Source organism: Choloepus didactylus, chromosome 27, assembly GCF_015220235.1.
Source record: "Choloepus didactylus isolate mChoDid1 chromosome 27, mChoDid1.pri, whole genome shotgun sequence".
In the NCBI taxonomy this organism is placed as follows: Eukaryota; Metazoa; Chordata; class Mammalia; order Pilosa; family Megalonychidae; genus Choloepus; species Choloepus didactylus.
The window spans coordinates 10,810,743-11,043,080 of record NC_051333.1 but is presented as its reverse complement, the minus strand read 5'-3'; the positions used below and the strand labels follow the sequence as shown (position 1 = coordinate 11,043,080).

The window sequence follows — 232,338 nt, the reverse complement described above, 5'->3', positions numbered from 1 at the left end:
AAAGCAAGTGCATAAATTATGTTCTACCCATTAACATAAGCCTAGTAAAAATGGAAAGAAGAAACAGGGACCTGTGTTTTAACTGATGTGCTTACATTTTTAAGCCAGGCCCCCAGTACTGTGCACAGTGTCTCCCTGTTTGGTTATTGGCTAGACCCGTCTCTGCAGTCCCCCAATCTATAAAAATATCAGCACATCTTCTGGTCATGCCCTGGTCATACCCCAAAGATGGATAAAAACACCTTGCTGCTATGGACACCTGTAGCCCTGCCTGCCAGAAAAAGGCTCAGTCACTTTGGCTCTTCCATGGACCCTGCTCCAGACTGGCTCTGCTGCCTGGTGCAGGAGGATGCTATGGGACAGGCCAGTGGATTCCTGGAGCCCATCTTCCTGTTCTCAAGAAGACCAATGATGCTACAATATGAAGGTGCACCTGGAAATGACTGCCAGAGTGATGTCGTTAGAACCTGACAGGACACAATTGGCACTAAAGCCTGCTCCTGTGGGGGGACAGCATGTGTCCATTAGCAGCAGATATCCTGGGCCCTAGGGAGAAAATTTTACAGTACTTTGACTTGCAGGAGAAGACCTTGCCATTCGGGTACCCACTAAACATTTTTGTTGAAGCCCCAGGCTTCCTTCCTGCTTCATCTCACTGTCTTCCATTATGGAGCTGCAGCCGTAGCAGCATTCCACAACCACACTGACTGTTGGGTTTGCAACTACGTTCCAATGTCAAGTAGCCCTGTCCTCCCATGGAATATTCTTCCACTGTCTTTAGTTAACTGGAGTACTTCAATAAAAAAAACTTTTAATCACCCATATCCCCCAAGGTGGCAACTACCTAATTCTAATATTCTCTATAATTATTCTTTTTCTGCTCAACCTGCTATTTCTATTATTAGAGAACATCTAAATAAGGCCCACCCAACCATGGCATCTGTTTGGAATGTGTGCCAATTTGGATATATTACGTCCCCCCAAAAACCATTTTCTTTAATGCAGTCCTGTGGGAGCAGAAGTATTACTGTTGATTATGTTGGAATCTTTTGATTCTTTCCATGGAGATGTGACTCAATCAATGGCGGGTGGAATGTTTGATTAAATTACTTCCATGGAGATACAGACCCTGCCCATTCGGGGTCTTGATTTAATCACTGGAGTCCTATAAAAGAGCTCCCAAACAGAATGAGCTCAGAGCAGCTGAGAGGGACATTTTGGAGGGAAGCTAAGAGCTGACACTCACGTTGACACTTGGAGATGCTTGGAGACATTTAGAGACGCAAGCCTAGAATTTGCTCCAGAGAATCTAAGAGAAGACCCCAATGCTTAGATGCACAGGTGCTGAAGAAACTCTGAGAGACCCAGAGACATTTTGAAGAAAGCCCTTTTGAAATGCAACCTGGGAGCAGAGGACCAGCAGACACCAGCCATGTGCCTTCCCAGCTGACAGAGGTGTTCCAGAAGCCATCGGCCTTCCTTCTGTGAAGGTATCATCTTCTTGATTCCTTAGTTTGGGCACTTTCATGGTTTCAGAATTTAAATTTGTAACTTAATAAATCCCCTTTAAAACAGCCAATCCATTTCTGGTATTTTGTGTAACGGCAGCACTAGCAAACCGGAACAGGACAGCTTGACCTGGATGCTTTCTGAATATGGCATCCTAAGCACCAGAACTCTTTTGTGTATTGAAAGACGTGATCCTTCCGACTTAGCTGCACACCGACATCTGGGATGGCTGTCCACATTGGAATGTGATCGAAACATCGTTGTACAGCAGAATGAACGTACAGGAAAACAAAACAGCTCTAAGCAAGCCAGAGCATAACTGCCTCCCCGGGTGCTGGTTGGTTTTGTGGAACACACTCTTGGACACACCTCCCTTATGAATGGACAGGCTGGATGTACCTTAGGGTATTCATTTTTGCCAAGAAGCAGTCATAAAGTTTTGTCCATTGCACCCCAAAATCTTCCCGCCCTTACCAGATCTTTTAGGCCTAAGAATAAAATGCTCTCTAGAATGGTGGGAATGGCCCCTGAGTATTTTTCTTCCTAGGGCTGGAGCTTTAGATGCCCTAACACAAGTAACAGCTGTAGTTTCACTGCTCATGTTCTTAAAGATACCAAACACAGTATAAGTCATTTAAATGGAAAAACTGAACAAATAAGAAAAGTAATCTTACAAAACAATCTTACATTTGTATGGCTGGAAGACAAAGGCGAGAGCGGCGGCGGTGATGGTGACACGGGGCACACGAGGTGGTGGCTGGCAGGTCTGGCCAAGGCCCAGCAGAGGAGGTGGCTCCAGGGGAACCCACTACCGGAGGGAATCTGGAAAAGTTGCAAGCAAACCATCAGTCTTCCAAGAAAAGTTTGGGTACCAGAAGTTCTGGATAAAAGGGCAAAAACAATGGATTCACCATTAGTGGGAGCTTTGTGCCGGTGTGAATGTATTATGTCCCCCAAAATGCCATGTTCTTTGAAGCAATCTTGTAGGGGCAGACATATTAGTGTTGATTGGGTTGGAATCCTTTGACTGAGTGTTTCCCTGGAGATGTGACTCAATCAACTGCGGGTGAAATGTTTGATGGCATTATTTCCATGGAGATATGGACCCTGCCCATTCATGGTGGGTCTTGATTTAATCAATGGAGTCCTAAAAAGGAGCTCACAAACAGAAGGACCTCAGAGCAGCTGTGAGTGACACTGGAGAGCAACTGAGAGAGACATTTTGGAGACAGCCATTGAAAGCAGACTTATGTCAGCCCAGAGTTTGCTCCAGAGAAGCTAAGAGAGGACAAAACGCCCCAAAAGCAACATTTTGACGAACACACAGGAGCTGAGAGTGGAGCTGGAACATAATTCAGGCTCAGCAGGTGCCAGCCACGCGCCTTCCCACCTAACAGGGGTTTTCTGGACGCCATTAGTCTTCCTTCAGTAAAGTTATATTCGTGTTGATGTCTTAATTTGGACATTTCCATGGCCTTTAGACTACAGCTTTGTAACCAAATAAACCCCTGTTATAAAAGCCAAACCATTTCTGGTATTTTGCACAATGGAAGCATTAGCAAACCAGAACAAGCTTCCTGACTCACCTGCTAGAGGAGATCCACAGCCACTCCCCATCTGGTTCACTGTTTTGATTGTCTTCCAGATTGTCCTTAGGAGGAGTCTTTTATAACGAGCAAAGCAAACCTGTGTGCAGCACAGAGCAGCTGGGCTGCGAGAAGGTCTGCTCTGATGCCTTTGTACCCCTCTCGCGTGTGCACCTCTGGATGTTGCAGGTCACCCAGGCGGCACCTCCCTTGGTGATTTATTGCACCTCCTTCAGTGATTCATTGGGGCTATGACTTTCATAAGGTTGCCAGAATGGAGCACGGTGAAGCAGGCAAGAAGGCAGCTCGGAGCAAACCCTAGGGACTGCGTTGGAAACAGCACCAGGCTCTGGGAGAAACAGAAGACAACCATGAAGAAGATCCCATGATGTACCCCAAGGTGGAATTAGAAGGTAAAAAAGAAAATAAAGAGCAGAACCAGCGAATGGCCGTCAGCAGATCTGGGAGGATGGGCTTGTGAAAACCTTGGGCTGCAGTTATCGGCAAGGGCCGTGTTTGAGGTGGGCTTTCTTCTGGGGCAATATTTTCTGTATGGCTTCCAAGTCCACCCATCTTATGGGTGAGCAGATTTCCTTCCCCACATAAGACAGACTGCTCTATTTCAAGACCTCCTGAAAAGACCACGTTCCTTCTGATAATGTATGGTGTTACAGGCCTTTGCCTATTGCTTAACATTCGGGAGATGCTTCATTTTAGGATTTGGGACCATTGGAGACTCAATAACCATAAAAGGAGGGAACCTGAAGATCTGCGTGCTTACTCTTATCCTTTGACTTGGAATACACCGTATGCCCCTCCTGGCTGTAACACTGCTGTCAAACCAGATCAAATCCAGTACACCAAGCCGTCTAAGGCTCAACTCACCTGCAAGAAAAACAAAGCCAACGTTGCTGAGGACAAGCAGTATGAGAGATCCCCTGGCCGATCTGGAGACTCTGCAGCCGGAGATCAGAATGGACCGGGAACGCTTGGATCCAGCAACCGGCCTAACAGTCACCAAAACAACACCCATGGTCCCCAGGATAAAAAAAGCCAAAGTGGGGTTCAAAGCTGGGTCCAACAAAAGCAGTAGAGACCACAGATCAGGCGGTGGGAAGACCTCCATCTGGATTTAATCTTGGTTGAACTTAAAACTTTACTTTGCTGACACGATCAGGAACTCAACTATGTTTTGTTGTTGTTGTTGTTTTTGTTTTTTTGAACTTGCCTTTTTTTTAATTAAATTTTACTGAAATATAGTCATATACCAAACAGTCATCCAAACGGTACAATCAACTGTTTACAGTACCATCATATAGTTGTGCATTCATCACCCCAATCTATTTTTTGAACATTGTCCTTGTACCAGAAAAAGTGAAAATAAGAACAAAAAAATAAAAGTAAAAAACAACACCAAAATCATCACCCCCCCTCCCACCCTATTTTTCATTTAGTTTTTTGTCCCCATTTTCCTACTCATCCATCCATACCCTGGATAAAGGGAGTGTGATCCACAACGTTTTCACAATCACACTGTCACCCCTTGTAAGCTACATTCTTATACAATCATCTTCAAGAGTCAAGGCTACTTGGGTGGCAGTTTGATAGTTTCAGGTATTTACTTCTAGCTATTCCAACACATTAAAACCTTAAAAGCGTTATCTATATAGTACATAAAAATGTCCACGAGAGTGACGTCTCGACTCCATTTGGAATCTCTCAGCCACTGAAACTATTTTGTTTGATTTCACATCCCCCTTTTGGTCAAGAAGATGTTCTCATTCCCACGATGCCGGGTGCAGATTTATCCCCGGGAGTCATATCCCACATTGCCAGGGAGATTTACACCCCTGGGAGTCAGGTCCCATGTAGGGGGTTGGGCAGTGAGTTCACCTGCCAATCAACTATATTTTAAGTGTAAGGCCGAATACTTTAATTTTGGAATGGTGGTGAGTATGTCTGTGTTTCAATGCATAGCTCCAAAATGTTTTGAAAACACAATTTCTGTGGATAATTTTATCGATGGGTGGATGCTATAGACTTCACCAAAGATAATCTAGCTCATCTTTGTGAAATGGAAAACAGTCATTTTATATACATTTTAGCTAATACGTGATTATTATTACTAACATGACAGGCCTATATGCCTGGAGAAAACAAAGCATGTAGTCAGTCTACTTACAGTTACAAAGGTTTGAGCAATTAATTCTGACAATGGCTATGCAAAACGGTATGTCTGTTTTGCAAGAAAAAAAAATTGTGGTGGAATAGATCTATAAATAGATGAACAGCTAGATAAATATGGATTCAGTAAAATAAGATTAAAATCAGAGAAAAATATCTTTAGCATTTAATGAGTTACATACTTCAGAAAATCCAAATATATCATAGGGAGACAGTGCATTTAAAAAATAAAATAAAATTCAAGTTACCAGAGTCCTAAAGAGCTCTTTCTTGGATAGAATGGCCGTCCTCAGCGCAGTCTGGAAAACTATCCCTTATGTAAACAGCACCTTCCATCTCCAGAGGGTTGAACTGTTACCGGGACTGGAAGTCACCAAGATGGTGGCTCACAGAAACTTCCACCTGACCTTTTCCTCAAGCTTTGCTTGCTTTCAGGGAAGTTCCACCTCACCATCCGCTCCAGTTTCGCCTGTTTTCACAAATTAAGTGCAAGATGCCAGTAACCACAGGCCAGTTTGAGCCAGTCCTGCCCGAGACAGCGCCGGGGCGGCCCGTCAACAGTGCCAAGAGCAAAAGCTGCCGCGCCCACAAACCACGATGGCGACTTGGCTCCGGGCACAAACAGTACCGCGTGCAAAAGTGCCGACTGCAAAGAAGGACCATCTGCGCATGCCCAGGATGCACCCCCGCCACCCCCACCACCTCACCCCCATCGCCTATAAAAGGACCCTAGAAGCTACTTTACCGCGGCAGGAGCTCACCCTTCTTCATTCTTTGATCAAAGAACAAAGTTTCTGCTCTAAGAAAACAAAACAAAACAAACTTGTGCTTTCCATCCCTGAAGGTAGGCAATGGGTCACTGAATAATGGCTTCCATTGAGTAAACATTTGGCTCTGCTTGTTCTCGGCGACACTGTTGGCCCACGATCCAAGCTCAGGGACTCTGAAGGCTGGGCTGGGACGAGGGGAAGAGATGGGGAAACACAGTGTTCCCGGGCACGTGTTCTCAGCAGTAATATAGTTGCAGAACTTTGCATTTATGTCTTCCAGATCTGGAAAACAACAGAAAGATTTAAATCATTCATGTTGAACGGTTTTTGCATGTACAGTATTATGGTACGTTTTTTAGTATGAGAGTTTTTTTTTTTGTACATTGGACTGCTGTCATTCCACTTTTATATTAAAGGGAAAAAATCCTTGAAAAAAAATCCTGTGTGGCTTCAGATATGCTCACTGCCACTCAAGGTAGTACTTGTGCCATGATTAGCACCTCTTGTTGTTAATATATACCTGATAAACATACAAATGTCACCAATGCAAGAGCACACCTGGAAATTTTATAAACTGTATACAAAAGTTAAAGTTCATAAACACCTTTTTCCTCTTAGCTCACTTACCCACCCTTGCATTAGAGTTATGCTCTTCTTATTAGGTTAGCACACTAACAGTATCAATAATTTGTCTCTCTTGTGGCTGTATTGTGATTGTTGCCTTATTTCTCAATATTGCAGGAGGTAAACCTGTACCCTTCTGTTCCCACGCCCAGGGACTTATGCAGAAGAGGTGGCAGAAAGATTGTGAGAGGACTGGGACTGAGTAAATTGTACCTAGTGCACTGGTTTGGATATATTATGTTCCCAGAAAAAGCCATATTCTTTAATGCAATCTTTTGGGGGCAGACTTACTAATTTTTTTGATGAGCGTGTGACTGGTTGATTGAATGTTTCTGTGGAGATCTGACCCCACCCATTCTGGGTGGGTGTTGATTAGTTTACTGGATTAGTTTTTCCTCTTTAAAGGGAGCTCTCAGAGAGCAGAGACGTGAAAATGCCCCGGGACATGCTAACCCAGGACCAAGATGCTTTCAGATACTTGAAGACGCTTGGAGATGCAGACAGAAGGACATTTGGAGAAGCTAAGTGAAGACAGAAGCCCAGAGACATTTTGAAGAAAGCTATTTTGAAACACAACCTGGGAGCAAAGGACCAGCAGTCGCCAGCCACGTGCCCTCCCAGCTGACAGAGGCGTTCCAGACGCCATCAGCCATTCTTCAGTGAAATAAGGCATCTTGTTGATGCCTTAGTTTGGACACTTCAAATTGTAAATTTCTAGCCAAATAAATCCCCTTTATAAAAGCCAGTCCACTTCTGGTATTTGGCATGATGGCAGTATTAACAAACTGGAACGCCTAGTAAAATGGATTCAGAAAAAGCACAAAAGAAATGTACTAGCAAATTCTGTTGTCCACCAAGCAGCTCCTATGCTTCTGGGTGGAAAGCAACCCTCTGTTCAGGTTCTTTGGGTACCAGAAATCATTCCTCAAGAGCCCTCTTGAAATGATATCATAGAAGCCCAACAAACTATGCTCGCCCTCAACACTGAAAACTTGAAAAAAACAGGGTGGCATCAGGACACCAAATCTGGACTATGGATTGGACCAAATAGCCTCCTTGTTCTCCCCGATGTTTGCACCTTTATTATGATAAGGTCTCCAGATGAGCCCCAATGAGCTGAAAAACTGAACAACAACAACAAAAAATACCTGTGGGACCACTTTAGAATAGCAGCACAGCAAGCCACCACTCACTGCAGCATCTGCCCCGGTACAACCCAGCACGACCCTTCCACTTGCCTCCTGGAAAATTCCCACCACCACAGGGGCCTTTCAAAAAATAGCAAATACGTTTCATCCAGCTTCTCCTCCACCAAAGAGCCACCTGCCACTACACCCCCCATGGGCCCAGGAGATTAGGTCTATTGGAAGCAACACCTCAGAAAGCACGGACTTGAGCCCCGATGGGAAAGATCCTACCAATTTCTCCTCGCCACCTCCACAGCCACCAGATTCTGAGGAGTAGACTCCTGGATCCATCTGTCGCACCTAAAGCCAGCTCCTCCACCTGAGTAGGCCACCAAAGCCACTGGAGACCTGACTCTGTGATTCTACCAAGTCCAGAAGCAGATGGCATCTGATGCAGGCTGCAATTCCGAGACCCCAGACCTGATCCCACAGAAACCGACAACTCCAGAAGTAGACTGCTCTCCCAAGACGCTGGATGACAGCTGGGTATACCTACCCTCTAATTAAGCCCCCATGTGATAATGATGAAAGCCACACCTGCTAGCACTGCTACCTGCTTCTTGCTCCTATTATCATTGTAGCCCTAATGTGGGCAATTAACAATTATCTTTCCCTGTCAATTTTGCCTCTATTTCCCCTACCCTAGCGCTAACCCTCACCCTGTCCCCCTTTCCTACTAATGTACCTTCTTGGAATAATAATGCCATTATTCAATTATTCCAAACAGTAGCTACTGAAGAAAATTTAACTACCTGCTGGATCTGTCATAACAACCCACAGCACCCTTCCCCTGGATCCATGGGAATATCATTAAGTAATGTTTCCCACTGGCCTGGCACTTGTAATATCACCAGTGACATCTCCATTCCCCCAGGCATTTGTATCATCCCACCCCAGCCCACTCCAAACGATCTACCATGTGTAACTTTCAACTCCAAAAGCCCACTGTATCTCACAGAATTCAGCAGAAGTGAAGATGGTCGTGGTGTTTCAAACAACCCTCTCAAGCCTGATCCCTGCCTCCCTCTAACTTTGTCCAACTGGACAGCATATTAATTCTACTATGCCCTCCCCATCTCTTGGACCCTCATCCTCTCTGCCACCAAGAAGCCCAACTTTGGAAAGGTCCGCCTCCTCTAGGCTTGGCTTTTCTGTGTAATAGCTCTGAAGGGTTTCTCGGACTTTCTTGCCTCCACGTGGCATTCCCACAGGCCAAGGTTCTGTCAGTTTCCTCTCACCCCCCAGCCTCACTATACACAATTCCACCTGCTTCCATCCATGACCTCTTGGAGCACTAGGCCTCATCCTAGCAGGAGCAGGAGCCCCCTTAGGCCTCGCTGCCCCTGAGATGGGGTTTGGAATACATGAAAACACCCATCAAAACCTAACTGTTACACTCGAAAAAATAGCATCGGAAACCGGACAAGCCCTCTCAGGACTTCCAATTCTCTCAACTCCCTCGCAGCTGTCAGCTGTTCTCATGTGTCTTTTAGCTGAAGATGGTGGCGTTTGTGCTGTTGCCAATACCTCCTGCTGCACGTGGATCAACACCCCTGCAAGTCGAAACTGACATCCAAGAGCTCTCCGAGCAAGTCAAATGGCTTCACGGCATGAACCAGCAACCCAGAGACACGTGGGCATCAATTGAGGGGTTTCTTCCTAACGCCTCCTGGTTGTGTTCCCTGGTGTCACCGCAGATCGTGTTAGTCATCATCCCGCTCCTTGGGCCTGTCTTCATCTGTACCATCACCAGCTTCGTCGCCCAGCGTCTCAGAGCCATCTACCTCTTTCCCCTGTCCCCTGCAACTTTAGGGAACCAGCCTATAAAATCACAAACTGACTGTGCTTGGTCTTCAGGGAGTTCAAGGATGCCCTTGACCAAAAGGAGGGAATGTGAAAATGGAAGGGCTAATAGCTTCACTAATCATCTTGATCTGCTTGAACTTCCTTTTTATCCAGGGAAGCACAAAGAAGAAACAGAGAACTACTGAGCCAGGCTGACATACCAATAATCCTTCATGGCATTAAGGCCTCTGCCCTGCAGAGAAGAAACAAGACATGCTGACACCACAAGTCTACTTGTCTTCACCAGCTAGCCCCCTCCTGCAGAGACAGCCTGCCTGTCCGAGTTGCAAAATAAATGAAACATGAAACAAGAACATCCCGGGTCCCAGGCAACTCTTGTAACTGACCCTCCCTGGCTCCCCGCCCTCATTCCCCCATATCCTCCCTTTGTTCCTGGTGGCCATATACGCTGCTTGCCCAAAACTTGCTATTTGAGCAGTGACCTTTTGTTGCTATTCTGCATTATTTCTACTTTAGTTCAATAAACTTATTCTATACTTTGGTTTTCAGCAAAACAGTGTTCAAGAGTTTAAAATGAGACCAAAATAGTTCTGTGCCTTTCCCCCCGGGGGTGCAGGAGTGAATGAGCCAAGACTGACATTGGGGTTTTGCCAAGCAAGTATGACAATGCAAGAGTGAGGCAAAGGACTCCATCCCGTGCTGCCCACATGCTCGATAAGGTTGCCAGGAGGCCGTGACAGCCTGCAGCCTGGACCCGGAGAACCTCAGGCCAGAGTTGGATTGCAGCACTGCCTCACTGGCCATCACCACACTCCCCGAGATGGGCAGCCAGAGCAGCATCGACCGCTTCCTGAAGTAGAGTGAAAGCGTCACGAAGCAGATCTCCTTTATGTCGGAGGTCTCTGATGAATTCAAGACGGTGCTGTTCCAAGCCAGCCGTGCCCTGTGCCAGAAGTAAACTTGCAAACACGCACACCCTCGTGAACTTCCGGTTCATGGTGCTGTGGGCAGATGGTAGCTTTGAGTGCAAGGGCTCAGTCGTGAATTGCATCATTGGTATCACCGAGGAGAACTCAGGGAGCAAGGAGTCGATGAAACACCTGTGAGTTCATCCAGGACTATGGGTTCGCCATGCTGGCCACCACAGCCTGTGTCTCCTGGGCTGGCCCAGGCCCAAGACCCACAAGCCCTTCAAGTCCATCCACTTCATCTACAACCAAGTGGTTCTGGGAGAGGAGGAGGTCCAAGTAAGTACAGGGAGTTCTCTGGCCAAGTTTGGAGCCCAGAAGGAAGAAATGTTGTCTAGCAGCTTGGTGTGGCTGGAAAGGTGTGTGATGGACGATGCCAACAAAGTAAAGGGCCAAGTCACCTTCTACCCCAATGTCCTGGTGCAGAAGCAGAAGACCCTTAGGGTGGGCAGGGTTCTGAAGGGTCTGAGTGTATCCCAACCTGGTTGGGTAAGCCTCTGCAGTAGTACATTCTAGAACCGTCTGAAAACGCTTTTGACTTCAAGTCTGTCCCATTGGCCACCGCACCCATTGCAGAGAACCTAACAGAAAGCACCACACACCAGCCATCAGGCAGCCTGAGAAAGTAGCAGCCACCCAGGAGCAGTTGGCAGTGGTATCCGAGTTCTGTGGTCTGGGGCCCTCACTGAGTCACAGATGGAGAATGTCACCTGCTGTATCAAACATGCCTTCACTGACCACATGGTGTTTCAGCCTGACTGCACTGTTTCAGTTTGCTAAAGCTGCCAAAATGCCATATACCAGAAATGGGCTGGGTTTTTCAATGGGGTTTTATTAGTTCTAAGCCCATGAAAATGTCCAAATTAAGGCATCAAAAGGAAGATACCTTCTTTGAAGAAAGGCTGCTGGCATCTGGGGTTCCTCTGTCACATGGGCAGGCACATGGTGACATCTGCTGGTCCTTCTCTCCTGGTTCTGGTTTCAGTGGCTCTCTCCAAAACATCTCTGGGCATTTCTCTCTCTCTGTGAGCTTGCTCTCTCCAGGGTTTCTCTCTTAGTTCTCTGGGGCAAGCTCTGGATTTCATCTCTTAGCTTCTCTGAGCTCTCTGGGTTTCATCTGTCTTTTATTCTCTCATCAAGGACTCCAGCAAGGGGATTAGGACCCATCTTGAATGGGCTGGGTCACATCTCTAAGGAAACAACCCAGTCAAAAGGTCCTACCCACAACGGGTCTGTACCCACAAGAATGGATTAAAAGAACATGGCCTTCAAGCTCTCGATCTTGGGGCTTGCCCTTCTGAAACATATTCCTGCAAAGGAGAAGCTAAGCCTACTTATAATTATGCCTGAGTCACCTGCAGAGAACTTTTGTTGCTCAAATGTGGCCTCTCTTTAAGCACACTTGGCAGGTAAACTCGCTATCCCCCCTCCTACGTGGGACGTGCCTCCCAGGAGTGTAAATCTCCTTGGCAACATGGGACATGACTCCTAGGGATGGGCCTGGACCTGGCATCATAGGATTGAGAAAGCCTTCTTGGACAAAAAGGAGGAGGAGAAATGAGACATAATAGAGTTTCAGTGGCTGAGAGATTTCAAATAGACTCAAGAGGTCATTCTGGAGCTTATTCTTATGCAATATATAGATATCCCTTTGTAGCTTTTAGTGTATTGGAATAGCTAGAAGGAAATACCTGAAACTGTTGAACTAGAACCCAGTAGCCTTGAATCTTGAAGATGGTTGCATAACTAGATAGCTCTTAAGGTGTGACTGTGTAATTGTGAAAACCTGACGACTGACACTCCCTTTCTCCGATGTATGGACAGATGAATAAGAAAATGAAGACAAAAATAAATAAATAATAAGCAGGGATAAGGGGTATGGGATGTTTTGGGTGTTCCTTTTTTATTTCTATTTTTATTTTTATTCGTATTTTTATTTTTTTTCTGGAGTAATGAAAACGTTCAAAAATTGGTTGTGGTGATGAATACACAACTAGATGATGATACTGTGAACTATTGATTGTACACTTTGGATGATTATCTGGTATGTGAACATAGCTCAATAAAATTGCATTAAAAAAAAAAGAGACCATGGCCTTTCTTGGGGTACCTAACAGCTCCAAACCAGCACACTGCACTAACGCACCCAACCACCAGGCCTTGGAGGATGTCACGGTGCATTGGCACCCTGGAGGCCACGAGGCGCTCTGCCAGGTGCCTGCCCGGAGCCTGCCCTTCGGCCAGCCCGGGGCCCGCTCCACGCTGGTGCCGCTGCCCAAGGAAGCGCCTGCACATTGGACCCCACGCCGGAGATCACTGTCAGGGACCGCGGCCCCAGCACCCAGGAGACAGCGAAGCTGATGAGGACAGAGCCTCGTGGAAGACGCGGAAGTCAGCGCAGCTGATCGCGTCCAAAAGAGGCCCCCAGGCTGAACTTTGGTGCAGCCCGCGAGGAACAGGGGACTTTCTCCTTGTCTACCACCCAGACGCTTGGAGAGGCTGTGGGAGATACCGTGAATGTCCTGGGGTTGCACTTTGTGAGAGGCCGGACGGCGTGTCAGAGTCCGCGAACACGCATGCGTGGGTCCCGGCTGGAGTGTGCCGGGGGCGCTGTGGGATCCTGGCGCTCCAGCCGCTTCTTTGGGACACGGTGACAACGCAGACGACAGCCAGAAGCTCAGAGGAGCTGCCAGGAGGCATCACCTAGGCGTCCGTGGGCTGAGGGGGCTGAAAGGCCAGCCTGTCCCTGTCCCCTCAATACTACACAGAAGCCACGCACACCTCATCACCCAGTGGAAACCCCTTCGCCAGCCTCTGTACTTAAAAACAATCAGGGATCATGGAGGATTTTTTTTTTTTTTTTTTTTTTTGAGTTTGTCCCCACCCCAGGACCTGCGAGGGAGTATTTTTTTTATTTAATAAAGGATGATTTTAGCTTCTTCTAGAACTTGCTGCCCTGCCTGCTGGGAAGGGACATCACAAATGAATAAAATGTTCTCGCCTCCTCCACCTCAAAAAAAAAAAAAAAAAAAAAACAGGACTGAAATAAATTATACAGTGTAATAACATAAAAATCCAGGAGTTGAGTATATGGAGTTAAAGTGACCTCAGATTCTTGAGTTGTCTGAAATGAGGATAAAAGTAGTAATTAGCTTTAGGCTTTAATAAGTAAAATATGAGTATTACAATTTTTAAACTAACCACTAAATAATAGAAACAAAATGAATAGCCTCTACATTAGCAGAGGTAAAAGAAGGAATGATAACAATGTAATCAATATAGAAGGAGGCCACAAAAAAAAAAAAAAAAAAAAAGGAGACAAGACAAAAAGGAACTTCAAAATTAAGTGGTAGAATTTAAAACCAAATATACCAGTAATCATATTAAATGTAAATGAACTAAATACTTCAAGTAACAACAAAGATTGTCAGATTGGGGGGCGGGACAGAAAATTGACATGATGCATTGTTTTTGTGAGACATCTGAAATAAATCAATGGCATAAAAAAAATTAGGGGGATTATTCTAGAATAAAAGTGACTACAGAGTCATAACAAATAAATGCAAACTGTATTTTATTTGAATTCTGAGTCAAACAAACCAACTCTAAAAAGACAACTTGGAGAAAATTGAGCATGTTCGATTATGGATTGGGTAATATTATTAGATTAATAATATTAAAGAATTCCTATTAATTCTGCAAGGTGTAAAATTAGCTTGATGGTCATGTAAGCAATTATATGTTTGCATTAGTGTTCTACAGAAAAATGGAACCAACAAGATATATATTTACAAGTATATAAATATTAAGATATTATTATAGGACAGAAAAACAGAACCAACAGGATATATATTTGCAAATATATAAATATTAAGACAGTATAATAGGAACCGGCTGATGTGACCATGTGGATTGGCAAATTCAAATTCTGTAAGTCAGGCTGCAAGGTGATGTTGAATTCCTCAGGAGAAGCTGGCTGTTTGGGGAAGAGATAGAAATCCTTCTTTCTTCCTTCCTTCCTTCCTTCCTTCCTTCCTTCCTTTCTTTCTTTCTTTCTTTCTTTCTCTTCCTTCCTTCCTTCCTTCCTTCCTTTCTTCCTTTCTTTCTTTCTCCTTTTTTTAAAATATGGTTTTATTGAGATATAGTCACATACCATACAATCATCCACAGTATACACTCAGTTGTTCACAGTAACAACATACATTTGTGCATTCATCACCAGAATCAATTTTTGAACATTTTCCTTATTACAAAAGAAAAAAAAAATGTAAAAAGGAACACCTAAAACATTCTACCCCCCCCCCCCCATTTTTCATTTAGGTTTTGTGCCCATTTTTCTGCTCATCTGTCCATACACTGGGTAAAGGGAGTGTGAGCCACAAGGTTTCCACAATCACACAGTCACACCACGTAAGCTTCATAGTTATGCAATTGCCTTCAAGAGTCAAGGCCACTGGGTTGCAGTTCGACAGTTTCAGAAGTCCTTCTTTCTGACTGCTGAAATCCTCAGTTTTCTCTTAAGCCTCCAACTGATTGGATGAGGAGAGTCCTCTCATTGCTAAAGGCAGTCTCCTTTGTAGACAGTAGATGTAATCAACAATTGATGCAATCAACTGACTAATTATTTAGATCTGTCAGGCCAGTGCTCATTTAACCAAACAACTGGACACCGTAACGTAGCCAAGTTCAACATGAAATTAGCCACCACAGGCCACCTCTTGTCAACTTGGCACCCATGCACATCTCCTTAAACCATAGTGAATTTCTAAATTAATACAGTAACAGACTTAGTTCAGCTAACATAATTCAAATGTCCTCCATACACCAGGAAACAGACCAACCCTCTCCCCAGAAGGGGAAGCAGAGCCTTGGCTGATATTCACTCTTATCCTTAATATCCTGTAACTTAAATACTATGACATAAAGTTAGAGGATAAAGAAGAAAACAAAGATATTTGCTTTGTGTTTATAGACAAATACATTCATAACAAAACCAGGAAGAAATAATCATAACCATTATAGTCCTCATTTCTGCAACTGGTCATGTGGTCATAGTTCATATTTATCTCTATCTTCTTCCAGTACTCATTCCATGTTCCCTTTACCCTCAACAAGCTCTTCAGCTGGCCGTGGTTCTTTGCCTGGTGGGGTGACCTGAATGAAGTCCTGCCTGGAGTGGGTTGTTGCAGTTTTCCAGGGACTTTAATCACAGGGCATGGTAATACTAAGAGACACCCTAGGGGATCTCCTGTATGCCAGGAAAATGCTTCTTTTCCCTCCTTTGTTTGGTTGCAGTCCTCTTTCCCCTTGATAGTCAGGATCAATCACCCCAGCCAGTACAGCAATCCCCTTCTTTGCCTGTTGAATCAGAGGCATGAGGAACCCAAAGTGGCCAGGTAGCAGTCTTAACTTCCAGTTCAGGATAATCCTTGTTGTGTCTCTTGGTGGTAGCACTCCTCCTTTTGGAGTTAAGACCTCTAGACCAGCAGAGCATAGGGGCACAGGGATAAGAAGCAAAAATTTTCCTAGTGGATCACTAGGGGTCATAGTGAGCTGTGCCACTCCTGTTTCCACCCCTTGAGAATCCTTGAGAATTCCACCTGAGAATCCTAGCAGTGGGAGAAACAGCACCATAGAGTGGATGCTGATTCAGAGCACACACGGCCTCCTGGAGAACACTGCCCCAGGCCTGCACGGTGTTGCCACCTAGTTGGCACCATAACTGAATCTTCAAAAGGCCATTCCACCGTTCTATCGCTCCAGCTGCTTCAGGATGATGGGGAACATGGTAAGACTGAGAATTCCTTGAGCATGTGCCTATTGCCACACTTTACTTGGTGTGAAGAGGCTTCCTTGGCCAGAAGCAGTGCTGTGTGGAATACCATGACGGTGGATAAGGCATTCTGTAAGTCCACAGATGGTAGTTTGGGCAGAAGCATTGCGTGCAGGGAAGGCAAACCCATATCTGGATTATGCGTCTATTCCAGTAAGAACAAAATATTGCCCCTTCCATGTTGGAAGTGGTCCAATATAATCAACCTGCCACCAGGTAGCAGGCTGATCACCTTGGGGAAAAGGATTCTATTGAGGGTTGATCTCTCCTGCTGGCAAATTGGGCACTCAACAGTGTCTGTACCACGTCAGTCTTGGTGAGTGGAAGTCCATGTTGCTGAGCCCATGCATAACCTCCATCCCTACCACCATGACCACTTTGTTCATGAGCCCTCTGGGCAATGAGAGGAGTGGCTGGGGAAAGAGGCCGACTGGTATCCACAGAATGGATCATCTTATCCACTTGATTATTAAATTCTTCCTCTGCTGAAGTCACCTGGGACAAAATAGCTTCATGTTTTTAGCCCATTTACAAAGGTCAAGCCACATGTGTCTCCCTCAGACCTCTTTGTAACCAATTGTCCAATCATGTTCCTTCTAAATCCCGGAGCATCCAGCCAAACCGTTGGCCATAGCCCATGAATTGTATACAGATGCACATCTGGCCATTTCTCCTTCCAGGCACAGTAAACAACCATGTGCACTGCTTGAAGCTCTACCCACGGGAGGATTTCCCTTCGCAACTGTCATTCAGGGATGTTGCAGAAAGGGCTGCAGTGGTGCAGCCGTCCACTTTTGGTTGGTGCCCGCAAAGAGTGCAGAACCATCTGTAACCCAGGCCTGAGTTTTCTCTTCCTCAGTCAACTGATCATCAGAAAGTCCCCAAGAGGCCATAGCTATGGGCTGGGAAAGAGAAAGCAATGTGGCAGGAGTGGGGGCCATGGGCTTTTGGGCCACTTCCTCATGTAACTTACTTGTGTCTTCAGAGGCTACTCTGCCCATCTGGTATATACCACTTCCACTTGCAACGTGGTGGTGCACACCCACCTTTATGGCTTGGTGGGTCGTGAAATACCCAGTTCATGATGGGCAACTCAGGTCTCACGGTAAGTCAGTGATCCACAGGTAAGTGTTTGGGCTCTACTAAGGCCTAGGAGCAGGTCAAAAGGAGAGTTAGTGGGGTACTGTTTGCAATCCCTGAGTGATAGGGTATCTTCGTGCTGTGGACTAACAATGGACACCCAGAAGGCACATGCTACCCCCAAAGCAGCAGCCGATGATCTGTATCTGTGGAGAACGTCACACAGAAAATGAAACAAAATCCAGGGATCCAATAAGACGCAGAGAATGTGGATTTAGAATAATGTACAAGAAAAGGACTAAAAGATTGGTGGTCTTTGACACTCGATGAAATGTGAATTCAGAGTAACATCTTTGCTTGTAGTTGAATTTGCCATTAATGTTTCACATTGTTGTACAGCTTTGGTTAGCAGACTTATCTTTATGAATACAACCACATGTACACAAGTTCATCTTATCTCATTTTTAAACCATAGTATATTTAGATATCTGTTAATACTTTGTGTAGAGATTTTGTGGGTTTTTTTCAGTTGCATGACTTATAATATAATTTTATTGTATATTTAATCTGACACATGGTAAGGTTAGAATTGCTTTTCCTAAACCATAATTTTATTATTATTATTTTGACAAACTTTATTTCAAGAGTAATTGTGGGTTTTTTTTCAGAGGGGGTGTTAAATTCAGTTTTTTTGAGATGTATTCACATACCATAGAATCATCCATGGTGTACAATCACCTGTTCACAGCACCACCATATAGCTGTGCATTCATCACCCCAAGCTATTTAGAACATTTTTCTTATACCAGAAAAAATCAGAATAAGAATAAAAAATAAAAATAAAAGAGAACACCCAAATCATCCCCCCACCCCACCCTATTTTTCATTCAGTTCCTGTCCCCATTTATCTACTCATCCACCCATACACTGGATAAAGGGAGTGCGATCCACAGCGTTTTCACAATCACAGTCACCCCTTGTAATCTACGTTGTTATTCAGTCGTCTTCAAGAGTCAAGGCTACTGGGTTGGAGTTTGGTAGTTTCAGGTATTTACTTCCAGCTATTCCAATACATCAAAACCTAAAAAGTGTTATCTGTATAGTGCATAAGAATGTCCACCATAGTGACCTCTAGACTCCATTTAAAATCTCAGCCACTGAAGCTGTCTTTCGTTTCATTTTGCATCCCCTTGTGGTCAAGAAGATGTTCTCAGTCCCACAATACTGGGTCCAGATTCACCCCCGGGAGTCATATCCTGCGTTGCCAGGGAGATTTACACCCCTGGGAATCAGGTCCCACGTAGTGGGGAGGGCAGTGAGACCACCTGCCAAGTTGGCTTAGCAAGAGAGAGAGGGCAGGCTAGGTTTTAAGTCACACACTGTTCTAGTTTGCTAATGCTGCTGGAATGCAAAACACCAGAAAAAGATTGGCTTTTATAAAGAGGGTTTATTTGGTTACAAAATTACAGTCTTAAGGCCATGAAGTGTCCAAGGCAACACATCAACAATCAGGTACCTTCACCGGAGGATGGCCAATGGTTCCGGAAAACCTCTGTTAGCTGGGAAGACATGTGCCTGGCATCTGCTCCAAGTTCTGGTTTCAAAATGGCTTTCTCCCAGGACATTCCTCTCTAGGCAGGTCCTCTTCAAAATGTCACTCTCGGATGCTCTTGGGGCATTGGTCCTCTCTTAGCTTGTCTGGAGCAAAAGTCTGCTTTCAAAGGCTGTCTCCAAAATGTAAGCTGCGGCTCCTCTCTCAGCTCATGTGTGTTCTTCAAAGTGTCCCTCTTAGCTGTAGCAAGCTCGCTCCCTCTGTCTGAGCTTATCTAGTGCTCTAGTAAACTAATCAAGGCCCAGGATGAATGGGCGGGGCCACACCTCCATAAAAATTATCCAATCAGAGTCATCACCCACAGTTGGGTGGGGCGCATCTCCATGGAAACAGCCTAATCCAGATGTCCCAACTTAACCAACACTAATATGTCTGCCCCCACAAGATTGCATCAAAGAACATGGCTTTTTCTGGGGGACGTAATATATACTAACTGAAATACCTTTATCTATGATTCTTATAATCATATAAGATTATATATGTTATATATATAACATATATGTTATATATGTATATATACATATATATATACATATATATATATAGTATGTTCCTTTGTGGCAACCCGTGGCCTGAGCAAAACAGGCCTGCAGACCTTTGGTGCACAGCAGTCTGTGTGACCCAGGCAGCTAAGTGTTTAACCTATCGTCTTTGTAAGGCAGTAAGGAGAAAAAGGGTAAATTGACCTTCAAATGTAACTTTATGGGAAGGAGGCAGGAAGTGAGAGGCTCTTAGTCTCACAAAAAGAGCAAAATGTAATTGTTCAAGTGTTATTCTAGTCCTTCCTGCACCACCCCCCAAGTCAGAATGACCTGTTCCCGCATCTATGCGCCCCCCATCCTTAGGAAGGCCTTTGTCTCAAACTCTTATAAAAGGCTTTCTGCCCTTTTTGCATTGCTCAGTCTTCTTCCCTGTGAATGCGCTGCTTGCCCAGCCTGAGAGAGCCGTCATGATCTCTCCACGACTTCTCACCCTGTAAGTAAGCCCTGAATAAAAGTTCATGTATCAGAAAATGCTTGTTGTATTCTTTGGCCTTTGGACTGGCATGGCCCTCTTGGGCTGCGACAATTGGCAGATCCAGCCTGGAGAATCAAATAGCTGTCAGCCGGAGACTAAGGAGATCCTGGGCACTGATGACATGAACTTGGGGAGGGGAAAGGAGAAGGCCCTGGGTGGGATACCGGGAAGGCCTGCGACGTCTATGTGGGAAGGGGTGTCCACCCTCCCAGAGGAATGGATGTCTAGGTGGGGAGGGGTGGCTACCCTCCTAGATGAGTGGAATCTGCCGAGGGAGTGTGATATGTTTATCCCTCTCTGGCTGGACAAATAGCCATCCTGTATCAGGCCACAGGACCAGTGGGGATTCAGAAAGAAAAAAAGGGCCACCAGATTGCGGCTGCGGGGGGCTGGCCATTGTTAGAGGCTGTATGCGCCGCTGCTGAGGAAGCTTTAGCAGCTAAGGTGGCCGTAAGCCACCTGGGAGGTAAATTAAAGCTAGAAAGAGATATGAGGCTAGCACAAGCGGAAATGAAAGAGGCTCTGGATAAAAGTTTAGAAATATTGGCACACCAGCGCACTAGAGTAAGAGGACATAAGCTGCCCAAAGGGCAAGTTAGGTGTATCCTGGCTTCCCCTGACTGGGACTAGGCCTAAAGTGTGGGACCCTGTTGATTCCTCACCAGAAGATGATGAGCCCCTGTCTGACTGGGAAATTGACACTAAGGAAAGTAGGCGTACTCGACCTCTGTTCCAACAAAGGGTTAAAGCAGAGGAGGTTCAGCATCCTGATCCCCCATGGAGGGAGGAAGATGGGGCAGTGGCAGCAGCTTCTGATCAGAGGGTGCTCATTTCATCCTGGGAGTTTTCCCCAGGGGATTTAGGAGATATTAGTAACCAATATTGACAAAAACCTAGGGAGCCGTTAGCAAACTGGTTGCTCCTGTTTCATTCTGTGTTAAACCTTGCTAATATGTTATTTAGAATATTTGTAGATTTTTTCCAGTCAACTGGTGTTAGGCTTCACATGGGGAAAACAACAATGGACATTTGCTGTGCTTCCACAAGGACACCTTCAAACGTGGAAACCTCCAGAACAGCCTGAGTACCCTGTGAAGTTCTTGGGTTTTGTCTGGTTGGCTAAAACTAAGGCCATTCCTTCAGATGTTGTTAAAATGCAAAGTTATCCCACATTGCTTACTTCTGAACAGTTGATGGCTTTTCTTGTGTTGTTAAGTTATAGGGAAGTGTTTATACTCTATTTAGTATGAATTTTAAAACCTTTGTATGCCCTAATTAGAAAAGGAAAAGTGTGGGATGGGATTTTCCACAGCAGGCTGTGTTTAAAAAGACTAAGTGAACTGTTTTGCAAGCAGAGGCTTTAAGGGGGGTGGACCCCGATATACCCTGTGATTTGGATGTGGCCAGTGCCAATATTGGCTTTGGGTGGGGTTTGTGACAAAGGCAACAAGCTAAATGTGTACCTGTTAGATTGTGGTCCCAACTATGGAAGGGCACAGGACTCAGGTATAGCCCTTTAAAAGAGCAGTTGTGCACAGTTTGTAATCCTCAGTTGTGAGTGTTGAAGGTCTAACTGAGGTGCCTAATGACCTTACAGAAGACCACACCCATACAGGTATGTGGATCTGGGACACTATGAATAAGCCCTACTTGGGGAGTGCTCAGGTGAGCACACTGACAAAATGAAAAGTCTACCTCCTACGACATGGCATCTTTGACAATGGGTCTTTAAAAACAGAGATGCATGAAATTTTAGGACCAGCCTCCTGTGTGAAAGAGCAGCATGCCCTGTTTCCTGTGGCTCCTCCCGAGGTGGCTCCTCCCGTGCCCACCTTGACAGACAAGGAAATACACCTGACTGCATGGATTGGCACATGGGCAACCTGCTACCTGGACAGCCGTGACTGTCCAGCCCAGTACTGACACCATCTGGTGGGAAGACATCTGGAATGCCTGCCACAAATGTAAGGTAACCATTTTTCATGTCTCTGCCCATAACACCAGTTCATTACCAGGTGACATAGAAGCAGATGCCCTAGCGAAATTCCACAGCCTAACACCAATGACGCATGAAGGGGCTGAATGGCTGTGCTGGAAGACTGGGCACCGAGGACACCAGATTCCTGTCACCTGGTGGCAAGTAAACTATATTGGCCCCTCTCCTCTGTCCAAAGGGACAAAATATGCCTTCACCGCCGTGGATACGGCTAAACACTTAAAGGATGATAGAAACAATGAACTCGAGAACTGTATCAGCATTAACTCCAGATAAAGGGGCCGGCTGCCTTCAAGCCACAATGGGGCAATGATAATAACTCTCTCTTGCCTGTGCCAAAAACACTAGGAATTGGGGAAAATAAGGTCATTTGGCTCTGGCTCTGGCCCATGCAGGTGGTTGAGAATCCTAAGCCCCTGGGTATTAGAATTACATAGGAAACTAACTGTAGTTCTGACAATGAAGGGCTCCCTGCAGGGGGAGGAAACATGGTATTTAAAACCCCCTCACCTGGAACCCTTCTATCTACTATGAAGACTCAGTTTATATATATTGTTAAACCACTCAACTGTCCAATTTAATCCTTACATGTGTTGTTAATTCTTGTTTAAAAAAAATGTGTTACTATTTCAATAATGCAATGACTTTTAAAATGTTTTCAGTATTTAGCCTTCTAACAAGTGTAATGTTGTTGGTAATAATCTGTTGTGAAATGCTTAAGAACAATTTCCAGAATTATTCTGATGACTTACATGTAGAGGGTATGAGGGATGTCCTTTTTTTAATTGAAGGAAAAGGAAGTTGTTTTTTCCTAAATGGTTGTATCAGAATAAAAAATAGGGGATATGGAACAAAACCTGAATGAATATAGAAAGTTGCAGGAAGTTAGTGGAAAGGGAAATTTATTTCTGTGATCAATGTTGAAAAAAAATGGTAAAGACTAGAGATAGAATAAAGCAGAATGCCTGATAGCTTTATCCTTTAGCTATTTTAGCCCAGGCCGTACTTGTGCTAAATGGTAACACTCATTAACCTGGCCATAGCACCACTTGCTAATAGGTTTCTTATCTCTCTGTATCGGTGTATTATTACTATGTTGTTTATTGTATTGTTGTGAATTATGGATGTGAAGTCTGTCCTATGGTATGCAAACTGTTGTGCAGGGGTGGATTGTGGCAACCCTTGGCCTGAGCAAAACAGGCCTGCAGATCTTTGGTGCACAGCAGTCTGTGTGACCTGGGCAGCTAAATGTTTGACCTATTGTCTTTGTAAGCCAGGAAGGAGAAAAAGGGTAAATTGACCTTAAAATGTAACTTTATGGGAAGGAGGCAGGAAGTGAGAGGCTCTTGGTCTCACAAAAACAGCAAAATGTAGTTGTTCAAGTGTTATTCTAGTCCTTCCTGCACCACCCCTCAGGTCAGAGTGACCTGTTCCCACATCTATGCTCCCCCAACCCTTAGGAAGGCCTTTGTCTCAAACCCTTATAAAAGGCTGTCTGCCCTTTTTGCATTGCTTGGTCGTCTTCCCTGCGAATGCGCTGCCTGCCCGGCCTGAGAGAGCCATCATGATCTCTCCATGACTTCTCACCCTGTAGGTAAGCCCTGAATAAAGGTTCATGTATCAGAAAATGCTCATTGTCTTCTTTGGCCTTTGGGCTGGCATGGCCCTCATGGGCTGCGACATCCTTTTTGATCCTATCCTTTTCAGACAAGAGAATCCTAATATATGTGCTTTCTCCTAATGACAGCCCCTTAAACAAATAAACCCCAAGTGTAGTGTAGTTACACTTTTCTTAACTGTTCTAATTCCTCCTGGGTCTTTTTGTATTGATAGTTTATTTGAATATTGTTATTTGGTTAATTAGGCAGAATATTTAATGGGAAAATATTACAGCCGGAACTCAAGACCTGTGTTTTCAGTCAGTCACTTAACCTCTTTGTGTCCCCTTCATCTGACCTCTTACCTACCTGGATATTTTTATGAAAAAAAAAAATGCGAAAATAAATGTAAAGTTGCTTTAAAAAGATTCTTTTGAATATAGTGTATGAATACAAAAATCAGTCAGTTTGAGCTTGAAATGGATACATAAGTTGTCCCCTAATAAACTGCTCACCAACAGCTGTGAACCCTGAGTGAAAACGCACTGAATGGAACTCAAAATTGTAAGTTTCAGCCTCAGCACTTGTTATCTTCATGGTTTTGGGTAATTCACTTCATTTCTTTTTAACTTCAGTTTGTCATTGTGGAGGAATTATGATGGTCAATGGGTTGAGGAAACAGTGTTTTGAGATAAGCTAATTTGAGGGATTGAATTATGAACAGATGAAATCAGAAGTGCCCAGCCCTAAGGACTAATAAAATAAATTATTTTTATATAGACATAAAAGTAACTTGCCTCCTTATCATATGCACATATGCCCATCCATCTCCACCCCTCAGAATAAGTTGAAAGTTGGTCAAGGGGGAGTGTGGTTATTTGAGGAGATGGCTGAAGGATGAGGAGGAGACAGTCATTGGAAGATAAAAAAGAGCGCATCTGAAATAGAGAAAATGGCGAGCTTGTTCCCACTTCAGAATGAAGCCCGCGTGACTGGGGCGGGAGAGTGTGGGAAGGAACCGTGTTGCACAGGTGGGGAGTGAGCGGCTCACTGAGGGCCCAGTGACAGGAGGCCGCTGGGGAAATAAGCAGGAGAGGAACATGCTTAAGACTCAGGAGATCCTTCAGGCTGTTGTGTGAGGATGGACTGTACAGAGACAGGCAGGGCCGTGGGGAGCCAGTTAGGAACCATCTGCAATAGTTCAGACCGACGATCACGGTGGCTGCGCCGGGGTGGTGGCTGTGGAGGAGGTGAGAAGTAGCTGATTGTGAAAGACATGTTTTGAAGTTGGATGGCTAGGACTTACTGATGGGTTTGTTCCTGGTAAGAACTCAGTAAACAGCCTGGGCTTTGGCATAAGGCTCTGGGTTTGGACACCACACTGACCCTTGTTAGCTGACTGTGTGAACTGACCGGGCCTTACTGCCTTCATTGGTGAAATAAGTGTGAAATAACAGCACCTACTTCAAAGATAGGTTGTGAAATAAAATGAAGTAATCCATGTGTGGGAGTTGGAAACAATAGGTACCCCAGGAAAACGTGTTCTTAAATGTCATCCATTCCTGTGCATGTAAACCCATTGTAAGTAGGATCTTCTGATGGGGCTACTTCAGTTACGGTGTGACCCACCTCATTCAACTTGGGTCTTAATCTTCTTACTGGAGTCCTTTATAAGAGAATGAAATTCAGACAAAGAGAGAGAAAGCCAGGGAAGCAAGAACCTGAGATCAACAAAACCCAGAAGAGAAGGTCTTAAGAGACCAGCAGACGCCACCATGCGTCTCGCCATGTGGCAGAAGATAAAGGTTCACCGGCAGCTGATGTGTAGGTTGTATACATCATCCTCCTTGAGCACTTAATACTGCCATGAACATTTTCTAAGAACAGGATATTCACTTAGGTAACCACTGTAAGTGAAGTTGACAAGTTCCAGAAATTTAACTTTGATATAAAGCTTACAATCTACATTCCACTTTTTTTCTATGTCCCAATAATGTCATTTGGAGCCTCTTCTCCTCCAGCCAGGGGCTTTTTGATAGACCATCTATCCATTTGGGAATTCTACTGCCATCTTGGAGAAGGCAGGTGGGATTTGGGGATCCTTTCTCAACCAACCCCCAACTTATCTTTTCTTTCTGCTTCTCCTCATTCTCAAGGTGCTTTTTAGGTAACAAAAATTAGGTCTTGTATCACCAGGCAGTTTTTTTAAAGAAAATTTATTTTTAGGGAAGTTTTAGGCTTATAGAAAAATTGCACAGAAAGTTTCCATATATACCCCCTACACATACCGCCCCCCACTCTCATAGTCTCCCCCTATTTTAACTGCTTGCATTATAGTGTGGCACATTTATTACAACTGAGGAACCGATATTGACACATTATTAGTAGCTAAAGTCCATAGTTTACATTAGGGCTCACTGATTGTGTATATAATTCTCCAAGTTTTTTTCTTTTTTTTTTTTTAAATCAGAGACACTGTAGATTTGCAGAAAAATCATTACAGATAGTACAGAGTTCCCATATAATCCACCTCCCCCTTACATACAGTTTCCCCTATTATTAACACTTTCCATTGTGTGGTATCTTTGTTACAATTGATGATACAATATTATTATAATTATACTACCAACTATAGCCAATAGTTAATGTTAGAGTTCACTATTCGTGTTGTACAGCCTTGGGTTTTTTTTTTTGTTTTTTTTTTTTATTCTAACAGATAACACAACCTAAAATTGCCCCTTTTAACCACATTCAAATACTGTATGTAATTGAGTGGCGTTAACTACATTCACAGTGTTGTGTTACTATTGCAACCATCCATTACCAAAATCTTTCCCTCAACTCAAACAGAAAGTTTGCACCAGTTAAACATTAACTCCCCATTCACTTACCCCACCCGGCCCCTGGCAACCTGTATTCTAGTTTATGGCTCTATGAATTTGCTTATTCTAATTCTTTCCTATCAGTGAGATCCTACAAAATCTGTCCTTTTGTGGCTGGCTTATTTCACTCAACACGATGACAAATTATCCGTTTTGACAAATGCTTAATGTCGTGTATCCTCCATCCAGGAAGTCTTTTATATATATGATTTTGAACTTCTTACTTGGAAACAGTTTTAGACTTAGTGAAAAGTTGCAAAAAACGGACAGACCCTTCACCCAGCCTTCCCTACGATTAGCATCCTACAGGATGTCAACATCGGTACCGGGTCGTTAACTAAGCTACAGACCTTATTTGGATTTCACCAGTTTTCCCACGAATGTCCTTTTCCTGTTCCGAGATCCAACACTGCATTTAAATGTTCTCTCTCCTTAGTCTCCCCCAACCAGAGACAGTTCTTCAGTCTTTCTTTGTCTTTTATGACCTCGACACTTTTGAAGAATATTGATCAGTTATTTTGTAACCAGGTTATGAAATACTTTGGGTTTGTCTGAATTTTTCTCACTATTAGATTGAGGTTATGCATTTTGGTCAAGAATACCCCAAAAGTGGCGTTGGACCCTTCTTAACGCATCCTCACGGGGGGCACAAGATATTGATTTATCTTATTATTAGTGATGTTAACCTTGATCCCTTAGTAAAGATGCAGTCTGCCAGGGAGTTTCCAGTGTGAAGTTAATAATTTTTCCCTTTGTGATGAATAAATTGCCCTGGGAAGATACTTCAAAACTACGCAAATATTCCATTTCTCCTCAAACTTTTTTTCACTAATTTTAGCATCCACCAGTAGGTCTTGCCTGAGATGGATATTACTGAAATGAATGATCACATAGTTGATTAATTTTTTTGTGTGTGTGGTGACCAAAAAACTGTAGGCCGTACTCCCAATCACCACCCACACTATCTTGAAACGAATTGTCTGATTACAGAAAAAAAACTTGTCTGCGGAAAAGAACAAAACAAAATAAGTTCAGATCCCTGCTATTGATACCTATCAAAAGCAGTGGGTTCTCTGCCAGATGGGCTCAAATGATCAATTCCTCAGACGCCGGGGTTTCAAAGAGGGAAAGAGTTTCTTGCTAAGCACAAAGCAGGAGACCAGATGGCCTATCGGTCTAAAAAATCTGTCTCCCAGAACTGCTGTAACTCTGATAGTTTTATAGTATCCAGAGATGGGCAGGTTGTAAGATAATGAGCACAATGGCTCCAGATGACACAGTTATAGATGATTTAATTATCAAGCATGCATGATTGATTACATGCTTTGTCACAGATCATATGTAAGAAAATGGTGGTCTTAATCTGATAATGGGCGTGATTTTTAGTGTTATAATGAGGTTCAGGTTGCTTTTAGGTTAAAGTCGAAGCTATTGCACAGTCAGGTGGGCCAATTTTGATTAGATCTATCTGCGTCTAGCAAGAGAGTTTAAGAACTGGGGTGAATTGGCTCTGGGCTGACTCAGTGTCCTTCCTTTATAACATTAGGGACCGTCTTTTGGGATCATGGGACTCTAAAGGTGAAAAATAGGATAAGGTGGTATAAGTGGGGGTCAGTCACAAGGTGTGCTGGTTTGAATGTATTATGTCTCCCAAAATGCCATGTTCTTTGATGCAGTCCTGTGGGGGCAGACATGTTAGTGTTGATTAGGTTGGAACCTTTGGATTAGGTTGTGTCCATGGAGATGTGACTCACCCAATCATAAGTGATAACTCTGATTAGGTAATTTCCATGGAGATGTGGCCACGCCCATTCAGCATGGGCCTTGATTAGTTCACTGGAATCTTATAGACGGGCACACAAACAGAAGGAATTCAGAGCAACTGAGAGTGACATTTTGAAGAGGAGCTGCAGTTTAGAGAGGACAAAACGCCCCAAGAGCAACATTTTGGAGAATGCCATTTTGAAATGCAGCTTGGGAGCAAGTGGATGCCAGCCACATGCCTTCCCAGCTAACAGAGGTTTTCTGGATGCCAATGGCCAGTCTTCTGTGAAAGTACCCTGTGGTTGACAGCTTAGCTTGGACACTTTTATGGCCTTAAGACAATAACTTTGTAACCAAATAAACCCCCTTTATAAAAGCCAATCCATTTCTGGTATTTTGCATTCTGGCAGCATTAGCAAACTAGAACACAGGGTTTTTGCAATCACAAGATAGAGGCTATATTGTTATACAATCATTATCAGAGATCAAGGCAGCTGGGCCATACTCAGGCATTTCCCTTGGATAGAAAGTTATAAAAGCACCTATGTAATTGGTACAGAACGAAATTTATGACCCCAGGGTTTCCAAGAGAGAAACAGTTTAATCTTGTACATGAAGCAGGAGATCAGGTGGCCTAGCAGCCCCAAAATCTGTCTCCCTGAGTCTAAGGCATTCAAGGTTTTTAGAATTCAAACAAGGGGGAATGGAGTGGTTGCCACACAATAGTAAACATACACACGGGTGAGACTGGTTGAGTCTCAGTATTTTCAGATATTAACTTCTCACTATTCTACAATATAGAAAGAATTCTCTCTCTTCTGTGACAGTGGCCCTTGAATAAAGTCGTCCTTGCCTATTTTATGTTGTTTGGTGCAATTGTTTCTCGGACAGTGACATAAGCCATGTGGGGCCTGTGGATGAACCCCTCCCCACTATCCAAACACCCTTCTCTCCTTTCTCCTGAGGCAGCCATATCATCATCTACCCCTGTGCCAGCAGGGCGCTCAGCACCCCAAATATTCCAGGCTTGGGAAATGGTGCAGACGTGGCACAACTGATATGGCGTTGCTAACCAGGGCAAACACAGGGAAGGCTGTTTCCAAATTGCCACGCTTTCCTAAGCACTTCTGCAGGTGTGGCTGCTTTCTCTGGCCTACAATCCAGCTCCTCCAAGGGCTGTTTAACAAGTTTCCCACAAATTGCATGAGGCCAACACTCTGTAATAAATTCACTCTATTGTTAAGTATAATAAAATGGCCTCATCTTAGGCCTTGCTGGGAGGGACCTCTGTTAGCTTCTCCGGAGCAAGAGTCTGCTTTCAAGAGCCATCTTCAAACTGTGTCTCATCTGCAGCTCCTCTCTCAGCTCCTGTATGTTCTTCGAAGTGTCCCTCTTGGCTGCAGCAAGCTTGCTCCTTCTGTCTGAGCTTATATAGTGCTCCAGTAAATAATCAAGGCCCAAACTGAATGGGTGGGGCCACACCTCCATGGAAATTTTCCAGAGTTATCACCCGCAGTTGGGTGGGGTGCATCTCCAAGGAAACACTCAAAGAATTACAATCTAATCAACACTAATATGTCTGCCCACATAAGACTGCATCAAAGATAATGGCGTTTTGGGGGACACAATACATTCAAACCAGCACAGGAGCCTTTCTGAGAAAGGATTTGCCAGAGGCCGAAAACAATTGACCTGCTGGGCCCTTCTGAAAAAATAGAACTTCCCCTGTGGGGTTGCAGAAAAGCAACACCTGGTGATGAACCACTTTGGTTCCATAAGGAGAGCTTCTCAGAATGGACATGCAAACAATACTTATCAGTGGGATCTGCTCCCCACTTGGTAAGACGGCACCCCCTATGTAAAATGGACACTCAATCAGAACATTTGCTCTCTGGCTTCTGCCCTATATATGCCCCCCTCCCCACTCTCTGGGTGGGGCTGCTTTTTACTGGTTTAATGGGGTGCTGTCTGATTCACCACTCGCTCAATAAAGCTGTGAGATCCTAACTTGCATGAAAAGTTTTTCTTTCTAGCAATACATATATAGATATTATAAATATAATTTTACATATGTGTGTGTGTCTGTGGTGTCTGGGACTGGACACAGACCGATACACACATACACAAAGTATTTTGATAAAAAGATAAAAAATACACAAAGCACGAAGTTGACAGAAATGAGAGGAGACAAATCATAATCACAGGGAAAGGCTTTAATTCATCACTCTCAATAACTGCTGGAACAAGCAGATGAAATATTAAGATAGAAAGACCTGAACCACATGTGTCCTTCCATTCCACCTCAGAAGTGATCTACTCTCACCCTTGATCTACAGACTGAGGGTCGATGTCCCGGGAACGGAATCCCCCCAGGCCGCCGTGTTGCCCGCAGTCCCGGGGAGCGATCAGGCCTTTTGCACCCGGGCGAGCGGCCGCGGTCCCGCTTTGCAGCTGGGAAAGGCCTCCCCAGCCCGGCATTGCCTTTCCCACGCGGCGCCCAGGGACTCGCTCTCGCCTGGGAATGCAGGCGGGAAATGAGCCGGGCCGCTTCGGGGTTAGCGGTTGACACAGCCGAGATGCCGGCACCGAGGTCTGGGGGGCTCAGAGGAAGGCAGAGGCTGGGAATGGAAGGGGCCCGGGTCCCTGAAGCGCTGCGTGACGCAGGGTCCCGCGCCCCCCCACCCCGCCCGCTGCTTGCAAATCGCGTGAATGGGACTTAAACGCGCACCGCAGAGGGCGCAGAGCTCAGGTTTCAGCCGCGCGCTCGCGGGTTGCCGCGTCGCCCGCCCGCCCGCCTGGGGGAGCAAACCAGAGCCCCAACCAGCAGACGCGCCGAGTTCAGCGACCCCAAGGCAAGGGCACCTGCGAGTACCTTCTACCCAGCCCTGGGGAGTGGGTGGAGGCGGACCTTGTCCGGGTCCCCAAGGTCCCCGCGGGCCAAGTGAGGGGGGGGCGGGGACGGGGCGGGGCCTAAGGGCTCAGGCGCTGCAGGCGGCCGGGGGTGGAGACACAGGCTCCCCGAGGCAGCCTCCTGCCCGTGGCCCTGGGTGCGGCGCCCGGCTGGCGGCGGCTGCGATGGAGTCGGGCTGGACCCCGCTGAGCGCGCTGGGGGCGGTCACCGCCGCGTGGCTGCTGCTGTGGGGGCTTTGGGGGCTGGGCCGCACCGTCTACGTCTTCCTGCTGCCCCAGGTTCGCCGCGACGCCGCTTGGCTGCGGTCGCAAGGAGCCTGGGCAGGTGAGAGGGCTCCGCACCGTGCGGGTCGGGGGCACCCCAGGAAGCAAGGTTTGACGGATGGGGCGACCAGGGGATTGCAGAAGGAGGAGGGGGGGAGGGTCCCTGAGCGGGTGCAGAAGAGCAGGTTTCGGGAACCCGGGCAGATGAGGAATGAGTACAGCGACAGAGAGGGGCGGGTCCGGGTGAGCCGAGGTCGTTGGAAAGGTGCGAGAAGAGCCGGGAAAGAGGAGCGGAGGGGTCGGCGCGGGAAGGATCTGGACCGGCTGAGGGTGGGTTGGGGCCAAGACCTCGGCAGGCTGGAGACGCACCCGTGCGGGGCCTGCGTGGGAGACGGCCGCTGCCTCCGACACACGCCGCCTTTTTCTCCTCTCCAGTGGTGACCGGAGCCACCTCGGGCATTGGCAGGGGTTACGCGCACGAGGTGAGCTGGGGCTTGGGGCCGTGGGGGTGGGGGGTAGGGGGTAGAACAGGAGCTTCTCATCCGCTTGCCTGGTCGGCGGCCCCCACTAAACTGACAATTCTGTGATCTCTGTGGCTCCCTGAGGCGTCCCCTCCTCCAGGAAGCCTTCCCTGTGTCCCTGGTCTGTTCCCCTCGGGTGTTTACAGTTCCCCACTCCAGCCCCTCTCCTTCCCCCATCATCTCCCTGATTCACTCATTCAAGTGGTATTTCTTGACCACCTACTATGTGTCAGGCACATTCCAGGCGCTGGGGAGGCAGCCATGAAAGAAATAGATTTAAAAAAATAAAAGAACCATTCCCTCGGAGAGCCTATGTTCTTGTGGGGAGACAGGTGTAAATAAGATACATAAATTAAATAGCATGTGGGTCAAACAGCAGCCTTGGGCAAGTTTGGAAACGCCCTTCAGACTTGACATTCTGGCTTGTCACCGTCTGTCACACCCACTGGACTGTGAGCCTCCAGTCGGCAGGGCTGTGGCTGTGTCTGGCACAGAGCAGATGTGGGGAATTGTTTGCTGAAGGCAGAAATGTTATGCGCACGCGCGCACACACACACACACACACACACACACACACACACACACACACAGCATCAGCCTCTCTGATGTACGGGGCTGTTGAGAAGTTTGGGCACAATGTCCCTCCAAAGCTGATGGGTGCTAGGTCCCATAGAACCCATCATCCTCGGACATGCAGATTGAGAGGGGCAGACATGCACCCACCCAAATGCTGATCGTCCACCTGTTAATGTCACCCGTTCCACAAATACTTGTTTGCTGCTCTGTTTCAAGGGGAAGGGCATTCGAGGCAGAAGGGGTGACATGTGCAAAGGCCCGGAGGCAGGGAAATCCAAGGGGTGTTTGTGGTGACACAATGAACTGCCTGCTGTGCCTGGAATTTCTTAGAGGGGCGATGGCAGGAGACCTAGGCAAGGGTCTGGCCACGCAGGGCCTCATGGGCTGCAGTGAGGAGTGTGGCTTTGTCCCATGGGCCCTGGGGAGCCAAGGCAGATTCTAAACTGGAGAGAGTCAGGGCCAGATTTGTGCTTTAGAAAGATCCTTCTGGCTTCTGAGTGGAGAATGGATGGGAGGGGGAAAACTGAAAAAGGGGAGCAGGCAGGAGGCTTCGGGACCCAGAGGAGGGGAAGGGTTGGAGTGGGTCTGTCATGGTCATCCTGTGTCCCCAGCATCACCAACCAAAGACCAGAAGGTGCTCAGTAAGCACATTCTGAATGAATATATGAATGAAAGAATGAATGCTTGAATGAATGGGTTCATATCTCTCAGAATAAAAGCTGAAGACCTTCCTGGGACATTCAAGGCCCCATGCTCTGGCCTCGGTTACCCCTCGAGCTCTTATACATCCCGCATTTCACTCAATGTCCACGGGCTCCACAGTGCTCTCTGAGATGCCAGCAGGGCCTCTGCACTGGCTTTTCCTGCTGCCTGGCATACTTTTTCTCTGGAACACATGCTCCATGAGGGCAGGGTTCCATGTCCTCTTTTCGCTTCTACATCCACAACACTGTGCAACACACAGTCAGCATCCAGGAAATATTTGTTAACTGAGTGAAGCCACAAATGCATGAATGAATCCCTCTAGCTTGCCCGGAGAGGTCTGAACATCGTCCTCATCAGTCGAAACCTGAGCAAGTTGGAGCAAGAAGCAAAGGAGATAGGTGAGTCCAGGGGAAGCTGGCTAGGGCAGCAGCTGGGACTGGACAGGGGTGGGGACAGCGGTTGGGGCTGGGACAGGGCAGGGAGCAGGAGCTGGGGTTGGACTCTAGTCAAGGGCAGTGTCTGGGACTAGGGCAGGGCCGATGGCTACTGGGGGACAGGGTGGCCACAGGGGCTGGACTGGGGCTTTGGCCAGAGCTGGGGTTGTGGCAGGGGTGGGACTGGCCTCCAGTGAGGGCCTTGCTCCCACACCCACCTCCCAGAGCGGCTCCATGGAAGGACCACCAGAGTGATCCAGGCCGACTTCACGGGGGGCTTGGAGATCTACGAGTCCATTGAGGCAGGCCTGAAGGACCTGGAGATTGGAGTCCTGGGTAAGTCCCCAGCCCAGCTCAGCCGCCCCCACACTTTCCCTGTCCCCTCCCTCTTTTCCACCCGGACTCCTGGGGACTGTCAGACCAACACGAGCCATGTGTCCCCCTCTTGCCCAGTGAACAACGTGGGTATGCTGTACCACACCACAGGGTTGAGGAGACTGCTGGACACTGAGAACCTCGCCAAGGTGAGTGGGGGAGCCAGGTAAGAGCCGGCTTGGTGCTGCCGCCTCAAACTCTTTACTGTCCTCTATAGGACAACCGGCATAATATACCGACTTGTACTCCACTTTGAACCAAGTACACCTTCAGCCAGTTTTTTTTTTTTTTTTCCTTTTTTTTAAAACTTTTATTTTCCAATTAGAAATATATAGTGCTTTTTTTTTTAATCTTCATTTTATTGAGATATATTCACATACCACGCAGTCATACAAAACAAATTGTACTTTCGATTGTTTACAGTACCATTACATAGTGGTACATTCATCACCCAAATCAATCCCTGACACCTTCATTAGCACACACACAAAAATAACAAGAATAATAATTAGAGTGAAAAAGAGCAATTGAAGTAAAAAAGAACACTGGGTACCTTTGTCTGTTTGTTTCCTTCCCCTATTTTTCTACTCATCCATCCATAAACTAGACAAAGTGGAGTGTGGTCCTTATGGCTTTCCCAATCCCCTTGTCACCCCTCATAAGCTACATTTTTATACAACTGTCTTCGAGATTCATGGGTTCTGGGTTGTAGTTTGATAGTTTCAGGTATCCACCACCAGCTACCCCAATTCTTTAGAACCTAAAAAGGGTTGTCTAAAGTGTGCATAAGAGTGCCCACCAGAGTGACCTCTCGGCTCCTTTTGGAATCTCTCTGCCACTGAAGCTTATTTCATTTCCTTTCACATCCCCCTTTTGGTCAAGAAGATGTTCTCCGTCCCACGATGTCAGGTCTACATTCCTCCCCGGGAGTCGTATTCCGTGTTGCCAGGGAGATTCACTCCCCTGGGTGTCTGATCCCACGTAGGGGGGAGGGCAGTGATTTCACCTTTCAAGTTGGCTTAGCCAGAGAGAGAGGGCCACATCTGAGCAACAAAGAGGCATTCAGGAGGAGGCTCTTAGGCACAACCATAGGGAGGCCTAGCCTCTCCTTTGCAGCAACCGTCTTCCCAAGGGTAAAACCTGTGATAGAGGGCTCAACCCATCAAACCACCAGTCCCCTATGTCTGTGGTCATGTTAGCAACCATGGAGGTGGGGTAGGCGAATACCCCTGCATTCTCCACAGGCTCCTCAAGGGGGCACTACATCTTTTTTTTTTCCTTGTTTTTCTTTTTTTTTTTTTTTTTTAACTTTCCCTTGTTTTTTAAATCAACTGTATGAAAAAAAAAAGTTAAAAAGAAAACAAATATACAATAAAAGAACATTTCAAAGAGACCATAACAAGGGAGTAAGAAAAAGACAACTAACCTAAGATAACTGCTTAACTTCCAACATGTTCCTACTTTACCCCAAGAAAGTTACCTAATATAGCAACATTTCTGTGAACTTGCTCCTACTATATCCATCAGAAATTAACAGACCATAGTCATTCCTGGGCATCCCCAGAATGTTAAATAGCTTATCTGTTCTTCTTGGATTATTGTTCCCCCTTCCTTAATTGCTCTCTATTGCTAGTTCCCCTACATTCTACATTATAAACCATTTGTTTTACATTTTTCAAAGTTCACATCAGTGGTAGCATATAATATTTCTCTTTTTGTGCCTGGCTTATTTCGCTCAGCATTATGTCTTCAAGGTTCATCCATGTTGTCATATGTTTCACCACATCGTTCCTTCTTACTGCCGCGTAGTATTCCATCGTGTGTATATACCACATTTTATTTATCCACTCATCTGTTGAAGGACATTTGGGTTGTTTCCATCTCTTGGCAATTGTGAATAATGCTGCTATGAACATTGGCGTGCAGATATCTGTTCGTGTCATCGCTTTCCGACCTTCCGGGTATATACCGAGAAGTGCAGTCGCTGAATCGAATGGTAACTCTATATCTAGTTTTCTAAGGAACTGCCAGACTGACTTCCAGAGTGGCTGAACCATTATACAGTCCCACCAACAGTGAATAAGAGTTCCAATTTCTCCACATCCCCTCCAGCATTTGTAGTTTCCTGTTTGTTTAATGGCAGGCACTCTAATCGGTGTTAGATGGTATCTCATTGTAGTCTTAATTTGCATCTCTCTAATAGCTAGTGAAGCTGAACATTTTTTCATGTGTTTCTTGGCCATTTGTATTTCCTCTTCAGAGAACTGTCTTTTCATATCTTTTGCCCATTTTTTAATTGGGCCGACTGTACTATTGTCATTGAGTTGTAGGATTTCTTTATATATGCAAGATATCAGTCTTTTGTCAGATACATGGTTTCCAAAAATTTTTTCCCATTGAGTTGGCTGCCTCTTTACCTTTTTTGAGAAATTCCTTTGAGGTGCAGAAACTTCTAAGCTTGAGGAGTTCCCATTTATCTATTTTCTCTTTTGTTGCTTGTGCTTTGGGTGTAAAGTCTAGGAAGTGGCCGCCTAATACAAGGTCTTGAAGATGTTTTCCTACATTATCTTCTAGGAGTTTTATGGTACTTTCTTTTATATTGAGATCTTTGGTCCATTTTGAGTTAATTTTTGTGTAGGTGGTGAGGTAGGGGTCCTCTTTCATTCTTTTGGATATGGATATCCAACTCTCCCAGCCCCATTTGTTGAAAAGACCATTATGACTCAGTTCAGTGACTTTGGGGGCCTTATCAAAGATCAGTCGGCCATAGATCTGAGGGTCTATCTCCAAATTCTCAATTCGATTCCATTGATCTATATGTCTATCTTTGTGCCAGTACCATGCTGTTTTGGCAACTGTGGCTTTATAATAAGCTTCAAAGTCAGGGAGTGTAAGTCCTCCCACTTCGTTTTTCTTTTTTAGAGTGTCTTTAGCAATTCGAGGCATCTTCCCTTTCCAAATAAATTTGATAACTAGCTTTTCCAAGTCTGCAAATTAGGTTGTTGGAATTTTGATTGAGATTGCATTGAATCTGTAGATGAGTTTGGGTAGAATTGACATCTTAATGACATTTAGTCTTCCTATCCATGAACATGGAATATTTTTCCATCTTTTAAGGTCCCCTTCTATTTCTTTTAGTAGAGTTATGTAGTTTTCTTTGTATAGGTCTTTTACATCTTTGGTTAAGTTTATTCCTAGGTACTTGATTTTTTTAGTTGCTATTGAGAGCCAGTTTTTTAAAAGCTACAAATCAGTGCTGTCTACCAGGTGAAGCAGGTCGCCTCCAGTGGGGTGCTCTTTTGCAGTGTCCAACCTGCACAACTGTCCAAGTCAGGCCTGTCCCACCTGGGAAAACCAGGGCCTGCCATCCAAGGGTGTGGCTTTATAAATTTCTGTTTGGGACCCATCTTGAACCCACAGCTTCTCTTCTCTTAATCACCTCCACACACATGCTCACGCTTCTGATGGGACTCAGACGGCCACTTGTACCTTGGTTTCAGCTGCCAACCTCTTTTGTTGAATTCAAATGTTATTTCCTTTAGTTGTTTTTTTTTTCCTTTAGTTTTTATTTTTTTTACCTGAGTTAGATATAAGGACTCAATTAGTTCTATGGGGCTTGTTAAAGAATGTGGTATTTCCCAAACCCATCTTCTATTTTTCAGCATCGGCACTATTGAGATTTGGGGCTGGAAAAATCTTCGTGGGGGGCCATCCCGTGCATTGTAGGACAGTGAGCAGCACCCCTGGCCTCTACCCGCTAGATGTCAGTAGCAGCCCACTCTGTAGTTGTGAAAACCAAAAATGTCTCCAGACATTGCCAAGTGTCCTCTGGGGCCAAAATCACCTCCAGTTGAGAATCACTGTCCTAGAAAGGCTACCACTGTGAACTTAAAAAATCATAACCTCATACCTTTAAATAATATGTGCATAGGGTACATCTTGATTTTTCAGTTTTAGCCATTACCTAGCAAGTATTTCTCTTTCAGATACACCTCTGCCCCCACCACAAGCCCAGCCCTCCAGGCCTCCCAACCCCCAGCATGATATTTCATAGATGAAGCTGCAAAGTCATGTTCCCAGGTGTTCTGGTTTGCTAAAGCTGCCATTAAGCAAAATATCAGAAATGGATTGGCTTTTAAAAAGGGGATTTATTAGGTTACAAATCTACAGTTCTAAGGCCATAAAAGTGTCCAAACTAAGGCATCAACAAGAGGATACCTTCAGTGAAGGAAGGCCAGTGGCATCCAGAACACCTCTGTCAGCTGGGTAGGCACGTGGCTGGCGTCTGCTGGTCCTTTGCTTCCGGGTTGCATTCAAAATGGCTTTCTCCAGAAAGTCTCTGGGCTTCTGTCTCTCTTAGCTTCTCTCAGCTCTCTGCTTGTTTCTCCTGGGGTGTTTCTTTCTAAGCATCTGGAAGCTCTCTCTTACCTTTTCAGAGGGAGACTCTGGGCTTCATCTCTTAGCTTAGCATCTCCAAAGCTCCTCCTGTCTAACGCTCCCAGTGTCTCCAAGACTCTGGGTTTGTGTTGGCAATTAGCTTCTCCCAGGAGCAAACTCTGGATAACATATCTTAGCTTCTCTCCAGAATGTCTCTCTCAGCTTCCCTGAGCCCCTTGTTTCCATGAGCTCTCTTAGAGGACTCCAGTGATCTAATTAAGACCCACCCAGAATGGGTGGTGTCACATCTCCATGGAAGTAATGTAATAAAAGGTCTCACCCTCATTTGGGTGAGTCACATCTCCATGGAAACACTCAATCAAAAGGTTCCATCCAACAAGATTGGATTAAAAGATCATGGTGCTTCTGGGGTCCATAACAGTTTCAAACCGGCACCCCAGGAATATGAAAACACTGTCCACAGCTGAGCCATGTCGTGAGGTGAGATTGCTTTCCCTTTATCGAACAGTGTTTTATTCTCCTTGGGGTTAGCAATTGTCTTGATTTTTCATCTGCTGGGATTTCTCTGTACTTAGTGCTACTTCAACTCCAAAATGTAAGACCAAAATATATTTTAAAAAAAAACAAACAAACAACACTCAACTACATCAGATACCCTAACACATTTCAAATTCTTGAAGAAATGTCTCCAAGAGCCTCGTGTCTTGTTCATGTCTAGACTGGTTAACTTCTGTGCTAAGCATCCTGGGACCTCCTTTCCCCTTCATCCTAGGAAGCCCCTGTTTTCTCTATCATATGTCACAGTGTTTCTTGGTTCACTCCCTCATTTTGTTGGAGCATATCCACTAGTAGCCTTCTGAGAAAGGATACATGGACAGCAAAATTTTCAGCTGTTTTTTATCAGGTGTGACTTTGGGTAAATGACTTAATGTCTCTGAGCCTCGGTTTCCTATCCATAAAATGGGAATAAACATGTTTGCTGGCCTCACAGGGTTGTTGTGAGAGTGGAACGGAGTGACGCACAGAAATGAAATAATGCACCTAAACCTGGGTTGTGTGCTTAATAAATGTTAGCCCTTATTATTAGACATAAACAAAACAGATAAGGATGATTTTTTAAATCTTAAATATTTTTATTTCAAAAGAACCATGTATGTATGCTCATTTTATAAAATTAAAAGAGAGGCCAATTGTTTATTCTGCTTATGGTATTAGAAGAAGTTGTTGGTTTAGACTAATCTTGCCAATGAGAACACTTAGCAAAGCTGGATAAAATGACTGTTTAAAAGCATCATACAACTACCAAGGCATTGAGGAATTTTAGCACCAAGATTTGAGAGGGGAGAATATCCAAGACATTTGGAGCTATGTTTACCTTCAAGGTGGAGAAGAGTTTAAGAACTTTTGATTCTGGGCAACATATAATGTAGTTCAAAGCCTTGAAACCCATCACCCCAGACCCCCCAGGCTTTTGGTTGAGACCCTCAAGAACTGTAATCCAGGAGTTAGGGTAAAATGGAAATAAACTAGGCTTCTTCGGAACTGAAGCCCATTTTTGAATGATCTCAATCCCTGTTTGGGTTAAAGTGATCTGTTCTTCACGAACATACATGCAAGTGTCCTAAACAAAATAAATAGCTAATCGAGCCCCATGATTCAGACCAAGAGTTGTACACCATAACACAGTAAGCCTTATTGCAGCCATTCCACTAAAATGGCTAATAGTAAAGTGTTGGCAGAGGTGAGGGCATGCTCTGCCTGTGGGCATGTAAATTTGGACAATTTTGGAAAACCGTTTGGCAGTACTTCCTAAGATTGAAAGTATGCATGCACCGTGATCCATACATTTCACTCCTGGTTATATATGAGTGCACATGTGTTCCAAAATAATTTATTTGTGCTAGCCCCAAACTGGACAAAACCTAAATGTCAGTCAGTAATTGACTGGGTAAATAAAGCCTCATGTATTCATATTATAATAGGATATTCTGACAGTAAATGTGAATGGACTTCCGCTCTACCAAAATGTGGGTAAATCTCACAAATACATTAGACAAAAGAAGGCAGAGATGAGAGAGCACATGTTGAACAGTTACACATACTTAACATTCAAAACCAGGCAAAACTATTCAAGAGGGTGTTGGAGATCAGGACAGTGGTTAACTTTGGGGAGGAGGCAAGGGGGAGGAAGGCAAATAAGGAAGCATCTGGGAGAATGCTGCTGTTCTCCTAATATGGGTATGAGGTTAAATATTTGTGTTCTGCTTTGTACCCTAAAGATTTGTACTCTTTGATCTGTGTATGTTATACTTTTATAAAATGTTTACAGATACTGTAGAGAAATCCAGAGGGAGAACTTTATGAAATAGGTGAAAATGTTCCTTCTTCCTCCACCCCACTCCCCAAAAGTGGTCCCCAATTTGAAATGTGTGGGTGTTCTTTCTCTCTCTATATATGGAAGGGCATATATGTATTTTCTTTAATCCAGTTGGCAGCCTACTGTTCTGCACTTTGCCTGGTTCAAGTAGCAATATATCTTGGGGCTCATTCTCTGCAGAATAAAAACAGCTGATTCATTCCTTTTACTTGTTGCACCCTGATCCACAAACCTGCTAAACGGCATTCAACCATTCCCCTACTGAGGAGCAGTCAGGGTGTTGCCAATTATTTGTGACCACGACTAGGTGTTGCAGTGACTACATATTCATTTTCCATATGCATGTGTATCGTGGAGAGGAATAAATCCTAGAAGTGGAGTTTCTGGATCAAAGGATATGTGCATTTTAAATTTTAGTGTAGGTGCTATTTCTTAAAAAATGTGTTCCATTGAAAAAGGACTGGAACAAAAAGTCAAATGACCCAATTTAAAAATGGGCAAAGGACTTGAATTGACATATTTGCAAAGAAGGAAAACCAGTGGCCAATAAGCCCATGAAAAGATGCTGAACCTCATTAGTCAATGGGGGAATGCAAATCAAAACCACAGTGAGATACTAGACAGCTACTCAAAAAAAAAAAAAGGAAAATAAGTGTTGGTGAGGATGTGGAGAAACTGCCGGAACCCTTGTAAATTGCTGCTGGAATGTCAAATGGTGCAGCCACTGTGGAAAACTTGGGGAGTTCCTCCTTCCTCCGGAATTACCATGTGACCCAGCAATCTACTCCTAGGTGTATACCCAAAAGAAAGAAAGCAGGAACTCAGTTACCTGTTTATCGCAGCATCATTCACAGTAGTCAGAAGGTGGAAATAACCCAAATATCCGGTCATCGGATGGATGAGCAAACAAAATGTGGTCTATCCATACAATGGAATATTGTTCAGCCTTAAAAAGGAACAAAATTCTGATACATGCCACAGCATGGATGAACCTTAAAACATTAAGCTGAGGGAAATAAGCCAGACACAAAAGACAAATATTGTATGATTTCCCGTATATGAAATACTTGGAATGAACAAAGTCGTGGAGACAGAAAATAGAATAGAATAGAGGTTACCAGGAGGTGGCAGGAAGAGAGAATGGAGAGTTAATGCTTAATGGATACAGAGTTTCTGTTTGGGATGATGAAGATGTTCTGGAAGTCGATAGTGGTGATTTCAATACATTGTGAATGTACTTAATGCCACTGAATTGCAACGTCAAAAATGGTTGAAATGATCATTGTTCTGGTTTGCTAATGTTGCCACTGTGCAAAACACCAGAAATGTATTGGCTTTTACAAAGGGATTTATTAAGTTACAAATTTACAGTCTGAAGGCCATGAGAATGTCCAAATTAAGGCGTCAACACGAGCGTACCTTCACCAAAGGAAAGCCAGTGGTGCCCGGAAAACCTCCGTTAGCTGGGAAGGCAAGTGGCTGGTATCTGCTGATCCCGGATTATGTTCCAGCTCCTGTATGTTATTCAAAATGCTGCTCTTAGGGTGTTTTGTCCTCTCTTACCTTCTCTGGAGCCAACTCTGAGCTACCATTTCCAAAGTGTCAGCGAATTCTGCTTTCAGTGGCCAACTCCAAACTGTCTCTCTGAGCTGCTCTCCAAAATGTCATTCTCAGCTGCTCTGAGGTCCTTCTGTTTGTGAGCTATTTTATAGGACTCCAGTGATTAAATCAAGACTCACCCTGAATGGATGTGGCCAATATCTCTATAGAAATAATTTAATCAAATATTTCACCCATAGTTGATTGAGTCACATCTCCATGGAAGCAATCAAAGGATTCCAAGCTAATCAACACTAATACATCTGCCTCCCCAAGATTTCATTAAAGAATATGGCTTTTGGCAGGACATAATACATCCAAACTAGCAGAGTCATTTTTGTTATGGATGTCTTACCACAACAAAAGGGAATCTAAGGAATAAAAAAGCCTGGGAGTTGTGGCAGGACAGGTGAAGGGCAGGAGTGATGGGCTCCTTTTCCCTCCCCAGGGCCTGTCGGATATCGTGAACTGCAACATGATGTCGGTGACCCAGGTGAGCTGGGCTCCCAGGGGCAGGGGGCTGGGGTCAGTGCAGCTCTGACCATTCCGGTGGTCTCCGGCCCACCACCACCACCCAGGCACTGGGCCTGGCATGGAGGGGGCTGTCCAGGGATGTTCCCTGAGGGAAAGTAGGGGGCTGGGAGTCCCTGGGAGCCCCTGGGAGCAGGTAAGAGGATTGGAAAGGGAAGTTCCCATCCTCACTGCGCTTCTCTCCAGATGATCCGAATCATCCTGCCCCAGATGGTCTCCAGGTAAGGAGCAGCCTCTCTCCAGGACTGAATCCTTCACCCTCCCTGCCACCCCCTCCAGGCCCTTTCCATTCTCCAGCTGCCCCCCCACACACCTTTCCACGGTTCCATGTCCCTCCCGGAGTCTCAGATTCGGTGGGGGGATCACCAGGACCCTATCCCCACCACCACCCACGTGCTTCCTCCCTTAGGGGCAGAGGTGTCATCATCAACATCTCCTCTGATTCTGAAAATGGCCTCAGACCCTTCATGGCAGCCTACGCGGCCACCAAGGTACCCAGAGCCCTGCGCACCCAAGGCCGGGCCGTGCTGCCTGCGCCCCCTCCGGCTGCACTTCACCTTGGCGTCGAAGTTCCTGGTGGGAAAGCCCTGAGGAGGGAGGCCACGTGCCACCCGAGCCCGGGGAGATTCATCAGTGAGCGCGATCGCGGTGGTGGTGGGGGGGGGGGGCAGATAGCCCCCTGGGCGAGCCAGAATTTATGTATTTGTTTTCAAAAGAGAAACGGAGGCTGGAGTCAAAAGAACAGCCAGAACCTAGCAGCAAACGCCCGGAGACTGGCCCGGCGGGAAGGGACAGTGGGGGCGTGGGCACCTGGGGGAGGGTCCAGCAGACCCCGGCCTTTGGGAGGCCAGCCGGGGGGAGCCCCAGATCATGCCTGTGTCAGGGGCAGAGCTGGGGAGGACGTGGGTGGGCGCGCAGGGCCCCGCGGGGCCGGGCCGCTGCGCAGGGCGGGTTCTTGGGCCTGGGACCCTCCTCTTCTTCCTCCACAGGCCTTTGTGCGCAGCTTCTCGGGGGCGGTGGGAGCCGAGTACCTCTCTCGGGGTATCACCATTCAGGTGGCTGACAGCGGGTCGGGGCCCCTAAGGGACATGGCTGGGGTGGGATCTAGAAGCGGGGGGTGTCCCGGAGCGGGTGGGAGCTCAAAGACCGTGGAGGCCCCTAGGGGCGGGGCCTTCGGGGGGGCGCCAAGGGGGCGGGGTCCCCGGGAAGACAGGGACCCCCGGGGGTTTCAGCCCCGAAGCGCTCAGAAGCGCGGGTTCTCCTGGGGGCGGGGCCTCTCGAGGGGCGGGGCCCGCCGGGGGAGGGGCCTCGGAGACCCGGGTGGGAAGGGGCGCGGGGTAGGGGGCTCTTTCCTTTACCCCCCTTTTACCCGCAGACGGTGAGCCCCCTTTTCGTCTCCACAAATATGACCCAAAACATCAGCCCCGGGCTGCTGGTGAAGGGCGCCGAAGACTACGCGCGGCAGGCCTTGGACACCCTGGGCCTGTCCTCCCACACCTCCGGGTGCCTCAGCCACGCTGTGCAGGTGCCTCGTGGCGCAGCCGAAGGCAGAGGGCTGGCTGGAGCGTTCCCTGGTGCAAGAGGGGAGGGGGCCCGAGGACGGGAGGGCAAAGGCCAAGGGCAGGCGTGCCCTGATCCCTGGTGTCGCTTCCTTGCAGAATTTCCTGCTGCGCGTCACCTTGTTCAATCGTTTTTACCCAAGTCAGTTGGCAGTTAAGTTGACACCTGGGATTTTGCGGTTGGTTGAGCCAAAGCTGACCAAGATGACTTGAGGAGGGTGTGGCCGGCGGGGCCGCTTGTCGGTCCCCTCCTCTCTGCCATCGTGGGCTGAGGCTGCTGACAAAGAGTCCCACGTGTCAGAAGAGATGGACAGACACGCCGCTGGACCCTGGACACCTGAACATTGAGTGATAAGAATGGCACCTCCAAAATGGGGTTTTCAATATGTGGTACTGAGACAACCATAGAGCCTCTTGCAGAAAAGCAAACTTTAAAAAATATGTTAAGATTGTGGTAGTGATGATTGCACAAGTTTGTGATTATAGGAAAAACCACTGAATCATACTCTTGAAACAGGTGAATTTTACAGTATGCCCATTATATCTCAATCAAGATAATTTTTAAAAAAATAGAGCTCTCCTATTCGAGTTTGCTAATGCTGCGGAATGCAAAACACCAAAAATGAATTGACTTTTTAAAAACGGGGGGGTATTTGACTACAAAGTTACAGTCTTAAGGCCATAAAGTGTCCAAGGTAAGGCATCAACAATCAGGTACCTTCACTGGAGGATGGCCAATGGCATCTGGAAAACCTCTGTTAGCTGGGAAGGCATGTGGCTGATGTCTACTCCGAGTTCTGGTTTCAAAATGGCCCTCTTCCAGGATGTTCCTCTCTAGGCTTCAGCTTCTCTCCAAAATGTCACTCCTAGTTGCTCTTGGGGCGTTTGTCCTCTCTTAGCTTCTCCCGAGCAAAAGTCTGCTTTCAAAGGCCATCTCCAAAATGTTTCTGTGAACTGCGGTTCTTCTCTCAGCTCCTGTGCATTCTCCAAAGTGTCCCACTTGGCTGTAGCTCCTTTTCAAAATATCACTCTCAGCTGTACTGAGTTCCCTCTGTTTGCCAGTTCATTTATATGGCTCCAGTGATTTAATTTAGACCCACCCGGAATGGGTGGGGCAACACCTCCATGGAAATTATCCAATCAGAGTCATCACCCACAGTTGGGTGGGACGCATCTCCATGGAAACACTCAAAGAATTACAATCTAATGAACACTGATATGACTGCCCACACAAGAGTACATCAAAGATAATGGCGTTTTGGGGGACATAATACATTCAAACCAGCACACCTCCCTTCCTAAAAAAAAAGCATAAAATATTAAATTATATCCAATCATTAGAGAAGGGGGAGTGGTAACCCAATATGTTCAGAATGTATCACCAGGTTGCACTTTGAAAGTCTGGAAATAGATCTGGGGTGAGGATAGCTCGTTAGTGGGAATATAGGGAAGAATGTTTTGTAGGTGGTTTGGGTTGAAAGGGGTTGTTTAGAGTCATGTACGTCACTGATTAACAGAAATTTAAATAAGCTCTTGTATGAACTGGTACAAATGCATGACCCTGGTACAAAGAGTTAATAATAGAGTGGTATATGGGGAAAAATAACTATTGCAAGCTACAGACAGTAATCCCTTAAAATTCTTTCATCAGCAGTAACTGGTGTGCCACAATAATAACAGGGGTCAATAATGGGGAGGATAAGGGATATGGGGTGTTTTGGGTTTCATTTTTTGTGTGCCTGTCTGATAATTTTCTTTATGGAGTAATGAAAATGCTCTAAAAGTAGATATGATGATGATGATTGCACATCTAAGTGATGATGCTGTGAGATATTGATTGTGTGATTTGGATGGACTATATGATAAATGAATATATCTCAGTAAAATCTGCAAAAAATATTGTATCCAGTCCTCACATCATGCACCAACATAAACTCCAATTGAATCAGAAATCTCCACGTAAATAAGGAAACACATGGACTGGAAGAATTCATAGCTGAATCTCCTTAGATCTTGGAAGTGAAAGAGTCTCACTATGACTTAAAAATAAAAGCAACAGTAAAAAGAACCATTAACAAATACTGGACTCTAGTTCATGACAAGCAGCCTGCCTTGGTTAGGGACGTTACTGGTGTCTGCAGCTTACTTTGACATGCATTGAGAAGTAAGATGAATTAAGGGATGGAGACAGGAATGGAGGGAGAGAGAAGAGATGTGAGAAATATATGTTAATGGCAGAACCTGGGTGGTGGGTACATGGGAATTCCCTGTACAATTCGTTCAACTTTTATGAATATTTGGAATTTTTCATGATAAAATATTGGGGGAAAATCCAAGAGCCATAAAATAAAAATTTCTAAATAAAACTACTTAAGCACATTTAGAAATTTCTTAGGAAAAGATGGTGTCATAAGCCAAGTAAAAATGTGATCATTTAGGAGAAAATATTAATAACTTACATTGTAAGAAAAATGTTCATCTCCTTAATATATAAAGAACTTTTAGAAATCATGAAGAAAAAGACAAGAATCCCAGTTTTTTAAATATGCAAAAGACATGAACAGATAGTTCACAGAGAAAGATATACAAACGGTCCTTAAGTATATGAAAAAATATTCAACTTCATTGATAATAAGAGCAATGCAAATGAAAACTGCTCTGAAGTAGCATTGCTCACGTAGAAAACTGGTTAGACTAGTCTCTATTACATATTTCACCTTTCACTTTGGTTCACTGTTCATTCACATTTGCTTTGTTTGCTCCCCCGCCCCCATCACCTCTCTCTATCGCTGTCTCTCTGTGTGTTGATAACGATGAATGAACCATTTGGGAATAAATTGAAAATATCATGATCCTTTACCCCTAAATACTTTATCAGATAGTTCCTAAGAAGAAGAATATTCTCCAACATAACAACAGTGTAATTATCAAATCCAGGAAATAGGCCATTGACATAATACTATTTTTAATATATATCCCATATTCAAAATTTTCGAATCGTCCCAATAATGTCCTTTGAAGCAATGTATCCCCCCATCTAGGATCCAATCCAGGAACACATACTGCATTTAGTTATCATGTTTCTTTAGTCTTCTTTAATATGCTACAGCTGCTCACCTTTTCTTTATGCTCTGGGACATTTTTGAGGCAAAAGCACTGAGTTTTATGGTCTAGAGCATTTATTACAGGCATAAGACCTTACACAAGTGCAGACAATGCTGCGGAAACAGGACCAGATGGGGCAGTTGGGTGATCAGAGAAAAATCCCTAAGCAGCCCTCCTGAAGCACTGATGCAGGCGAACAAGTCAGAGCTTTCAGGAAAATCTGGGCAGCCAGGCACATCCAGCTGCCAGTGTGGGATGACAGAGGACAGCTGGTGAGGAAGTCTACGGAGGGCCTCTGCATCTGATGGTGGACCTGGGGTTTCTGTTGGTCAGCAGGGCCCTAAGTTAGGAAGAGATGAACAGGGAGTGCGGGGAAAACAAGGGCAGTCACCTTTGCATCTCTCTCTCACTGTGGGAGAGAGTAAGGCCAAGCTGGAACCCACGGGCACATCTGCATCGGTCTCTCACCACATCTAAATAGGACAATCATCTGAGAACGATGCTCACGTATCACGTGTGCTTTCCAAGTTTCATGCAATTTTCTCTTTTGGCCAACTCCAACCCAGAGACATAGAGGGAAGGGAGTCTAAAAACAGTGGCTCCAGCGTCACCCCGTTGACACAGCTAAAAAACTACCCCAGATGTGTTTTGATTCCCTAGAAGAGCTTCTGTGGGATTGGAATTCCTTCCTCAGGTATTTGGAAAATTTCACCAGGAGGCCATCTGGGCTTGGCTTTTTGTGGAAAGGTTTTAAATTTGGGGTTAAACTTCTTTGAAAGATATAGGACTATACATGTTTTCTACTTCTTCTTGGGTGAGTTACAATAAGTTGTATTTTTCAAAAATTTGTCCATTTCATCAACATTTTCAAGTGTATTGTATTGATATGAAATTGTTCATAATATCCTCTTTTTAGCCTTTTCATGCCTGTAGGTTTTATAGTGATGTCTCTCTTTTTTGAAATGCAGTTTTATCGAGATATATTCAGACACCAGATGTCTTTTTTATGCCTGGCCTAGGGATTTGTTTTTTTTCTCTCTTTATCCTTGATCAGTCTTGTTAGGGAGTTATTGATTATATTAACCTTTTATATAAACAACTTTCGACTTGTTGATGTTAATATTGTATGTTTGATTTCTATTTCATTGAAATCTGCTCTTATCTATATTATTTCCTTTTTCTTTACTTTGTTTTTAGTTTGCTCTTCTTTTTCTGCCTTCTTGCTCTTCTTTTTCCACCTTCTGGATATTTGATTTTTAAATCTTTTTTTCTAATATATGCATTACAGCTATTCATTTCCCACTAAACACAATGTTTATAGCATCCACAAGTTTTGCTATGTTGTAGTTTTACTGTTATTCAGTTCAAAATGACTTCTTATTTCCATTTTGATCTCTTTACTGACATGGGTCATTTAGAAGTATGTCGCTTAATTTCCAAACATATGGAAATGTCTTAGTTATCTTACTATTATAGTGTCCTCATTTAATTCAATGGAGAACATATACTATATGGTTTTCATCCCTTCAAATTTGTTAGTTTGATTTCTGACCCAGAATATGGTCTATTTTGGCAAGTGGGCCATGTGCGCTTTAAAAGACTGTGCATTCTGCAGTTATTGGATGCGGTGTTTGTGAGGCCATAAACCAGAGAAGCTATAAGTTCCTAGATAAGGCAATCTACCCACACTCTGTATGTGCATCTTCAAGAGCACCTGCACATTCCATGCAAGATAGTTGCTTGTACTAGAGCCACTCCTGCTACATATTAATTACTTCAAGGAGACATGTTTACGATCTTGCAAATCCTGACTGGGGCTCTGTGCCTTCCTTGTTCTTGCCCATATTAGCCCCCGTAACTCCCTGGGTGGTGCTGGGTGCTACTCCAAACCATCCACAGCCTTCCAGGACCAGCTTCCCGGTCTGTAAGTTCCCTAACAAACTGTTACCATTTTTCCATATGCAGTGGGCTGCTTCTTTTCCATTGTTTGGTCTAAAGTGCCCATCGAACTTAGAAGAAACTTATTCTGCAGATTTACAGCCAGATTGGTGACCAAACACAAAACTAGCAGGGGGTGGGTTGGGGAACAGGAATCTGCAGACACAGTATCACAGTTGGTGGGGGGGTATCCTGAGGTTGCCAACCTCCAGCATGTGGGGGGAGATGGCTCCTTTTTTAGAACAGTTCAGCTCTGTGAGTGAGTCCAGTGTTGCCCCCCAAACACCAGCCAGAGCGTTGCCTGTCCTGAAGGGAAACCTGGGGGGCAGATGGAAATTGTAAGGAAAAGAGGTGACTGCTGCCACCATGTGGCCATTGTCATGGGCAGTTAGATTTGCTTTCCAAGCCCAGTTAAAAGCAGAAGCTCTAGTAAAGGATATTAGGTTAGTGTGTTCCAACAATGCTGATGTCTGAGCAAAAAGGGTATGAACCAAAGAGGGACAATTAGAAGTTGCAAAGGATGCTGCGGCAGCTGGTCCCAGCGGTTTTCCAGAGGGAAGGCTGGGATCCCTGGGAGAGGGCTGAAGAGGGAAAAAGGGAGAAGGAAGTTGAAACTGAAGATGAGCCCAAACAAGCAGGGTCATTAATAACTACAAAAATGAAAGCAACCAGGGACCCTGATGGCCCTCGGGAGGAGTTCCCTGCTCAGAAGCAAACAGTAACAGGGGAGTTACTCTTGCAAAATTAGTAGAATTCCCAGAAAAATTTACACAAAAGGGCTGAGAGAGCACAGCCACTTGTTACTAAGATTATGGGATGGAGGGGGAGATGAAATTATGTTTTCAGGAGTGGAAATGACAAAAAATGCCTAGCATAGCTACACATCCCTCTCTTCGTCGGCATCTCTACCAGGCATGGCAAAGACCAGGTGGCGTTCAACATTTATTACTGTGGTGCATTTTAGCTGCAGAAGTGGCCTAGCCTGATGAGGGGGATATGCCGTCTACAACAGGCAGCTGCTCATCTATGGGAGAATTACAGAATATAGACAGAGAATGGGGGTGAAGAATGCAGCATACGCTGAACACTTTTGTGGACCTGATGATGAGCTGTTCATGGCAGTATAAAGGATAAAATCATCCAAACTGCACCTCCAGCCTGGTATGGGACATTTGTAGCTATTCTCAGCCTCCTAGTTGGCCAGGCCGTTCACCAAGTGGCACAGGCAATAGCAGACTTGGGTGAGATGGAAAAAACATGGTCAAAAGGGGTAAGGGAAGTGACCAAAGAGACATCACAAGGGAAGGGGCAGAGGGGGTCCTGTAGTGTAACCTGTAAACAATTTTGGGCTGATTTATTTGATGTAGTCACCCTAATTGAAAAGCCAGATAAACAACCCAATGCTTCTATGCCAGTTTGAGACTGTTGTGTACCCCAGGAAAAACTATGTTCTTTTGGTCCACTCTGGTGGGTACAGACTTATTGTGGGCGAGATCTTTTGATTGGGTTGCTTCCATGGAGATGCGACCCACCCAACTGTGGGTGGGGCCTCTTGATTAGATTATTTCCATGGAGGTGTGGCCCCACACATTCAAGGTGGGTCTTAATTAGCTTACTGGCGACTTCTATGAGAGGACAAAAAGCACAGACATTTTGAAGAGAGCTGAGAGACGCCTAGAGAGAAAATGCCCAGAACTGACACAGACCCAGACATTTGGAATTGCTAAGCTAAGAGATGAAGCCCAGATTTTGAGAGAAGCTAAGTGAGAACCCACTGGAATCAGAAGCTGAAAGCAATGCAACCAGGGAGCAAAGAACCAGCAGACGCCAGCCACGCGCCTTCTCAGCTCACCACAGGAGTTCCAGACACCACTGGCCTTTCCTCAGTGAAGTTATCCTCTTATTGATGCCTTATTTTGGACACTTTTATGGCCTTAGAACTGTAAATGTGTAACGTAATAAATCTCCTTTACAAAAGCCATTTCTCGTATTTTGCACTTCTGGCAGCTTTAGAAAACCGGAACAGCTACATTAGTAGGACTCTGGCAAAAACTGTCCAAGAAGAAAAGATACCAGCCTCTGCCTATGCCTAAATCTCTGCCACCAATTATCACGCCCACGGCACCCCTCAAGGAAAGTAAGTCTGGTATAAGGGGGTGGAGACCCCCTACCCATGAAGATTAGGGGTGGGGCAATGGTCACCTGCAAATATGGACAACAGCAGGTGATCAGAGGACTCACGTGGAGCTAATTATCCATTGGTCCCCAACAAACTGTTTGCATATTGTAGCCGTTACAATGTAAGAAGCAGAGTGCACACTCTTTGTGGGAATTCCCAGAAATTTCATGGGCACTGTACTGGTTTGTATCTTTTGTGTCCCCCAGAAAAAGCCATGTTCTTTGATGCAATCTTATGGGGCAGACATACTAGTGTTGATTAAGTTGGACCTTTGGATTAGGTTGTTTCCATGGAGATGTGACCCACCCAACTGTAGGTGATAACTCTGATTAGATCATTTCCATGGAGGTGTGGCCCCGCCCATTCAGTATGGGCCTTTATTAGTTTACTAGAGCACTAGATAAGCTCAGACAGAAGGAGCTTGCTGCTGCAGCTGAGCAGACATTTTGAAGACAGCTGTTGGAAGCTGATACAGACATTTTGGAGAATGCCATTTTGAAACACAACCTGGGAGCAAGCAGACACCAGCCACGTGCCTTCCCAGCTGACAAAGGTTCTCCAGATACCATTGGCCATCCTCCAGTGAAGGTACCTGATTGTTGATGCCTTACCTTGGATACTTCATGGCCTTAAGACTGTAATTTTGTAACCAAATAAACCCCCTTTATAAAAGCCAATCCATTTCTGGTATTTTGCATAATGGCAGTATTAGGAAACCGGAATAGGCCCCCAAATAAGTTAGATGGGTAAAGGGGAAAAGCCTTATGAGTAGTGCAAACCACCCTAACATTGCAAATTGGGTACCTCACCCCCCGAAAATATACTGTATGTATTTCTCCCATTCCCGAATATGTATTACAGGTGGATGTCTTACAAGGCCTAGACATTATCACCTCCATCAGTGGATTTCGCCTTCGCATCTGCACGATGAAATCAATTATTCCGGATGCAGCTCATCGGTCCCCAGTGCACCTGCCCCCACCCAGGAGAGTCACCCATGCCAAACAATATCGTCTCCTGGGTAGACATGCTGAAATCAATGAGACGTTACAAGAACTGGCCAAAGCGGGGCTCGTACCACCAGCACAGAGCCCATTTAACAGTCCTGAGCGGCTGGTGAAAACCCTGATGGTAGGTGGAGAATGACAGTTGATTATCGAGAATTAAATTAGGTGGCTTCTCCCATTTGCACAGCAGTGCCTAAAACCGCAATGCTTCTCCGTAACTTAGGGCCCAGTGAGGAGAGTTCGTTAGGTCTTAGACGCAGCTAACGCCTTTTTCGGGATCCTGCTAGCCAAGGTCAATATGCATTTACGTGGGGAGGGTGGCAGTGGACTTGCCAGGTTTTGCCGTGAGAGTTTTCTACATAGCCCCTCCATCTGTCATGGGATGGTGGCGGCTGATCTAGCAAGATGGGAAAAGCCACCAAATATTGTTAAGTTTCACTATATCGATGATATTATGCTTACTTCTGATTGCACCGCATCTCTAGAAACAGTGGCCCTACCTTCACAGAGCCTTTTGACAAGCTGAAGATGAGCTATCAGCGATGCCAAGATCCAGGGGCCCGGACAGCCTGTAAAATTCCTAGGGGAAGGCCAAGGTCTTCCCGGCAGCGGTCATAGATAAAGTACAAATGCGCCTTACTTCCTGCACTGTGAAGGAGCTGCAAGCCTGTATAGGCTTAGTAAATTACTGGAGACCCTTTAAATCCCACCTAGCTCAAATACATTGACCATCATATAGATTAACAAAAAGGGAGCTTGGTGGCATTGGGACCCTGTGGCCAAACGAATGTTCCAGCAAGCAGAAATAGCTGTAAAACATCCTGTCTCTAGGTGCTTTAATAGCAGGGCAAGCTTGTGAATTGGACGTTGCCAGTTCCCCAGAAGGATTCGGGTGGGGCCTGTGGCAAAAACAAAAATGGGAAGCCAACACCATCTGAGTTCTGGTCCCAGCTATGAAAAGGAACAGAACAACGACATAGTCTTATTGAAAAACAACTGTTAGCAGTATATCCTGCTCTTAAGCAAACTGAGCCTGTAACAATGACTTTGCCAATAACTGTGTAAACGTTTTTGCCAGTAAGTGGCTGGGTCAAAGACACTTGCGTGTGACCCAAAAATGCTTGTGCACAGGCTAGGACACTTCACAAACGGCACGCTTATTTACAACATAGCAATCAAAAGACTCAGCTGTTCCACTCCTAGGACTCTAATCAAGAGAAATGAAAACACATGTCCACACAAAACCTTGTACATGAGTGTTTATAGCAGCATTATTCATAATAGCCAAAAAACTGGGAACAACCCAATTGCCCATCAATTGATGAATGGATAAATAAAATGTGGCGTGTCCATACAATGGAATATTATTCAACAAAAAAGAGAAATGAAGTCCTGATAACATGCTACAAAATGGATGAAACTTGAAGACGTTATGCTCAGTGAGAGAAGCCAATAATGAAGGCCCACAAATTGTGTGATTTCATTAAGTAAAATGTTCAGAGTAGGCAATACATAAAGACAAAAAGTAGATTAGTAGTTGCCTAGGTCTAAGGTGTGACTGCTGATGGGTACTGTGTTTCTTTGGGGGAATGATGAAAAATGCCCTAAAATTGTTCATAGTGATGGATGCACATGCTGGGAAAATACTAAAAAAACCTTAGAAATTATACAGTTTAGTGAGTGAATGGTATAGTATGTGAATTCTATCTCTATGAAGCTGTTGAAAAAACATGTGCAAGACCTGTACACTAAAAATTGCTAAATGTTCCTGAGAGAAAGTAAAGAAGATCTAAATGAATGGAGAGTTATGCCTCATCCGTAGATTGGAAGACCCAATGTTGTTAAGAAATCAACTCGTCTCATATTTAACAGATGCAATGACATCCCAATAGAAATCCCAGCAGACATTTTTTTGGTAGAAATTAATTATTCTGATTCTAAAATGTACTGCATATGGAAATATAATTGTCTTGGAATTGACAAAATGATTTTTGAAAACAAAGAAGAAAGTGGAGATCTTACCCTTGTTTATTTCACAGTTTATGATAAAACCACCCTAATCCAGACAATGTGGTGTTGGTGTGGAGATCACTGTAGCTTGTTGGACAGCATAGCGAGTTCAGAAATAGAGCCACATATATTTGGACAGCTGCTTTTCCACAAAAGTAACAGTGTAATTCAATGGAATATTCACATGGGAAAAAAAGGAACTTTCACCCCCTAGCTCACACCACACACACAAATCAACACAAAATGGATCCTATATCTAAATGTAAAAATTAAAACTATATAATGCCTAGAAGAAAACATAGGAGATAATGTAGTAAGCTTAGGAGAAGCACTAATCCTAAAAGAAAAGAAAAATAAAAAAATTGGGCTTTACTGAAATTTAAAACTTCTTTTCTTCCAAAGACACCATTACAAAAATAAAAAGTCAAGCCACGAACTGAAGAAAATGTTGGTAATACCTGTATTTGACCAAGGAGTTGTGTCCAAAATATTTAAAGAGTAAAATAATTATAAGGCAAACAACTAAACACTGCACACGTGGACACTTTACAAAAGAAGATGCATGAGTAGGCAATAAGCATCTGAGTGTGGGCAGCACTTTTAAACATGAGGGAAATTGAAATGAAAACAACAGTGAAATACTACTACTCACCCACTGGAATACTAGAATTTAAAGGAATGATGATGCTGAGTGTTAGTGAGGTTGTGGTACCACCCCTGCACCACACCAATCCGGACACAACTCAAATATACATTAACAGTAGAACGGATAAATAAATTCTGACATGTTGCTACAGTGGAATGTGATAGAGTAAGGAGGAGAATGAGCAAATCATTGCTTCGTGCAAGAACATACATGGATGTCACCAATATAGTGTTGGGCCAAAGAAGACAGACACCAAAGCAATCAGAGAGGGTGATTCCAATTACATCAAGTTCAAAGACTGGCAAAAGTAATCAATGGCGTTTGTGATGATTTGAAGCTTTATGGACCCCAGAAGATCATGTTCTTAAAGCTAATCCGTTCCTGTGGGTGTAAACCTACTGTGGGTGGGACATTTTGATTAGTTGAGGCATGCCCCAGGTGGGTCATAATCCTCTTACTGGAGCCCTTTATAAGAGGATGAAACAAGAGAGAAAAACACAGAAACAGAGAGGAAGCCACTGAAGCCAGAAGCTGGAAGCCACGAAACCCGGAAGAGAAGGAAGAGCCCGGCAAATGCCATGTGCCCTGCCAGCTGACAGAGGAGCCCAGGCATCATCTGATGATGCTTGATTTAGACATTTTCACAGACTCAGCATTGTAAGCTTGTAAGCTAATAAATCCTCATTGCTAAATGCCAGCCCATTTCTGGTATATTGCATTTTGGCAGCCTTAGCAAACCAAAACAGCACTGGAACCAAGAGAGCATATCCACTATCCTCTTGAGGAAGAGAGGAGGACTTGTGTTGGGAGGTGGGTGGGAAGCTGGCAGAGTTCTCTGTCTTGACCTATGTTGGTTACAGGGTGTTCTAGTTTGCCAATTCTCCCGGAATGCAAAACACCAGAAATGGGTTGGCTTCTATAAAGGGGGTTTATTTGTTTACAAAGTTATAGTCTTAAGGGCATAAAGTGTCCAAGGCAACAGGGTACCTTCATTGAAGGATGGCCAATGGCATCCATAAACCTCTGTTAGCTGGGAAGGCACGTGGCTGGCGTCTGCTGGCTCCTAGGTTGCATTTCTAAATGGCGTTCTCCAAAATGTCAGTGTCAGCTTCCAATGGCCGTCTTCAAAATCTGTCTCTCAGCTGCAGCTAGCTGTGAGCTCCTTCTGTCTGAGCTTTTATAGAGCTCCAGTGAACTAGTCAAGGCCCACCCTGAATGGGGAGGGTCACACCTCCATGGATATTATCTAATCAGAGTCCTCACCTACAGTTGGGTGGGTCACATCTCCATGGAAACAACCTAATCCAAAGGTTCCAACTTAATCAACACTAATAAATCTGCCCCTACAAGAACGCATTAAAGAATATGGCTTTTTTCCGGAGGACGTAATATATACAAACCAGCATACAGGGGTATGTTCACTCCATGAGAATTCATTGAGTTTTGTGCTAATGATTTGTGTGCTTTTCTCTGAGTTTATTATGCCACTGGAAAGAGTTTAAAAAAAAACCCAAAGACAAAAAAATTTTAATTTTAATTAAAAGGTGAAAATCCCCCTTTTCCCTCCAATCTTATTCCCTAGTGGTAGCCATGGATAAAACTTTGAAAGTGTCTTTATTGAGAGCTGTAAATATATTTACGAGACAGTTTGTTTATCTTGGAGGATGTCCCACAGCAGAACATAAAGAGCTGCCTCCGGTCTTTCCCCAGCCTCACAGTCCCACCAGATCTGGTGAAACCAGTTGCCGTTGATGGTTTCTCATCTTTGCAGCTATAGACGGTGCTGCCATGGCTACCTCCCGTCGAGAACATAGCTCCTGTGTGTGTCAGGCGGAGGAGTTGCTGGACGTGGAATTTCTGAGTTAAAGGATAGGTGCATTTTAAATTTTCTTTTGAAAATGACTCCATGTACAAAAAAGTGCATTAGCGAGACTTTATGAAAACGTAGGAGTTGGGGGTGAGGACCAGGGGTGATTGCTTCGTGCACCCTCCCCCCAAGGACCTCTGAGATATTGTGAACTGCAAGGTGACACCTGTGGTGCAGGTGAGGGCTGCGGCGCAGATGGCCCTCCTCCAGGAAGCCCTCCCTGACTCCCCACCAAGGTCAGGCACCCCTCAGGGCTCCCCCAGCCTCCCCCACTCCAGCCTTGACCACTCTGGATGATGGCCGCGTAGCTCCCACTGGATGGCGAGCCCCACACCAGAGGGCTGGGCATGGAGGATGGGAGGGTGAACTTGGACGAGTAGACAGATGGACAGATGGATGCATTTATAGGAATAGGGGAGCAGAGGTTCAGAGGGATCCCAGGTTGGGGAACAGGACTCAGGGGGCCCAGGAGCTCAGAGAGGGGGTGGGACCTCAGAGGCAGAGGGAGGCACAGAGGCTGGGAGAGGAAAAATGGGAAGGGGCTCCCAGAAGGTTGCAGGGTCTCAAGAGGACAGAGAGAGACTCAGAGAGTGGGTGGCAGCTCAGGGGGGAGCATGGGGACTCAGAGCGGGAGACTGGGATTTAGAAAGAGGAGTGGAGACTCAGCAAGGAACGCGGGTGTCAGATCGGGGGTGGAGGTTGCACAGGGCCTGGGGAGTCTGGCTCGGAGGGAAGCCGGGAGCTCCGTAAGTTCTCTCCTTTATCCCCCTCCTCCCTGCAGTTCGTGAGTCCTGAGTTTGTCTCTTCAAACTTGACCAACTGCAACGGATCTGGGCTGCTGCAAAAAGGGCCCAAAGACTTTGCAGGGCAGGCCCTGGACCCCCTCGGACTCTGCCCCCCCATGACTCTGGATGCCTCTTCCACACTCTCCAGCTGCTGTGACGGGAGCCGCCTTAGGCAGAGGGTTCAGTGGAAAATGATCTGCCTGGGTCTGGAGTGTATCAGAAAGGTATGGGGTCAAGCTCCCCACTCCGAGCTGGCGACAGAGAGGAGGAGGTGGGAGGCCCCAGGGTGGGGTGTGCTCTGGCCCTGGGGCTTCTCCTTCCTGGGGTCTCCAGCACCGTTGTCTTTTGGTCCCGGCTGGAACGTCATGTCTTGAGCTCCGGGCAGGGCGTGGCAGGCCAGCCTGGGGCTCCCCGCTCCATTCTCTCCCCCCAGACGATGGAGAACCTCCCTCCCCATCTGGCTTCATCTCTCCCCCCGCCCCAGGCAATGGGGCTGCTCAGCCCCCTCCTGGTTGTGTTCTCAGCCTGCCTCGCGCACGTGACCCCCTCTCCAAGCCCTCTCTGCACCCTCGGAGGGGTTGCTGATGTGGCCGAGAGCCTGGGCTCTGGACCTGGGGGCAACAGGCTGGAGTCCTGCCCCTAGCACTTGTGGGGTGAGTGACTTTCGTTTGCAAGTCTGTTGAGAAGGGACACTGAATGAACCCATGGGAGCATGGACCTGCCATGCAGTAAGTGCTCAATGAATGCATGCAATAAGTGCTCAATGAATGCAGTTGTTAGAACTTTCCACTCATTCGTAGAAATGGAAACTGAGACTCAGTGTAAGGTCAGAACTTCTCAGGGGCCCAAAAAATGTGGACAACCTAGAAAAAAATGGCAGCACCGTATCTATAATACCCTAAAAGTGGAAACCACCCAAATGAAAATGTGATGTATCCATACAATGGATTATTATTCGGCAACAAAATGAAATACTGAGGACACGCTACAACATGGATGAGCCCTGCCAACATGATGTTGCATGAAAGACCCTAGTCACAAAGGACCACATATTATATGATCCATTTTTTATCTGAAATGTCCAGAACAGATAAATGCAGAGAAACAGAAAGTAGACTAGTGGGTGCCAGGGGCTGGGGGGTGACTGCTAATGCGTTTGGCTTTCTTTTGGGGGTGATGAAAATGTTCTAAAATTGATCATGGTGATGGATGCACAAACCTGTGAAAATACTAAATGCCATCAAATGGAACCCTTTAAATGGGTGACTTGCATAGTTTGTGAATTATATTTCAATAAAACTGCTCTTTAATGCATTTTTTAAATTGTGAAGTTCAACATATATACCTAACAGTGATAACTTTCAAAGTACAATTTCACAAGTAGTTAGAGATTTCAAAGAATGTCAGGGGTCACAGTTCCACAACTTCAGCCATTTCCATTGTTGTAAAATATAACACACATACAGAAAGGTTTCAGCTCTCAATGTACAGCTCAACAAGCAGTCATACAGGTAATTTCAAAAATTGTTATGGGCTACAGTTCCACACTTTCAGTTCTTTCCTTATTATGCAATACAAGGTATATACAGAAAGGTGAAGACCGTCAAGGCACAATTCAGCAAGCAGCTATAGAGCAAATCCCAAAGGATGCTACAGGCTGCAGCTCCACCATGTCATTTACCTCCTTCCAGCCATTCCAACACCCCAGCATCCAAAAAAAAAATTTATATATAATTATATAAAGTTTCAGTATTCATAGACCTTGGTTTAATCTTATCTTGTTTGTTGCTACCCCTTCCTCTCACCGACTCTCTTTCTCCCTCTTCAGGGGTGTCTAGGCAGTGAGCACCCTAACTTGCTCATATTAAAGGGGGTGTTGACAGTATGGGGAAGGGGAATAAGGCTGTTTTTAAAAATGGAAGCACAGTGGTGATGGTGGCCCCACACTGAGAATATGATTAACACCACTGAATTGTATATTTGAAAGTGGTTAAAATGGGAAATTTTAGGTTGTATGAATGTTACCAGAATAAAAATGTGAAAAAAACATAGTAGAGCGCAAACAGTGAAACCTAATGTAAACTATGAGCTATAGGTAATGGTATAATTATAATAGCATTGTTTCATCTATTGTGGCAAGAGCACCACACTAAGGCAAAGTGCTAACAATACGGAAAACTCCATGTGTGAAGGCGATATATGGGAACGCTGTATTTTCTGCATGATTTTTCTGTAAACTTACAACTTCTCTAAAAAATAAATAAATAAATAAATAAAAATGGAGCCACCAAAATCTGAAAAGAACGCTTCCACCAAACTGAGATGAATACAAGTTTAACTATATGTCTGCAAATTGCAAAATGCTGAATGCTGGTTATTCCTCAATTTCCCTCTTGGAGATCAACGACCCTGACCATGCGTGGGGGCTCTTTTAGGAGCGTATGGTCTCTGGATGTTTCTCCTTGGCCTCGGCAAAGACAGGTTAAACAGTCTCCCAGGGAGGGGCTCCTCGCTCCAGATGCACAGCTCTGGGGGCCTCCAAGAGTCCTGAGCCCCCACATTCCTGGGTTCAAATGTGCATGAGGTTCCAACCCCAGCTCCAACCCTGACCCCTGGCTGCCTCCTCCTTCCGACTTCTCAGGGGGAGAAAAAAAACAAAAAGCAAAAACAAAACAAACACACCAGGAAGCATCCATCAGGCTGTGTCCAGCCCGGGAGGGAGGGGCTGGGGTCAGCAGGGAGATAACCTCAAGATCTCTGTGGGGGCCGGGAGCCAGCCGGGCTGGGGGTGAGAAGCTGGGATTTTTCCCACCCTGAAATTTTCCTGGGTCAACCCAGGAGGGCGTCCTGGATGCTGCCAGCCCTGCCCCCAACCTCCTTCCTCTCTCGACTCAGCTTCCCGGCGAAGGACAGACGGGGCGGGCTGTGGTGGCACCGCCAGGCCCGGAAAAGGAGAGGCATTTGGGGATTGCCAAGAGAAGGGAGCCTGGCTCAGAGCGGACAAGGACCTGCCATGGAGTCACATAGCCTGGGGTGGCGGGACTCGGTGGACACCGCGTGGACTGGCTGCTCGGCCCCCACCACCTTGCCCAAGACTTGGACCCCAGCCCAGCCTTGGCCATGGGCCCTGCCCCCGTCCTTCCTCCCCCACACACTCAGGACTCAGCCCTTCCTTGTGTTAAATAGAAACCTCTTTATTCCAAGTATCGTACATTCCTTAATACATTGGATTTGGGCCAGACCTTGAGTGAGGGGTAAGGGGGAGGCGGTCTGGGATATTTCTGTAGTGCCTTCCAAAACACCACCCACCATTCTGGGCTTGGGTCGTGCGTCTGTGCTAGGAATGGGCTGCGTGGCCTTGGGAAAGTCCTTGTTGCCTCTGGCCTCCGTTTCCCTTCTGTACAGGGAGTGTAGGCTTGGGTGAGAAGATCTCTAAGGATCTTTCCGTTCCCAGGGTCTGGGGTCCCAGGCAGGGCGTCAGGAGAGGGGCACACAGGTGGACGTCTGTCAGCAGCAAAGATGGGGGGACACTGAGGCAGAGGGCTGGAAGGGAGGGTCTCAGAGCTGGGCCCGGGGTCGTGATGAAGATGGAAGTCGAGACCGAGGCAGGCAGGTCAAGCCTGGCCTGGACAGCCGGGAGATGGGGAGACGGCCCAGGAACAGGGGGAGGCCAAGGCAGAAAGGCGGGCGGGGCACAGGGATGTCGGCGAAGAAGGCCCGGTCCCGAGGGGGAGACAGGGCTCCCCCCTCTGACAGCTCCAGGTCCCGGGCCACGGCGAGGATCTCGTGGCGGGCAGCTGTGTTGCGGAGGCCACGGATGTCCAGGAGAGCCGCCACATGCTTCCGCCTGGGGAGAGTGGAGCAGACAGGTGCAGGGGGGTCCTGGGCTGCAGACAGGTGCCCACCTCATCTGTGGACCCCAAAGGACCCCCATCCCCCGGCCACAATCCCCCAGAACTCTCAGCCCACACTCAACTCAGGAGTCCCAGCACCAGGCTTAGCTCTGGGGTCCCACACCAGCCACCCTCCAGCACCTCACCTCCAATCAATTATTTCCAAAATCTCAGGCTCACAATCAATTCCAGAATCACACCTTCACCCCAGCCTCAGCTCCTGATTCAAATAGCCTTCAGTTTTCACCCCCGGCCTAGCTCAGATATCTTCCCCTAAATTTCCATTCTGTGTACCCTCACCCCTATTTGGACTTGACAACAAACTCTTAACTTCATCTTCACTTTCATCCCACTTCATCCACTCAAATCTAGGTTGGAAGTATTCACCACATTCCCATCTACCTCTCAACTCACCCCAAGCACAGTTCTGGAACTCTCTCCAGCACTGCAGTTGAACTCTCAACTCAAGATCTCTCAAACTAAGCCCCATTCCAGAACCTTCATCTCCAAATTTAGCCTGGGAACACCCACTTCACGCCCAACCCATTTCCAGAATCATACTCAACCAAAATTCTACTCTAGAACTAATATCCACCTTGGGAACTCTCACTCCAACCAGAAACTTCATGCTCAAAACCAGCTCTACAACCCTAAACCCAACACCCAGGGACCCTTCCCTTCACCCCTACCTCAGCTCCAGATCACTGATCCAAAACTCAACTCCAGAACCGATGCCATGCTTGAACTCAAGATCCAGAACCCAACTTCCTTTCCAGAACTTCCATGCCAAACAAAAGCTTTTGGGGCCTTTGCCACCACTTTCAACTCAGCATCCCAAAGCATCCCAGATTTGGAATTCCTACCACCATCCGGTTCTAAAACACTCACCCAAGCTGTGGCTCAAGGGCCTTCTGTCTCACCCCAGCTCCAAAACATGACCCCCAAACCCAGCTTTCGAACTGCGACTCCCAGCCCAGCCTGAGAACCCTGAAACACAGCTCCAGGCCCCCAGCCCAAGATTCAAGGTGGGAAACCCCCACCCACCAGGAGTGCTGGAACCCCTGGCCCTAAATGACTCCAGTACTCTGTACCTTACCAAGGACACGAGCCCCTCACCTCAGAACCAGAATCTTCCATCAGTCCCAGAACCCTCACCCTCAACCCCAAACCCTGGAACCTCAACCTGGCTCATGCCACCCTCCTTGTTTGTCTGGGGTTTTGTCTCTCGGGTTACAGAATGTCTGTAATGCCCGGATAGCACCTCAGGACTCAGGGGTGCTGTTGCTGCCGCCACCCCCACCCCATCCCCCACATCCAACAAACGGCAGTGTGGCCTAGTGGCAGGTACACAGGCTTTAGAGCCAGCCTGCTGCCTGGGTTCAAGTCCCAGCTCTGCCACTTGCAAGCTGGGACATTCAAGATAAGCTACTGAATTTCTGCATGCCTCCATAGGGTTCTGGGAGGCATTAAATAAATTAATTGGCAAAGCACTTAGAACAGTGCTGGGCATTACCAGTATATGTTATATTTTCTAAGAAAATTTTTATTCTGGTCTTAATTATGGAGCCAGCATGTAAGATGCTTGCTTAGGAAAAGGCCTGGCCTGACAGAAGGACTGAATGAGCAAGAGCTGCTATTGTTACTGCTGTCACCCTTGATGGAGATGATGATGATGATGATGTTAAGGATTGAGCCAAAAAAAAAAAAAAAAAAAATCTATGAAAAAGTACTATTATCCCTGTGTAACAGAGGAAGAAACTGAGGCTCAGAGAGGGCCACAAGGAAAGGAAGTGGCCCATCAGGATTGGCACTGCGCCTGCCCCGGTCCCTGTGCGTGTGTGCCCGCGTGCCCGTGCGTGTCCCCGTGTCCTCCCCGGCTCCCCCGCAGGGCCGGCCCTTCCTGCCGCCGGCGGGCGGCCCCGCGCCCCCCTGCCCTGGACTTCCTGTGGCCGCCTGTTTGTTTGCGAGCCCTGGTGGCGGCGGCGGCAGGAGAAGGAGGGAAATCGAATCAATAATGCCCTGGTTCCCGCAGGAAACGGCCGTCAGACACGCTCGCCGCCTCCCTCCTCGCCCGGGGGGCAGGAAACGCAGGGACGGATGCCAGCCCCGCTGGGAGACCTTGGCCCGGCGGCGGCGCGGGCGGGGAGGGGCCGGGCCGGGCCGGCTCTCACCTGATGTCTGGGTAGTCCCGCACCAGCACCCCCACCTCCACCTGGATGCTGGGCGTGTCCTCCAGCTGCAGGACTTCCGCCAAATGGGGCACCACGGCGTCCAGCCACGAGGCCTGCGACTCCTGCAGGGGAGGGGGCCAGGCTCACTCCCCCGCCCCATGGCGCCCCCCTCCCGCCACCACCACCGCCAAACCAGCCCCTCCCAAGACCAGGCCTAGGGGCAATTCCCTTGGCCTTCCTGGCCTCAGGGGACGCTTTGGCCAGAGGTTATAAGGAGACTTTGGAAATCAAGAAAAATCCATAATACACTTCCAGTTTTGCAGATAACCTGGGGCATGTCAGTTCCGCCCCCCCCCCCAAAAAAAATGCAAGTTTGCAAAATGATACTGTTGTGGGAAACTGGGCAAAGAGTTTTCTCTATACTCTTTCTCACAACTGCACGTGAATCTACAGCTATCTCAATAAATTAAAAAACAAAAAACCAAAGCACACCAAGGACTCCAGGCCAGAAACCCCTGCAACTGGGACTAGGGGCTGAGTGAGACCCTCCCAGCCCTGCTGATCACGCCTGACTACAAATTACATTTGGGTTCAGAAATACTACGCTTCAGCGTCTGTTTGTGCTCATATTCATAGTTAATGTTTATGAAGCGTTAACTCCGCGCCAGGTACCGTCCTAAGCGCTTTACGTAAATTAACTTATTTAATCCTCGCAGCACAGGTAGGGTGCGTTATTATCCTCATTTTACAGCCAGAGAAACTGAGGGCACCGGCGGCGCGCTCTCCGGCAGCAAGAGAGCGGCTTATCTGCGCCACGGGGCCGCGCCTGGAAGTGACCCGGCTGCCTGTTGTTATTCTTGGAGAGCGGCTCTTGGAGAGTCGGGAGAGCGTGTTATTCTAGGCTCCGGCCCCCGCCGCCGGCTTTCGAGTCCGGGGTTCTCGGAAGCCCGGGTTTGCCCTGGTTTCTGAGGGCGCCCCCGCCCCGCACTGACCAGCCGCCTGAACAGCCTTTGGAGCTGCGCCGCGTCCTCCCGGAGCCTCCCGGCCACGCGGCTGCGGGTCCGCGCCGAGCGGCAGCGCAGGCGCCCGCGGAGCAGGGGCTTCACGTACTCGACCAGCGCTCGCCGGTGCAGCTCGGCCACCAGCACCTGGGGGGTGGGGGGGATTGAGGGCGCGAGGGGTGAGCCGCGCCCGACCGCCCCCCACGGGAACACCCCTCCCCGCCTCGCTCCCACCCCCGGGGCGCGCCCCCGACTCCCAACGGGTGAACCTGGCGATGCCCCCCCCTGCCCCCTCACCCGCCCGCGGACCCCCTTCCCGGTCCCCAAAGGGTGCCCCATTCCACCCCTCTCTCTATTCCCTCGAGCTCCGCCTCCCACCTCCCAGCGTCCTCCAAGGCTTTCTGCACCCTCTGCCCCACCCTACACCCCAGTTCCCGTGGGCACGCCGCCCCGCGCCAGAAGAGGCTTCCCGCCCTGCAGGGGTCTCCCCACCCCACCCCGGGCGCGCTGCCCACCGCCCACCCCGGCGCAGGCGCACCTGGTAAGGCTCGTCCTGCATCCTGCGCAGGGCCAGGGCCTGGGCGCCCAGCGTGCTCAGGACGCCGTCCAGCGCCTCAGGGCTGCTCAGCCACTTCCGGCGCATCAGCTTGTTGAAGTGGGGCTGGAGGGACAGAGGTGGGCTCAGCGCACTCTCTCCTCCACCTTCTTTCTGCACTTCAGCCCTCCCCGAGTCCTGCCTGAAGCCCTGCTCCATGCTGAGCAGGGCTGGGGGTTCTGGGGACACTGTGGGGACTGAGACAGCGTCCACCGCGCGTAGATAGTGATGGCAGTCAGAGCTCCCAGGCTCACCCGCTTTCATTCAGAAACGGTCATTCAACAAATGCTTTCTGGGGCCCCCTCCTATGGGAGAACAAGACAAACAAACTCCTGTGCTCTCCCAATCCTGAGATGGTAGGGGGACTTAAGCACTAGCCAAGCTTCGGTGATATGAAGGAATTACTGTCCCATTCATCAGGTGTGAAAATGGCATGCGATTATGTTTGCTAAAAAAGGCTTCCACATTTTTGGGGGATACAGCCTGCAGAGTTGATGGATGAAATGATAAGACATCAGGGATCTGCTTTCAAAGAATCCAGTGAGCAGGGCAGGTGGGGGAAGAAATGAAGCAAGATTGGCCAGGAGCTGATACCAGGCTGCCTACTTTTGTGTATGTTTGAAATTTTCCATAATAGAAAGTTATTTTAAACACATTCCAAAAATCCCTGCCTTTGAGGAGGTAACATTCCAATGGAAGGAGACAGACAATAATAATTAAAAAAAAAAAAAAAAAAGATATAGCATGGCAGATAACAATAAATGCTTTGCAGACAAATATAGCAGGGAGCGGAGATGGGGTATGGGAGCTTCTATTTTAAATACCATGGTCAGGGAAATTCTCACTGAGAAGGTGATATCTGAGTAGAGACGAATGAGGTGAGAGAGGGAGCTATGCGGATATTTGGGGAACAGCATTCCAGGCAGAAAGAACAGCAAAGGTGATGGCCCTGAGGCTGGAATGTACCTGTCCTGTTCCAGGAGGCCAGTGTGGCTGGAGTGGAGTGAGTAAGAGGGGAGTGGGAGGAGATGAGGTCAGAGAGGGTAGGGGACAGATCCTGCAGGGCCTTGTGGGTCATGGGAGGCCTTGGCTTTGACCCTGAGTGAAGTGGAAGCCACGGGAGGAGTGTGAGCTGATGCTCAGCGTGGATCAAGCTTGTGTACAGCCAGGCACGCACGCTCCCCTATACTCCCACGGGTCTCTCCAAACGCTCTCACCCATTCTGAACTGGGCCCCCTTGGGCCATGCCCAGGGGCCCTTAGACTCTAGGGCCTGGGGAAGCCTGGGCAGGGATCTGGGGGACCCCGAGGGGAGGAGCTCCACCCAAACCCCAGGGATCCTCCTGCTGGGGCCTCTCTGTCCTCCTCTCGGCCCCTTTTCCCTACTTCTTTCTTTCTGCACCCCCTTCTGCTGTCCAGACATGGCCACAGCCACCATCGCCGTTCCTCCTCCCTCCTCCTCACTACTTCCCCAACATCGAGTCATGGGCCTGAGGGGAAGGGGGGGGGCTCTTGTCCTGGCACTGGCAGCACCCCTGGCCCCTCCCGCACTCACCTGCAGCTCCTGGAACAGCAGGTCCGCCAGGACACGGTGGCACAGCCGGGTCACACGGTCCAGAGCACTGGCTGCCGCTTCCCGGGCCGGCTCGCTTTCAGGGGGTCCCACCCGGGCCAGGCGCTCGGCCAGGGCTCTGCAGGGAGCCCAGAGTCAGAGAACCCCAACATCCCAGCCCAGCTGCCTCAGGGGGACCCCAACTCCATGGGGATCCAGGGGTGACAGGTCATGATAGAGGAGCTCGGAAAAGCTGGGGGCAATGGGAGAAGGTCTGGGGGGCCTAGAAGTATTGGGGGACATCTGGGGAGCAGGGGGATATCTGGGGCTGGAGACATTAGGGGGAGCATGAACTGTCCAGAGGAATAGGGAATGTCTGGGGGGATGGTGAGAAATGTCAGGGATTAGGGGATTTCTGGAGGGCTGGGGGATATCTGGGAGCTGTGGAATGTCTGGGGTGCTGTGGAATGTCAGGGTGTGTCTGGGGTATGTTGGGGAAGGGGTCTCTCTGGGTCTCAGTTTCTTTTGGTGCTTTTCTGAGTGAGAGTGGAGAATTTTGAGGCTCACTCAAAACTTTAGTGGTTTGGGTTTAATAAAAGTCTGGGGACCCCACTTCTATAATTGCAAAGTTCTACCCTTCCGGTTTTCTGTAATTACAACAATCTATGATTCTGCAGTGCTGAAGGGAGAATACCCTGCTTCCAGTCTCATGAAGGGAGATTTGGCAGCTTCAATCCCAAATCATAAACTCCAGGCCCTCGACCCCATGGGGCAGGCCCCCTTCTGGGAACGTGTCACCCAGATTTCCCCATTTAGGGCAGATGCCACGTGCACAAGACTATTCTCTGCAAAAAGACAGAGCCAAATATCCATCCACTGGGGATGGGTTAAACAAACGGTGCATCCAAACAGGGGAGCAGCTTCAAACATTAAAACGGAACGTGGAAACTCTTCACGCACCGATACGGAATGATCTCCAAGCTGGCAAAGGGCAAAGGGCAGAAGTGTGTACAGTATTCTACTGTTTGTTTTTGTTTTTAAAAAAGGGAAATGAGTGATATATATGCACATAGTTAAATATATTCTCATGTATATGTAAAAATATGTATATATGCTCATGCATTTAATATGTATAAATATATATGTAATATATGTATATATATGTGTATGATCATATATTTACATTTAAAAATTTTTTTTATATTTACATTTATTTGCATGTATTTCCTGGTAAATGTCTAAAACAGTCCTACAAAGATATGGGAGGAATTGTTAACAGAGACCTCCTCAGGGATGGATATCTGCTGGAAGGGAGACTTTTCTCTATGGGCCCTTTTACATGTTTTGAATTTTGAACCAGGTCAATGCATCACCGATTTTTAAAATGCAATTAGAAACTGTTTAAAGTGTGATTGTGAAAACCTTGTGGCTCCCATTCCCCTTATCCAGTGTATGGACAGATGAGTAGAAAAATGAGGACAAAAGGTAAATTAATAATAGGGAGGGATGGTGGGTATGGGATGTTCTGGGTGTTCTTTTTTTTTAATTTAATTTTTATTCTTATTCTTTTTCTGTGTAATGAAAATGTCCAAAAATTGATTGTGGTGGTGAATGCACAACTATATAAAGGTATTGTGAACAACTGATTGTGCACTGTGGATGATTGTACAGTTTGTGACTATATCTCAATTTAAAAAAAATGGCTAAGAACAAAGGAAAGCAGAGAAAAAGACCAAGAGAATCTGTGCTTCTTAAACTCCTGGAGTCCGGCTTCTCTGTTTCTGTAATTTGAACCCTCTACTGATCTGATGATTCTATAATTCGAATTCTCTGTGACCCGCCACGGTTCTTTCTAGGACTCCCGGATCCTGTGCCCCTTGTACGGGCCTCCCTGGCCCAGCTCTGGGTCCCCGCCCAGGATCCGGGCACCCACACAGTGTGAGGGGCTCTCACCGCAGAGGGGGCCCGCAGTTGACCAGGGCGATGGTCCTGCTGATGTAGGCGTCGGCCGGCAGCTCCCGGACTCCTGGGTTCTCGTGGAATCGCTCCACGCGCTGCTGGAAGCTGGTGAGAGGAGGAGGGGAGGCGTGACAGATGGCGCACAGCGGGGTAAGGGCCCCTTGCTGGGCATTCAGCCACCAAAGCCTGGGATTCCCACTGGGACACTCCTGCCCTGTTCCCTTTCATCCCACCCCTCCCCCGCCTCTGGTGGATCCAGGTCCCTAGGCCCCCCAGACAGGTGCCCCCACTCTCCCTCCATACCTCTGCAGGAACTCTGCCAGGCCCCCCAGGCAGCAGTGGGCCATCCGCTCCCCGAACTCCTGGCTGATGCGGGGTGCCCGCTCTGTGTGCTCTTCCAGCAGCTGCGCGGGGCCGGGGAGATGAGAAGGGATTGGGAGGGAGGCGAGGTCTCACCTTCTCACCCCCACACTGTCCAGCTGCTCCCCCTTGCCTCCTGCCCGCCCCCTACCTCGCACACATCCTGAGCCAGCCTGCTGGGCGGGTCCTCGAGGCCCCCCCAGTGCTCCTCGTCCTCCTGGAGCACTCGCAGCAGGGCTGCCCGCGTCTGAGCCTGGAGTGGGGGAGATGGGGGGAGAGGCAGGAGTTGGGGGCTGCCTGGGGGGCTCTCTCTCCCTTTCTACCACCCTGATCCCCTCCCTCGTAGCTCCAAGCAGGCCTGGGTTCTGTCAATGAGATCGTAGCCAAGGCCAGTCGAGGTGAAGCTGGGGTGGGAGACTGGGCCAGACAACTTCCACAGCCCCTGACTTTTCTAAGCCTAGGATATCGTGACCCTGCACGTCCTCCATCTAACAGCCGGGGGGTTGAGGGGTCTGTGATTTCATTATCTGATGGTTCTCAGACTCTGCTCTCAGGTTCTGCAAAAACAATTCAAGATCCTCAGACTATGATTCAAAAGTTCCAAGGGTCTGGGATTCCCTAGTCAAGTGCTTGTCTTCAATCTGATGGATCTGAGGATCTTGGATTCTAAGATTCTAGGCTCTTGGGCTGCAAAGATTCTGGTTTCAAGGGATGGGGCAGGGACCGGCATTCAGGAAAAAAAATGCTGCCATGGGCAGCCTGGGTGTTCTGACTGGCAGCCTGGGCATCCAGTTACTACCCGCACTGGCCATCAGCCCTGCCTAGAAGATGCCCAGTGCCACCCTTCCGTGGGTCTTTGGGTCTGTGAGCTGAGGTTCTGTGACTACCTTTCTCTCACTCTAAGATTTGAAGTGTCGGAAGGTATTAAACTTTTCCTGAGCGTCTCTATGCCAGGCCAGGTGGTGTTGGAGATACCGCACAGCCCAGAAGACAGAAATGATCAGGGTAGGTTTCCATTTCTACGTCTCTTGGACAGGGCTTTGGAACAGAACTTGGAAAATCACTGAAGGAGAGGCGGAGGGGAATGCCCCCCACCATGTCCACTGTGACACCCCCTCCCCTGCCGCAGAACACCTCCCTTTCCAGAAGGGCCCGTGCCAAGCCCCAGGTACCTTGACATCTGTGACACATTCATCCTCCAAACCCCGCAGGGTGCCGGGGGACAGAAGGGGTCCCAGCTCCCCGTTCTCCAGGGCGACCATGTCCACCAGCCCCAGGACCTCTCTAGGGGTGGAAAGGAGAGACAGGGAGGTCTGCAAGGGGTGGGGCTGGGCAGCTGGACCCCTCCTCAGCCCTTGGGCCACTGTGTGAGTGTCCCGGACCCCTCCCTTCCTCTCCCCGGGCTGGCTTTGCTCATCCCTCAGAGGAAGTCCTTGGAACCACTGCTCCCTGGCTCCGGCTCTCTGAGTCAGCTGCCTGATGGATGGCGTCCGGGCAAGACTCTAGGGGTCAGGCCCAGGCTTGAGGACCTGGCACCCAGCCTCGTTCACAACTGGCTTTATCAGACAGAAGCTCCCTTCCCTCTCCACTCTGCATCCCCACTACCTTCAGGCCTCAGAGACCTCCTGGATCCAGCCCTCACTCCTTACTACTCCCTTGCATGCTCCAACCTGTGCAGTTTCATCACTGCCGCCCACCTCCACACACCCCCACGACACAAGCAGGCCTGGGTTCTATCAATGAGTTCATAGCCAAGGCCAGTCGAGGTGAAGCTGGGGTGGGAGACTGGACCAGGTTTTTGTTCATGGCATAGTCTCAGCCAGAAACACCGTTTCCCTAACAATTAGACTTATAATTCATATCCCACCACTCCAGGAAGCTTTCCAGGCTCCTTTATCCCACCTCAATCCCTCCTGAATGACATGAGAACTCCCACCAACACGGATTCCCAAGCGGGATCTCGGGGGTCGGTGTGGGGGGCTGTTGCCTTCCCCTCCTTCTGGTAACAGCACGCTGGTTTTGTTTGAGGACCCACCCACACCCTCCACTCTCCAGCATGTGGTTTGGGTGTAGCTAACTCCCTTTTCCCGGGAGCGGGTACACGGCCCAGTCCCAGCGAAACCCCATATTCTATGGCCCAGTCACAGAATGGACACGTTTTAGGATTCAAAGGTTCAATAGGTATAGGATTCTGGGGCTGGAGGGTCAGTGGGGCTGGGGTTCTAGATGCCAAGATTGTAGAAGTCAAGGGGCCAAGGGCACTCTGTCCTAAAATGGGAAAGTCAATTATGCCAAGGTTCTAGGACCCAGAAAGGGAAGGAGGCTGAGGTTTGAAGGCCCCTGATTCTAGGTTCTAGGATCTAGAGGGGCAGCAATTCTAAAGTCCTAAGATTGGGTGAGTCTGCAGGGCTAATGCCCAGGGAGCTCAAGAAAGAGTGGCAGAAGGACCCTAAGATTCCAGGGGTCACCCGTGCTGAGGTTCTTTCTAGTCCTGGAAGTGGAGGTGATGCCAAGGGTCTAGGCCTGAAAATCCATGGTGCTAAGATATTAGGACCCAGACTGTCAGCTGTGCTTAAGGTTCTAGGTCCAGAAGGGAGGAGAGTGCTGTGGTTCCAGAACTGGAAGGGCTCCCCGCTGTTTTAGAACTGGAAGAATCGATTTTGCTAAGGTGGCAGGACTGCAGGATGGATAGTGTTAAGATTCTGGGATTGTACGGCACAACAGTGCTTTGACATCCACTGGAACGGTCCTTTGTGCCACAGTTCTAGGTGGCAAGGGTCAGCTCTTCCCAGAGCCTTAAGATCAGAGGAGTCAAGGGTCCCTGCGGGGAAGCCCGTTCCAAGGCGGGGCGGACCGGGGCCAGCTCACCTGGGGTACACCTGGTTGTGCCAGTGCAGCAGCGCGTAGCGGTCGGCCAGCGGCAGCCTCCGGCGGGCGGCCACCCCCAGCCACTCGGCCAGCGCGCCGTGGTAGCCGCGCAGGTAGACGCCGAAGGCGCCCAGGCCGGCAGGGTAGGCGGGCGCCAGGCGGCCCCGCACCACGGCCATATCCTCCAGCAGCCGCGCCCGCAGCGCCTCGAGCTGCCCGGCTAGGCCCCCGGGCGCCCCGGGCGCTGCCGCCTCCAGGCGCTCCCGCGCCGCGCGTGCCACGGCCTCGGCCCAGCGGGCGCGCAGCCTGCGGGCCGCCCCGGCGCCCCGGCGCCCGTCGGCCGCCTCCTCCTGCACCAGCACCTGGCCGAGCTGCGCCACGGCGCCCGCCCCGGCGCCCGCGCCCGGCCCGGGGCCCACCAGCGTCTCGCGCACCAGCGCCCACAGCTCGCGCTGCAGGGCCTCGTAGAGCAGCGCCACGTCCCGCGCCCGGCGACCCCCGCCGGCCCCCTCGGCCTTGGGCGGCCCCGGGGCGCCGCCCCCCGACGCCGCCAGCTCCTCGGCCTCCAGCTCCAAGATGTGCTCGTCGGCTCGCGCCAGCTCGCGCTGCTGGATCAAGCTCAGGATCTCCAGCACTGTGGGGGCAAGGCGGGAGGTCAGCGGGGAGGAAACTGGGCGGTGGGATGTGTGTTTGGGGCGGGGGTGATGAGGGGATGAAGGTTGGGAAGGGGGAACGGTGGGGGGGGGGTCAAGGCTAAAGGGAGAGCCAGGGGAAGGAGAGAACATAAGAGTGAGGATGGTCCGTGGAGGGAGGGGTAGGATGGGGGGTAGGTGGGGAAGTTGAGGCATGGCGGGGTAGGAGGGAGGCATGGGGACCAGAAGTGGAAGAGGACAGGACGGAGGGAGGAGGGAGATAAGGGAAGGGGAAGGGAAGAATTGACCGGGAGGAAGAAGGTCAAGGTTAGATGAGGGGAGGAGTGGGGGAAGGGAGGATAGGGGAGAGGGCTGGGGAGAGGACCAGGAGTGGGGGAGTAAGTCAGAGGCCAAGGGGGGTGAGGCGAAGATGGTGAAGAAGGAGGAAGGTGAAAAAGGGGTAGGGTGGACGGAGAAGGGATGGGCAAGGGTTAGAAGGGGAAGAGGAAGTTTGGAGATGAGAGGGACGTCTGGGTATGGGAAAAGGTTAAAAGACCAGATGGGGTCAGGAGATAAGGAAGAAGAGGGTGCGTGTCAGAGAATAGGGATGGGGAAGTGAGGAGGTCGGGGTTGGGAGAAGGATTGGGGAAGGAGAAGGTTAGGGGCGTGAGATAGGGGTCGGGGATGGAGGAGGGCAGCAAGGAGGGGGTTAGGGAATGAAGAGAGGTCAGAGAGGTGGAAGGAGTTGTGGGGGACGGTGTGAGCCTGGAGAGGAGGGAGGAAGTGGAGAGAGCCAGTGGGCAGGGTGGAGGCTTGGAGGTGGTGCGAGGCTGTCAAGACCAGAGGTGGGGTCTTTTGGGGGTGGGGATGGCTGTGGGGTTGCTCTGGCACTCTGATGAGTTCAAACTCCCCAAGAAATGGTGGTCATGGGGTTGGGAGCCTCTGAGAGGAGGCAGAGGGAGGGTCCCAGTGGCCCAGGGTTAATACCCTGACACCTCCTCCCCCCTCGGCTTCCTCCCTGGCAGAGAAACTATTTCCTGGCCAGCGCTATTTCTGCCCATCCGTTTCCAGAAGGCGGGGGCCCCAGTCACCCCCTCCTCACCTCCTTGCAGTGCCCTCCCAGTCTCCAGGGAGCTGGGGCTGAAATAGCCTCTGGCCAGGATGTGGAGGGCATCAGAGGACACAGAAAGGGCTCTCCCCAGGTCCCCAGGGCTGGGGAAGTGGGGGCCTGAGGGGGAGCAACTAGGAGCAGGAAAGAGGGGTGGTGATGGAGAGAAAGACGGAGTTGGGGATGGGGTTGAATTAAGGTAGGGGTTGAGACAGTGTTGGGAATGGGTTTCAGGAATGAAATGGGGAAGGGATTGGATGGAGGTGAGGCTGGAGTTGAAGGAGATGGTTAGGGCTGGGAGAGTTTAAGATTAGGATGAAGTTGGGGCTGGAATTGGTGGAGGGGGGAAACGGGAAAGGAATTGGGGATGATATCAGGATTTGGGGTGGGGATGGGGTTGGAAACACAGATGGAGATGAGTTGAGGAGAAAGTTGAGGACAGAGTGAAGGTTGAGAGGTTGATGTGAATTTAAAGATGAAGTTTGGACATATTAGGATTTGAGGATAGGAATATGGATGGACTTGAAGATAGAGTTGGGGGTGGGCATTTAGGATTGGGATGGAGCTGACATTGGGATCTGGCATGGAGATGGTATTAAGGATGAAGGAGGAGATTGAGGATGGGGTTGGGGTTGAAATTGGGTGCTGCGGAGGGACTAGGAATGGGTGTGGGGCTGAAAAAGGAGGTTGAAGAGAGGGATGGGGTAGATGCTGGGATGGTTCTGGGGGAGGGTTAGGAGCAAGACTGAAGGGGGGAAGAGGGGTTGATGTTGGACACAGGGATGGGATCAGAGTAGAGGGATGGGACGTGGGATGGGACTGGGGTTGAGGTTGTCATGGCGTCAGGCATAGAATGAGGTTAAAGATGGGTCTTGGAGAAAAGGTTGGGTTGTGAGTGTCTCAAGGTGGAGACTGACGGCGGGATTGGAATTGGTATGGGGATGGAGATAGAAAAGGCATTGAGGAGGACATTGGGGTTGAGGGTAGGAATGGGGTTGGGGTCGAGATGGGATGGTGATAGCTTTTGGGGGTTAGAGTTGAGGGATGAATATAGATGTTAGGAATGGGAACAAGTTTGAAGATGAGGTTGAAGGTGGAGATTGGGGATGGGGTTTAAGATCAGGATGGAATTAGGGTTGGGGTTCCCTAGGGTGGGGATGGAAAAGGGGCAGGGATTGGGGATGAAGGACGAGGCTGAGGATGGGGTTGCTTTGAAGTTTGGGGCTATTGCTGGGGCTGGGGCTAGGAATGGAGCGGAGGAGGGATGTTAGAGAGGGAAATAATGTTGAAAATGGGTGCTGGATGTGGGGATGTGGTTAAGTTTGAGGTTGAGGAAGGAAAGCTGGTTGAGGCTGGGGAGGGGTCAGATTGGAGATGGGACCCGAGGGGATTAGCACGGTGTTGGACCTGGGACGAGGTTAAAGGTGGCAGGTGGAGAGAGAGAGGGACTGGGACTACGGTAGGGATGGCTTGGAGCTGTGTATGGAGCTTAGAGATGGAAGCTGGAGATGTGAATGGGGACTGGATCCCAGGGGAAGGCTGGGCTGGGATCAAGCATGAAGACTGAGGATGGTCCAAGTTTGGGGACGGAAAGGGGTGCTGGGCCCAGGCCTGGGCCAGGGCTCCTCCTCCCGACTCACCTGACAACGGCTCTTTCACCTTTGGGGGCTCCGGGACCTTGGGTGGGGGCTCGGGGGCCGCCTCACCTGCGGGCACCACCCTCTCGGCCAAGGATGCGCGCCGCGGCTTGGGCCCGCGCCCCAGTCTCAGGAAGGCCAGTCTCCGGGCGGCCTCCCCAGCGGCCTCCTCATCGCCCTGGCCGCGGAGGCCCTGCAGCCTGGCCAGGAGACCGAAATCTGCCGAGCTCCTCCGGAGCCCTGGTGCTAGCACCCGGCCCAGGAAGGAGCGGGGTTGCTCGGTCCCGGGGCTGCCCGCTCGCCGGCCCGGGGCCCAGCCGAGCCGGAAGGGGGCCAGGCCCGCCAGCTTCTCCAGGGTGGCGCGGCGGTGACATGATGCCCCACTGGGGAGGGTCCCGAGCTCCCCAGTCTCTTCTTCCAGCCCTGGAGCCTCCTCAAAGGGATTCCGAGAGGACCTGAGGGGCAGGGTCCCTGCCCGGGGCACCTTAGGGTTCGCCAACCCTAGACTCTTCAGGATGGGCATTTTGATCGGCGGGGACCTGGGGAAAAACCAGTAATGACCATGGACGATTGTGTTATCAGTGCTGCTGTGTACTTGTGTGTAGCGTGGGTGTGCATGTGTGTGTGTGTGCACCAGGCCCTAGCCAGACACTTACTAACTCCCTGAATCCTCACAGTCCCGTGAGGTGAGGACTGTTATCTCCATTTTGAAGATGAAGAAACTTAGGCTCAGAAGGCAAAGGCTCACGCCCAAGATCCCACAGAGATTCTGGGATGGAGGTGGGATTTGCAGCCCCCTCTGTCTGATTGCAGAGCTTGGATTCTCTCCCCTGAGCCTCTGTGTTCAGGCCCTGCCTCCACCTGGCTCCTGTCCCAGCAGAAAGGAGCAGGGGGTCTGGGGGGGGCAGTTCATGGTCTTAGTTGACCTTCCTACTCCATGAGGAGATGGGTTCAGAGAGGGCAAGGGCCTCTCCCAAGGCGGCACAGCCAGCCAGGCACTGAGACTGCCTGGGGACCCAGGTACCTGCCATCCACCAGACATCCAGACTGGACACCTGGGCACCTGTCCTGACTCCTTTGTCCCCCTCGTCTCCCCTGTCCAATTAGCCTCCTGTCACCTCTATCTCATTCATTCCTTCAGCAAACACTGGGAAATAGAGTAGGCAGAGCCATAGAGATGGAAAGCAGCTTATGGTTGCCAGGGGCTGGGGGAAGAGGGGGAACGGGGAATGACTGCTGAATGGGTGCTGGGCTTCCTTTTGGGGTGATGAAAATGTTTTGGAACTAGAGAGTGGTTATGGTTGCACAACTTTATGTTTATACTAAAAGCCACTGAATTGTATATTTTTAAATGGCTTAAATGGTGAATTTTATGTTATGTATGTTTTACCAGTTTTTTTTTTTAAACGTACTGGGCATTTGCCCTGGGTCCAGCCCCGTGCAGGCATGGGGGACACAGCACTTGCCGGGGCAGACCGAGTCCCTGCCCTTGCAGAGTTCACAGCTACTTGACTCCTGACCACCCCATCTCCTAAGCCTCTGTACCCTGTTCGCCTGTCTTCTTCCCTCCCCCATGGCTCTTACTCCAGGCCAAGCCTAGCCCCAGCCTCCTCCAGTCTTGCCCCCACAAGCCCACCTTTGAGGATCTTGTTAAAATACACACCTGATCTGGAGCTGCCCCTGCTCCTAACCCTTCCATGGCTCCCCAGTGCCCTCAGAACAAAGCCCAGGCCCCTCCCCCTGAGCCTGCATGGCCTGGCAGCTGCCCACCTTACTAGTCCCATCCCTCTTCCCCCTCCTTCTTTATATACTCCAGACTCCTTTGGCTTTCAGCATCTGCCTGTCCCTTTACCTGGAAGCCTGTTCTCTGTGCTTCATTCATGCTTCAAGATCCAGTCACTAGGTCTCCTCCTCCAGGAAGCCCTCCCTGACCTCCAGGTGGGTCAGAGGCCCACTCTGGCTCCCACAGTCCCTAGGCTCCCCCACTCCAGCCCTGTCCCCTCTGGGCAATTACTGTCTGGGGGTGGGTCTGTTCCCCCACTGGACTGGGAGCCCCTGGAGGGCAGGGCCAGGGCTGCCTCAGTTACTGCTGTGTCCCCAGCACCCAGCACAGGGCAGGCACAGGGCAGGCGCTTGGGGAGTGGGTGCGAAACAGGAAACACAGGAAGGAAGAAGGCAGGACAGTTCATTCCTTGGGAGGGGAGGAGGAGTGATGAGTCGAGTTGGGGAGGTCACTAAGGGGCAGACCACACATGGCCTTGAACTCGGTAACAAGGGACTTAGGCTTTCTCCCAGGGGCCTGGGGGAGCCATGGAAGGGTTTCTTTAAAAATTAGTAAATATTCCAAACATCAGAAAAGTACACAAAACTAACTTGAACGCACCCCTGTGCCTACGTTCCAGTTAATATCCAATGTTAACATCTGCTCTATTTGCTTCAGGTTTCTTTGTTTTTTGTTTTTTGTTTTTTACTTTTAAGAATCGAAGCATTACAAAGGCGTTGCAGCCTCCCAGCTCCCTTTCCTGATCCCACTTGCTCTAAACCTCTCCCGAGGAAACCAGCCTCCGGAATTTGCTGTCCATCTGTCCAAGCAGATTTTTATCCTATGCCTACATAGACTTGTATCCAGAAATAATAATATATTGTCTTACAAGGCTTCAAACCCTATATAAATGGCATCATACTTTTTGTATTCTGCAATTTGCCTTTTTTTTTTTTCCTTTTGGCTCCGTTATCCCTGTGAGATCTGCCAATGTCTGTCCACGCAGAGGTTGTCATTTCTTTTTTAGGTGCCGCATAATATTCCATTGTATGACTATGCCAAAATCGTGCACATAAATTGTCAGATGCTCCCATGTTCTCCTCTTGCTGGGCAAGGAGGTTGCTTTGAACTGTGGCAGGGTTCTGGGCAGGCGTGGGGCAGGGGCAGGAGGGTGCAGCTGTGTCGGGGAAGATGGGAAGGGGGCCTGGGGGTGGGGGATGCTGGGGTTAGAGGCACCTGGGGGTGGCTGGGCCAAGGGCAAGTGCACCTATTTTCTGTGGTGAGAGGCCCCCCTTTTCCCCTCTCCCACTTCAGCCTCTTGACTTCAGATGCTGTATCCCAACCCTCCTATTCCTAGATAAACCCTCCCAGCCCTGTCCAGTCTCATGGTCCCTTGTCCCCCAGGGAGGCAATCACCATGGCAACCCCTTGCCTGGAGCCCCCCCCCCGGCTGTGTGCAATCAATACCACCCTCCCATCCACACACACACACACACACACACACACACACACACACACCATACACACGCTGGTGTTTTATGTTTTATCTTTCTCCTTTCAAACTGGCTCCCGCACGCCTCCTCCACCAAATGGCTCCATCTCCTCTCCCCAAAATTGGAGTCTCCAGTTGAAGCCAACATGGCCCAAACTGGGCTTGACATTCCCCCAACCGGCCCCACCATCCCCTCCCCCAAAACCAGGCCCATCGCCCCCAAACTATTTCCAACTCCCCCAAACCTGGCTGCAACAGTTTCCCAAAATGGGCTCCGACGTCTTTCCCCTTCCTGACCCCTACATCCCCCCTCTGCAAACTGGCCGTGACATCCTGCCCATTCCAGCCCCCTCGACTGCCTCCCAGTGCCCATCCCCTGACTCACTTCCCGGGCAGCCTCGAGCCCCCAGCCTCCTGGCTCCAGGATGTCTTGGCCACCAGAGCTTCCCTCTTTGGGCCCCTCCCCCTCTTCCTTGCTGCCAGCCTTTCCCCCAGAGCCCCATCCCCTCCGCAGCAGCCCTGACCTCTCTCTTCAGAATTCATCGTTTCTAGTCCCCAGTGTCCGCATCAGAGACCTGTCCTTACAAATCGTGTGTGTGCGTGTCCCCAGCCCATCTCCAGCCAATACAGCCGCAACTCAGCAGTCATTGCCCCCAAACACAATTATGTCATGAGCCCAACCCCAGCTTGTCCTCATCTGCTCCATCTCCACCCCAACCCTGTCCCCATCTCCCAGACCCATCTCTTGGGGGTGACCCAAAGCCCTTGATCTCTCCCTGCCTCAGTCTTCCCAGCTGGACTCAGAGGACATCAGACTCACGGTTATCGCATCTCTCTTCTACCTTGGTGCTTCCAAGACATCGATGGCGCCACTGCAGCCTCCCTGGGCCCCAGAGACCCTGGCAAGTCTGCCCCGCACCCTGCCCCCGGCTCCTTTTTTCTCTCCCCAAATCAAGCCCCAGATTCTCTCTTTGCCCCCAGACCCTCCTGGGTTCAAGGCATGGTTTTCATCAACGGTACTCCAGCCCAATTCTGGGAAGTGCCCCTGCCCCCACCCTTCACCAAGGAGCCTGGGGGTGGGGGGCGTGAATCCTGCCCCCTCCCCGCCACATGCTCACCTCTGTCAGGAGTGCCTCTATCCCTGCCGCTGTCCTGTCCCGAGGCTACTTCGGCTGGGTCTGCTGAGAGCTTGGATCTGAAGGGGGGGCACTTGTGGGAGGACAATTTCCTGTCAGGAAACCCCTCCCTCCCTGGGGCCAGGGGCCGGGAAGGACTCATTATCTGTCTGCCCTCTCAGGCCCGGCTGCGGCTGGGCTGAGAAGGACAAGGCCCCCAGCCCAGCCCCACCCTGAGGCCCCCAGGCCGGAACCACCCCCCCCACACACCCCCGTTCTTCACACTTCCCAAGGTGACAACACCGTCCTGGGCGCCCCAGGGACACACCCCTCGCTGGACACGGGCCCAAAGCTGCTCTCCAGCCCGGACAGACCCAGAGGCCTTGGAGCGAGAACCCAGATGTCCTCCCCTCTCTCAAGGGCTCCCTGCTGTGGAAAGAAGACACTGAAGAGGGTTCTGTAGGGCCCAGAGGCTGGGACAGGGCCCCACGGGGGTGACACTGGGCATGGCTGAGGACTGGCAGCTCTCTTTTGCCTGAAAGCCCCTTCTTATATCTCCGGGTCTCAGCTGCAGTGTTCCCCCCACCCCCTCAGAGAGGCCTTTCCCAACACGAGCAGGAAAGCGCCCCTGCTCGCCCTGCACCCCCCTCTCCCGGGGACCATACCCCGATTTTCAGTGCCTTCATAGCCTGTTTCCCAATCAGAAATTACCTGCCTTGTGGGTTTTTCTGACTCCCCCACTAGGATATAGTTTCATCGAAGCAGACTTTGTCCACATGGTCATTTTTATATCCCAGATTGGTGCCCGGCATATAGTAGATGTCAGTAGAGATTTGTTAAAGGAATGCACAAATGGGGGCGGGATAGAGCTGAGGACTGGAGGTGGGCTCGGAGCACTTCCCGATGGAGTTGGGATTGGTGATGGAGACTGCAGGTGTGGCTGGGGCTGGGGAAGGGTTGGGTGTTGGGTGGGCTTGGATGGGGGGCTTAGGGTTAAGTTTAAGGCTGGGTTTTAGGTTTGGGGGGGCAGTCTGGGAGCTCAGGCACAGCCTGGGTGTCTGGGGCTGGGGCAAGCGATGACCGGTGTAGGCAAAGTTGGGGTCGGGGTCAGGGGTCAGCAGCAGCATGAGCTGTGTGGGCAGGAAGCTTAGGGGAAGTTGGTCTGGGCTTAAGATTCAAAGGTCCTGAAGGCCTTGGTTAGAGACAGTGGGCTGCGGGGGGAGAGGCCGATCGGCAGGAACAGGGAGGCTGGGGCCGGGTGTGATCAGTCGGCAGATCGGGCTGGAACCGAGTGGCCCGCTGCAGGCACGACCACTGTGGAATGTCACCCAGACCCTCCCCCTCTTATTTTAAAAATTTAATATTTTAAAAAATTGAGGTATAATTCGCATATCATAAAATTCATCCTTTTAGAATGTGCAATCCAGTGGTTTTTATTATAAACATAAGGTTGCACAACCATCACCACTATCTAATTCCAGAACATTTCATCACCCCAAAAAGAAACCCCGGACTCATTAGCAGTCGCTCCCCAGTGTCTTTCCTCCCCCCCCAGACCTTGGCAACCACGAATCTTTCCATCTCTATGGGTTTGCTTGTCCTTGACATTTCACGCAAACAGAATCATACACTATGTGACCTTTTGTTTCTGGCTTCTTTCAGTTGGCACCATGTTTTAGAGGTTCATCCATGTTGTCACCTTCCCTCTGGAAACCTCAGTCCCAGCATCTGGGAAATGGGGTGCGCAAGGACTGGGGTTGGGGGGAGGAAGGGTGGGCGCGAGGTGGATTGGATGCGTGTAGGGAGGTGAGCCTCTGCCCCCGTGTGGTGAAAGGGAGAACTGCAGCTCCCTGTGCCAGGGCTGGAAGGGGGGAGGGGCGGGCCAGCTCCTCCATCCCTCCCAAAGACCCCACTCCTCACCCCGAAGAGCCCTTAGGATAAGAAAGCTTCTAGAACACCATCCTGGATTCCTCCCTCTTTGCCTCCCACCACTCCTGAGACTCCTCGGGTCCCATTTGCTGAATAATAATAACAGTGATAATAATGTCACTGGCTTACAAAATTCTAAACTGGCTCTGGGAGAAGCACTTTACTTACGCATTCTCAATGATTCGTTGTGTACCGAGGATGATAATATTTTTATGCAGGGACAGGAAACCATAGTAGTTAAGAGCCCAAACCCTGGAGTTTAGGAACACTTGGGTTCAAATCCAAGACGTACCATTCACCAGTTGCGTGACCTGGACATGTGCCTTCTCTTCTATAAATTGCCCCGTCTGTAAATTGGGGTGATAATGGTGGTCCCTAGTGCCTGACACAGAAGAAGCCTCCATGAATCTATGTAGCTGATAGCATCAGCAAGTGGCCTGCTGGTAAATGGCTTAACAAACTGACTCTGGGGTAGGGGGAGCCCTGATTCGTAGTTTGCCTTGATTGTAACATTTGCCAATTTCCGTGGTGTAAATATTTCCACCAGAGCTAATTTCAAGTTACCGGGGCAATGTCTCTAAAAGCACTGGTGGGAAGAGATGCATAGTAACCCACCATTATATAGCAATTCCACCATGCAGATACAATAAATGAAAATAACCTCAGGAGCATAGTAAAATGTAGTAAAAATAATTAGGACATGATAAGTATTATTAACTTTGTTTTCAATACAATTTATTTAATTGTAAGTGTACATAATTTAACTTTTCCATAATGGCTGCATTTAACAACCAGCTCCCCAAATTCCTGAGACTTTAATAGTTGGCTCTCGTGAACCGGCTCCAGCACACTGCTGTTATCACCACGCCCATTTCTCAGACGGGGAAACTGAGGCTCAGGAAGGACGGTAGGGCAGGAGGATTCCCGGGCCGGGACTCCGCACCGCCCTCCTGCCTCTCTTCCATCCCACCCTCGTCTAGTGGACTTCGAAGTCCTTACCCGCTCTGGCCTCAGTTTGCCCATCCGGAGTAGGGCGATGCCCCTTCCGAGAATAACTACTGTCCCAGGCCAGGTAGCCGGGTAGAGAGGGTCTTTAGACCCCAACCTCGGGGCAGAGGGAAGGAGACTGCAACCCCCAACCTCAGGGTCGGGGTGGGGGGCAGCATTGCTAGCCAGGCTGGTCGGTGACTCTGCGGAGGCCCCACCCACACCCCGCCCTCCCTGGGAGCTCTGTCTGCCTGGTTCCTGCCTCTGGGAGAGAAGGGGGCTGTCTCTGTCTTGCGTCTCTCCTTATCTCCATTTATCTTTACATATGTCCGCATCTCTGTGTCTCTCTTTGTCTCTCTCGGTGTGGGGGTCTCAGCCTTTGGGACTACGGGGCTCTGTTCTCTCTGCCTCTCTCCCCATGTTTCTCCCTCCTTCTGTCTCACTGTCTTCTTGTCTCTCTGTGCTTCTCTGTCTCTCTCTCCCTACCTCTCTCTCTCTCCATCTCTGTGTCTGCCTGTCTCTCTGTTTGCCTCTCTGTCTCTGTCGTCTTCAATATCTCTCTCTCCGTCTCTGGCGCTCTGCCTTGGCGTTTCTCTCCCCTTCTCTTCTCCAGTGAGTCCTCGCCCTCCTGTAAGGACACGCCGCTCCCCAGCGCGCCCGGACCTGCCGACGCCCCCAGAGCAACTTGCCCGGCCTTGTCTGCGTCTTTAAGGGCCGGCGGCAGGAGGGCGTGGTCTCGGCGGCCCCGCCCTCCAGCCCCTCCCCCTGACGTCCCTTCCTCCCCGGCCCCTCCACCTCCTTCCTCCGCCGCCGCCCGGGCCGGCTCCGCGCCCCCTCCCCGGCCCCCGCCCGCCTGCCCGTCGCCCCCATGGCGCCCGGGGTCCCCACTCTGCGGGGCCACTAGGACCCTCGGCGTCCCCTCCCCTCCCCCGCCCTGCCCCCTCTCCCGCGGCGCGAACCCGGGCGTCCCCGGCGCCCAGCTTTTGAGCTCGTGCCCCCAGTTCGGCCGGGGGGGGGAGGGGAAGAGAGGGGACCCCGGGACCCCCGCCCCCCCCACCCGGCCGCTCCCGCCCCCAGGGACTGGGAGAAGATGTCTTCGCGGACGGCGCTGGCCCCGGGCAACGATCGGAACTCGGACACGGTGAGTGGGGCCCGGCCCCTTGGGGAGCCCCGGCCGGGCCGCCGGATCCCTCGCCTCACCGTGGCCCTCGCCCCGCGAGCCCCTGCCCTCGTCTCCCGGGCCCGGCCCCGCTCGCCAACCCCCACCCTCCTCCCGGACTTCCAGGCCTCTCGGCCCTCCCCACCTCCTCAGCCCGGCCCGACCCCTGGGGGCGCCCCTCTCGGGACCCCAGTCTTGTCGCTCTGCAGGGCAGCTTCCGCTCGGGTCTCTTCCCTCCAGGAAGCCCCCTCCCCTGCCTTCCAGCAGCCCCTCCCTTCCCTAGCGTGTTCAAAGCCCCTTCCCCTCCAGCCCATCCGCACCGACCACTTGCCCCCTCCGGGATTTGCGGGGCCCCTGACCCCCAAGGCCCAGCCCTGGCCCTCTCCCAGAAGGCCTGGTCCAGTCGTGCCTCCTGCTAGGGCCTTCCCATCTGGATCTGGGTGCAGGGCTCCCCAGGATGCCCTCCTCCCATTCCCAGCCCTTGGTCCCACTGGATCCTTCTCGCCCTTTGGACACCCCCTCCCAGGAAGCTGCTCCCCACCTTTCCCAGGCCCAGGGCCTTTTCTGGCTCCTTCAAGGTCTCTCCACTCCCAGGCGGGATCCGCACTTTCCAAGCAGCTCTGTCCCTGGATTCCCAGTACCCCAGCCCCCCCCCCCCAGACTCCACCCGGACACACCCTCGCTGGCCTCTTCCTCCCCAGGAAGCCTTGGCCTCCAGCTTCCAGGCCCCCAGCCCCAGCCTCCTGTTTCTAGGCCATTCTGACTCCAGGCCTCAACCTCCCAGTAGCAACCCCTCAGCTTTGGGCAACCCCCCTCCCCAAATCTGCAACATCTCATTCCCCTCATCCGGGGCCCCTCCCTCCCAATCTCTCCCCTTAGATTTCCAGGCCCCCATTCCTTCTCTGCCCCAAGGCCTCCACCTTCCTGCAGGAGATCTGGCCTCCCAGGGAAGCCACCTTCTCAACTGCAGGGGCCTCCCTCGGCCCACAGGCCTGGCCCCAGACCCTCCTTCCAGAAGACTCTTGGACTTGAAGCTGCTGGTTCTGCCTGGCTTTCAGCCCTCTTTTCTTCGGGGTCTGTCTGCTGGAAGTCTTCTCCACAAATGTCTAGGTCTCTTGATCCCCCACAAGGCTCAACCCTGCTTCCTCTGGGAAGCCCCTTCCCCAGGACATCCGGGAACCCCAGACCTTCTCTCGTTCCAAGGATTGTCCCTAGAAGCCCCCTTTTCCAATTTCTAGCAGTTTCCCCAAGACCTAGACTCCTGGTCCAGGGAGATCCCTGACCCCGATGGCTTTGTCCCTCCCTGCCGTTCCCAACTAAATCCCCTTCCCCCAATTCCCTCAGTCCATAACACTCTCTGGGAGACGTCCACCCCATTTCCCGTGTTTCCAGTCCCTCTCAGCCCTGCTGAAGACCCTCCCACTGACAATCCCAGACTGCTCCCCAGCTGGGGTCTTTGTCCCTTTCTCCCTAGGCCTTCTGCTAGGACCCCGTCTCCCGGAGCCCCTCATTCCCAGATCCCACCAGAGAGATCCATCTCTGCCTGTCTTCATCTCCCAGGACCCTCTTTCACAGAGACTACCCACCCTCACCCCATGTCATCACTGTGGACCCCATCTCCAATTTGGAGTCTCTGATGAGATGCCCACCCCCTTCTCCAGTCACTACAGGAAGTCACAGTCCAGGGGCCAAATTCTGCCTCTGCCAGCCGGATTGCTGGGTGACCTCAGGCAACTGGTTCTCCCTCTCTGAGCCTCAGTTTCCTGCTCTGGAAAAATGGGGGTTACCTAGAGACGAGACGGATGAGCCTGGCATGTAGGGAGCGCTCACAGGTGGGAGCTGTGACAGTGACCCGGGTCTGAGTCACATGGGCCGGGGGTTCTCAGCTGGGCCTGTCATTAGCTGTGGCGTGAGCCTGCAGATTGCCATCCTATCGGGCCTCAGGTCCCTTATCTCCAATGGGGTGGATGTTCAGGCCTTCCTATAAGGATGTTTTAAGGAGCCGGTGAGCTTAACGTTGAGTAAGAGGCACAGGGCCAGACAGAGCCTAGCTGCTATTATCATTATTATTGTTACAACAACTTTAATTATTCGGTTAAGCTGGGGTTCACATCTCATTTCTTTCCCTCCCTACCTGTGTGACCTCACCTGTCTGGGCCTCCACTTCCTCCCCTGTAAAATGGGCCTGATAAGAGAACGTCTTCCTCCTTTCGTTGTCAAGATTTGTGCATAATGGGGAGTTGGGGACAGCTGATCCCCTTCTCTCCGCCCCCCCCCCTCGACTCTAGATGGTAAAACCTCCTTTTTGGTCCAAGGGGAGGTCACCTCTCTCCTGCTGGCTTTTAGGGTGCCCACCGCAGCCCCCTCTCCTGCCACCTGGTTACCATGACAACAGCCACGTGGGGTCACGCTCCCCCACCCTGGGTTCCAGGAGCCCCCCACCCCCAGCCACTCTGTAGATTCCCTAGCAACAGGCGGGTGTTGGGGCGCCAGCCGGGCAGGAGGGAGCCGGGCCAGCTGGTGGTGCCGGCCAATTTTAGCTCCCACCCCCGGCCCCTGGGGGCTTCATCACTCACTGCCCCAGCTGCCCCTAGCAGGGGTCCCTCAGCCACGCTGCCTGCACTGGGGTGCCAGCCCACCCCCAGGAGGGTTCCCTGGTGCCACCCGATGGGCCTTCTTCTCCCAGCCCTTACTGTGGCCCAGATCGGGGGCCTTATCGCCAGGATCTCCCCACCCCCCTCCCCTGGGAGGAAACTTGGGGTTGGGAAAGGAGCTGGGTGCTCGGGAACCAGCAGCCTGGCTTCGAATCCCTGCTCAGCTCCAGCTGCCCTGGAACCTTGGGCAAGACACTTAACCTGCCTGAGCCTTGGGGTCCCCAACTGGAGACTGTGGTTGTCATCAGACCCCCATCAGAGGTCAGGGTGAGGGCTCGGGGGCAGGACCCCTGCAGTGGTGGCTGTTGCCACCCAGATGAGGGGGGGCACTGTGTTTCTGTCACTTGTGAACGAATCGTGTGGCCCTCCCCAGGCACCCTCTCTCTCCAAGCCTCAGTCTTCCTCCCTGGAATATGGGAGACTTGGCCCGTAGCCAGTGCTGCTCAATAAAAGTGATGTGGGGGTGTGGGGCCATCTAGGGCAGTGGTGGGGAACATCAGGCTCACAGCCTGTGTGACCTTGGGCGAGTGGATTCACCTCTCTGGGCCTCCCCACCTGGAGGCGGGGGCTGGTCACTGCACCCGCATGCCACCCTCACCCGGCCCTGGTGCTGAAAGGGAGGTGCAGCCGCAGGGCTCACAAGCAGACAGGCCAGCCTGGAGCGGGCAGGTGACCTGCGGGGGAGAGAGGCCCAGGAGGGACAGGACGGGAGGAACAGAACGTCGGGGACAGATAGGACAGGGGGTGTGGGAGACAGCGAGGCACTCGTCCAGCAGCAGAGTTTCCCACGATGGTGGGGGGCTGGGTGAGGACATTGTGGCGTCTTCCACAGAAGCACGGTGTCAGAGACCGGAGCAGAAAATGTTTGAATTGGAGGCGACAGCAATTGGAATAAAATGTTAGGGGCAGTAAAAGTGGGAATTTGGATTTGGAGTAGAATTTGGGGGCTAGAATGAGGGCAGTGATGGGCATAATAGAATGTTGGAAGCAATGATGGTGGGGGGAGCATTGGGAGGGGTCATGATTGGGGGGGAGAGTTGGGTGGTGATGGTTGGGGGAGCATTAGGGATGATGGTTGGGGAGCATTAGGGGTGATGGTTGGGGAGCATTGGGAGGTGATGGTTGGGGAGCATTGGGAGGTGATGGTTGGGGGAGCATTAGGAGTGATGGTTGGGGAGCATTGGGAGGTGATGGGGGAGCATTGGGAGGTGATGGTTGGGGGGGCATTGGGAGGTGATGGTTGGGGGAGCATTGGGGTGATGGTTGGGGAGCATTGGGAGGTGATGGTTGGGGGAGCATTAGGGGTGATGGTTGGGGAGCATTGGGAGGTGATGGTTGGGGGAGCATTAGGAGGTGATGGTTGGGGGAGCATTGGGGTGATGGTTGGGGAGCATTGGGAGGTGATGGTTGGGGGAGCATTGGGGTGATGGTTGGGGAGCATTGGGAGGTAATGGGGGGGCATTAGGAGGTGATGGTTGCGGGGGGGTGCATTGGGAGAGGCTATGGTTGGGGTAGGGTGTTGGGTCCGGATTGGGGTCAACAATGATTGGGTTGCAGCACATAGAATAGAATCTTGTGGTGATGACGGAGGTACCTGGAATTAGAAAAGGAAGTTGAGGGTAGGTTGGCTGCAGGGAGGGCTGAAGAAGGGGTCCACTGGCCTGGGACCCTGGCTGCTGCGGTGTCTGGGAGCCCCAGGTGTATTTGTTCTCGGAAACATCTCGTGGTAGAAGGAAGCGAGGACCCCCAGGCATCATGGTCCTCTGTGGCCTGGGTACAAAAAGGGCCAGAGGAAACTGCCCTGCAGTGGGTGCTGCTGAAGGGGGACGGGGCAGGCTCCACCCCCAGCTCACGCACCCTCTCCCCCACCCAGCACGGCACCCTGGGCAGTGGCCGCTCCTCGGACAAAGGGCCGTCCTGGTCCAGCCGCTCCCTGGGTGCCCGCTGCCGGAACTCCATCGCCTCCTGCCCCGAGGAGCAGCCCCACGTGGGCAACTACCGCCTGCTGAGGACCATCGGGAAGGGCAACTTTGCCAAAGTCAAGCTGGCTCGGCACATCCTCACGGGCCGGGAGGTGAGTGGGGTGGGCTGGGACTCGGGGCGGGATCCTGTCGGCCCAGAGCTCGGCAGAGCCCAGGTTGGGGGCTCATTTTGCCCTGAGGCTTTTAGGCCAGTCCATGACTCTCTCTGGAATGCCTCTGAACATCTCAGATTTTTCTAGAACAACCGTAATGGAGAAAAGAGGCATTCCTGGCATTGTCCAGAAATCTCTGCAGAACCGTGTGTTGCATTTCTAAGAATTCACGAGGCTTTTATGTCTGAACCTGGGCCAGCTCCCTGTTTTAGTGGTGGACTTTGGTTCTGCTGCATCTGCCGGTGACGCTGGGGAGAACAACCCATGTTTATTCACCTTGAGTTCTCAGTTACGCCCCTGCCCCCCCATTTCCCCCACCCTGTAGGGTGGGCACGCTTACTGAGAAGGATGGAAAAGATTATTGTCAAAAGGGCCAGTGTAAACCTTGTAACCTAGAAGTGATGCCTCTAACACACTTGATGAAAAAAAAAAAGGTGGTGCTAGTTTCATGATTCCTCTGTGTGCACACACACACATACACATACCTTTAGCTTTAGAGAAAGTGACTGGAGCAATTTCTCCGGCTTTGGATGGGCTCTCCCTGCCCCAGTGCTGCCTGTGCCGAACACACAAGATCTCAGCCCCGGTGCATCAATGGGCAAAGTCAAGCAAACATGCACATTAATGCCAGTTCCTCCAAAGACTAAAGAAAGAGGTCTCACCGGCCAACTGATTTTATGCACAAGTTTGACCACGACAAGAAACAATTATATGCCCATTTTCCTTATGAATTTAGACACAAACAGCTCATAAAATATTAGGAAACAGAATCTGGCATGTCAGTTAAAAAAGCTGTGTAATGACAAAGCTGGGTTTATCCCAGGAATGCAGAGTTCTCTCCCTGTTGACAATTTATTCATGTGCTCCATCACAGTCACAGATTAAAGGAGCGAAACCATATGATTATCTCCGTGCTGGCATAAGAAAGCGTTTGTCAGAATTGAAAACCTGGTTGTAACAATATTTAAAAAGTTAAGAGACCCTCTCTGCCACAAAAAAACACTTTGTTCCCCATATGTGGATCTTGTATATGATTCTCCGGGTTTCTGAAAGGAGCAGCTTTAAGGACACAGGGCTTCCTTCCAGCAGTGAGAGTTCTTTGAGTGGATCTGTGGGTTCTTTCCCCAAGACCCTTTGGGAAAGCTGGATTAAGACTTTTCAAGGCCCCTCCCTATGGAAAAAAATTATAGTGTCCCACCCCAGAGTGTATTCAAAATGAAGACTTGACTAAATGCAAAATAAGTGTAGGTAAGAGTTAGTAACATTCTATTTTTCTATGACCTCAGTATTCTTTCCAAAAAAAAAAATTTTTTTTTTGAAAGTTTTACGTGCGTAAGAGGTAGACTCTTATCAGTCCATATAAGTCCAAATCCTGGCCCACGACTTACTAGTCATGTAACTGAGGGCACGTGGCCGAACAGCTCGGTGCCTCACTTTCCCCATTTGTTAAGTGGGAATAATCCTAGCCCCTGTCTCATAGGGTGGCTGGGAGATGAGATGAGTTCTCGTTGGTAAAGTGTGTGAGCCGGGAGCTGGCACGTCGGAGCTCGGGAATGCTAGCTGCGGTTGGTAGTTACTACCCCACGGTTCCTGCCTTCAAAACAAATCAGTGATGGATGAATGACCTGAGATGCCCTCACAGAGAGGCCCCCTCCAGGTCCCAGTCGACCCCCTCCCCGCTCAAGCAGACGCCTGGAGCAGCCCCACCTGGTCCCCACCATGGAACGGGGGATATTTTCCTGCAGATGCAATGGGAACAGCGTGTGCAGAGGTCTTGAGGCTGGTCCCTCCACCCCTAGGAACAGCCCAGATCGAGGGCTCTGAGAGAGGGGGCGAGAGAAGCCTGTTCTGGGGCGATCGGAGTCGGGGGGCCTTTCCCAGCCTGGGGGCATATGGTACCTGGTTTGACCCACCCTCTTTCTAGGTTGCCATTAAGATCATCGACAAAACCCAGCTGAACCCCAGCAGCCTGCAGAAGGTGAGGCCCAAGGAGAGGGGTGGGAGTGGGGGGCGGGGTCCCCAGAAGAGACCGGTCCCCCACCCGACCCCTCCTGCCCTCCTGCTGGCGCCTGGTGGAAGAAGGGTCCCTGACACCCACCACCCTCACCCTTCTCTGTCTCCCCAGCTGTTCCGAGAAGTCCGCATCATGAAGGGCCTGAACCACCCCAACATTGGTGAGGAGGGGAAGGGAGTGGGCTCCGGGGCAGGCACCCACCTGGGTACATGGAGAAAGGAGAGGAGGGGTCCAGCGGTTAGAGTAGACCTGGTTTCTCCTGGCGGCCGCGCTGGCTGGGTAGCCTCACGCTGGTCGCTTCACCTCCCTGAGCCTCAGTTTCTGGAGATGGGGGTGGTGAGAGGGTCTGCTTCAGGGGCATGTGAGGCTTGGAGAAGGTCAGGCACAGAAACGCCTGGTGCGGGACTAAGCTGTCAGAGCCACTCTTAGTGTTTTCATCGTTGCCCTTATGGTTAGGCAGAGTGAGCAGAGGGGTCTTTCCTGAGAGAAGCAAGATTTAGCCCCAGCCTGGGTGTGGCTGCAGCATTTATGCATCTGTCCATCTGCTTACTCAGGCACCGGGGACATAGCAGTGAGGAAAACAGACACAAATCCCTGGCCTCGTGGCCAGAATGCCAGCTGGAATGTGAGAGAGAACGTGGAAGAGGTGATAGGGGGGGCTGAGGAGATTGAAAACTCTTGCCACCAGTAGGGAGCCATTGAGGGTTCTTGAGTAGGGGAGTGCCATAGGCAGCACATCCACATAGTTAGCGAGTGTAGCTGGGGGTGTGGGTGGGGGGCTCTCTTCCCTTCTAACACCCTGGCTGTTGCAGTGAAGCTCTTCGAGGTGATCGAGACCGAGAAGACGCTGTACCTGGTGATGGAATACGCCAGTGCCGGTGAGGCCCCGCCCCTCTTGCCCTGCACCTTGCGCCCCACACCCTTGCCCTGACCCCACTCACCTCTGCCTGCAGGAGAAGTGTTTGACTACCTCGTGTCACATGGTCGCATGAAGGAGAAGGAAGCTCGAGCCAAGTTCCGACAGGTGAGGTCGGGGTCAGGGTCGAGGGTGGGGCTGGGAGGGGTGCACCCCGATCCTGGGAGGGGAGGGTCTGATTGCTGGGTGTGGGTCTGGGCTGTCCAGTAAATTGGAGGGCTTAAGTCTGGAGGGGGGTGAAGTGGACCTGCAGTTCCCCAAGTGTGAGGATATACAGACACGTGGGTGTGGAGGCGTGCAGGTGCCCAGGTGGGTGGGGACAGGCTATTCAGACAGTAAGGTGCCCAAGTGTGCAGGTGATTGGATATGTGGGTGTGCCCAGGTGTGTTCTAGGTGTGTGGATGAGAGGGTGTGCAGGTGCCAGAGTGCTGAGGAATGTGGATTAGAAGATGGGTGTGAAATAGATATTTGGGTGCCCAGGTATGCAGGTGTGTAGATGCGTAAGAGGGTGCATGGCAGCCCAGGTGCACGGGTGGGAGAGACCCAGGTGGGAGAGACCCAGGTGTAGATATGGGCAAGAGCTCATGCCGGTGTGAGGGTGCCCAGGTGTATGAGAAAGGACGTGTGTGGGTGTTCAGGTGTGTGATGGGGAGTATGCCCAGGTGTGTGTGTGCATAGGTGTGTGGGTAAGAGGAGCTGTAGAGGCATGAGAGTACACAAGTGTGTAGATAAGATGATGTCAGGGTGTCTAGTTGTGCAGGAAGGCATGCAGGTATGAGGATACTCAGGTGTGTGAATTAGAGGGTATACAGGTGTGTGGGTAGGAGGCCACACAGGTGTGAGGGCCCAGGTGTGTGGGTAAGAGGACATGCAGGTGTGAATGTGCACAGGTGTGTGGGTAAGAGGCTGTCCAGGTGCATGGGTGTGTGGGTGAGAGGACATGCAGGTGTGAGGGCCCAGGTGTGTGGATTTGCCTGGGTGAAGGGGTCTGAGTGTGAGGCTGAGGCTGGCACCGTCCAGCTGCCCTGGTGTGGCCGACCTGGGTGTGAGGACTTGAACCCTGGCATGCTGGGACCGTGTGTCTAAAGCTACAGGGATGCTCTGACCTCTTGTGTTTCCAGTTGTGGAAGTCCGGGAGGGGGCTGGTCCCATTATTTCGGGTTTGATGTCCACGGGTGTGAGGATGTCTTGACTTGTGGGTGTCTGAGTGGAGTTCGTGTCCTTGTGGAGTTTGTCCCAGGAGCACCCCGGATCTGGGCACGAGGCCCTGGAGTCTGGGCCCCAGGGTTGGTCTGAGTGTGGGGTCACAGCCCCTGGGGGAGGCCAAGGGGTTAGGGGCCACAAGTAACTGGCCCTCCCCTCCCCTCCCAGATCGTTTCGGCTGTGCACTATTGTCACCAGAAAAACATCGTCCACAGGGACCTGAAGGTAAGCCCCCTACCTGTGACCTCACCCCCTCCAGGGTGGCCTGTACTCTCCAACAAATTCCCCCAGCACTTTTCTCCTCATGCTCCTCCTGAGTCCCAGTGTCCCCTGACTTTTTCCCAAGCTTTTGTGGCAAAAGCAAGGCCAGCAGATGTGGGAGCGGATGGGGGGAGGGGACAGAACAAGAGATGGGCACAAAGGGGAAAGAAACAAAGTGTTCCCGATTGGCTCTGTCTCATGGGAATGGGACCTGGACACTGGTTGTGATAAAGTCCTCCCACTCAGAGCCTGTGGGGCTTTGGCATCTCTCGGGCTTTAGAATGTTCTGGAATCCTTGAGAATTTAGATTTAGAGCCCCAGATCCCACTGCCTCCGGGGCCTTAGAACCACAGGAACCTTGGAACTTGAGAAGGACCTTTTGAGAGAGAGAAGCCCCATTGCGGGTGCCAGCCTAGCAGGGCAGCCCCCTCCAGTTTCTCCATGCCCCGGGGGTCCCCATTTCACACTTGCTTGGAGAAAGTGCACCTCTCAGTACTTCTCTTAGACCAGACAGGTAAGGAAGGGTCTGTCTGGCTCCAGTTCTGTTACCTCCACTGCCTCCTGAGTGCCACCCATGCTAAGTGCTTCACGGACATGCTTCTCAAACTGTCTGTAGGGAAGGGCCAGGTTTTTTATTGTTTTTAATTTCCAGTCCACTAAAGACAGATATTTTTGTAAAGTACAGTGAAAATGAATTGCAAGGAAATGAAATGGGAGAAGAAAGAACAAAATAGAAGCCTAATTTATTATTATTATCATTAGATTCAAAAGGCATAAAACTGCACTAACCAGTTGCTGTAGAAGTTTCTGAACACCTTCTGTTCTCACCTTCTGTGCACCTGTGCGCAGGTGGCTGCACTATAGACCAGGCATTTGCTCTGGAGGTGTAGATTCATCTGGAGGTGCGCGCCCCCTGGTGGAGGGTCCTGGAAGTGGCTGAAAGGAATTTGGGGGTCGGGTTCGTGCCCCAGGGGTACCAACCCGGATGTGGGTTGGGGTTGGACCGCAGAGGAGCATCGAATGCCAAGGAGAGAAATTTAACCCCTGAGCAGGACAGAAAAGCTGTTAGATTCAGGTTTGAGGAAAATCCCTCTGCAGTGGGTCTTTGTGGGTTTTGTCCCCTTGTTGGAGTGTGATACAGAAATAAGCCTGGAGGCAGAGAGTCGCGAGAGCAGGCCAGAGAGCCCGGTGGCCCGGGCCAGGAGAGGGTTGTGAGGTGGTCTGGACCAGAAGCGAGTGACATTTGGAAAGGTGGATTTGTGCATCGATTTGTAGTCAGTCAAAATGCTGGAGGAGGCGACAGGCTTCCACGCTCAGGCTGTGTTGATGATGGGCCCGGCTTGGATTCCAGCTCTGCCATTTGCTTGCCATGGGCATGAGTGACCTCTCTGAACCTCGGTTTCCTCGTTGGTGAAATGACAATTACAATAATATGTGCCTCCCCTCCCCCCAAAATAGGTGAGGGCATTAAATAACAAAACCTTATCATGGTAAAAGACATTTATTGGGCACTGGCTGTGTGCCATGTGCTGTGGTAAGTGCTTTACACTTGACCCCACAACCACCCCTGAGGTAGGTGCTGTGATCATCCTCAGCTAACACACAGGGAAACTGAGGCACGGAGTGGTTGGGTAACCCACCCAAAGTCACACTTCAATGAGTGGGAGAGACGGGAATCTTCCAGAATCTGTACTCTTAGCACCACGTTATACAGCCACTCTGAAAAATGACAGTCCACAGAGCCTAGCGCATAGTAGGGGGCACAGTAAATGTTAGCTAAAATTAACCTTTTCCTTATAAAGAGCAATTAGGCCTTCTTTTCTTTCCTGCTGGGTAAACTGAGGCTCAGAGAGGGACAGGGGATTGTCTGGGGACTCCCAGCTCTGCAGACCTTGTGGAATGATGGCCAACATAGTGCTTACCCCAAACAACGCTATGAGGAAGAAGCTATAATGATCCTCTTTCTGTGGCTGAGGAAACCGAGGCCCAGAGACGTGAAGCTGCTGCCCAAGGTCACACAGGGAGTAGGAGGCAGGGACACGTCAGGCTGGGGGGCTTCAGCCACGAGCCCCCCTCTGCCCACTCCTCCTTCCCTCCCAGGCCGAGAACCTCCTGCTGGACGCCGAGGCCAACATCAAGATCGCCGACTTTGGTTTCAGCAATGAGTTCACCCTGGGCTCCAAGCTGGACACGTTCTGCGGGAGCCCCCCGTACGCCGCCCCGGAGCTGTTCCAGGGCAAGAAGTATGACGGGCCGGAAGTGGACATATGGAGCCTTGGCGTCATTCTGTACACCCTCGTCAGCGGCTCTCTGCCCTTTGACGGGCACAACCTCAAGGTGCCAGGCAGGGCTGGGCATGGGTGGGGGTCTTTCCTGGAGAGGGTCTCTCCAAGCCCCAGCAATCACCCCCACACACACACACACGCACCCCTACCTCCTCTGCAGAGGTCAGATGGCAGGATGGCCCAAGGACACAGGGCAAGATGGGGATCAGGACCCAGCTCCCATTGCCATAGAGGCCAGGCCACACCGGGCCGTGCCTGAGGGCACAGTCAACAGTTATCATCCATCTCCTGCGTGTCCGGCCCTGCTTTCAGCCTTGTGGATAACAGCAGCGAACAAGACCGAGAAAAATCCTTGCCCTCGTACATGCTACAACATGAATGAACCTTGAAAACAAAACATGATGGTCCGGGAAAGAAGCCAGTCCCAAAAGGCCACATACTGATTCTATTTATACAAAAAGCAGAATAGGCAAATCCACAGAGACAGAAAATGATCGATGGTTGCCCAGGGCTTGGGTGGGGTGTGTCTTAGTCGGCCAGGGCTGCTATGACAAATACTGCACGGCAGGTTGGCTTCGGCCATAGGAATTTATTGTCTCACGGTTTTGGGGGCTCCAAGTCCGACCTCAGGATTTTGGCAGGGCTTGCTTTCTCGGGGATTCTCCAGCCTTCTGGCAGCCCTCTGTCACATGGCGATCTGTTCCTCCTTGCATCTGCTTCTCTGGTTTCCACTGGCTTCTGGCTGCTGCTGAACGACTGTGTCCAAATTTGCTCTGCATATAAGGACTCCAGGTGCCTGGAGTAAGACCCACCCTCATTCAATTTGGCCTCATCTAAATAAGTTCTTTGAAGGATCTATTCACAGATGAGTCCCCACCTTAACTAATAATAGCATCTTTAGAGGTCCTGTTTCAAATGGGTTCACCTTGCCAGGAACGCAGATTAAGACTTGGATGTGTCTTTTGTCCACGACATTGATTCAGTGCGCCAATGGGGATTGGGGGTGAGAGCTAAAGGGTGTGGAGCTGCTTTTTCAGGTGATGAAAATGTTCTGAAATTGATTATGGTGATGGCTGCACAGTTCTATGAATATACTAGGCATCACTGACTCATACACTTAAACCCCTGCCCTCATGGACTGACAATCTAGCCAGGCAGACAGACAGAAACCAAAATACAAAAGCAAAAGAGAAGCTGGCCAGTGCTTGGGGTGGGAGGTGTTACGTAGAAGGGGTTGGGAAGTATGGAGTAGTGTCGTTTTTATTTTTCTTTGAACTTTTCATTTTGAGACATTTTAAATCCACAAAAAAAAACTTGCAAGACTAGAACCAAGGGCAGGTGATACCTTCACTACACTCACCAGCTGTTAGCTTTTTGCCCCCTTCGCTCTATCTCTTGGTGGAGTCACGTGGTATCATTATTGTCACCGTTGTCGTGATTGATGAACCACCTGAGAGTTAGCGGCAGATGCATGTCCCTTTACCCCGAAGCCTACATCAGATACCTCCTAAGACCAGGGACGTTTTCCTGTCAATATTCCGCTCAGGAAGTACGCATTGATGCAGCCCCAGCCTCCAAGCCATGGTCCGTCCTCAAATTTCATCACTTGTCCCAATAATGTCCTTTCTTGGCTATTTTTTCTCCCGGTCCAGGATCCCTTCCAGGCTCGCCTGGTGCGGCCAGTGACCCTCCCGCTTCATCTCTTTCCTCTGGGACACTCCCTCAGCCTTTCTGTCTTTTATGACTTTAACAGCTTTGAAGAGCATGGGTCAGTTTTTGTAGAACACCCCACAATTTGGGTTGCCCAGTGTTTCCTCATCATTCCATGCAGGCAGCGCATTTTGGGCAGGAGGAGCGTGGAGCGGTTTTAAATTAGAAGGTCGGGGGTGTCCTTGCCAAGGGGAGGTCATCAGAGAGGAGACCAGAGGGACGAGGAGGGGGACCCCTTCTTCATGGCAGCCGGCCCCTCGTCCTCTTTCCTCCCCTCTGTTCCTCTGTATTAGCACCAACTTTGCAGGGCAATTTGAGGACCCACTGAGATGAGAGGTGCAAAGTGCTCACATAGCACAGCACCTGACACCCAGAAGTACATAGGATCTGGGGGGGGCTCCGATTCTGGAATAATCTCTCCAAGCCTCAAATGTGAAGCCGATGAGAGACCTTTTTTTTTTTTTTAATTTTTATTGTGGTAACTTACATAAATGCAACACAAAATTTCCCATTTTAACCACTTCTGTGTGTACGGTGCAGTGGCATTAATTACATTTACAATAGTGTACTGCCATCCCTGATTTCCATCATTACCAAACTTTCTTCATCATCCTGAACAGAAACTCAGATCCATTAAGCATTAATTAATTCCCCACTCCCCATGCCCTGGGAACCTGTAATCCACTCTCTGTCTCTAAGAATTTGCTTATTCTAGGTTATTTCCTATAACTGAACTCCCAAGAGACCTTTTAAAAGGCCAGTGTCTCCCCTTCCCCAGGCCCTGTCACCTCCTGTCACCCTGCCTCCTGCCCCCCAGCCTTCCCAGGCCTTGTGGGGGTGACGGAGGCACTCAGCCTGGGGCAAGGCCCCACTCTGTCATTTCCTTGCTTTGTGACCTTGGACAAGTCCCTCTCTGAGCCTCAGTTTCCACCTGTAAAATGGGAACAGGAAAGGACCGCCAGCCTTGCAGCCAGATCCAAGTGTAAAGCCCTCCGCTGGGGCCTGGCGTGTGGGCTGCCATCAGGGTGGTGGTGGCCTGACTACTGCTTCACCGCTATGCAGCAGAGGCAGGGTGACACCCCAAGGCTCGGGGCCAGACCCCTGGGTATGAACCCAGACCTGGCCACTTTCTGGCTGTGCCGCCTCGGGCAAGTGACTCAAGTTCTCTGGGCCTCTGTTTCCGTATCTGGAAACTGAGTATCACAAGCCCACTTCATAGCATTGCTGTGAAAGTGGAAGTAACTGCAGAAAGTGCTTAGAACCCCACTGGGTGGGGTGAGTGCTCTGAAAGTGATGCTCATTATTGTGAAATATTCATGAGCCCTGGGCTTCATGAACCGCAGGCACAGGAGTCCCCCCCGGGCACACGCTTCTCCTGGCCCTTCTGGGAGAATGCCCTGGAAGCAGCTGCCCACCCAGCCCCTGGCAGAGGGCCCCGCACCCCCAAGAGAGCCCCCTGTCCACCCACCCCTCCCTTTGTGCCTCCTCGGTGCCGGTGCAGGATGGAAGGAATTCCCACTGCTCTGCCATGCCACGGAGCCTGGAATGAATTAATTTTTCACGGCCTTACTAGGACCCCTCTTGAAAGACCCTTAGGGAAAAAAAATTTTAAAAAGCAGCCAGCATGTGACTCAGTGCCCGTCCTTTGAGACTGCCAGGGGCCCTAGCTCTGTGGGAACCCCGGCTTGGCCCCTCAGCGCGGAGGGGAGGAAGGAGAGCTAGTATTTAAATAGCTCTTGCTCTGGAGCAGGCTTGTGCTGAGCCTTGTACAGTTACTAACTCACCGACGGCCCAGCAGCACCCCACAAGCTGGGTGCTGTGATCCCCGTTTATAAATAAGGAGACCGAGGCCCCACAGGTAGACTCACCAGCTCACCTCCCCTTCTCTCTCGCTTACAGAATACGCTTTCTCTGTGAGAGTTCATGCGTGTGGAAAGTTATGGAGTTTAATCTTTTAAAAAAACAATACCTGCTGCATCTAGTACAATATTCCCATTTGACAGATGGGAACTGAGGTCAGGAGACGGGCGTAAGGCTGGGGCTCTGGGCTTCTGATGAGAGAGAATGTGAGAGTGTGTGTGTGTGTGTAATGAATGAGGAAGGACTTGCATTTGGTGGGAGGCCGGGAGGTGGGGCAGAACCCCCACCCCAGTAACCCCCTGCCCCCCAGGAGCTGCGGGAGCGGGTCCTCAGAGGGAAGTACCGGGTCCCTTTCTACATGTCAACCGACTGTGAGAGCATCCTGCGGAGATTTTTGGTGCTGAACCCAGCGAAACGCTGTACTCTGGAGGTGAGCCACCAACCCACCGGGCCCCTGTCCCGTCTCCTGACTCCCCCAGACTCTGCCTGCCCACCCCTCACCCCCCACCCAATGGCCTTCTTGCCCCTCACATGTCCTCTCCTGGGCCCACCTTCTGCGGCCAGGCAGGGTTACCCAGCAGCCCAGGAAAAGGCTCCCAGCCCTGACGCCAGCCCCCATCCGCCTCCCCACCTCCCCACCATGCCAGTAATTAGCTAATGAGCTCCTCGATGATTACAGGGTGCCGGGCCCCAGATGGTGCGGAGGACGGAAGGCGGTGTCGGGAGGCTCAGGGAGGGGGATGTGGTTGGCGAGGAGGCACTAAGCCTCGGAGAGCCCTGGGTTCTAGGGAGACAGGACCTGGGAGGTGGGAGCCATGTTCCCCCTGGTTCCTCCTGACCCCTGTCTGCCCCACTCTGCTCCCGTCCCTGCAGCAAATCATGAAAGACAAATGGATCAACATCGGCTACGAGGGTGAGGAGCTGAAGCCATACACAGAGCCCGAGGAGGACTTTGGGGACACCAAGCGAATCGGTGAGGGGCAGGGGATGGGCGGGCTCCCCAGATCCCCAGGCCCATGGGCCACGGAGCCATGGGGCAGGGGGCATCTCAGCACCCACCTTGTCGGTGGGGGAGCGTCTGAGAGGCTTGCTAGGAAGAGCTGGGGCTCCAGTCCCAGTGCTGCCACTTTCTGGCTCTGTGACCCTGGGCAAGTGGCTTCTCCTCTTTGTGCTGCCGTTTCCTCGTCTGCAAAATGGGGATAATCGTAAAACCCACTTCATGGGGTTGTTACGAATCTTACATGAGTTAATCCACCTAAAGCACTTAGTGCCTGGCATGTAATAAGTGCTAGATGTTTTTGTCTTTTTTTTTTTTTTTTCTATTTTCTTTTTTTGGTTCTTTTTTTTTGAATGCAATTTTATTGAGATATAATCACATAAGATACAATCATTCAAAGTGTACAATCAGTTGTTCACAGTATCATCATATAGTTGTGCTGTCACCACAATCTTTGAACATTTTCATTTCTCCAAAAAATAAAATTAAAATAAAAAAGAACATCCAAAACGTCTCATTCCCCTCCTCTCCCCATTGTTCATTTACTTTTTAATACAGTTTTATTGAGATATATTCACATACCCTGTGCTCATCCACAATGTACAGTTATTCACAGCACCACCATACAGTCGTGCATTCGTCACCAGAATCAATTTTTTGAACCTTTTCCTTACTCCAGAATAAAAATAAAAGCGAAAAAAAACACCTAAGTCTTTCCATCCCCTCCATCCCACCCTATTCTTTATCTAATTTTTGTCCCCATTTTTCCACTCATCTGTCCATATGCTAGATAAAGGGAGTGCGAGCCACAAGGTTTTCACAATCACACAGTCATGCTGTGCAAGCTACATAGTTACACAATCGTTTTCAAGAATCAAGGCCACTGGGTTGCAGTTTGACAGCTTCAGGCATTTCCCTCTAGTCATTCCAACACCCAAAAACTAAAAAGTGAAATCTATATAGTGCATAAGAATACCCTCCAGGGTGACCTCTTGATTCCATTTGAAATCTCTCAGCCACTGGGACCTTATTTGTTTCATCTTTCTTCCCCCTTTTGGGCAAGAAGATCCTCTCAGTCCCACAGTGCTGGGTCCAGGCTCATCCCCAGGAGTCATATCCCGCATTGCCAGGGGGACTCACACCCCTGGGAGTCACGTCCCATGTAGGGCGGAGGGCAGTGAGTTCACCTGCTGAGTGGGCCTAGAGAGACGGAGGGCCACATCTGAGCAACAAAGAGGCTCTTGGGGGAGGGGGTAGGATTCCCAGGCACATAAGTACTAGATTTTAATATTAAGACAGAAAAAGAGAATCATAAAGCCTTTCTGGAAGAGTTTAGGCATAAATCATCAGCGATCTACATGTTTGGAGGAAAGCTCCACTTTGATACTCACCTCGCCCGTCACCCCTTTGGTCCCACTGCCTCCCACGTGGAGCCTAGAACTCTCGATCCCTAAAGCATTAGCCCTTGAAGAGCCCCTGAGAAGCCTTCCCAAAGCCCTCCATCCTACAAATGAGGAAACAGACCACCGTCAGAGCCTGGCTGCCTTAATCAGCACTTTGATGGTTGCGAGTAACAGAAAACCCAAGTCACTCTGGCTAAAACCAGATAATAATAACAGGTCGAACCACAAGAAGTTGCTGTTTTTATAGGTCAGAAATTGAGAGCACAGGCAATTTCGTATGATTCAACCTAATAGTGATAATGTACTGGTTCATGTGCCGTAACTGAAAGTCTGGGAGGGTTTCAGACTTCAGGCATGGCTGGATCCAGGCGCTCAGAGACCATCCTTGGGAGTTTTCCTTCCCAGGCAGCTCTCACCTCAGGAGAGGCAAGCTGGCACCAGCACTTCCTGGTGGCCTGGACTCCCCTTTCCCGATATTCCAGTAGAAGCCCAAGGCTAGTGAACCAATCAGTCAATCAGTATGACCTTGGGAATGAAAGGTTCAGCTTGGCCAGACCTGGGGCATATTCCTGCCTTTGGGGCTCAGAGCAGGCAGGGGTCAGCCAGATAATCCGAAGGGAGATGGAATGTTCTTCCAAGGAAAATCAGGGTGCTGCTTTCCTTGAGCCTAGAATTTATTTTGGAAGGGGAGGTGGATGCTGGCCTGGCTCAAGAGCAGACATTGCCTTGTGGCCCAGAAACAGGTGAAAGGGAGGGCCTGGGGAGACTGAACCTTGTCTGCCTCCATCCCTCTCCTCCAGAGGTGATGGTGGGCATGGGCTACACACGGGAAGAAATCAAAGAGGCCTTGACCAGCCAGAAGTACAACGAAGTGACCGCCACCTACCTCCTGCTGGGCAGGAAGACTGAGGTCAGAGGGTACCGGGGGCCCCTGGGGCATGTGATGTCCGGGGTGGAGGGACGTGGGGACAGAGGGCTGAGGCTCCTTGTTGTCTGTCCTCCCGCAGGAGGGCGGGGACCGTGGCGCCCCGGGGCTGGCCCTGGCACGGGTGCGGACGCCCAGTGACATCCCCAACGGAACGAGCTCCAGCAAAGCCACCAGCCACAGCAAAGGGCAGCGGACTTCCTCCTCCACCTACCACCGCCAGCGCCGACACAGCGACTTCTGTGAGTACTGGCCCCAAGCTCACACCCATCCCCGGCCCCGCGGCCTTGGCCCTGGGCTCCATCAGGGCTCCTTGGCTTGGAAGCACCAGAAACCTGCTCGAGCTAACCGTAGCGAAGGAAGAAATTTCTCATAAAGATGCAGGGGAAGTGCATGGGGCTGGGAGACAGGCGTGCCCAGCCGGGCTCAGGAAGGGACTTGGAAACTGGAAAAGCAGCCAGACCCGGAGCAGACACTCTCCATGTCTTACTTCCTTTCTGCCCATTGGTTTGTTTGTTTCCCCTTGTCTGTCACTTATCTTGCCTTATCTTTTTCCTGACCTCTCAGCTCCCAAATTTCTTACATTATCTCAGCTTAAAGACCAGCCCAAATGGTGGCTGGAATCTCTTTGATCCACTTATCCTGGACGGAGCTCTGATATTAGGGTTTGGCTTGAATCAGTCCACTGTGACTGTGGCCCAGGAGGGACACGTTGTACAAAGTAGCTGCTGAGAGCCTGTCCCTGCCTCCTCCTCCATATTGAGATGACAAAAACCCCTTCTAATGGAAAGGGGCTGGACAGATATCCAATTGCACCCCACATCTCATCCCCTGCAGAAAATAAGTAGACCTCCCTTCCACCACAAATTTGGCATGGAAACTTCCAAAGGTCTCTTACCCAAGCCCTCATCAAACGTTAATCCTCTCCACTGTTTTTTTAAAAGCTCTATAGAAATGTAATCCCAACACCCTACAGTTCACCCATTTAAAGTGTACAATTCAGTGGCCTTTTGTGTATTCCCAGAACTGCACAGCCATCATCACAAGTCAGTTTTAGAACATTTTCAGAAAGAAAAACTACTTCCCTTAGCCATCACCCCATGATTCTCCCATCTCCCCAAATTGTAGACAACCACGTGTCTATCTGCTATCTCTGGATTTGCTGAACATGGACATTCTGTGTAAGTGGAATCATTCAATACATAGCCTTTTGTGTCTGGCTTCTTTCACACAGCATCATGTTTTCAAGGCTTGTCTGTGTTGTAGCACGTTATCAGTTCTTCATTCCCCTTTGTGGCTGGATTTTCTTCCATTGTATAAATACACCACGTTTTCTTTATCCATGCATCAGTTGACAGGCATTTGGATTGTTTTCCCTTTGGAGCTATGGTGTATAATGCTGCTATGAACACTTGCGTACAACTTTTTACGTGGACGCATATTTTCAAACGTCTTGCCTATTGCAGTCCTCTAGGAGTGAAATTGCTGGAGTGGAAGTCTAACCATTTAAGGAACTGGAGTGCTTCCCAGCTCTCCACTGTTTCTGCAGCCCTCCTTCTCTGTGGGGCGAAGGTGTTTATCTGGAACGGGCGCTGGGGTGGGAGCAGGGAAGCTCAGCGTGAATCTGAAGCTGGAAGTTCTGGGTTCTTCTCCTGGTCCCACTGTCACATGATGTCCATCTCGGTCGAGCCATCCCCCCACCCGGCTCTCGTTCTGTCATCTATAAAGTAACAGGGTTGGCCCAGAAAGTCCCAGAGGAGCTTGTGATGACCGTATCCCATAGTTAGAACATGGTAACCTTGCACATCCCCCACTTGGAGACTTCCTGGTTTCCAGGGGTTCTCGGGGTGAAGGACCGTGGCCGGGTGCCTGGGTTTCTGTCAGTGGAGACTTCCCAGCTTGCTCTGGTTCTGGACCTCGAGAGCAGTAAAGGCCCCTGAGGATTTAACATGCACAAGTTCTGACTCACTTGAAGTTCTTAGAACACTTATTCCCCTTGTTCTAGAACCTGAGATGTCCTGAGGGACCAGATTTTGTTTTGTTTTGCCTCTGAAATTTTTATTACATTCATATGCTTCAAAATTTGATAGTAAGAAAGGATAGGCAAAAAAAAGTCTTTGTCCACACATATCCCCCAGCCCCCTAGGTCCTCGCCTTGGAGGAAGCCACTGTTGCTAGTTTGGTATGAATTCCTTTGGAGATAGTATTTTATTCGTAAACAAATGAACATATAAAGAGATAGCTATAGAAAGAAAGGAGAGGAGAGAGAAGAAATATAAAGATACACAAATACAAAATAGATACATTAATATAATATGGATAAAATATTTTCCTCTTTTAATACAGGAAAGCCCTTTGGAGATATTTTATTCCTATGCAAGCCAATAGAGATAAATACATTTACATAGATAGACACTTTCCCCCCATTTTTATACACAGGACAGCACACTGGATCCTGTCCCTGGCCTTATCTTTTCCACATAACAGTCTGTCTTGGAGCTTATTTTGTATTGGTCCAGCAAGAGCTTTCTGGTTCTTTTTCACAGCCACATAGTATTCCATTATGTGGAAACACCTTGCTTTATGTAGCCAGTCCCCTATCAAAGGACATTTTGGCTGTTCCCCATATTTTGATCTTAAGAAAGAAACAATGCAGTGAATCACCTGGATGTACACCATGTCCTTTTTGGCATGTGCAACTATAACTGTAAAATAAATCCCCAGAAGTGGGGGTTCTGGTTCAGTCTATGTGCATTTATAAATTGGACAGGTATTGTCATAATTATTGGCTAGAAGTCCAAAGTCAGGGTGTCTTCAGGCTCCTGCTTTCTTGGAAGTCTCTAGCATTTTGGTGGTGGCTGGCTGGCCCTCACCCAGCCTCTGCCCTCTGCAGACAGCCGCCTGTCCCCCCCTGTCTCCTCCTCCCTGGGTCCAAATTTCCTCTGCTTATAAGGAGCCCAGTCCTCCCGGATTAAGACCCCCCTCTGATTCAGTTTGGCTTCATCTTAACAAATAGGACCTCTGAAGACACCATTTGCAAATGAGTTCCCATCCACTGGGGTCAGGACTTGGGTGTCCATTTCTTCGTGGGGGGTTCTGAGGGTCCCGGGATCACCCAGAGCTGGTACCGGGTTCTCCAGGCGCGGCCAGCGCCCCGCTCACAGGTCCCCTCCCTCCTCCCAGGTGGCCCATCCCCTGCACCCCTGCACCCCAAGCGCAGCCCGACCAGCACTGGGGAGGCGGAGCTGAAGGAGGAGCGCCTGCCCGGCCGGAAGGCGAGCTGCAGCGCCGCGGGAAGCGGGAGCCGGGGGCTGCCCCCCTCCAGCCCCATGGTCAGCAGCGCCCACAACCCCAACAAGGCTGAGATCCCCGAACGGCGGAAGGACAGCACGAGCGCACCTGTGAGTGGGCGGGGCTGGGGGGCGGGGCCGCCTGGGGGCTCACCTGGGGACTCCGGCCGGCTCCGGTGTTTCAAACCCTGTCAGTCATGCTGTTTCCCAGACCCCACCGCCCAGGACTTCTCATAGCCCTTCCTTCATTCATTCAGCAGACATTGGTGCAGTCCCCTCTGTTTGCCTGATTCTGTGCTTGATGTTACTCTGTAAATTAGCATCCACTTCAGAAACAGAAAGTGCTTTCAGCAGGAAGGATTTAATGCAGGGAATTGGGTGCTTCCAAAATCAGAGTTAGGGCTGGAGGAGCAAGCGATAGGCTGGACTTACGGGAAGGACACAGCACAAGAGAACTGACTCACCGAGGGAGCTGCTCCCTCTGAGGTTGCACCTCACACTGTTGGATTCAAGAACACGCGCTCGTGGCTGTAAGCCAAGACTCAGAAGCTTCATCCTCCACCAACAGAGCCTTTTTTGAGCCCCAGAGGGCTGGAGAATGGGCTTTGGGACCTCACTGAAATGCAGCCCCTCAGCTCGAGGTCTTGCCTCTGTGTGTAGCTGAAGTCAAAGGAGGCAGAAAGGCAGCTGCCACCCCAACCCCACCTTCCAAGTCTTCATGAGTGCAAATATTCGCAGAACCCAGTTCATATCCAGAACCTGAGCTGCACAAGGGCCTGGGGCATGTGGTATTTGGCTTTCCTGCTTGTGCATTTCCCTGGAATGTTCTAGTACAGGTTGAGGGGGCCCAGATGTCCTCTACACAGGGACACAAGGATAGAAGCAGCTTAGGAAAGTGATTGACTCTGAAGTCACACAGACAAGAGTTTGAATCACATTGATAAGTTGTGTGACCTTGGGCAAGTGACTTGACCTCTCTGAGTTTCAGTATTCTACCCTGTGAAATGGGCTCATCAAATAACGTGGACTGTTGTGAGGCTCTTAGAAGATCTTGTACGTAAAGTATTACACAGTGTCTGACATGAGAAGCACTTGATGAAAGAGTTATTGTTAAACCTAGAAAAGGAACAGCAGGTTGACTCCAAAGAAAGTAGAAGGAAGGGGAATGATAAAGGGAAGAGGGGAGCTCAATGAAGGAGAAAGCAGGTGTCATGAGGAAATCTTTGAAAAGACTTAAAAAGTCCATAGAGCTCTGTCAAACTAAGTAGAAAAGACAGGGGCCACAAATTTCCAATATCAGGAATGAAAGGGAGACATTCTTCAGATATAAAAAGACAACGAGAAAATATTAGGAACTACTTCATGCCAATGAATTTGACAACTTGGATGACATGGGCAAATTTCTGTAAAAATGCAATTTGCCAAAGCTGACACAAGAAGAAATAGAGAAACTGAAGTCTTACATTTTGTTCAAGAAATTGAATCCATTATGTAAAACTTTCCCAGAAAGGAAATTCCAGGCCCCGGTGGCGTCACTAGGGGAATTCTTCCAAGTGTTTAAAGAAGAAATAACATCATTCCTACCTAAACTTCCAGAGATGAGCAGAAGAGGGATCACTTCCCATTGTGTTTTATGAGGCGGTGTAATCTCATAGAGTGTGGGGTAGGGACAGCTTTGTGAACAGACACAGTGATACAGAGTGATCAAGGCTGGGTGGAGAAGTCCAAAAGAGGCCACCGGCTCCATGTGCAGCCAGAGGAGTGGAAGTGGGTGGGATGGGGGCAGGTAATAGGAACCGAGGCCCGAAAGATAAGTAGGGGTGAGTCAGGGTGGAAAGGAAGGAGGGGTATTCCGGACAGATGGGTTGGCCCGTAGCTGTTGTCAAATGGCAAAGAAAACAGGTCTGGGGGTGGGGGGGACAGGTGGGAAGTAGGGTGTGGGTGAGCATGGCCGGATGTGTAAAAGCTCAAAGGGGAAACAAGTGTGGCGAGTATGGATGTAAAACAACACGTTTGGTGTGGCTGAACTGGAACTACCAAGGGAAGAGCTGGAGAGGAGGGGTGGACACATAGCCCCCCGGGAAACCTTTCCTGATCCCCTTGCCCCCTCATCTGAGTCCCAGTGGTCTCCCTCAACTTCCATTCTTCTTTCGTATCTTTATGCCCTTTTGCCCCAATTAAACCATCTCCCTCTTGCTCTTGGTTCCCACACCAGCCCCTGACTCCTTCCTAACGAGAGAGGGCAGAAAGGGGGAAAGGGGGAATCCAGGGGTCGCCCCCTCACCCCTCTCCTGCCCTGTCTCCCGCAGAACAGCCTTCCCCCCAGCATGATGGCCCGCAGAAACACCTACGTGTGCACAGAGCGCCCGGGGGCTGAACGCCCTTCCCTCTTGCCAAATGGCAAAGAAAACAGGTATGGAGGGGGGCGACAAGGTGATGGGGGGCTGGAGAGTATATGTGGCTGCCCTGCCCTTGGCAGAACCCACTCGGGTTCTTCCCGTTCCCCTGAAAATCTCCCCACTTCATTCATTAGGCATCAGCTCCAGGAGGGCAGTCTGCCCTGCGCGCCACCTACGAGCCTTGAGAACCTGAGTGGAGTTTTTGAATGATCCATTTTTAGAAGTTTAGAAAGAGAAACCCCAGAATGTCACAGCTTCGCCATCATCTAGTTGGCGGGTTTTCAGACCCCGTTGCCAGAGTGTTAGTTCAATCTCTTTGAGCTGGCAAGTGAGGGAAACCAACTCAGACCGATTGGAGCGGACAAGGGGATAGGTTGGTTCCTATCCCAGTTGGAGTCCAGAAGTGGGGCAGGTTTGGGGGTAACTGACACGGCTGCAGACCAGGGCCGTAGGCCGCGTCAAATGGCCAGCAGGAGGCAGGCTCTGGGGTCAGCTGATAGACGCACGCAGGTGTTACTTTGGCAGTGGCGGCATAAGGGGGTGGCTGGGAGCAGAGATTCTATAGCTGCTCGGTTCTGAGTTCAAATCTCACCTCTGCACTCTGCTGGCAGGAAGACTTTGGGCAGGTCTCTGAGCCTCCATTTCCCTCTCTGCAAAATGAGGCCGATGTTCTCTGCCTCCAGGCCCCATGAGAGGGATCTGGTGGTGATCGGGTGTGTCGTGGACCTGACACAAGTTCTGCCATGTAGCAGGCATTCGATGAAGGAGCACTTTCTTAGTGGATATTGAATACAAATAATAATAACCCACACTTACCAGGCAGCATTTGTGTGTGCCCGGCTTTTGTGTATGTTGGTGGATTTAACACCCGTAATAACTCTGCGAGGTAGAGCCTGGTCTCATGTCCATTTTACAGCTGAGGAAATGAGGCACAGAGAAGTTAAGTAACTCTTCCAAGGCCACACAGCTAGTAAGTCAAAGAACAAAGATTCCAGACTGACTGCAGGGTTTGAATTCATAACCATTATGATACATGGCCTTCTAGTTCTGGCCAAAAGACACTGTATCAGTTAGATTATAGATTCAGCGGCTACAACAGAGAAACCCTGAAATACAGTGGCTTAAATAAGATGGAAATTTGTCCTAGGATGTAAAAGTCCAGGGGAAGGCAAGTGGAGTCACCCAAGGACCTGAGTTGATTCTGCCATTCTCCACATGAGGCTACAGCTCTGAGTCTGAGGCTGCTGCCCCAGTTGCCACTATTTCCCGACCGGCAAGAAGGGTGGAGAGAGTGGAGGACAAGCAGCCTTCTTTTTAAGGGCATGACTTAGAAATGGTACAGAGGACGTCTACTCGTATCCCATTGGCCAGAGCCTGGTCATGTGACTATACCTACCTGCAGGGGAGGCTGGGAAATGTAGTGTCTGACTGGTGGCCGTGGGCAGCAACTGAACCCCTCATATTCTTAGAGGATTAAGTCTGGGGGAGAGGGAGCGGCCACTGCTACAGTTGGGGTTCCCTCTCTGACATCCAGGCTGGTCCTGGGGTTCCTGGAAGGACAGAAATTGGACGTCTGGCCTCTGATGTCAGGACTGGGGGGGCCGGAGGGCTTGGAGGAGGGTCCTGGGAGAATGGGGCTGCCACTGCCCACTCAGCGTCTTGAGAGTGTTAGAAAGAGGGTTCCTTCCTCTTTATTTCCCTGTGTCAAAAAATTGTCATAATAAACACAGGTCCCCCCAAGGTTTAAATCTATTCCTTTCCTGGGTTTGGATGGTGAAAGTTCAGATAGCAAGTGTTTGCCAAGTTCCTGAGGTTTGGTTGGTGAGTAGCAAGGTGTTCGTCTAGAAATTTATCTGAATCTATTCAATTGCTTGGTTTGGTGGTTGGAGAGTTGGGAGGGGGGATGGTTTGGAGGGGATAGAGTTTGACAAAGGGACAGAAGGAGGAGTCACCGAGGCTGGGATTGTATAGTACGCAACCTACACAACTGTACGTGGCATCCCTGTCTCTGAGCTGCAGGCGGGTCTCTGGTCTCAGGCCTGTAAGGCCAAGAATCAGAGGGACTGGAGAAAAGTCCCATCTTGGGGTTCCAGGCTGGTTACGGCTTCTGGTCTCAGGACAGTCAGGAACCAGAGGGACTGGGGTCCTGTCCTGCCTTGGGGGCCCACCCTGACCTGTCCCTCTCTGCCCACAGCTCAGGCACCCCACGGGTGCCCCCCGCCTCTCCCTCCAGTCACAGCCTGGCTCCCCCATCAGGGGAGCGGAGCCGCCTCGCCCGCGGCTCCACCATCCGCAGCACCTTCCATGGTGGCCAGGTCCGGGACCGGCGGGCAGGGGGCGGGGGAGGCGGGGGTGTGCAGAACGGGCCCCCAGCCTCGCCCACCCTGGCCCACGAGGCCGTGCCCCTGCCCACTGGGCGGCCCCGCCCCACCACGAACCTCTTCACCAAGCTGACCTCCAAACTGACCCGAAGGTGAGTCCCCTGGGACAGAGGGGTGGGCGGGGCGGGGATGGCGGGGCGCTAACCTGTCTTCCACTCTGCTCTGCCTCCTGTGCCCCCACATCTCCTCTTCCTCCCCCCCATCCCCCTCACTGCCCTCCTCACACTGCAGGGTTACCCTCGATCCCTCTAAGCGGCAGAACTCTAACCGCTGCGTCTCGGGCGCCGCTCTGCCCCAGGGATCCAAGATCAGTAAGTCCCGTCCCCGCTCTGCTCCTGGGGGGGTCTGCGGGTGTGAGGGGGTGTGTGTGTTGGGGTCTGGGCGTGGGGGCTGGCTGTTCACTTACTCACTCAACAAACAGTGGGAGGCAGGATAGCAGAGTGGCCCAAAGTGCAGCCCCTGGAGCCAGTCACTGGGGGTTCAGACCCCAGCTCTGCTGTGTGACCTTGAGAGACCGCTCCAGACCTCACTTTTCTCCTCTGTGAAATGGGATTGCAGTAATAGTACCTTCTTGATCAGGTTGGTATGTGGCCCGGCAGAATGCTTTGTAAATGCTGGCTGTTACTGTTAGCCATTGAGCGCCTGCTGTGTGCCTGCCCTGTTCTAGAGCTGGGACTAGAGCAGTGAGCAAAATGTGCGAAATCCCTACCCTGGGGAACCAGTCAGGCAATAAACAAGTAAAAAAGTAAGGCATGAAGACTATCAGGTACTGAATCCTAAGGAGAAAAATGCACTGGGGAATGGGCCTGGGGTGGGCTAGGGGGGATTGCAGATTTAAATGGGCAGGCCTGTCTGAGGGGGTGTCATTTGAGCAAGGTCCTGAAGGAGGTGAATGGGGAAGTGTGTGCGCATGTGTCCTGTTGGCTTCTCTGTGTAAGTGTATCTTGGCCCACCCTCCTCTCCCAACTCCCAAATCCTTCAGTCTCTTTTCTGCAACCTGCACTAACTATTTCCGATGGGTCCCCCATCTAGGGGTGGAGAGGGAGATGAAATCCTACTCCAGGCCCTCCCCAGCCCAGCTCTGTCTCACTGGCAGGGGGACCCAGGGCTGAGGCAGGGGCTGTCTGGAGCCCCGGAGCCAGTGGGGTGGGGGTGGCGGTTCCCTGAGCCCTGGTTAGACACTGTGCCCCTCTCCTCCCCTAGGGTCCCAGACGAACCTGAGAGAATCGGGGGACCTGAGGTCACAAGGTGAGTGCTGTCCCTACCCCAGCCTGTCACCCTAGCCCTCCTCTTTGTGGCTTCTGACCCCACCTGCCTCATCCCAAGCCCTGAGCCTCAGCCTTCAAAGGCCAAGTTCCTGAAATGCCCCTGGGACCCCCTCCTTGCTCTGCCAGCTCCCGTCACTCCTGGCGTTCTCTCTCATTGCCATCCTTGACACCTTTCCTTGGTCATCTGACTTCACTGCTTCCTTTCAACAACCCAACTCCTCTCTGTCCTCACTCCACCTCCCTTCTCCAATCATCCATTAATGGTAGAAACAGCTCCCAGCAGCCCCGGGCCAGGGGGCAAGGCCAGATAGTAAATGTTTTAGGCTTTGGCCAGTCTCTGTCACAACTATTCGACTCTGCCATGGCACGAAAGCAGCCCCAGACAGTAAGAGAAATGAATGGACATGGCCTTGTACCAAGAAAATCTTATTCACCAAAGCAGGAAGCCCTGTAATTTTCCAAGTCCTGCTCTAGCTTGAGGCTCTACCAGCTTAGAGCCACCAGTGGAAACAAGGGGACTTCCCATAGTTACAACAGCCCCAGCACTGACTCTCATTGGCTGGGACTGGATTCCGCCGGGCCTATCCCTAAACCAATCCCTGTGGCCAGATGAGTAGAGTACTCTGATTGGTCAGACTGAGGCCCTATGCTTATACTTGAACCAATCACAGTGGCCAGGGAGGTGGACCACTCTCATTGGCCACAACTGCCTGTGGCTTGTGCTGCCTGGGAACCGACTGACAAGAGCTGACCTCATCTAAATTGGAGAGGCCCAGTCTGCAGTGCCCTCTAGACAAGCACTCTTGGCCCTTGGGGTGGGTCATTTCTGGGTAGTACAATTGCACGTTGCAGAAAATTATCATCACTGACTCCCCCCACCTACATAATACCAGTAGTGTTTCTATCCCAAGACACTGTGGCAATCAACAGTGCCCCCAGAAATTTCCAGATGCCCCTCAGGAGACAGTACTGCTTGTGGCCTGGAGTGAGAAGGGTGGATCCTTCAAGGGAGAAGGGTGTATGAGTCAGGAAGCAAGTTCAGCTGCTGTGACAAAGAGGCCCTGCAATATAGTGGATTAAGTAAGGTAGGACTAAATTTCTCCCACATACAAAACTGGCCAGACCGGCTGTGAGCTGTGAAGTCATTCAAGGACCCAGGGTCCTTCCACCTTGTTCTCTGTCCCTTAGAGCCCTGTAAGTGTCATGATTGGGGCTGGTTCGTGCTGCAGCCGAGCTCCAGCTCCCAGGGGGTGGGGAAAGCAAGGCAGGGCATGCAGCTTCCTTTTAAGGAGGTCATGTGGAGGTGGCACACCTCACTTCCATTCGCTTCCCAGAATTTAGACAAGGCCATGCCTGGCCTCGGAGAGGCTGGGAAATGTTAGTCTGTGACTGGGCAGCTATAGGCCTAGCGGAAATATGGGGAGAATGGGTTTTGAGGGGACAGCCAGCTGTCCATCCCAAAGTGGGAGGGAAGGGTCAGCTAACCTTCCTCTTCTCTCCCACCCCTTGACCTCTCATATTTTCCCACCTCAGTTGCCATCTACCTTGGGATCAAACGGAAACCTCCCCCCGGCTGCTCCGATTCCCCTGGAGTGTGAAGCTGACCAGCTCGCGCCCTCCCGAGGCCCTGATGGCAGCTCTGCGCCAGGCCACGGCGGCCGCCCGCTGCCGCTGCCGCCAGCCACAGCCATTCCTGCTGGCCTGCCTGCACGGGGGTGCGGGCGGGCCCGAGCCCCTCTCCCACTTCGAAGTGGAGGTCTGCCAGCTGCCCCGGCCAGGCCTGCGGGGAGTTCTCTTCCGGCGTGTGGCGGGCACTGCCCTGGCCTTCCGCACCCTTGTCACCCGCATCTCCAACGACCTCGAGCTCTGAGACGCTGTGGCCTGGGTCCCTCCCCTGCTGCTCTGTTGCCCCCTTTGCTTCCATAGGACGGGCAGGGGCAGGGAAGGGCTTCTCCCTTTGTCATTGCCTCGGTTTCCCCGAAGTAGGTTTTGGAGGCAGAGTGTTCTCTCTGCCCTTCTGCAGGACTGAGGGAAGGATGGGGCGGGAGGAGCTGGCGCCTTCCCAGAGCCTCCTGCCGGTCTTGTCCCCCTGCCTTGCCCCACCGTGGGGCAACTGAGGAGACTTTGGGGGCAGGGCAGGGGCAGGAGGGGACACTGAGGAAACCCTTCCATCCCTCACAGCAGCTCAAGCATTGCTCCTTGGGCTGGGGTGGAGAGAGTTGCTGAGCCTAAAGACTGGGGAATTTGGCGGACTGTGAGTGGGGGTCAGAGAGGCAAATTCCTTCCCATCCCCCCTCCCTCTCCCTCATGCTCGAACCCCCCCTTTCTGCCCCAGGCTGGCGCGGGGCACTTTGTACAAATCCTTGTAAATACCCCCCACCCTCCCTCTGCAGAGGTCTCTAGAGGTTTTTAAGTTATTACACTCCCACTCTCCTGTCCAGCCCCCTCCCCTGCAGCCTGGTGCCCAATAAACTTAGGAGAGTCTCCCCCCTCCCCCCAACGCGGAACCTGGGGTTCTCCTTCCCTATCCTTCACCCGCAAGGGAGACAAAGAGGAGATGTGTGGCTTTGGGCCAATGATTTCTCCTTTCTGAGCCTCGGTTTTCTCATCTGTAGAATGGGAGCAGTGGGGGGATGAAAGTCAAGGAGGATCATGGGAGAGGGCAGGGTGGAGCTCTGCCTCCTCCGTGGGGCCCCAGCTCTGGAATTGGGACGCCCACCAACCCACCCATACACACACCCACCCATCTGCCCATGTTACACTGGACTCGGCCACTTCTTACTCCAGTAGTGCATTTATTCAATAAATAGTCATTGACAGGTGCCGACTCCGTGCCAGGCCCAGTGCTGGAGACATGAGGACCCTCTGTCTGGGGGGGCATGAATTCTGGCACAATTGCTAGAAAAACAAATTCCCTGGGGCACCTGGAAGAGGGAGTGCAGGCGGGTTGGAGAAGATTTCACAGGAATGTATGCTGGAGTTGGGTTTTGAAGAATAAGTAAGAGTTGACCAGGCATTGAGTATGACCTGAACAAAACCCTGGAGGGAGGGGGTGCATGGTATATCTTCAGAGAACTAGGGGTAAATTCAGCATGGCTATTAGGTTGTAAGCAGGTAGAGGATTGGCTAGAGGAATGCCATATTAGGACTAACAATTATTCTATACTGCTTTAGCAAAAAGAATTGGTGGCTTATGTTACAAGGGTGCCTGGCTTCAGGCATGGTTGGATCCAGGCTTCCTCACCTCTGCGTTTTCCAGTGGTAGTTTCATTCCAGTAGACTCTCCTTTTCCAGTGGCAAAGATGACCCCGACAGTTCCAAGCTTGTGTCCCTTAAGTTTAGCAGCTGAAAGAAAAGTCCTCAAACCCAGGTTCAGGCAAAAGTCCTAGGGCAGACGCTCATTGGCCAAGGTGTCATGTGATCCCTGAACCAATCACTGAGACTCTCATGATTGACCTGGAGCACTTGCTCTTGCCCGGAACAGACCTGGACTTGGAGGAGGTCCCCCAAAGGATGGTCAAGGTGTGAGCAGAAGAAAGAAATGGAAGCTTGACAAACAAAGGGTAGAGGGCTTTCCGGAACAGGAGGGCAGGCTTGGCCCCGGTGAGTAGACTGAGCTTTTTCCTGAAGACTCTGAGCCATGGAGGTCTTTGTGCAGGGAAGAGGCCCAGCTGTACCTCAGTTGCCCAGCTGGAGCAACATAGGCTCAACCCTTGGGTTCTTCATGGGGCTTGTGGGAAAATCAAATGAGCCATCAGGGATCATGGTAAGGGTGGTCAGTGTTGGAAAATGCAGGGTCTGGGACCAAACCACATTTCTGTCTTCCTGTGTAAGACCAGGATGGGAACTGCGTTAGGGATGAAGTGCTTATTTTGGGGGAGACCAGAAAAATTGGTGGGGGGAACAGTGGCCATGTCTCACAATCCCAATCTCCAAGGGACTTCTGTGTGCCTGGCCGTATACTCGGGACACAGCAATGACCAAGACAGCCCCAGCCATGCCCTCATGGGGCTCACCATCCAGTTGGGGAAGACAGACCCACCTCCAGGCAGTGCTGGCACAGGTGGGTAGGGCTGGAATGCAGAAGCCCTGAGGGGCCACTTGTCCCAGCCAGGTTGGGCTTCCTGGAGGGGGAGGACCAAGGGAGAGAGAGGCCCTTGAACTGCATGTACAATGGCTGGGAAGCAAGAGCGGGTACAGGTCCTTTGGTGAATGGCATAGGATTTGGAGTGAGTATGGAGCCACCACGGAATAAGAGGCTGGAGACGTTGCAGGGTCTTGAAGGACATGGAGGGGGTCGAGCTTTCTCCCAAGGGCACTGAGGAGCCTTGGGATTGTGAGCAGGGGCAGGTTTGTGCTGCTTGTAGGGTGGATCATGGGAGAGAAGGTGTGAGGCAGGTCAGGAGACCAGGGGGCAGTTTGGGGCTGGATTCAAGAGAGGTTTATGAGGCAGAATGCGCAGGCATGGTAAAGACGGCTGCAGGGACTGCCGGAGACGGACAGGCCAGGCTGGCTTGGACTCTACCCGCTCAGGCCGGGGGCTGGTCTGTGTGGCCTCAGGGTGAAGCTGGGACTGGTGATGGGCCCTGCACTGGGAGACACTACTGTAAAGGACATCCCAGCCTCTGACAGTTCCTTTGGGGTCCTTTCTTCCTATTTCAGTGGCCCCTCTGGGACCCCTTGGGGATATCTTGGCTTCTATGACCTACTCCTCCCCCTTCCTCAATTGTTCAACCACTCCCCTTCCAGCTCTTCCAGGGACCAAATTCTCCAAAATGTTGACCCCTAAAGACTTCTTGGGGGTGCTCTGAACCCAAGCCTCAGTTTGGAGGATGGAGCCGCTTTGTCAAGAGGCATCACGGTGGGAAATTGCAGGGTGTAAGGAGCGGAAGAAGATCTAGTCAGAGGAATAGTGCGGAAAGAAGTGGAGAGGCACGCCTTCATGCAGCTTAGTGTGGCCTTGAAGAACTGCAGATACTAGTGTGCTCTAGGAGCTCTGGGGAGCCATGGCAGTTTCTTGAACAAAGTAAGAGAAGTTTGAAAGGCGGTAGCAGCTATGAAAGGATGAAGTCAGACTGGACAGAGGGCCTGAAACAGTAATGAGCTCCTGAGCTAGGATAAGGGACAAAAAGCCTGAAGGAGGTAAATGCAATGAGGTGCAAGAGAGGTCTCAGACTGGAAGCCTGTGGGCCAAACTCAAACCTCATACCTTTTGTTTTGCTGGTCCGTTTTAATTTTAAGTATAAATGCTTTGGGGCTTTCAGTTCACCACAGACCAGCCTGCATTTCTCAGCCCTAGTGGCCACTGTGTTTGAGATGTGTGCATGACAGATTGGGAACGGAGATTCCCACAGATTGGGAAGGGCCCAAACTTGGCTATTTGACACTGGACAAATCACACCTCTCTGGGCTTCAAATTTCCTACAGAGCCTTATAATTTGTGGACTAGACTGTGCCCTAACTCCCTCATTTTAGAGGTGGGCTAAAGCCTGGAGAGGGCAAACCACATCGAGGTCACGCAGTAGCCAGTTGCAAATCCCGCCCCAGTCATAATTATCGCATACAAAGCTAAGGCCACCACTGCTTTTATTTATTGCCTTGGATGGAGAAAAAGCCCAAGCTCCATATGTTCTGGGGAGCGCCCATTAACCAGAACTCTAGATGGTGGGCGGAGCTCTGGGGAAAGTGGAAGAGGGTGTGAGGGAGGCTTTTCATTGGCCAGAGCCCCAAGGGCTGGAGCCCATTGGTTGGAACTCTGCTTAGAGCCCCTTGTTGACAGAACCATTGTGAGCTGGACTCTCGTAGATCCGGTCCGGCCAGGATGAGCGGGCGGGCTCCGGTGGGCTGGGCCCTCCCATTGGCTAGGGCTCCAGCAGTCGGCGGCGGGCGGGGGCGCCTACTTCTGGGCGGGGATCATGTCGTCGATGGACTGGCCCTTCTCCAGCTTCTTCTCCATCTCCACCATGAGCTTCACACCGTCCACCACCAGCTGCACCTGCTCCACCTCGGACGAGCCCAGCCGATCGGCGTTGGAAACGTCGAACACGGAGCCCACTGCGGCGGTGTCCACGCCACCTGCGGGAGCAGCGGGCAGGGGCGTAAGAAGGGAATAGAGGTCCCACCCCCACCTCGCCAATGACAACAGTCTCATGGATTGAGCGCCTGCTGTGTACGCAGCGCTTCTCAACGAGTCTAGTCATGAGACCACGTCTGGGCCCATCCCTCGTTCATGCAACGAGAAAATATAGAATTGTGGGAAAGAACCAGGCCACCTGGGCGCCAATGCATACTCTATAACCGTGATGACAGCATGTTGACTTCTATGAGATAGGCGTGCAGACGCCCATTTTATAGAGAAAGAGACTGAGGCTCACAGTGGGGCAGACCTTGCCCGACTCTAGATCCGAACTGGGCCTGCGTCCCAGAACTCTAGCTGCAAAGGGCCCGCCCCAGATGCCGCGGTGCGGGGCCACACACCTGTGCCCCGCTTCTGCAGGCGCAGTCGGGTGAGGATCTCCTCGAACTTGGGGTGCTTGCTGAGGTGCGCCAGCTTCACATGCACGCCTCCACGCAGCCCGGTGCCCAGGTTGGATGGGCAGGTGAGCACGTAGCCCAGGTGCTCATTCCACATGAAGGGATGGCCGGCTTTCTTGAAGATCTCCTCGATCTGAGGAGGAGGAGACCAAGGGTTGGCGCCAGCGGGCACGCCTGTATACACCCGCAACCCGGGCGTGGCTGGGAAGAACAGGGACTGAGGGCGTGGGTGGGAGCGGGGCTCTGAGGGGCTGGAGAAAGGAGAGGGGTCGGATGATACAGATGAAGGCAGGATGCTGAGGGGGCGGGGCTTGAGGACGCGTGGGAGGGGATTCGGAGGGGCGGGATCTTGGAATGAGAGTGGAGGCAGGATCGGAGGGGCGGGGCGTGGGAATGCGGCGGAAGGCTGGGTTCCCAGGTGCGGATCCCGAGAACGCGGAACAAGGCCAGGTTCCGAGGGGCTGGGAGTGAGAACGCGGGGGAAGGCCGGATTCCGAGGGGCGGGGCGTGAAAACGCGGGGCGGGGGCGGGGCTCCTGGGGGCGGGGCGTGAGGACGCGGGGCGGGGCTCCTGGGGGCGGGGCGTGAGAACGCGGGGCGGGGCTCCTAGGGGCGGGGCGTGAGGATGCGGGTGCAGGCGGGCTCTGGGAGGCGGGGCTCAAGGACTAGTGAAATTCGGGTCCCCAGAGCGTGTTAGCTTCCTGGAGTGTGTTCCCCTGGCGCGCGGGGAGTCCTTTCCTAGATGTCAGGAATCATCATTCCTGGACGGAGGGGGCGGTGGCTCATTGAGCTAAAGGTCAGGTCAGAGCATGGAGGCCGAGGAAGACCTGAGAGGAAAAAACTGGGAATTGGGGGCTGGAGGGCCGGGAGGTCAGAAGTTGGAGGTCAGAGCCGAGGCAGGATTAGGCCCAGGAGGACCGGGGTGTGGGGGCTTCGGGGCTGGGGTTAAGGACGGAGCGGAAGTCAGCAGGGAGGGGCGGGCGCCCACCTTCTGCAGCCCCACGCAGAACCGGCGGAAAACCTCCTTCATGTTGCCCCCCTTCTCCATGGAGATGACCCGGAGGTGGTCCTCCTCGTTCACCCACACCAGGAAGCTCTTGTTGTCGTTGTGCCTAAGACGGGGCCAGCAAAAGGCGACGGAGTCAGCGCAAACCCCACTCCCGCCCTCTCCCCAAAGGCACGTCCACCACGAGAAGGAAGCGGGACGGTGGGGAGCCGGGTGTCTGTGTGTGTGTGTGTGTCTGTGTGTGTGACTTCTTCCTCAAAATCACAAAACTTCAATCTGTAGACTCTTATGTTATAGGATCTATAAAGCCTCGAAGCCGGGCATCAAGGACTTTGAAGGTCTTAAGTCTTTAAACATCTGGGCTTAAGTCTTTACAACTCTTGGAATCTCTGAATCTTTGAAAAACAGAATTGATAGATTTTAGAAATCCAGATCAGGACTGGGCAAACTTCCCATCCAAAGGTGACACCTCAGAATCCTAGCATCTCAGAAATAGAAGCTTAGTATCATAAAACAAGACCTGAAAATGTTTGAAATCATGGAATCACAGAATCTAAAATTGGTGGACTGTTAGAACCTAGTGATATATAAAATCTTGAAATCTTAGCATCATCCAATCTGTATGTTTTAAACCCCAGATTCCCCTAATCCTTTGAACCTAGGTTCTCTAAACCTTTTTAAATCTTTTACTCTCAGAATCAGAGTCAAAGATTCATAGAAAGTCGAACTAGAAATAATAGTGATATTTACTAATAACCAACAGGTACCGAGAGCTTACTATCTGCTAGGCACTTCTTTCAATAGTTTTCATATATTAATTCATTTAATTCTCACAGGAACTGCAAGAGTTATGAATTATCACCATCCCCATTTACTAGACAGGGAAACTGAGATTGAAAGAAGTTACACTTATTTGCCCATGATTGCACAGCTAGTAAGTGGTAGAGCAAGGATTGGAACCCAGGGAGTCTGATTCAAGCCTAAGGTTTAACTGTCACTTTTTTCATCCAAGTTTCCCAAAATGTGACACCCAGGGAGTGGGGTGGTGGTGTCCAGGTGAGTGTAGTGCTTGGAAGCATCATTCATTATTTTTATGGTCTTGACTGTGGTTGGGGAGTGAGGAGGGTCGTGGGGGGTGGGAGGTAGAGGGGTGGGCTCACCAGATGCCACGGGCGTCGGGCCAGTCCCTGGCCATGCCTGAGGCCAGCAGCAGCGGCGACACGGGCTTGTCGAACAGGAAGTGGTCGTCGATGAGCTGCTGCTGCTCCTTCTCGGTCATGCTCTTCAGCGGGTAGTACTTGCCCTTGAACTCGCCCGTCAGGCTGTTGAGGGCTGAGGGGCCACAGAGGGGGGCGGTCAGCAGCCTGTCCCACTGCTCCCCCAAACGGGCCTAGGCCTCAGGCCTGGGGATACCCCAAAGGCGCCTAAACACCAAAAGGTCCAAACTCAAATTCACGACCTCCCACCAAAATGTGTGCCTATCTCATCTTCTCAGGCACCAGAACATGGGGTGCTAAACCAGAAAAAGCATCTGGTGGCCAATGGTGTTCCGGAGCTGGCTACTGCTGGCTCACAAAAGAGATGATCAAAATCTCAGAAATTTGCACAGCCATTAGTAAAAATTATTACTATTGACAATACATATATATATATTTATATGTATAATAAATATAGTATAGGTAAATGTATAATCAGTGTTTTATATATTATTTATACTTATAGTTTATAAATTTATATGCATTATATACATTGTTCATATATTATGTGCTATTATAGATTAGTAAAATTAAATTATGTAAATGTATAATTGAAAACAAAGGTAATAAATACTCAAGACTGTCATGAATTATTTTACTATGTCTACTATAATCTATGTTCTTGAAGTTACTTTCATTGATTTTGTGACGCTACATTGACAGCTTAAAATTGGACTTGGTAGGAGAATTGCCACCACAGAAATTGGCAACCTCTACGAATCAGGACTCTTTTTTTAAGAGAGAGAGAGAGCCTGTTGTTAAACCTTTACCAGCACACCACTGCCTGTGAGCCCCGATAGGCCTCCCTTCGAAATCTCCCCACTGTTTTTCCCCATCCCAACGCCTGTCCCCCATCCCCTGCCTGGACTATTGCCCTGACTCGTCTCCCTGCTCCAATCTTGACCCACTTCCCCAGGTCTGTTCCCACTCAGCAGCCAGAGGGATCCAGTGAGTCTAAACCTGTACATCCTCTGCTTGCCACCCTCCGGGGGCTTCTACTTCACAGTCAAAGCCAAAGCCCTCTCTACAGCCCCCGAGACCCTGCACAGATTGGCCACCACAAACCCCCCTTGGCCTCAGCTCCCTCCTCTGGCCCTGGGCTCCTCTGCTCCAGCCGTTCTCCCCTCCTCGCTGTTCCTCCAAAGCACGTCCCGACCCCCAGGCTTTTGCACGGCTCCTCCACCGGCCTGGAGCTCTTCCAGGTCAGGCTCCTTGTCAGTCAGGGCTCAGCTCCTCCTTCCTCAGTAGCCTCCATCCTTCTCTACCACTTCCCCCCCGTTCTTGGCTTCTTGGCACCTTGGAATTTTGTTTTTTTATTGGTCTCTGGGTTTCCTCTCATCTCCCCACCAAGCTGCGAGCTCCAGGAAAACAGTGACCTTGTCCATTGTGTTTATCATGGTGCCTCAGCTCACCGCACAGGGCCAGGATGACCCCAGATGTTTGCTGAATGAATGAATGAATGAATGAACTGGGCCTGGGGCAGCTGGGTGACTGCATGAGTCTGCTCAGAGTCTTGACAAGCCGCCCCCCCCAGCAGAGGTGGCCCTGACTGCCATCACTCCTCCCAAGCACCCACGATTTCCCAAGCTCCTCCCACTGACTTGAAAATGGGTGCCCTAGACAGGGCCCGTGGAGGAGCTGGGTGACCCGCCCGGGCTGGGGGCCCTCACCGTCCACGGAGAGCTTCTCCACGGCCCGGCGCTCGCCGCGGGAGCAGTGGGGGGGCAGCGCGTAGCCCTTGATGCTGCGGCCGGTGCGGACGCGGCTGCTGAGCACGTAGTTGGGGTCCAGGTCATCCCCACCCTGGAGGGCAGAAGGGGGCATCAGGGTCAGGCAGACCCTCCTGGGCATTCCCCCCACCACAGCTCTCCCCGCAGCCCAGTGAACCCCAAGTCTCCCCCCCCACCCCGCCCCAGTTCCTCCCCAGTTCTCCTGGACTCTGGCTTTCTGCGGCTTCCCTTTCCCCCTCCTGCCCTAACACCCCCGACCCCCGCTTGCCGAGCCCCTCCCCCACTGCGCCCCACCTGCCCTCCCGGCTCTCTCTTCCCACCTCTCTCCCCAGTCTCCATCTCTCCTACCTCTTCATTGGTTTCTGACCCCTCCCCACCTGGCCCTTCTTCCCCCACCCCCGTACTCCCCTCCCCGGGCGGTGGGGGGGGCCCCGACCTTGAGGTTCTCATGGTTGAGGTCGGTCCTATGCTTGTCGGTGGGTTTGTAGCCCCCGTGCCTGTCCCGGATGATGGGGTCGAAGACGTCCTTGAAAACCTCGTAGCTCTCCTCGTCCCCGGCCACACAGCCCACGGTCATGATGTAGGGGTGACCTGGGGGGTCGGGGAGAGGTCAGGGGCGCTACTCCCCAGCAAGCAGGGCCTGGGCCCCAGGGCCAGAGCCGACAGGGTATGTGGGCGGGGGAGGGGGTGGGGATGGGGAGGGCGAGCCACAAGGTGCGAGCAGGGTCCAGGGGCAGGGCAGCTCTGGGGGAGTCTCGGGGGGCCAGTTACAGGGTGCTAAAACTGTTAGCACCTCACAATCCCCAAATCATGGAATCTTCGCCTAAACATCTTTAGAACCATAGGCTATCAGCCCCCGCAGTGGGTCAGGGTAATAAGAGACTTGAAAGACCCTCTTGTTGCCCACAGGGGGAAACTGAGGCCTGGGGAGAGAGGGCTCATGTCCAGCCACCAGTTCCAGTCCTTTGCAGGGGTCCTTTGAGAAAAATCCACGACACTAACAGTATCCCATGCTTGTTCCAGGCGTGGCTGTAAGTTCCGTGGGTGCCTCGAGTTAGAGGTTTTCAGGGGCCCATTTTTCAGGTGAGAAGATCGAGGCTTGGGGAAATTAAGTGACTTCCTCAGGGTCTCGTGTTATATTCATGAATGTTTGGGGGTGCCCTTCACATGTATTAACTCGTGCACCAGCTCACCCCATCCCCCGTGAGTGTGGCCCCCATTTCGCAGATGAGAAAACTGAGGCCCCGGCAGTGGGGGGAGGGGGGCCGGCAGACATCCCCGGGAGTCTGCAGTGGGCCCACAGGCCCCGCCGGGAGGCCCACCTGGGTTGTCCACCCCCGTCTGGATGACGTCATCCAGGGTGAAGCCAGAAGGCGTCTCCTTGTCCCGCAGCTTCTTGTAGAGGTCGAGGGTCAGCGCCTTGGCCATGTGGTTGTTGTGCTTGCTGAGGTCCGGGTACTCCTCCTCGGCCTTGTAGTTCAGCTTGAACTTATTGTGCGTGTTTCCGAAAGGCATGGCGGCGGCGGGGGTGGCCTGGCGGGCAGCGGAGGGGACGAAGGTCAGTCCGTGCCCGGCAGAGGCCAGCAAGGCTTTGGGGGCTGGTGGGCCTGGGGGCCATCCCTGACACCTGTACTGGGGCCCCCTCACTGAGCCCCAGCATCTTGGCAGGGGAACCTCTCCTGGCAGGACCAGCTTTGGTGTCAAGGAGTCCTCGGTTAAGCTTTGAGCTCTGCCACTTCCTGGCTGGGTCACCCTGGATTAGTAGGTTTGCTAGAGACTCCTCTTCTCCAGCTTGTAAATGGGGCGGCGGGGGGAAGCCCTGGGCTGGCGCAGGATGGGGCATGGTTATGAGTGTCGGTCCTGGAAACTGTCAACCTGGGTTGGGATCCCAGCTCTGCCACTTACTGCTGGCTGTGTGCCCTTGGGCAAGTTGCTTGACCTCTCTGGGCCTTGGCTGGGGGTCAAAATAGTGCCTACATCATGGGGGTCTTGTGAGCATTAAATGAGTAAGTGCATCTCAAGCACTTATAATAGGGCTTTGCACACGATAAGCATTTTTTACTTAGCTGCTATTATATTATTGTTGTTGTTTTAAAGGTCTGTGAGGAGCTGGTAGATGGCGGGGCTGAGGGCATGACTGGGAATGAGCAGCCATGGGAACGGAAGAGAAGTTGCGTTCTGTGCAGAAGTTTTTTGATGCTCAAACAAGAAATGAGGGACAGGGTGGGAAGGCAGGCTGGTGGTTGCCTCCAGCTCTGCCTGCCAATGCCCCTCCCAGGGGCTCAATCTGGAAGAAAAGCTCAGCAGACTGGGTTCAAATCCCGCCTATGCCATTGCCCGGCGGTGCAGCCCCAGGCCAGTGGCTCTGCCTCTCTGAGCCTCTGTCCCAGGGGGTTGTGGCGGGCTGAGCACAGGCGCGGGCATGGAGTGGGTGCCCACAAACTAGGGCAGGGGGCTGCTATTATTGTTACTATTACTTTTATTAGCTTCACAAAGGAGGGGGGACCCTTGAGCAGCATCGGCAGGGCTGGGACGCCCACTGCCAGCTGCCAGGATGGGGAGCAGGCAGAATTGTGGGACCAGGGAGAGGTGAGGGCGGAGGCACCGGGCCAGAAGTTAGGGTTGGGGACCTGCAAAAGGTCTTTGGAGCTGGGTCCAGGGTGGAGGCGGGGGTTATTTTTAGAGTCTGGCAGGCTCCTCCCCTGTCCCCAGCTGCTGCCCCCCACCCCACCCCACCCCCACATTCCAGGGGCTCGGCTTGCACCAAGTCAGCAGGCCGGAGACAGGTGGGCCAGGGTGGCCGGGAGGACACGCACCCAGGCCCTGGGGCTCAAGGACATCCTGGGCTGCCGGCCCAGAGCCCTCCCCTCCGAGGGCGTGCCCACCCCTGTCCCTGCCAGGGCCACCCCAGGAGGGGCACTGAGACAAGGTGGGTGACCCCAGGAGACCCATATCTGCACACACAGAGCAGCACACCACGGACACCCCAGATCACCTCCGAAACAGTCGTACGGCCACACCTCCCAGGGACATGCCCGGGACACAGGCACCCCTGCAGGGGCCACAGAAGGTCAGACACCAGGTCACAGGGACACGACGGGGAGCTGCTCCCGACAGGTGATGGGCTCGCAGACCCCTCCCACAGCCTGCTTGTCACAGTTCTGGCGACGAACCCTAAGGAACACAGTCCCGGCCCCGCAGCCCCTCTCAGGGGTGACACTTAGCAGCTGTCAAGACCCCTCTCTTCTCCGGGGTCCCTCCCCATGAATCTGTGCCACAGAAGCACAAGTCACAGCAGGGGATCAGGGGAGCTCCTGGGTGGAGGGGACCATCAGCCACACAGGCCATCCTTCCCACCCACAGAGCCGCCTGTGGGCAGGAGGATGCAGTGGGTGCCCAGCCCCTGGGGACCCCCACCCTGGACCCCACCCCCCTCCCCACTCCGGGCCGTACCTGGCTGGGCTGGGCTGGAAGGGGCTGCCTGTATCCTCTGAAGGGACACTGACCCAAAGGAGGGGCCTGCTGCCCTAGCCTTATATACCCCGGGCTGTGTACCGGCTGGGCGTGGCTGCTCCCAGGGAGGGGGCTGGAGGGCAGCTGGGCCTCTCACCTCCCTGCCCGGGCAACATGCCCTCCTTGAACCCAGGGGTGCCTTGCACCCAGCCCAGGGCCTTGTATGGGCCACTGCAGGGGCCGGGCCTGGGCACCCCCTCCCCTCCACAGCTGATCCCCCGATCAAGTGCTGAGTCGGGCTGGCAGGAGCAGCTGGCTCCCGGCCAGGAGCATGGGACAGTGGCAGAGCACATCCCAGGCACGTACAAGGCACCCTCCGCTGCCCCCCGGGGTGTCCGCTGCTGGCCTTCCACGGGCCCTGAGCCTGCTCCAGCTGCCCCCACTCTGTTCCCCCACCGTCCCCGGCCGCCCCTGCAGCCCCCAACCCCCTTGGCCCCGGCAGGTGGCAGACGCTGAGCCTTCATCCCTTGCTAAGAGCACCAGGCACCTGCACCGTGTCGGGAAACCTTGCAATGACCCCGGGAGGGTGGCAACCCCGTTTTCCAGAGGAGAAAACAAACAGAGGCCCAGAGGGACGTGTGACTTGCCCGCTGCCACTCAGCTAGGGAGGTAACGGAAGGGGGAGGTGTTTGGAACCCAGGACAGTCTGTCCCCAGAAACTCAAGCTTAGATGCTACTTGGCTCCTTCCTCCTTGGAAGTGAGTCAGAGGGAAACTAAGGCACGGCTGTGTTGGGGAGATTCAAACCGGGGGCTGCAGGGAGGAGGCGAGGGTCGTTATCTCCCTATGACCCTAGGAGAGTTCCGCCATAAAAGCCGGGCGGAGGGGACAGGAAGGGCCTTGGCTGCCAAAGGAGTTATTTTTAGAGCGCGCTTTGCTGTCGGAGGTGGAGACCCGAGGCGCGCGGGATGGGGGGGCGCGCGGAGGCAGGTGCTGGGGGGAGGGTCGCCACGTGTTTGGGCTAATTATAACCGGGTGGCTCCGGTGTCCCCGCGCCTCAACTCCTTACAAGGGCAGCCGCGGCCCCGAGCGGCCACCCCCCTCCTACCGCCACCCCCGGGGCCGGCGGCCTCACGGCGACGCGGTTAAGAGCGCGGGTCCGGGACTCGCAGGGACCCGGCGTCGCGGGAGCGCTCGGCCCCTCGGCTGCGGACCTGGGGACCTAAAGGACTGGGAAGTGGCATGGAGGAAGAGGCTTTCTTCGCCTTGGGGAGCCAGGAGAGTCAGGATTGCGAGCGGAGCCGGACCCCTCCTCCAGGGAGCACCTGGGATTGCCACGGAGAACAGAGTGTTGTTCCCTGTCGCAGCTTCCTCCTTCCTTCCCGGGTCCTTACCTTTTCTGGCTTCTCCGGGGGTCTTCCCCATTTCTTCCCAGGCAGGTGAGGACTGGTTTAGGGGAAGGACCTGGCCCTGACCTCTCCACGCATCTGCTCTTTCCCGGCAGGGACAGGCTGGCAAAGGTCTAGTTCATGGTTAGGGAAACCGAGGCCCAGAGGACTAAAAGGAACTGGCCCAGAATCTTTATGCATTTATCACGTCAACAATTATTTATTGCACACTTAGTGCAATAAAACCCAACAAACAAAACCCCTGCCCTCATGGAAGTGACAGTTTTGTGACAGCGAACAAATAAAAATTGGGGGGTAATAAGCACTTTGAAGGGAAAGTGGGTGGCGGGATGAGAGTGATGGAACAGTGTGGATTATTCCAGAAAGGAAGGCCAAGGCAGGCCTCTCCGAGGAGGGGACCATTTGACTTGAGGAAGAGGTAGGAGGCAGCCATGTGGGGATATGGAGGGACAGTGGCTGGGGGCACAGCAGGTTCAAAGGCCCTGAGGTGAGAGCCACCAGTGCCAAAGACTGAGGGACATTGAGGAGACCAGGTGGCCTGAGAAGATGGGGTGGAGGGGAGAGTGGGTGGAAGAAGATGAGGTGGGGGGGGGGGGCGGGAGCAGATCCTAGGGCCCCTGGGGGATTGGGGGAGGCATTTGACATTCTCTTTGGGCCACCGAGCATCACAAACCATTTCTGTGTTCTCCCCATCCTCTGACTGCCTTCTCTGCAGAAGGGGAAAATGCCAGAAACTCAGCTTCTCAAAATTCTTTGGAGCAAGGGTCCAGCCACATGCCCTGGGCTGAGCCAGGCCCCGTGCATGAGCTCCACCTGCTTTACCTTGGTGTCTCCCAGAAACAACTGGCTCTGGGGAGCACTATTACCTCCTTCGTATATCTTGATTCGGCCCCACCCCCCCAGCCTGTTGGGGCCTCCTCCTCCCCCTCCCCACAGCCCACCCTGGCTCAGGCCCCTCATCTCCCCTGATCCTGCCCAGCCACCTCCCTGGTCTCTGGCCCCAGTCTTGCCCCTCTCAACTACCCCCCCACCCAGTCTCTCCCTCCCCTGCTCAGAACCTGCCATGGCTCCCAAGTGCCCTCAAGACAAATGAGTATTTCTTGACTAAGAAAATAAAAGTAGCCATTTCAATAGGAGCGAGGTCTAGGCTGGCCTTCAGGAACACCGCTCACCCTCAGAACCAAGCGCCCTCTGGAAAACCTAGATTTTAGTTTTGCAGCCTCTTCCCATTGATAGGAGGGTGCTCTAGAAAAAGGTTAGCCTGGCTGTGGAGTAGCTATTCCAGTCTCCACCCTGCCAGTCAACTTTTACGGAGCAATGCCTATGTGTCAAGTGATGTGCTAAGTGCTTTACACAGGCTCACTCTTTTAACCTTTACAACAATAAGGCTCAGAGAGGTTAAGTGACTTGCCCAAGGGCACACAGCTGGGAAGAGGCAGAGGTAGGAATCAAACTAACACAGGACTGCTGAGAATGGGTTCAAGCTTTGGTGAAAAGGATCTTCCAAGCCTCCCAGCAATATCATAGAATATATTGTAAGCTCAGAGTCCCTGGTAATTTGTATCTGCTCCCCTCTGCCCCCCTCATCACCCCAGGAATCTGGCTTCAGGGTCCAAGCGCTTTATGTGCATTAGCCAATTTAATTCCCCAATAGTCCTATGAGATTGGACACTATAATTTTTGGGAATCAGGAGACTGAAGCACGGCCCAGAGAGGTTGATTCACTTGCCCAAAGTCACACAGTTGGTAAGTAGCAGAGTCAGACTGGACCAGGCTGCCAGGTCCTGAGCTTGTATTCTTAACTCCTTACCAAGCCCACCTCTGCACGCTGAAGCCATATTTTACAGAGGATGCATGTTAAGCTGGTTTGTCTGGAATTCCAGGGCCTGTATTCTTTTCCCACCACCATCTGGTAAGTCCCCCACCCCCACCCCTGAGGCCTGGCATTGCACAGCATTCCTGCTCCCACACTCTCCCTTTTTTCTAGCATATCCCCTGTCCCTGAAACTCCCCTGGTCGGGCTCCAGTAAGGCAGCACCCACCCCCATGGCCAATACTCCCATAATGCCTTCCCCTCTCCCAAATCCCACTCCTAATCCTGGCTGTCAGTGATGTCATCTGATCCAGGGAAGACAAATTGTAAATCAAGGCCAGACCTGAGAACTGCTGCAGCCCTGTAATCTGCTGAGCATAATCAGGCCCAGAATAGCAGGGTACGGGTGGGGGCAGAGAGCCAATAAGATAAAATCTTCTTGGGAGTCCCTTCCTGCCCTGTTCCAGTCCCTCGGAATCAACTTACTATACATTTTCCTCCAGGTGCTATTTTAGCTGCATCCCACAGTTTGTGTTTTTTTGCGTTCTGTTACCATTTCAATTTTATTCTTTATATTGGAAATGTTATATTTGAATCAATTTGGAGTGTTTGGATGGTCACACATTCACATTTTGTTTTCTTAAATGTACTTTTTAAAAATTGAGATATAACTTACATTCAGTGAAGGGCCCTAATCTTAAACTCGTTGAACTTCTCCATATCTGTACACTTGCGTGACCACCACCAAGATCAAGACCCAGATCTTCCAGCCACCCAGAAAGCTCTCTCATGTCCCCTTCCATGTAAGGGCCTCCTCTGCCCCCCAAGGTAGCCACGCCCCTGGAGGGCATTCCTCTCCTGCATCTGATTGCTTTTTCTCAACATCTGATATGATTCATTCTGTTGCATGTAGCAATAGATTATTCTTCAACAGGTTTTGGTCTATTTGTTTTGTGTACATCTTGTTTGATTATTGGCCTGTACTAAGAATTTTCTTGTTTCTGTTATGATTTCTTCTTTGTCCTATGAGTGTTTTTTTACAAATATTTTTATTAATGAATAAATCATGAAACATTCTCCTACTGGAATACTATGCAGCTGTTAAAAAGAATAAAGCTGATCTATACATGCTAAGTGAAAAAAACAAAACAAAACAAAATGCTGTAGCTACAAAAACTCTGTGAAGCACAACCCCCCCCCAAAAAAAAATTCAGTGGCTTTAAAATAGCAACCATTTATTCTCATGGATGTGGGTTAGCTGCGGGTTGACTGATGTGGGTTGAGCTCAGGTGGGAAATTCACTCCCTATGTCTACACTGTGGGGAGTGGGCTTAAAGGGGAGCAGCCACTTAGGGGAAATGCTTCTCCTGGTGATGCCAGTACACAACAGGAAACGTGTGAGGTCTCCCAAGGCCTCAGCTCGGAACAGCTGTCACACAGCCAAGCCCAAAGTCAAGGCCAGTCTTCGGTCCACATCCATGGATAGGTGTTTTCTCATTTGTGTTTTAATCAAATGGGCACAAACCCTTGTATGTCTGCACACAGCCCACAGCCGTGGAATATCTCATATCTCAGGAAGGACATGTTAGAAACGGGTAATCGTGTTTGGTTCTGGGGAAAGGGTGTCCAGGAGAAATGAATACCTACTTTTCACTCCATATTCTTTTATACCCCATGAACATATTTTTTTTCTGATGGTGCAGCAATTTTTCAATTATAGGGAGAAAAAATAAGACTTTTAAAAAACTGTGGCCAAGAAGTGAAAAAGAAAAGCTCTGACCCATCCATCTATTTTCCTGAGGCGGCAAACTGAGGCCTTAAGGGATAGGATGGGGTGTTTGTTGAGTGCTTCTTGTTTATGGAATTGGGCAACCTATTTCCCCACTCCGAGCCTCTGTTTCCTCATCTTTAGGTGGGGCTAATAGTGGTATCTACCTCAGGGGACAGTTATATGGATTTAATGGCTCTGCTACTACTTAGCTGTGTGACCTTGGACAAATCACTCAGCCTCTCTGTGCCTCATCATCTTCATCTGTGGAAGGGGCTAATCCTGGCACCTGCCTCCTAGGGTTGGTAGGAAGGTTAAAAAAATTTATCCACATGCAGGTTTTGGCACAGAGCTTGGCATGGGTAAGAACTCGGAAATGTCAGACTTCATTGATGTGAGGCAAAGTGGCTTGGCACAGGGCCAGCCTAAAGAAAAGGTTGCCTCAGTTAACACTTTCTTCTTTCAATCTTTATCTCCTTTAATCCTACCACAATGCTGTGCGGTGAGCATGACCATCCCAGCATTACAGATGAGGAAACAAGGGCTCAGAAAGAGGTCATTGCCCGACCCAGGTCACATGACAAGAAAAGGACAAGACCAGGATTCGAACTCAGATCTGCCTGGCTCCAGTTCCCTCGCCCCTCAGCCCTCTCCACACACATACAGTGTCTGCCCTGTGCCACTGTGTCCTAAATCTTTTATCAGGATGACTCGTTAATCCTCACAACAGCCTGACAAAGTAGGTTACCCTCAGGAGTCCCATTTTACGTATGGGGAATCAGAGACCCAGAGAGGTTGGCTCCTGGCTCAGCGGTCACACAGCCAGTCAATGGCTGAGCTGGAGATGCACCAGGGCCGCCTGGCTTCTGTCCCCCGCACTACCATGTGGAAAGAGTGTGGCAGAACCAACATCCAGTGTCATGAGGCCAAAAAGCTGGGGGTGGTGGTGAGGGGAAGGGCTGAGCCGACTTTTCATCCCTCTCTTCATCCCAGAAGGGCCTGGAGGAGTTAGAAAGTGCGTTTGAGTTTTCTTTTCTATCATTCAGTCAACACCATTCTCCCCAGTGCCTTTGCTTGCTCGGCCAGTACTGGGAAGTGCTGGGGACACGGCTTTGACAGACAGAGGCTGGGCCTGCCCTTCCATAGCAGGATCACTGCCCTTGGTGTAAACAGACCAGTTCCTAGACAGCGCTACCCAGAGTGGGCAGGGCTGGGATGGGGGAGACCAGGAGGCTGCAGGAGCCCCAAGGGGGAGCCTGACCTAGCCTGGGGAGTCAGAGAGGGCTTCCTGGAGGAGGGGAGTAGACAGCAGGTTGGCTGCCTCTCTGAGCAAGGGAGCGGCGCTGCGCTGGAGTCCGGGCCTGGTTCACGGTCCCGCAGCGCCCTCTGCTGGAAGCAGCCCCTAGCGCAGGGGTTGGGAAAAGCTTGCGTTGAATCGAGTCCTATGAGGTCAAAATCCTGTGCGCCCAGCTTTGACCATTTCACTATTCTAGGGCTTGATTTGTTTAGTCAGTCAACTCAACAAATATTTATTGAGCACCTACTAAGCTCCAGTCTCTGTTTCAGTACTCAAGATACACTGCGGACAATACAGAACCCCAGGAGCTGACATTCTAGACATGGAGAAAAAAGAATTGATAATATAACAGTATACAATCAGTAGCTAACATTTGCTAAGTGCTTCCCATGTGCCAGGTCCTGATAAAAGGCTGTCCATACATAACAATAACCCTTGGAGTTAACCCATTTTACAGATTGGGAAAGTGAGGCACAGAGAGATAAAGTTAATTACCCAAGGTCTGCCTAGCCAGTTAAGTGATGGAATCAGCATTTGAACCCAGGGCCCATATTTTTAGCCATTATATTACCTTTCCTCTCTAATAATGTAAAGTAATACAATATATGATATAATATCAATGATGTAACATAATAAATGTGATATAATGTCATATAAGATAACTTTAGGCCCTGACAATTTTGTGAACAAAATCAAGCAGAGAAATGAATTAGTAATTTGAAGAGAGGGTGTAATTTAGAGGGGGTGGTCAGGGAAGGCTTCTCGGACGAGGCAGCCTTTGATAAGAGCCCTCACAACGACAAGATCTATAGGAAGAGCTGCAGGAATATCTTTTCCAGCAGCGGGCACCGCCAAGGCAAAGGCCCCGCGGCGGGCACAACGAGGCGGCCATCGATCGGGGATCCGAAGTTTCCAAAGTCACAAGTTTCGGAGCGAGAGTTTCCAGGCCCGCAGCGCGCGGGGATCTTCCTCAGACCCGACGTGCACCTGAGGTTTTGGGGTTGCCGCAGGGCGGCGCCGCGGGTCTACGCTTTCCCGGGGCGGTGGGCGGGGCCCGGGCGGGCCCGGCCTCACCTGCGAGGGGCGTGGCTCCCTGGCCGCCCCGCCCCCCGGAGGAGACGCCCGCGGCCCGCGACGCGGGGCTCAGCAGGGCGCAGCCGGGCGCGGGGCTGCGCGGGGCTCGGCGGGGCGGGGCCGGGCGCGGCGCGGCGAGGCGGGTCCCGGAGGCGTCTGCGGACAGGTGGGCGCCGGCGGGCGGGCTGGGCGGGCCGGGGGGGTCCCGGGGTCCGCGAAGATGGGGCAGCGGGGTCGGACGCAGAGGAGCCGGGCCGGGCGCACCCCCGGGCACGCTCGCCTGGCGTCGGGGACGGGTCTTGGGGCCCCTGGACGCCCCCTGCTCCGCCCTGGGGTCCCCCGGGGTCTGGAGACACGGCCCGGGTGGCGCCCCCTCCCCCACGCGCAGGTAAACAGCCACGGGGGCGGGGCGGGGGGGAGGGAGTGGGGGGCCCCTTGTGACGGGCGGGGAGCGGGGGTAGGGGTAAGGTTGTGAGGTCTGGGGTGTGGGTTGAGCCTTGACGGGGGGCTCCCCTGCCTGCCTGTGTGTCTGAGAGATGGTGCCTGAGGCCCTGGGGTGTGTGTGAGTGTGTATGATGGTGTAAGGCTGTGGGTGTGCATGTGAACAGGACACGAAGTGTCCGTGTAACCGGGCGCAGGCCGAGGGACTGATGGATGGTGTGGGTTGGGATCTGTGATGTAAAAATGTGGATGACCTTCTGGTTGTGTCTATGTGATGTTGTGTGTGTGTGTGTGTGTGTTGGGAGTTGGACCGTTTCTGGGACTTGGTGCAGGTGAGCAGGAGAAAGTGTGACTGTGGGCAGCTTTCTGCTGGTGGGTGTTGTGTGGCTGTGGGCGACTGGGGAGTCGGACTGTTTGTGGGACCAGCCATAGGCAGGATAAATGGTCTGAGACTGTGGGCCACTTCTGGTTGTGTGTCTCTGTGTAACACCTGCGTGCAGCTCTGTGCGTGAATGTGAGCAGGAGGTTGTGTGGCTGCAGCTGCCTTGGTGCCCGTGGGATGGTGTGTGTGTGTGTGTGTGTGTGTGTGTGTGTGTGTGTAGGGAAGGCAGGGAGGAGGGCGTCAGGATGATGGTGCTGGACAGTGGCCTGAGGCGGTGTCATTGTGGGACATGGGGGTGGGGACGGACTGTCTGAGGGACATGTGGGCAAGACAGTTTCCTGACTCCGTGGGAATGGGGCCGGGGTGGGGGTGACAGGATGGGAGAGGGTGTCTGTGTTCGGGGCCCCGTGCATGGGGTGTGACTGTCATTCTGGCACCCGGGGGGGTTGGCTGCTGTGGGGACTGGACAAGGGGGAGCCCCATGTGCGGGAGATGCCTGAGGTCCAGTGGTGTCTCTGTGACCCGCTGTGGCTGTCGAGCTGGCGCCCTTGGCTCAGCTGGGGCCGAGACTGTGACCTTGTGGGATGCTGGGTAAGTCCGCAGGGCTGTGCGACTAATGGTTGTGGTTGTCAGGGTGACTGCCGGTGAGCCTGCATGATTGTGAGCTGGACTGTTTGTGTGGCTTGTGTGTGAGGTGGAGACTAATACCCACCCCCAGGCACACACACGTGTTGAAAGAGGGAGAGATTGACCAGTGGCCGTGGGGAGTCACCGTCGGGAGACCGGGGCACAGACAGCCCCCGGGGCAGCCCGCCTGCCTTACGGTGTGTGTCCAAGGGTGTGTGGTTGTGAGTGTGTGAGGAGGTGCCAGCCTCCTGGCCCCTTGGGGACCCCGTGGCTCAGTGACGTGTGCTGAGTGTGGCTGCCTTCTCTGAGTGTTCACTGCCGTCTACACTGGGAAACCCACTTCCTGTGGGGGCAACCGAAGCTAAGTTCAGGAGTCACTTGCACATGTGCGTGTGTGTCGGTGTGTAAGAGGATGAGGGCCTGGCTGGCCGGGCGAGAGGTGGGGGATGTTGAAGGAATCGGGGAAGGTGGGGACAAGTGCATGGTGAATGCTGGGGTGTATCGGGGGGACATTGAGCATGTTGTGGGGAGCTGGCTGGCGGCAGCCCCATGAGAATGGGAGGGGGCCTGGGGCCTGGGGATGGGCGAGGAGCCCCAGGAAACCCCCAGAACGTGATGGAGACGGGATTTGCTTGTATCTTCCAAGATGAGGGCAGGGGTAGAAGAGAGAGCGAGCGATTTCAGTGCGTACTGGCTTTTACGTCTGACAGACTGGACCTGAATGTTGGGTTGTGTTTCCAAGAGGGGAGAATATGGTGTGTTTTTTCTGAGAAGAGAATGTGTATATGTGTGTGTCTGAGTGACATTAGGTTGCATTTGTGAAAGGAGAACATGGAGGTGAGTGTGTGTGTATCACATTGTATTTTAAGAGGGGTGTGTGTCATGTGTGCATGTGTTGCATTTGATAGAAGGGTGTTTGCATGAGGGTGGTTGTGTTTCTGAGGCGAATGGGTGTATTGTGTTGTATCTCTAAGAAGGGAGCATATGTGTGTGTTATTATTTCTGAGAGAAGAATGTGTTTGTGTGTGTGTGTCTGGTGTCTGAGTTTGTGTGTTGTATTAGGCTGTATTTCTGAAAAGAAAATGTGTGTGTGTTGCATTGTATTTTAGGAGAATAGTGTATGCTCTGTGTGTGTACGCATTGTATTTCGGGGAAAAGAATGTATTTGTGTGTTGTGTTGTATTTCAAAGAAAGGAGAATGTGTGTATCGAGTTGTATTTTGGAAAGAAGAATGTTTTTGTGTTGAGTTCTGTTTTCTGAAAGGACTGTGTGTTGAGCTGTATTTCCAAGAGCAGAATGTGTGTGTGTGTGTGTGCTGTGCATCTAAGAAGGGACAACAGAGTATGTGTGTGTTGCGGTGTGTGAGTGTGTCACATGTGAGGGCCCCAGAGGCACCCCCAGCTGGTGTTCGTGACCTCATCTCGGACCTGCACCTGCCTGGGAAACTCACCCATTACGGCCTGGGCCTCGGACCCTCACCCGTCATGTGGCCAGTGTGACATCCGTGGACCACGCCTGCCACATGTGTGTCCCAACACGCCCTGGGCCGGCTGGACATGTCTGCGGAGGAGGGCGGGGCCCCTGCCCCCTCAGGGTCTGTCAGCGCCTCAGGGCCCGCATGGGGCACGGGTCACCCCCAATCCCCTGCCCCTGGCCCCCCCAACCCAGAGGGCGCCTCTGCTTCCGGCGCCCCAGCCCCTCGGCCCCCTGCTTCCCACCCGCCCCGCCCCAGTGGTCCAACTGGTTCCCAACAAAAACACTCCAAGAATGAGCTCATGGAGAGGCTGCCGCCTCCATGCGCCCTGCCCGGCTCCACGCCCGGCAGAGGAGGGTGCCCTGGTCCAGGTCCCACAGCCGGGGGTTCTGGGTCAGGGTATCCAGGGTCCTTGGGGTGGGGAGGGGTGGCCACATGAGCTGAGGGCAGGTGTGGGGCCACGGGCCGCTGCTTGCCCACTCTTGGTTATTTACACATGGTGGGGTTTTGGATCTGTCCTCAGAGCTTCTCGAATGTTTCCAGATGAGGGCTGGCTAGGCTGGGCGTGGAGGCAGGGGGCTGGCTGGGATGAGGGGCGCCTGGAGGCAGGGGGAGGAGTTGCAGTGGGGTGGGGGGGCTGCAGGCCTGGCAGGGGCCTGGCTCTGACTCCCCAACCCTGGCCGCCCCCAGGAGCGGCAATGTCGGTGCAGGTGGCAGCCCCTGGAGGTGCGGGGCTGGGCCCGGAGCGCCTGAGCCCCGAGGAGCTGGTGCGGCAGACCCGGCAGGTGGTGCAGGGGCTGGAGGCGCTGCGGGCTGAGCACCATGGCCTGGCCGGGCACCTGGCGGAGGCCCTGGTGGGACAGGGCCCGGCGGCTGGCTTGGAGCTGCTGGAAGAAAAGCACCAGGTGGTGAGCCACTCGCTGGAGGCCATCGAGCTGGGGCTGGGCGAGGCCCAGGTATGAGGGGCCTGGTATGGGGGGCTCGGGCCCGGGGGTGGGCGAGGCCCAGGTATGTGGGGCCTGGTATGGGGGGCTCGGGCCCGGGGGTGGGCAAGGCCCAGGTATGAGGGGCCAGGTATGTGGAGGGGTGGAGTCAGGCCTGGGGACAGGCAAGGGCAGGTATAAGGGTCCATCCAGTATTTCAGAGGGGTGGGTTTGGGGTAGGGGGAGGCCTCAGGGGACCAAGCCTGGGAGGAAGCTCCAAGCCAGAGAAGGCATCCCTAGACAGCTTTGGGGGGTCCTTGAGTGAGGCAGGGACCCTTGAATCAGATGGAGTTCTTCGGTAGAATGGGGGGTCCTGGGGAGACATTGGGGGTGCCTGGGTGGAACAGGAGTGTCCCTCAGTGAAATCAGGGTGTGCCTTGGTGACATCGGGAGGAGGGGGTTCCCTCTGAGTGTCTCTGGGGCCGCACTTGGAGGGATCTGTGCAGAATGTGGGCGGATCCTGGATAGAATGCGGGTGCCCCGGGCTGATTTGGGGCTCTGGGTTGGGCCGGGGGCTGCCTGGAGGCAGGGAGAGCCGGGCCTGACCCTGACCGGCGCCCCCCGCTCTGCAGGTGCTGCTGGCGCTGTCGGCGCACGTGGGCGCGCTGGAGGCCGAGAAGCAGCGGCTGCGGGCGCAGGCCCGGCGGCTGGCCCAGGAGAATGCGTGGCTGCGGGAGGAGCTGGAGGAGACGCAGCGGCGGCTGCGGGCCAGCGAGGAGGCCGTGGCCCAGCTGGAGGAGGAGAAAAGCCACCTCGAGTTCCTGGGGCAGCTGCGGCAGTACGACCCGCCCACCGAGGGCCAGGTCTGTGGGATAGGGTGAGGTGGGGGCCCTGATGTGCTGGGGGGCATAGCCCCCCGACCCTTCTTAGAACCTAAGGGCCTCCAACCCCCTGCAGGACCCCCCAGGGCCCCAGAACTCCCAAAGAGCCTCCAATGCTCCAGAGCCCCCCAGAGTCTCCGAAGAACCACCTCCCCCCCGACTGTCTGCAGAGCTCACAGCCACAGAGCCACCAGAACTTTCCCAGAAGCCCCCGGCTACTCCACAAAGCCCCCAGATGCTCACCACCCCCCGGGCTCCTGACCTCCACCTTCCTCGGATACAGGACCCCCGTCTCTGAAATGAGCCCCCTCCCTCATGCCTCCTCGCTTTCCCGTCCTCCCCACAGCAGCCCGAGGCCCCGCCTCGCCGAGACAGCCTGGCCTCCCTGTTCCCCAGCGAGGAGGAGAGGAAGGGTGGGTACAGGAGAGGGCAGACGTGGGGGCTGAAAGGCAGAGGCTGGGAGGGGGCTTTGGTCTGTGGGACCCCAAGGTCTCGGAGCAGGGACTGGGCAAGGGCAGGGCGGGGCGTCAGGAAGAAGCAGAGGGCCTTGGGGTGGATAGTGGGGGGGGGGCCAGGCAGCCACTAGGACCTCAGTCTCAAGGCCCCAGGCCAGGATACATCCACGGGCCCTTTAGACGTCTGGGAACAGTCTCTGAAGTCAGGACAAGGAGCCTGTGGTCTCAGTGGCCCACAGGCAGGGAGGCAACTGTTGCTTCCCCAGCTCTGTGGTGTGTGTCCCCTGCATGGGGCTGCAGTGACTCGGTGCCCCCTGCCCTGTCCCCAGGTCCGGAGGCAGCAGGGGCGGCGGCAGCTCAGCAGGGCGGCTATGAGATCCCAGCCCGCCTCCGGACCCTGCACAACCTCGTCATCCAGTACGCGGGTCAGGGCCGCTACGAGGTTGCAGTGCCACTGTGCCGCCAGGCCTTAGAGGACCTGGAGCGGAGCTCGGGCCACTGCCACCCTGATGTGGCCACCATGCTCAACATCTTGGCGCTGGTGTACCGGTGAGTTGGGGCGGGAGGACCCCGGTGTCCTGCTCCACCGGCATGGGGCCCCTGGGGTGGCAGAATGGGAGAAGATGGGCGAGCTCCTCTGTGAGGCCAGCACTGAGAGGACAGAGAAATGGGGAGGGGAGAGGTGGAGAGGTAGAGACCTCAACAGAAGGGGGCGAGGCCCAGGCGTGGGGGGTTAGGGACCCAGTGATAGACTCAGGAGGTGCGAAACCCAGAAGGGGCCCCTGCCAGCGACCCCAGCCACCCCATTCTGACAATCTCCTCCATTCCTACGGCCACCCCACAGGGACCAGAACAAGTACAAAGAGGCCACAGACCTCCTTCACGATGCCCTGCAGATCCGGGAGCAGACGCTGGGCCCTGAGCACCCCGCAGTGAGTGGGGGGCCCGGTGGGGAGGGGAGAGCTGGAGAGGGGGGCTGGGCCTTGCGGTCTCTGACCTGTGACCCCGCCCCCACCCCCGCAGGTGGCGGCCACCCTCAACAACCTGGCGGTCCTCTACGGGAAGCGCGGGCGTTACCGGGAGGCCGAGCCCCTGTGCCAGCGCGCCCTGGAGATCCGGGAGAAGGTCCCACCCCTCCCCAGCCCGTGACCCCCGATACCATGTGACTCACCCCATCTGATCCTGCTGGGCCCCTCTGTGGCACTCGCACGGTGACCCTGATGCTTTGGTGCCCCCAGTTTGGTTCCTGTGACTTTTGGCCTTTTTTCACCACTCACATTTGAGTTTGTCCCTAATTTGACCCTAGGTCACCCAATCCCATGATCCACCACTCTTGTCCTCAATGACACCCCCCCATAACTCATCTCATATGCCCCCCGCCCCCCCATACCCAGTCCCGACCTTTCCAACCCCACGTGGTCACTAGTACAACTCCCAGCTCTGAGGCACCAGACTCTGATCCTGGTCCCAGTTCTCGGAACTACCAAGAACTCTGGCCTTGTAATCCCCCAGTTTGACGGGACGTCTTCTGGCCCCCAATCATTCTCTACTTTGACCCTACAACCGGTAACTTGTGCCCCCCTCCCCTTTGTGGCTCCTGACATCACGCGGCCCACCAGTCCCACACGAGACCTTGACCCCCAGGTCCTTGGTGCCGACCACCCGGATGTGGCCAAGCAGCTCAACAACCTGGCCCTGCTCTGCCAGAACCAGGGCAAGTTCGAGGAGGTGGAGCGGCACTACGCCCGCGCCCTAGGCATCTACCAGGCCCTGGGGGGGCCGCACGACCCCAACGTGGCCAAGACCAAGAACAACCTGGTGAGGGCCCGTCCTTCCTCGGCCCCTCACCCCCAGTGCCCCCTCACCAGCAGTTAGGCCCCGCGGTGCGTGGAGTGTGCCAGGGCCCCGGGAGCCACCCGGCCTGCTGGGCACAGCATGGGGCTTCGGGGAGGGACACAGAGGCCGGGAGGGAGCGTCACCTCTGCTGGGCCCCGGGGGCAGGCGTCCCCTAAGATGTGTGCTCCGAGCTGAGCCCTCAGCCCAGAGACGCTTGTAAAACATTCTAAGGGAAGCCTCAGGAAACTACATAAGTTCACAGTGTCAGAGAATGGTTCTGTGGAAGAGAAAGCTGAAGAGACTGGCTGGGACCAGGTGACAGCATCAAATATTTATTCAGCTCTTAACACGTGCTAAACCCCTTTGTGAGTTCTCTCCTTGCAGCATTTTATTTCTTACAAGACCCTGTGAGGTAGGAGCTGCTGTTGCCCCTATTTTGCAGATGAGAAAACAGGCTCAGAGACAGGAAGTCACCTGCCCCAGGTCACCCAGCCAGGAAATGGGGTGGGGTGCAGGGCAAGGCCTTGGGTGCAGGGCGAGCCGGGGCTGCTTCCTGAGGGCACTGGGAGGCACAGCACAGCTTCCGGCAGGCGAGGGGCACAAGCAAGTGTGCACCTCAGAAAGGGATGCTGGACACCAGTGCCCAGGGTGGGGGACATCGGGGAGCTCCCCAGGTCTGAGCCCCGTTCACTTGGGCCTTGCCCTCCCCGCAGGCCTCAGCCTATCTGAAACAGAACAAGTACCAGCAAGCAGAGGAGCTATACAAAGAGATCCTCAGCAGGGAGGACCTGCCTGCCCCCCTTGGTGAGTCCCCACCCCCACTGCCCTCGCCAGAGGCTTCTCAAGCCCCCATCCCTACCCTGATGCCCCCATCTGTTCCCCCAGGAGCCCCCAACATAGACACTGCCGGTAACGCACAACAGCAGGTGAGGATGGGCTTTGCTTTGGCGCCCTGGGGGGCTGGGGACAGGTTGGACTGGACCGGGGGTGGGGGGGGGGCCTGACCAGCGTCCCCGGCCCCTTCCCAGGCCCTGCGTCGGAGCAGCTCATTCTCCAAGCTCCGTGAGTCCATCCGGCGTGGTAGTGAGAAGCTGGTCTCCCGGCTCCGAGGCGAGGGGGTGGCAGGAGCAGCCGGGTGAGTGTCAGATCAAGCCAGCGAAGAGCCCTGCCGGTACAGCATCTTTAGCTCTGCCCCTCTCTGTCCTGCCAAAGAACCTTCCATGGCTCCCATCTCCTGCTGTGACACACAGCGCTCACACCCCGTGTGGGAGAGGTTTCTCCAGGGGGAGTGACTCGTTTCCCACCTGCCCCTCCTGTGCAGGATGAAGAGAGCTGTGTCGCTCAACATGCTCAACACGGACGGCCTGAGGGCTGCTGGCACGCAGGTGAGGGGGGACAGGGACACGGGGTCAATGATGGAGTGTGGGGAGGGGGCGGACGTGGTGGCTGGCAATGGCATTAGGAGCCGGGGGGGTGTCAGGCTGGAAGTTGGAAAGGACCTGAGCACAGGACAGGGGATGGGCTGTACTCGGAGTAGAGGCAGGGGGAGGGATGGGCTTAGTCAGGCGGGATGGGGCAGGGGGATGGACTCGGGGCCAGGGAGTGGAAGTGGGGAAATGGGTGGACCTGGGGCCAGGGGAGGGGCAGGGCGGGTTGAGGTGGGCCGGGGGTGGGGGTACAAGTGGGGACATGGAGCAGAGGCGGCACCCGTCCCTTACCTGCCCCCTGTGCCCGTCCCCAGTTCCCCACCAGGCACCTGAGCAAGGCCCCCCGGACCCTCAGTGCCAGCACCCAGGACCTGGGCCCCCGCTAAGGCCAGCGGGACCTCTGTGGACACCGCGTCTCAGGGAGAGGCGGGGGTGGTGGGTGGTGGAGGCCTCCCCCGTCCCCCTGCCTCGCTCCCACCTCTCGAGGTCCCTGCTGTACGGGGCTCCCCCAGTGCCCTCTCCCGCCATTAAAGGCTGCAGATTTGGCAACAAGGAGCGTCGGCCTGACACTGCCCGAAGGGACCTCTGAGCGCCGCCCCTGCCCCGCCGGGACCCAGGGCCAGCAGGAGGGCCCACAGGTTCACAGCTGCTGGGCGATCTGCTCTATCCTCCGCAGCGTCTCCTCGGACTCCAGCTGCTCCAGGCTGAGCAGGGACAGGCCCAGCTGATCCTCCTGAAGGGAGAGGGCAGGAGGGGGAGTGTCAGCTGCAGGGACTGGAGACAGCTGCTGCGCGTCCCCTTCTCCCTCCACAGGGCCCTGGGCGGGGTCTAGACTCAGGGCGCGGTAGGTGCAGGAGGTGGCCTGCCCGGGGACCACGGGACAGGATGCTGGACAGTGGAAACGCCCCTCCTGATCCAGAGGACACTCCCTGTGACCAGAAGCCAGGCCGCGGGAGGGAGGTGGCAGCCAGAGCTTTGCATCCGAGCTACAGGGGTTTGGCTTTCCGGAGGCCGCACGCACGGCCCCTCCTCCTCATCCAAACCTCACCCCACGTTCTCTTGCCCGCCTCTTCGGGGTCTCCTGGGCCTGCCCACCTACTGCAGCCACATGTGTGGGTCTCTGGCCCCTTGAATCGCCCCCAGGTTCCCGGGGCCTAACACGCAGGCACACGATCACCCTCTCTTGGTGGAGGGCAGGCAGGAGGGTGGGGGGAGAACGCCAGGGTGCGAGCGCAGGGCCCGGTGCAGGCTCACCCGGTGGAAGGGCTGCGCCATCTGCCGCAGGAAGTACTTGGCCACCTGGACGCCCTCATCCACGGTCAGGTTGAGGTTGGCGTCCGTGAGGTGCTCCTGGATCCAGCGCGGCAGCTTCCCCCGCTTGTCCGCCCGGGCAAACCGCTTTGAGCAGGAGGGTGGGAGAGCAAGGGTGTGAGGACCCTGGCCAGCCCCCGGGGGCTGGGGTGGGGGTGGCCGGCAGGCGCCCTGACCCGCACCTTGTCGGCGAAGACCATGAGGCCGTAGTCAGTCTTCCCCCGGATGGCGCGCCCCACACACTGGGCCGCGTGCCGCATGGCGTCGAAGGTCAGGAAGTCGTTCTCGCGGATCTGGAACTGGTCCCGCAGGTACTCCAGCCGCGCCTGCACGCGGGGGTCAGGGAGGCAGGTGGGGGAGCCATCCCTGCCCCCACCCCGGCCACAGACCACCTGCAGCCCCGGATGGCGCCCTCCAGTCCTCACAGCACTTCCTGTTTCCAGGAGCCCGTGACCTGGGGTGCTGCTCACCTTGAGAATGCGGCTCTGGGTGTAGACGTAGGGGACCCCAAACATGATGACGGCCCTCCCGTAGTGGTGCACTGTGGGGGCAGAGGAGGGGTTACGGCGTCATGCACCTGGGCAGCCGTGCTGAGGGGGCGCAGGGGAGCACAGGAGGAGCATGGGGGTGCTCAGAGGGAAGGGGAGGGTTGTCTGTGTGCTGGGCAGGAGGTGGCTGGTTCCCTGGGGAAGCAGGAAGGGCGTGGTGGGCAGGAGTTCCGGAGAATTCCGGAGAGCTCAGAGAGGTGGCCTGGGAGGAGAAAGCCTGGTCCACTCACCAAAGTCGATTCCCTCTGACACCTTGCCACGGGCCACTGAAAGCAGGATGGCCCCACGGCCGTTCTCGCAGGCCTGGGGAGGGGACACACGTCATGGCACAGAGCTGCCTCCTTCGGCCCCTCCCCTGGCCAGTGTTTCGGCACCCCACCCACATACACCCACCTCCTGGTACTTCTCCAGGGCGACGCTGGTCTCAGCCCCATCCTGGGTCTCTATGAAGAGCAGCTTGTTCCTCTGGATGTTTTCTAGGATGCCCTAGGGAAGGAACCAGGGGCAGAAGACAGATGAAGGGCCTGGCCGTCCTGGTGAGACCCAGCTCTGCCCAGGCCTCTGAGATGGGCCGTTTCTCCATCTGGGCCTCAGCTTGCCCCATCAGACACGCAGGGGAGCCACCCTCCTCCTGGGTTTTGGGAAATCCTGTGGTCCAGGTGGAACCAACCACTGTGCCCCAAGTGAAGCAGGTGGCCCTGGGTGGCCAGTCGTGGCCCTCCATTCCCAGCCCGTGATCGGTGGCAGGGCTGATGGGAAACCAGGCAGAGCCACTCGGAGGCTGCCCTGAGGTTTCCCACCTGACGCCACAGGGTTCACTACAAAGCCGTGGTCACTGAGACAGCCTGGCAGTGAGGTGAGAAAAGACACATAGACCAGTGTGACAGAAGACGGGGTCCGGAACCCCCACACAGACGGCAGCCTGCACACTTCAGCGAGGAAAGCTCACTGCAGTAAGTGGTTTGGAGGCACTGGATTTCCATGTGAGAAAAATGAAGCTTGATTCCTAGCTCACACCATACACAGAGATGAATTTGAGATACCTTATAGATCTACTAAATGTGAAAGCTAAAACTAAAGCTTCTAAAAGAAAATACAAAAAGACCTCTTCAAGGTCTCGGCAAAGATTTCTTAAATAGGACACAAAAGGCCCTCAGGATGTGGGGATGGGGCCAGCAGCCCTTGTCCCGCTGTGTGGAAAGAGCTCACCTGAGGACAAGGCCAGTGTTGTGGCCACGGCCATGACCGGATGAGTTCCGACCCCCCCCCCCCCAATCCCTGAGAGCCGGGGCTGAGGCTGGGAGCTCAGAGGCACAGCGTTTGGAACAGCCCCTCCTCCGCCCGCATCCTGCTGGCACCCAGGGCCTGGCCGTGGTGAGCCCCGTTTCCAGGGGTCCCCCTGACCTCGCCCACATGCTTCCCCAGAGGGGCTCTTGCCCCACCCACGCCTCTGCCCAGCCTGACTTCTCGTGTCTTCCTCTAAGAGCACAGCCCTCAGCAGGTCACGCCTGCTACCAGTTTCTCCACCAAACCATCCCTCCTGGGAGGATGCAGTCACGGGGTAACCCCAGGGAGAAGAGAGGAAATCACGGGACCAGACGAGGGATGAGGCTCCCTCCCTCTCCTGAGAGGTTTGCCTTTGCGGGAGGGGCCTGCTAATATTGTGGTTCTTAACCTGATTGGAGGGGGGGAGCCCCAGGGATGCAAGCTCTCCTTTAAACTGTCACGTGTTTTATACACAGTCCTGTTGCATATGATAATTTTACAACTTAGAAAAGGAATGAAGCTGACATGCAAAGGCACAGAGTGAGGCTGAAGGGAGAGAGGCCTCCTGGGGGTGGAGGGACACACCTGCTCGTACCAGGAAGCCACGGTGCTCTCCATGTACTGGTAGCTGGTGAAGAAGGCCACAATGCCGTCGGGAACCACAGCGGACATCTCCAGCAGGAGGTTTCCATAGTTCCGGATCACCGCTGTGAAGGGTCAGAGGTTGGACCCTCTGGGCCCAGGTCCTCCAACCCACTCCCCGTTAGCACCTTCCTGACACCCTGCCTAGAGCCTGGGGTTCCCAAAAATGATGGATATACACTGTAGGCAAGAAATAAACCTCAGTGGGTCAAGCCCCTGAGATCTGGGGGTATTTGTTACTGCAGCATGGCTTAGACTGTACTGACTGATACATCTCTCCTCTCAGGACCCATATAAACCATCCCACCCCACCCCACCCCACCCCAGGGACATACCAATGTCTTCCCGGGTCTCAAATTTGGAGCTGATGGCCACCTGGTCATTGCCACGGCCAATGATCTGCCACAAGCAAGAGGGGGGACACTCAGCACAGCAGCAACTGCACCGATGCGTGAGCCCGACTGCCTGCCAATGCTGTTCTAAGCTTTTTAGAGACGTGCACTCAGTGAAGGAACCCCCAGCTACCACATTATCTGCATCGCACAGATGAATGAACTCAGGGTGAGCGGCCTGCCCAGGTCCCTGAGCAAACGGCGGAGACAGCATTGAACCCAAGCCCGTACGGGCTGCAAACCAGCCAGCGGCCCTCCAGCCAGCCACAGCCACCAGGCCAGCTGGTTCCAAGAGCTCAACGGCCACTGATCAGGACCTCAGTAAACACCACAGTGGCTGTCACTTGGCCCACCCCCACTTTCAGCATTTTTTTAGTTTGGCACAAATGAATTTAATGGCAGAATCTGACCTGACCTGATGTGAGTGTATTTAAGTTCTACTTATTCTCTTCAGTGTGCCTCTCAGAACATTTTGCTGCTGAAATATGAGTTTGACTGGAGGGAGCTGCCCAGACCCCTGTGGGGGTGTCACATAACACACACGTGGCTCTGACAAGTTATGAATTCCAACACATACCCTGTCCAAGGGCTCTGGATAAGTAGTTGAGCGCCTGTGTTACAATGTCCATTTTACAAGGAGACTGAGGCAAAGAGGAAGGGTCACTCACCAAGGTCATGGTCAGATGAGCCGGGCAAAGCAACGTTAAGGAAGACACTGACCAAGCCCCTACGCTTTATGCCAAGCCCTGAGCTGCATCAGTGTCTTAAACCCATCGTCTGACTGCCGTATGTGTTTTATACATGATCCTGTTACGTATGATACGTTTTACAACTTAAACGAGGCCATCCTCCCGATGGCCCTGGATTCATTCCCATTTCACAGATGAACAAACTGAGGCTTGGGGAGTCGTGCCGGGTGTGTGTGAATCCAGCATCCGCACCCGTAACTGTAAGGCTGTCCTGCCTCGCCGGCAGAGGAAGCGAGGGAGGGAGGAAAGGCAGCCCCTTACTCCCACCCCCACCTCCAGCGCCCCTCACCATGGGGCAGAGGCAGACCCTGGCCAGCGTCATGGTGAAGGTTGCCATGGTGACGGGGTGGAAGTCCAGAATCTTGGGGTAGATGTCCAGTGGGGACAGTGTCTGCAGCAGGGACAGCAGGCGGGAGCTCAGCAGGGCTGGGCAGGGATACCGTGGCAGGGTCTGGGGACGGGACGGGCAGGGAGTGGTCCTCACCCCGGACGTGATGATGACGGACTGGAAGCGCTCGAACACCGGCTTGATGGCCAGCGAGGCGTCCATGCAGCTGTGGGGAGAGCAGGGTGGTGAGGCCAGGCAGGGCGGCTGGGCCCCCGAGGTCCACTCTCAAGCCCCCGGGGACTGAGGTCTCACCTGAAGTGCAGGATGGGGTTGGCGATGGTTGGGGTCCTGTCATCAAAGGGCTCGATGATGATGGTAAAGCCTGTGGCGGGGGGCCAGGGGCCCATGAGACGCCACACCCCTCACCCTTCCCCCAACCCCCAGCCCCCATTAGTGAGTGAGACCAACCTCCAGCTGCCTGAGCCCCAAATCCAGGCACCTGCCTCCAGAACACACCCGACCTGTGTGCTTCTCCCCTGGGCTGATGTCCGCAGAGGGGCCCAAGCAAAAGGCACTGAAGGTTCATTCCTCAGGCTCTCCCAGCTCCACGAGGGGCCTCCCAGCTGCCCAGGCCCACACCTCCAGCCTCCCCCTGCGACCTCCCCATCCAGCTCCCCGGCAACCGACCACCTCTCCCCACCCCGTGCCAGCCACCCTCGCCTCCTCGCAGGGCTCCTGGTGCCACCCTGCTCCTCTTAATCTTTTTGCTGCACAGTACCTGAGGGGCCCTGTTAGTCCCGAGTCAGGCCATGTCCCTCCTCCACTGAGAACCCTTCCGTGGCTCCCCACACTGCTGCGAGGGTCTAGACTCGCCTGTGGGAACAGGGCCACACTGGCCCCACTTCCTCCCTGCTCGCTGGCCTTCTGCCTGACCTTCCAACACCACCAGGCTCACTCCCGCCTCGGGGCCTTTGCACTTGCCGGTCCCACTGCCTGGAAAGCTTCCCAAGCAGCTCCACTTGGTCATTTGGGACGTGGCTCCACTGTCAGCTCCTCAGAGGCCCCCCCTGCCACTGTCCCCACTTGCAGGGACATGCCAACAGAGCAGCGTAATTGTTGTTCATGATAACTCGCAATCTGAAACGATCTTATTAGCCTGTTTACATTTTTGCTATCTGTCTTTCCTTGGAAACTGTAAGTTCCAGGAGATCAGGATAAGGTCTTTCTTGGTTTCTGCTGCATCCCCAGTGCCAGGCCTGGTCAATTTCTTGAATGAATAAATGTTCACCTATTTGCTTTCACTTAGCCAAAAGAACATCCAAAGTCCCTTGTGCCTGGCCCTGTGCTGGGCGGTGCTGAGGACCCAGCCCGGGTCCCACCCTCCCGGGGCTCACACCGTCCTGTGGGGAAGAAAGACCCGGCTCCAGACAGTGAGGACTCAGAGTGGGCGGGGCCGAGACGGGGGAGCCCAGAGGGGGTCTGCACCAGCTTGCAGGCCAGGGAGGGCCTCCTGGAGGGGACATCGCTACTGTTTGGAGAGCTGAAGGATGAGAGGGGCGTAATTGGGGATGAAGAAGCTGGAAAGGATGTTCCGGGTAAGAGGATGTGAGGTGCTTGGGGATGGGCAGTGGGGAGGGGACAGGCAAAGAAGGCAGCCCCAATAGGACTTGCTGCTCATCAGCCCCAAGGTGGGGGTGACACGAGTCTCTGTGCTGCACCAAGCCAGGCCCTGCAGCAGGACGTCAGGCAGCCTGACCTGGTTCCCGGGATAGAGTGTAATCCCCAGGGATCAGGCCGAGCCCTTGGCCAGCTTAAAGCTGAGCAGGGGAAGGGAAATCCGATGGACGAGGCCTCCGGATCACATTCCCGGCCTCTAGGAGCTGGACACCGGAGCATCATCCTCCCTCCCCCACCACACTCCCCACGCCCAGGCACCAAGTCCCGGCCTGTTTACCTCCCACATCTCTTGCCAATTGTCCCTTTCTCTTTGTCACCACGGCTGTGCCCTGGCCCAGGCTCCTCCTCCCCTGCTCAGGTCCCAGCCTCCCGCCCTGTCTCCTGTCCCCATTCTCTGCCAGAAGAATCTTCTTAAAGCATAAACCTGCCCCTCCCTTGCTCAGAGCCTGCCATGGCTCCCCAGTGCCCTCAAGAGCAGAACCACCAACTCTTTACCAGGCCTAGTGTGAACTGACCCCTTGGAACTTCTCCAGCCTCATCTCACACCACTGCCCACCTCTCCCATCCTTCTCCACTCTGCAGCCAGAGGGAGCCTATGAAAACACAAATCTGAGCAGGGGGCTCACTCACTCAAGAACCATTCATGGCTCCCCACTGTCCTCGAAATAGAGCCCAAACTCCCAAGCCCAGCCCTATAAGGCACCACAGGTCCAAGCCCCTGCTAACAACTCTTTAGGCTCTGCTGGGACCCAATTCCAGCAGCCACAGGGCCCAGGAGGGTGGGAAGAGAGAGGAGCTTACCCTTGGCGTAGGTGCTGACCAGGGTGGCAAAGTTAGCCAGGAGGGTGAGCGGGGAGAAGTCGGCAAGGTCGGCGATCTCCAGGGTGTGCAGGAGGGAGCGCAGGCGTTCGGCGCAGAATCTGGTGGGAGGCAAGCCAGGTCAGCAGGGGTGGGGGGAAGCCACGAGGAGGAGAACCAGCAGCCCCCCTCCTCCACCATCTTGAAGGTTGCTGGGTGCTCGAGGAGGGCAGGAGCAGGGTCAGTTTCGGTCACCCCTGTACACCTGCACTGTACAGCCACAGCCCCCAATGGCACATCCGGAGAACAACTGTACAACCTGGGTCACGTGGGCAATCCACCTCCCACGTGGGCTCTCGGACAGAACACCCACCCCCACCGAACTTCACAGAGACCACAAACACCCCCCGGACCCCAGTCACATCTGATCACACAGCCACATGGTCACACACTCACACCTCGACCTGTTTCACGGTTGCCCTCGGTCACCCTGTGACACATGCCCACACGCCCTCGGGGCTACTGTGCCAACCAGCACACCTGCCTACGCGCGATCCATGGCCAGGTGCGTGGTCAGTTTAAACCTGCCTCCCAAACTTCCTTTCTTCGAGCCGAGCTCCTCTTCCCTCAGGCAGGGTCAGGTGCCACGCCCCCCGGGTTCCTCCAGCCCCATGGGGTCCCCCATCCCAACCCCACCTCCTGTCTGGGAATAAGTCTGTCCCCCCACTATCCTGGTCACCCATGTCCCCAGCATGCTGAAGGGGTGCTCAGGGAATGTGCATTCCACAAATAAATGAGAGGGAGCAAGGAGGCTGGCCTCAGTCTTCTGGTGTGTTCTCCTCAGGAGGCCCACCCTCTAGGAAGCCCGTCCTGAGCTCCACCTTGTAATTATTTCACATCTCTTCCCCCGGATATTCACAAGTTTGTGGGGGTGGGAACAACCCTCCTTGGGCCCACTGTATCCCCTCCTCCAGGAAGCCCACCCTGACCTCTGGGATCCCGCCCACTCCGCGTGGTCCCCGTCTGGGGACACGTCTGCGTTCCTCGCTGGACACTGAGCACCATGAGGGCCAGGGCTAGGCTGTCTCGGTCACTGCTCTGTCCCCAGGAGAGAGGAGATGCTTGGGAATGTGTCGAATGATGGAGCTCCTCTCTGCCCTCACAAGTCTCCAACTGGGTGGGGAGACGAAGAACAAGCATCAGAGGCCGCTTCCCCCCCGAGTGGCCGAGATCGAGAAGCTACAGAGGCTGCAGCCTGAGTTCAAGCCAGTGCTATGTGACCCTGGGCAATGACTTCCTCTCCTTGGGCCTCAGTTTCCCCATCTGCAGCACAGGGATGCCCACGTACATGGGGATTCAATGAGCTACAGAGTAAAGTACTGAGCACAAGGCCTGGCTCCCTGTCAGTGCTCAAGGCAGAGCAGCTTCATCTGCATCGCTGCTTTCTCAGTGAACCACCATGGGAGCCTGTGAAGGAAAGCTGCTGAGCCCATTTATAAAAACAGAGACTGAAGTTCACAGAAGACCTCTAACCTATCCAAAAGAGCAGAGGAGGAGTTCAGGCATGACCCACTCTCCAGATCCAGTCTTGCCTACTCCGCCTGGGGGAGGGTTGGTGAGGTGCGGTGGGAAGAGAAAGGGCTCCCAGGCCTTCTCCCCCAGTTCCCACCCCACCGGGAGCTTAGCTCCTGTCTGGAGCTCCTCTTCCCAGGTCAGTCCTGCTGACTTTCAGGACCACAGCTCCCGCCCTGCCCCTGCAGCCCAGGGAGCAAACAGAGCCCAGCTCTTGCAGGCCCCACATCCCTCCCGGCTCCTTCACCCGGCCCAGTCCTCCGCCAAGGGCCTGCCACTGAATTCTTTTCAGCTCAATTCTGATCGAGCCACGTGCTGCCTGCCAGGCCCCTGCCCGACACAGGGACCCAGGACCGGCTCTGCCTTGCCCATTTGCCTGCCCCGGCCAGACAGCACCCCAGGCACCCTCCACCCACTCCTCCTGCACAACTGACACAGGCGACACGGTGAGCCCCAGGCCCCGGGCACAGAGGACAAGGCCTGGCAAGTCCGAGTCACCGGCAGGGCACTGGCGCCCGGGCTGCCAGCGGCTGTACCTGAGCGGCTTGCGCTGGATGCAAACGCGCTGGGCCAGGCCGCTCAGGAAGGCGGGGGGGCTCTCCTGCACCACGTGCTGCACCCGCAACCGCCACTTGACGTACTCCAGCAGCCGGCGCAGGAAGCCCAGGAAGTGCTCGGCGGTGCGGATGGAGCCCGGCACGGCCTCTGCAGGGAGAGAGGGGTCAGCGGCAGCAGAGGTGGGGGGCACAGACAGCAAGGGGGGTGGGGTACAGCTCACCCTGCAGCACCTCGTCGGGCAGCACGGGGTTGGCCAGGTGGGCGTCAGTCTCCCGGGCGGCACTGGCCTCCCGCAGCCCCTCCACCAGGCGCCGGTACTCGTCCCGCAGACGCTGCTCGTCCGTCTCTTTGATCCTGCAGGGAGCCGGGGTGTAGGAGCAGGGGGAGGCCTGGGGGGCACCGGGTTGAGCTAGAGCCCCTGGCAGTTGGGGGCAGTGCAGACGGGGAGCAGGGCCCTGGGGGAGGCTCCGCAGGCCACCCTCACCCCCCACCTGAGCACCGTCTTCTGCAGGGTCTCCAGGTTGCCCTGGCAACGGTCAAGGGTCCGGCGGTTGATGTTGACACTCATGGAGTCAATGCAGACATTATCTGGAGAAACAGGGCAAGGGCCAGCTCAGTCGGCCTGCCAGGGGGGCATTCTGGGGGGCCAGCGGCACCCTCCCACCCAGCTTCCTCCTCACCAATGTTGTGGGCCTCGTCAAAGACCACCACGGCCTTGCGGGCCAGCTCCTTGGACACCAGGTCTGCGATCTTCGGGTCCAGGAGGTAGTGGTAGCTGTAGACCACCACGTTGGCATGCAGGATCTGGGGGGGCACGGAGGGCAGGTCACCCCAGGCCCTGCCGCCCCTCACCTGACCACAGGGCCATGTCACTCCCTCAAAGGCACACAGAGGTGAGGCAAGGACAGACAGGCAACAGGGACAGAGACCAAGTGGGTGAAGAGGAGGCTGACAGAAACAGGCAAGGGGACAGACAGACCCACAAGGAAAGACAGAGGCAGAGAAGGGCAGAGAGGAGGGGTCCAGAGACCCAGGCAGACGGATGCAGGAAAGCAGAAAGACACAGACACGGGCACAGAGAAGGACAGACCCAGGAAGACAGACAGAAAGACACGCACAAGCAGGCAGAGATGGAGACGGAGATAGGAGGGTCGGGATGCAGCCCTCAACCACGTGGACCCCCGGCCCCTGGCCCCTCACCGAATAGCGGGCCAGGAAGTACGGGCACCACCCCTGGCGCCGCCCCAGGGACTTCAGGTCATCCAGGTTGTAGATGCCAGCAGTGAGGGGCACCTGGCGCCCGTGGGCATCAAATTCCTGAGGTGGAACAAGAGGGTGGCCGGGGGTGAGGGCAGCCAGCTGCCGAGTGCCCACCCATGCCCGCGCCTTCGCCCCCAGCCCTGCCCCAAGGGTACCTCATAGAAGCGGCAGTGGGGCAGGCTGGGGTCCTGCTCATGCTGAGCCCGAATGTAGGAGGCCGTCAGGCTGTGGCACTTCCCATCGACGTCCTTCCCGAAGCGCAGGGGCGTCACCTGGGGGCACAGGAGACAGGCTGAGCGGCCCACCCCCTCCTCACACCAGCAGGAGATGCTGGCTCGTTCTTTGGAAAACTCGATCACACTGTTTCCTATTAAACAGTTGAGACTCTCACGAACTTACCATGGGGATCCAAGAGTGGCAACGCTGTTAGACTCTTAAAACTTTTAAAATTTATTTTTTAAAACATTAAGGCTTGACGAATCTAAAGTGGTTCATAGAAAGTTAGAACTTCATAACTGCTTTATCCTTTGAAATACCTAAAAACCCTGAACCTTAAAAAGTTCTCAGAAGCAGAGGTCTGAGTGTCCTGTCTGAGAAACCCCTTGCCCTCATCCGGCCCTGAATTCTCCCTGGCTCCGTCAGGTCACGTTAACAACCCTGGGTTTCCTTCCCGAATAACAAAATCTTTTCCTTCATCAAAAGGGAAGCCTCCAAAATTGCTGAACCCTTCCCTCCCTTTCCCATCTTATCAGTCCCATGCCTAGCTGCTTCTCTTTAATTATCATTCATCATATGTATTGTTTGTTGCATAGACTTACAAATAACATCATGTAACGACTTAGAACAGGGCCTGGCATACGGTGAGCCCAATGGTTGTGGAATATGGTTTAATAATAACAAATATTCTGTATGATATCAGTTATCACCATGACATAAATACCATGATAGTTTCAAACATTCTTTTAGTCCTTTGCACATGCTAATGGCTTTATATGCATTGTGTTGCCCAGTCTTATCAACTATCAAATGAGGCAGGTACTTAATTACCCCCATTTTACAGAAGGGGAGACTGAGGGCCAAGGACAGACATCATCTGTCCAAGAGTATATAGCTACTAAATTTTAGGGCCAGGAAACGAGGCCTGTCAGCCTCCAGGAGCTGCCTTTTTAGCCTCTCCTGACTGGAGGAAGGTGGAAAGGCTCCCTGCTGGTCTAGGCATTTGACAGGGGACAAGGGGATTCCATGCATGGTCCCCACATACCTGCCCAAGGGGTCTGGCCTGGGGATCTAGGCCCGCTGGTTGGAAAGAGGAGTTGCCTCAAGACGGGGCTTAGAGGAAGGAGGGGAACGGACGCTCACCTCAGGGTGAATACACAGGTTCTTGCGGGAGCTGAGAGCTAGTCCCAAGAACGACAGCTTCTCGCCCTCTTGCTTCTCGTAGAAATTGAGCAACTTGCGCAGCTCTTCAATCACCTGCTCAGCCGGGGGATACTTAGCTTCGGTGGAAGCACAAGCCCCTGCAAGGCCAGGTCCCAGCCCCTTCCCCAGATCCCCAAATTCCCCCCAAGGCTGGTGACTACGGGGGAGCCCTGGGATGGACCCCAGATCACCTTCTCGATCTCGGGCACAGTCCTCGAGCAGTAGATGAGTTTGGTCACCTCCAGCGGGTATGCCTGCCAATGACAAAGTGGGCTCAGCCCCACTCGGTCTCTCCTCCACCCCCTCCCTGGGCCCAGGGGGTCACTCACCCGCTGGTATGCTATGATCAGGGCCAATAGGGACACTGTCTTCCCAGTGCCCGACGGCATCTCCAAGACTCCATGACCCTGCAGGTTGGGGGTGGGAGGAATGAGACACAGGTTCTCAAAACCTTGGGGACATAACTTTTGGGGTCCCACCACCCTCCAGGAATAGCTATCTTGGAACAGCAGGTCAACACAGCAGTTAAAAGTTTGGGCCCCAGGGGCAGTGGGTTTGAACCCCACTTCCGCCACCCACTTGTTGAATGGTCTTAGCCAAGTACCTTCACCTCTCCAGGCCTCAGTTTCCCTGTCTCTAAAATGTACCTACTACTCACAACGCCTTCCTCAGAACGTGACTGTGAGGACTGGTGAGAAACTGCAGGTTAAATTTTTAGCACAGTATCTGATGGAAGATGAGCCTCCTTTTTTTTGAATTTAGCGAATGCTTCCACAGCCTGGCACATCCAAGTTTCCCCCAACCTCAGCTCTACAGAAATTTTGGGCCTGATAAGTCAGGGTCACGAGTGCCATTGTGCACGTTACAGGGTGTACAGCAGCATCCCCAGCCTCTACCGGCTAGACGCCAGTAGCAAACACCCCTCCACGTGTGACAACCAGGAATGTCTCCAGACGTTACCAAGTGTGTGTGGGGGGGTAGGGGGGGCAAATCGCCCTGGTTGAGAACCGTTGTCATGTATATTAATTCATTTACCCACTGCAACAACCCATGAAGTAAGTGCTATTACTATCCCCATCTTACAGCGGAGGAAACAGTGGAACAGGGAAGTTAAGTGACTCCCCGGAGGGCACACAGCTGGTGGATTGTTGAGTCCGGGATTCCAAGCAGGCAGCAGACTTCAAAAGAAGTCCGTCCATTCCTAACCGCCGGGACGTTTACCCTTTGAAGTTAGCTGCTGCTGTTATTAGCTGCTATTAGGTTAGGTGATTGGGAGGCTGGATTTAGAGTCCTGGATTCCCCCAAGGCCTCAGATGTCGAAAATCCTGGGGTTTTCGTGGCCTAGACGTTCTGTAATCCCAGTCAAACGGGCAGCGGCCGGCCGGGCGCCCCCACCTTGGCGTCCAGCGTGCGTTTCAGCTCCAGCATGTAGGAGAACTGCTCCGGGTATATGTAGTCGTACGGGAAGTACACGAGCAGCCCGTCCACGTTGAGCCTGGCGGCGGGCGCTGCTGGGTCAGGGCCGCGGCCCCCCAGCGCCCCCTCCAGCGCCCACGCGCCCCCGCCGTCCACTTGCCCAGGGGCCTCCGGGGCCCCTCGGCGTCTCCTCGCTGCCCATGCCCGTGGCCGCCCCGCCGGCCCCCGCCGCTATCCTCACCCCACCCCGGCAGCCTCCCCTCGCTCCGCTGGGGCCCCGGGGGCGCCCACCGGTCCCCCCACCCCATCTTCCAGCCCCCGAGCCCCTTCTCACTTCATGGCGCCCGCTCCGGCGTGCGGAGGCGTCAGCCCGCCTCCTTCATGAATATTCAGTGAGAGGACGGGCCCCTGGGGCGCCCTCCTGCGCTCGCTCCACCTTCCTCACAGTGCATTGGCTGATCCCAAACGTCACTCCGCCAGGGCGGAGGCGGTCAGGCTACTGCGCTTGCGCACAGTGATGGGGGTGGGGCGGACTCTGGGGCGGACTCTGGGGCGGGAGGGGGTTCCCGAAGCGTGCTGAGGATCGCCGAGGATCAAGAACAAAACACGGAAGGAGGAGTGCCGAGAGAATCGACCCCATCATTAGGAGTCGTTCTTCCCACTTCGGCCCTGATTTTTACAGCAGCGAAGAGAGTCTGGAGGGGAATGACAGGGAAATTGGAGATCCCTTCGGGGCCCGCGAGGTCGCAATGGCTTCACCGCACCAAATAAACATCATATATAAAGTGCCTGCCGTGTCCTAGTCCCATTTATTGAGCTCCTCGAGTTTGCCAGATACTGAGCTAGGCATTTTTATTCAGTCAATCTAGCTCGGTGGCTAAGGTGGAACTCTGGAGACAGAGCTCCTGGGTCCAAATCCTGCTTCCACTGTCTAGTAGCTGTGTGACCTTGGTCAAATTACTTAACCTCTCTGTGGTTCATGTTTCTCATTGCAAAGTAGGAACAATTAGAATATCAACTACGTAGATGACACTTAAATTAACCCACATAAAACTGTTAAAATGGGGCTTCGCACATACTAAGCATTCAATAAATATTAGCTTTTATATGTCCATTCAACAAACGGACCTGGGGCCTGAGATCCTGTGCTGGGCCCTGGGAACACAGAGCTGGCCAAAAAAGCCCCAGTTCCTGCTCTCAAAGAACGGATATTAAATGTACAAATAAATATATGATCACAGGTGTGACAAGAGGCATGAAAGAAAATTCAGGAAACTGCAAGGGCTTAAACCAGGAGAAGTGAGAGTTTCTGGAGCTGGTTCAGACAGAGAAGGGGGGGGGTAGGTCTCTAATTCCCTGTTTAGCAAGGATTAGAGACAGGGTCTCATTGGCATGACCACAAGGCTCAGCAGGAGAGGAAGAGGCTGGAGAAGTGGCTTCCTTTATAATTTCCTCACTTTATTCATTCATTCATTCATTCAACCAATACATACTCCCTGAGCCCCTACTCTTTGACCCACCCTGTGCTGGGGGGTACTGGGGACATAGCAGTGACCGAGACAATGCCAGGATCACAGTCCAGTGAGGGAGACCAACTCATTCCCAGACAGTGACAATCCAGAGGGCAAAGGGATGGGGGGTGGGATGACACCTCACCTAACTGGGCAAATTCTTCTCTGAGACTCGGTTTCCTCACTTCTAAAGTAAGAATACTGACACATTAACAAATGACATTAATCATACAGCCACACGAAGGAGAATATTCTTCCAAAGTAAGGTAAAGTTTCTCAAAGTGGGTTCCAGGGAGCCAGTAGAACTCATCATAGTAGTTGAGGGGTGGAGGTGGGTTTAGCCAGTTAATGAGGTCAGGGACATGACCCCGAGCTGAGGACTGAAGACTTTAATCGAGGGGAACATTGTGTGGGAACAGCTACCTCCCAGAGCTGTCCCTCGTGGTATCATGTATCAAGAGGACAGAGGGGGAAGCACGAGCCCTTGTGGCAACGGATGCCTTCCATTTCAGCGAGTTCATGCTCCCTATGCTGTGTTCTAGCCCCATCTTGTTACCTATCCCTCTGCTTTCTACTCATCTGCAGCATCCTCTCCCCAGCTTTCGCCTGCCTCACTCCTTCCTTCAGGTCTCAATAAGATGCCCTCTCCTCCAGGAAGCCCTTCCTGACTTCCCTCGGGTTGGCTCGGATACTCTCTTGAGTTTCCCCACCCCAGCCCTGGTTACTTTGTTAAAGTGGGGGTAAAGGGATGAGGACACCTTAGAATCAAGAAAATACTAAAATAGCAAACTTTTATTGAGGACTGTATTTATGTGTACCAAGTAAGGTGTTAAACATCCTGTCACCTCCCTGACATCATCTTCCACTGTTCTCCCCATAACTCACTCCTGGCCACACTGGCCTCCTGGCTCTTCCACGGGAGTTACTTCTGTGCAAAAAATTACCCCAAAACTTAATGGTTTAAAGCAACAGCTTTTGGGAATGTTCTCATATAGGTTTTGGTGGTGAATACCTAACTATGTGATTATACCAGGAGCCATTGATGGTACACTTAGGATGGATTGTATGTTGTATGAATAGAAAAGTTAAAAAAAATAAACAGAAAACTACAAGTGCTGGAGAAGATGTGGAGAAAGAGGCACACTTATTCACCGTGGGGATGTAGAATTGTGCAGCCGCTCTGGAGGGCAGTCTGGCAGTTCCTTAGGAAGCTGAGTATAAAATTGCCATGTGACCTGGCAATCCAGTTATTAGAACTTGGAAGACTGAAAGCAGGGACACACGTAGACATTTGCACACCAATGTTTATGCAGCATTGTTCATGATGGCCGACGGAGGGAGGCAGCCCAAGGGTCCATCAAATGATGAGTGGAAGAGTGAACTGTGGTGGACAAATAATATGGAATATTGTGCAGCTGCAGGAAGGAATGAAGTCAAGATGCATGCAACGATGTGAATGAGCTTTGAGGATATTATATTGAGTGAAATAAGCCAGAAACAAAAGGACAAATATTGTATGGTCTCACTAATACGAACTAACCACAATTTGCAAACTCTGAGGGTTAAATTCAAGAGCATAGTTTATCAGGAGATAGAAAAAGGGCAGAGATTGGGCAATTCTTGATAAGGAGTCCAGAATGTTTCATGAAGTTGATTATAAAGGTTCAGAAATGGGTAGCACAGCACTGTGTGATGGTAACACAATATTGTAAGTGCAGTTAACAAAACTGAGTGTGAGTGTGGCTGAAACAGGAAGATTAGGATAGTGTATGTCACCAGAAGGAAAGATAGAGAATAAAAACTGGGACTCTGTAACTTAGCAAAACCTTGAGTGGATGATGATGGTGGTTAATTGTACAATATAAGAAAGTTTTTACATGAACTAGAATAAATGTATGTCACTATTACAACGTGTTAATAATGGGGTGGCATATGAAAAAAATACAAATAATGCAAACTAAGGTCTATAGTTAACAGTAACATTGAAATTCTTCCATTAATTGTAACAAAGGCTATATACCAAAACTAAATATCAATAATAGGAGGATATAAGGGAGGGGTATGGGATTCTTTTTTTTTGTTTGTTTGTTTCCAGAAGAAATGGGAATGTTCTCATTTGATTGTGGTGGTGAATGCATAAATATGGGATTATATCAGGAGCCATTAATTTTATACTTAGGACAGATGGTATGGTGTATAAATAAAACTGTTAAAAAAAAAAACCAAAATAACAGCTTTTATTATCTCACTGTTTCTGTAGGTCATGTCCCATGTAGAGAGGAGGACAATGAGTTCACCTGCCGAGTTGGCTTAGCTAGAGAGAGAGTGGTCCATTGATTTTTTTTAATTTTTTAAAATTTTTTAAATGCAATTTTATTGAGATATAATCACATAACATACAATCATTCAGTGTACAATCAGTTGTTCACAGTATCGCCATATAGTTGTGCCTTCATCACCACAAACTTAGAACATCTTCATTACTCCAAAAAATAAAACAAAAATTAAAATAAAAAAGAACATCCAAAACATCCCATTCTCCTCCTCCCCTCATTGTTCATTTATGTTTTTTAATACAGTTTCATTGAGACATAGTCACACACGCTACAGTCATCCACAGTGCACAATCATTCACAGCATCATCATACATGTGTGTGTTCATCACCAGAATCAATTTTTGAACTTTTTCCTTTCTCCAAAATAAAAATAAGAGCAAAAAAGAACACCAATGCATAAACACTGGTGTGCAAATGTCTACTCGTGTCCCTGCTTTCAGTCTTCCAAGTTCTATTTTCATCCATCCTAAGTATAAAATTAATTCCATCCCCTCCATCCCCCCTATTCTTCATCTAATTTTTGTCTCCATTTTTCCACTCATCTATCCAAACACTGGATAAGGGGAGTGCAAGCCACAAGATTTTCACAGTCACACTGTGCAAGCTGCATAGTTATATAATTGTCTTCAGGAATCAAGGTCACTAGGTTGCAGTTTGACAGTTTCAGGGATTTCCTTCTGGCCATTCCAACACACTAAAGACTAAAAGGTGATATCTATATAGCGCATAAGACTACCCTTCAGAGTGACCTCTCGACTCTATTTGAAATCTCTCAGCCACTGGAACCTTATTTTGTTTCATCTCTCTTCCCCCTTTTGGTCAAGAAGATCCTCTTAATCCCACAGCGCTGAGTCCAGGCTCATCTCCAGGAGTCATTTCCTGCATTGCCAGGGAGATTCACACCCCTGGGAGTCACGTCACAGATAACGGAGAGGACAGTGAGTTCACCTGCCCAGTGGGCTTAGCTAGAGAGAGTGGCCCATTGATTTTTCACAAGGGATCCAAGTCCATTAAATGGGGAAAGAATTGTCTCTTCAACAAATAGTGCTGGGACAACTGGAAAACCACATGTGAAAGAATGAATTTGGATCCCTATCTCTCACCATATATAAAAATTAACTCAAATTGGATTAATATCCTAAATACTGGAACTGATTTTATAAAACTCTTACAAGAAAACATGTGGAAATATCTTCAGGACCTTGTAGTAAGCAATGTATTTTTTTTATTTTACAACAAAAGCAAAAGCAACCAAAAAAAAATATATATATAAATTGGACTTCATTGAAGTTCAAACCATTTGTGCAGCAAAGTATATTATCAAGAAAGTGTCAAGACCACCTACAGATGGGAGAAAATATTTGTGAACCATATATCTGATAAGCATTTAATATTCAGAATTTATAAAGAACTCCTACCAACTCAACAACAAAAAGACAAACAACCCAATTTAAAAATGGGCCAAGGAATTGAATAGACCCTTCTCCAAAGAAGATTTGAAAAGATGTGGATTTGAAAAGATGCTCAACATCATTAGCCATTAAAAAAACACAAATTAGAACTACAATGAGATGCCACTTCATACCAAGATGGCTATTACTAAACAGACTGAAAATAAGTGTTGGTGTGGATGCAGAGATATAGGAACCCTTGTACACTGTTGGTGGGAATGTGAAATGGTGCAGCCACTAAGGAAAATGGTTTGGTGGTTCCTCATAAAGTTAAACATAGAGTTGCCATATGACCCAGCAATTCTATTCCTAGGTTTATACCCAAGAGAACTGAAAGCAGGGACTCAGAGAGATAGTTGAACACGAATGTCCATCAATGGATGAACGGATAAATAATATGTGGTGTATCCATACAATGCAATGTTATTCAGCTGAAAAAAAGCAAAGCACTGGCACATGCTACAACATGGATGAACTGTGAAGACATCATGTTGAGAGATGTAGGCTGGACACAAGGGCCAAGTATGATTTCTCTTATGTGAAATACTTGGAAGAAGCAGATTCACGGAGACCAAAAGCAGAATGGTGGTTGGGAGGGGAAAATGGGGAGTTATTGCTAAATGAGTAAGAGTTTTGGTTCGGGATGATGAGACCAGTTGGAGATGGATATTGGTGAAAGTTACACAGTATTGTCAGTGTTGTTACTGTCAAAGATTGAAATGATTTTTATGTTGTGTGTACTTTATCACAATTAAAAATAAATATGTTTTAAAATGGGGGAAAAAAAAGAGAGAAGGGAGCCAATATCTGTGCAAGCTACCTTTATTTATAAAGAAAAATGTCGCCATTTTGATAGAAACATAAAACCAGTGTGGTGTGAAGGCACTTAGGTGGGGAGAGTGGGGCAGTCACCCTAGGGGAGATCCATGCACCCTCACCTGGTCCCCAAGGCTGCTAGGAGAGATGGGGTCTGAGGCGACTTTCAGGGAAATAGAGTGGAGGTGACACATCCCAGGCTCAGCTGGAATCGCGGGTTGGCTTGCTTTGGGGAAGGGGATGGCAGGAAGGGTGGGAGGCATTTTAGACGGGGCCTGATTTGGCAAACAGGGGTCTCCTGCCCCAGAATGACCTCCAGCTCCACCCCTGACCTCCGGCAGCTAAGGCAGCTTTCCTAAAACTTAAGGCTGGGGTTCTCTCTCAGAGAACTGATAGCCAGGACCCCGCTTCTGCTGGGCTGCGGGTGCAGGGAGATGCAGCAGACACCAGTAGGCCAGAGAGAAGACAGAGCCGCTTCCTCCTGTCTCCCTTGGAAAGGTCCTTCCCTCCTGCTACACCTTATTCCTCTGAGGCTTCACCCTGGGGAAGAGCTGGGAAGACAGGATCTTGAGACAGACACAAGGACACCGGGAGTTCCCCTGCCTCAACTGGCTCCAACTTTAATGGAATTGCCTAATTCCACTCCCAATGCCAGACCCCAAATGCATGCATGGACTTCATCTCCCCACCTCTTCCTGATGTCTGCTCAGCCTCTCCCAAACACAGCGGAACCCCCAAGCCCTGCCAGCCTTCCCATCAGCAGCCCAGATGAAGCCATGGAATATTCTAAGTCACCGTCTCCTGAACGCAGGGCTATTTGGGCTCCATCTCCACCCACCCCCAAATTAAAAGAATCTTCTCTCCCAGGAATATACTGGAATCTTCCCACTCTCCCTCTCCCCAATCCTAGTAGAATCTTCCTCAATTCTACCACGGTTTTAACAGCAGATTCTTCCTCGCCCCTGCCCAATGCAGTATGAGGAAAGCTTCTTCACGACTGCGTCTGTAATAATCAACTCTTTAACTTTTCCGTGGCTAAAACAGATCTTTCGCCACGATCAGGGATGCTAATGGGCTCTTCCCCGCCTCCTCCGCGAACCGCACGCGACTCTCCCTCACCTGCCCACTCCTGGGTCTTTCCTCCCCTCCCCACCAGCAATCACCGGCTCTCCTGAATCTCCCCGTCCCTATCAAGGACTGTTAACCTCTAGCTCCTTTTTTCCCTCTGGGACCATTCCCTGCCCCAAACGGCCTTCCGGAGCCCCCCACCCCGGGTCTGGTCCCCGCCCTCCCGCCTCCGGGCTCACCCCGAAGTAGTTCCGAGGCACGTAGCCCTCCTGGCCGTGCAGCGCCGCCCACCACCAGTCGGTCTCCTCCGGGCCGTCCCTCCGCAGCACGGTGACCGACTCGCCCTCGCGGAAGGACAGCTCGTCTCCGAACTCGGCGCTGTAGTCCCAGAGGGCGTACACTGTCCCGCTGTGCATCAGCCCCATGCTCTGCTCCACGTCTGAAAACAGGCCCGGCACCGGCCGTGAGAGCCCGGCCCAGGGGCCACGGACACCCGGCGAGCGCCCGGCGACGCTGCGTCCGCCCCGTCTGGGGGATGAGCCACCTACAAAGTTGCGTGTGCCCCTGGCCAGGGAGCCAGAGCGGGCGTCAAACTCTGGGTCAGGAAGTCTCTAGCAGGCGAGAACATTGGGGTGCATCAAGCTAAGGCACCCCCACCCCCCCAGGCAGGATCAGTGGCCTCCATTCCCCTCCGCCTCCCCGGCTGAAGCGGTACAGTCCGCATTAGAGGATTCAACCCCTTCTTCAGGTGGTACAGCCCACCCTAAAACTTCCCACCTTAGGTGGTCCCCTGGGGCCCCCTTTCCAGATGGTGCAGCCGAAGTCTCTAAAGAAGCTGTAGTTTCTTCTCCAAGTGGGACAGCCCAACCACACAAGTGGTGCAGCCTCCATTTAGGATTTAGTCCCCACTACTACACCCCCGTTAAGTGGTTCTGTCCACCGTTTCTAATTTCAACCCTGCCCCCCGTGTCATCCAATCTCTACTTCATTCTCACAAAACTCCCCATGTCCCAGGCAGGTGGAACAGCCCAATTTCCACACCTCACAGGCTCAGCCCACCTGGGACAAAGGTAAAATGGCCCAGTCTCCCAGTCCAGAGGTTACAGCCCTCACCCCCTTCAGGATGGTCTACCTTCCACCTGGCTGGTACAGCCCTGTCTGCCCCTGCTCACCTACAAGGCAGCGTTAGAGCCCCAGGCCTCCCGCCCACTTTCTGCCACAGGTGGCAATGTCTGCGTGCAGCCCCTCTAGGCTCATCTCACAAACAATGCCACGTGTCCTGCTCCCAGATCCTACAGCCTGCCTCACTCCAACTTTCCATGAAGTCCCTATATCACCACCCTCCCTATGGTAAACTTGCCCTTCTTATGCATCACCACCCCATTAAAGCCCCTGCCATCAGGGGACCAGTTGATGTAGCCTGCACCCTGGAGATAAATCGTACAGCCTCCCGTTCTCCCTACAAGTGGCAAGGTCCCCCACCTCCCGACAAGTGACACAATCTCTTCCCCGGTAGCCATGGTCTGCTCACCTGCCAGGTGTGTGGGACTGTCTCTCCCACGGGTGGCGGAACCCACCTGCCAGCTCTAGTTGGTACGTCCAACGCCCCACCCGTGCAGGCGACAAAACACGTGAGCGGTACTATTTCCACGACCACTCTCCTCCCTCTCCTTCCGGCAGGTGGGACAATACGGGTTTCCCTCCCCCGCCCACACCTTCCACGTAGTTGGTCCCGCCCTCAAGTCCCCCTCTCCAATCCTTCTCAGGTGGCAATCTGCCGCCCCGATCCGCTCCTCCCCACCTGCGAGGTGGGCCACCCAGTTTCCACGCTCCCTTCCCCCAGGCGTGGCCCAGCCTCGCACCTGCCAGGTAGGTGGCGCAGTCGGTGTAGCCCTCGCGGTAGGGGTCGCACTTCTCGATGGCGGTGGCCGCCGTCACCTGAGCGTGGTGGCGAAGATTGCAGCGCCCGTGCTGCACCAGCGCGGTGCAGATGGCCGTATCGTTGCACGACGCCGCGCAGTGCAACGGGGTCCTGGACGCGGGAGGCAGCAGTGAGAGGCCCCGCCCGCCGCGCCCTCCCGGCCCCGGGGCCACCCGCGCAGCGCAGGCAGGCAGGGCTCACCAGCCGTGGCTGTCGGGGGAGTTGACGTTGGCGCCCGCGGCGATGAGGAAGTCCACGATGGGGTAGTTGGCGCCGCAGATGGCGTTGTGCAGCGCCGTGATGCCCTCCTCGTTAGGCTGGCTCGGGTCGTTCATCTGGACGGCAAGTGTGAGACCCGATGCGTGTGTGTTGGGGGTGGGAAGTGCGGATATGGCTCAGTCCTGCGGCTGCCATCCCGCCCTCGTCCCCCACCCCCCAACCATCCCAGGCCGGCCCCCCGGAGCACTCACCTCCTTCACCGCCTGCTGCACCACGTCCAGCTCCCCGGTGAGCGCGGCGTCCAGCAGCAGCACCAGCGGGTTGAGGCGCGCACGGCGGGCCTTGCGCGGGGAGCCCAGCTTCCGCAGCACCGAGCGCATCTCCTGGGGGACAGGGCGGGGCGTGGCCGGCGGCTTAAGGGGAGTTGTTGGTAAACCCATTCCCCAGAGGGGAAAAACAGAGACCCAGGGACTGGGAGGCAAGCTCCCCAGATCACCCAGCTAGGCAGAGGCAGGGCCCGGAGAGGTCCAGAGGCTGAGCCCCAAATTCTCTTACATCCCCTCGGGTTTCCTACAACAATCGGGAAATCCGTGGATTTTGGAATCTTGGGCTCTGAGACCTGAGAGGAAGCTGGAGGCCATTAACTTGATGGCAAAGCTAAGATTGTGGAAGCCAGTTATTCTGTTCACACACGGTCTCATTTCTTTTATAAATAATAAATTATATAAAACCCATGTGACAAAAAGTTACAAGTGTTAATTCCAGATATCTGGAGGAAGGGTATTTATCATATTATTCTTGTGTTTTCTTATTTTTAATTTCAAATGTCCTCTTACAAGATTGATTTATTCTGAGAATGTAGAGTTTTCGGTTCTCTGATCTTCACTGTCTCCAGAATTTCAATGATTTCAAGACTGAAATTCAGAGATTCCAACAGCCATTGATTCCAAGATTCTCTTTCATGCTCAGTTATTTCAAGTTTCTAATAGGTTATGATTCTAGAAAATTCCAAGTTGTGCCAGAGCTAACATCTTGAGACTGACTGAGAACTTTAATATTTACAGCAAGAGTTTCATTCCAAAAGATTGGCAGGAAATATCCTAAATATTAACCATGGTTTTCTCTGAGCACTGTGATTTTGTCCTCTTCATGCTACTTTTATCTATTTCCCTGCAGTTTTCTATGATGTCTGTATTCCTTTATAGTGAAAAATTAAAAAAGTAATTCTGTATTATACCACATTAGTGCACTAATCTATGATTTATTACTCAAATGATAAGATTCTGTAATTTCCAGGTTTGATGACTTCAGAGAGTCAGTAGTAACTACAGTGTGTGATACTAACTTTATAATTCTGAGATTCTGTTATTCAAGCTTTTGGTGCTCTAGGATTCTGAAATTTCACTGTTCTGAGATTGAGATGCCAGGATTTAATTCTTGAATTCTGTGATTTTCCAACTTTCTCTGTGGTCAGGACTTTGCGATTCCGCAGTGGAACAACGCTACCATTTCAAATGTCGCCATTCGTCCATTCTTGATTTCAAGATCCTGACTCTCAACATGAGTTGGCTCCACCCTTAGCAAGGCCCAAGAGGGAACAGACATTTTGGGGTGTCCACATGGCCCCCACTTCTTCTCTGGGATTTGTTCCCGTCCCTCTGCCCACCCACACTTGGATCAGGTATTCAGGATTGGATTGTTTTTCGTGACTAGACCCCCCAACCCCTCTAGCCAAGATGCAGGGACTAAACCAAGTCGGCAGGAGACCATCCACCAGCTGTAAATCAAATGATAACAACAATAATAGTAAACAGTCATTTTATGCACTATTCTCAGCACTAAATTAATATATTAGTTATATTAATGTATTAATATTAATGTATCTAATATATTTAATCAATTAATATAATATGTATTATTGATATAATAAATCATATATATTATATATCACATATATAATATAATTATATAAAATATATTACATTATAACAATATAATTATTAATAATATTATTAACTTTATATTATAATAAGATAAAATTGTAATATAATGTGGTAATATAATATATATATAATGTATCAATTATCAATTATATCAATTAATATAATATATACTATTGATATAATATATTAATATTATATGTTACATCAATTAATATTTAATTAATTAATATATTTAATCCTCACAATTATTGGTGTCATCATCCCCATTTTACAGATGAGGAAACTGAGGCCCAGAGGGGCTAAGTGTCTTGTCCCAGGTTGCACAGCTAAGTGGTATGGAGCTGGGATTCAAACCCAGGCAGCCCAGCTCTGCAGCTGGGGCATTTACCCACGACACCCACAGCCTCAGAGGCCAAAGACTCGCTCTTGAAAATGTGCATGCAAGAGGCCCAGCGTGGAGTCAGAGGACAGCTCAGGCTTGAACTCAGAAGCTGTGTTGAGTCAGGGCTGGGTGGGCTGTTTTCAGCCACGGGTTAGCTGAGGTGCAACGGAAGAGAGCGGATTCACAGCAGAGGCAGACGCAAGAGGTCTGGTTTCCAGAGAGAGAGAAATGGCGATTGCCTCGGTTCAGACAGCTTCTCCAGGTCCCAAACAAACCCACCATCATGCCAAGATTCGGTCATTTCCAGGTTGGGAGACTCTGAGATTCCTGAAGGGTTGCTCCCCACCCCAACCCCAGGGGTTAAGGGGTTGGGGGAGAGGGTTATTAGAGAGAAGGAGCACGGTCTCCTTGTAGCCATAACTCCTTGATGTCCCTCCAGAAACTTCTCCTGAACACAGGCACACCTAGATTAAAGACTATTTCCAGCATCCTTGCAGGTAAGTTCCTGGCTAGAGGGATGGGGCAGAAGTGATGTGTGCGATTTCTAGGTTCCACCCTAAAAGGGAAGGGCTACCTTTCCCCTCTTCCCCCTTCCTGGTTGGAAGGCAGACTTGGTGGCTACCATCCCAGTAGATGAAGCTTGGGACCAAATTCCAAAGAACCAACTACCAGCCCTGGTCTGCTAACATCTGAACTGTTAAAATAGAAATAACCTCTGATCTCATCTAAGCCACTGTATTTTGGGGGCTCTTTGTTACAGCAGCTGCTGAATCCATATATTAACTAATATACCCCAGTTTCCTCCTGCAGTACTCACCATGTTCTGTGGCTGCTCTGGCGGGCTGCTCTGTGGTGGGGCTGGGGGTGGTACGGGAGCTGGTGGGGCTGGGGCAGGGGGCCCTGCCCTGGCCTCAGACCCCTCGGTGATAGAGGACAGCTCAGGCTCAGAAGTCCCGGGCCCTGGCCCACCATGGCGATGGAAGAGGCGGCTGATGATCTGCTGATACTGCTTCTTGTGGGTGGGGGGCAGGGCCACAGCTGGGCTCTGCTCCATGGAGCCCCTGCGTTTGAGGGGCCGTGGAATCTCCGCCAGCACCCGGGCCACCTCCTCCAGCTCGGGCACTGACTGTGCCTCAGGTGGCAGCGCTGGCTGCAGCCGCGTGGGGCTGAGGGGCCGGGTTACGGCACCTTCATCTGCATCTCCACCCTCCAGCCCTGGTGTCAGCAGCCCCTCCAGCTCTGGCTCTTGCTCCAGCTCGGCAGGGGGTTTGGGGGCACCTAGCAGGAACAAAAGGCCCATAAGAGGAGGGGACCCCAGGGGACCCCAAGACTCCTTCCTCACTACTTCCAGGACCTGTACCCCACACCTGACTTGCTGTGTGACCTCATAGCAGTTTCTTGCCGTCTCTGAGCTATGCTTTTCCTGGACTGTGAATAATATAAAATGACAACACTTGCTATTTATTGAGTACTTAGCACATGCCTGGTGCTTTACAAGCCTGTCCTACTGAATCTCGTGAGGCAGATACTGCCATCATATCCACATTATGGAAAGGGAAACTGAGGCTCAGAGAGGGCAAGTCATTGGCCCAAAGTTGGGATTTGAGCTCAAGCCCATCTGTCTCCAGAATCAGAATCTATGTTTCTGCCAGCCATGATGGTCTTACTTTCTAGAATTTCCTCTCCTAGCATCTCTATCTCCCAGAGAAACCTCCTGCTGGGGCTGGAATTCTGGCCCTTGATGGTCACTCCTCTCTGTCTCATTCCCTCCTAGTAGTGTTTTGAAAGCAGGTGGAAATAATAACAATCACTCTGTCGTTGAATCCCCATCACAATCCTATAAGATAGATATTATTAATCCCTTTTCACAGCTGAGAAAACTGAGGCTCAGAGATTTAAGTAATTTATCCTGAGTCACACAGCAAGTCAGTAGTGGAGAGGGGCTCAAATCCACTCTGCTTAACTCCAGGCCCTGTACTTGTAAACCCCATTGATCTTGCACAAAAAATAGTAATATTATTATAACTATTATGACAGCTATGGAGGGCTTATATATGTGTCAGGCCCTGTTTGAAGGCCTTTGCATGGATTAAGTCATCTAATTTGATATTCCAATAAGGTAGGTTCTATCATTATTCCCCCTTCTATGCTCAAGGAAACAGCCCCAGAGAGGTTAAGTGACATGCCCAAGGTCACACAGCATGGAATCAGGCAGTCTGGCTCCAGGGACTACATTTAATCACCGTGCTATTTCCAGCTCCTGAGCAAGTTGTCAAACGCATCTGACCTAGCTCTCTCTGCAGGGATGGTACCTGGAAACAGTTTGACCTTGATGGCTTGCCCTCTGGACTGGTCCCTGGCCATTTGTCCTCCCATCACCCCATCCTCTGGGGCCCCCACTGCTGACTTACCTTCATTCATAGGCGGCCAGGTCTGTTGGGGGGTTTGGGGAGCAGGGGCAGGGGCTGGGGGTTGAGGCTGGGACAGAGGCTGGAACTGTGGTTGTGCCTGGGGCTGGGGTTGGGGCTGGGGCTGAGGGGGTAGCTGGGGTTGGGGGGCTGGCTGAGGCTGGGGGGGCAGCTTAGGAGGGGGCATGCGGGTGAAGATGGGGGAGCCAGGGAGCATAGCCCTGCTGGCCCCATGCTCCCAGAAGGCATTCTGGAGCTTGAATATCATGCTGAGGGGGATGGGGCGCTGGCGGGGGGCACTGCGGGGCTGGGGGCTGGCAGGGGGCATTGGGATGCGGCTGATAGGCTGCCAGTTGCGGGGCAAAGTGCCCGCCGGCCCCGCGGAGCCCTGTGAGCGGCGGTAGCTGCCCACATCTGAACGCCTGTCGTTGGCCAGAGGGGAGACCTTGTAGTTGCGGGGCAGGGTGGCGCTGGTGAGATTGTCCTGAGGGAGAGAAGGAGGGAGGGGAGAAGGGAGAAAGGGCTCAGGTGGGAGGAACGTGGGAATAAGGGAAGGAGGAGGGAGGTAAGGGCAAATGGTAAGAAGGGAGATGACTTGAGGGAAACCAGAGAGAGTGAGGGCCAGAAAAGAGGATCGGGGAGCGTATGGAAATCCAGGACCAAGGAAGAGTGTGGGGCAGCAGAAGACTGGCCGTGATGCCCCCCTCCTCGCCCTCCCCACCCCCCACCTCTGCCAGCCTCCCAACGCCCAGCTTCTCAGGCCCCTCACCTTGCCGGTGGCTCCCAGCCCATCCAGGCTGCTCTCTCTCCAGGGCAACAGCTGCAGGCCCGGCGAGACAGGCCGCGCGAAGACGTCCAGGCCTGCGAGGCGGGATCGTTAGGGTTTGGGGGACACCTCTGCTCGGGCTTCCTCGCCCCATCTCCCGCCGCCGCGGGCCTCCCATAGCTCACGTTCATAGCTCGCTGTCTGCGAAGACTTCTTCTCGTAGGCCACGTCCAGGTCAGACTCGTTCCAGGCTTTGGGGGGCCGCCGGCGTAACGTCAAGTCGTCTGGGAGCGAGGTTCCCAGTGAGGAGGTGGGGGGCGGGGTAGGCTGGGGAGGCCCCGCTCCCACCCCGGGCCGGACCAGCGCACTCACCTTGTGCTCGCAGAGGCGGCGCGAAGGCGCTGCCGCCGGCGCCCATTAGGGGGCCCCCAAAGGCAGCTGGTGCATCGTAGGCAGCAGCCGAGGGGCGCGGCGAGGGTCCGCGCTCCGGGAAGAAGGCCTGGGGCCCCTCGGCCAGCGGGCTGCCACGTGGGGAGCCGGCGCGACCCAGGAAATCGAAGGGCGTGGGGGGACCCTGTTGGCGGAGCGGGCCCGATCCCGGCCGCGGGGAGGGGGCACGGCCCAGGGGGCTGCCCGCGCCATCGAAGGCGCGGGACCGGGGCGAGGGTGCGCGGTCCAGGCTGCCGTAGGCATCTGGCTGCAGGTAGAGCGGTGTGCGCGGCGAGGACGGCCGACCCTTGGGGGACAGCGGGCTGTAGGGGAACAGGGCCGGGGCGCTCTCGGAGCGTCCGAACGCGGTGTCTGCGCTGTCGGTGGCCGTCTTCCGTGGGGACCCACGACTGCCCAAGGACTCAGGGACTGGGCTGGAGCTGTATCGGGGCAGCTGTGGGGAGGCAGGACCATTGAGGGGTAAAAAGTGACACAGGCCGGTAGAGGGTCAAAAGAGGCCATCCTTAGGGAGAGGGCCCTGAAATCAGGTCTGAGGCTAGCCCTTACGATGCCGTTGCGCCACTTAGAAAAAGGCTCCTTTCCTTCTGGGAATCCACTGTCCCCCTCTTTCAAGTGCCCTCGAATAGCCCACAACTTGCACAACCGTTTGGGGCAGTCTTGTCTGAAACTCAGGTGTGGCCTGAGGTGTGGCAAGCAGCTGCCTTCGGGGGCAGGGTGGGGACCAGGGCGAGCAGGCTCACCCTAGAGGGCGCTCCGGCCTGCGGGCCAGGAGGTGCCGGCGAGTCCGACCACAGCGACTCCAGCTGCTTGGTCAGTTCATCCACCTTGGCCGCCGCCGTGTCCAGCTCCATCTGCTTCAGGTCCATGTGCTTCATGGCCAGAGCTGAGCCGGAGGGAGTGGCGGTAGGGGCGGGGCCTTCTGGAAGAGCCCCGCCCCTGCCCCACGCGGGCCCCGCCCCGGAAGGCCCCCGCCCCCTCCCCCGCTCACACTGGAAATTCAGGTCCAGAAGGTCCCGCGCTCTCTGGAATGCCTCGCTGTCCATGGTGCCGGCCTGAGCGGGACGCCTGCGGGAGGAGGAGCCTTTCAGACGCCGCCCGCAGAGAATCTGGGACAGTGAAGAGTAGGACTTATCTGATGGAGAGGCCAGCGCCTTTAGGCTTCTAGTTCCTTCCACTGGAAGCACCATGCCCCTCCACATCGCCGGCTGGGAAATGCCAACTCCTTCAAAACCCAGTCCCTACACCACCTAGAAGTCCACACTAGAAGGCTCTGGACTTTTCTCTCTTGACTGAGCTCCTTGTCCATCTCTCTACCGCAGACCTGATAAGACTTGAATGGTTCCTTCACCAGTTATCAGTTGGTCCCCTACTATGTTCCAGGCTTTGCGGTGTATGTAGGATGTGATAATAATCGCTATCAATTACTGAATGCCAGGACTTGTACCAGTTGCTTAGGCTCTAACATAACAAAAACGCCCACCATTCATTGAAAACCCACAACCTCCTGGAATTGTGAGAGGTGCCCAGTACATCATTCAAGGTCAAAACCACCCTAGCAAGCAAGAAAGTGAGGCTTGGCCAGGCTTTTTAAGGTCACCCAGTAAGAAGCTGGCAATACTGGGTTTCACACCCAGATCTTACTTGTAATACGAGGTCAACTCGACCAGACTGGGGGATGGGGGTTCCCAAAGGACAGAGACTGCTCAGCTTCCCCTCCCCCGAGTCCCCACCCAGGGGAGCCCTGGCTCACAATGACGCAGTGTTAGAAGAAACAGAGGTTGGCTAGGGGTGGATGGGTGGCTGTGGTCACCAGTCCAGTAGGAGGGAGCCAAGGCCACCTGGAACCGGTCAGGCCAGCACCATCCCTATGGCAGCTGCCACGCCTGCCAGCTCTGCCCCCCTCTTCTGCACCGACCGACCACTTAGCTTTGGCGGTGCAGGCGTAGGCAGCAGGGCGGGCCAGGGCTTGCTGACACCCGTCTCTGGGAAGCCGCAGGAATAGGCCTGTTGGGGCCGGCGGCTCATCTGGGTGTGTTGGGAGCGTGTGACCTTGGGCGAAGAGTCACCCCCCCTCCTCAGGCCTCAGTTTCCCCCACAGCGAAAGGAGGAGGCAAGCCAGCGATTCTCAGAGGCCCCTTCAATCTCTAAAGAGATCTAGATTCTGGAATTGTAAGAACCATGAGACTAATTAAAATTCTACCTAGCCTAAAACTCTCAGCTTTGAGATTCTCATGTTTGAAAGTTCTGAGTCCAAGAGTCTATCTTTGGAACATTCTGGAATTCTCTGATTTGGCCATCCCTGCTTGCTAAGTCTTCCTGAGCCACGTTCAATTCTAGGATTCCACTGTCCTAACAGTCTAGGTGGTTGAGTGGTACAGTGGGGTGGGTAAGAATCCAAGACATGAAGCCACACTCAGAGGGTCCAAATCTGGCCACACCACTGCCTTTTGCACTTTGGTTTCCTGATCTGTAAAATGGGGACAAATAACAATCCACCTCAGGAGCTTCTTGAGGGTTCATCTGGCCAGAAAGAATTCAGGGTTCTGAGAAATGAGGTCTCAGAAAGCAGCGACTTAACTGGCATCAAAACTCAAGACTTTTAGAACCGCAGAAAGAGATACCCAGAAAGCATTCTAAGTGTCTGTTAAAATATCAAAACGAACAATTTTATGCAACCTCCAATGCCAGCATTCTGATCCCCTGGGCAGTTCTTCTGGAGATTTCATGATCCCGAATTTCTAAGAATCTCAGATTCCATGCCTACACACCCTGGCTCTAAGGAATTGCCCACCCTGGGCGCACCGCGGTTCCGGGAACTGGCGCAGGAAGGGGGCTGGCTGTCGAGGCCGCCAGGGACGCCCTAGAGTCACGGCCGGACCCCGCGCCGGGCAGACCGCGGGGCGCCTGAGCTCAGGCCCCGGGAATGCTTGGCCGGCCCAGGCAGGTGCGCCACCTCTCGCGGCGGGGGAGGGAGCCGGGCGGGGCGCGAGGGAGGGCCGCGGGGGCGACGCGGGCCTCTGCTCTCAGGCCCCAGTCCTCCCCTCCCAGGTTCTCTCCCCGGGGGTCCCCTCCAACACCGGCTCCTGCTCACCCCCTCTCCTCTATCCCTTGCCCGCCTTCTCCAGCCTCCTCCCCTACACCTCAGCCGGGTTCTTTAGGGTTAAGGATCCTGGGGCCTTCCTGGAGGAGTCATCCTCAGCAAAAAAGCAGGTCGAGTATCAGGCTGGGCTGGGAACACCCGGTTGGCATCCCACAGCCCCATGGCAGCAGAAACACCCTGGGAGAGGCCCCACCCTCTCTGGGACTTGGTTTCTCACCTGTGGATGTCTGTGAACCTGGCAAGGGCCTTCCCCTCTCCAAACCTCTACTCGGGGCTAGTTATTTAGCATTTCCGTGCCTCAGTTTCCTCATGTGTATAACTAAGGAATTAATACCTTCCCCCAGGGTTGCGAGGCTGGGGTGACATAATTTAGTAGAATGTTTTGAGCAGTGCACAACATAAAATAAGGCTCACATATACAGGATGGTTAATTGCCCATCTTCCTTGGCTGCTCGTTAAGATAACACAGGGGTTCACACTGAGAGGGCACTTAAGACGCAAAGTAATTTTCCCTCCATAAAGCCCTTCCAACTCTTTCTGAGATTATAAAAGCCCTCAATTTTGCCCCCCGAGTCTCCACTTTTGAGCCCTTGGATCTCAGGGTCCTAAATTCTCCCTGTACCTTCCTGAGTTCCAGCCAGCAATCACCCCAAAAACTCAGGGACAGGGACAGAGAGAGCCCCAGGAGATTCCAGACAGAAGGCAGTAGGAGCCCATGGTGTGGACTGTGCTGGCTCTCTAGCCTCAGTTTCCCCACTGGAGGTGGGGGGGTGTCATTTCCTGGGGTCAGCAAACCTGATCCACAGTGAGACCTGAGGCATTTCCTGAACTTCGCCTCCAAACGAGAACCATCCTGCCTACCTCGTGGAAACTGGCACCAGCCCTGAGCCTGGCACGCTGAAAGCCCTGCCTTGGCAGCCACGGTTATTATTTTTAATTTCATCTCAGGCTGTCACCAACTGCCTTCAAGCCCAGACATTAGGAAGTCCTTCCCCCTCTCATCAGAACCCCTGCCTCCCCCATGATGCACAGATAGGAGTGGAGAGGAGGGGAGACAGGCAGAGGGAGGTGCCGGGCTCTGCCCTCCCCCAGCCTCAAGGACAGACAGACACTTCCAGAATTAGCCTCTGTCCCTCCCACACTACCTCAGGTCAGAGGATGGGGGTGGAGGTGACATTTTTCCCCTCAGGGTCAGGGCAAGGTGCCCCCAGAGAGAGGTTAGTCAGAAAATCTGGTGGGCGTGGATGGAGTCCTATCCCCCAGAGAACTGCAGAGGAAGGTGGACACCAAATCCTGACCACCTCAACTCTGCTGTGACCTCTCTCAGCCTCAGTTTACCCCCTCTTCTCTGTGTAATGCAGAAGTGTCCAGCCAGGCAAGCCTCCCAGAATCCTACGCCTCGTTCTGGAGTCTGCCCTGGATTCTAGAATGCCCTCTGCCAACCCAGATGTCTCCCACCCCCGTGGGGTACAAGGAGGTCCCCCGCTCCCGCCAGGGGGCGCCCTGGGGAAGAGATCCCTCCTCTTGTCAGGCAGGTCTGACACCCCAGTTAATGACATGTTGGGTTTCAGGCAGCGGCACAGAGGTTGGAGAGCTGCCCCGGCCCGGGCCCCCACCCCTGGCCTGGGAAGTGGGGGCAGCGCCAGGGCAGAGCCTCCGGAGGGACCCGGGGTCCTTGTCCTGCTCCATTTCAGGGACCTAGGTTCCATTATCCCCACCCCATCCCTAATTCTGCTCAGAGACCTAGAGGCTCAGCCAAGCCTTCTGGATGGCAGCTGGGCTCGGAGAGTCGCCCACTCCAGAACCCCAGGAGTCCGAGCTTCCCATTTCTGCCTAAGGCTCCGGGATCAGGGACGCCAGTTCTACACAAGAACTCAGACTTCCGAGAGCCGTCTATTACTGAGACTCAGCAGTCCCAGCTCAACATCTCCCCCGGACCAAGGCTTCCGAGACCTCCACTCCAAGAACTTAGGCATCCGAGTCCCTTTTCCTTCCGCCCAGTAAACCAGGCGTTCAAGTTCTCCCTTTCCAGGGACCCAGGCGTCTGCGCACCCCCGATTCCGCCCCGGGACCCAGCGTCCAAGTCCCCTCCCAGCCCTTCCAGGGACTCGGAAATCTGGCTCCTCCCGGCCGGTGGACCCCAGGGGGTGGGACTCACGGATCCGAGGAAGTTCCTGGCACCGGGGGGCTTCCTCCGGCTCCGGCTCCTGCTGCGGGGAGCGGAGGACGGGGCGGGGCGGGAGCAGGGAACAGGTTAGACGACGTGACTCGGGCGGGAGGGAGGCGGGCCCGGGAGAGGAGGGGGAGCCGGGGTCTCCTCGAGCACCTTGGGACTTGTAGTCCCTGAGGAGCAGGACGCAGAAGGAGACGTTCCATTTGGATTCAGCAGGAGTCCACTTCACAGACAGGAAGGGCGAAGCCCAGAGGCTGAGAACCACCTGGCCAGGGAGGCTACAGGGGCAGAGCCAAGAGTCCTACTTCCCTGAGGCTGCAGGAGGCAGACTCCAAAATCCCTGTCCCACCCCTCCAGGCTCAGTTTTCCAGAGTGAAGATTTGGACGCCACCAAAAGGGTGGAAAATTGGAGTCTGGGGGAGATTCACATGCTCCGCCTCTAAGACTAGAAGAAGGCCTCGCTAAGTCAATGTCCTCTCCGGTCGCTGAGTCGCAATGTCCCCGTCGGTAAAAAAGGCGGGTTGAATCTCCCAGCAACGGCACCTGAAGTCCGAAACTGGGACTACAACACCCAGCAGCTGCCGCGGCCGACGTAGGCGCGCCCCGCCTCGGACCCTGGGAGTTGTAGTCCTGTAGCCCGCAGGGGCGGCGCCCGCGTGTCTCGCCCACGCACGGGCACTGTCTGAAGATCCCCGGAGGAAAGAGCGCTTCCCCTTCCCCAAGCCGTCCTTCGTTCTGAGAAGCCGCTCCCGCCCTGGAGAGGGGGGCACCCCAATTCTGGAGAAGGATGAGAAATCTCGGCAGAGGGGGCGGGGAGCGGAGCTGACACACCGGCCAGGAATGCGGTCAGGTCACCCAGTCTAGACGCTGTCCCGCGGCTCCACCCTCCACCCCAGGCGATACGGTCCCCGTGCAAAGGGGCGTGGACGCGTCCCCCCAAATCCGCGCCCACGTGGCGCTGTTTACACGGGCCCGGGTCAGGGTTTCTATCGCTCTCCCTTCCCCAAAGCCGATGGAAATTTTCCCACGCACGAGATTAAATGTTCGGGGGTATCTGGCATCACATTTGATCCACGGCCCCGCCCCTCAGCCCTCTCCGCCCCACGCGTGTCCAGTTCCCGGATCCCGGGCCCCGCCCCCTGGACCCCAGGCCCCGCCCCTTGGCTCTTCGTCTCGGAGCTTTTCCCGCTTCCCAGGAGTGCGAAGCACCACCCCTGGCTGGTACTTCACTCCCTTGGGAGGGATTACCCCCATTCCTCCATTTTTACTACCTTTTCCACTCGAGTTCTGAATATCCAAGGCATTTGGGCCTCCCCAGAAGGGACTGTAAACTGCAAGCACAGACCCGCTAACCAGGACCCTTACCTTTCTCTTTCAGAATTCAGACCAATCGGTCTTCCTGTCTCTTTAAGAGTTGGGTCTTATCAGTGTGGCTGCCCCTTTAAGGCGACGTTGGGCCAAGTCATGTCTGAGAGACTGGTGGGGGAGATCCGCCGTGCTCGGGCTCCCGGCGAGCAGCGAAGCAGCTGTTTTCGGGAGTGGATTTTCGGGAAAAGTTGTCTTTCTAAGTTTTCTCCTCTCCACAAGTGGAAAAATTTCCCTCAGCTTTGCTCACAGGGCGAGCAGGCTTGCTAGGCACTCCCCCCGCGCGGCCTCTCCACATGGGCGCTCCCGGATGAGGCCCCACCCCTTCGGTTCCACGTGGTCGGCGGCGGGGCCCCAGCGACTTTGGCAGCCGGGTCTGTGTGCGGAGTGGGTCCTGGCATGGCGGGGGCCGAATCCGGCGGTGAGCGGCTGCGGGGCGGGCCGATTGGATGCGGAGACTGGACCGGAGGGAGGAGAGAGGGGTCCCCGGGAGAGTTCGGGCGGAGAAAGGCCATTGCTGGAGACAGGACCGGCGGAGAGGGTTTTATTTCCCAAGAGTGTGGAGATTTGGACGGAGACAATCTTGGGGGCAGTACAGGAGGCGAGAAGGGCGCCCCTGTGGTTGGATCGGTAAAGATAGGGGCGCCCGGGCGGCTGGCAGGCAGAGAAGGGAGACCAGGTGAGGGGATGCGGTCGCTCAAAAAAGTTGAGACCAGTGGTCCAAAAGGAACCCCGGAGGATTGAACCGGCGGGAAAGTGCCAACAGACCCCCTTCTCCCGCAGGTGCTGCTCGGTTTTCTTGTCCCCCGAACTTTGCCGCCACACCCCCCGCCTCAGAGCCCCCACGTTTCTCCTTGGAGGCGCTGACGGGCCCAGATACGGAGTTGTGGCTCATCCGGGCTCCTGCGGACTTCGATCCAGACTGGTGAGTGGGGTGCCCACATCACCTCCCCGGAATACTCCCCACCCTAGTGGCTGAACTCGGAGCAGATTTAGTGGTGTCTTCCTGAAGGACCCCAAAATGCTACTTCTCAGTACCTCCCTGTCCCACCTAAAGAATCTGACCAAACCTCTCCCCACTTTCTCTCCTCAGCCTCAATGGCCGCCTGGTGCCTCTCTCTGGCTCCCATATTGTGAAGGGCAAGTTGGCAGGCAAGCGGCACCGCTACCGGGTCCTCAGCAGCAGCCGCTCCCAGGCTGGAGAAGCAACACTGCTGGCCCCCTCAGCCGAAGCCGGAGGTGGACTGACCTGTGCCCCCACTGCCCAGGGAAGCCTAAGAATCTTTGAGGATCCCCAAGAATCCCTGGCAGGGACTCCTCTGCAGCCCATTCCAGCCAGCCCCCCACCACAGATCCCCCTGGGCCTGAGGCCTCGATTCTGTGCCTTTGGAGGCAGCCCACCAGTCACAGGGCCTGGGTCACCCTTGTCACTGAAGACACTGACCTTGGGGAAGAGGGAAAAAAAGAGACAGGTGCCAGAGGCCTCAGTCCCTCAGGAGGCAGTGAATGGGCATGGGGTCCTAGAGGTGGACACAGCTTTGGTGTCCCCAGAGATGAGTGTGGGGAAGAAAAAGAAGAAGAAAAAGCAGCAGCTGCAAGAACTGGAGGTGATGGAACCGGTGGTGACCGAGCCCACAGCTGAGATGTCGGAGCTTCTGAGAGTGCAGTTCCCATCCACTACCAAGAAGAGGAAGAAGCCCAAAAAGACAGAAATGGTCGAGCCAGAAATGGGAATGCTGGAGCCAGAAGAAAAGATGGTGGAGCTGGGACTTGTGGTTAAAAGTGAGCCTCTGGAAGAGTCAGTCCTGTCCCCCACCAAGAAGAGGAAAAGGCAAAAGGAGGGCACAGAAGGGATTGAACCAGTGGAGCAGACGATAGTTGAGTCTCAGCTGCAGGTAAAGGAGGAACCACAGGATGAAGCCATCCCACTGCCCTCTGTGAAGAAGAGGAAAAAAGAAAAGGGGTACAAAGTGATAATGGAGCCAGAGATGAAACCTGTAGCGCTTCATGGGGAGGTGACAGACCCTGAACAGCCAGACGAAGTAGAGCCTCAGACCCAGGCAGCTCTGGCAGCCACCAAGAAGAGCAGGAAGAAAGAAAAGCGGCAAAAAGCAACAATGGAGCCAGGGACGGAGGAGGTAAGGCCACCAGAAGAGGTGATGGAGCCTCAGCTGCCAGGTGATACTGAGCCACAGGCAGCTCCGGCATCCACCAAGAAGAGGAAGAAAGAAAGAGGACACAACATGACGGAGCCAGGGACTGAGATGATTTCCCCACGAGGGGAGATGATGGAGCCTGAGGTGCAAGACGAGGGTAAGCTTGAGGCTGAGGCAGCGCCAGCATCCACCAAGAAGAGGAAGAGGCGGGACCAGGAAAGCAAGGTTCCAGAGACGGCACCCCAGGAAGAGATGCCAGAGCCACTGCTGAGTCTGGAGCTGGTGGACGTGGCCACAGCAGGACAGAAGAAGAAGTGGAAGAAGTTGCAGCAGGATCCTTTATAATTTCCTCCCGGGAAATCGACAGCTGCAAAGAAGAGCTTAAAGTGGCCAGTGGGCGTCAGAAGGTGAGAGCCAGAGGAAGCACCCTCTCCCAAGGGTCACACTCAGCAGGAGCTTGGACTGGGAAAATGCTTTATTATTAAGCATGGGCCTCCTTGGCAGCTGGGGTCATCAGGGTGATTTCAAGAAGGGCTCGTGTAGGACATCAAACAGCCTCCGGGCCTGGGCGGGAGGGAGAAAGAAATGAGCAAGCAGTCATTAAATGAGCCATTTGTTTGGTAGATCTGGATAGTGGGCTTTTGGTTCTTTTTTCTCCCAACCTGGAGGGGATCCTGGGGGAACGGAGAGGAAATAGTCCAGTCTAGAATCTATCCTGCACTGGCTGTGAGGTTGGATGGGTCCCCACCTCCTCCTCCTGGCCTCAGTTTCCCCTACCTTTAGGAGGGGCACTGTGGGCCTTCTGGAACCTTAGAACTTTGGAACATGAAGTCCTGTTGATCTGGGGTCCCCTTCTGCCTTTGACCCCTCAAGTCCATCCCAGAGCTCTTACCTTCTGGGGCCCCAGGCCCGGGCACAAGGCCAGATCTTCCCGTGACGCTGCTATGAGCTGTTCCAGAGACTGAGGAAGGTGGAAGCGAGGGGTCAGGGCAGGTGAGTGTAAAACCCCCACCCTGCCCCAGCAGATCAGGGGGCCTAACGTATTCCTGGGAGGAGGTGAGGCCTGTGGGAGGGCAGGTGAGGCTAGGGGGGTGGCGGGCTGGGCAGGACCGAACAAGGACGGTGTGGGGCGTCCTTAGAAAGGCAAGAGAGTGAAAAAGCCTCCAGGGCAGGGGAGTCACTCCTTACCCCAAAAGTGGCCAGGAGGGTCTGACTGTCTGTTTTGTTGACCGACTTGACGGTGGTCAGACATTCGGTTACCTGGAAGGGGAGGGAGAGGGAGGCAAATTGGGAGAAGTCAGGAAAGCAAAGCAGAGCCCTCCTAGGAGAGCATGCAGGAGGTGCTCAATAAATGTGTGTTTTGTTTTGTTTTGTTTACCAGTTAAAAGAACATCTCAGGGTGATCCCTAACTAGAAAATAAATGGTATTTATCCAAAGTTGCTGGAGCAGGGGATGGCTATAGGCTCTGGAGTCCAACCTGGCTCCAACACCAGGCCCCAGTACTCACTCTCTATGACCCGCTGGGCAAGGGAGTGGCCTCTGTGGGCCTCCATTTTCCGGCAAATGGGGACCCTAAAAGTACCTTCCTTAAGGGCAGCAGTGGCCATCCAGTGGGGTGCAGCTGAGAGCACCACCAGCACACAGGGGTGACCCAGTTCAAACCCTTCCTCCCTTGTTGCATGGGGGGTTCCAGAGTAACCCCCCAAGGGGGCAGCTGTGGTTGTTGAGCTGATGGGCTCAGCACAAAGCAAGAGCTTCAGACGCAGGAGCTGGTGATACATGGCCCTTGTGGCTCCAGCCTGTTATCTTGTCCCAGAAGAAGCCCCAGGAAGGACATAAAGGGCACCATCAGCCATCACTGGAGTCCGGATTCAACCGTTCACTCAGCAAACACTCCCCGAGTGTGTGGTGGGGACTGAGACAGTCCCGGCCCTACCCTCCCAAAGCTCCCAGTTGGCAGGGGAGGCAGACCTGCCGCTGACAAGTGGTGATCCAGAGTGCAGGGTTGTGGGAACCCACCAGGGTCACCTGAACAGCCTGGAGATCAAAGAGGGCTTCCTGGAGGAGGGGGCATTAGTGCTGAGAGGCAGAAGGAATGAAACAAGCAAATGCTTGGAGGAGCCAGGACAGGGTGGGAAGCTGGGGCTTTCCCTGAGGGCACTGGGGAGCCATGGAAGGGTTCAGAGCAGGGGAGGGCAGGGTCAGGTTTGTGCTTAGAAAGACCTCTCTGACAGGGATGGTGTCTGCCAGATGAATGAACAGGACTTGAGATCAAAACTGAAGCCCAGCCCCAGGGGGCCCTTGTGGGGGTGTGAGACACCTGGGGGGGCGGTGGGACAGCCTCACCCGAGAGACGAAGTCCTGCTCCAGCTTCTCCATCAGGAGGTCTGCCGGCTTCTGCTCATATGCCTTGTAGGTCTCCAGGTACCTCCCGGCCTCTTCAGGGCTGGGACAAGAGGGCACTTGGGTCAGCCGGGGTGGGAGGGGGTGTCACGGTTCAGACTAGTTTCATTACAATAGGAATAACTGCCAGCACTAAAAGGTCCAGGCTCTAACGTATAGAAAAATGAGAGTCCTCAGTGCCCCCAAAATGCCTTCTGGTGGTGACCCCTGCTGAGCTGATCTGTACAATCTTTTCCGGCCAAGGGTCAGAGCTTGGGAGCCTGGCCAGGTGGGTTCACCTGGGTGACTGAGCAAGGGATTTTACCTCTGGCCTCAGTTTCCTCATGTGTAAAGTGGGATGAAGGATAGAACATTCAGGTTAAATGAGTCAACATTTGGGAAATGCTCAAAACCCTAGTGGCACTTAGAAGCTTTGTTTAAAAAAAAAAAAGTCAGCTATTCTGGAAGGGAATTCAGCAAATGGAATATTTACCCTGTGTGTGAGAGGGAGGAAAACCAAAAACCTGTTTATTTTCCAAGGACAGGAAGATAACTGGGTGAAGCTTCATATTCAGGTTCCTATCATCAAGAAATATGAGCTTGTAAAGGTTTCTAACATAGCACCTTTTTAAAAGAAAAGCTGCAGGTGCTAACTGCTAAATTTTTTATAACTCACACAATTTAAAAAGCAGTAATTTTCATATTAAGCACTGTTTTTTTAACTTTATTTTGAAATCATTTCAAACTTAAGATAGTTGCAAAAATTAAAACGCCATACAGAGAACTCCAACATATCCCCACACCCCCCAGATATCCAGATCCAATTTTAACATTTCACCACCTTTGCTATATCAATCTGTCTGTCGTCTATCTATCACTGGTTTTTGACATGTAATTAACTTTCAAAAACATTGGAAACAACAAAATCATAAAAAGGGCCTATATATATGTGAACCACAGTAACTCAAGTTTATTAGCCCCAGGAAAATTCTGGCCTTTTTTCTCTTTGGAACTGAAAAACAGTGAGTTATGTCAAAGTAAATAAAGTATTTGTCTTGAGGCATTTTCTCAGCCTTCAAAATCTAGCAAGTAAGCAGTTTGTCGATTAAATGTTGATTTATATTCTTGAAAGTAACATTCATTCTCCCAATTATGATTTTTTTCCCCATAAGAAAGGCTTTGTTGCTTTCCACTCACAGCAGCTGGTAGTAATATTATGAATATATTCCGGATACACAAGTCAGCATTTTTTTATGTCTGGTTCTACACTTGCTTTTTTTCTACTTTCTGATACAGTCAGGACATCTTTCCACAGCAGCAGCCAGAGCTCCACCTCATTTATCTATTGGCTACAAAATACTCCATGGTGGGGATGTAAAGACACAGAATATCCCTCACCCACGTGAAGGCCAGGCAGAGTGCTAATCCCTCCATGCCCAGGAGCTTCTAGACTCCCCCGAGAGATCCTGTAGGGCAGGCATTATTTTCAGACCATTATATGGAAGGGGAAACTGAGACCAGGCAGTTTGAGATCTTGCCCGAGATTGCAAAGACCTGGCAAGGATGAGAACCAGCAGCCAGAGCTGGTCTGTCTGGCCCAGCCCTTACCTGTAATACCACACCATGCTACTCTCCACAAAATAGAGCAATTTTCCCACTTGCTTTTGTTTTAATGTACAGCTAATATATAAATGTATTCTTTAAATTATCCAGGCAGTATAAAGGCACATGCCCCTAGGGAGGGCACAAAATTACAAAAGCATTTCCCTTTGGCCTAAAGAACCCACTCCTGAGGTTCTGTCCTGCAGATAAACCTAGGCAGACGTGAGAAAAAACCTAGGTACGCAGTGTTGGGCAAAAGACTGGAAATTACCCAGTGTACACCCATGGGGGCAGCTGACCTCATCTACCTGTGTGATGGAATACTACGCAGCAGTGAAAAAGAATGAGGCCACGTTCCATACCGCCGTGGAAAACAGCTCCAGACACACGACATGAAAAAGCAAGGTGCAGAATGGGGCAGATAGAACACTGACTACTGACAACTAAGATGTATTCACACCTGCTGGGAATTTATATCAATGTATATCAACTGGAAGGAAACCAAGAAACCTACAACAGTCACTACTTGTAAGGGGTGAGAAATGGAGTTGAAGGCAAGGGGTGGTAGGGAGATTTCCCATTGCTTTGGCTTTTTCAAGTGTACAAACCTATCACCCGTCCTTTAACAAAAGAAAGTTTAACCATTAAATATGCAGGAGAAAAATTAAAACTGCAGAGAAGCAAAGCCTTCCTCCCCCGACTCCCTGTTCCTTCCCCTGAGTTCAATTTTGTCCTGTGTCTGGAACCTTCGTGCTTTCCTTCTGTTCACGTACACCCATACATATTCATAAACATCTCATTTTTCTTTTAAATATAGATAAAAACATGACACTGTCTGTTTGGTTCCACAGCTTGTCCGCTGCTTCACACACTAGCCATCCCTGTGTAGAATCCATCTTGACTTTTTCGCCAAATTAACGGTAAAAAATGGCACCTCGTTTTTAAAACCTACTTTTTTCCTGATAACTTGTACAGTTGGTAATTTTTTTCATGGGTTTTTAGCGACTTGCATTTCTGTGAATTGCCTGTTAGAGAACTCAGACCTTTTATATAGGAACTTTGTATTTTCTGCATGATTTTTCTGTTTTTCTATAAATCTACAACTTCTCTAATAAAAAAAGAAAAATTTTTAAGGGGAAAAAAAAAGAATCTTAGACTTTTAAAAAATTGGGTTGTCTTTTTCTTGTTGACTTGTAAGAGGCTCTTTACATTTAAATACATGTATAAATTTAAATAAAATGGTATTTAAATAAATGTATATATTTAAATATTTAAAGTACATAAATATATAAATTAGGGATCATAACACTTTCTTATATAAATATCGAGTATTTTTGTTTTTTAGTTTAGCACTTGTGTTTTAATTTTGCTTACAGTATTTCTTACATCTAAATGTTTTAAAATTTTAATTTTCTCAAATCAGTCAAACTTTTCCTTCTGGGTTTTGAATATTGCTTTGGAAGCCCCTTCCTACCCCAGGGGGAATAAAAATAAAAATTAAAAATTAAAAATATTCCCCCATAAACTGTAACCCATAACATTCTTTGAAATTACCTATATAACTACTTATTAAATCACCTTCCTGCATATATGTTATATTTCACAATAAAGGAAATAACTGAAATTGTGGAACTGTAACCTACAACATTCTTTGAAATTTGCTCTCTACTTGTTAAATCGTACTTTGAAAGCTATCATTGTTCTGTATATATGCTATTTTTCACAATAAAAAATGTAAAACTATATATATATATATATATATATATATATATATATATATATAATCCCCTATAATGTTTAATGTAACACTTTCCTTGGAGTTTTGCCTTTTTATGTTTAAAGCTATAATTCCTCATGATTTAATTTAGTTTGTGGCATGAGGGAGGGATGGATTGTTTTTCTAAATGGAGAGCCAATCTAAATGGTCTTTAGTAACATAGACATGGAATTAAATACTCAGCCAGATTTTAGGTCTAACTCGTAAGTACCTTGTGCAGTCCTGGGCATCTGTTCTACAACCCCAGCTTTGGTGCCTACGGCCCTACCAGGAAAAGATTAAGGTCCCCATTTTGCATTTGAGGAAACTGAGGCGCAGAGGGAGGCAGTGCCAGGACCAGGCTCACCCAGGGCGTTCATGGAAGTGGGGGTGATGGGGTCGTGATGGAGCCTGAACCCGGAGCAGGGGGGCTGGGGGTGGGCCCGTGATCTCACCTCCAGGCAAGCACCAGGGTGCAGTCGGCCAGGATGCACATCTTGGCCAGCTCCTTGAGGGCCTGCTGAGGATCTTTCTGGAGAAAGAAGAAAATCAGAATTAGAAACCTGGGAGAGGGCAAGGAAGTTAGAGCCTCTTACTCAACCCACATTCTCTGAGTCCCTACTGGGGCAGCGCTGGGGACACAGCGGTGACCGAGACAGCCCTAACCCGGCCATCCCGGGGCCCCCAATCCAGCGGGGGACACAGATCCACCCCCAGACAGTGATGACCCAGAGAAGCAGGGATGGAATGGGAGAGCCAGGAGACCAGGAGATGCCAGGCTGGGTAGTCAGGGAGGGCTTCCTGGACCTGAATGAGGAGGAGGAGTGACAGGGGCAAAGGAGAACAGAAACAGGAATCCTAGACATAAGGAACAGCATGTGCAAAGGATGGTAGGGGAAAGGGGGCTTGAGGAATTGCAATTCACTCGACGGGATGAAAGAGGAAATGAAAAGTGAGCGCATGGAAGATCAGAGACCAGCCTGGAGGGTTGGGTGGGGCTGGGTCACTCAGGGCCTCACGGGCCATGGTGGGGAGGGGAGCTTTTTCCTGAGGGTACTAGGAAGCCACAGAAGGGTTTTGAGAAGGGGAGGGATGGTTCAGATTGGCACTTCAGGAGGATCCCCGGGCTGCTGTGAGGACAGGAGGGATGGAGGCTAAAGGTTATGAGATCAGGGAGGAGGCTGGGCAGGGACCTAGGCAGGAGAGAAAGGGGCCTGGATGGGGCCTGAGGCCCTGGGGAGGAATGAAGAAACAGATTCAAGGGATATTTAGGGGGCAGAGGGATGGAGTTACTTGAAGGGGGTGTGGGGAAGGAGGAAAGGGATAATTTTACCCTCCCACCCCCTTGCCAGCACAGGGTGTCTTGGTGACCTGTGTCAGCCTTAGGTGTGAAAAGTGAGGGTTTCTCCCCGAGGTTCTAACTCGCATTTCTCCTTGGAAACAACCAGATGGTAAGATCCCCAGTCCATTCTGCTCCCAGCACTCCCCATTTCGCAGATGGGGACGGTGAGGCCGGCTGGGGCCGACCCCTGCTCACCACGTCCACCTGGACGAGCAGGACCCGCAGGGCGAAGTTCTTCCCCAGGCTCTGCAGCCGCCCGTGGATGTAGTCTGGGTGGAGGTTGTGGTAGCGGAGGCTGGAGGGGGCAAGGGGCGGGAGTTACGGGGAGGCTCCCGGAGACCCTGGAAGCCCCCTTCCACCCTCACTGGACGCCGGCAGCCACAAGCCTAGCACGGGCCCCAGCCTTGTGGGACCTGAGCTTCAGACGGTCAGGTGACTTGCCCATGTCACCTCCCAGGAAGTGGCACAGCGGGGATCTGAACCCGGGGCCGCCTGGCTCTGGTGCCCCAGAAGGTCGGACCCCCGGGTTCTTCATTGCACTGACCCCCCGGCCTCCTCCTCTCTCAGACCCAGGAGTCTGGACCCCCAGCTCTTGTCGCTATGGGCACCTCCAGCCAAGGCCCCCTTCCTCCCACACGGGGTCACACCTAGGCCCAGAGCCTCCTCCCTGGTCCCATAACCTTCAGCCTCCATCCCTCCTGTCCTCACAGCAGCCCCGGGGATCTTCCTGAAGTGCCAATCTGACATCATCCCTCCGCTGCTCAAAACCCTTCCATGGCTCCCCAGTACCCTCAGGAGAAAGCTCCCCTCCCCAGCATGACCCGTGAGGCCCTGAGTGACCCAGCCCCACCCAACCCTCCAGACCTCCAGGAGGTCTCCCATCAAATGGCCCAGAACACGGAGCACAGTTCTCCCAGATTCCCCCAGGCCTCGTGGGGTGCCCTTGCGAGAGGGCGGCAGCCCCTCAGCACTCACCTGAGGAAGAGGGCACAGGTGCCCTGGCCCAGCACGTAGTCGGGCAGCACGTCACCGAATTCCCAGGGCACGTTGCGCACGAACTTCAGCACGGGGTTGCCCCTCTGGGGAGGGGATGGGAGGGCAGAGGTCGCCGGCAGGGATGACCCCTGGGCCACCACCAGAGCCCGCCCCCCCGCATCTAACCGACACCTCCCCCTCCCCACCCTGCGCCGGGGTCTCCTCCGGCTCCTGGCTTCCTCTTGCCAGCCTCCTCCTCCTCCTCAGCCTGGAATGTCCGGGTCCTAGACTGTCTGCCTCCCCTCCAGCCCCAGGGTTTTCCAAAGCACCCCTGGGGATGTTTCCAGCCCAGCCCCTCTCCCCCATCTGTGTGTCCTGTGGGCCACCTCCCCCAGATGTCCCCCAGGTGCCTCACACTCACTGCGTCCATAATGACCTCAGAGTTGCCCCCCCCACACCTGCTCCTCCTCCCGCACCCATCTCAGGGACAGTCCCAGGTGGGACTGGAAGTTTCCTTCTCCCCTTCCTGCCGCAGGTGGGAATTCTACCTTCTAAATACCCCTCACAGTGTGTCTCCTCCTCCACTGTGAAGGCCATCCCTGGTCTTCCCCCTTGCAGCTAAAGGAACCTTCCTAAAGCACAAGCCTGTCCCTCCCCTCCTCTAAACCCTGCCATGGCTCCCCAGTGCCCTCAGGAGGAAGCCCACCCTCCTCACTGTGGCCTGTGAGACCCTCTAGAGTCCCGGGCCTGCTCAGCAGGCTCCTCTCTCCCAATTCCCCCTCCCATTCTACCCTGAACTTACCCTGAGCCCAACACTGAGATTCTGTGAGCAACTCAAGCTCTCATCTATTCAGTGAATATTTACTGAGCACCCACTGTGTGTCCAAGAGCTGGGGAGACGGAGGAGACCAAGTCAAAGATCCCTTTCTCCATGGGGAACACAGATATTAGACCAAATAATGTTAATGATGAATGCCTAATTACCAAGTGAGATGGGATTCAGGTCCAGTGACGGGGTGGCCCCTGCTCTGGGGGCCGTGGCGGGGCATGGGGTGGTCAGAGGAGCTGAGGCAGGAAGGGTCTGGGGGTCCAAAGGCCCCTCCGGCTCTGGGCTATCTAAGCTGAGGAACCCGGAGTCAAGGAAGGGCTTTGAACAAGGGAAGGACAGGTCCTGGTTTTAATTTTTAAGATTGCTCTGTCTGTTCCACTAGGGTGGCTATGATAAAAAGATGGACGATAATAAGTGCTGGGGAGGATGTGGCGAGATGGGAACCCTCATACACTGCTGGTGGGAATGTCAAATGGAGCAGCCACTTAAACAGCCGGGCAGCTCCTCGAATGGCTAAACACAGTTACCACCCGGCCCAGCAAGCCCACCCCTAGGAATTCCCATGAGAAAAATGAAAAGCTATGTGTACACAAAAACCTGTATGTGAATATTCATAATACCAACAAGTGGGAACAATCCAAATCTCCATCAGTTGATGAACGGATAAATAAAATATGGCCACACCTGCAGAGGGGATATTCTTCAGACATAAAGAGAATAAAGCACTGCTACATGCTGCAACACGGACGAACCTTGGAAACATGATGCTAAGTGAGAGACACCAGGGACAAAAGGCCACACAGTGTACGATTCCATTTATATGAGATGTCCAAAGTACCGAAAACTATATGTAGAGAAAGTAGGTTGGTTGCCAGGGGCTGGCGTGGGGGTGATTAGAGGTGACGGCTAAAGGGTGTGGCGTTTCTTTTTTGGGGTGATGAAAAGGTACTAAAATTGACTGTGGTGATGAGTGCACAACTTTGTGAATACACTAAAAACCACCAAATTGTACACCTTAAATAGGCAAACTGTATGGTATGTGAATTATAACTCAATAAAGCTGTTATTAAAAAGGGAGACAAAGATTAGTTTGTAGGAGACAGGTTAGAGGGGGAAAGACTGATGGCGAGACCAGGGCTGAGGCTGGGGCCGGGGCCCGGCAGGGAGGAAGGAAGCACGAAGGAAGGATGAGAAGGATGGGGGACGGGGCTTGAGGACTGATAAGGCAGGGAGGTGAGGAAGGGGGAGGCAGATTAAAGCCTAAGTACTACGTGGGGGGGGGGGGGAATCCCATCAAACGACAACAAGTCGCCATCCTTAAAGGCCCGGGGGTGGGAGAGGCTTCTGCAGCCAGGCTCAGCCCACCTCCTCTGCTGGGAACCAGGCAGGTGACTGCACCTGTCTTTGCCTCAGTTTCCTCATCTGTAATATGGGGAGAATAAGTGCTGTCCTCCTAAAGCACTGAGAATATTGGCTGATGCATAGTAAGTGGTCAATTAGAAATAATTGTAACAGTTATTATTAATGTTATTATGATTCTTCACTCCAGAGTCCTGTCCCACCTCCTGTGGGCTCTCACAAGAGCTGAAGATCCGCCATTTGGTGGTGATAAAAATTATAATAACTAATACTTATATAGAACTTTATACCATACACTATCCTAACACTGTACCCATATTGACGACGAGGTTGGAGCTATTACTGTCCCTTTACAGTTGGGGAAACCGAGGCCCAGAGAGGTTAAGTCACTTGCCTCAGGTCACACAGCTAGAAAGTAGCAGAGCTGGGATTTGAACTTGCTTCTTGCCCTTCATGACAGAACCCAGCCTCTCTTCAATGATAATGTGCCAGCATCCGGTGAGGGCCCGGGGAGTCAGGCCCTGACATACCTCGTGAAGGGGCTCTTCAATAATCCTCATTCGACAGACAAGGAAACTGAGGCTCAGAGAGATGAACCTATTTACCTAGAACAAGCACGCAGAGAAGCTTCCCAAAGGGGGTTCCCCAGTTTTGGTTGTGGGGCACCTGAATTCCTGGGGCCCTTGTCAACTAAGCCCCTATTCTGGGGGCCAAGTGCCGATATTACACACCCATTTTACAGACAGCTTAGCCAAGGCTCACACCAGTGAAGTCTGGTCCCAGGTGAGTAAGATGGCTGAAACGGAGGTCCAGACCAGGTCTGCAAAGCCCCTGCTCCTAACTGGGAAGCCGGGACACCAATCCTCTCTCCACCTTCCGACCAAGGTGGGGGTGGGCTTCCAGAAGGAGCCCCAGGTGGGCATACACATGACCTTCTGTTGTCATCAGCCCTGGGCAGTTCACATAGCTACAAACTGCACAAACAGGAGCGCCTCGGGGGTTCATGAAGCAGCCCCACAGGCAGACAGTTGTGTGACTGGCACTCCCCCTGGGCTGGGAGCCCTGTGACAAAGAGACAGGCAGCCCCTGATAGCTGGGAGCTGGCCTGGCACTCCCAGCCAGGCCATGGAGTTTCTGTTAAACATAAACATCAACACTCCACATGGTTACTCTGTGATAGATAGAGAGAAAAACCAGATCCTTCTGGAATCACCTCTGACAGTAGACAAAAAACAAGAACGCTGTGCAAACCATAAAAATGCCCAAACATTCCCCTCTCCTGGCCATGACAGACTGAATCATGTCTCCCACCAAGACAGGTTCAAGTCCTAACCCAGTCCTGTGGGCATGAGTTCATTTGTAAATTGAATCTTTGAAGATCCTATTACGATGAGGCCGATACAGTCAGGGTCGCCTGGGCAGTGAGGGCCGTTCTCAGTGAAAGAGAATAATTGTGAGTTGGAGCGACACCCTAAAGCAACTCCTAATGTTCACAATACTGGGAAGCAGAATCAAATTTAAAAGAAAATGAAGAGGAGCTAAGCTGACAGCATAGAGAGGAGTAGAAGCTAGTTAGTCCCCCTGGAACAACTAATAAACAACAGGAAAAACTAGTAAATAACCTGGAATAACTGCAGGGGGACAAACGTGACTGTCCACTCATCACCCACCAACCTGAATTGGGAGGAATGCCTGAGATCGCAGCATAAAATCTGTAAGTAAAGACTTCGGATCCAAGCCAAGGGCCGAGAGCCCCTCCCTCATGGTGCTAGAGAACAGAACTCTCCAAACAAGCAAGTGTACCTCAGCCCAGCTCCAACTGGGGTTTTAATGTTAACCGCTCAATACAGACTGCAAATCCCCAACAAGCAGACAGAGGCTTTTGGTGATGACTGACCTTGGAGAGTCAGGGGACATATGTGTCTTGGGACAGGGAGCCCAAAGGATTGGGTGCCATCTCTAGCTGATGGGTGAATCTGGGGACCGAAGATTGACCCTGAAAAGGGGCTTTCTGTCCCCTTCTCTCTCTGTCAACCTGGGCAGCTCAGTGGAGAAAGCCTCAGCTGTTTTTAGCTCACAGTGCTCTGCAGCAGAGAAAGCCTCAGCCTTTTTAAACTTGCAGCTCTGTGACCCAGACAAGGGTGGAGATAGCAGAGTCAGAGAAACAAAGTATCTATTTATATGCAAATGACCTCTCTCTAGGGGGCATATCTTCCCAAGAGAAAAGAGGTGGGGTCCAGCTCTACTAACTGCCTTCCATTCAGAACCAGACCCCAGAGCCTGGGGGAAAACAGCCACGGGCCACACCTCCTTACACCAGTCTGGAGTGACAGGCTGACAGGCACCACCTGCTGGGCAGAAAAGCACAGAGTGTGTCAATCCTCTAAGACACACCATCAGGGAAACCAGATACTGAATATTTCCTCCTTCTGGGACCTAAGCCTGCTGTCATCTGGGAAAACCTGAATGAGGGGCTAAGGAGGTCAGATGCCTGGACAACAGAAAACTACAACCTACACTAAGAAAAACAAAGTTACAGCCCAGTCAAAGGAACAAACTTACACTTAACTGAGATACAGGAATTTAAATAACTAATGCTAAATCAATTTAAAAAGTTTGGGAAGATATGGCAAAAGAGATAAAGGCTATAAAGAAAACACTGGGCATACATAAGGCAGAAATCAAAAGTTCAAAAAAACAACCGGCAAAATCTATGGAAATGAAAGGCACAACACAAGAGATGAAAGACACAATGGAAACATACAACAGCAGATCTCAAGAGGCAGAAGAAAACACTTAGGAACTGAAGAATAAGGCATCTGAAAGCCTACACACAAAAGAACAGACAGGAAAAAAAAATGGAAAAATATGAGCAACGTCTCTTGGAACTTCAGGACAAAATGAAATACAAGAATGTACATATCATTGATGTCCAGAAGGAGAAGAGAAGGGAAAAGGGGAAGAAGCAATAATAGAGGAAATAATCAATGAAAATTTCCCATCTCTTATGAAAGATATAAAATTACAGATCCAAGAAGCGCAGTGTACTCTAAACAGAATAGATCTGAATAGGTCTACGCCCAGACACTTAATAATCAGATTATCAAACATCAAAGATAAAGAGAGAATCCTGAAAGCAGCAAGAGAAAAGCAATCCATCATCTACAAAGGAAGCTTGATAAGACTATGTGCGGATTTCTCAGTAGAAACCATGGAGGCAAGAAGGAAGTGGTGTGATATATTTAAGATACTGAAAAGAGAAAAATTGCCAATCAAGAATCCTATATCCAGTAAAACTGTCCTTCAAATATGAGGGAGAGTTCAAAATATTCTCTGACAAACAGACAATGAGAGTTTGTGAACAAGATACCTGCACTACAGGAAATACTTAAGAGAGCACTGCAGATAGATACAAAAAGACAGGAGTGAGAGGTTTGGAACACAATTTTGGGTGATGGTAGCACAGCAATGTAAGTACACTGAACAAAGATAATTATGAATATGGTTGAAAGAGGAAGGTTAGGACCATGTGGGACACCAGAAGAAAAGAGGAAAGATAAAGACTGGGACTGTATAACTCAGTGAAACCTAGCGTGTTCAACAATTGTGATAAAATGTACAAATATGTTTTTTCATGAGGGAGAACAAACAAATGTCAACCTTGCAATGTGTTAAAAATAGGGAGGTATTGGGGGAAAAATACAATCAACGTAAACTAGAGACTATAATTAACAGAACCATTGTATTATGCTTCCTTTAATGTAACAAAAGCAATATATCAAGGTAAATGCAGATAAGAGGGGGGGATAGGGGAGGAGTGTGAGACTCTTGGCATTGGTGGTGTCTGACTCTTTATTCTACTTTGATCTAAGGTTATCTTTCCTTTTGCTGCTTCCTAGCTGTCATGTTTTTTGTTTGTTTGTTTGTTTTTTCTCTCTTTCTTTTTTCTTTTTCTTTTGCCTGTCTACCTTCTTTGACTTCTCCTCTTGCTTTGTGGAAGAAATGGAGATGTCCTTATATAGATAGTGGTGAGGGTGGTGAACACATAAATATGTGACTACACAGGGAACCATCGATTGTCTACTTAGGAAGGAATGTATGGCATGTGAACAAAACCATCTTGAAAAAAAAATGTTGACGAAAACTTGAGGGCAATAAACTGAGTGAAATAAGCCAGACACATAAGGACAATTATTGCAGGGTCTCACTGATAGGAACTAATTATAATATGTAAACTCATAGACATGGAATATAAGTTACCAAGATATAGAATGAGGCTAAAGAATGGTGAGCGGTTGCTTAGTATGAGCAGAATGATCAACTAAGATGAACTTAAATGTTTGGAAATGAACAGAGGTGTTGGTAGCACATTATGAGAATAACTAACAGTGCTGAATGGTGCATGAATGTGGTGGAAAGGGTAAGCTCAGAGTCATGTATGTCACCAGAAGGAAAGTTGGAGGTTAAAAGATGGGAATGTATAAAACAGTGAATTTTGTGGTGACAATGTCCAAGATTAACTGTACAAATATTAGAAATCTCTTTCATGAACCAGAACAAATGTATGACACTACAAGTAGAAGTTAATAATAGAGAGGCATATAGGAAAAAAATATATACCTATTGCAAACTACATTCTACAGTTAGTAGTATTTCAACGTTCTTTCATAAACAGTAACAAATGTACTATACCAATACTATGAGTCAACAATGGAGGTGGGGTGGTTAGGGATATGGGAAGATTTGAGTTTCCTTTTCGTTTTGTTTGTTTGTTTGTTTGTTTTTTGTCTTTATTTCTTTTCTGGAGTAATGAAAATGTCCTAAAAATTGAACAAAAACTAACTGGTGACAGATGCACAGCTGTATGATGGCACCGGGGGAAACTGATTGTACACTTTGGATCTTTGGATAACTGTATGGTTTGTGAACAATCACAATAAAAAAATAAATAAAAATAGGATGAGGCCAAACTGAATGCAGTCTAACTGGACCCCTTATGAGCAAGGGAAATTTGATCATGGAAGTACAGACCACACAGGGAGAGACAGACGGACACAGGAGGCAAGGATTGATCGCCAGCAAGTCACCAGCAGAACACCGCAGCCTTTGGAGATGGCAGGGCCTGCCAAGACCTTGATTTTGGACTCCAACCTCCAAACTGTGAGCCAATAAATTCCTGTTGTTTACGCCAACCAGTCTGTGGTCTTTGCTTCCAGCAGCCCTGGCCAACTAAAATGCTGGCTAATACAAGTGACTGCTACTTCTTTACCAATTACAGCTTGTGCCTCACTTTGTATCTCCCGCCTTCTAGATAAATATTTATTAAGATGTTCAATCCTAGGCTGGCCCTTGCTTCCCAAGAGCATCCAATCCAGAGCCAGGCTCCCAAATGCCCCTAACACAAACCCTAATTCTATAACAAGTCCTTTCTTATACCTTTTAATGAGATAATCATGGTCCCTGCTGGTGTGCATTCTCCTTTGCTGTGTGTAATGAGTCAATAAACCCTACTTGGTTCAGTACAGGGATGTTCTGGTGGACTCTGGTGGGAGAGCACTGTCCCTCGTGAGGGGACAGCAGTATAGGGCCTAATGTAATGATGTAATTATACAGAAATTAATGGCTAATATCTCTTGAGAGCTTTCCAATGCAGGTTGGTTCTAATGCACACACACATTCACTCTGTGAGTCTCAAAACAGGGTTCCAGAATCAGCAGCAGCAGCAGCATGGAACCTGTTACAAATACAAATTCTTAGGCCCTACCCCAGACCTACTGAATCAGAAACGCTGGGGGTGGGACGCAGCAATCTGGGTTTTTGTTATTGTTGTTATTATTTTTGTGTGTGTGCAATCTGGGTTTTAACAAGCCCTCCTGTGATGCCCGCATAAGTTTAAGAACTACTGATTTGACTCACTTAAATATTCACAGTGAGACTAGAAGATGGGTGCCATTATCTTTTTTTATACCAGCTTTACTGAGATATAGTTACAAACCAGACAATTCACCCAGGAAAGTACACAGTTCAAGGGGTTTTAGTATATTCAGAGTTGTCCATCCATCACCACAATCAATTTTAAAAGATTTTCATCACCCCCAAAAAAGAAACCCATACTCTTTAGTTGCCACCCCCATTCCCCCTAATCCTTACACCTCCAGCCCCAGGCAAACACTAATCTACTTTCTATTTCTGTAGATTTACCTATTCTGAACATTTTAAACATATAGTATAGATGGAATCATACAATATGTGGTCTTTTGTGACTGGCTTCTTTCACTCAGCTTAGTATCTTCAAGCTTCATCCTTGTGGTAGCATGTATTGCTACTTCATTCCTTTTTTTTTTTTTAATTTCTTATGATTTTTTTAAATTGTAGAATATGACAAATATACATAAAAGTGATAGCTTTTCAAATGCAATTTAACAAATATAGAGCAAATTTCAAAGAATATTATAGGATACAATTCCACAGTTTCAGTTATTTCCTTATTATGAAACATAACTTATATACAAAAAGGTAGTATCTTTCAAAGAATGATTTAACAAGTAGATACACAGGAACTCTTCCTTCCTTTTTATGGCTGAATAACATTCCATTGTATGGACAGACCATATTTCATTTATCCATATCAGTTAATAGACGTGGGCGTTGTTACTTTTTGGCTGTTATGAATAATGCTGCTATGAACATTTGCCTACAAGTTTTTGGGTGGACATAGGTTTCCAGTCCTCTTGGGTATCTTCCTAGGAGTAGAACTGCTGGGTCATACGGTAATGCTGTTTATCATTCTGAGGAAACATCAGACTGTTTTCCTAAGTGGTTGCACCATTTTACATTCCCATCAGCAGTGTGTGAAGCTTCCAATTTCTCTACTTCCTTGCCAACACTTATTATTATCTGCCTTTTTAATTCTGGCCCTCCTGGTGGGTGTGAAGTGGTATCTCAGGGAGGCTTTGATTTGCATTTCCTTGAAGAGTAGTGATGCTGAGCTGCTTGGTGCCTATTACTATATTTGTATATTGCCTCCTTCTCCTACTAGGACACCAGCTCCATCAGCAGCAGAGACATTCTCTGTTTCCCTTTCATCACTCTATCCCCAGAACCTAGAATAGCACCAGGCACACTCTGCAAATATTTGGGGACTAAATACCTGGGTAAATCCCCATTTAAAGATGATCAAACCAAGGCACCAATGGGTTAAGAGTGCCTTGCCTGAGATCACACAGCTACCGTGTGTCCGAGCAGCGAGTCAAACTCAGGCCTGCGCAAAATAAACAGGTTTTAAATGAAAGAACAAACCCAAGGACAGGAAATGTAGCAGCACAAACAGTCACACACATACACACACACACACATATCCCAAGAATATTCAGGGCACCCTTAACCCCTGCACAGTTGTTGAATGAATGAATGAATGAATGAATGGCTATAACTCGGGCCTCCTCCCACCGACCACCAGAGCCATCCCTATAAACAGTGTTTCCTGCCAGAATCCTCAAAGCCCGCCTTCTTCATCCCCCCTCACCTGTCGGGGGCTCACGATGATGCTGTTAGATTTTGCCCCTGTTTTGGGGGCCTGGTTGGGGGTTCCTCCTGCCGGGGGGTCTAGTCCCACGGGGCACGCAGCTCCGGCCCCTCCTGGAGGCCCCAAGATGACGTATTCGGCATAGGTCTGAGGGGCCCCCTGGGCTGAGGTCTCCTTGGTGGGAAGGCTCTGTGTGGATCTGAATAAGGGCTTGGCCTGTGGGGAGAGGGGGTTTATAGGGGACCAGGGAGGGGGCATGTGAGCCCCCAGTGATTCCCTCACCCCCACTCTGGGTCAGCCCACTCTCCACACTCCTTCTGTCCCCACACACAGCATGAGGGATTCCGTTAGAACTAAGTCAGTTCACATCCCCCCCTCTTCTCAGAGCCTTCCATGGTTCCCACCTCAGAGCAAAACCCACAGAGCTCTAGAAAGATCTGTCCTTGCCCCCTTGATCAGAGATCTAACCACCTTCCACTTCACCCCCATTGGCCTTCTTGCTGTTCTCAAACTTGTCAAGCACGGTCCAACCTCAGAGTCTTTGCATTGGCTGTTCCCTCTTCCCCTAGCTGTCCACAGGGCTCACTCTCTCACTTCTTTCCTATCTCCACCAAATCACCTCCCTTGACTCCCCTATAAAAGTAGCTCCTCTGCACCATTACACTCTTTAGCCTATTTCATTTTTCTTCTTTGCATATGGGTAGCTGCCAAGCCTCAGCTCCAGCCGACTGATTTCCTTTGGGATCAGTGTTGCCAGATCCTTCAATTTACCAAAAGATACAAGAAGTAGAGACCTTCTTTTGTTTTGTTTTTAATTGCAAAACCTTCCAATTCTTAAACATCAGCAACTAATCCTTGTCTTAAAAAACAACACCTAGCTGGCCACGGACCTCCTAGGAGTCAGTTCGCGACCTCTGCCTTGGTTAGCCCTTCCTTAGAACCACACTGCCATTTCCCAAATGGGGAAACTGAGACCTGCAGAGGGCAAAGGACTGTTTTCCCAAGGCGACCCAGGCCGCAACATCCCCCAACACACATTGTGGCCCCTTGCCTCCCAGTGTGTCCCCCTTCCCGCAGCGGTCCCATTTTCTCGTCCTACCCCGACAGGAGGGACCTCATCCTCGTCCACCGGTATGATGAATTTTTTCCTTTTGGGCGGCTCTGCGGGCTGCGGCATCCCCTCCCCGTCCTTCCCAGGGTCCATCTGGGGGCTGAAAAGGAAGACGTGCAAGCAGGAGCGAGTGACATCTGCGTCTGCCTTCCCATCACCCAGCAGGAACCCCTATTCATAGCAGTTCCCCCTCCCCCCAAAAATCCCAAAGTTCCATAGCTTCAAGTCCTACACACACAGCGCCCCAGGTTCTATAAAACCCCGGCCACCCCGTTCGAGCCTCCACCTTCTGTTCGCCCCGCCCCTCAAGGCCCCTCAAGTTCCATTAGCCCCGCCCCCCAAGGAACGCCACTTTCCGTTCGCCCCGCCCCTCAAAGCCTCTACGATCTATTCTCCCCGCCCCTACCCTACGCCCGCGTTCCGTCCTCCAGGTCCCTCACATTCCAGTCGCCCGCCCCCAGCGCGCCCCACCTGGACGCCCTCCGCACGCCCGGTTTCGTTCGTCTCTCAGGCAGTGCTACGATTGGCTTCCGCTGCCGCCAATCGCCTCCCCCCGACTCCACCTCCCGCCCCACTGGCCTCAGCCTCGCGGTCTCAGCACCGCAGGGACTCACCTCCTCGCTCCCGGGCCGCGAGGAAAAGAGCGGAGGGGGATCGAGACGTCTCACCGCCCGCGCGGCCAGCGCGGCCCGCGCGTCACCGCACTTCCGGCCTCTCTGGCCCTCCAGCCCTCCCTCATCGCTGCCGGAGGGGTAGAACATCGAGAGGGGCGGTCCCTTTGTAGCTCTCTATGGTCCTGGAGGACTGCGAGAGGATTGGAGCGGAGGGAGGCAGCCTACCAACCAGACAGGCAAGCCCAGTGCCCTTATTGAGCGCCTCCTGTGTGCCCGACCTCCCTGCGGGGCTCAGTGAAGAGATGGCAGGAGACCAAACTAGGTCCGTTTTCTCAGTACAGAGAGACGGGTTTGAATCCTAGCTCTGCCATCGGCTTGGCCTCAGTTTCCCCATTCATTCATTTTTTTTCCCACACATACTCCTCAAGCTCCTCCTCTTGCCCGGCCCTGTGCGGGGAGATGCTTGGTGACACAGCAGTGACCAACTACATCCCCGCTCTGACCTCCTGGAGCTCACGGTCCAGTGGGGAAAACAGACACGCTCCCGAACAGTAACGATCCAGAAGGCAGGGCTGGGACGGGGGTGGGGGTCACTCAGGGTTGTGGGTCCCAGGGAGGGGCGCCTGGAGGAAAGGACATCGGAACAGCGACCTGGTTGATGAGTATTAGTCATTTCCTGAAAGGAATAGTATCACACTGTTCTAACTTGCAGCTCTCTGATTACTAAGGAGAGAGAACGTCTTTTTGTGAGTTTATTGGTCTTACACATTTTATCGTCTGTGAATTGCTTGCTCATATCCTTTGCCCGTTTAAAAAATGGGATCGTGTGCCTTTTTAACGCTATTAATCTGTGGGAGTACGTTATGAATTCTGGATTCTAATTTTTAGCCAGTTACATATGTTGTGAATATTTCCTCTTCGTTTGTACTTCGTGCTTTAATTTTATTTATTTTTGTCACACAGACGTTCTTAGCGTTTATGTGCACCTATTTATCAATCTATTCTGCACCGACTTTTGCTTTTGGTGTCTTGTTCCATACCCCAAGGTCATAAATACGTCCTCCAATAATTTCTTTTCATAGTTTCCCAGTTTTGATTTTATGTTTCTGTCTTTAATCCATATGAGATTTATGTTCGAAAATGCACTGATGGAATATATGATGGCTGTTGCTAGTTGTCTCAATACCATTTATTTAAAAAGCCAATCCTTCCCCCACTGTTTTGACATTCCACGTTTATTACTTAAAAAATTCCCACATATACACAAGTCTATTTCTGACATTTCCATCATGTTCCATTGACTGCTGTATCTTGCTTTCATGCCATACTTGACCAACTCCTGGACAGACAGGGGCTGGAGCCCTCAGGGTCACCACTGTATCACAGTGTGGGACACCCAGCGTCGTGGAAATGAACAAAGAACAAGGCAGGCGATTTCACCACCGTGTGCCTCAGTTTCCCCATCTGTAGCTGCTGAGGTCTCCAGGATTTAAGGAGACCAGGCAACCCAGAGTCTTGGGGTGGACTTGTTCACTCATTCCTGGAACAACTGCGTGTTGAGCACCTACTATGTGCCAGACACTGTGGGGTGGGGGCTGGGCCCTGTGGACACAGCTCTGAGCACAGCCGTGGAGCCAAATCATAAAGAAGTGGACATGCAAATGACATTCAGACAGCCCCGTGTCCTGTGAAGAAAATAAAACAAAGTTAGTGAGGCAGGTGGCAGGAGAGAAGGATGTCACCCAGACACTGGGAGATGTGGCTATAAATAATATTTATAAATATTATATAAATAATAAATATTACCATCAGCAAACAATGGATTGAGCAATTATTATCTACCGGCTAAACCCTTAACAACCACCCTCCCGGGAGGTACCGTTAGCTCATCTGACAGACGAAGGAACTGAGGTCTCAGCGACTTAGAGAAGGATCATGGAAAAGATCATGGAAGTGTCGTGTCCCTAAATCCGAGAGCGTTTCTCCAAGGAGGCCAAGCCGGGTACAAGGGCTTGACTCAGTTTCTCCGGTTGGGGAATGGAATTGCCAGGCTTCAACCTGCGGCTGCTGCCTTGTCCGCCAGGGGGCGGTGGCGCCCCACAAGAGGATTTGGTGCCTGGGGGTCCCGGGAGCTGCTCTGCCAAGACCCACAGGGGGCCCAGACCCCCCGAGAAAGTGGAGGGTGGCCCCTTCGCCTCTCCCAGCCGTTGTCCCGCCGCAAAAGTACATTCGTTAAAAAAAATAATATCTCGGTTGTACATTATTTCCAAGTTTGTTTTCTATGCTCGATTCCAAACTTGAAGCTCTGAATCCTGGATTCGAATCTTCCCCTCTCTCCAGGTTCTGAGTTCGAATCTTCGCGCCAACCACACGCCGATTCTGCGTCCTTCTTCCAAAAGTTCCCAGTCCACCTTCCTGCCTCAGCCCAAAGTCTCTGGGCGACCCTCCTCTGCTCCCCACCCCAGCCCTATCCTAACCCCAACTTCGAGTCTCTTTTGCGCCCCGGAATCGGGAGGCCTTGTCCCCCACCCCCACCCCCAATTCCGCCCGACTGGTGGGACCGGGACCGAGAGCGGCCGGGCGGAAGGCTCTGGAAGCGGAGGGCGCTGCTGGGGGTCGCAGTGACCCGGCCGGCGTCCCCACTCGCCTCTAAACTTAGCCGCGGTGACGCGCAGCCCGGCGAGCGCAGCCGGGCCGGGGACGCAGGGAGGCCGGAGAGGAGGGGGGCGGCTGGGCCTGGCGAGCCGCTATTTATAGCGCCCGGAACCCAAAATAGCGGCGAGCAGAGCCGCCGGGATGACGCGGGAGCCGCCCGGGGCTGACTCACCCGGCCCGGAGCGGCGGCCCCCGGATGGGGGCAGTGGAAGCGCCTGGCCCCGACCCCGCGCCCTCCTGGGCACCTCTTCTGCTGGGATGTCCCAGGATCTGCAGCATAAGGGACTGAGGTTAGATCAGAGGTGGGACTTCCCACAGAGTCCAGAATTCGAAGAACTATTTGTACGAAGAAGAGGGGCTTGGAAGGAGGAGAGATGAGCCAGATGTACACACCTGTTTCTCATCCTAAACAGGACTGAAGTGTCTTGGAGGCAGGGGGATGGACACAGTGACCCTGGGCAGCCACCAGTCCAAAGCATGTATCCCCATCGCCACTTGCCACGACTCCTTGCATGCTGTTCCCAGTCCCTGGAGTGCCCTTCCCTGCCTTTTCAGCCTGGAGAGCCCGTGCTCCTTGGGGACCTGGTGCCCAGGGCACTGCCTCACATATAAGACCTCTGTGAGCCCCGTGGGGGTGGGGCTGAGGCTCTCTTGGTCATCAACGCGTCCAGGCACCGCCCAGCACAAGCCTGATCTCAGGAGAAATTAATTGCCAGAATGAAAATGTTGGTAATAAAGTAAGATGACGTTTCACAAACTGTAATTGCGAATGTATGCTGCGTGCCAGGCATGACTTTGAGAGTCATCTCCTGTGCCTCTGGCCACAGCCCTTTGAGGGAGGAACTTTTATTATTGTCATCAGCATCACCCCCAGGTTAGAGATGAAGGAGCTCAGAGAGGCTCTAAGTGCCTGAGCTCACCCTGCTGGTGGTGCTAGAACTGACTTTGCAACCTGGATCACCTGGCTCCAAAGCTGTTCAGATCCCAGAACACTGCCTGGGGCCATCCTGAACCCAAAGCCAAGCAGTGGTTCTCAAAGTATGGTCCCTGGAACCCTGAGGGGTCCCCTGCACACTTTCAAGAGGTTCACAAGGTCAGAATTATTATCATCATAACATTAGACACTCATCTGTCTTTTTCCTTCTCATTCTGTCCTGCGTGTGGAGTGCAGGCTGTGCACTATCAAAACAGATGGAACATAGAAGCAGTATGGGGTCCAGCTGTCTTCTGTGGAGCTGGACATTAAAAAGATTTACAAAAAAGCAAAACTAGGTCTCTCTGCTTGCTAAAATTTTTTAAATATGGTTATTTTTCATTTAAAATGTATTATATATGTTAACATGCAATGGGCTTCTTATTATTTTAAATGAATTAATAACTATTATTTTAATTTCTCAGCTTTAATTTTTCTTTTTTTCCCATCTTAATTGCTTTCATATGTACAATTCAGTGGTATGAATTATATTCACAATATGTGCTGCCACCAACACCATCCATTACCCCAGCTTTTTTAGCACCTCATATAGAAACTCTGCACTCATTAAGCAGTAGCTCCCCCTTTACTGCCCCAACCCCCAACACCTAGTAACTTGTAATCTACTATCTATCTCTATGAGACTTGCTTATTCTAAGTTATTTCATATAAGCAAGATCATACAATATTTGTCTTCATGTGTCTTGCTTATTTCACACAATGCAATGTCTTCAAGGTTCATCTGTTTTGTCACATGTATCAGAACTTCATTCCTTTCATGCCTGAATAATATTCTATTGTGGGTATATACTGCATTTTGTTTATCCATTCATCTGTTGATGAATATTTGGGTTGCTTCCACCTTTTGGCTATTGTTTTTATGGACATTGGTGAACACACACCCGTCCAAGTCCCTGCTTTCGATTATTTGGGGTATGTTCCAAGAAGTGGGATTGTGGGTCATGTGGTAATTCTATGTTCAACTTTCCAAGGAACTGCCAAACTGATTTCCACTGCAACTGTGCCATGTTACAATGCCACCAGCATTGTATAAGGGTTCCAATTTCTCTGCATCCTCGCCAAAACTTTTTATTTTCTTTCTTTTTTTCAAAAATAATAGCCATCCTAGTGGGGGTGACATGGTATCTCACTGTGATCTTGAGTTGCATTCCCCTGATGATCAATGATATTGACCATCTCAGTTTTAATTTCTAATACAATAATGTGGATAGATATAACCCACATCAACAAAAAAACCTTTGGGGTCCTCAATAATTTTTAAGAACATAAGGGCTCCTGCAACTGAAAAGTTTGGGAGATGCTCAACTAAGAATCATGCAAACTTGCCATGAAGCACCATAAGGCTCAAGAAGGTGGGGACAACATTCTAACCTGGGTGAATGAATGGATGGAGAGCAGGCAAGGGAGCACTTTAGAAGAGCCCCAAAGGATGCCTGGGCATGTGCTGGTACAGGGAAAAAGAGCTTTCGAGCAGAGGGAGCAGCACGTGCAAAGGGCCTGTGGTAGGACATTGCTGTGTGTGTTTGAGAAACGTAACAGAGGCTTGTGTAGCTGGAGCAGAGGGAGTAAGGGTAGGAGTGGCAGGAAATGAGGCTGAACAATCAAGGGACCAGACTGCATAGAGCACTGAAGCCATGGAGGGGTACATTGCATTTTATTCTGAGTGGAGAATGGACTTAGGAGGGGGCTAGGATGGAGCCGCAGGCCCAGTGAGGAAGTGACTGCAATGTCTGGGAAGAAAAGCTATGGTGGGATCAGAGGTGATGGCGAGCCAAGAAGGATGCTAAGGTCTGAGGGCTGCTTGATGGAGATAATGTGAACTGGACACAGTCTTCTCGGGGAGAAGGTCAGCAAGTTCAAGAGTACTGACTGGCCCCTCCTCCAAGGTGGAGGAACCCCTGAGAAAACCAGGTGAGGTTCTCAGGTGGACAGGAGGGAGCTTGGGGCTCATTCAGACTGAGAACCCATAGTCATCAGAGAGATGCAGAGACATCTAACTTATTTCCTCCTCGTTTTCTATTAAAATTTCGAGCTGATACATGCTATTAATTATTTTTGAATTTTAACCATTTTTAAGTGTGCAGTTCAGTGGCATTAATCACATTCGCAATGTTGTATAACCATCACCACCACCCATCACCCCAAGTTTTTCATCACCGCAAACAGAAATTCTGTCCCCATTAAGCAATAATTTCTCATTTCTCCTTCCCCCAGCCCCTGGTAACCTACAATCTACTTTCTGTCTCTACGAATTTGCCTATTCTAGATATTTCTTATAAGTGCAATCGTACCATATTTGTTTTATTTAACTTTATTTATCAAAAGATTAAAAAAAACATTTCAAACAAAACAAAGGAATTAAAAAAAAACCTAAAATAACTGCATTGCTTCCAACACGTTCCTACCATATCCAAGAAAATTTACAAACCATAGTCATTCCTGAGCATTCCCATAACATTAAGATTACCCTCAATAGCTTATCTGTTCTTATTAGATTATCATTCCCCCTTCACTAGTTGCTGTCTACCTCTAGGTCTCCTACATTCTACAATATAAAACATTTATTTTACATTTTTCACAAAGTTCACATTAGTGGTAACATACAGTATATCTCCTTTTGTGTCTGGCTTATCTCACTCCATTATGTCTTCACGATTCATCCATGTTGTCATATGTTTCACGACCTTGTTCCTTCTTACTGCCGCATAGTATTCCATTGTGTGTATATACCACATTTTGTTTATCCACTCATCTGTTGAAGGACATTTGGGTTGTTTCCATCTCTTGGCAATTGTGAAAAATGCTGCTAGAAGCATCGGTGTGCAGATATCTGTTCGTGTCACTATTTTCAGATCTTCTGGGTATATACCATATTCGTTCTTTTGAACATTTTCAAGGTTCATCCATGTGGCAGCATGCCTGAGAACTTTGTTCCTTTTTATTGAAAAATATTTAATTTATGAATATACCATGTTTGTTTGTCCAGTCACCTCTGGATGGATACTCAGGTTGTTTCCATCTTTTGGTGATTGTGAATAATGCTGTGGCAAACACTGGCATACAAGCGTCTGAGTCCCTGCTGTCAATTATTTTGGCTGTTATACCAAGCAGTGGAAATTGCTGGGTGATATGGTAATCCTATGTTTCACTTTTTGAGGAACCGCCGAAATTGTTTTCCATAGCGGCTGCCCCTTTTTGCATTTCCACTAGCAATACATAAAGGCACCTATTTCTCTACATCCTCATTTCATTAAAAAAAAAAAATAGCCATCCTAGTGGGTGTGAGGTGGTATCTCATTGTAGTTTTGATTGCATTCCCCTAATAACTAATGATGTTGAGCATCTTCTCACTTATTTACTGGCTATTTGTGTATCTTCTCCAGAGAAACATGTATTCAAGTCCTTTGTCCATTTTTTTTTTAATTGGGTTGTTTGTTTTTTCATTGCTGAGTTGTAGGAGTTCTGAATATTTACTGGATATTAAAACATCAATTATTTTCTCCCACTCTGTAGGTTGTCTTCACTTTCTTGATAGCATCCTTTCATGCACAAAAGTTTGTAATTTGGATGAAATCCAATTTATCCATTTTACCTTTTGTTTCTCATATCTTTTGTTGAACGCTATTAAATTTTGTTCATTGATCTTCTAACATGCACAAGCAACCCGGCCAAATTCTCATATTAAAATAGCTTGTTGATTCTCTGAGTTTTTCCTTGAAAGTGATCTAAATGGAAATTTTATCTCTTATCTTCCATCTTTACATTTTAATTTATTTTTCTTGTCTTAGAGCATTTGCAAAGACATCCAGGACTCTGTTAAATGGTGATGGTGATAGATTCTCATTTATTCCTCATCACGACTCTCTGAGATGACTTATCTCATTATCCCCATTTTATAGAGGGGGAAACTGAGGCACAGAGAGGTTAGTCTCTTGCCCAAGGCCACACAGCAAGCAAGCAGCCAAACCAGGTCTCCAACCAAAGCCCATGTTCTCAACCACCTCCTTAAGAGAGAACTCAGAAAGCATTCTGTCTTTCTAACAAAGCATCCTGCAGGTTTCCACAGTGACCTCTGGATCTTGGGTGAGGAGCTGGGAGCCTGAGGTCCAGTTCCCGCTCTGCCCTCTCTCTCTCAGCCTCAGTTTCCTCCTCTGTGAGGGAGTGTTGGAAAAGATGGCCTCCGAGAGCCCCAGAAGCTCTGCCCTCAGGGTGGAGGAGACAGGCCTCCAGACGGATTGAATTCCTTTCCTGTAACTGCAGCAGCAAATTACCACTTGGCCTGAAACAATAGAAATTTATTCTCTCACAGTCCTGGAGGCCAGAATTTGAAATCACGGTGTCTGCAGGGCTGTGCTTCTTCCAGAGGCTCTCAGGAAGAAGACTTTCTTGCATCCTCCAGCTTTTGGGGGTTTATCTCCAGATCCTTAATCAATGACAGGTGGGAAGACCCTTTCTCCAAAGAAGGTCACATTCGCCGGTTCTGGGTGGACACATCTGGGTGGACACATCTCTTGGGGTGGGCACAGTCAACAAAGTTGTGCAAATGGCACACGTGTGCCCGCACGGAAGGTCGGCCCCCGCGAGCCCTTGACCTGCACGTTTCTGCTAGAAGCTGTCTGTCCCCCACTCCGTCCTTCCCACGCCCTCCTGGACATCTTCAGCTCCAACAATGTGATGTCTTTCAACGAGCGTTTCCTTGTTCAACTGGGAAAGCGGAGTTGAGAAATGTTCTCTTTCCCCATCCTGTCATAGGCCCTGCAGACACTTTGATTTCGTTCCTGTGAAACTGATTTCAGAATTCTGGCCTCCAGAACTGTAAGAGAAAAATCTGAATAGATTGAAGCCACCGCTTTTGGGGAAATTTGTTCCTGCAGCCCCAGGATATAAATACAATAGAGAAAGACTTGAACAGACGCTTCAAAAAGAAAATAATAAAAACCAACACTCACACAGCACTTTTCTCCTTTTTTAAAAACTTTTATTTTGAAAGAATTTCAGACTTACAGGACAGTTGCAAAAATAATACAAACCCCATACAGAGCACTCCAACATATGCTCCCAGAGAACCAGATCCAACAACTTTAACATTTTGCTACCTGTGCTACATCATTCTATTTGTCATCTATCTATCCATCCATCTATCTATCCATCTAGCTAGCTAGCTAGATTTTCTAAACATTTGAGAGCAGGTGGTGTACTTACTCCTTGAATACACACTTCCACGTATGTTTCCTACCAATAAGGATTCTCACTTATGTAACCACTTTCAACATACAACTCAACAAGCAGTTATTAGGTAATTTCAAAAATTGTATGGGTTACAGTTCCAGAGTTTCAGTTCTTTCCTTATTATGCAATATAGGGTATTGAAGACTTTGAAAAGCACAATTCAACGAGTAGCTATAGAGCAAATTTCAAAGGATGTTGTAGGTTACAGTTCTACCATGTAATTCACCTCCTTCAGCTATTCCAACATGACAGCATCTAAATATATATATATTTATCTTTATATAAAATTTCAGTATTCACAGATCTTTGTTCAACCTAATCTTATTTGTGTTCTACCCCTTCCTCTCACTTAATCCTTTCTCCATCTTCAGGGGTGTCTAGGCAATGAGCACCCTAACTTGTTCATATTGAAAGGGGGTGTTGACAATATGGGAAACAGGGTATAGCACATTTTTATAATTGTAGTATTCATTAAAGTCCATGGTACAACTTAGGGTTCACTGTTTGCATGGTATAGTTCTATGGATTTTTTTAAAATTTATTCTGTTATCATATGTTCAGTCTAGCATTCCCCCCTTGAATCATATTCAGATATATATTTCAGTGCTGTTAATTGCATTCACAATGTTGACACATTTCCATCATTCCAAATAGGAACCCTGTACATTTTAAGCCTTAAATTCCCATTCCCTAATGTGCTAGTTTGAATCTATTATGTCTCCCACAAGGGCCATGTTCTTTAATGCAGTCTTGTGGGGGCAGACTTATTAGTCTTTTGATTAGGGAGGAACCTTTTGATTAAATGTTTGCATGGAGATGTGACTCACCCAACCATGGGTGAGACCTTTTGATTAGGGCATTTCCATGGAGCTGTGGACCCCACCCACTCAGGGTGGGTCTCGATTAGATCACTGGAGTCCTTTGAGAGCTCACGGAGACAAGGAGCTCAGAGAAGCTGAGAGAGACCTTTTGGAGAGAAGCTAAGATACACAATCCAGAGTTTGCCCCTGGGAGAAGCTAAGAGCTGACACAGACCCAGATGCTTGGAGACACTTGAGGATGCAGACAGGATGTTTGGAGATGCTAAGCTAAGAGATGAAGCCCAGAGTTTGCCCTGGAGAAGCTAAGAAAGGACCCCCAAATGCTTAGAGAGAAACACCCTGGGAGAATTAACAAGGATGCACATGAGCTGAGAGAGAGAAGCTGAGAGAAACAGAAGCCCACAGACATTTTGGAGAAAGCCATTTTGTAACCAGAACCCAAGAGCAAAGGACCAGCAGATGCCAGCCACATGCCTTCCCAGCTGACAGATGTTCTGGACACCATCGGCCTTTCTTCAGTGGAGGTATCCTCTTGTTGATATCTTAATTTGACACTTTTATGGCCTTAGAACTCTAAAAAATTTTTAAATCTTATTTTTTGTAGAATATAACATATATACATAGAAGTGACAGCTTTCCAAGTGCAATTTAACAAGTAGTCAGAGAGCAAATTTCAAAGAATGTTACGGGTTACAGTTCCACAGTTTCAGTTATTTCCTTATTGTGAAATATAACATATATAAAGAAAGATAATATCTTTTGAAGTATGATTTAACAAGTAGTTATATAGTAAATTTCCAAAAATTTTATGAGTTAAAGTACCATAGTTTCAGTTCTTTCCTTATTGTGAAATATAACATTTATACAAAAAGGTGACAGCTTTCAATTTATAATTTAACAAGTAGCTACAGAACAAATTTCAAAGGATGCTATGGGTTACAGTTCCACCATTTCAATTATTTCCTTCTAGCTATTCAAATACCCTAGCAACTAAGAAAAAGAAAATTATATAGAGATTAAGTATCTATAATCCTTTATTAAATTCCATCTTGTCTGCTGCTACCCCTTCCTCTAGTTTAATCACTTTCCTGAACTTCGGGGATGTCTAGGAAGTGACCTCCCTGACTTGTTAATGTTGAAAAGAGGTGTTTTAGTTAGGGTTCTCCAGGGAAAAAGAATCAACAAGAGATATCTATGAATATAAGATTTTATAAAAGTGGCTCACGCAACTGTGGGTATGCATGAGTCCAAATTCTGTAGGGCAGACAGCAAACTGGCAACTCCAATGAAGATGTTTGATGAACTCCTCAGGAAATGAACTGGCAACTTCGATGAACTCCTCAGGAAACGCTTTGCTGGTTAGACCAAGAAGGGAAGGTCCTCTGTCTGTCTCGCTTAAAAGTCTTCAACTGATTGACTGGATTAAATCCAGCCAACTGCATTCTCTCATTGTGGAAGACACGCCCTTTGTTGACATCATCAGTCACAGTTGCAGCCAATTGACTGATGATTTAATAAACAAGCCTTCTGGTTTATTAACCAGTCACAAAGGTCCTTGCAGTAATGGGTAGGCCAGTGCTTGCTTGACCAGACACCTGGATACTATCACCTGGCCAAGTTGACACATGAACCTAACCATCACAAGAGGTGTCAACTCTTTGAGAAAAGGGACATTTCTGGTTGATGTTCTTGAAGAAGCTGTTGTCTCTGGGTTTCAGGACTTAGCTGACATAGGAGCACTCTGAAGGATTTAAGTTTCTGAAGAATAAACTTAGTAAGTGAAACTTTTATTGAGTCTCATATAGGGAGAACTGTAAATTTGTAACCTAAGAAATCTGCTTTATAAAAGCCAATCTATTTCTGGTATTTTGCATAACAGCAGCTCTAGCAAACTGGGACACCTATCCCCACCAATCATATCCTTTTGAACTATTTCTTCTCCATTCTTTTTATCCCTCTCTCTAATAGACTTTATTTTTTAAGCAGTTATACAGTTACAGAAAAATTACATATAAAATATAGAATCCCTATATTATAATCCCCACCCCTCCCCCTGCCACACACACAAACACACATGCAGTTTTCCCCTTAAAATTTATTTATTGAAGAAACTGGTCTGCCCTGAACTTTTAAAAGGACAGGCTGTTCTTGGGCCTGGAAAAGCTCTGGGACCTGCCTGAGATTTCATCTGGTGCTTGGAAAAATGGTCTATAGAGTGAGTTTAATGTGGAGTGGTGGGTAAGAATAAAATAGCTTTCACATTCACACTCTGCTGAAACTAACTTCAAAAAATGGGTCACATACACATTTTGGAATGTTTGTTAAAAATAACCCAACTTGATATTTTATGACCTCACATCTTTTTATGTGTATGGATCACACCACACACATATACACATGTAACCACAGACTGTTACAGTTCGAAGGATATTTAGAGATACTCTAGTATTACACACACTTTTTATAAATGTGGAAAATAGAGTTTCATTAGGATCTCTTTTGGTTCCAAAATTCTATGATTTTATGGTATTAACAGCTACTCATAGAAGATATTGAAATAAATCACACTTCTCCTTTAGGGATATGTGTTAAACTATCTTAAAAACAGAGTCAAGAAGGTATAGAGCAGTACTAAGAGTTCAAGGAGCATGATTATACAACCTACACTCAAGTGTTCAGAAAATGGATAGATAGATAGATAGATAGAAGGGTGGATTGATAAGACTAATGTGACAAAATGTTAAAATTGTTGGATCTGGGTATCTGGGGGGGACAGAGGTATTTGGAATTCTCTATATGGTGTTTGAATTATTTTTGTAACTCTCCTGTAAGTCTGAAAGTATGTCAAAATAAAATTTTTTTAAATGTAAAAATGAACAACAACAACAACAAAAACAGAGTCAAGAAACCTCTGGTGCTAGGGAGGCCCTCAAAATATTAGTTTGCTCATTCTCCCGTAGGGCAAACAGGGAAGACTGCATTTTTTTTTTTTATTATTAGACTGGGAGCCTGCCAGCTTAAATAGTTGTAGTTAGCCAACCTAAATAGCTGACCAAGAGCCAACCTAGGAGGCTAAATACAGAGAGTTCAAATCTCACCTTGGTTTAGACAAGATCAGCTCTATTCACCTGCTGAGAGCCTCCGGGCCCTTGTCCAGGGATTTAGGCCTGGAGGCTTCCAACACTTTATGGAGCCTTGGATCTGCTTCCCTGGTTTTTCTCCCCACCCCAGTATCAGAGGAACTTTCAAGAACCTTCAGGCAGGAGGACAGAGAAGTAGATAACGGCCACACTCCACTCATCTCATTTCCATCTAGCACATCGGTGTTGTGGTGATTGGCAGGAGGAGGACAGAGCTCTTCCAATGCAGCGTGGCAAACATCCCATCATTGATCGAACACCAAAGACCCTTCTGGATCCCAGTCTCACACTCCTTCTCTCCTTATGGCCCCACTGGTCTGCACAAATGCAATCTGGAGAATTTCGGCTGGCATCCTCGCAGATCGAGAGCTTTATGAGAGCAGGGACTTTGATTTATTCCTGGCTGTGTCCCTCTCACCTTGGCTCGATGTCCTCGTGTATCTGACTCTGTGCTGCGTGCAGCTAATTCTCGATCATATGCAGACCCCTTTGAAAGTGGACAAGTCTGCTGGGCCTCTTTCCTTCTTTCTCTCCCTCCCAGAATCCATCAAGCACACAACAAGGCAGGTAAGTGGTTAAGAGAAAAGGGGACTCCTCCATTCTTAGATCCCACCCAGGATCATGTTATTGCATTTAACTGTCACTGTCTTTTTAGTTTCTCTTTCTTTTTTATAAACTGTCACATAGCATTTTAAATGTGCCAGGTCGTGTTCTAAGGGTTCCGTATAAATGAACTCATTTAACTGTCACCCAAACCCCATGAGGTTGGTCTTGTTGGGGGGTTCCTCTTCCACAGATGAGTAAATTGAGGCTCAGAGAAGCCGAGGTCACAGTTTGGAAGTTCCGGAGCTGATATTTTAATGTCAGCAGTCTGCTGGCTTCAGAGTCCACGGCCCCAGCCCTCTCCCATGCAGTCTCCCGGAGGCCCAGCGTCACACGGTGCTGAGCCCGGACTTGGAGGAGGCCACGCCTTCGGACCTGTGCTCAGGCTGTGGCAAATCCTGTTCAGTCCGGGGTGGCAGCCACTGGCCACGTGTGGCCTCCGAGTCCTTGAACTGGGCCCGATCCAAAATGAGATGTGCTGTGAGCATAAAAATCATGCCAAATTCTGAAGACAGCACGATAAAAAGTATGCAAGGGATCTCATTAATTGTTGTTGATATTAGGTACACGTTGAAATAATAAGATATTACATATATCAGGTTAAATAAAATGCATGCATAAAATTATTGTCACCTGTTTTCCTTTTACTCTTTGTAACATGGCTACTAGAACATTTAAAATTAGACATGTGGATGGTGGAAGTAAAGTAGTTATCTTAGGTTAGCTGTCTTTTTCTTACTCCCTTGTTATGGTCTCTTTGAAATGCTCTTTTATTGTATGTTTGTTTTCTTTTTAACTTTTTTTTTTCATACAGGTGATTTGAAAAAAGAAGGGAAAGTTAAAAAAAAAAAAAAAAGAAAAAAAAAGAAAAAAGACAAACAAGGGGAAAAAAAAAAAAAAAAAAGATGTAGTGCCCCCTTGAGGAGCCTGTGGAGAATGCAGGGGTATTCGCCTACCCCACCTCCATGGTTGCTAACATGACCACAGACATAGGGGACTGGTGGTTTGATGGGTTGAGCCCTCTACCATAAGTTTTACCCTTGGGAAGACGGTTGCTGCAAAGGAGAGGCTAGGCCTCCCTGTATTTGTGCCTAAGAGTCTCCTCCTGAATGCCTCTTTGTTGCTCAGATGTGGCCCTCTCTCTCTGGCTAAGCCAACTTGAAAGGTGAAATCACTGCCCTCCCCCCTACGTGGGATCAGACACCCAGGGGAGTGAATCTCCCTGGCAACGTGGAATATGACTCCCAGGGAGGAATGTAGACCTGGCATCGTGGGACGGAGAACATCTTCTTGACCAAAAGGGGGATGTGAAAGGAAATGAAATAAGCTTCAGTGGCAGAGAGATTCCAAAAGGAGCCGAGAGGTCACTCTGGTGGGCACTCCTACGCACAATATAGACAACCCTTTTTAGGTTCTAATGAACTGGGGTAGCTGGTGGTGGATACCTGAAACTATCAAACTACAACCCAGAACCCATGAATCTTGAAGACAATTGTATAAAAATTTAGCTTATGAGGGGTGACAATGGGATTGGGAAAGCCATAAGGACCACACTCTCCTTTGTCTAGTTTATGGATGGATGAGTAGAAAAATAGGGGAAGGAAACAAACAAACAGACAGACAAAGGCACCCAGTGTTCTTTTTTACTTTAACAGCTCTTTTTCACTTTAATTATTATTCTTGTTATTTTTGTGTGTCAGTGGTAATGAAGGTGTCAGGGATTGATTTTGGTGATGAATGTACAACTATGTAATGGTACCATGAACAATCGAATGTACGATTTGTTTTGTATGACTGCGTGGTATGTGAATATATCTCAATAAAATGAATATTTAAAAAATTAGACATATGGAGAGAGGAGGGGCAACATGGCAGCACAGAGACATGGAATTTAGTTAGTCCTCTAGAGCAACTAGTAAATAGCCAGGAACAACTAGTAAATAGTCTGGAACAACTACTGGGGGACAACCATGACTGTCCACACATCATAAACCAGCCTGGAATGGGTGGAATGTCTAAGATTGCAGCATAAAAGCTGTAAGTAAAAACTGCGGAACTGTGCCAGGATCCCCCTCCCTACAGAGCAGGCTGAGCTGCAAAACCTTGCTGCGGCAGAAACCAGCAATCCCTCCCGGGAGCAAGTGAACATAGCTCAACCTAGCTCCAACTGGGGTTTTAATTAACAAATGTGGACTGCTGAATACAAGCTACAAACACAGGCAAACCCCTAACAAGCAGTACCCTGAGGTCACTCCCAGTGGAGAGGATGTGGGGCTGACGGAAAAAAAAAAATACAGAGGCTTTTGGAGACAGCTGAGCTTAGAATACTGGAAAAATCCTGTGTCCCAAGAAAAGGAGCACAGAGCTCTGGGTACTATCTCTGGCCAACAGGCGAAACTGGGGGCCCAGGGACTGGCTCTGAAAAGGGGCTTTCCATCCCCTTTTTTCTCTCTCAATCTGAGTGGCTCAGTGGAGAAAGTCTCAGGCATTTTCAGTTCTCAGCACTCTGATCCAGGCAGGGGTGGAGTCAACAGAGTCAGAGAAACAAAGGAGTAATTCAAATGTAGAAGAAACCTCCCCAGGGGGTGTAGCTTCCCTAAGAGGAGGGAGGTAGGGCCTAGTTCAAGTGCCTGCCCTCCTTTCAGAACTCAGACCCCAGGGCCTGGGGAAAAACAATCAAACCAGAAACAACTTAAGCTGAAAATTAAAGGGGCCACACCTCTGTACACCAATGGGAGTGACAGGCTGACAGGCACCACCTGCTGGTCAAGTTAGGAAAAGCACAATGGCTAGAGGCCTCCCAGGAAAGTGTCATTCTTCTAAGACACACTCTCAGGGAAACCTGATTCTGAATTTAGTCCCCTTTTGAGACCTGAGCCTGTTCTGGTCTGGGAAAATCTGATTGGAGTAATCAAGGAAATCAGATGCCTAGACAACAGAAAACTACAAATCACACTAGGAAAAATGAAGATATGGTCCAGTCAAAGGAATAAACTTACACTTCAATTGAGATACAGGAATTGAAACAACTAATTAAAGATCTTCAAATAAATATGCTAAATCAATTCAAAAACCAATTCAAATTTAGGCAAAAGAGATGAAGGATATAAAGAAAAAATTGGGCAAACTTAAGAAAGAACTCAAAAGTTTGAAAAAACAATAGGCAGAACCTATGGAAATGAAAGGCACAATACAAGAGATGAAAAACACAATGGAGACATACAACATCACATTTAAAGAGGCAGAAGAAAACATTCAGGAACAGGAGAACAAGACACCTGAAATCCTACACACAAAAGAACAGACAGGGAAAAAAATCGAAAAATATGAGCAATGTCTCAGGGAGCTAAATGACAACATGAAGCACATGAATGTAGTGTCATGCATGTCCCAGAAGAAGAAGAGAAGGGAAAAGGGGCAGAAGCAATAATGGAGGAAATAATCACTGAAAATTTCCCATCTCTTATATAACATAAAATTACAGATCCAAGAAGTGCAGCATACCCCAGACAGAATAGATGTGAATAGACCTACACCAAGACACTTAATAATCAGATTATCAAACATCAAAGACAAAGAGAGAACCTGAAAGCAGCAAGAGAAAAGTGACCCATCACATACAAGGGAAGCTCAATAAGACTATGTGCAGATTTGGATTTCTCAGTATAAACCATGGAGGCGAGAAGGCAGTGGTGTGATATATTTAAGATACTGAAAGAGGAAAACCGCCAACGAAGAAATTTACATCCAGCAAAACTGTCCTTCAAACATGAGGGAGAGTTTAAAATATCCTCTGACAAACAGGCAATGACAGTCTGTGAACAAGACACCTGCTCTACAGGAAATACTAAAGTGAGCATTACAGACAGATAGGAAAAGACAGAAGAGACAGATCTGGAGCACAATATTGAGTGACAGTAACACAATAATGTAAGTCACTGAACAAAGAATACTGTGAGTAAGGTTGAGGGAGGAAGGATAGGGGCAGGTAGGACGACAGGGAAGGATAGAACATAAAGATGAGGACTGTATAATTTAGTGAAACCTAGAGTGGTCAACAATTATGATAAAATGTATAAATATGTTTTTACATGAAGGAGAACAAATGAATGTCAACCTTGCGAGGTGTTAAAATCGGAGTGGTATTGGGGAAAAAATAAAATCAATCCAAACTAGAGTCTATAGTTAACAGAAACATTGTATTATGCTTCCTTTAATATAACAAAGGCAATATACCAAAGCTAAATGCCTATAAGAAGGGGATATAAGGGAGGGGTCTGGGATTCTTGGCATTGGTGATGTTGTCTGACTTTTTTATTGTAATTTATTTTAATTTTATCTTTTCTTTTGTTGCTTTTTAGCTGTCATTTTTATTTCTCTTTCTTTTTCTTTCATCTCTCTATCTTTTTTGACTCTTCCTCTTTCTTTGTGGAAGAAATGGAAATGTCCTTATATAGAGTGGTAGTGGTGGTGAATGCATAACTGAGATTATACAGGGAACCACTGATTGTTTACTTAGGATGGAAAGTATGGTGCAAGAACAAAACCGTCTTAAAAAAAATGGTTGATGGATAAAACTTGAGGACATTATATTGAGAGAAATAAGTCAGACACGAAAGGACAAATATTGTATGATCTCACTGATACGAACTAATTATAATATATAAACTCATAGACATGAAATATAGGCTACCAGGATATAGAATGAGGCTAAAGAATAGAGAGCAGTTGCTTATTATGAGCAGAATGTTTAACTAGGTTGAACTTAAGTGTTTGGAAATGGACAGAGGTGACGGTAGCACATTATTGTGAGAATAATTAACAGTGCTGAATGGTGTGTGAGTGTGGTGGAAAGGGGATGTTTAGAGTCATGTATGTCACCGGAAGGAAAGTTGTAGGTTAAAACATGGGGATGTATAAAACAGTGACTGCTGTGGTGGACAATGTCTGTGATTAACTGTACAAATGTTAGAAATTTTTTTCATGAACTAGAACAAATGTATGACACTATAACTAGAAGTTAATAATAGAGGGGTATATAGGGGGGAAATGTACCTATTGCAAACAATGTACTATAGTTAGTACTATTTTAACATTCTTTCATCAACAGTAACAAACGTACTATACCAATACTATGAGTCAATAATGGAGGGGGAGTTAGGGGTATGGGAGGATTTGAGTTTTCTTTTTTATTTTTATCTGGAGTAATGACAATGTTCTAAAATTGAAAAAAAATTAATTGTGGTAATGAATGTACAACTATATGATGGTACTGTGAACAACTGATTGTACACTTTGGATGACTGCATGGTATGTGAATAATCTCAATAAAATTAAATTAAAAAATAAAATAAATAATAAAATCAGACATGTGGCTTGCATCACGTTTCTTGTGGACAGCGCTGGTCCCTGGGTGTGGCCATCAGGGTGCACTCCATCTGGGAGGGCGTTGATTCTGGGGCCCCTGACCTTCGTGATTTCTTGTTATGTTCAGGAAAAATCTGCGTCAAAAGCAAGTACAATGATGCAGTCCCTCTGGAGGGCAGTGTGGTGGCTCCACAGGAGGCTAAGTATGGGGTTGCCATATGATCCTGCAAACCCGTAATTTGGTATTTACTTGGAAGAACTCAAAGCAGGGACACGAAGAGGCATTTGTACATTGGTGTTTATGGTGGCAGTATTCACGATTTGCAGTGGATGGAGTTGGCCTAAGGGTGTATCGATGGGTGAATGGAAGGGTGAACTGTGGTGTATACATACAACAGAATACTGAGAGGGTGCAAGAAGGAATGAAGTTGTGGGGCATGCAACCAGGTGAATGAAACTTGAGGACATTATGTTGAGTGAAATAAGCCAGAAACGAAAGGACAAATATTGTAAGGCCTCACTGATATAAATTAATTGTAATGAGTAAATGCTGAGGATTGAATTCTAAAGCATAGGTTATCAGGGGAAAGAATGTGGGCAGAGATTGGGCAATTGACAATGCAGGAGTACAGAATGTTCCATAAGGCTTATTGTAAAGGTTCCTAGACTGTAAGCTCTTACAGCAGTCACATCTACTCCTGAGTTTTAACTGTTATTTAAATGAAGTTTATTTGGCACAAAATTTATATTCTCTGTAGCACACTATCTAATTTAACTTGTATGGTCAGTTTTTTTAAACAACATAATTACATGGAACCCAGAATAGGGAATGAGACCTTGTTATTCTGTACAGGTTAATGTAATACCCCAATACATCCCAGAGTATTTTGGGCAGGAAATAAAAAATGTATTTGCAAAGTCCCCTTGAGGGAGTGGGGAAAAATGTAGAAATCTTAAACTTCCCCACCTGAGGAATTCCTGATAGTCTCAAAAGCATTAGGGACTCCCAATTTAATAAGTCAAGCTCTCAATCTTGTGGCTTGCACTTAAGAAACTTATTCCTGCAAAGGAGAAGCTAAGTTCACTTATAATTATGCCTAAGAATCACCCCCAGAGAACCTCTTTTGTTGCTCAGATGTGGTCACTCTCTCTCAGCCAACTCTGCAAATAAACTCACCACCCTCCCCCCTACGTGGGACATGACTCCCAGGGATGAGCCTGGCCCTGGCATTGTGGGATTGAGAAAGCTTTCTTGACCAAAAGGGAGAAGAGAAATAAAATAAAGTTTCAGTGGCAAAGAGATTTCAAATAGAGTCAAGAGGTCATTCTGGAGGTTACTCTTATGCATTATATAGATATTCTCTGTGTATTAGGATAGCTAGAAGGAAACACCTGAATCTGTTGAACTATAATCCAGTAGACTTGATTCTTGATGATGATTACATAACTACATAGCTTTTATCACGTGACTGTGTGATTGTGAAAACCTTGTGATGGACATTCCCTTTATACAGTGGATGGGCAGATGAGTAATAAAATAAAGGAAAAAATATATAAATAATAGGGAAGGGATAAGGGTTTTGAGATGTTTTGGGCATTCTTTTTTATTTTTATTATTTTTTTCTTTATTTTAGAGTAATGAAAATGTTCTAAAATTGATTGTGGTGATGAATACACAACTATATGATGATGCTGTGAGCTACTGATTGTATACTCTGGATGGATTATAAGGTGTGTGAATATATCTCAGTAAAACTGCATTTAAAGAAAAAAAAAAAAAAAGCTCAATCTGAGCAACTGCTGTTTATGTCCAAAATGGGGGCCTGGAAATGATGTTCTGATGTCCCCAGCCCCACCTGTGCCCCGAGGAAGAGGCTGCTGAGCCGAGAGAGGCCACAGTGTCAGACTCTACCGAGAATGTCATAAAATAAAAAACTTAAAAAGCTGCGACAAATGATGAGCATGACTAGACCTGTCGGGCTGCAGGGAGGACCTGAGTTCGAATCCTGGCCCCGCCCCTCCCTGGCTGTGATCCCTGGGGTGAGTCCCTCGTCCTCACCGAGCCTCCGTTTCTTCATCCAGAAACAAAAGGGGAGATGTTTGTCCCTGTCCCCTGGGGCTGTTGGGGCAACGCAACAAGATCACACGTGGAACAGGGGAGAGTGAGCAGCCCGTGAACAGAACTGGGGACACTGGGATCAGGGTGGGGGTACCCTGGGTTTCTTGCAGGGACACTGGCTCAGGTGGAGGGAGTCAGGGAGGCTTCTCAGGAAGGGGATGGTTGAGTTGGACCCTGAAGGATGAGGACATGTTTACTAGATGGGAAAGTGTGGGAAAGGCAGCCGGGCAGAGGGTTGAAAGGCCCGCAGGCGCACGGTACATTTGGGAAAAGGCGAGCAGTTAGCATATGACTCTAACACTTGTTCAATATGTCTTGGGGAAGGTGGGGTGGAGCAAGAGACGGGATTAGAGAAGGCAGCAACCATCATGCCACATGGGGCCTTGTATCGGGCGGCTGGGCTGTTGGGAGCCACAGCAGGTTCTGTGCAGGGGAGGGACCTGAGAGGGGCTGGCTTGTGTTTAGCAAGATCCTTCTGGTTGCAGGATGGAGGGTGGAAGGCACAGTGGGGGACTGGGGCAGGAGGCTGGGGAAGGATGGATGGGGGTGTCAAATAGGGCTCAGGGTAGGGTCGCAGGGAGTGGGGGAGGGAGAACATGCGAAACCTTTAAAAGACAGAAGTGGAGAGGAGTGATGCCTTCTGGGAGGTAAGGAAAGGAAGGCATCCAGACAAAGCCCAGGCCCTGGTGACAGAGTCGGCTGTGGGATCATGCCTGAGCTGGGGACCTGGGAGGAGGAGGTGCAGGTGTGAAAGGAGGCTGTTGGGGTCAGGGTGAAATCCAGTGGGACATCCAGGGGGAGGCATCCACGAGGCTGTGAGACACGTGAATCCAGAGCAGTGGAAAGATGGTGGGGTTTCAATCGGGAGGATGTCAGAGCTCAGACAGGGCTGAAGTCCTGGGGGGGGGGGTGTCACCTGTCTATCAGCCAGGGATGACTGTGGGAAGTGGCCTGACTCAGGAGAGCAGCCCCTGTACACAGGTTCTCACCCCAGTGTCTCCCCAGGGACGCAGAGATGAGCAGTCTCAGCGCCCCCTCAGGAGTGCCTGCAAGTGAGGAGTCCAGCTCGCACATACAGGAGGCTTGAATAGCCCCAGTAGTCCCTGCCTCCCCGGTGGGCACAGTGTATGTGGAATGGGGGCCTCTGGGAACACAGTCATCCAATCCCAAGGACGAGGAGTGGTGAGAAATGTCATAGCCAGTTATTGGGGGGGCTTGGAGAGGGACAGTGAATTAATCAGTAGTCTCAGCTGCAAGTGACAGAAACCCAATGAAGACTAATTTAGGGGAAGTGTACTGGCTCTCGTAAGGAAAAGTCCAGGGGTAAACAAGCTTCAGTCATAGCTCGATCCAGGAGCTCAAGTGTGATATGAAGTCACTGTCCCATCTCTGGATTCCACGCTGCTTTGTGTGTGTGTGTGTGTTGTTTTTTTCCCCTCAGGCAGACTCTCCTTGAGATGGCAAAGACAGTCCCAGCAGCTCCCAGCTCACATCCCACCAGCTTAGCAACCCCAAAGGAAAGAAAGGTCACCTGTCCACTGGTGCCAGCAAAAAATCCCAGGGTCAGCACTTACTGACTCTGATTGGGTCACACACACACTCCTGAACCAATCACTGTTCTGGGAGGATAGAACTGGAAATGTTCTGATTGGCTGGGTCTGGGTCACATGCTCCTCCCTGGGAAGTCAGGAGGGGGTGAGTCCCAAGACAACCAGGGGAACTGAAATTTAGAAAGGGGTGATTTCCCAAAAGGAAAGCTAGGTGTCATTGGTAGAAGGCAGGCAAAGCCATAGATGTACCTGTAGCTGGGAGGTGTGTGTGTTTGGAGGGAGCGGGGCAGACAGGTTTCCTCATCTGTTAATCGGGGATGGGAACACTACTCACCTCCTAGGATTTAGGTAAGGTTTTAGAGAAAAAATGCAAGACTGTTCCACAGAGAACAGGTGCTGGGAAAAAAAATGGTAACTATTCTTTAAAAATAGTAATCAATGTTACTACTGCTAATGATGAATGGTATCTATAGACTGAGAGGTAATGACCTACCAGGCACAGGAGGGAATCAAACCGAAGCTGAACAATCCCACAGTGGAAACTCATGCAGTTTACAGTCTTCAAGCTCCATCACCTCTGGTTTGCCTCCTGGCTTCTGTCTTCAGATCTATGAAATGAGATGGGGGGCTTGAATTAGACCAGATGGTCATTTTAGAAGCCCCTCCCATCACTCTGGTTGTAAAGCATCACCTCCTGGGTGAAGGGCCTTCTCTGACCACTTTGACCAAAGTGCCCTTTATCACACCCTCTGATTTCCCTTACAAAGCACCACAATCTGAATGCATCTTATTAATTTACTGTCTGTCTCCCCGACTAGAATGTCAGCACCCTGAGAGCAGAGGCCTCTGTCTGTCTTGTTCACAACTTTGTGTCCCCATCGCCAAACACAGTGCCTGGCCCACAGTAGGCCCCGGCTATATATTTGTTGAATGGCCGAATAAAATACTATCAATAAAAAGCAAACAGAAAAAATAAAATAAAATAAAACAAAAAACACAAAATACCTAGTTTTCTGAGAGGTAGTGAGCTCCACATTAAGGGAGGTATCCAAGCTGAAGTTGAACTACCGTATCTTGCAATTCATGCTACAAGGCCCGGACCCTGCGCCTCTCCGGGCCTCAGTTTCCTCTTTTACGAAATGGGTGTGGGGAGAGGGACTCCTCGCCCGGCTCCTGCCTGCGATACCCGCAGCGGCCACGAGGGGGCGCGACGCCCCTGCCCCAAAATTCCACCTTCGGCCGCTTGCGCCCGGGACGCGCGTCCCGAGGTTCCCGGAATATTCTGAGCCCCGCCGGCTCCCAGGAGTCCGGGAACTGCGCGCGCCTGGGGGGTGCGGGGTGTTCAGGGCCAGCGCTCCCAGCCCCGCGCCGCGCCAGGGGGCGGGGGGGGAGGTGACTCAGGCGCGCGCGCCCCCGGCCCCCCAATTCTCGCGAGGGGGCGCGCACGGCCTCGGGCACCCGCGCGGCGCCGCGTCCATTTTTACCCGAGCTCAGCTAAAAATAGTAGCCGCGCTCGCGGCGGAGCCCGAAATAGAGGCCCCCAGATAAGGCAGGACAAGTCAGCGCTTCCGGGGAGCGGAAAGGAGAGGGAGCGGAGGGGCGGGGGAGGTGGTGCTGGGCCCTGCGTGGCCCAGCGGGCTTCGAGCCACCCCCTCCCCATCCCGACCGCAGCCTCCCCGCAAAGCCGACCCCCACCCTATCACCAGCCTCGCTTCAACCCCCCCCACCCTTCATATTATATCAGTCCCCACTTCCTGTCCCCTACAACTCCATCCTAAGCTTCACCTTCCTCCCTCATCCCAGACCAGAACCCCTCTCCCACTTACTTAGCCTAATCTGTATTTCCAACGCTCCCCCCCACCCCGTGTCCCCGACTGGTATTCACCCATCCCTCAACCCACCCAGCCCGCAGATTTGTGCCTGTTACCCCTCCCCACCCACATCCCAGGTTTCCTGTGTCTGGCCCAGTCGGGATTGGGGAGGTGGGGGGCAGCTGTGGGTTCTTGGTTCCTTTCTACAGTGGACAGCAGGGTCTGGCCTGGGTCTGGGGGAGTGAGCGGTACTGATTTGGGCCAGTCTGAGGACCCACGTTAGGCTGTACCAGCCACCGGGCTCGTCCTTGTGAGCAGGGTCAGGACTCAGACTGGGAGCAGGATGGGGACCCAGTGTGGGGTGAGGACTCAAGGTTAGAGTCTCTGGGTCACAAGGGTTCATTAAGGCTTTGTTCCCCAGGCCCAGCTCCACTATCTGAGATTCTTTCTTCCCTGCAATTGGACAAAAGCAGCTTCAGGCAGTGGAAACAGCCAGAACCCTGTTCTTTTGGGGCCTGGGTCTCCCCTCTGCACTTGGATCCCCTAAGGCAATTTCCCATCCTGATATCCTATGACTCCACTCCGGGAACCTACTCCAAGAATCAGGCTTGGGCCTCAAGGAGCTTACACTGCACTTTCTGGAAGTTCACAGGCAGTGCTGCCTACACCTTCTAATCCCGGCAGTATCACAAGGCAGAGAAACTGCCCTGTTCTTTGTGGTCTCGGGGAGCAGAGCTGGAGCTGGTGCAGTAGGCAGATGTGGGATCGGTGAAAATTCAGGCAGAACTTCTCTGCTGTGGGTGGGAGGCAGCCTTGAGTGGGGGTGAAGTCCCTGTCCCTAGAGGACCCCACGCTCCAACCAGGACCCCCGTCATTGTTGCTGTTGTCTGGATGGCCGGGGGACTCAGCCACCAGGCAGGGGACTTGAGCTGGAGGACTCTTTAGGGCAAGAGAGTGAGTCATGTGGTTGGATGAAGAAATGATGAAGCTGGATCAGACCACACAGGGCCTCATTGGCCATGGTGAGGAGCCTGGGCTCTACCCCCAAGGGCACTAGGGAGTCATGGAAGGTTCTGGGCAGGGATAGGTTTGTGCTTTAGTAAGACCCCTCTGGCTGCCTTGTGGAGGTAGAACAGGGAGGGAAAAGGCGGGGAGAAAAAGGGCCTGGACCAGGGAGGGGGAAGAGAGGGCAGATCTGAGAGGCAGTCAGGAAGCAGGAAGGAGCAGACTTGGGGGCCAAGAGGCTGTGGGGAGAGGGAGGCAGCCAAGGTTAAGGCCCTGGTCTCCGCCCAGGTGATGGGGTGGATGGTGGGGCTGTCCCTGAGTTAGAGCCCAGAAGAAGGAAGTAACAGCTGTGGGGCAAGGCTGCACAGATCAGTTTCAAAGTCAGTCCAGAAATGGTAATTTTTAAATAATTTAAAAAAAGCATTTTTACTTTTGGCAAATAGTTTGGTAAATACAGAAGGGTATACCTGCAAAACATAAGTTTTCCTCCTCACTCTGACCCTCACTTCCTCTATGTATTATTTCTTGTGTGTTCTTTCAGGAGATAATCTGTGCAGGTACAAATCAATATATGTGTAATGTTTTTGGTACATAAATGAAAGCATTTGACAGTATCCGCTCTGCACTTTGCTTTTTTGGTCTCATAAAAATTGACCAAATGTTGAATCTGGGTGAGAGGAATGTGGAGTTTCGTTGTGCTGATCTGTTATGGCATAGGATTGAAAATTTTTACAGCAAAAAAATCAGTCCCTCTGCCTCCTCCCTGTCAGTGGCCAATGGGATATATTGTGCTCTCACAATGTCCCAGGCCTGTGCTGAGCCCATCACAGAGGTGAGTTTGCTCCAGTTACTCACCATTCAGTGTGTGGGTGAGGCACCATTGCCATGTGCCCATTGTAGAGAGGGAGAAACTGAGGCTTGGAGAGGGGCAGAGGCCTTGAAGGCTTTTCAGAGTTGAAGGCATGGGAGTGGATGAGATCACAGAGGGCAGGTTTAGAAGGCCAGAGAACAGATTCCAGGGGACTGGGGGAGGAGGGGAGGGGATTCAAGGAAGGCTGCCTGGAGGAAGAATAAGAGTAGCCAGGAAAGGCACCTTCCAGAACCTTCTGATGGGATGGGAGTAAATCATTCCCTTCTGGAGGCTGAGATTCCACTGGCAGCCAGGCAGTGCCCCCCATCCTCAGACCCTCAGGACCCTGGAGGTGTTTATGGGTGTAGACTGACGCTGCCTGATGACACCTTGAGGATGTGGTGACAGCACTCAGCTGCTGTGACGTGGACAACTGCCTAAGACCATCATGTGTAGTCATCCCCTGTGGGGGGGATGAGGATGAGACAAAGTGGCAGGCCCTGGTAGGGGGCTGTATGCCAGGGACTCCAGCAGGAGTTCTGCCCCCTGCTCTAGAGAAGGGTCCTCCAGAGGGCTGGGCTGGGGCTAGTGAGAGAGGTCAGGCCTCAAGGTGGGACTGAGTCAGTCTGGGCTCAGAATCAGGGGTCAGCCCAGGGACTGTTAGGGTCAGTTTGGTTCACTGTGCTGTCCCCATCACCTCGGAAAGTAACTGGCCCCCCGTAGGTGCCCCATGTATCTTTGTTGAATGAATGAATCAAATGAAAGGGGTCAGCAACCCCTGGGACTCAGTTTACCCTCTTGGCCAACAGTCCTGGTCACTGGGCCGCCTCAGCCAAAGGCGTCGCTAGGGTTACCTCCCCTCCCCGCTCTGGGTCTGAGATCCCAGACCTGCTTCTCCTTCGGGGTGGGGGTGAGCAGGAAAACGGGTTCGCGCCCCTGATGGACTCCGCCCACTCCCGACGTCACCCGACCGCTTCGGGATCCCGACCCATCCCCCTTCCCTTGGAATGGGGCGTGGAGAAGAACCCGGGAGTCCCGACTCCGGCCCCTCCCCTGGGAGCAGGGCCGGCCTGGCAGTGTCACATAACCCGACATCTCATCCCGAGGGACGTCGCCGGATATCCTGGCCCGGCCGGGGACAATGGGCTGAGAGCTCCCCTCCCGCCAGGAGCCTGGAAGTGGCAAGGGCGCCCCCTCCTCTGATTCACCCCTGCTTCCTGCCCGTTTCAGCCTCCTCCTGCTCCACAGGGTTCCTAATCTCTCGGTGCCCCCAAACTCTCTACCCTCACCCCTTACTTTTTACTCCCCACAATTCGCCTCTTTCCTCGACGAATCCGTCCTCTACACTCCTCCCTCCTGTAGGTTTCCCAAGACCCACCCCATGTTCCCTGACCTCCCATCCGTCACTTGTAATTCCCGAATACCCTAAACTTCCAGTTTTCCGTACCTTTCACTCACCCCTCCCAGGGCCCCCTCAAACCACCCCTCGCTCCCCTGCCCCTGTGTTTCCGATCCCCTCCCTCGGCTCCCCCAATAGCTGTCACTCCTCCCGCAAGCCCTCCCCACCTCCCTATAACTGCCCCCAAAACTCTTTCTCGTCCCCGAATCCCAGCCTCCCGGTTCCCTCTCGTCTCCCCCAAACTGCCCCAACATCCCTACCTCGTACCCCAAATCCGCCCCGCCATTCTTCCCCCCGTTCCCCAAGACCGCGGCTCAGCCTCCCCGGCCAGGCCCCGCTCCCACGCCCGGCGCGGGTTCCCAGGCCGCCCCCCCGCGGTGGCCCAGAGACCCAGTTTGCGGCGACAAAACATTGGTCTCCGGGCAACAGGCCCCGCCCCGCCCCCGCGCGGCCCGGGGCGAGCCGGGAGGGCGGGGGCAGGGCGGCCGGGTCCCCGCTGCGCGCCCAGGCGGGGCCCGGCGCGCGGATCCCCGGGTCTGGCTTCCGAGGCCCGGAGGGAGCAGAGACCGGGAGACTGGGGGGAGGCGGAAACCCCGCAAAGCGGGGACTCGGGGCCCCGCAGCAAGAACCCCGGAGATGTTGGTGGACGCTGAGGCCGAGCTAGGGAGCTGTGGGCGACACAGAGAAAAAAGGAGAGACACCCCCACCCCCAACCCCTAGATAAAGCGAGCAAGGACGGGGGCCCAGAAGTAAACACAGACCTAACGAGAGGAAACACGCTGGAACTCCAGACCCGCAGGGACGCCTCTGACGGTCGTCAGGGCCCTGGCGCTTCTGTCACCGGGACTTCCCCTTCCTGACTCTCAGTTTCCGTATCTGTCAAATGGGCACATTAATACGTGGCGCTCAGCAAATAGGCTGCTGGGAGGATTCCCTGAATTCGCAGACCTTGAGCTCACGGCAAGGTTCCTGGTGCGTTCCAGCCGTGGTTCACGCGTCCGCCAGTTCTTTGCGGGGCATCTAGGATGGGCCAGACTGCGGTAGGGCTGCGTGCGGGCAGCGAAGGAGGTAAAGGATCTCTGTCCTGGCGGCTACACTTTGGGGAAGGGGAGCGGAGTCTAAGGGATGACGGGCAATAAATAAATATAAATGAGCGGATTAAGCAAAGTATATAGTACATCATTGGCAGGTAATAAGTGCTGGGGCAGCGGAGATGGTTGGGGGGTGGGTGCCATTTTAAACAGGGAAGGCCTAAGTGCAAAAGTGCTGTTTGAGCACAGACTAGAAGTTGGTGAGAGAGAAGCCAGGCAGATCTCTAGGGTAAGAGCATCCCTGTCAGAAAGGAGAGCAAGTGCAAAAGTCTTAGAGACACTGGGAGGAGGCCAATGTGGCTGGGGCAGAGAGAACAAGGGAAATGGGAAGTGGCAATGAGGTCAGAAAGACTTTCACTCTGAGTGGGTTGGGAGCCATGCAGGGTTTCGAGCAAAAGAGGAATGTGACTTGATTGAGATTTTTTTACAGGTATCCTCTGGCTGCATGTGGAGAATAGACTTTGGGGGCAGAGGATGAAAAGGATGAATGAGGCAGGGAGATCAATGAGGAGGGGACCACTGTGGTCCAGGAGGGAGGTGAAGGTGACTTGGACGGGAGGGGACAGTGATTTGAACTCAGAGGTGACAGGCTTTGCTGGCAAGCCCATTCGCAGCCGGTGCTCAGCAGATGACAGCAGTCAGTGTGTGTTAGGTGGAGTTTGTAACACCCCCATAGAAATCACTGTCACCTCCATGATGCAGACGTCCAAACCAAGGCCCAAAGAGGTCACTCAATTTGCCACCTTTGGGACAAGGACTCAAAGCTCAGTCTGGCTCTAAAGAGGGTGCCTCTCAACTAGTGTGGCTGTTTTGCAAGCCACACACCCCGGCACTGCACTCAGTGCCTGGAGCTACACCCAAACTGATGCTCATCCATGTGGACCCCAGGAACCCCGGAGCAGGACCCTCATCAGTCACACTCAGCAGGCGTGGCAAGTGGTGGCCCAACAGGGAAAATGCTGCCTGGCTGGTGTGCAGCTGTCAGTCACACTCGCTTAGAGGCAGGCAGGCACACGCAGAGAGGGTCCGCCCAGAGCCTCCCAGCACAGCCCCTGCCTCCCATGATGGCCGGTTGGGAGACACACCCAGTCACAGCACTGGACCCGGCACACCCCAGTGCTGCCTGCAGCAACCTGTTTAACAGTCACACATGGGCATGCAGACTGGCACGCGATGGGAAAAGTCTCTTTCCATCTCTTTAAGTCTCTGTATCTCTCTGTTGCTGTATCTCTTGGTCTCTATCTCTGGCTCTGCCTTCCTCTCTTTGTCTCTCTCTGACCCCACCCTCACCCTCAACTCTGTCTCTCTCACTCCTCTGCACTCAGCATCCTGTACCTGCCGTGGAATGACGCTCGTCCCTGGCCAGGTCTCTGTAGAACCTCACTATAGTGTGGCATCAGAACCCGGCACCAAGACAAGACAAGTGTGTGGATTCCGGCTTGCAGCTCAGAATCAGCCGGGAGCATGTGACATATCTTAGTTCCTACAGCCCCTCTCTGGGATTCCAACTCACAGCTTTTGGAGGTGGCACTGGAGAAACCCACCTTTAAAAAGCTCCCCGGGTGATGGGGACCCCTGCCTGCTTGCACTAGTTCCTCCTCCTAATTTTGCAGACAGTGGAGCAGAGTCTCCACTCTCCCCAAGGTCACACAGTAATTTGCTGCAAGACAGAGAGCTCCCTGCTGCCCAGATCCTTCTGGCTTGGAATCCCTTTGGGAACTTGGTGAGGGGGAAGGAGTTACATTAAATAATAAATAAAAGAGTCACAAAGACAGAGAGAGACCCAGAAATGGACAGAAACTGAGGATATAGAAACTCAGAGAGAGAGAGATGGGGAAGGGGATGCAGAGAGAGACTTAGAAAGGAACTTGGAGGAACAGAGATAGAGAGTAATAGCAATACACAGAGATGGTGAAACAGAGACAGAGATGGAGAGATAAGGATCAGAAAGAGGCAGAGACAGAGAGAGAGAGACCTTAAGAGTCAGAGACCCCAAGAGGGATGTGTTGTGCTTTGACTGAGAGTGTAAATACACATGGCCCATGTTTGATAGTTCCTGCTTCCTAGAAACAGAGGGTGCCATGGTTTGGCAACCGCAGGCTTTCCAAGGCCCCTCCCCAGGCCCAATATGTAGGATGCACATTAAACACATTTATATAACCTGCCCTCTGTGCAGAATCTAGGAACTTTACATAACACAGCCCCGTGAGTCATGCTACTGACATGGGGCAATGACCTGGCACACCCAGAGAGAGGGGACTCCACCCCTAGGGACCGTTACCTGCAAGTGACCCTGTGAGAGAGAACAAATTTCACTGAAGAAGAAGCTGAGGGTCAGAGAAGGAAAGTCACTTTCCCAGGGTCACACAGCCAGGATCCAGTATGACTGGGATTCAAACAACATCTGCCTGATTCCATAGACTTTGCACCCCGAAACACCAAGAAAGACACTGCCCGCCAGCATTTGATGCCCTATCACATGCTCCTTTACTCAGACGGGAGGAAATAATAAAAACACCAGTAATAATACAACAACCTCTTTGTATTGAATGCGATGCTCAGCAGTAAGCAGTTTACAAACACTACCTCATTTATTCCAGATCCCAGTGATGTAGGGACAGACTCCAGTTATTTAGTAACATGATTATACTCGTTATGTACAGATCACCTACTATGTACTAGGTACTTTAAAAGGATTTCATATAACAGTAACCCTGGAGGTGGGTAATGTTTATCACCCCATTTCCCCATTTCACAAAAGAAAGAGGTTCCGAGAGAGGAAATCACGTATCAAGGTCACAGAGCAGGTATTTGAACCAGAGTCTCTAGCCATACCTCTTTTCCCTCCAGCCCCCCGTGTAAGTGCCCACAAGTGCACTTATGTACACGTGCAATAAATATTACACAAATATCTCAAATGTTTTAGTTCAAAAAAACCAACAGCTCCAGTCTTTCTCTCCCCTGAGGGGTCTAACGCAGCCTTTAATCCCCCAAACCTCCCTGACACCTGGGAAGCGACCCTCTCCTCTCCCGGCAGCGCCTCGGTCCGGCGGTGTGGCCCGGGTCCACTCCCTGAAAAGGCTCCTATCTCTTTAAGAGAGCGAACAATCGGCCGGCGTTGCCTGGCAGCGCCGCAGCGGTTGCCCGGCAACGTCAACAAACGCCGCGGCGGCAGTCTCCGCGCTCCCCCCCTCCCCTGCCCGCACAGACGCGGTGACGCGACGGGCTGTGGAACGCCGTCGCCTAGCAACGCTAGGGCTGTTTGTCCCGGGCCCGGCTGCGCGGCTTCACTGGGCGCAGCCTGGACCGGCTCGGGCGGACAGACTGGACCGGGTGCGCGTGGTCGGGGCAGAGGGGCTGCGGTGATGGGGCGGGGGAGAACCGGGTCCCCAAATTGCCGGTTTCCCTTTAGACAGCCGCCGTCTGCCTGTCGCCCGCTCCTCCTGTCTGACCCCGGACCGCCTCCGTTCGAGTATCTGCCCGTCTGAGCCCCTTCCTCCCCGGCCTGTCTGTCCAGAGCCTCCCGCGCCGTGGCTGTCTCATAAACCCCAAACTAATAACTAAAATAGATTCAGTTGCTCTTCTCTGGCTGCGGCTTTTGCCTCACACTCTGGGGTTCAGTGTGGACTGTTGAGATTGGGGGTCCCACCAGTGGAGACAGAAACACAGTGAACAACCTGTACACATACACAGCCGGGCCACAGCCGGAGAGCTCCCTCCCGACCTGTCCCCCCTCCCCTCAGGTTCTCTTGCCTGTCTTTCTTGAGGCTCTTCCATCAGACAGGAAGCCCTGCGGCCCTTTGTCCTGTATCCGGGAAGCTGTCCACTGCTGGGAGGTTCTAATAACTCATCACGAACACACACACCCAACACCCCTCATCCAGTAGCTTCATGTGACCAGGGCTGGGACGAATCTGAGAGCAGGGAGAGGAAATTGGGTGTGTGGCAGTGTGAATGGATGTGACTGTAGGTGAGCGACTCCACTGGTGACAATATGCACAACTGGAACTTCCTGCATGAGAGAATAATAATCGTGAGGGCTTTTCTTCAGTGTTGGAGAGCAACACCCAGACGGAGTGATATGGTTTCAGCAGTTTGCAATGTGTATCTGGATGTATGGGTATTTGGAGACCTGCTAACTGCATGATGTGTGCGTGCGTGTGTAGTTGTGAGTCTCTGCATGTGATCATCTATGCAAAACAATACATGTGTAAGTACCTATGGTTGTGGATGGTTTTGCATCTAGCCATGCATCTCCAGGCTTTGTGTGTGTGTGTGTGTGTGTGTGTGTGTATGTATTGC

At 51.2% G+C, this 232,338-nt stretch overlaps 10 protein-coding genes, 1 long non-coding RNA gene and 2 pseudogenes across 31 annotated transcripts; 7 read left to right on the top strand and 6 right to left on the bottom strand.

The window, feature by feature from the left end:
* Positions 1-306: 306 nt before the first annotated feature.
* LOC119521150 lies at positions 307-4,231 on the top strand (annotated as a pseudogene).
* Positions 4,232-4,574: 343 nt separating this feature from the next.
* LOC119521149 lies at positions 4,575-13,356 on the top strand (annotated as a pseudogene).
* A 4,161-nt stretch (positions 13,357-17,517) lies between these two features.
* Positions 17,518-17,877, top strand: LOC119521148 (DNA-directed RNA polymerases I, II, and III subunit RPABC4-like). The gene is made up of 2 exons (XM_037819211.1): positions 17,518-17,591; positions 17,712-17,877. The coding sequence occupies exons 1-2, from the start codon at positions 17,518-17,520 to the stop codon at positions 17,875-17,877; spliced, it is 240 nt and encodes a 79-aa protein (XP_037675139.1).
* Positions 17,878-31,399: 13,522 nt separating this feature from the next.
* LOC119521479 (very-long-chain 3-oxoacyl-CoA reductase-B-like) lies at positions 31,400-45,112 on the top strand. The gene is made up of 11 exons (XM_037819805.1): positions 31,400-31,651; positions 32,026-32,072; positions 33,715-33,790; positions 34,052-34,162; positions 34,280-34,350; positions 43,024-43,068; positions 43,293-43,327; positions 43,516-43,597; positions 44,096-44,161; positions 44,482-44,631; positions 44,765-45,112. The coding sequence occupies exons 1-11, from the start codon at positions 31,492-31,494 to the stop codon at positions 44,876-44,878; spliced, it is 957 nt and encodes a 318-aa protein (XP_037675733.1). The 5' UTR covers positions 31,400-31,491; the 3' UTR covers positions 44,879-45,112.
* A 16,263-nt stretch (positions 45,113-61,375) lies between these two features.
* EXOC3L2 (exocyst complex component 3 like 2) lies at positions 61,376-80,710 on the bottom strand. The gene is made up of 13 exons (XM_037820143.1): positions 80,675-80,710; positions 80,350-80,440; positions 75,981-76,516; positions 72,601-73,234; positions 70,905-71,016; positions 69,884-69,985; positions 69,676-69,776; positions 69,367-69,477; positions 67,417-67,552; positions 65,806-65,928; positions 65,259-65,414; positions 64,267-64,388; positions 61,376-62,049 (listed from the first exon to the last, which is right to left on the bottom strand). Exons 3-13 carry the CDS (start codon positions 76,498-76,500, stop codon positions 61,761-61,763), a joined length of 2,406 nt encoding a protein of 801 aa, XP_037676071.1. The 5' UTR covers positions 76,501-76,516; positions 80,350-80,440; positions 80,675-80,710; the 3' UTR covers positions 61,376-61,760.
* Positions 80,711-84,101: 3,391 nt separating this feature from the next.
* Positions 84,102-115,656, top strand: MARK4 (microtubule affinity regulating kinase 4). Of its 3 annotated transcripts, none has more exons than XM_037819836.1 (18): positions 84,102-84,403; positions 86,083-86,253; positions 88,949-89,149; positions 91,134-91,187; positions 91,335-91,383; positions 92,036-92,101; positions 92,177-92,247; positions 93,511-93,567; positions 95,704-95,940; positions 99,769-99,888; positions 100,332-100,431; positions 102,659-102,768; positions 102,866-103,025; positions 105,967-106,184; positions 108,383-108,486; positions 110,667-110,945; positions 112,057-112,101; positions 113,655-115,656. In XM_037819836.1, the coding sequence occupies exons 2-18, from the start codon at positions 86,224-86,226 to the stop codon at positions 113,989-113,991; spliced, it is 2,238 nt and encodes a 745-aa protein (XP_037675764.1). In that variant the 5' UTR covers positions 84,102-84,403; positions 86,083-86,223; the 3' UTR covers positions 113,992-115,656. The 3 variants fall into 3 exon arrangements, with proteins under 3 accessions (XP_037675764.1, XP_037675765.1, XP_037675763.1); XM_037819837.1 differs by lacking the exon at positions 86,083-86,253 and adding an exon at positions 111,085-111,164 and having other exon boundaries at positions 113,655-113,864; XM_037819835.1 differs by lacking the exon at positions 86,083-86,253 and having other exon boundaries at positions 84,103-84,403.
* A 1,958-nt stretch (positions 115,657-117,614) lies between these two features.
* Positions 117,615-124,161, bottom strand: CKM (creatine kinase, M-type). 2 transcript variants are annotated; one of them, XM_037819629.1, is made up of 7 exons: positions 123,969-124,161; positions 123,024-123,237; positions 122,587-122,756; positions 120,821-120,992; positions 119,643-119,766; positions 118,599-118,788; positions 117,615-118,196 (listed from the first exon to the last, which is right to left on the bottom strand). In XM_037819629.1, the coding sequence occupies exons 1-7, from the start codon at positions 124,159-124,161 to the stop codon at positions 118,018-118,020; spliced, it is 1,242 nt and encodes a 413-aa protein (XP_037675557.1). In that variant the 3' UTR covers positions 117,615-118,017. The 2 variants fall into 2 exon arrangements, with proteins under 2 accessions (XP_037675557.1, XP_037675558.1); XM_037819630.1 differs by having other exon boundaries at positions 122,587-122,719; positions 123,083-123,237.
* Positions 124,162-133,560: 9,399 nt separating this feature from the next.
* On the top strand, positions 133,561-142,457 carry KLC3 (kinesin light chain 3). 2 transcript variants are annotated; one of them, XM_037819741.1, is made up of 13 exons: positions 133,561-133,625; positions 137,074-137,339; positions 137,939-138,169; positions 138,534-138,600; positions 138,972-139,191; positions 139,487-139,574; positions 139,666-139,767; positions 140,287-140,460; positions 141,192-141,282; positions 141,364-141,404; positions 141,507-141,613; positions 141,800-141,863; positions 142,220-142,457. In XM_037819741.1, the coding sequence occupies exons 2-13, from the start codon at positions 137,082-137,084 to the stop codon at positions 142,289-142,291; spliced, it is 1,515 nt and encodes a 504-aa protein (XP_037675669.1). In that variant the 5' UTR covers positions 133,561-133,625; positions 137,074-137,081; the 3' UTR covers positions 142,292-142,457. The 2 variants fall into 2 exon arrangements, with proteins under 2 accessions (XP_037675669.1, XP_037675668.1); XM_037819740.1 differs by lacking the exon at positions 133,561-133,625 and adding an exon at positions 135,416-136,503.
* ERCC2 (ERCC excision repair 2, TFIIH core complex helicase subunit) lies at positions 140,796-156,211 on the bottom strand. 9 transcript variants are annotated; one of them, XM_037819734.1, is made up of 23 exons: positions 156,176-156,211; positions 155,821-155,920; positions 154,755-154,832; positions 154,617-154,679; positions 154,366-154,479; positions 153,162-153,278; positions 152,947-153,063; positions 152,427-152,550; positions 152,238-152,334; positions 151,967-152,100; positions 151,725-151,893; positions 149,620-149,738; positions 147,454-147,523; positions 147,298-147,367; positions 147,103-147,204; positions 146,008-146,071; positions 145,616-145,737; positions 144,158-144,250; positions 143,995-144,067; positions 143,687-143,757; positions 143,399-143,542; positions 143,160-143,303; positions 140,796-142,638 (listed from the first exon to the last, which is right to left on the bottom strand). In XM_037819734.1, exons 1-23 carry the CDS (start codon positions 156,178-156,180, stop codon positions 142,546-142,548), a joined length of 2,283 nt encoding a protein of 760 aa, XP_037675662.1. In that variant the 5' UTR covers positions 156,181-156,211; the 3' UTR covers positions 140,796-142,545. The 9 variants fall into 9 exon arrangements, 5 of the variants coding, with proteins under 5 accessions (XP_037675662.1, XP_037675663.1, XP_037675664.1 ...); XM_037819735.1 differs by lacking the exon at positions 147,103-147,204; XM_037819736.1 differs by lacking the exons at positions 155,821-155,920; positions 156,176-156,211 and adding an exon at positions 155,509-155,804.
* Positions 156,212-161,945: 5,734 nt separating this feature from the next.
* PPP1R13L (protein phosphatase 1 regulatory subunit 13 like) lies at positions 161,946-177,795 on the bottom strand. 4 transcript variants are annotated; one of them, XM_037819747.1, is made up of 13 exons: positions 177,751-177,795; positions 172,101-172,177; positions 171,853-171,995; positions 171,035-171,545; positions 170,848-170,946; positions 170,666-170,757; positions 169,900-170,380; positions 168,306-168,766; positions 165,415-165,546; positions 165,146-165,279; positions 164,886-165,055; positions 163,263-163,462; positions 161,946-162,506 (listed from the first exon to the last, which is right to left on the bottom strand). In XM_037819747.1, exons 2-13 carry the CDS (start codon positions 172,153-172,155, stop codon positions 162,468-162,470), a joined length of 2,517 nt encoding a protein of 838 aa, XP_037675675.1. In that variant the 5' UTR covers positions 172,156-172,177; positions 177,751-177,795; the 3' UTR covers positions 161,946-162,467. The 4 variants fall into 4 exon arrangements, with proteins under 4 accessions (XP_037675675.1, XP_037675676.1, XP_037675672.1 ...); XM_037819748.1 differs by having other exon boundaries at positions 172,101-172,218; positions 177,751-177,767; XM_037819744.1 differs by lacking the exon at positions 177,751-177,795 and adding an exon at positions 176,371-176,775.
* Positions 177,671-180,511, top strand: POLR1G (RNA polymerase I subunit G). Its single transcript, XM_037819749.1, has 3 exons — positions 177,671-178,171; positions 178,534-178,675; positions 178,844-180,511. Exons 1-3 carry the CDS (start codon positions 178,150-178,152, stop codon positions 180,249-180,251), a joined length of 1,572 nt encoding a protein of 523 aa, XP_037675677.1. The 5' UTR covers positions 177,671-178,149; the 3' UTR covers positions 180,252-180,511.
* ERCC1 (ERCC excision repair 1, endonuclease non-catalytic subunit) lies at positions 180,364-199,503 on the bottom strand. 5 transcript variants are annotated; one of them, XM_037819750.1, is made up of 10 exons: positions 199,403-199,503; positions 198,777-198,888; positions 197,678-197,893; positions 187,965-188,068; positions 187,185-187,284; positions 186,103-186,179; positions 182,254-182,353; positions 181,095-181,166; positions 180,799-180,867; positions 180,364-180,470 (listed from the first exon to the last, which is right to left on the bottom strand). In XM_037819750.1, exons 2-10 carry the CDS (start codon positions 198,879-198,881, stop codon positions 180,420-180,422), a joined length of 894 nt encoding a protein of 297 aa, XP_037675678.1. In that variant the 5' UTR covers positions 198,882-198,888; positions 199,403-199,503; the 3' UTR covers positions 180,364-180,419. The 5 variants fall into 5 exon arrangements, with proteins under 5 accessions (XP_037675678.1, XP_037675679.1, XP_037675680.1 ...); XM_037819751.1 differs by lacking the exon at positions 199,403-199,503 and adding an exon at positions 199,195-199,232; XM_037819752.1 differs by lacking the exon at positions 199,403-199,503 and adding an exon at positions 198,979-199,055 and having other exon boundaries at positions 198,777-198,933.
* A 1,084-nt stretch (positions 199,504-200,587) lies between these two features.
* LOC119521488 lies at positions 200,588-227,802 on the bottom strand. Of its 2 annotated transcripts, none has more exons than XR_005214364.1 (4): positions 227,707-227,802; positions 222,374-222,488; positions 202,230-202,327; positions 200,588-201,087 (listed from the first exon to the last, which is right to left on the bottom strand). It is a non-coding gene; the product is annotated as an uncharacterized LOC119521488 (long non-coding RNA). The 2 variants fall into 2 exon arrangements; XR_005214363.1 differs by lacking the exon at positions 227,707-227,802 and adding an exon at positions 222,886-223,157.
* Positions 227,803-232,338: the final 4,536 nt, after the last annotated feature.

Bases quoted from the DNA above. Each gene is read 5' to 3' on its own strand.
- PPP1R13L (XM_037819744.1), bottom strand. From the start codon at position 176,588: ATGGAACGTCTCCTTCTGCGTCCTGCTCCTCAGGGACTACAAGTCCCA. The intron at 171,996-172,100 runs GTGAGCGGGGGA...CCTCCGGCTCAG, and splicing joins TCTGGACCTGAATTTCCAGT to CTCTGGCCATGAAGCACATG. The intron at 165,280-165,414 runs GTGAGTGCTCCG...CTTGCCGTCCAG, and splicing joins TGCAGCAGGCGGTGAAGGAG to ATGAACGACCCGAGCCAGCC.
- LOC119521148 (XM_037819211.1), top strand. From the start codon at position 17,518: ATGGCTTGGTGGGTCGTGAAATACCCAGTTCATGATGGGCAACTCAGG. The intron at 17,592-17,711 runs GTAAGTGTTTGG...ATGGACACCCAG, and splicing joins GGTAAGTCAGTGATCCACAG to AAGGCACATGCTACCCCCAA.
- CKM (XM_037819629.1), bottom strand. From the start codon at position 124,161: ATGCCTTTCGGAAACACGCACAATAAGTTCAAGCTGAACTACAAGGCC. The intron at 122,757-123,023 runs GTGGGGAGGGGT...AATGCCCAGGAG, and splicing joins GGTGGGGGAAGAAGGGCCAG to GGTCTGCCTGACCCTGATGC. The intron at 119,767-120,820 runs GTGAGCCCACCC...GCCCCGTCTTAG, and splicing joins CCCGACGCCCGTGGCATCTG to GCACAACGACAACAAGAGCT.
- ERCC2 (XM_037819734.1), bottom strand. The intron at 145,738-146,007 runs GTATGTCCCTGG...GACCCTTCACAG, and splicing joins TGAGACCCGGGAAGACATTG to CGGTGATCCGGAACTATGGA. The intron at 143,758-143,994 runs GTGAGTGGACCA...CTGCCCCCACAG, and splicing joins GTCAGAGGGAATCGACTTTG to TGCACCACTACGGGAGGGCC.
- POLR1G (XM_037819749.1), top strand. From the start codon at position 178,150: ATGGCGGGGGCCGAATCCGGCG. The intron at 178,172-178,533 runs GTGAGCGGCTGC...CTTCTCCCGCAG, and splicing joins GGCGGGGGCCGAATCCGGCG to GTGCTGCTCGGTTTTCTTGT. The intron at 178,676-178,843 runs GTGAGTGGGGTG...TTCTCTCCTCAG, and splicing joins GCGGACTTCGATCCAGACTG to CCTCAATGGCCGCCTGGTGC.
- KLC3 (XM_037819741.1), top strand. From the start codon at position 137,082: ATGTCGGTGCAGGTGGCAGCCCCTGGAGGTGCGGGGCTGGGCCCGGAG. The intron at 138,170-138,533 runs GTCTGTGGGATA...TCCTCCCCACAG, and splicing joins ACCCGCCCACCGAGGGCCAG to CAGCCCGAGGCCCCGCCTCG. The intron at 139,768-140,286 runs GTCCCACCCCTC...CTTGACCCCCAG, and splicing joins CCCTGGAGATCCGGGAGAAG to GTCCTTGGTGCCGACCACCC.
- MARK4 (XM_037819835.1), top strand. From the start codon at position 84,353: ATGTCTTCGCGGACGGCGCTGGCCCCGGGCAACGATCGGAACTCGGAC. The intron at 93,568-95,703 runs GTAAGCCCCCTA...CTTCCCTCCCAG, and splicing joins TCGTCCACAGGGACCTGAAG to GCCGAGAACCTCCTGCTGGA. The intron at 108,487-110,666 runs GTATGGAGGGGG...CTCTGCCCACAG, and splicing joins CCAAATGGCAAAGAAAACAG to CTCAGGCACCCCACGGGTGC.
- EXOC3L2 (XM_037820143.1), bottom strand. From the start codon at position 76,500: ATGCCCATCCTGAAGAGTCTAGGGTTGGCGAACCCTAAGGTGCCCCGG. The intron at 65,415-65,805 runs GTGCGCCTGCGC...CCCACCCCCCAG, and splicing joins TGCAGGACGAGCCTTACCAG to GTGCTGGTGGCCGAGCTGCA. The intron at 64,389-65,258 runs GTCAGTGCGGGG...CCTCCCCTGCAG, and splicing joins AAAGGCTGTTCAGGCGGCTG to GAGTCGCAGGCCTCGTGGCT.
- LOC119521479 (XM_037819805.1), top strand. From the start codon at position 31,492: ATGGAGTCGGGCTGGACCCCGCTGAGCGCGCTGGGGGCGGTCACCGCC. The intron at 31,652-32,025 runs GTGAGAGGGCTC...TCTCCTCTCCAG, and splicing joins GTCGCAAGGAGCCTGGGCAG to TGGTGACCGGAGCCACCTCG. The intron at 32,073-33,714 runs GTGAGCTGGGGC...GAATCCCTCTAG, and splicing joins GCAGGGGTTACGCGCACGAG to CTTGCCCGGAGAGGTCTGAA.
- ERCC1 (XM_037819750.1), bottom strand. From the start codon at position 198,881: ATGGACCCTGGGAAGGACGGGGAGGGGATGCCGCAGCCCGCAGAGCCG. The intron at 182,354-186,102 runs GTGAGATCACGG...CTCTTGTCCCAG, and splicing joins ACCCTGGTGCTTGCCTGGAG to CCCTGAAGAGGCCGGGAGGT. The intron at 181,167-182,253 runs GTGAGGCTGTCC...CTCCCCTTCCAG, and splicing joins AGCAGGACTTCGTCTCTCGG to GTAACCGAATGTCTGACCAC.